This window comes from Eulemur rufifrons, chromosome 6 (genome assembly GCF_041146395.1).
Source record: "Eulemur rufifrons isolate Redbay chromosome 6, OSU_ERuf_1, whole genome shotgun sequence".
Taxonomy (NCBI): domain Eukaryota; kingdom Metazoa; phylum Chordata; class Mammalia; order Primates; family Lemuridae; genus Eulemur; species Eulemur rufifrons.
The window spans coordinates 58,259,947-58,468,466 of NC_090988.1; the positions used below are offsets into that span (position 1 = coordinate 58,259,947).

General features: G+C 41.4%; 1 protein-coding gene and 1 pseudogene across 1 annotated transcript; one reads left to right on the forward strand and one right to left on the reverse strand.

Moving 5' to 3' along the window:
* Nucleotides 1-16,543: 16,543 nt before the first annotated feature.
* LOC138385560 (U6 spliceosomal RNA) lies at nt 16,544-16,643 on the reverse strand (annotated as a pseudogene).
* Nucleotides 16,644-18,949: 2,306 nt separating this feature from the next.
* On the forward strand, nt 18,950-195,470 carry SYT9 (synaptotagmin 9). The gene is made up of 7 exons (XM_069469496.1): nt 18,950-19,371; nt 71,968-72,319; nt 82,194-82,740; nt 148,955-149,075; nt 150,883-151,054; nt 153,139-153,268; nt 193,217-195,470. The coding sequence occupies exons 1-7, from the start codon at nt 19,227-19,229 to the stop codon at nt 193,223-193,225; spliced, it is 1,476 nt and encodes a 491-aa protein (XP_069325597.1). The 5' UTR covers nt 18,950-19,226; the 3' UTR covers nt 193,226-195,470.
* Nucleotides 195,471-208,520: the final 13,050 nt, after the last annotated feature.

The following is a 208,520-nucleotide window of genomic DNA, read 5'->3' on the forward strand; positions in this document are numbered from 1 at the left end:
TTCACGATTCATCCTTTTTGGAACTTTATTTGTATTCAAAACTATATTCTTTTAAAAATGAGCCCATATTATCACCTTGCCAAGTTAAAAATTAGAAGAAACATTTTAGAAAATTTTCTTCTATTGGAATCACGTTAAACCTTCAAATTACTTGAGAATTAAAGAATTACTTTAATAATATTTAGTATTCCCATTCAGGAACATTGTATATCTCTACATTTATTCTCCTGGTATATCTGTCCATATGTTTTTAATTCTCCTCATATAGATGATTCACAGTCCTTTAAATTATTTTTCACAGAGTTATTTATAAATTTGCTTAATTATTTTTGATGACATAAATAAAATAGTTTCACCATAAGTTTGACTAATTACTGGTGAAAAGGAGCAAATCTTAATATTTTATATTTATGCTTGCGTCTGGACATTTTCCTAGTTTCTCTTATTAGTTCTAGTAATTTTTATTAAAATTTCTTGAGTCTTCCAGATCAATAAGTCAATAACTTATAAAATAGTTTTCTCCATACTTTAATAGAGTTAGCTCTTTTATTGCATTGCAAATATACAAAGTAATGTTAAATAATGAAGACATTAAGGGTAATTTTTTTTTACCTGAATTTCAAAGAAAGTATTTTTGGCGTTTCAACCTTTAGAATGTTGCCTCTAGAGTTTAATATTTATTCTAGTCTAAAGAAACTATACTCCCTCGCTTATTTTATAAGACTTTTCTCAGGAATAGATATTAAATTTTACAAGACAATATCAGGGCATCTGCAGGGATGATTATGTTGTTTTTTTTTCCTTTGAACTATTATTGATGGACAGTACTAATAAATGTACTACTAAGTGAATCAAATCTGAAGAATAAAATCTGCATAATATTCTGGGACTATCATATTATCTTATAATATACTATTATATTATGTTCATTGGTTTGCTTCAGATTTTTAACATCTATCTCTAAAATGTCATTGTGGAAATTGTAAACTGGCCACCCACTTCCTTATACTCTAAATGCCCCTAACCAGGCATCCCTCTTTTTTTTTTTTTTTTTTAAACAGGACCATCTGGCTTACTATGCAACTAGAATGAGAGCTTCATAAGAGCACAGGTTTTTGTTTTATTCGCTGATGATACATTCTGTTATAATAATAAGATCCTAGAAGTGCACCTGACACATAATTGGTATTCAAATAATATTTGTTGAATGTATTAATGTATTAATGAATTCTCTCTTTATTCATATTTATTCTCTTCTTCAATCATTTTTTACTACAAATTGCACATTCTGTGATTCTTTTTGAGTCTTTAGCTGATTATCTGGAATAAGACATGGGAGTACATACATACATATTTTCTTCCATATGAATATGAGGATGGTATACTTGCTAAACCTTTGAATAACTGAGAATATTTTCTTGTTGCCATCAGGAATGGAAAAACAGCTGAAGACAAAATTATTCTCATAAGCTTTTTTTCCCATCAAAATATAATATATTATTCCATTATTTTCTGGAACTTGGCATTACGGAGGAGTATTTTGAAGCTAGCCTTTGTTTCTTTGTCTCCAACCTTTTCTTTTCTTTAATGCCAAGACACTTTATTCTTAAATTTTAAGTGCAATGACAAAAATAATATATTTGATTATTTAAAAATATACAGACATATATATGTACTATATAAAGTAAAAATCTACCTCACTACTTAGTTCTATTATTACCCCTTCCATAGGGCTCCTTCAAAATAGCCTCACTCCTCAGATGTAATTATTCAAAACAGTTGTATTTTTCTTCTAGGTTTGTGGCACTGTATTTATATGAATATGGAGTTTCTTCTTTCTAAAGGAAGACCATACTCTTGTAACAGAGTGCTTGGAAGAAGAGAACTTTAAAAATATTTTAAAAAGAGAAGCTGCCAAATGCTTCTTTGTCTAGACAGACATAGAAATTCACAATGAAATACATTTTCTTAACCAACCACTTGAATGACCCTACTTGATTAGGTAAATACTGGATGACCCATTGCCCTGGGAAAAGGCATGGCAGGAACTTTTGTGTCTTTGCCAAGGGTGTCTTTTCTCAATGACCCTAATTATGAAGGCATATCTGGTCTTTGAGTAGAAGGTGGAAAATTTTGCACTGGGGGCATGAAGCCTCCTGGGATGACAGATAGAGGGTCCCAGGCAGTGAGAAATTCCTAACGGTGAGGAAGGAACAATACGTTTCTAGGAACAAGGACATCTTCTATTAAATTTGAGAGTGTTTCCTTTATTGGTGATAATTCCCTTCTATCATCTCCAAACCATCAGTAGAAATCTGTTAGCTACAATAACCTAGTGTTAGTGGTACCTTGTGGGTATGAAGGAAGAGAGAAAGAGTCCATGGCAAGAGATCACACAGATCCAGATGCAAAGAAAACCTATCAGGAGCAGGCTATGGTGGTGAAGCAGGATTGAGGATGGACTCATCAGAACATAAACCCTCTCTGGAAATCTAAGGGACTGTACCAATGGCAGAGGTAGGTGTCCTTCATACAGTGTGTGGCATGGCTGCTGGAGGCATTGCCATCTTATTTGGATATTATACAAATGTTAAGACTTAAAAGATGGAGAATTTGAGGAGTGCTAGATTACAGATGCTTGAATATCAATACTCCCCACCGTTTGAATAACCCTGTTCTAAATGGATGTGGTGGGCAGCCTCTAAGATGGTACCCAGTGAATGATTCCTACTTCTTGATATTTGTGCATTTGTGTAAACCCCTCCTCCTGATTATGAGCTAGATTTAGCGATTCACTTTTAGAAAACAGAATGAAGTAGAGGTGATGGGTTGTCACTTCCAAGATTAGGTTAAAAAGACTATGGATTCCCTCTCTCTTGGCATCTTGGATATTCTCTTACTTGCCCATTCTGAGGAAAGCCAGATGCCTTGCTGTGAGCTTCCCAATGGAGAGCCCATAAGGCAAGGAATTGGGAGAGGTCTCTAGCCAATAGCCAGCAAGAAACTGAGGCTCTTTTTTCAGCAACCTATGAGAAATGGAAGCATGCAAACAATAAAATGAGTGAGCTTGAAGGGGAATTCTCCCCGAGTCAAGCCTTCAGTTGAGACCACAGCGCTGACTGTAGCTTAACTACAACCTCCTGAAAAACTTTGAACCCAAGGTACCCAGCTAAGCTACACTTGAATTTCTGACCCATATTTAATTTCCTGTGAGAGAATAAATGTTTGCTGTTTTAAGTTGCTTAGTTTTGGGGGTGATTTCTTATGCAGTAATAAATAATTAATTCAGTGGGAAAAATAATCAAGGGTATGTCACAGATAGTTGATAACTTTGGCCAGGGATTCTATTTGGTGTTCTTAATGGAATGAAGTGTCAAATATAGTCAGAGTGTAGGAAATACAATGAGATGTTCAAGGATGTGTCATGGTATAAAACAACATGTCACAAACCATCCATTTCATGATTCCACTTGATGCTTAAGATGTATATGCAAATCTGTTTTAGAAGAGACAGCACAAAGGCTCAGGAGGAGCCTTGCTAAATAATTTTGACTCGCCTTCCCTCACTTCCCAATGATCTAATATGAAAACACTGAAAGTTACATATGGGTAACTTTGGTTAAATATTGGTTTAAAAAAAATCTGGTAGATCCCAAGTAAAACCACTAATATATATGGGCCTTAAGTGAGGAGGATGCTAAGTGGTCCAGGGCTTTCACCTACCTAAGGCTGCACAGGAGCCACTGTCTGTAAGACCCTCACCCACCGACCCCGCAACTGCACACAGCAGTCTACTCATTAGTCAGTCTCTTTCTATTCAATTCAGTTCCCAAATTCAACATAGCTGAAGCATATATATAAACAGATGGTGGAGCATTATATCCAAAGATAAAATGAAAGAGTAGAGGCAGAGAAAGCATTGACATCTCCTTGCTCTTATTGGTACATTTTTTTTTATTACAGTCATGGAGTGTTACAACAGATTCTCCATGTTTTCCATCCTCATATTTGCCTTGTTATAATCCTTAAAATTAATCAATCTTTAAATATATAATGGGCAGAGTTCTGTTCTATTTTAAACTATGGTTTTATTTAATATTGATGTTACAAGTCCATTTCTAGAACCTACCTACAACGGGTGTGTGGTCAGTCATACAGCCTGGTATCGCAGTTAATAAAGCAGTCTCCAGGTGGACTGCCTGGGCTTGAACCCCTGCGCTCCTAATTATTGGCTGTGTCACCTTGGGCAAGAGATTTAATATCTTCCAGGCTTCAGTTTCCATGCTCATAAGATGGAGATAATAATAGCACCTATTTTACAGCATTATTTTGTGGAATCAATGAGTTAATGTCTATAAAGTGCTTAGAACAGCAACAGCCCCACAAATGGGCTCCCTCTCTGTTGGCCGTTAGTTCTATAATAGAACAGCAAGTGCTGGGGGAGGGTGAGGGTGATGGGGAACAAGAAACCTGAAGCTTCTCCAGTGCAGAGAAGTTCCTTTTGCCTCAGGAGTCATCCTGACCTAGAAACAGTATTAGTGGTGCAACGTTAGGTTACTTGGTGTTCACTGAAAATCCCAGATTAATATTAATACTCATGGGACAGTCTCTGGAGACCCAGACTCGGACCTGCTTACCCCCCAGCCCTGTTGGGCCTTAACTCATACGTATTCACTCAGACAAGTGTGACTTAAACAGAGGGGGAAGTGGGGTAGGATCAACTTTTTGGGCCATTATTTTTCATTTTATGGTTCTTTGTTTTCTTTTGAAAAATAAATGATTTCTTTTCTTGCCCCTGTGGGAGCAAAGCAAGTCGTAAACTTAAAACAACTGTCTGTGAAAAAACCTTTCCAGACAACAGTGCTTCTGACAGATAGAACATCATCTATTCAGTAGAAAAAGCCAAACTTGCTTGCTTGCTGTCTTTTAATACTCCAAAGAAAAAACCTGAGACTGGTAGCTTTTTTATGGTCATGTTTATCTAAAAGCTTCACAGTGAATAGGATCATCCCCCCAGGAATAGGAAATGAAGGCCCCAGGATTGACAAGGAAGAGGCATGAGGTTGACCCATGCTTGTTCTCTGGGATAAAGTCTGTAATTTGGAGGAAGGCTTCTGGGTTCAGAGCTTGGGCTGGGAATTCTGCAGGGCATATGAAACTCTGTCCCTCTCACTAGACTGATCAACACAAGCACACAAGACAAGCATCTCTCTCAGACATCTTGCATGCACACACACACACACACACACACACACACACACACAGTTCTCACGTGTAGACACCACATCCTCAAGACATATATGCACATACAGATGCATCATGGCCACAGGTCTTAGGTGTTAAAAGAGTCAGAGAAGATCATGGAGGAGTGGGGGGGCTGACATCAGTTTAGAAAATGGAGCTTTCTGATAGACTGTTGTCAAAGTTAAGACAGAAGTGCCGAGCTTTCGCAAACCCTTCAGAAGGATTCATGAGGGTAAGGCACTAGGCCTGGAATATCTCTTTGCAGGTATTCAATATATATCCTTAAATTCAGTTGTTTGAAGTCTGTCCATTTGGGGTGCTGCATTCTACCTGATTCAGAGATATTAGAATAAGAGAGGAAGATGAATTTCAGTCAGCCAGTCAACATGCACTCAGTGGATGCCCCTGAGGGTCAGGCAGTGCCCTGGGCACTGGGATAGAAATGTGACTGAGACATTATTCCTACCCCATGGTAGTCTAATAGGGGAGATGAGACTAATTCACAGAAAACAGACTAATGCAGCATCAAGGTTAGATTGTTGATGCCCAAAAGGACCTAGTCTTGTCAAACATGTTCATTTTGACAATAAGACACTGATATCCAGAGATATTAAGTAACTTTGTTATGACCATACAGCCAGATAATAGACCAATTCTAGATAGAATTGTTCTCTCCAGCTCTTTGCATTGTTTTGTAGCTTTGTAAAAAACACTGTAACATGGCCCTTTATTTTACCTAGGTGTCCACCCATCTGTCCCCCCTCTGGGATCCTGATGTCCCACAGGTAAGAACCTGATCTTACACATTTACAGAGCCCACAGTGACTGCTGAGATCATATGTATCCAGGAGACGTTCAGTTCATCAGCCTAAAGTGACCTGAAAGGAACAGAGACAGTAGTCCAGGTAATTGTGTTCTCAGCCCAGGGCTCCATTCATTACACCAAGTAGCGCAGGGAGTAAAGGACTAAATCTTGGATACAAATTCAAGGTAAGATATTTTAAACTTGGCATAAAAATTACAAACCTGCTTCCAAACCCTTCTGTTTTCTTCTCGATTTTAAACTCAGTTCTTATATAATTTTACATACAAGGGTAATGCATTTTCATTTCAGCCAGCAGGAAAAGGTCAGGTTCCTTGGGTGCTTTTGACTCTTCGTATTTGCAGACAGAATCATTTTGATATATTTCTCCTAAGGGTTTTTTTTAAAATTATACCAGGTCATTCAATCATCAAACATTTATTGCAACAAGCATTTTTAAAATCTTATGCTCTTTGCCAAATACTGGGCAAGTTGTTGGCTACAAACTTGTCTGGCTGAATGATTGGGCAATTACTTTATTCCCAGAAAAAACCCGGCATAGCTGTTGTATTATTTCCCTAAGGCTACTATAACAAGTTACCACAAACTTGATGGCTTAAAACAACAGAAGTGCATTCTCTCATGGTTCTAGAGGCTGAAAGTCCAAAATCAAGCAGTCAGCTGGGCCATACTTCTTCCAAAGGTTCTAGAAAAGAGTTTTTTCTTTCCTCTTTTTAGCTTCTTGTGGCTCCTGGCAATTTCTTAGGACTCCTTGGCTTGTAGATGCATCCCTCTAATACCTGCCTCTCTCTTCTTCTCTGTGCATTTATTTCCCGGTGTCCTTTCCTCTTTCTGTAAGGAAACTGGTCATTGGATCTAGAGCCTACTCAAAATCAGGATGATTTCACCTCTCGATTTTTAATAATTACATCTGCAAAGGCCCAATTTCAAAACAAGGTCATTTTCTGAAGTTCCAGGTGGAAATGAATTTTGGTTGGGGGGCACTATTCCACTCACTGTAGCTGCCATTGCTAGCTTGGGTCTGTGTGGATAAGATGGACAGTAACAGAGATGAGAATGGAGGGAAGCTCAGCTTTGTCTGCATAAACATCTTCCTGCCATCTTGCTGCTGGTTTTTCACTGTTCTATTCCCTGTCTTGCATATATCCAGATCCAGAATGCTCACTTGGATTCTCATGTCTGATTCACATGATTCTTTGGCATATGACACTGGTTCTCAAGTGTTTGCTGAGCTCCTAACCCATGCGTGCTCGCACAAGTACCCTGGCCCATCCGGACCTGAGTGTTGCCCTTCATTATCCACCTTCTTCCACTTGCCTTGTATTCACCAGACACTTCCTGTGTGTCAGCCACTGTGTTGGATGCTGGGTTCTCAGTGATGAACATGACAGACAAGGTCCCTACCCTCACGAAGTGAACATGCTAGTTGGCAGAGGGAATTGGAGTGAGAAAAAGCAAAAAACAAGCACACAAAACTGTTTCTCGCACATAGTAGGTGTTCAATAAATACATGTGATTTAAAGAAATTTGCAAGATAGTTTCTGATAGTGATAAGTGATATGGAGGAAATAGACTGATGTGAAATGAAGCATCTAGATAGGGTCAACATAGAAGACTCTTTGAGAAGGTGATGCTTAGGCTAATGTGTGAAGAAAAGCAAGGAGCCAGCAGAGGAGGTGTACCTTAGGTAGAGGAAGGAGCAAGTGAAACATCAAGGAGTTAATAACAAGCTGATTGTATTTGGGAACAGAAGGAGAACAATGAACTATGTCATTGAGACAAACAAAGCAGGGGAGAGTAGTACAAGCCAGCATCAGAAAGGTAGAGGGAGCTCAGTTATGCTGGAAATTATGGATAAAACAAAGAAGTCTAGGTTCAATTTCCAGTGTGATTGGAAGCCATATGAGGTTTAAGCAGATCGATGGGATTTAACTCATGAATTAAAAGATCACTATGGCTGCTCTGAGGAGAAAGGATTGTAGGAGGCAAGACTGGAGGAAGGAAGGATGTTTTAGCACATTAAACAAGTTAGAGGTATAAATGATATTGATCCCCTCTGTTCTTGGTGCAACCAGGAGAGGACTGGGTTGGCCAAAGCTGCAGTGTTGGTCTGGCCACAAGAGACTTTCATCCTTTAACCTGAGCATGCTGAATAATTAGCATCATTTTCCACATTGGCCACAATGTGGGAAAGATTGGAAAGCACTGCTCTAATGAATATTTTTCATGCCTTCTGGCCATCAAGCTCCATTCACACTTTCTCTCTATCTGGAGAATTTCCCTCTGAAATAACCAGCCTCCAAGATGGCCCCTAATGACCCCCACATCCTGGCATTCACAGCCTTGAGTGGTTGAGTGGTTCCCTCCCCCACTGCATCAGGGTTTAGTTTGGGTAACCAATAGAACACAACAGAAGTGATGGTATGTCACTTCTAAGATTAGGTTATAACAGACTGTAGCTTATGTCTTGGGCTCCATCTCTCTCTTGGATCATCACTGTGGTGTAGCCTGCTGCCATTTTTTGAGAATACCCAGGTATCCCTGTAGAGAGAACTATGTGGCAAGAAACTGAGACTTACAGCCAACAGCTAACCAGTAAGTATTCTTGAAAGCAGCTCCAGTCAAGCCTTCAGATGATGCTGCCCTGGCCAACAAGTTGATTGTAATCACATGAGAGACCCTGAACCAGAACCACCCAACTAAAGCTAAGCTGCTCTCGCATTCCTGGCACTAAGGAACTGTGGAAAAAAAAACCCAATGTTTGTCGTTTTAAGTTGTTCACTTTGGGAGTCATTTGTTACACAGCAATAGATAATGAATGCATCCCATTTTAGAGCACTGCCATCACAGGGTAGAAGCCAGAGACTCTCTTTTTTAGCCCTCCTTGCAGTCCTGAGCTTTACCAACCTGAGGCATCTGACTGAGACTTCAATTTAGCAAATGATGATATGCAGAAGGGGGTGCTGCAGAGAATGGGTTCTGGTGAAGGTGGTGGAGGAAGATTCAGCTTTCAGAGGTGGCAGAGGTGAATCTCGCGCCCCACCTCTGTCCCTATGAATGGCTGTGTCTGCACCCAGCAGTGGTGGGGGCGGTAGAGTCACCACTGCAGCTGTGTGCTGATGGGATGTGGATATTGCTCCTGGCTGCCTGGCCTCGAAGCCTGATTTACTCCAGGAAATTCTTTCATACGTTTTGCTTAAATTATCTAGGCAGCTGTGTTATCGGTAACTAGGAACTGAGACTGACACAGAAGCCTCCAAAGGCAAGTTACAGAAAACACTGCCTCAAAGTGGCCTAAATAATATGGAAGCGGTAGCCCCCATAACAAGGACAGAGGAAGAAGACTGTAGAGGTGAACCATCAAGAGTCTGGATCTACTTTACTAGAGCACTCAAGGCTATGCCCTTCCCTGTGTGTTTTCATCCTCTCTAGCAGGTCACGGTTTGACTGTGACAATTCCAAGTATCAGATTAGACATGACAATGTCCAGAGGTAGAAAGAGGTTCTATATTTCTTGTGCCCTTTTTTAAGAGACACCTTATTCAGGAGCCCTCTAGAGACTTTCCTTCATGTCTCACAGGCCATAATTTGGTCAGATGCTCCTTATTAAACCAATCACTGGTATAGAGAACGGTATTACCACAATTGTCTTCAACTAATTAGGTTCTACCTTCTAGATCTAGGGAAAGAGCCAGATTCCCTAAAGCACATGGCCAGGTAGAAGAAGGTGGCTATATGAAAAAATATTAGGGCTTTTCTGTATATTAATAGATGCTGGGTAAGTAACCAATACTGTCTGCTACAGGAAGTTATTACAAGGTCCAGGCAGAAGGTGATGGTTCTTTGTGTTAGGCTCATGCAATAGAAGCAGAGAGGAGGAAACATTTTGGGGATATATTGCACACCTAAAAGCAAAAATTGTGCTGGTGGATGGGATTGCAGGGGGAGGGAAAAGGACAAAGGGAATGATGCATTCATTTAGATTGAGCAATTAAATGAATAATGTATTTAAATGAGAAAAGTTGGGAAAAAACAGGTCAAGGTGAAGGTGAAATTACATATTTAAATAGTTACCATGTAGGCAGATTAACATATGAGTTTGAAGCTAAAGGGAGATGATAGCTGATGATGTCAACTTGAGAGTCATCAGCTTATAGAGGGAACTGAGAAGCATAGTACTGAGCGAGATTTCCTAGATTCTCGAGGTCTGAGAACCAAGCTCTGGGGCACTACAACAGAGAGGTCAGGCAGAAGGCAGGAGCCAGTGAAGGACAGTGAAAGGGAGCAGTCTGTGAGAAAAGAACACTGAAACTGATCCCAAAGGCCGAGGAGATGGTTCAGATATCATTGTTCTCCAGCTCCCCAAGTCCCAGTTCCTCCCCACCCTACTGCACCCCACCATACCCCACCCCACTCCACCCCTGGCTGTCTATGTTTGAAGGTAACCACCAGCCTCTGCATTTTAACTTGCATCTGTGTTGGAAGTTGCATATAATAGATTTACTATGAGTGAGTTTCACTGTCAATTGAGGCTAAAACCACTGGAGACTGAAGAAAAATAGGAACATAATCGAGAAAAAACCCAATGCCTTAGAAAACCTGTCTACTTTTTCTTTCTTGAATAATATATGCAAGATACTTTCCTCATAAATGTCATAGAAAATGGCTTTAAAAAACCAACATAAAACCTTGCCAAAGAAGCTTTGAATATATCTTCTACTACTCCAAACATTTTAAAACAAAAAGGAGAACAAGACCACCTCTTATTATTTTAGTTAGGTTATATCCTTAAAGTAGTTCACCAATAACATTATGTTGCTTTAAACAGAACTACCATTTCAAGTAAGACAATTGATATGTAATAATTTTTTAAGATCTAAAAGAAAATCAGATATATGCTTTCATTTTAACCAATAGTGGTTAACGTATAGTTTATAAAGTATACCTCTTCTTCTAATTAAACCCTCAAAGTCAGGCAGCCACCTACAGTTCATTAAAGTTCAGATTTTGCATAAAACCTCCATTATCTAAACTTCATGAGTTCCCCTTCCTTTCAGTACACCAAACTGTCTCAGAAGAGGTCTAAACTCTAAAGACCCTTTAAGAAATGCAAAATAAGACTTCACCTTGGCTCACTGCTGTGCTCTGAAGAATCTGGGGAATTCTAACTCTCCTTGGAAACAAATATGCCTCCACAGAGAATACATGGTACAAAAGAAAAAATATATAGCTTATTTGCTACATTCACGTGCATCTAGCGACATTGTTTTATTGCAACAGATAGAATCCATTGCTTCCTCTACTGGCCAAACCTAGGAAAAGACTTACTATTTTCCCAAGAAAAAGGTGGAAGTTATTTAAAACATACACATATGACACATATTTTAGAGATCGACATGAAATGGAGAGAAAAGAGATAAGAGAAACTTAGTAAAGTACTGCCCAGGTGGAAGAGGAGAAAAAAACATTTGTGTGGTAAAGGACAGCAATTATTTTGCAGTTATTGACTGGGAAAAAAGCATATGTCCAGTTAGTGTAAAGTCTCTGTGCAAAATGTGAACTTTGGTTAGTTGCAGATAGAGAAATTGAGGTCTCTGTGCTGGAGGAAGATAACCCTAAAACATATGGACATGAGAGGCAGAAGTGCAGAAGAAAAGTAGCAAAAGGACCAGGAAAAAGCCAGTGGAAAGGGCTCAGACCACAGTGGAATTGCCGATTGATTTCATAGTCAGGTGGGACTGGATTAGCAGAATAATATGAGTATAGAGCATTTTGCTTATAATTTGTAGTATAATCACCTGGGCTTTAATTCATTTTGGTATGTGGATTTGGTTTTTCTGCATTTGTTCATGGAGATCATAACATTTGTTTATGGGGATCATAAGAGTCTCTGAGTGTATATAAAATTTGAAAAATCCTGCCAGATAATTCTCATATGAGATTCATGGGGAGGCTTATTGTAACGTGGTTAAATTTCAGTCTCTTGAGTCTCCCTAATGTGGGTTTGAATCTCTGTTCCATTGTTTAATAACTGTGTGACCTTTGGCAGGTGACTTAGCCTTCAGAGTTTCAGTGTTCCCATCCATAAAAGCAGGATGCTAATAACAATAACTATTTCAAATGGTTGTGGTAATGATTAAATGAAAAACATGTAAAGTACATCATACATCATGTGGTGCAGAGTAATTGCTCAATAAATGTTGGATGTAAATGCATGCATAGGCTGGTCTGGAAAGACCGCAGAGGACACAAACATGTTGGTTAGACCTCGCCCATCCTCACGTGCAGAAACCAAAATCAGGGCACACATGTGACTGCATCCACAAGAATTGGCAAAGGCATGAGGCCAATGCTGCTCTTATTGGCCATTTGGGCCTGCTCAGCTTCAAGATGTGGGCTCTGTGCTCTCACCTGCACCCACCTGCAGAGGAGGGGTGATTGAGATCAGGGCTCAGGAGTCACACAGCTCACCTCTGCTGACCAGCTGTGTGAACTTGGGCAGGATACTTAATTTCTGTGCTTAGGTTCCCTTAGTTGAAAAGTGGGGATAATTAATAACAATACTCTCCTCGTAGACTTGTTATGGAGATTATATGAGCTAATATATTTAGAACATTTTTAGAGTGTCTGACACATTGCATGAGCTCAAAAATAGTAAAAATAATTATAATTTAATTATTATAAGAACTTTGAAATAGACCTCTAGGATTCCAAATTCTACTTTGTTTCCCAATAAAACCTTTGCAGAATGAATTTATGGACAGAAAATGAGAAAGAAGAAAAGTAGGAGAGGTTAGGTTAGAGGTAGGAAAGAAAAGTCCAGAAAATTTGCAATAGGGATAACTCAGAGCATAACTGATATTAAGAGGATTAAAATTTTGGAACCAACCCAAAAGTTATATCAAAAACCTTTGCATTTAGTGGGCACTTAGACATTTGACTAATTGATTGGTTAATTAAATGTGATTAAGCACTAAACTCAGCAGGTAACCTGAAGCCTGGTCTTTGCACACAGTAAGGGCTGAGACAAACATATGGTTTTTGTATGGTTTTTCAATAAGACCAAAGAAGCAATATAATGACATAATGATACTTCTCTCTCACTCTCCCTCCTCCTCCTCTCCTCCCCCCCCTTTCTGTATACTCAGAGGTTTTTGTCAAAGCCATTTGTTACTAAGCAGAGGATCAAGAAAGGGATTGCTGAAACTCTTCTTTAAGTGACACTACCCATATTCTCGCCCATAAATATGCACATTGACCTCTTCACTTAATAAACAGGAACCCGAGTGTAGGTCCACCTGCTCTAGATTCGTTTTCAGCACTAGGGATGGAGGAAAGGTTTTGAATAATTGGAATAGTTTTTACTGGCATCTCTTTAGCTAGTAGGATATCCCACAACTACTTGTCACATAGTCTAGCCAATTTTGGATTTCATCATCCTCTTCTTTCTTTGAAGCATCCATAGTGACTGCAGCAGTTGTCCAGACTTATCCAAGATGAAGGGCATCAGCCACTTTGACAGGCAGCTCTAGAGATGAAAAAAGCATTAAAAAAAAAAAATTCATCTGGTGGGGGAGGGTACCGAGGCCCAGGTTTTTCTCAGTCTCAGTCAGCAGAAATCTGACCTCTGCTCTCTCTTCTGGCCTTGTTCTGAAAAGACGAACAAATGTAGAACCACGCGTGTCTATGAAGACGGGACAGCAGAGGAGTGCCAGGCCCTCTGACCCGGAACGTCGCCTTCTGTTCCTTTCAGTATATTCTGTGTATGGTGTATCTTTTAAATGCTCCAACTAATAAACCTCTGCTTTCTTTAAAGTGAAAGAAATAAAGTTATAACTTTATAATTGTCCATCATAAAATGGGGAAGAAACCCACACAGTCCAGGAAGGCGGAATAAGGATTTTGAACACACAGGAACAACCTGCTACTGGGGTGATGGTGCAATGGTAACAGACTCATAGGCATAGTAGATCTGCTCAATTCCTAATTTGCTTTCAGTTCATCTCTCAAGAAAGTTCACTACAAATAGGAAAGGATGAAGCTCACAGATTTAAAAGGGGATTGACGCCCAAGATGAGAGTGGTTGTCACAAAACACAAGCTCTAGTCAGTTCTAGTCTCCTGACCCAGGCTCTAAAACGAGTGTAAGGATGAATACCTATTTTGGATAATTAGGCAGCAGGCTTTTGAGCATTTCATGGGAGTGTAAATCATTAAGAGATAGTATGAGTTCACTAAGAACCCATCCTGCCGATATAACCTTATTTTCTTTTTGTTAAAGGCAACTATCTGTCAAGGAACTGAATCAAACAAAATGACAATTAATAGGATGTTCTGCCATTAAGAATCGCAAACAAACAAACAAAAAAATCTCAAACCATTTCCCAAGTACAGAATATAGGTCTTAGGAACAGGAGTGAGGATGTGGCATGAAAGAGAGAGCAGCATGGAAGACTTACAGGTTTCACCCACTGCATGTTGAGATGCTGTGATCCAAGTAGCAACTCAGCAGCTTGAGGTACAAAGGGAGCAGGAAGTCCTGGGTGCCACAGGTTGAAGGACTACACTGGGAGTGCTGGGCTCAGCTCAGGTGCCACATTTCAGAAGGGATTCTGACCAGCTGAAGCCCATGTAGAAGACAGTGAACAGGATGATGAGAGGACTTAAGCAATGTCAAAAGGCAAGTGGATAAAGATATTGGGTATTTTTATCCTGGAGGTGAACTAGAACAGTAGTGTGGCTAGAAAACATAGGCTCTGGAGCCACACAAACTTCAGTTTGAATCCTGGCTGTCTCCACAAGCTGTGGGATCTTGGGAAAGCTACTAAATCTCTGTCTCTGTGCTTGTTTCCTCATCTGTAAAATGGAAACAATGTGTACCTTGTTGGGTGACCAAGATTAAATGCAATAGTGTATATAAAGTGCATAGTCTATAACAAATGCTCAATAACTATCAGTTACAATCATTAATATTATTTCTCAGGGGACATGATACATGAATTCAAACATTGTTTTCCAAAGGCTCTTTTCCTCAGCATACAAACTGGAGCTTTTCAAACTTCATAGTTCAGAATATGTATTAGCCTCTTTGTGCTACTATAACAGAATGCCTGAGTCTGGATACTTTATAAAGAACAGAAATTTATTTCCTCACAGTTCTGGAGTGTGGGAAGTCCAACATCAAGGCACCAGCATCTGGCAAGGGCCTTCTTGTGGCGTCAGCACATGGTGGAAGGTAGAAGGCAAAGAGACAAAGGAGGGCCAAACTCACCCTCCTATAATCACGTTAATTCCACCCACGAGGGTAGAGCCTTCATGACCTGGTCATCTCTTAAAGTCCCCACCTTCTAATACTGTTACAATGGCAATTAAATTTCAGCATGAGTTTTGAAAGGGACAAACATTCAAACCATAGCACCGGGGATGATTTTTAAGAAATAATTTTGCAGGTTTGGGTGAATCCTAGGAATTAGCATTTTAATAAAAAAACCAGGCAATTCTGGAGCAGAGGGCTAGTGAACCTTACTTTGAGAAGCATTGCCATAAACATGTGGAAGTCTCTCCTGTCCTCAAACAGCTTTCCTTCTGTGCACCTCTCTTTTTAGTTACCACCTTCTCTCTCCTTCTGCTTTGAGTGACTTACTCCTAGACAGTAAGTCTAAACAGAAACACTTCCCATCCGGTGCACCAGGAAAGCCTGGTGTGCCACAGATGCATTGTACCTGGGCTGAGATGTGCTCTCCTCTGCCTCAGCCCCGCTGGACACCAGTGGCTGTAGCAGTATCTCAGTTCCCTTCCATATGATGTTTACTCTCCACATTTTCTCTCGTTCTTCAGGGGCTCTTTCCAGCTGGCTATCCTGTAAAAGTTGCAAGATCTCCTAAGGCCTAGACTCAGCTCAGAATCTTTCTTCCACACATTCTGCTGATTAAAGTAAGTCACAGGACCAGTCCAGATTCAAGGAGAAGGGAAATAGACTCAACTTCTTGATGGGAAGAGTGGTAAAGTCACATTGCCAAAGGACATGTGGAATGGAAAGGATGGCTGTGGCTGCCTTTGGGAACAATTTGCCAATTTGTCTTTGAACAAATTATTTAGCCACCTGATTTTATTTCCTTCACCTGTAAAGTAGGAAATAATAATATCTACCACTTTAGGATGTTGCGAGTAATAAGTTAAGAAAGTATGTTTAGCATCTAGCACATTGTAGTGGAAACATAACAGCAACAACAAAAACATATATTGATTGAGCCTATGCTCCGTGGCAGCACTGTTCTAAGCACTTTAAATGTATTACTTTATGTAATCTTTGTAACCATTTAATGATGCACATATTAGTATTCTCGGATGAGAAATTCTAGGCACAAAAAAATGTTAACTTGCACAAGGTTGGTTGAATCTTAACTATTCTCCCTAAACCTTGAATATCTTACTACCTGCTACATCCAAGGGACACTTTTTAGTTTTTTTTTCTCTTTAATTCCTATTTTTATTCTTTTTAATATTAAAAAACAAGGGCCATGCTAATCTTCTCTGTATCATTCCAATTTTAGCATATGTTCTGCCGAAGCGAGCACTAAATCCTATTTTAAACATTGATGTTGTTGGTCACTCTTCTATCAAACACTCCTCCACCCCTTGGCCCCCATGACTCTCCACTGTCCAATTTTTCCTTCTTTTTCTCTGATTGCTACTTTCCAATCTCCTCCTTGCTGAGCCACAGTGATGATCGCCAGTCTTCCCTCTCTCCTAAACTCTGGGCTTGCATTTCTAAGTGTCACCAGGGTCTCCTCACATATGACCCAGGTAAGCTTTTGAAATTTCTGTCTTTCATTTTGTCCTCCTTCCATTGGTTGCAATCTTGCCACTTAATACTTGAAATGTTTTTCAAATCTGGACGTTTCTGGCAATCAGTCAATGCCTTTGGCCTGGTCTAGGCCTTCATCAGATCTTGCCCGGTTTGTCAAAGTCATTTTTTTTTTTTTTTTTTTTTTGAGACAGAGTGTCGCTTTGTTGCCCTGGCTAGAATGAGTGCCGTGGCGTCAGCCTAGCTCACAGCAACCTCAAACTCCTGGGCTTAAGCAATCCTACTGCCTCAGCCTCCCGAGTAGCTGGGACTACAGGCATGCGCCACCATGCCCGGCTAATTTTTTCTATATAGATTTTTAGTTGGCCATATAATTTCTTTCTATTTTTAGTAGAGACGGGGTCTCGCTCTTGCTCAGGCTGGTCTTGAACTCCTGACCTCAAGCGATCCACCCGCCTCGGCCTCCCAGAGTGCTAGGATTACAGGCGTGAGCCACCGCGCCCGGCCTGTCAAAGTCATTTTTAAACGTATTGCTTTCACTCCTCTCTGGCATAGTAGCATTAGTGTTACATTTCTACACATTTTAACACACAAACCTCCTCACCAGTACTATACCAGCCATAGGGTAACACTCCCTCTGGTATCACCTCCACTGCCACCACCGTCACATGGTCTTTTCCTCCTCTCTGTGTCCTCTTCTTTCAAAGAACAGCATCTGCTCACCTTCTTCCACAGGCTCCCTCTCAGGTGGTTTCTTCTCCCTCCTGATTTTTCTAGGGCAGGGAGTCTACCTGTCTTTTCATAACTCTCTGGAGTTATCTTTACCTTTACAACTCTGTATTTTCTATGCTCTTCCCGTATAAGCTCCCTGAAGCCCTAGCACCATTCACAGCAGTATTTCAAAGCTTGCCTGTTGGGTGAACACTCTATAGGCTCCCAGATTACCTTTCTGTGCAATATGATTTGTTATGAGATGTCCCTAGAAACAGCACAACCTTAAGACGAGAGTGCCAGTTGCCAATTATAAACATTCTACTCTTAATCTCTACTCAAATTGTTCTAGAGCAGGGCCTACACACCAGTATTATGTAAAAGGGGGAAAAAAAGAAAGAAAAGAAATTAAAAACAGAAAAAAAAAAAAAGAACGAAAGAAAAATCAGTTACCCGACCCTCTCATGCATGAACTTGAGCAAGTGACACCTTTCTGAGTCTCTTTCATTGGTAAAGTGAGGGTAACAGTTATACAGATTTTGTTGGGCTGTCTAGAGAATTAAATGAGATTATATCTCTAAAAGGCCTGGGCACAGTGCCTAGCACACACAAATAGCTCGATACTTGGTGGTTATCCCTTGAAAGGCTGAAAAGATGAGTGGACGAGAGGTTCCCTGGGTCCCTTCCAAATATCCAAGATTCTGTAATACTCTTCCTTGGGTGCTGGAGACACGTTGTCAATATTCAGATTTCCAATCAGTTGCTTAGAAAACCAGCCAGGATTTATGAAGCTCCAAGTAAATCTCAGCGTCTTTCCCAGGAGTCATTTATTTATTTGATTTTAATTGTGACCTGAGGGGCTCCACCTTCTCCAAATCACCACAGTGATTGAAAAGGACCTGTGTTTGGGAAATCCTTTGTTGAAAAATCTTGAATCCAAACCCTACGTTTGCGCATCTGTCACCTTAGGCCCAAGGTTTACGCCCAGGGGGCTTTTTCTAAGTTTGAAACAGGGACTCGGTTCTGCGCAACTGGCAGATATGGTCCAGTTTGCAACCTTCGCGCCAGGCATCCAAGAACGTGCTTTGGACACAGCGGGGTGGTGGGAGGGGGTGCTTGGCTTGCATCAGGGCGGAGGGCTGGGGTGGTGAGTGTCCGCAGCGCGCACCCGCTCACACTCTCCAAGCCTGGGCGCGGCCGCTCTGAGCGCAAGGTCCCGAGCCGAGCCCCGCGCTCCGCCAGCAGCCCGCAAGCACCCGGGGTCCCAGACTGGGGCCGCGGCGATCCTACCCCGCGGCGCGCACCCATGACCCGGCCCCGCCCCCCGGCGGCCGCGAGTGGCGGGCGGAGCGCAAGGAGAGAGGCGCGCTGGGCTGTGCGGCGCCGCCTCTTCTCGGTGCCGGGGGAGGGACGGAGGGGCCGGGCGGGAGAGAGAGAAAGCCCGACCGACCGGCTGGTGAAGAGCTGCATGCAACCGGTGGGAGGCCGGGCCGGCTGGGGCTAGGGCTCGGGCTCAGACCCTTTCTCGGCGGGTCCCTGGCGGCGAGCGCGGACGGCCCGAAGGCGGCGGCTCTGAGCTGGCAGGCGGAGGGCTGTCTCCCGCGCCCGCCTGCCCGGCGCGGTCCGAGGATGCGGGGGGGCGATGCCCGGGGCCAGGGACGCGCTCTGTCACCAGGCGCTGCAGCTGCTGGCCGAGCTCTGTGCCCGTGGGGCCCTGGAGCACGACAGCTGCCAGGATTTCATCTACCACCTGCGGGACCGTGCCAGACCTCGGCTCCGCGACCCAGGTGAGTGCCGCCACCGCCGCCTGGCGCGACCGAAGGGCCCTCAACTGGGACTTGGGGCCGCACAGGGGCCTGGGGCAGAAGAGCGACGCGGACTGGGAGAGGGCGCGGGGTGGCCACCCAGCCAGGGGAGAGATCAAGAACCAGCGCACTATGGCCTGACGCTGGAACCGGGTGGGGAGCCGGGCGGTGGCTGCTGCGCGGAGGCCGACTCCGGGTGGGCTGGGACAGGGTTGAAGGGACCACGCCCGCCACCTGCGCTCCCATCGCCAGGACTCCTGGGGGCGGCTCCCAAGCTTCGAGCTAAGCTCTCCACTTCCCGGGCTCTGCACTCCCAGCCAGGGGAGGCCGTGGCGGCCTCCTGAGCTGTGGGAAGGGGGACGAGGCCAAAGGAAACTCTGGGAAGTTGGGAGTTGGGGACGGCCCCGGGCTGAGGCTAAATCCCACCAGGCGCAGCTCATTCTTGCTCCTGAGCGCCCAGTTCCTTCCTTTTCCGTGGTCTAGGGTGAGAAGGGCGGGACGGGATCCAGCGCTGGGCCGGGGACAGTGAGCTCCGGGTCCAGGTCAGCCGGGCCTGAACCCATTCTCTGCGGGTCGCCAGGCGCGGAGCTGGCCTTGGGCCTGGGCTCTTGGCTCGACCAGCTGCTGCCGCCGGGCACACTCGTGTCGGTGGGCTCGTCGGGCTCTGCTTGTGCACCTGTAGTTATCCCTAGTGAAAGTTGCAAAGCTCCTAACTTTGGAAAGTTCATTTATTTTGGCATTTGACCAATTAAGGTTAGAGGAGGGAGTTTTGGTGGAGACATTTGCTTTTCCCAAGGTCTCTGTGTCTTTCAGGTCTCAGTCCCTACTGGTTGTGGGAAAATACATTCCTTGCAAATGTTTACTCAGACACTTCTCACCTCACCTGGAATAGTAATTTTCTCGGATCCTCTCCCAACCCAAGTACTTACCAAAAAAGCATATTGTGGTTGGACCGTTAAGGATGGGATGAGAAAATGGCCTTTCTCTTGATGTTCCTGTGTATAAATATTGGGAACGAGCTATTGCTGTGCAAGCTGTCACGTTCGAGTTTACCTCATTTTAAGACAAACTATTATATAAAAATCCATTTACCCAAAGGATAAATTAGAGAATTATTTAATTTGTAAAGAGTCAACTGAGCCTAATTTAAATGGCATATCCTTGATAGTATATTCAAAATGGGTGTGTAGGGTGAAGTCATCTGTTAAAAGTTTAAAAGGTTTTTTTTTTGCTTTTTTTTCCTATTGAAAAAGAAAAAATACTGTTCCCCATTCCCAGTTGTTACAGTAAGTTTATCAAATGATCACTAATGTGTTTTACTTCAAAATGGAGAATTAAGTCGAGAAAGACTGATCCCGGTGGTTTCCTGGGAGGTTTACTTTCCAGCCTGTGTGTGGCTTATTGCTGGATGTGATGTGCTGCATAGACCACAGGTAGGCATGGGAGCGCCTAGTCTCACAAACCGGAATCCCAGGAAGATGTCCTAAGTGGGGGAAGTTCTGTCTATAAGCAGCAGGAACAAGAAAATTATTTAACATACTTCACCCGAAGCAAGTGTTAGTGTTGAAACATCTCACTTCCTAGCCTGTGACCGTGCCACGTGTTCTCCTTGTTATCCCACATAAGCAGTTATCTTTGGCTTTACAAGAGACGGTGGATGAGGCCTATTGCTGAATCATGGGTTTAATACCCCACATCTTTTTGGCCAATTTTCTGCCTCTGCTCCTTTGAATCCAGGGGCTGGATTCTGTGTTCTCAGGTTCTTTCTGCTCAGCCCCTGCACTGGGCAGCCCTCGAGGAAGAATAATGAAGAAGACATCTTGCAAGGGGAAATCTGATTCCTTGGCTGAGAAGCAGCTGTAGATAAGAGTCTGCCTTGCTGCTCTCTGAGTCTCTGAAAGTAGTGCTCTGCTTTCTTAAACTAGGGCACGGGGGTTTTGAGGTAGCACCATGCCCGTCCAGCTCTTTGGTTTGTGTCAGGAAGTAGTCTCTTCATGAGGCAGGGGTGGGGGACTCTGAGTGCAAGGTGAGAGGAAATGGGGCCGAAGATGACATCCAAAGTGCACTCTCTCCTTCATGGCACTTCAGCTCAGGCCAAATCTTTCTTCATTCCCCTCCTTTCTTGCCTAGCCCACATTAATTCTGACATCAGACGCATTTATCTTCATCCCTCTGATGGAGGATGTCTAAGCCAAGAGTGGTTTTAATCTCTGAGCCCTTAAAGCTGAGTGGCTGTAGAAGCTGCACTGCACAACACAATGTGGAAAGTATCCCTGCTATTGTATAGTGTGAACCAGAATAATCATTACAGCAACTCTGGGACGTGGGTCCCTAGAGAGAGTTGCCTCTGTAAATGGGTGACTTCCTTTTCTATAGAGGAATCCACCTCGATGACTAATCCCAGCTTTCTCCGTCTATTGTCCATCCATGGCCACCTGGTGGTAGCTAGGTTTTCTCAAGCTACATTGAAGACTTCAGTTATAAATGGAGAAACACAGGTGTAATTTTCTGTAGACAGCAGAGTGACCCTGCATCTAGGATGTTTGTTCATTTTCTTCAGAGGTAGGGTAAGGCCCAGTTAGTCTGGTGGGCCTGAGCTATCAGAAGGGTTATTTTTTGCCCAGGTAGTTGTAATGCCCTGAGGGGGGAGAGCAGCACTAAGCCTTCCCTGACTTGGTGTTCACAGAGGTCTTGATGCAAGTGTGATTTTTAAAAATGAACCTGAGTCACAGTTGAAATTGGAATGCCTCACCCAGTCCATCATCTGTACCAACTTGTGGAAAGTAAAGTGCTGATCCTTAAGCTGAGTGTGAGCACTTTTGTCCATATAGAGCAATTAGAATGCTCTGTTGATTGTCTTCATGTTGTTTTATATATTGATGATGTGGGATGTAAACTTGCAGATCTTAGAAAATATCCTTTAAGGCAGAGGGAAGAGCAAGTGCAAAGGCCCTGAGGTAGAAGCATTAGATAAGATTCAAAGAATGCTGACTCCAAGTGTGGCTGGAGAAGAGTGAGAGAGAGGGAGAGCTATGAGAAATATGGTCAAGGACTAGAGAGGGCAGATCATAGAGTCTTGTAAGCCATTGTAAATACTTTGGTTTTTACTCCAAGTGAGATATGAAGCCATTAAATGTGTTAAGCAGAGAAAAGACAATACTCTGACTTGAAAAACTACTGTAGAAGAGCAAGGGTGAAGACAGAGAAACCTGTTAGGAAGCTATTTCAGAAATCCAGACATTGGTGATAGTGGCTTCAACCAGGATAGTTGTAATGGAGGTGGTGAGAAGTAATTGGGTTATGGACACAAAGTGAAGGTACAGCCACTAGTATTTATCGACGAGATGAAGGATGGGAGCAGAGCTAAGGGTGACTCCAAGGCTTTTTGACCTAAGCAAATCCATTTACTGAGCAGAGGAAGACTTCAGGAAGACCATGGCGGGGGTGGTGGGGAGGGAATCAGGAGGTTTCTGTTCTGTTTTATTTTAATTTTTTGTACATGTTAAGTGTGGGATGCCTCTTTAGATAGCTGTCTTGTAGTTGGACAGTGACCTGAGGTGTGAATATCTTCTTTAACATCTACTGGTCTATGCTCATATTTTGTAACTGGAGACTTAACTGTCAAGAGGGCTAATTGGTTGTAGAACAGAACTTATTGTTAGAAGATTTTCCCTTGTAAGGAATTAAAAGCTCTCTTAAACTTCCACTCATTGATCTTGATTATATTGTTTTCAGTCAAAAATTATTAGTCTCACCCTTCTTTTCAATTATACACCTTGACTATTAGGAGGTAACTATCTTAACTTCTCTAGACCCATTGTTTCCACATCTGGAAAATAAATGGGGATTGGGTCACATAATTTATAGATTTTAAATGTATTTTATCATTTTCCTTGTAAGTCTTTGCTTCTGTGGGGTGCCAGTCATGTCTGTGCCAAGCACTTTATGTAGGTCCTTTCACTTAGTCCTCCTAACAGTCTGCTAAGACCTTAACTGTGCTCAAAGCACTTACCTGTGGACCAGCAGCCTCTGGGAGCTTGTTAGACATGCAGAATCTCAGGCCCAACCCAGACCTACTGAGTATGAATCTGTATATTAATAGGATCCTGGGTTATAGACACATTAAAGTTCAAGAGACATGGCTAAAAGCGATTGTCTATATGAGTAAACTGTGGTGCAGAGAAGAAAACTAGCCGAGGGCCATGGGTTCCATCTAAAAAAAAGAGTTGAATCCAAGTCAAAGTAGCTTCTTAGGTAGACGTCACATCTGCTCATAACTTAGAGGTTATTGTCAATAAAAATTTCCTAGGTATTTTTCATAAGAACCACCCTTAGACCTACTATTTCTATTCCGTACTTGTGTAATGGATTTAATCCCCAAGTGTAGATTAAATTCTTTGTAGTTACAGAGATTCAGCTTAGTATTTTGGTTATGAATTCTATAATCAAGGATATTAGTTTTCTATTTGTGTTTCAAATTCACATTCTGGAGATTTTTCTGCATGCTGTCAGTGTCAGTGCCCACGGTCTAGAAAATATTCACCAGGTCAAGGTGTGAAACAGAGCCTTAAGACTCATCGTTAGTTACTCTTCTCTCCAGGTAAATATTACTCTAGTCAAGAAAAGCTTTTTCTAGACAAGTGGTTTTCAATTTTGGCTGCACATTAGAAATTCTTAGGGAGCTCTAACAAACAAACAAAAATAAACTAAATGAAAAACTACCAGTGACTAGGCTGTACCCTAGACCAATTAAATCGGAATATCCAGGAGTAGAGCCTGGTATCAGCATATTTTTTAAGTTCCTCAGTTGATTTTAACCTGCAGCCAGGTGGAGGACAACTTTTGAGACCATCAGGCGAAGGGTGAATCCACCTAAATTTTCTCAGCTCACATTTTTTTTTCAAAACTAGGTAAGATGGTATCAAAAACTAAAGACCTTGATTGTTACCCTTGTGTAGCTAGTACCCATATCAACTGATTCTTAACATTTTTTTGACAATATTATCCCAAATTTTTATTTTGAGGGCTCTTTAAAAATATCATGAGACTCTATCATGGCCATCCAGTTTGAAGGAAAAAAAACCCAACACATCAAGGAAATCTTGTACAAATACTATTTCATTAAAAGCCAGAATGTAAAACCTTCATTAATGTCACCTTGTGTTGAGTTATAGTGAAGTCACTTATTAGAAGAGGTACAGTAAAGTAATAGTTATAGTTTTTAAGGAAAAATCTCCAAAATAATCAAGATTAAGGATTAGCCTTGGTTTATATTTCTAAGATAGTCAAAAGAGAATCAATCTTAATACACTGGATGTTTATGAATAGACATTGGTGTGATTATGCACAATGGGATTAATTTTTAAAAATTAATGTTAATTGCAATCAGGAAATAATCTTCGAAGGAATGGGTGGCATATTGGATGCACAATATGTGAAGATCTAATTTGCATTTACTTCAGTGACATTTTAGGGCTTCTTCATAAATATTTTATTTAAACAAGTGTGTTTTCATCTCTGTGGGATTCCTCTACATGGACCAGTGAGTGGTTTAGTCATGAGGTAATTATCAAAAGGGAAAAACAAAAGCAAATTGTGGTAAGGGCATCACAGACAGCCCTATGGCCAGCTGCCTCTTTGAGAATAAACAATCAAAAGCACAAACTTTTGGATGTGAGCTAAACTCTCAAGGAAAATTTAAGCTGACACCTAAGGGAAATGGTCCTAAAATTCCCTATTATGTACAGGGCATAGGTTTTGCTTTCACTAACAAAGCATAGTGGCACTTTTGTGTTTGTGTGTGCAAGTGCTATTCCCATATGGTTGTTGGGGAAAATTCCTAATATCTTCTTAACTGATTGACTTGAGAGAACTAACTGATTGACTAGAGAAAGGGGAGGAGCTTGGGGAGAGGCATGAACGGGAGAGCAGTCTCACTTTTAAAAGGTTAAGTTTGAAGTATGTACTTCTATTTTCTGAATGAGGTCACAATTTGAGTTGTGGAGAAGTTTGCACCGTGATAATTGATCTTCCTTGCAGCCATAATTGTGCATCACTTTTTCTTTTAAGTGTTTCATTTGGTTGACTCTAGGAATGGCTTTAGACCAAATCAAAGCCTAAGGACAAGACTTTGCAGAGCTCCCTGAAATATTCATGTGTTCTTGTGCATGTACTTTATCACACAAAAACTTTTATATCAACATTGATAGAACTGCATCTGAAAGAAAAAAAATCACCTAGGACATCAAGATGGCAGAGTGGAATTAGCAAGAGCTCTGGAATCAGAATCTGACTCTTGCACTTACTAGCTTAGTGAACTTGAGCAAAATATTTCCTTCTTCATATTATTCATCTATAAAATGAAAGTGGAAGATTGCTGTAGCACTGTGCCCAGAGTAAATGCTCAAGTAAGTGCCCAGTAAATGGATGGTGTTGTTAGTAGTGTCACCTGCCTATGTTTCCTCTCAGCCTTGGTCCATGGACATACATATATTTTTACCATTTGTAATCATTTGTAGACAAAATTTCTCTTCTACTTTTTGTAAACTTAACATTTAATCCTCATTGTTAGCTGTATGTACCTGGAAAAGTTATTTAAAATCTGTGTCCTAGTTTTCTCATCAGTAAAATGTATTACTAGTAGCTGGGTTACTAGTATCCAGATAAAATAAAGGATGCCAATTCAACTTGGATTTCAGATAAACAATGGGTAATATTGTGTGGCATATACTTATACAAAATAATTATCTGTTGTTTATCTTGAAATTCAAATTGAACTGGGCAGTCTGTATTTTTATTTGCTAAAGCTGTCAATCCTACACTAGTACCTCCCTCATAATGCATGTGAATATTTACCATAGTATCTGGTACATAATAAATGCTCAATAAATATGAGCCATTATTACTGTTATTATAATTTCCCATGATGAACAATCATTGTCATGTAATAATTATTGTTATTATTGTTGTGATGACTATGTATATTGCAAAGAATTGGTACCTTTTTTACTTAACCATTCTTTTAGGACAATTCTAGATTCTAATTTTTTATAAGTATAAATAATATATCTATAGTCCTCTACTTGCTTTTGGGAAACATTTTTTTAATTTTATTTTTTATTTATTTTTCTTTATTTACCCATTCCCTCCTTCCCCCCACCTGCTTGATTTCCAATAAATGTTATTTCCATAGGTGCACATAAGTTTTGATCAATTAGCTGCAATTTAATGATAAGTGCATGTGGTGTTTGGTTTCAATTCTTGTGATACTTCACTTAGAAGAATGGCCTCCATTCCATCCAGGTTAGTACAAGAGGTATTAGTTCACCATTTTTTTTTTTATGGCTGAGTAGTACTCCATGGCGTATATGTACTACATTTTATTAATCAACTCATGTATTGATGGGCACTTCGGTTGTTTCCACATCTTTGCAATTGTGAATTGTGCTGCTATAAACATTCGAATGCATGTGTCTTTTTTGTAGAATGTCTTTTTTTCCTTTGGATAAGTATCCAGTAGTGAAATTGCTGGATCAAATGGTAGGTCAACTTTTAGTTTTTTAAGTTATCTCCATACTACTTTCCACAGAGGTTATACTAGTTTGCAGTCCCACCAGTGGTGTATGCATGTCCCTATCTCTCCGCATCCAAGCCAACATTTGTTGTTTTATGACTTTTTGATACAATACATTCTAACTGGAGTTAAGTGATATTTCATTGTGGTTTTGATTTGCATTTCCTCGATGATTAGAGATGTTGAGCATTTTTTTGTATGTTTGTTGGCCATTAGTCTATCTTCTTTTGAAAAGTTTCTGTTCATGTCCTTTGCCCACTTTTTAATGGGGTTGTTTGATTTTTTCGTTGCTGATTTGCTTGAGTTCTTTAATGATCAAGTATCAGCAATGAGCCCTAATTGTTTTATAGTTGATCTATGTCAGTCAGTTTGCTCCGTTACGTGTCAACAGTAAATCTTCTAAAATTGGGTGGTATAATGTGAACAAAAGGTTATTAATTTGATAGAGTTTAAGTACCTACCTGGTAGTTGTTTCAATTTGTGGGGTTTTTTTGTTGTTGTTTTTGTTGGTAAGATTGAATACTTTTGCTATCTTAAACCTACTCTATTTCCTTTTGTGTGAATTTTTTGCATTCTCTGCCACATTCTCTACCATGTGCCAATTTATTTTTTGAGAATGTAATGTTTTTCCTACCAATTTGCATTAGTTAGAATGTAAATATTCTCTTGAATTAACTCATAGAAGGAGTACTGTATGTAGTGAATGAACTCAGGTTGTCTGACTATAATCAATCCATTATACTAAATTGTCTTTTAAAGTTTCAGGAGTGTAGCAATAAATAGAGATTAGTTGTAGCATTCTTTTCCAATGCAAAGTGATGCCTTTATTTATATGAAACTCTAGAAAAATTGATATATAACTTGGATCTCTTTTTCTTTGTTTTCTTTCTCACCTCACCTCACCCCACCCTGCCCTTATGTGCCCTTTACTTAGCCACACAGATGTGATCAATCTTTTCTAATTATAATTACGTTAAAATAAATAAAACACGTATTGAGTGCCCCTTAAGTGCCATGTACTAGGTTAGGCATCAGTAATTCAACAATACATTAGACATGTTTACTGCCCCTATGGAATTGAGATAAAACAATAATTTGCAATTAATAAAATAAAGTCAGGAAGGCAGATATGTACTAGATACAGTGCAGGAAAAGAGGAGAGAAGTAATTAGCTGACTCAAGTGGATTTGCAGCGGCTTTCTACAGAAGTCTATTCTTGGGCGGAGCAGTTTGCCTGGAACTTGTGGGTGGGAAGGGCATTCTAGGAATTTACGAAGTCCCTGAGACAGGAGAGAATGTGTGTTGGGAAAGTGGAGAGATGGGTCTGCTCTAGTAAACAGTGATGAGATCACAGAAGTCCTTGTATGCCATTGCCGAAATCCCACTGAGGACTGGGCTGGGCACTGTGATGCAAAAATCTTGAAATAAGTACAATTTACGTGATGAGCACGAAGGATCCATTCTCAGCACAGTGCACCATGAGATTTCAGCTCTGTGAGTGTAGCTTCTCTAGTCTTCCTAGTTCCTCATGGGAAATATGCTCAACTTGGTGGCAGTGATGCTCTTTCTGTGCAAGGTAAGGCCCTGACAGATTGGAATCACTGAATGGAAGATCGCCCATTTTAGATCCCCAGTCATGTCACCCTGAAACTCAACTATAATTACCTCATATCGTTGTAAAAACAGCCTTTAGCAAGTTTAGTCATCTGGTTCAAACATCTGGGTTCCCAATATAATTTCTGACTATGCCAACAGTGACATCTTGCTTCCTTGCCTGGTTATTTAATAATGAAAAAGCAATGTGTTCAGTTGCATTGCAGCCATCCAGTCTGTGGATATGCACAGTCTATTTTCTCTGATGTTATCGGGCGCAGGCAGAGTAAACATGGCAGGCCTGCCCAGTGCCCACCAGGCCATGCTGCAGAGGTGGTTCTTCGTTCTGTGAAAGGGGCTGCAAAGTAACAGGCACGATTCTTTAAAATAATTGAATTGAGTGTCCCTAGGTGGGTCACATGCTGTTCACTTTTCATATCTGTCTGCTCACCCCCACCCCCCACACATGCACTTAGCCTATCACATTCTGGGTACATGCCTGGCTATTGAAGACATTTCCATTTCCATTAGCTATAGCACTGCAGAATTATTACAGGGTTTTAAGCTGAAACTTGAGGTGAGCAGATTTATCTCTTAATTAGATCATCCTGGAGACAGGATGAAGGTTGTCTGGAGAGGTTACAGTTGGGGATGCCATTAATTTACTCATCATATGTTTGTTTATTGAGCATCTACTATGTGCCAGGCTTTGTTCAAGGTATGTACAATGCCTAGATATCTAGATACAGTATTGCACATCCAGCAGGGAACCAACCAAAGAATAAAAAGCTTGTCACCATGTTGGTGAGCGGAAAATGATAATAGATATATAAATTAATTAATGATACAGTATTAATAAGTGCTAAGGAGAAAAATTAACCATGGGAAGAGACTAAAGCATGGAGACTAAAACGACATCTGTGAGTTGATGTATGAGTAAAGGTAAGAAGGAGATGCATGCACATTTCGGGGGAAGAGCATTCCAGGCAGGGGAACTGCAGGCATAAAGTCCTGAGGCAGGAGCATGCCTGGCATATTCAGGTATTAGCCAGGGGCCAAAGGGACTGTAGTCAAATTAGCAAGGAGAAGAGTGGTAGTAGGTGAGGTCAGAGAGGTGATGGCAGGCTGATGGGAGGGCCCTATAAGCCATTGTAAAAAAAAGTGACTTTTACTGAGAGTAAAACATTGGAAAGTTTTAAGCAGAGAAGGAATAACACCTGACATAGAAAGAGAAAGGCTCACTGTGACCAGCATATGGAAACAGACTATAGAAGGGTCAGGGTGAGTCAGGGAAAGCAGTTATGTGCCTTTTGTAATACTGTAGGAGAGGAGCAGTTGTGGCTTGGACCAGAATGATAGCAGTGAAGGTAGGAAGAAGTGGTCAGATTCTAGGCAGCTTGAAGGTAGAGCTAATGGGATTTAATAAGGGTTGAATGTAGTGTGTGAGAGAGAGGAATCAAGAATGACTCCAAGATTTTGGCCTGAGTAGCCAGGATAATAGAATTGTAGGAGAAGTAAGCTTGAGGGGAATGATTAGGAGCCCAGTTTGGGATGGATTAAGTTGGAAATACTTATTAGTGAACCCAGTGGGGATATAGACTAGGAAGTTGGATATATGAGCCCCGAGTTTGGGAAAGATGGCTGGGCTGGGAGTTGTTGGCACATGGGTGATATTTAGAATGACTTTGGCTGAAATCATCTAGGACTACAGGGTGAACAGAGGAGAGAAGGGGACCAGCACTTAGTTCCAGAACTCTCTAGCACTAAGAGTTTGGAGAGGAATTGAGGAACCACAAGAGAGGACTAATGAAGAGGGACTGGAAATGAAGGAGAAAATCCAAGCAAGAGTATTGACCTGGAAGCTAAGCTGGAGAAGAAAGTGAGTTAAGGAGGAGGGAATAAACAGCTGTGTCAAGTGGCACGTTACGTCAAGTAGAATGAGGGCGGAGTACTGACCATTGCAGTTAGTGACGGAGGGAGGGGTTATTGGAAGTGATGTTGACAGCAGTTTTGATAGAGAGCTGGGAGCCAGAGCCTGATTGGAGAGGCCTTCAGAGAGATTGTGGGGAGAGGAATTAAGGGCAGAGAGGTTAGACTCTTCTTTCAAGTTTTTCTCCTGACAAGAGTAGAGAAATGGGGTTGTAGTTGCTGGTAAGGGAAGTGAGATCAAGGATTGTTTTCTTTTATTTTTTATTTTTTTTTAAGTCTGAAGAGTTAACAGCACTAAGGAGATGGGAGTGAGCTAGTACAGAACAAAAATTGAAGATATAGGCTAAAGAGGGGAGGGCTGCTAGAATGATATCCTTGGGTGGGCAGCTGGATATACTTCCCAGGAGTTAAGGAAGAGTCCGGACTGCGGATATACGTTTAGGCACCATAGGCACATAGATGATATTTAAAGCCAAGAAACTAGATGAGCTTACTGTCTTAGTCCATTCAGGCTACTGTAACAAAATTACTATACACTGGGTGGCTTATAAACAACAAACATTAATTTCTCACAGTTATGGAGACTGGGAAGTCCAAGATCAAGGCACTGGCAGATGTGTCAGGTGAGGGCCTATTCCCCAAAGGCAGCACCTTCTCTCTGCGTCCTTGCATGGCGAATGGGGCCTGCAAGCTCCGGTGGGCCTCTTTCATAAAGGCACCAGTCCCATCCATGGAGGCTCTGCCCTCATGATCTAACTGCCTCCCCAAAGCCTCCACCTTGTAATACTATCACACTGGGGATTAGGCTTCAACATATGAGCTTTGGGGAGGACACAATCATTCAGACCATTGCACCAACCAAGGGGTGAAGGAAGATAGAAAAGAAGTCAAACAACTGGTTAGAGGTCAGGGAGATGAGGAGGAACCAACAAGGAGATGGAGAAAGATAGAAGGTAAAGTGGGAGAAAGATCAGGAGTGTGGTGGCCTGGAAGTGAAGAGAGTACTCCTGGGAGGAGGGAATGATGCCCTGTGTGAAATCCAGCCAGTAGATCAAGTAAGATGAGGACCAAGAACTGACTACTGCATTGGGCAGCATGGAAGCTCGTTGGTGACCTTGAACTGCAGGATTTTGGAGGAGTGGTGGGTGAGTGGGATTGGTGAAGGTCTGACTAGAGAATGAGAGAACAGAAATCGAGGAAAAAGAATATAAGCAACTTCTTTGAATTATGCTGTAAAAGAAAAGAAGAGAAAGTGATTTAAAAGATGGCTTTTAAAGAGAAGAGAAAATAACTGTATGTTTGTATGCTGGAGATAAGGAAAAAAATGATGCAGAGGATAACTGCTGGAGTCTATGCTGAGCAGGTGGGTTTTCAACAGTTCATTCATTGTCAAGCAGTCAAGGTAGAATAATATATGGGCACAAGTGGGCAGATGTGGTTGGGGGTCTTGTAGGCGTTTGTCTTCTGATTGCTTTTCCATACTTGGTGAAATAGGACCAGCAAGGTTAGCAGCTGAGAGGGAGGATGGGTAGGAAGTGATGGAGGTTGGAAAACAGGAGGGTTATCAATGTTTGTCTAGGAGAGTGGGAGAGCGAATGGATTAGGGAAGGGGAATATGATTGTCCGGCAATACTAAGGGCCCACTGGAAGTTGGTGATCATGAATTTAAAGTGACATCCATCAGCATAGACGTACATTTTTCTCCTACCACGTTCGGCTATGTTCGTGCAGGCAGGAGAGAGAGGAGTTTGTGTTTAAACTGGGTGTGTGTGTGTGTGTGTGTGTGTGTAACAATGAAAAATGACAAAAGAGTTGAGGGTGTATAGAATGGAGTGATTAGAGTGATTGAGTCTGAAATTTCATCACAGTAGGAGAGAAAAGTGGACATGTAAGAGGATTAGGGATAGTGAAAAGGTGGTAAGATTAATGAATTGTGTAATAGGTCCCGGAGGGGTGGGATGATGGTTGGAAGTGCAGTGACGAGGAGGGGCCAGAGAGTGGGATGTTTGAAATCAAGTTTATAGCGAAGCTACAACTGTTGGCATGACCAGGTCTGGGGCTTGATCGCGAGAGTTAGGCCCTGAGGGAGGGAGGAGGACAAATGATTGAGAGAGAAGCTCAAAGAACTGCAGGCCTAGAGTTTTGGAAGTGTTACCGACATGGATGTTAGATTAGTGGAGAATTACGACAAAGGTAGTTTTGGAGAGAGTGACAGTAGATGGACTATTCCAGGAATGAGGGAAGTGGTCTGAGGAATGACAGAAGTCTGCAGCAAGGGTGAGTGGCCGTGGTGTCGGGGTGCAATCAGGTAAAATGAGATTCAAAGCTGGAGAATTGTAAAGAAAACTCCAGCAGGTAGTAAGCTATTCATTTTTATCTATGCAGAAGTGTTGCAGGACAATTTTAAGGCAATATAGATGCCTTAAAAGACATTCAAGAGGCAAAATAGTCAGAGCAGTGATATGAAATAGAAGGATCCTGCTTCCCAAGTTTCTGGCACATGTGCCTGGGAGGATGGTTGTATGATTTATTAGCTTTACTACAGGAAGTCAAGCATGTTTGTGGGAAAATAATGAGAATAATTTTAAACACATTAAGTTCAAGGATGTATGTGACATCTGGTACAGATGTCCTGGGCAGTTAACTGGTGGGCCATTGGGAAGAAATTAATGGAAATCAAGGAGGGTGAAAAGTGATTGACTTGCAAGGCCCCTTACAACTCAAAGGCTTTTGCAAAGTTGTTCTCAATTCCAGCTATGCATCAAAATCAATTGGGGAACTTTTGAGATACAACGCCCTATTTCTAGATTGATTAAATCAGAGTCTTCAGGGTTGACACCTAAAACATCTCTGTACATGAGTCTGGTGTGTAGTCAGGGTTGTAAATGCCATGCATTTATGGCCTTTGTGGATTAAAATTACTTTTAACGTAGCCCCATTGTCTAAATAAATGCTCAAACCATCTATATAAAACTTTTATAAAATATTAGGCAAGGAAATCCAAACACAAAAATACATTTAATGTCTATCATTACTATCATTGATCCTTTTACTTATTTTTTTTACCACAATGGGAGTTATCACAAATTATTATTAACCACCACAGCTGCGGTTGGCACAACTAATAAATTCTGTTGAAAATTTAGCTGTTGGATGTAACTGTAGCATCCTAGCACTAGCTAAACTCTTAGTCTTCTTTATTGCTAGGTATGTAATATAATTATCACTTGTCCTTAATTTAGGATAACCAAAGGGTAAATAAACTCTGTAAAAACTCTAACTAGGCCATGAGGTTAGAGAAGAACATGGTTGCTTGATTCCTGTAGGCTATAAATCATCCTTTCCAATATGTTCACTTCTCGTCTGGAAAACCTGTGAAACAGAGGAAGAAGCTGGACATGAATGACAAGGCCACGTCAGAACCACTTTTAACACTTTATTCAGAGAATTTCAAGTTAAACATATTTTCCATTCTTATTTTTTCAAATCATATGGATGTCAGTTGCTGGCGTAGCTGAGCTGGCTCTGAAGTCTTCCCAAATTATTTCAGAGGGAATGAGAAAAGAGTGTTGCTTGTTCTTCTTTAATCTGTTCCACTGTGACTGCTACTTTAGATTTGATATCACGGTAATATCCCAAATTTACAGGTCATCCTTCTGGGGCGTTTAAAGTACTTTGTGTGTATTACTTTAATTGTGAGGGAACTCAAATTTATCATGTTACGGAATCTATTTCAGAAAGAGTCTACAAAGAGAACTAGAAAATCCCCTAAAGTGTTTCTTTTTTTCTTCCAGATGCTGTTGGTAGGAACATCTATTGATTCTAACTCCACACTGCTTTAGAGGCCATTTATGTGTGGATTACTGAAGGCTTCTCTGGGGAAATCTAATCCCCACAGGTTCAGTTTGAGAGGATCCACTCTTCAGGCTGATAAAGATTAAAATCGCAGCTCTTTTGTATTACATTGGTTTTTTGATCTTTTAATTTTTATATTGTCTTATGCTTCAGGAACTCAATCACAGCTGTCTTCCCGGTGCCTCAGTGTGTGGATATCAAGAAGTTAAATTGGGAAAATTAACAAAACAAAAGCGCTATAGCATACGCCTCTATAGTAAAAGGTGATGCCTTAGGGTTTCTGGTCACATACTATAGTGCTGTGGAAAATCACCAGAGGTGGTCCAAGGAGACTGCTGGAGAGAACTGGTAGTAAATAGTCTCAGTAATGCAATTTAGAGCATGGGAAAGAAGATCAGAGTTAGCTCTATAGTACTTGATTCTTTAAGTGTTGAGGAAATGGTTTCATTAAATGCATTAAAATATTTGTGGATTGTATATTGTCTTCATAGGCTCTCTTTCCAAAGCTTCATGCTAATTAATTAACATTCCTATAATAAACATACTGAATACAACATAAGTCATTAAATGAGACTTTTTTAGGTTCACAAATAGTACAATAAACAATGAAGTCTAGGCCGGGCGCGGTGGCTCACGCCTGTAATCCTAGCACTCTGGAAGGCCGAGGTGGGTGGATTGCTCGAGGTCAGGAGTTCGAGACCAGCCTGAGCAAGAGCGAGACCCCCGTCTCTACTAAAAATAGAAATGATCTGGACAGCTAAAAATATATATAGAAAAAAAATTAGCCGGGCATGGTGGCGCATGCCTGTAGTCCCAGCTACCTGGGAGGCTGAGGCAGAAGGATTGCTTGAGCCCAGGAGTTTGAGGTTGCTGTGAGCTAGGCTGACGCCACAGCACTCTAGCCTGGGCAACAGAGTGAGACTGTCTCAAAAAAAAAAAAAAAAAAGAAGACTTAACAGTCATAAACTTTTAAGTATGAAGCAATATTTAATTATATAAAACCAATTTTGTTAAAACTTTACAAGTTAGAAAAATCAGAATTATATTGGGAGACTACCATATTTCACTAATAATATGATACATCAAATAGACAAATAAATAGAAGATAAAAGTAATATAGTTAAAAGTTTGATTATGTGAAATACTTATGGAATTTTCTACCCACTAAGAGAAAAATAATGTTCATGAAACATTTTAAAAAATTGATCAGTACATTATCAGACCATAAAAAGGAAACATTAATTCCAAAAGGTAAAAACTGCATGGGTCACATTTATAATGAATGAATAATAGGTAACAATACTACCAAACCCTTAAACACTTGAAAATTGAACTCTTTCAGAGATCTCTTGAGTTAAAAAAAAAAAAATCAGAAGTGGAAACTGAAATTAGACTTTGAAAATACAATGGAAATGAGAGTACAAATATCAGAACTGTGGCATCTGACCAAAGTTATGTTTAGATGAAAATTTCTAACTCTGAATTGTTATTGTAAACAAATAGAGCAACAGAAAAAAAAAAACCTAAGCATTGAATTTAAGAGCCTAAAAATAGAAAAATGAAGCAAACCAAAAAAAGTGGGAGCAAAGAATCAGTAAACCAAAAGAAGAAACTAATGAATTAGTGAAAAATTAAAAAAAAAAGAAGTGATATTAATCAAAAGAAAAGTGGTTCTTCAAACTATAAATAAGCAAATGTTTTGCTATTCTGATCAAGAAAAAATTATGAAAAAACACAAATATAAAGCAAAAGAAATGAGGAAGAATATTTTATAACAGATACAGAAGAGATTAGAAAGCACAAGAAAATGCCATATATTCCAATGATGTAGAAATATTAATACAAATTGAGCGGAAGGCGTAAACATCTCAGAGTGGGTATAAAAATGTTGAGAAGAAACTGAAAGGTGGTCAAAGAACTTTCCCCATAATGTGGGCCCAGAAATTTTTATCAGTCAAATTTAGCAAGATATTAAGTAATGCATCATCTCTCTTATTTGTTGGAACCATAATAATCATTGCAAATTTGTAAATTCTCGTTGCAAAAAAATTTTAAATGAATGCAAGAATTAAATAAAGGTCACCAGCATTTATACTATCTAGGAAGAATCACTGTTAGCATTTTTACTAGAAGTGGAATTGCTAGATCCAGGCTTATGCACACTATATATTTTTATACAAAATTATTGAATTGTCCTCTAGAAAGGTTTAACAATTCATATACTTTAAAAACTATTCCATAGAATAGAAAAAATATAGCAAGCATTCCAATTCACTTTATGAGGCTAGTATCACACTGAAATCAAATCCAACAAAGACTGTAAGAAAAAAATCTTGAATCTTCAGTTAAACAAATAGATATAAAAATTTATCCTAAATAATAATAAAGTGAATACAGCTTTATATTAAAAGACTACTGTACTGTAACCTGTCGCGGTTTATTTTAAAGCTACAAGAATGGTAAAGCACTAAGAAGCCTATTATCATGTTAATAGACTTTTGTTGTTTTATATATATTTATTTTAATTTTGGATGATGTTTACACATCATAGAACATGTTACAAATAAATAACAAACTTCACACATTTTCCTCTATCTTCAGTTGTTCCCTTATTTAAAAAATAACTTTATTGAGAGATTTTACATATCATATAATTCACTCATTTCAAGTGTACAATAGAATTATTTTTTAGTAAATTTACAAAGTTGTGCAAGCATCACTATAAATCAGTTTTAAAACATTTTCAACACCCCAGGAAGATCTCTTATGTGATGCACTGTTAAGTCTGTGCCCCAAGAGACTACTAATTTACTTTCTGTCTCTATAAATTTGTCTGGTCTGGACATTTCATATAAATGGAATCATATAATATGTGATCTCTTTTGTGACTTGGTTCCTTCACTTAGCATAATGTTTTTGAAGCCCAGCCATATTGTAGCATGTATCATTAGTTCTTTCCTTTTTATTACTGATTAGTATTCCATTAGATGGATGTACTGCATTTTATTTATCCATTTACCAGTTGATGGACATTTGGCTTGTTCCAATTTTGTGCTATTGTTAATAAGAACATTTGGGTGTAAGTTTTTATGTGAATGTATGTTTTCATTTCTCTTATGTAAATACCAAGAAGTGAGCTTTCTAGGGCCTATGGTAACTATATGTTTAACATTTTGAGGAACTGCCCAACTGTTTTCCGAAATGGCTGCACCATTTTACATCCCCACCAACAGTGTATGAGAGTTCCCATTTCTTCACATCCTTGCCAGCATTTGTCCTTATCTGTCTTTTTTATTATAGCCATGCCAGTGGCATGAGAAGTTGTCTCATTCACAATAAGTTTTTGGAGAAACAAGCATAATCATCTCAGGTGTTGCCAAAATATCATGTAATAAAATTTAATATTATTCTTGGTAATACCTTAGGAAACAAAAAAGCCACTATCTTAATAAGATACAGATGATGATAACAATTAGAATTATTGCTATTAATAATGATAATAATGACACTTAATAGAACTTAGTGCCAGATACTGTTGTGAACTTTTACATGATAACTCATTTAACACAGCAACCTTGAGGTAGGTCCCAGTGTTATCCTCATTTTATAGAGAAGGAATCCCAAGCACAGGCAGGTAAGTGATTTGGCTGGCTCCATACAGCTAGTAAGTTATGGAGCTGGAATTTGAATGCATGCAGCCTAGATGCAGACTCCGCCCTGTTAATCCTTATGCTGTGATATGAAGAATCTCATCTCAGTGTGGCCCTAAGTGCTGCTTCATAGTTGTTTCATCTCATTTGTCCTCTTCTTTGTCCTCCTCGCGTTCATCAGAAGCTCTCCTTCTACTCTTAACTTTTGTCAGATAACGTCACTTCCCACTTCTCAGAGAAAATAAAGAGTATACAAAAACCTAATAGAACAAAAACAAAGTAACATGCAGTATAGTATCTGGTAAAGGTGGCGTTTCAAATCAGTAGTGGAGAAAATGGGTTACTCAGCAAATCATGTTGAGATAATTGGCTCACTATTTGGGGAAAACATATTCCTGCTCCCAAAAATTTTTATGTGGTTTAACTCTTACAAACAAACAAACAAACAAAACCCCCAAAATCAAAAACAAACAAACATTAAAATTCCAAAGGAAATTATGTGATAATCATTTTAAAGTCAGAATTCTCTGCAGATTACAGCAAAACAATAACATCAGGTTAAATACAGAAAGTAGATGTTTAAAATTCTCTCATATAAAGAGACCTATAAGTAGGCAGCCCTCATCTGGGAGACTCTAGGCAGCCATAAAACCCAGGTTCCTTCTGTTTTTCCAATTTGCCTTCTTCAGTGCATGGCTTCTAATTCAAAGTCATATCATGGGCAATATGGCTGCTGGGATTCCAGCACTCACATTTGCATTCTTGGGAAAGATGAAAGACCCAGCTCCAATCTGAGTCTTCTCTTTTTGTGTAATCTGTCTGGAAGTCCCACTCCATGTTGTGCTTTCATCTCATTGATCAGAATTTAGTCATATGGCCATACCTAGTCAAAAGAAAGGTTGAGAAATGTTAGTCTTTTAACTTTATATATTGTCACTTCAAATACAATATAAGTTCTATTATTTTGGAAAAGGGGGAAAACAAATATTGGGTGATAACTGCCAATTCTGTCATATTTGAGGTAGATGAAGACTTCCTTAGCAGGCCTCCAAAGCCAACAACTGTAAAAGACAAAGTTGACAGATTTTGACACAGCAACAGAAACTTTCTTTCTTTCGCAAAAGACATTATAAACAAAATGAAGACAAACCACAAAGTGGGACTATTATTTAATAGTAATAAATGATAGACAATTAACATTCTTAAAGTGTACAGAAATACATTAATTAGTAAGACACTTGACCACCTGGAACTTTTGGAGAGTAGCCATTCTTTGGTTTCTCCTTAAGTGTATAGAAATACATTATAGACAGTGCTTAATCTTATGTATACTTTCAAAAACCAAACAAACCATGTTGACCTTTTAGCAAGAGGGAGCATTGTTTGTTTGGGGTGTTTTTATTTTTATTCTCTGCCTTCAAGGGCACATTCTAGGCTCATCTGTTAAATGCAGCCCATAAATGCTGTTATGGGCTGTTTGATTTAGGACAGATTCAGCTAGATTACCTGAATGCTCAATTAACTGTCACAGCGAGAATCATCTGCTTTCAGATTGATAAGAAGATCAAATCAGTAGTCATTCTCAGTTCAGTGCTTCATCAGGAAGTGAATTAAAGTGAAACCATTAGCGGTCATTTTTCTAAATACTAATCACTGAATCTCAAATCCTAGAAAGAATTTTGTATGTTTTTTAATGGCTATTATAGACTGGAATGTTTTTAACTGAGTTCGGGACTTGGGGACATTGGGAGGAGGCACTGTTTCTGGCCAGATTACTTAGACAACAATAATTCTTCACAGCTTACTGTTAATATCTTCTGATTTAACAAGCAAGTTGGAGCCCAGTGGTTTCAGCTATTTGGTATCCCTGGTAACCACTGTTAGATGATGAATTGAATCAGTTAAAATTAATTTCTTGTGAAAATCTGCTTCTATGCGAGGGTACTGGCTTTGATGTTTAGATGCACCAGATACATACATATAGTTTATATGTGTGTGTGTGTGTGTGTGTGTGTGTATATATATATATATATATGTATGGGAGAGTTATCAGATGTGGAGAATATTTGTAGGTAAAAAATCTGCAAAGCCTAATAAATTTGAAAAGTGGGAAAGGTGAGGAAAGGCTGCAAAGGGCTCTGTCTTTAAGGATTCTACTTTTACTTGGAGAGGAAGACGTATATAAATGAAGGAACCTGAGGCATAATAGCCACTGTGTGAGCTTCTATTCAGCTAGAGGAGTAGCCTTCCTTCCCTTGCATCTGTGACTGTTAACTGTCATGACAAAGCTATTTTATTGTTATAGAAGTTTGGAGAAGATAGAGAACACATTTTTCCAATATAAAATAGCACAATATATATTTCAGCTCCAAGCCCATTTTTGATGTCAATTTAGAAAGCATTTTTCTTTGGTCCCGATAGATGAGAACCATCCTGCTACAAACCGTGTACTCCCAGAAGTTAACATTTTGGGGGTATTGCCAGAGCATGGAAAAGCAGTGCTGGACTGTGTAGCGTGGATTGCTGCTTGGTGCAGTAGCAGCACTCCCATCCCTGTTTGGGTCTATAGCAAAGGGTGGGCAAGAGCAGCCCATTTTACAGAGGTGTGTCCCAGCTCCCTGGCCCAGGCCTGCAGGCCATGCATTTCCCTGGAGGAGGCCAAGGAGGAATGGATGCTCCCAATTTCAGTGCCACATAAGATTTTGGCTACTGCCGACTTCAGCACATTCTCCTTGCTCTTGGAGGAGCTATAAGATAGAAATTTAGAGGGGAAGAAAGGCAGAAGCTGAACTATAAGGAGGCAAGTCAGAGCTTCATTTATAAGATTAGATCCTTAGAATTTGTTACCATCATATTTGCCTTTCTTCTATATTTAAATATTTCCTAAATGAAGGCTTTCAGGAAAAAGCGCATATCCTGGACAGTCCACATAAACTGGGTTCCAAGACTGCTTCACCACTTAATAGTTGTGCAGTTCGGGAGAATTACCTAACTTCTTGGTGTCTCAACTTTCTTATCTGCAAAATGAGGATAATAATGTTTATAGGGGAACTGTAATGTGTGAATAAGATCATGAATTTGGGACAGGGCCTGGAACTTACAGATCAGTTAATTTTAGTTCCTTATTAATCCCCTCAGGAGAAACTTCTCTTATGTTTCACAAAAATCTGCACAAGTGACTCCTACCCCGTCATTTATTTTTGTTTTCTTTTACTTCTGTTAATCTCTCTTATTTTTCCACCCATTTTCTGGTGCCCTAGTCCACTATTATTTTCTCTCCTCCTTTTTCATCTTATCCCCTGTTGCCTCATTTTATCCTCCAAACTTGTTATTGGCTCTTTTTTGCTGCATTTCTTAAGTGAGGATGTAATGTAATCTAGCTATTCATTCATCGTGTGTAACAGGAGCTTACCATGTGCTGGAGTTGTAAACAAGGAAGACACTGTCCTCAAGATCACCTGTCCTCAAGGAGGATATAGACAAGTAAACAGGCAATTGCAATTCTGTGCAATAAGGGAAAGTACAGTATGTTATGGGAGCACATTGGAGGGAGTGGTGTTAAGAAAAGATTCTCCAAAGAAGAAATAAATAAGCTCTGAAGTGTTATACAAGTGAGTGTTCAGGCAAAACATTTGGTGGAAGAGTTTGTAGTAAAGACAATAACATGTGCAATGGTTTGAATGCTTGGAGTGGCATGTGACCTTAGGGAACCTGAATGAGTTTAGGGTTGGTGCGGTTGAATTTGAGGGGCGGGGAGGTATTTGTGTAATGACAGATAAATTCAGAGAGGTGCGGAAGGGTCTTGAGGGCCATATTAAGAATTTGAATTTTATCCTAATGGTAATAGTGATCTGTTTTATGACAGAATCTATAGGACATGAAATGCAATAGAAGGGAATGTGAAGGAAATCTGAGGTTTCTGATTTAGATAGCTGGGTCATATAGAATGTAGGTGTAGGAACAGGTTGAGGGAATGAGAGCAAGAGACTAAATTTGGTTTTAGAAATGTGTGTTCGAAGTTTGTAGTACCTGTAGTTATAAATATGGGTCTGAAATGAAAAAGCAATTTCAAATCTTATTTTGAAATTATGATAATGATTGCACTTGTTATTCCCTACTGTTTTTTTTTTTTTCCACACAATTCTGGTTTTTCTGAATGTCCTTACATTTTGATGAGCATAGTTAAGTAATCATGGCCCCATTATATGTACCCAAGAGAGAGCAGAGTACAAGAACATAGTTGAGGTGGGAGACAAAACTCAGTATTTATTTTCTGTGAAGGCAATTAGAATAAAATAGGGAGTGTTTAGCCTCTGGTGTCACAGGAGTTGCTTACAGGAACTTGAAGATTGGCTTCTTTCCAAGAAGTAGAAGTGCCACTCTAAGTGAGTCGCATGGCTAGAACATGGCCTAGTAATGGTAGTCCCAGGGAAGTGCATGAATGTGGTTTTGGGCTGAGTGATAAGTAAAGTCTTATTCTGTCTAACCTCAAACTCCAAGATTAGAGATGTCTCCAAATCACCTCGTTTCATTTAAGAGAAAAACATGGTTTTATTCCTGGATTTACCCCCAAATATTTGGAATCTCTTTTTATAACTGATGTGTATGCCCTGTGAAATAAAGTCCTATGACAAGTTTATTATCTGCTGTGTTGTGTAGAACTGCCTTTGATTAATCACAGCCTAACTTTCTCTTGTTTCCAATAGAGCCCCCTTCAGATAGTTCAAGATTTGTTGGCCAAGTTCGTGTTTCTGTAATTCACATCGGTCATGATTGTATAGTCTTTGCTCTGTTAAGTTCATCTTTACATCATGTTAGTTTGTTTGGTTAGTTCCTCCCCATGTAGCTGGGCCCTGTCTCCATCACTACTTATGTTTTCCCTTTCTTTGCCTCTCGCCCCACGTGATGTGTGGAACTGGACCCTACCTTGAACTTCTGGAGCTGATGCTATATGGTATGGGCGGGGGAATGATGAGTTTTCCCTCGCGGGATGCACCAGTCACACGCAAGGCCACCTGCTCAGGAAACCTAGCAGTGGATCTCCAATCCCTTGCTCACCTTCAGGCTCCTCAACCAATAAACATCATTTGTCCTGTTTGGACTATGTGTCCCATCACAACCGATCCCTCACACAGATTTTGGGAGAGCTTCTTGAAGGTTCTTGAAATCCACTGGAGTGAGGAATGCTATTAATAGGTGATCTAGCATCTCCATTCTGGCCGTGTATAGTTCAGGTTGGTGGCTGGAATTAGTTCTTGCGCTCCAGGGCTGCACACAGCCAGCTGGTCAGAGTGTGTACGACTCTGCTCTAATTCTGGGCATTCCCTGTGCCTGCCAGCACCGCTCCAGCTGATTCTCTCTGACTTGCCAGACTCTGGACTTTGCCAGTGTAGATGTTCTCTCCACTGCTCACAGCCACACTGCTGGTAAGATGCTCATACTTTCTGGGATTCCTCCCCTGCCTTCTCTTAACCACTGTAGTCCAGTTCCCACGCCCACCCCTCCTCTGCAGCTGCTCTAACTACAGTCATCAATGACCTGCTAATTGCTAATCCCAGCGGGCACATTTCAGTTATTGGAATGCTGCTGCGTTTGAAATGGTGATCATGGCTTCCTATTCTCTTCAATTTTGCAGCCCTGATTTCTATTCTTCTCCTTCCTGGGTTTCTACTTGCCCCTTAAGTGTTGGTGTTTCTTACTAACATCACTGAGCTTGACCCACTCCTTCTCTCACTTCGGCATTTTCCCCAAGTTGTCCTCTCCAATCTCAAGATTCACCAGCTCCCAACATGCTGAGAATTCCAAATCCATATTCTAGCCCCGACTCTGCTGAGCTTCAGACCTGTATATTTAGTCACCTCCTGGATATCTCCATCTGGATAGATGAAATAGATGAAAGTGACCTCAAATTCAACATGTCTAAAACTGGAGCCATCATTCTGGACTTTGCACTTGCTGCTGTTGCTCTGCTTGAAATATTCTTCTTACAGGCCCCACATGGCTCTTCTCTCACTTCATTTAGCCTCTCTGCCCAATCGGCACCTTCCTAGAAAGCCCCGCTGTGTGCCTTTCCTTCCCTGGCTTTATTTTTCTTCAGAGCACATATATCTGAATCTAGATAACATAATATCTTTTACTTGTTTATTATTTATCTGCCCCCCGCTGGACTGTGACCTCTATTTATCTGTATTGTTCACTATTATGTATGTAGTGCTTGCACTGATTTCTGGTGCCCAAATATTAAGTGAATGAATAAATCATCCTCCAACCCCAGACTTATTGCTGTATTTTTTTTAATCTCAGTGGGAGACACCATTCCCACCTCCAGCCACTCAAATCAGAAACTTGGAGTCATACCAGAAACTTCCATCATCCTCACCACACCCCCACCCACCTTTCAGCATCCAATAGTCACCAACTCCCACCAGTTTTTCCTTGTAATTATTTCTCAGCTCTGTTTCCCATCTCCATTTCTGTGACCACCACCTTATTTCAGGTCATCAAACCTTTCTCCTCTATTATTGCAGCTTTTAATGTGTTTCCTGTCTCTGTTTTTATCCACCCAAATCTAGCCTCAGTGGAAGCCAGAGGGGTCTTTAAAAAGCAGGTCTGAGCCGGCTGCTTTCCTTTGTAAAACTCTTTAATGGTCCTAATCGACTGCAGGATCAAGTCCAAGCTCCTTGGCATGACATATAAGGGACTAATCTGGCCACACAAGGGGCTGGCCCTTGCTTTATACCAACAGTAGAATGTGATACACAGTTTGTTGCCTCCATACTTAAACTGTCCCCTAAGCCTAGAATGATTCTCCTCACCCTCTTCCTCTTCCCTTCTGATGGATTCTTCCCCCTCATTCTTTTAAGCCTCAGCTTTGGGGTCACCTGGGTTCTGTGTGCTCTTGTGCATTTTCCTTATCACTGTACCTGCACTTAAAACATTATCTGTCCATGTATTTGCCTCCTTCATTAGACTGGGACTCATTGAAGGAAAGGGCTTGTGTGTTATTCATCTTTCTAGTCCCCTCTTCTAACTCAGGGACAGAAGCATAATAGGTTCTCAAACGTGTGACTAGATGAAAGAAGAATGAATGACCTGTCTAGAAGGGTCTCTGGCTGACTTCTTGTCACTGTCATCAACTGACAGTGGAATTGCATTTCCAAAATCTGAAAAATATCAGTATAATCTGTAAAATGGGAATTTATTATGTGCCCTGTGTTATGGAATGTTCTGTTTACACTTTTCAGAATGTGCCCAGTCTTACCTTCCCCATTGTCCTGTTAAGACCTAAAGTCACCTTAACAAAAACTAAAAAGAAAAAAAAAAAGGACCATTTTAAGACTGAATTCATTGGGTTTTTTTTATATATATATCTTAGGAAGGGTTTTCTCAAACAAGAAAAGGGCATTTTTTTTTGCATTAGTAAAGTAATTTTGTATTATAACATGAATTTTGTTAGGCATGTGGGCAATATGGCTTAATGGATAATTTCTCAAGGAATAGTGTATGCTTAGTTGGAAATTAATGCTTCTTCCCCCAGAGTACATGCTGGATTTGAGTCCTTAATATGAAAACAAATGTTTCTGTTGCAGAACTGTATCATAAACTTGTTGGAATTCATGCCCAGAATATTTTAAGTTGAAGATTTCTGTCATAGTGGCATGTACAGATTCACTAAGAAAGGCACTGTGCCAATGATGCTGTAGACTTGTTAAAAGCCGGGAATGCTGTGTGTTACTTAAATGGCATAGAAAAGCCAGTGTATCAGTCCGTTTTCTATTGCTTATAACAGAATACCTGAAACTGGGTCATTTGTAAAGAAAAGGAATTCATTTCTTACAGTTATGGAGGCTGGGAGGTCCAAGGTCAAGGGGATGCATCTGGTGAGAATCTTCTTGTGGGTGGAGACTCTCTGAAGAGTCCCGAGGTGGTGCAGGGCATCACATGGCAAGGAGGCTGAGCGTGCTAATGTGCTAGCTCGGGCCTCTCTTCCTCTTCTTACAGAGCCACCAGTACCCCTCCCATGATAACCCATTAATCCATTAATCCATGAATAGATTAATTTATTCATGAGGGTAGAGCCCTCATGATTTAATCACCCATTAAAGGCCCTACCTCTCAATACTGCCACATTGGGAATTAAGTTTCAATGTGAGTTTTGGAAGAGATGTTCAAACGGTAGCAACCAGTCCCAAACTGAGGTAGGTGTTTGAATCTGCACAGTGGTTTTAAAATTCTCTTATACTGAGCCCTGAGTTTCTGCAACATTGTCTTGGGGCCATCTACAAGTGGATTCAAGAGGTGAAACTGAAGCTGCACCTCATTCCCACTGCAATCAGAGCAATAACACAGATATCAGGTTTAAAGAGGGTGGTTCTTTATTGTATTTCACTTGATATTTGACTTGATTTAGTTGAATATAGCTGGGCTTGTGTTCTATAACATAAGTACAATTTTAAGTGAATAAAACTAGATATGAGTTCAAATAGTAAGATTCCAAATAGCTCAAGAAGAGTGAAAACCATGAAAGATCTTTTAGATTTTCATATTCTAATTCTTACAAGTGGAGGGGAGGGGAGATCCCCCTATCTCGGAAACTAGTGCTGATTAGCACAAATTTAAAGGGTTATGGGCACACAAATCAACAGGCCAGGTACGACATCTGGGAATTTTAAAGAGGCATATGCTATGAAGATATTTTCAGGAATGCTGATGGCCAGAATGAATTGGTGTTTTTGGAAGCATCCAAAGAATAATCAGAAATGTATTATTTTAATTTATGTGTGAACCAAGAAGGAAGACATCCTCCTGCCTAGGGAGAAGGAGTAATGATAACAGATGCCAGGAGACATCCAATCGAGGTAGGAGCAATGCCAGCAGATAGAGTGGGCAGATGGCCTGGTCCTCGTAGTGGAGGATACATGGAATCTAGAAATTCAAGACTTGAGAGCCTGGTGCCCATCCCTGGCAAAGTCTTAAGCCAATTTAGCAGATGGCTCTTGGGAAAGGTGCTCCAGAGTTAGCTTATTAAAACCAAGTCACAGTAAACTTCCTGTGCTTCCTTTCCTGGTAGCATTACTCTTGACTTCAGCAATATTTTTATTAGGCTGTTTATGATAACTAACACATGTCCCTTTTTCACCAGGAACAAAGAAACTGAGTTGGGAAGGGTAGGTCGGGTGAGGCTCATGTCAGCTGAAAAGAAAAGCCAGAGAAGCAGGACGATACCTCCTTGTGGCCAGCTTGATGGAGCCAGATAGAGTCTGCTTGAGAAAGCAGTGGGGAGCTTAGAAAAGCTACCATGTTTAGATGCAGACTGTCTTCTAATACTGCATTTCTCAAACTGTGAACCATGAGCCTCTTCCAGCCTATGGAGATCCTGGGGGGGTATTTATTTAAAATGTAGATTACTGAGCTCACCCAGAATCAGGATCTCTGGAGGCATAGCCCAGGAATTTATACTTTCAACAAGTTTTCCAGATAATTATCAAGCACACATAAATTTCAGAACTATTGCTTTGAAGATAAGATCATTCACTGTGAAGAAAGTTCTCCAGTTAGAGAAATAGAGGAACTCTTTAGTTGTTTTATAAGCATTTCATTTTTTTGTATGTTATTGTGACCTAGAAATTTCTGATCTTATTTTAAATCTAATTGCCCAAGGTCAAGCCCAACCCTATTGCCATCTGGTGACAGCCACTTATGCTCCAAAAGCAGGGCCAATAAGGCAAATCTCTTGAGCACTAAAATGGGAACTTGGCATCAGATAAAGTCCGTAGGTAAAAAGCAATGGGGCATTCTAAGAGAAACTTAGTCCTATACAATTTCTTGAGAAAGTTAGTCTCCACGCTGCCTGGTTTGGGTGCAGTGGTATCCCAGTACATCTGTAACAACCAGTTCTCCAGAATAAAAAAAGTATACATAAATATGTGCACATAAGTTTATTATAAATGTTACTCATATAAAGGATGTGCAGCACACAATTCATAATAAAATACACATTGTGCTTTATTGATTACATTACAATTGATTCTCACAGAATGCTTTCCTTGATTTTTGTCAAACTCTTGTATCCATAGCAACCTTTGCTTGCAACTGACAAATGATAATAGATTCAACATGCATGTTGGTTGATAGTTTCATTTATGTTAACAAATAAGACAAAAGTGAAATAACAGCGACACGTCAGAACTTTCACTTATTTGTCAATAATGTGAGCAACTTCTTGAATCAGATAAGAGTTTTTGATTACTGGAAGAATATATCCTCAATTTTTTGTGCTGTTCACAATGTAATGATTACAGACAAGACATACTTTTCATCGGCGTTATCAACATTTTCTTCATCACTTTCATAAGACTTTTGTAAGACATCATTTTCATAAGACATCAACAAAGTAATAAATCAAACCCGGATTTGTGTTTGCGATTTCTGTGGTATAAATGCTCCTAACACAGACCATTTCAAGCCACCAATGTGACATGACTGAACGTGGAATTGGGAAGAGATGCACACACAGTAGCACATCGATATCTATTAATACTATTTCCAACACACAGATATTATAGGTGTAAATAACTCTGAGCACATAGATAATAGTAAATTGTAGTAAAATGAGTAGGAAATGATGACTTATGAGTAGTTATTACCTTTGTTTTCAATATAATTTATTTAACTGTAAGTTTATATAGTTTAATTTTTTAAATAATGGCTGTGTTTAATAACCAACTCCCAAAATTCCTAAAAATTTAACAATTGGCTCTTAGGAGCTTCTGTGAGCTGGCTGTAGTCCATTAGTGGATAGGAGCAAGTTTTCTGAAGTTACAGATATGTGACAGGGTTATGTCCCTGCTTTTATATAGGAGCACAGATATGATACTCAGGCATATTTTCATATTTGCACAAAAATGCACCTCTTCTAAACCAGAGCATACCAGTAACATGCCTGACAAATGTGTCCCACCCCGGGGCATCAGAGTGAGAGGAATTCCTAAACAGATGAGGTCAGATCCAATAGAACAGGTTTCCCCTGTCATGTCTGGGAAACCACTTATGACTCATGCTCTTTGCCAGCTCTGTGTTTTGCATCAGTAGATATCATGACATGTGAAGGTGCTTCTCTTGTGTTGCATCCTACTGATTTCAGCAAAACTGTTGTTGATACCCTGGCACTCTCTACAAGCCTTTCTGAGTACAGTGATGTTATGGTATTATTGCTTTTTTACTTTTCCACTTTGTTTATTCTACACTTGTTCTGTAAAAGGGCATTCAGGTTGTAATTAAAATTTGATGGCAGCCTGGCTGTTGCCACGAGAGTAGTTTTTGGAGCTGTTTGCTCAAAGCCAGGTATAGAATTTATTTGGAAGTTTGTTAAGTTTTTGGAGCAGAATGTTTGAGGCTATCTGTCACATGTAAAGAGATTAGGATTTGAACCACAACCTTTACATAAATTCTTATTAAAAACAGTGCTGTGGATTGGTTTCTTTGAAAAAAATTTTGGATATTCATGAATAAGTAATATGCCTCTAATGCACAATCGTATTCTCTTTTCCTGTTTTCTCACTGTTATGCTTGCAAGCAAATTATTAAATAATTTCCCTCTGCTCCCCAAGAGCATTTCCTGTTTCCCACTGCCGGTACCTGGGCTCTATCAATATTTTCTGTACTGACCCTTGTAATTACAGCACAGGGGCCTATTTAAGCAGAACTTTGCTTGCTGAATGAATATAAACACAAAATTGCTGTAAGTTGTTAATTGGACTTTCCTGCTGTGGACGTTGGCCATGACCCAGCAACTTGGCTGCTATTTCAGCCATAAGAGAGATTTTACAGGCCCTCAAAAACTACCTCAAGTAAAAATGCTATGAAGTCCACTGGTAATTGGGGTAAGGAAGCTTCTCTCTTAATATCGTAATAAAATCTTACATTTGTAAAATGAAAAAGCAACATTTTTTCATATAAGAAACAATAAAGTAAAACCAAATAATCTTTTGGTTGGAAGGGGATGCAGAAACCCTTTCAGAGCATTGATGCCATCTTTCCATTTTCTCTTCAAGCCAAGTCGGTTGTGTGTAGATCTCTTAGGATATGTGCAGCTGATTCCATGCTCTGGTTCAGGGCGAAAAATGGAACCACGATCAAGGGCTTTTGTAAGACATCCTTTGGCCAGGTAGGTATGGAGGTGTGAGCTCACAGTGGCAGGCAGGTAGACAGATGGCAGGCCAGGCACCCCAGGCTCCATAGTGCTGATGACAGGTGCCTATGACAGAGGGAAATTATTTAATAATAATTACAGTTCCTCTGGGGCGCACCTCCCAAAGCACTGTGCGCAGGTGCCGACCCAGGGACCACTTCGTTGGCCATCTGGGTCCTCCAGCCCAGGGTAACCTGTAGGCAGCACTGTGGGAAGTTTCTGGGAGCAGTAACCTTCTCAGGTGCTTTCCTGTGCTTTCTGGCGGCTGTTTCCCTCCAGACAGAGCCCCTTCTGATCTGTTAGTGATCTTGGTTAGTCAGAATTTGGAATGTTTCAGCTTCCTAGTTTCAAGCATGTTTTCTTTATATTACATTTAACTTCTCCACATTTTATTTACAATTTTAATTATAATTATTCAAGTAACATATGCACAGTGTAAAAAAGCACACATTACTGGAACAAAAAAAGAGAAAACACTTCAATTTTTACCTGCGGGTCCACTCCTAGAGGCAACCATTTTTATTTACTCTTTTCTAGTTTTAGGTTTCTGGTAATTCCCTTCATACTATAAATAATATACTTGTACTTTAATTTTTTGATACCAATTTTTTTATAAATATATAAACAAGATGAGGAATTTTCTCATTTTCAATTTTCATTCATTATGTTATTTTGGGTTCTTCTATTGGTTACACTTTAAACTTAAAAATTTTTAATTTCTGTTTCTTATTGTATCTAGACATCTCTAAACTCCCCACTTTGTCAAATGAGTATATTGGTTGGCTAATTGTGCTGTTATTTCACTGTGATGGTAAAATTTTTAATTGTGTTATAATTAAGTCATCCATGTTTGGTCTATATGTTAATTCTAAACCTTAGATACCAACAAATTGTGTTTATGGTACATTTAAAGCTTTCTTAACTGATGTCCAGATCTGACTGGCCAGAATTATCAGGGTTTTCCTTTTATTCTAGAAAACATTTCAATAGATAACCATGGCACAGTGAGTACTCACAGATAGCAGATCCACAAGTATGCTTGTTTATTTCTGCTCCCATGAGTTAAGCTGAATGCTTAGCAAGAGGCAGTTATTTTTTTCCCAAACTTGTTTATTCTGTTGCATTTTTTATTACAATTATATAATTTAATTAAATATTACATATATAGTACTGAAAAAATATGAATACTAGAAGACATTTGTTTCTATGAAAACTGAAGTGAATGCTTTGTAAGAATCAGTAAAGGCAAGTTATTATTATTGTTTTTTTTAATGCTGGTGAATTAGGAGTGGAGGACCAACTGTGAAAGATTGAAAACAATAGTAAAAATCTAGGAGGATTCGCCTTTTGAATTGCTCCATAGATGTCTTTAACTTCTTTTTCTACTTTAAACAAATTCAAGTTGAGCACAAAGAAACTGCATTATGGGTATTTTTGATATACGAAAGACAACACACAACTATAATCAGAGGGCCCATATTCAAAGAAAAGAATTTTACCCTATATCAAAAGATTGGTAAATTAATGTTTTATATTAAGATAAAATGTTTACAGTAAAAGAAAAATATTTAATGTTTAAAAGGAGAGTGACTTTTTGCTTTAACTGACTTTTTCAATTAACTGGTCCCAATCACATTAGCTAAGAAGACTTTCTAATATTAGAGCACAGTGATTACGAGTACCCTTCAGCAAGTTACTTCACCTTTCTGTGCCTAGATTTCCTCATCTGTTAATTTGTGGTAATCATAGGATTTTCATGATGATCAATGAATGATCTTATCGCTGCACTGACACTTGTTGGGCACTTAGATGTGGAGCTATTGTTATCGCTATTACAATATTGTAATTTTTTAAAAAATTTGTAACTACTGAGCCATTCAGTGTGATTAGACCCTCAGAAAAGGCAACATAGTTCTATGTTGTTACTCTTGTGCCACCTGAAAGATTCAGTTCCTTGCACCTATAGCCAGGGTGGGGAACCTGCAGCCTTAAGGCCACATGTGGCCTTCTAGGTCCTTAAGTGCAGCCTTTTGACTGAATCCAAACTTTACAGAACAAATCCTTTTATTTTTATTAATACAATTTTTGTCTTTTATAAATAAACATATTTAACATATCAAAAAATACAATAAGTTTCAACCAAAAATCCTCCCAGATTGACTGGCACAATTAGAACATTAGTAAGCCATAAGTGCTAAATTGATGGCTCCTATGCTCGTGATTTAGTTCTAACTCCCCCTGCCTGACTGGCACCACTACCACAAGAGGCTGGTTGATGAAAGTTTATGGGGGTCGAGTACACCAGTCTGTTATCTGCTTTGGACAACAGTTCACTGTGTTTCTGTTTAAAGTGGAATTTGTGAATAGTTGCACAGCTGAACAGTATTTTTTAATTATGTCTGCTTAATAGCCCATCTTGTCAAAGAAGACCAAGAGAACTCTGAAGGAAGGAAACAGATTTTTTAATGAGGATTGAGAATTGCAATATTATCTTGTTTCTGCTAAAGATAAGATGATTTGCTTACTTTGTGATACTGCAATATCAGCATTAAAGAAATTCAATGCTTATCAGCATTATAATACTCATAAGGACCACAAATATTTTATATTAGAGAGACAAGTGCAAAAGGCTGTATTGCAGAAATTAAAGGATGAAAAACAAAACCAAAGACCATTCTTTCAAGCAGCATTAAAACCTGGAAATCATGCCACTGGAGCAACTTATAAAGTAGCTTATATACTTGGGAAAAAAGGGAAACCATTCAGTGATGTAGAAATTGTGAAAGAATGCATTGTTGAAGTTGTAGGATGCTTAGAGCCTGATAACATTTCAAAGTACAAACAACTGCCTCTTTCAAGGAGAACCATAACTGATCAACAGCATGAATTAGCCTTCAACTTAACAAAACAACTTCATGCAATACTTCAAAAGGAAAATATATATTATTCAATCACTTTGGATGAATCAGCTGCTACTGCTGACTTAGCATAGGTTTTTATACTTCATTCAAGTCATAACATAAGATTTTCGTTGCTATGAAGAGTTACTTGCTTTGGGCACTCTTTGCAATCAGAACATGGGGAATAGATATCGTCAACAACTTTCAAGATAAATGTTGTGAAGTTGGACTGAATTTGATTTTTAGTGAGTGTGTGTACAGATGGTGCACCTTCCATGACTGGAAAGCATGAAGTGTTTATTGCACAGATTAAAAAAAAAAGTATTAATAGATCCAGATGCTCTCATTTCTTTTCATTGTATCTTGCATCAGCCAAATCTCTGTGCTAAAGATATTATTTTAAGTGACACTTTGCAATAAGTTATAAGTATTGTTAACTATATCCATGCAAATGCAACACAACCTCATCAGTTTTGTAACATGCTGAAGTTGAACTATGAGGTATTCAGTGTGGATTTGCCTTATTATTCTAAAATGTGCTGGCTATGGCAAGGACAGGTGTTAGCCAAAATTTTATCTCTGCAAGAACAAATATTTAAATTTTATGAAGAACAGAATCAGCAATGTGAATTATTGAAAGAAGATTTCTATAGGAATGCAGCATTTCTGTGTGATATCGTGTCAAATCAAAATGACTTGAATATTTCTTTGCAAGGTAAAAGTAAGTCTATATATGAAATGTGGCAAAAAATCCAAGCATTTCAAAAGAAACTATCTTTTTTCAAAACACTTCATCAAAAGGAAATTTTGGATTTTTCTCAGTTAAAAATTCATTGATGAGCAGGATGATATATGTGAATCATTTGAAGAATATGCAGCTATTATAGACCTATTAATTGGAGAATACAATGAAAGGTTCACTGACTTTGAGAATCATGACATCACACTCAAATTAGCATTTCAACCTCACCTACTTAATATCACCAAGGCACCTAAAGAACTACAGTTGGAATTGATTGAGCTCTCAGTAGATGACATTTTAAAGTCACTGTTTGATACTAAGAAAGATTGAATTGAAATATGGAAAAATGTAGTAGAATGCCCACACCTTCGGAAGCATGCCTGGAAAATGCTTTCTTGTTTTTCAACCACTTATTGCTGTGAATCTGCATTCTCCTGCCTAACCCAAATCAAGATGCCCTGAAGGTCACAAATGACTGATACCCATCTAGAGGATCAACTGAGACTGTAGACCTCTATGCTGCAACCAAATATTCAAATGCTTCCAACAAAAAGCAGACACAACAAAGTCATTAAAAGGTTAGTTAACTTTAAAATTAACAAATAGTTTTAATTTTTTAAATTATTAAGTACATAGTATTTAGAATTTTATAAAATGATGTACATTTTTAAGTATATCTAATTGAAGTTTCTTGAATGTGGCCTTATTTGAGTACAGCTAAATTAATGCAGCTATCCAATGTGAAAAGGTTCCTACCCCTGATCTAGAGTCTTCAGTTATATGTATCAATTGTTCAAAATCTTGTCATGTTTTAATTGATGTGGTATTTGACTGTTACTTTCTTTTATGGCATCTTATATTTCTTAGGCTATTTTATAATATTTTCTATCATAAAATAGGGTATTTTGTAAAGATGCATATTTCTTCACTATATTGTTAAGTATATCAGCCTCTTAATCATACATTTTGTATTGGGAACATTCTTCTTCATTTTTTTTTTTTTTTGTTTGTTTTGATACAGGGTCTCACTCTGTCACCTGGGCTAGAGTGCAGTGGTGCCTTCACAGCTCACTGCAACCTCAAACTCCTGGGCTCAAGCCATCCTCCTGCTTTAGCCTCCTGCTAGCTGGAACTACAGGCAGGGGCAGGCAGAGGGGCACCACCAGGCCTGGCTAACTTTTCTGTTTTTTTGTAGAGATGGGGTTTCACTCTTGGTTAGGCTGGTCTTGAACTCCTGGCCTCTAGCAGTCCTCCTGCATTGGCCTCCCAAAGTGTTGGGATTACAGGCATGAACCACCACATCTGGCCCCCACTTTCTTCTTGATGGTATCCTTATATTAAAATTCTCTGTAACTTGCAAAGAGCTGAGGTGCCAGGACTGTGAAGGTTAGGTACACTATCTCATTCTTGAATTCCTTTTTTTTTTTTTAATTTTTATTGTTTTTGTATTTAGCTGGAGTACATTCTCAAGTAAATTTTTCAGAAGAGGGATATAGTATACAAATAGTAAGTCCTTTGCATTTCTGAAAATGCTTTGATTTTGCACTCACTTTAACTAATGATTCAGCTGTGTTTACATTTTCCAGTGAAAATAATTTTCTCTTAGAATTTTAAAGGTATTGCTTCATAGGCTTCTAGAATTGCTTAAGAGAAGTCTGCATGCAGTATGCTTCCAGATCTCTCTATGGTGTTCTCTCTAGCTTTGGAGTTTTGAAATTTCATGGTAGTGTGTCTGGGTGTGTGCTCCTTTGCATTCCTCTTGCTCAGCATGTCCTAGGACATTTAATCAAGAAAAATTTCTTTCTTTCACTCTGGGAAATGTTATTTTATTTTTATGATAATTTCTTCCCCTCCATTTTCTCAGTTTTCTCTTTAGGGGGCCTCCTAGATTAATCCTGTATGCTTCTCTATTACTTTTTATCTCTTTGTTCCATAGTCTTATTATCGTGGAAGGCAAAATTTTACCTCAGTGTACTTTAGTAAGGGTGAGGCCTTTGTTCCCTCCCCCTATTTCTGCATACTTCTTTCCCTTTAAAAGGACCCTTTCTAACTTTGGAGTTTGGGCATTGAGAAACAAAAGGACAACTCAGCATGAGTTTACTCAGACCATTGAGTTTTATTTCTACCTCCTTAAGATGCCAAGTGATCCCTAGAACTTATTTCAGAGAAATTTGGGGCTAAAGATCAGGTGAGCTTCTCCCTTCCATGCCCATATTAAATTAATGGATTTTTTTTTTTTTTGTAAGTCCATGAATGAAAGACTCAGAACTCTGTAAGCATCATCATTCAGAAGGAGTTTTCAGCAAAGTCTACTTCTTGATATAGCATTGAGTAATAATCAGATATCATTACCCACACTGGTTTCTCAGCTTGCTGATGGTTGTGGTCTCTGTCCAGAGTTGTTCAAAGGTCTGAGCAGAAATTGAGTTACTCCCCGTCCTAGAAGGGGAGAGGGTATTCTCTCATGGTCAGATTCTTCCTCATAACCTGGTCATTGCTTCTTCCCCTTGGATAATCTGCATCCTATTTTATATCTAACGTGATTAATAATGACATCTAATTGCAACTTTTTCTTTCTCATTTTGGGACAATGAGATAGCGGCTCCCTTCTAGTTTCTAACACATTATAAAGCAACAGACATCTAGACATTCCCAAGACAATATGCAAGTTATAAAAACACAACCCAAACACCTTAAGTTTTTATCCCATTTTCTTGTATATTTTGTAAGTTACATGATGGAAGTGGCATTGTTTAAACTTTGATCCTCCATGTTTTCCAAGTGCTGTGTAGCAGTCTATATGTTCACAATAGAGAGAAACCTCATGACATCATGGCAAATGGCAGAGATGCTCCCTGCATTGAATTCTACAGGATTATCCAAGGATTTCTGACACAGACTCCCAGAGTCAAAATAGTGAGAAACAAGCATGTGACTATCCGGGGCCTGGGAAACTCTGTTCTTTTGCAAGGTGAAGATCTTGTGTAGTGACCAACTTTCATTCAAATGAAATAAGCTACTTGGCTTATCATAGATACAGAAAGTAGAACAGTGGTTACAAGGGACTAGGCAAAAGGGGGAATGGGGAGTTAATGTTTAATGGGTATGGAGTTTCAATATGGAATAGTGGAAAAAGTTCTGGAGATGGATAGCAGTGATGATAGCCCAGCAATGTTAGAGTCAGTGCCACTGAACTGTACTCTTTAAAATGGCTAAAATAGTAAATTTTATGTTGTATATATTTTGCCACAGTTTTCTGAAGATGTGGGGGAAAAGCCTACTTGGTTTAAAGAGAAGTAAAGATTGCAGAAATGTGTTAGGAAAATCATCAGTGCCTGGTCATAGCTATCGTTCTACCCACAGCCTGCTGTGCAGAATTTCTGTAACTCACAGAGAGGGCAGGCCTCTAAGGGAGACTTTTTTTGGTATTTTATTTTATTTTTTTCAGAATATTATGGGGGTACAAACACTTTGGTCACATAAATTGCCTTTGCACTGCCAGAGTCACAGCTACAAGTGTGCCCATCCCCCAGACAGCCCGCACTGCATTGCACTGTTAGGTGTGAATTTACCCATCCCCTCCTCCCCACTCCCACCTGCCTGACACCTGATGAATGTTACTTCCGTATATGTATATGTGTCACTCTATTAGTTAAAGGGGAGACTTTTGAGAAGAATTGGGATTCTTTGTATCTTCTAATTAGGCTTAAGGGTAAATTGTATTGAAATCTTAAGCATTTTTTTTCCTTTATTGATCAGTGCTTTTTAGAACAGTTACTACATTTGTTGGTCATATTCCAGTGTTATTAATCATTCCAATGATGAATAAATGCCAATTGCTATGCATGACTATTGATGAAAATTAGCGATTTAAAAGAAACCATCTTCATTTTTAGTAGCATGAAATATTTGCTAAAAGGAAATAGACTCCAAATCATATTTGTAGAAAGTTGACAGTTGAATACAAAGACACAAGAGCCCATCCATGCTTTTAACCAGTTACCAATACTCCAAGCCACATCATGCTGTTAGCACAGACAGGTCCATGACCTGGCTATATAATTGCGTTTCAGGTATAGCAGTCCAAGTAGTAAGGGGTTATATGTTGGAACAGGGTCTGTGCTTTTAGTCACGGGCCAGCATTCAAGCCAGACAGATGAGGAAAAAATTATAGAAGAATTTGAACTGGGAGCATCTACTCTCTGTTCTGACTTTAAGCAGCCTTGTGGCTTGGAAGTGCTTTAAGGAGAGGTTCTTCAAGGTTGGAGTTGGTGAAAGAAGCAAGACTATTTGGAGACATCATCTGGCTCTAAGAACTTCTCCTGAAGATTTAGTTTCTCTGGCACACTCTGGATAGCTCACTCCAGCCCCAGTTATATAATATTTTCATGAGTGACAGCTCTATACAATGTGTTGTGAAGTAAATGCAATACATGATGCCTGTTGCCAGAGCCAATGTTCCTTCTACTATATTGCATTGCCTCCATGGCGTCTTAAATGTTCAGAGAAGAAATATTGCAGAAATGAAATGAAATATTATATTATTTTCAATCATGATGAAAATGTAATCTTAATGCCTATTCTATATATACTTAAACGCACAGCTTCTTTGGCAGTTCCTTTTCCTGAAGCACATTTTTAGTGGAGTAAGGAATGGATATAAAATGGAAATGATACATAGCTTAGAATTTTATCACTCATCAAATTTGAGTGCCTCCGCTGTGCCAGACGTCATGCTAGGTTGTAGAGGATACTTTAGAGATAAAATTCTCATACAGTTCGAGAATATGAGATCTGGAAGCCCCTTCCATCTCATCACATCTCATTTTGTATATTAGGAATCTCAGACCCAGATATGAGTAAGGTTCCCTGGGGTCACCCAGGTGACTAGAGGTAGGAAACAACTCATTCCACAGTGAATCAATCCGGGTCCCAGCAGAATCAGGTGGGACATGGTCAAACTAGGTAATTTGAGGAGAGTTTAATTCAAGGACTTTTTACAAAGGTGTGGTCAGGATTCAAGGAAACCAGCAAAGGATAGTGCAGTACTCCAGGGCTGGCCATCTCTACGCATAGGCCTAAAAGAACCCAGAAACAGAGCTGTCACTTTCAGTAGAAGGACACATGCAACATGGTGACTTAGCAGGCAGAAAGCTGGAAGAATAAATACTGTAACTTCACTCTCCTCCCACCCTCCAGTTTCCCACTAAGGCCTCCTATTGGCTGAACTCAACAGAAGCCAAAGGCAAGGGAGCCCTTTGACATAGTCCATAGGGGTCAGTGTTGCAGGGCCCAAAGCCGGGTAAAGAGTGGAAGACAGTGGATTTGGAGGGGTAAATGGAACTTCCACAGTTCCCTATAAACAGATTTAAAATGAAAATGTTAGGGCATGGTTTCAATGTTAATCAGATGTTGGAAGAGACTTTGACTATAAAGGGCATCACATATAAATGCTGAGTTATTTAAGTATAGGATTTTTAAAGTTCCTAATTTGAAAGAGAAAATATTATTTTAGAACAGAATTATAAACTGAAATGCCTAGAACTTGAGCAGCCTACAGATAAAATGCAGTGGCCCTTTGCCCACAATAGCTCACCAGGATGCATCAGGAGCTCTGCACCTTCTTTCAAGAAATATTAGAAGACCCCAGGGAGTGTCTCATATGTATTTAAAAACAAATCTGAATCCAGTCTCCAGGTCATTTCCTCCTATATCCCATGTCTTGCTCAATTGCTGTGCTCTGAAAAGAATCCACCCCAGTGTAACATGCTTTATGTCAGTAGAAGCCTGGGAGTCTTCTGCCCTTATTAGCATAGGCACAGCTAGCAGAGAGCAGGTGTGCAGTTTGCTCTCAAGCCAGGCCATGTGTTTAAGGATCAAAGCCCTGTCCAGCTGTGCCTGAGGAAGGCTAGAGAGGAAAGTCTGCTTAATTCTGGGGTCCAGAGCAACAACAAGCTTCCCAATACCACACCACACCCTATGCAGGCAAGTGGATGTCAGGTAGAAGGGAAAGGCAGGACTGAGCCTGGCTTTCTAATTAAGTAACTCTCTTCCCCTTTGAATGGAGAAGTAGGAGGAAAGAGAAGTGACCAGCAGCATTTAGGGAAAAGTCACTCCTCATGGGAGCCAGGAATGGAAGAAGCATTCCCACATTAGACATTGCTTTATGAGATTTTTCTAAATGCTGGTTCACAAAGGTGGTTGTCAGCAATCTTTTGATCCTGTTCTACAGGGTAGATGAGAGATTTAAACATGAATTGGATCAAAGCAAGACCAGATCCGGCCTAGGAAAGAACTCCGACTGAAAAAGTGTGGAAAGGGGTCCTGTGGGAGGTGTGAACTATTGGGCCAAGGCAGCAGTGCCAGGCTTAAAAAGAATTTCTAGCAATACCATGAAAGCACCGCGACCGGCTTTTATACAGATGCAAGCGCATAGCTAAGCTAGGAGGAATTTCTGCCCCCATTGTAGAGGTGAGAAATGGCCCATGAGAGGGTACTGGCAGCCCAAAGTCTCACCACGGGTAACAGAGCTGGATGCCAGGTCTCCATTTGCTGACCCCCATCCCCCTCCAGCCCCCCGAAGAACTACCGGGCAGGCCGGGCTCCCATTTCCTGTGGACACACCAGAGAGGGTTGTTGGCTTATCCCCTGCCCCTGCATGTTCTTGAGTTTTATTTCACGATGTTCTTTTCAGGCAAGAAGTCCCAATTGTCTAAAACCCTGCACATCAGATTTTCTATAATTTCACAAGAATTCTAGCACATCTGAGTGTTTCCATTTACTCTACACACGTCAGAATCCCATGATGCAGAAAACACTGTAGATTTTGCAAGCGCTTCCAATTAAGTGGGTGGTAAAATATTTTTTAAGTAGATTTTTCCCCAATTAAATAATTTCTGGAGAGATCAAGTAAAAAGAGAGTGGAGACCCAGTATCAAACCTGATAATGATTCCTGAACCTTCCTGTTATGCAGACAGCAGAGGCTCAGGTGCCACAGGGTTTGGGGGTCAGGGATTATGGGCACAAGAGCTAAGATCCAGCTCTTAGTGTTTCTAGCTCCAGCCACTGTGCAGCTTCAGGAGCCCCTGCCCCATCTAGCCCAGGCAGAGGTGGTGATGCCACTGTGAAGAGGAGCTGGTCACACTGATGAGGCAGCACTTTGCAAATAGAAGGTGCAACAGAAAGTGTTTCTTGCCACGCTAATTTTAGGCCAGGTGCTTAGTTAACACAGGCAGAATCCTCTGGGTAACCTTTTGAGGAAAGGATTGGATGGCCAGAGACACAGTAATGTGACAGACGTTCCTCTCTTTATGTCAGTCACAGAAAAATGCATGTGATACCATTTGCCAATTTCCACATTCTAATTCATTTTACTAGGTCTTGGGCTTCTGAGAGTAAAGGTAGCAGAGTGCTCTGTTTACCTGGCTCAGTACCTTAAAAATGGTATGGCCCTGTAGGCCAAGTTAATGCTCCTTAATCCTTGCAATTTTCTCCATAAGCCAAAGCTAAGAGAAGCCCGTGTCTGCTGCAAGAATGAAAAGCAGGAATGGCCCTGAATTTTAGCCTCCAGTTAAATAGTACTCATTGACTTGTGGTCACTAATGGGAATTATTATAATGGCTTCAGCCCTAGATACAGACATTGTTATGACCCCAAAGTCATTTGCATTTTCACAAGAACCACAGAATGTGAGAGCCATCTCCAGCCCTTTATGACAGGCGAGGAAGATTGTAGAGGACCAGTGACTTATCTAAGGGCACAAATTATAAACAGTGGGAAGGCTGGTCCTAATTTTCTTGGAATATACAAGCTGTTTTCCAGGGATACTGTGTAAAGTTGAGCAAGTTGTACCCTATGCAACATGCATGACCACAGACAGAAACCCTGGCCTTCTCTTTCTCCTGGAGAAGTCTTTTGGCTACATGGCGGATGACCTGGGTTTGATCTTTGTATAGGAGAAGTGGTTTTAAGTAGGACTTGGCTCACTCCTCATCTATGGTGCCTTAGTCTGTTTGGGCTACTATAACAGAATACCATAGATTGGATGGCTTATAAACAACAGAAATTGATTTTTCACAGTTCTGGAGGCTGGGAAGTCCAGAAGCAAGATACCAGCAGGTTTGGTGTCTGGTAAGGGCCCACTACCTATTTCACAGATGCCTGTCTTCTGTGACCTCACGTGGTAGAGGGGCAAGGGAGCTCTCTGGAGTCTCTTTTATAAGGGCACAATCCCATTCATGAAGGCTCCACCCTCATGATTCAATCACCTCCCAAAGGCCCCACCTCCTAATAACATCATGTGGGTGTTAAGATTTCAACATATGAATTTTGGGAGATACAAACATTCAGTCTATAGTGTTCTACTCCTAGACCTCTAAAATCCATGTCCTTCTCACTTGCAAAATACATTCATGACATCTCTAAAGCCCTAAAAGTTTTAACTCATGCCAGCATTAACTCTAAAGTCTAAAATCCAGTCTCATCTAAATATCATCTAAATCAGATATGGGTGAGATTCAAGGTACGATTCACCCTGAGGCAAACTGCTCTTCCAGCTGTGAACCTGTGAAACCCAGCAAGTTATGTGCTTCCAGAATACAGTGGTGGGACAGGCATAGGATGGACATTTACATTCCAAAAGGCATACATAGGAAAAAAGAAAGGGGTAACAGATCCCAAGTCAGTCCAGACTATAAGGGAAACTCCATGAGGTCTTAACGCTTAAAAATAATTCTCTTTGGTTCAGTGTTCTGCCCTCCTGGCTCACTGGGGCCAGGGTCTTGCCTTCCAGATCCACTGGGGCAGTGGTCCCACCTTCTGGACTCACTGAGGCTGTGGCCCTGGTCCTGCAATTCTGCCAGGCATGGGTTGCACCCCTGGGGTTCTGCCAAGTGGCCCCACACTCACAACCTATGGGCAGCTCTGCCCCCACGGCTCTGGGTGCAGGCCATCTGGCCTGTTGGAAGCAAGGCAGTGCCTCCCCTTTGGAAACAAAGGAGGCAGCCCCAGTGATCTCTGAATCTTCTTCAGGGTCGTTCTTCCCTTCTCTTGAAGAATAGTGCATGTTCGCAGCTGAATAGCCCTACCCAGTTCCATTCTGTAAAATCCAAATCTGACAGCCTTCTTTCCTTCCTTCCCATCTTCTTCCCCTTCAGTTAAAATTTGCAGTATTCCTGCCGGGGTGACTGATAAAGTCTGCGGTTTACACTTATACTAATCTCATTATCAAATGGTCACTTGGCCAAATCTTTAGTGTTTTCTTCCAAACATACTTTCTCATTTTTTGTAATATGGATAAACTAAGACTTTTCTGAATCTATAAGTTCTATTTCCTTTTTGTTTAACAACTCTGCATTTAAGTCATTTCTCTCTTCTTTCATTTTACCATAAGCAGTCAGGAGGAGCCAAGCCGCACCTTCAACACTTTGGCTAGAAAGAGCTTCAGCTAAATGTCAAATTTCATTGTTCACAAGTTCTGCCTTCTATAAAACAGTAGAACTTAAATACAATTCAGCCAAGTTCTTTGCCACTTTATAACAAGATCACTTTTCCTCCAATTGGCAATAACAAGTTCCTCATTTCTATCTGACACCTTATCAGAATGGTCTTTACTGTTCGTATTTCTGTGAGCAACCTGTTCATGATGACTTAGGTACTCTCTAAGAAGACTGAGGCTTTCTCTGTGGCTCTAGTCTTTTATTTCTGAGCCCTCGTCAGAATCACCCTTGCTGGTCTGTTCATGGCAGGGTAGGGTTTTGCAAGCTTATACCTCAAAACTCTTCCAGTCTCTACCCATTGTCTAGTTCCAAAGCTGCTTTCACAGCTGTAGGCATTTGTTACAGCAGCTCCCCCACTTCTTGATATCAATTTCTAGTTTAGTCTTAATGGGAAGCCTTCTCTGAACCCCACATTAGGTTATGTACCCCTGACTTCTAGGCTCTAGTAGTGCTCTGTGAATTGTAAATAGCACTACTGAAATTCTCTTGGCTAATAGCTCCTTGAGGGCAAGGACTAGTTTTATTTATTCATTCATTCCTTTTGCGCTCCTAGTTTAGTTCTTAGCAAATATCAGGTGCTCAAGAGGAGCTCCTCCTCTTGTCCTCTGTAATTCAGCTAAGTAAGCACCTATTGAGCACTTCATGTTTGCTTGATGCCAACCCATTTCATAAAGCTACAGGAGGCCTCACTATTTACTAACCAGAGTGATCACTTTTTGGCAGTAAGAATAAATGTAGATATGGAGAAGCCAAATCCTGAGATACCTCACAAGAAAACAAAAAGCAATAACGTATTCATTGAACATGTCTAAGCACTCTCTCCTACCTCTAGAGGTAGATACTGTTACTATCTCAATGTTAGTTAGTATAACAAAACAAGATACAGAGAAATTTATCTAAAGTTACACAATTAATATTGGAAAGTAAATCTTGACTGTTTGATTCTGGAACCTGTGTTCATGACTACCGTGCTATGGTGCCTGCAGTGTGATTAAAGAGTGGTGTCTCTGCAATATTGCATTTCCCAGACAACCTAAGTTCAATCATGTAAACAAGGCATCTAATGTTAACCTAAAATCTATTACATGCTTCTTATCCAAGAAGCTTCAGAGTCACCATTCAGAGGATGCCCTCTGGCCTATTGAGGTGTGTATGATGCTAATTCTCCTCCACTGGATAACTCTAGAGTGCTGTGATGTTTCAACCTGATTTTCTTTTTATTATTATTATTTTTTGTTTGAATAGGCTTTATTTTTTTAGAGCAGTTTTAGGTTCACAGAAATGTTATCTTTTAAAATTGCAAAAGAAAGACAAGTTCATTGTATAAATTTTAAAACATATAGAAACATATAGAAAAAACAAATAGAAAATGAAGCCTTTGTATTTATCTGAAAGGGCTGTTGATAAGGGAATTCTGACATTAACTGTCTTGGATGATCCCTAACATTTGTTCTAGTTTCCTCATTGGTTCAGTTCCCTGAAACACTTAACATCTCATCATCAGAGCTGTCTGGTGCTGCCTGTTTCCTCTATCTAACGACATCACCACTTTCCCTACAAGGCACCATTGATATCTCAAGTTCTCCATGGCCTGATTTCCTAACTACATTTCCCAGTATTGTCTTTATTAGGCCTCTAAGACACAATTGTCTTAGGACCAGGAAAATGTCTTGTGTTCTGAACCACTATGTATTATATATGTTATATGTATATGTATTTTACTCGATCAGATTTGCACCGTGTTATCTATAGACTATTTGCATCAGATTCATCTGAGATTTGAGATGCTTGGTAAAAATGGAGGTTCTGGACTTCATCCAAGACCTATTAAATAAGGATGTCTAAAGTTAAAGTCAGGGGTCAACATTTTCCTCCTACCAAAACATATTCTATTTTTACTTTACATTAGTAAATTGTCAAACATATTCAAAAGTAGAGAGGCTAATATAATAAACTCCATGTACTCAAAACTCAGTTTCAACAATTACCAGTTCATAGCCAATGTTGTTTCATCTATAATTTGAAGTAAATTCCAAATACCAGTTGAATATTTCTATATGTCTCTATGAAACATAACCACAACACAATTATCATACCTAAAATAATCTCTAATATTTTTACTTTTCAGTTCAAATTTTCCTTGTCTCATAAATGTTTCTTAATTGTGCAGTACATTAGGTGCTTAATCCTGTAACTGCTCCAGGCTGGGCTGGCCCTCTCTAGGTCTGTGGCTCAGCTCCTGTGCTGGGACTTCCTTTCACTGTCTTCTGAGTTGAATGCAATTTTTCCTGTACACTGTGTTGTCTTCTGTTTCATTTTAATCTCCTACAGTCATCCTGAGCTAAATTCCTATGATAAATGCATAGAAAGTAATCTGATTACTTGGAGATCTAAAATAATGCCTTTTTAGCCCTCACACTTCATTAATAGCATGTTTGGGTATAGAATGCTAAGGTGAATGCAATTTTTTCTCAGAAGTTTCCAGGCATTATTCCATTATCTACTGTTTCTGATTAGAAGTCTGATGCTGATATGGTTCTAATTTGTGATTTTTTTCTAATGTTCATGTTTTGAAATTTCACAATAATGTATCTAAGGTTGTGTTATTCATGCTCAAGGGACCCCTATCAATTTGTCCTTCAGTTCTAGGGATTTTTAAATTTCTTTGTCTTTGATGATTTTTCCCTTCATTCTCTCTGTCTTCACTTTCTGGAAAATATAAATATTAGACCTGATGAATATTCTACAGCTCATATCTTTTGATTAAATTTCCTGAGTCTTTGCTTTTCGGTTCCATATTCGAGTAGATGTTCCTTGACTTTACCTTCTGTTGAATTTTTCTTATATTTCAGCAATCATGTTGTTTTTCTTCTAAATCAGATGGGATCTCAAGGGTATCTTTTCCTGGTTGTTGCTAAAGACATAATTTTCACTTTTAGTTGCTATTTTATAAACCTAAGTACACAAATTAATTTGTCTCTTGTATTACTATAATTTGTTTCATGTCAGGGGCCATTTATTCTGGTAGCCCAGCTTGGTTATCCTCTTCTGAGCTGCTGATTTCCCATTTGTATCATGACTTTTCTTTTGTTGTCTATTCAAATGTTCTTCCTGGCCATTCACAGTTTAGGGGGACAACCAACTTTCCTCATCTATATTAGTATGGGTGTTTAAACTTTTCATTTGTTGGTCAATAATTGTTGCCATTCTGAAACAGGTCCACTCCTTTTGTGCTTGCAGGGATCACCTACAAATCATAAGTGTCCACCCGGGATGTCTGCTGGGTCCAGGGGCGTCATAGTGTGTGGCATCTGGTGTGCAGGGATGCTGCTGCAGTGCATCGTGTCCTAAGGCTGGGGCTAAAAGCACTAGAAGAGGTTTCTGACAAACAGGCCTGACTGCAGGGCATTCTACTCCACATCTTCCCTGGGAACGATGTACTTCACGGTAGCTCTGGGTACCATTTCATGCACATCCCCAGAGCAGCAATACCCTCAGGGATTTGGATCAGAACTGGTTTGCCATTTGCCTCCTTTCATCCCTGAATGACCATTTGGTTATTACCTTGACCCTTTGGCAAAAGGACCAATTATGCTATTCCTATTCTTTAGAAAAATTATCTTGTGAATATTTTTAAAGGCACCATATTTTTTGATTTTTTATAATGAAACGTACCATAAATGACAAAGACTATGTAAAATGAATACATTTAACTTTAAGATTAATAATAAAACAAATGGCCATGTACCTACCACTTAACTTAAAAAATAATTTCTCGGCCGGGCGCGGTGGCTCACGCCTGTAATCCTAGCACTCTGGGAGGCCGAGGCGGGTGGATCGCTCGAGGTCAGGAGTTCAAGACCATCCTGAGCAAGAGTGAGACCCTGTCTCTACTAAAAAGTAGAAAGAAATTATCTGGCCAACTAAAAATATATATAGAAAAAATTAGCCGGGCATGGTGGCACATGCCTGTAGTCCCAGCTACTCGGGAGGCTGAGACAGGAGGATTGCTTGAGCCCAGGAGTTTGAGGTTGCTGTGAGCTAGGCTGATGCCACAGCACTCTAGCCTGGGCAACAGAGTGAGACTCTGTCTCAAAAAAAAACAAAAAAAAAAAAATTTCTCTCCCAAATAAAGCTATTTTGTGATTCTAAGCTGACTATTCCTCCTCTTTTCTGAGGTTATGGGTCTGAAGTAGGGAATATGGCCTTAGTCTGTGGTGCCAACCCCCAGGGTCCTGTACCGGTACCAGTCCATGGTCTGCTAGGAACTGGGCCGCACAGTGGGAGGTGAGCGGCAGGCAAGTGAGCAAAGCGTCTTCTGTATTTACAGCCACTCCCCATTGGTTGCATCATGGCATAAGCTCTGCCTCCTGTCAGATCAGCAGCGGCCTTAGATTCTCATAGGAGCACGAACCCTACTGTAAGGAGCACAGGCGAGGGATCTAGGTTGCACACTCCTTATGAGAATCTAATGCCTGATGATCTGGGGTGGAGCTGAGGTAGTGATTCTAGGGCTGGAGAGGGGCAGATTATCATTAGCAGAGAGGTTTGACTGCACAATAAATGTAATGTGCTTGACTCATCCCAAAACCATCCCCCCACCACATTCGTGGAAAAATTGTCTTCCATGAAACCAGTCCCTGGTGCCAAAAAGCTTGGGTACTGCTGGTCGTAGTGACGCCAAAGTCGTTTTCTAGCACTTCTTTCTGAAAAAAGAGAGAAAATTACAAATGTAGCATGTAGAGGGCACACTGAGCTATCTCTAAACAAACGTCCAGATGATTATGCTTAGTGCCTGGTGTGGCTGTGTAGGTGACCATCGGTTTCTCCCATAGGTGTTCCCTGTGCCACTGCTAACTCACATGACAACTGTGTGAAGAAGGAAAAGCAACTCTTGTGATTTACCAGAAATTTTTTGTGGTAACTATATGGACAAAAATCTACAGTCACTATGAATGTGACTTGTGCCCCTTGGAGCTTACAGGCCACAACCCACACAACCGTAATTCGAAGTAGACGTAGCAGGTATACAGGGATGCTCAGGTGGGCTTCCTCATTTGCTGAATGCCTACTCTGTGCCAGGTGCTCTTTTAGATTTTTGGCATTCCACGTTGAGATGGATAAGATCTCTGCTCTCATGGATCCTCCATCATTGGACTTCTGAGCAAGCTGTTTTTTGAGTTCAAGAGCTCAACTAACAAGCTGGAGTTGTTGTTGAAGTAGGTCAGGGGTCCTATGGTTACTAGTAAAAGTGAGCCAAGACTTCAATTTGCTTAACATGCTGTCTATACCAAATGAATCCTGGGAGGCCATGTTGTGCTAAGCCTATGAACTCGGAGCTCAGGTAGGATTCTCAAGTCCATGGTGACCCTGTGTCCTGGTTTTTCCTGGGCAAATTCTAGGTTAAGTATCTTATCACTGTATAATTATTAATATAACCCCCTTTCCCTCTTAAAAGTGTCCCAGCTTCAGACAGTAAACTATATGGTCACATATATTATTCAACTTTTTTTTTTTTTTTTGCTATGGCAACAAATCCCTTCAAAATTCTAGTGACTTAAAACACCAAATTTTGCTCATGGATCTGTGGGTCAGCGTCAGCTCTGCCCCAGGCTGTTGGTCATGTTTAAGTTTGCTCCTCATTCTGGATTTTGGGCCAGTGCCACAAATCTTCTCATTATGGCTCCCAGGCTGGAAGATCAGCTCTTATCTGAGAGCTTTTCTTCTCATGCAGAAGGTGGGAGACCAAGAGTCCTCTGGTTCAAGGTGGCATGAGTCATGTCTGCTCAAGTTTCATTGGCTAGAGGAAGTCCCATGGCCATGACCAGTATCAGGGGATTGGGGTTTATACTTCTCTCTTGGAGGGGAGCACTGTGGTAGGGGTAAGTGACTATTTGGTGACCAATAACACAGTTATCACATCACACTCGTAAACCCTATGGCCTCCTAGCGTGCCCTTCCTCCAGCCTTTGTGGTGGTCTCCTAGCAGTGTCTGTGTCAGGATGGAGCTGCCGTGGTTAACGGGATGTAGGTAAGGCGTTTTGCCTCCATTTGGATTAAAGATCGTATTAAGGTATTCCACCACTGTGTGGAGCCTCTTTTGTTTTAGATTCTATTGGAGAGAGTGGGGATTGATGTTTGCTGTGGCAGCCTGATTAACTGGGGCAGGGTCTCCTCCTTCTCCGGGGGCCCCTGTACCACCACCTATTGTAGAAGTCTGCACCAACAAGCTCTCCACTCTCCTATGTGAGAGCCTGTGGAGTCTGGGGTCAAACCGTGTTCTCCCACCTGGCTCTGGGGCTCTGTGAGGTGTGCTTTCTGGCCCTTTCTCCTTTGCCCCCACTGGCTCCACTCCCTGGCCTCCATCCTTGCCCTGGTTTCTCTGCACCTGGGATTTTTAATTTTTATTTCCTCTCAGTGTCCCTCCATTTGCCTGGGTTAAGTGTTCAACACTGATTGGCTTTTCCTTGAAAACAATTTCAGAAATTCCTCAATTACTGATTCACTGGATTGATGATACCCTTCCTTGCTTATCCCATTTCAGTGGGATTGGAGAAGACAAAAGTGAAAGAGATTTGAGCTCAGTTACCCATATTGAAACTGGAACCCCAGTATTTTCTAACAGAAATACAATATTGCTTCACCACAAGGCGAAGATTGATTGGGAGGCATAGAGGGGATATGTTAAATCCGTCACCAGCCCCGACAGCTGGCTTTCTCTCAAGAACAATTTTTGATGAAGAAACAGTTTTATCATTTCATAGGAATGACCAAGTACCTTCAGAGTCACATAGCACATGCATGGTAGTTGTTCAGCTTAACTCAGTGGGTAAGTGACTTGCAGGAGGGGTTCCCATGCATGCCCCAGCAGCAATACAGCTCTCCACAGATCACAGAATGTGGGCATTGCTGTGGATAGTTGAATTGTGAATACTAAATGACTAAATGACTAACCTAATTTTCTCTTTCATTAGCATATGAATCTATGAAGATGTGGGTGTGTGTGTGTCATGTTCCCCATTATCTTGAAACCTTAGCGTAGAACCTGGGCATTCAGAAAACTTTTGGTTGAAGCAATGCAAATATTAATGGTGGACAGTAGAGACAAAACCTGGGAAGAATCCTTGGGGCTCCTGAGGATAGTGGAGCGCAGTAGGGACAGGTAGGGTTGTCCATTAAAGTAAGGAGTTTACAGCCTCCACAGTGTCAGAAATGCGTTCAGGTTGATGCCTCAGCCTCCCTGGTGCTGTAAGGTGGGGCAGAAGCCTGGAGGGCATTGGGCTCTATTTTGAACATGGTGGCACAGCCATTGGATATCGCACTGTTATGGACCCTCACTGAGGCCATGGGACTGTGGTCCACGTAGAAGATGCTGTTGTTACTTGCCCTGTCCCCGCACCCTTACCACTTCAGCACGGGCCTGTAGACCTCCGGCATGGCCTCTGCATTGATTTCAGTGGGGCATTTTTCTGGCCACTGAAGCTTATTTTGCCCACCTATGCTGTAGGTTGCAAATGCCAGGGGTTAACGCTTGAAGGTGCTGACTCGGGAAGGGGGGGTGGGGAAGGGAGGGATATATACCTACATGATGGGTGCAACGCGCACTATCTGGGGAACAGACACGCCTGGAGCTCTGACTTGGGGGGAAAGGCGGTACATGGGCAACGTATGTAACCTGCAATTCTGTATCCCCCATAACAATAAGATGAAATAAAAAATAAATAAATAAATAAATAAAATGCCAGGGGTTTAATGCCCTTTGAGAACTGTCCTCAATTCAATGACTAAAGGGAGCTGGTGTATAAACAGCTCAGATCCCTCGCCTCCTGGATGGGGTAACTGAGGTGTATGGAGCCTGCCCAGCAGGCTTAGCCTCTGCTCCCCCATTATGATAATGGCCTTGATGATGCACCCTTTACTGGCTGCCTTCTCTGGGTGACTTGTTCCACTTGCCCTACCTGTGCTTCTTTTTCTTTCATAATAAACCACCTGCCCTTGAATACTTGCCTCAGGGTCTGCTACAGGGTAACCCAAACCACAAACTACAACAATCTGCCCTGGGTCCTGAGGACCTGGCCACGGAGTGGTGTGCATTCTTAAGGCTGCACAATCCACAGAGGACTTGAGCTTCATTTTGCGTATGGCCTTAAAAGTTAATAGCAAAAATAGGGGGAAAAAGCACTCTAGTTTCTCTTGGTCTAAAAAGTTGTGACAAACAATTCCCAAATTATATTACATAGCTCTCTGAGATGACAGATTATTTTTTAAGATAATTGAAACTGCCCTGCTCAAAAAAACATTAATGATTTGCACTGCCTATAGTGTAGGTCTCATTTGACTTGCACGGCATTCCTAGTCTGCCTGAGTGTACCCTGTTTCTTGCTATAGCATACTGTTTATGGTTTCTAAACATGGCCTGACTGTTATGTTAGCTCCTCTGTGCTTTTGCTCACTGATCCTCTGGTTTGTGTCTGAATCCTCATTGTCACTGTCCCAGGGTAAGGTGACCCAGCAGCATGCCCCAGAATGGCCTTCTGCAGTCGGTTCCTGAGGGATGAATGGACGGGAAGGTCATTCTGCCCCCACCGTGCAATGGGTGGACGTGGGGGGAACAATTACACTGACCTTTGATTTTTGCTTCTTTGCAGATATCTCAGTGAGCCTGCTGACCCTAGTGGTCACTGCCTGTGGTCTCGCTCTCTTTGGCGTGTCTCTCTTCGTGTCTTGGAAACTCTGCTGGGTTCCGTGGCGAGAACGAGTCCTGCCCTCTGGTAGCAAAGACAATAACCAGGAGCCTCTTAACTACACAGACACAGAGACCAATGAGCAGGAGAACAGCGAGGACTTCCTAGACCCTCCCACTCCCTGCCCTGACTCCTCCATGAAGATCAGCCACACCTCCCCTGACATTCCCCTGTCAACCCAGGCAGGGGCCCAGGAGAACTGTGCCCATGGCGTCCGCGTGCAGCGCCAAGTCACAGAGCCAACCTCGTCAGCTCGGTCAGTAATGCCCCTTTCCTCTCTGAATGCAAGGCAAGAATCACTCCATTTTCCTGTCTACAGCAATAGCATTGATTGGTCAAGGAGCCTGTAGCCTTTTCGATGTCTGGTTGTTATCAGAGACATGATTATGGAAAATTTCGTGCTTCCTATGCTTGAAGTTAGGTTTCTGAGCTCTGCTTAGTCTCTACTTAGTCATCAAAATAATAGTTAATGTTATTAAAATTTACCAAGTACTGTATAAGAACTTTATATGCATTGTTTTATTACAGTTCACAACTTTGTATGAGATAGATGCTATTATTATTTTCATTTTACAGTAGAAGAAATTTGAGTCAAAGAGCTTAAGTAGCAAAGTCATATATAAGTAAACACCCAGAATTTGAACTCTGGTTCAACCAACATGAGAATCTGAGCTCCTAACCAGTCTTCCCTGCTGCCCTCCTGGTGCTATAGAATTTATTCCCTGTGCCTTTGACCTAGCATAGAGGTTACACACAGGCTCTCTTTGGACTCCACAATGTGGCTGGATGTCTTTGTCCATCTCTGGCCTTTGGGAGGCCCATAGAGTCCCCAGGCCTAGGGTCACTCTCTTTCCATTGTCTGGATGCTTTTTGCTCTTAAGCAGTAGAGAAATAATACAGTGCAGTGATAAAAAAAAAAAGTGTGGTCTCTTGAGGTCAAATGAACTGGTTTTACTTACATGTGTGACATTGGACAAATTACTTACCCTCCATATGTATCCATTTCCTCATCTGTAGAAGAGAAATAGTAGTAGTAGTAACTTATAGGTGGTTTTAAGAATGAAATGATAACATGTGCTTTGCACAGGTCTGCACCTAGTAAGTGCTCCAAAACGTGAACTGCCGCTTTGCTTTTAATTATTGCTGTGTTGGCCTCTCCCAAGACGCAGATGTCGCACAAAGGTGCGTTTGAGGCTAAACAGCCAGTTCTAAATCACTGGATATAAAAACTCATTTTCAAAAAGAGATTTCAGGAAAAGAGACTCAGGAAACAGCTTTCTTTAGAATGAAAATATTTGCTTGAGTGATAGCCAGAGGAATAGCATGTGCTGTTATTTGGAAAGTACAAGCACAGTTTGGAGATATTTTTTAAAAATCTTTTTTATTTGTTCCCTGGAAACAGAAATAAGATTTTACCCTTTTTTTATGTTAATCAAGTTTATCCTAGAGGCTCTGCTCATTCGCATTAAGTGGGATGGAATATGACAGTTTATAATTTAATTTTTTCAGAAACCTATTTTAGCAGCATTTCCAATTCTGAATCAAAGAGCTAAGCCTAAAATATTCCTCTGTGAGGAGATGGGTAGTTGTTTGCCATTTGATTTAGGAGAAATCCTCAGATTTTATCACTAGGATTTCTCTTCAGATTTAAGATTTAAATATAACCAGAGCTCTGTTTGATGCTGTCATGGAGTTCACGCGATGGTGCAGCCACACAATGAAATCCTTTCAGTACTTCAATAGCTAGACCCTTTTAGATGGAGTTGCCATTGAAATTTCCATTGAAATTGTCTCCTATTTGGTTCTACTCTGCATGTAACTTTTCTGGTCTGGGTTCCTTTCAATGTACAGTGACAGTGCTGTTTTTTTCTTTTTTTATTAGATTTGATCTGAGGACTTTACCATAATTTTAATGAATTGATAGCAATGACATCACTGTAATTATCACAATACTATAATGGAAATGTATAAATACTCTGCATATCAAGAAATATTTGTTTAAAAAAAGGAAAACTGTCGTTATCTTCACCACTGATTTGTAAAAATTGGGTACAAGGAAAAAAAAAGGAGAGAGAAGGAATTATCCCTGTAAAATACATTTTACATTAAGATTTATTTTCATTTTGGAAGTATATAATTAAATTATCTTTTCTGATGGCCCAGATCAATTTTAATAATATCTGAACTACCATAAAGAAAACTAAACTCTTTCCAGCAGCATTTGAACTAATACTGACAATTTGCATTGTTTTGCATTTAAAACATACATACCTAAATTACTACTGACCTAGTTTTATAGGCTCTGTCTGGAAATATGTATCTTTCTCATGGTCTCACCATAATAAGAATAGTGTATAATCTTCTAATTCTTTAAGGATTGTGTTGCATTATAAGAAAAAACATACATACACAGCCTCCTTATTGAAAAAATAGAAAAAAAGGAAGGAAGTTTCCATCTTGCTCCAAAACATTTTTAACATTCTTTTTAAAGTAATCATTTTTGATACCATATTTTGGGAGGGGGAAGGTATGCTTTGCTGAGACGGCTCTCAGCAGTCTGCTTTTCCAGTTATTATTTCTTCTCCCTTCTTTCTCATTGTGTTCTTTACTTTCTTCCTGCTGTCACTGTCTTTCTTTCTGTTTCTATCCTGAGCGGTTTTCACTGTCCCAGGGTTCCCAGTGCACAGAAGACATAGCCTCCCATTTAAATGCATCCTCACAAGCACTAACACTGTGATAGCTTCTATCACAGTGTTTATGTCCGAAATCTCAGTCTCAGCTGGCCTCTTCAGCTTGGGTATGTTTGACTCACACCAATGCTTTTTTGGAACATTGTAAAGATGAACTTTGTCTTATCTTCTAAGAACATTTCCGGTCAGAATGACTTTTTGTTGTTCTTCTGAGATCAAGCGTGTTAGGATTCTGTGTCTAGGTAGCTCAATTGCTATTAGATCCATCCATAATTCCTGTTAGTTCTTTTTTATTTGAATGAAAGCCCTTTTGTATAATGACCCAGTATGCAAGGACTGTGGTATGTTTTAATTTTCTCAGAATTGTTCAATACTAGACCTCTATAAAGTTCTCTATTCCAAATATATGAAAATCCCTAGATCCCTAAAATAGAAGGAACTTTGAAAGGCCATCTAATCCATTTCCTGATTCGTGTCTTAAGATGAAAATTTGTCCTGTTTTATAAAACCTACTCAAATTTCTTTCTTTTTTTTTTTTTTTTACTTTTTTTTGAGACAGAGTCTTACTCTGTTGCTTGGGCTAGAGTGCAGTGGCATCAGCCTAGCTCACAGCAACCTCAAACTCCTGGGCTCAAGCGATCCTCCTGCCTCAGCCTTCTGAGTAGCTGGGACTACAGGCATGCGCCACCATGCCCGGCTAATTTTTTCTATATATATTTTTAGCTGTCCATATAATTTCTTTCTATTTTTAGTAGAGACAGGGTCTCACTCTTGCTCAGGCTGGTCTTGAACTCCTGAGCTCAAACAATCTGCCCGCCTCGGCCTCCCAGAGTGCTAGGATTACAGGCGTGAGCCACCGCGCTCAGCCCTCAAATTTCTTATGTAACACTTTGGTTTTATGAAAATTTCAATTACCATCCCACAAACTCCTTATCAGGTCTACTGAGGCCCTGCATGATATTGCCACAATCTGCTCCTAACAGCCTCACCTCCTGGCCAGGGCCACCATGTTTCACAACCCCAGAGGACTGTTAACATGGACTCAATAGGACACTTTCCCTGGAAGAAGCTCATCATGCTCCAGCTACACTAGTCTCTCTCTTAGTTCCTTCAGTATCACGAGCCTTTTCCTGCCTTGAGGCCCTCACACATGTTCCCTCAGCCAAGAATGCTTTTCGTTTTTGTTTTTTTTTTTTTTACCCTCCTTGAACTCCTTTGCAGCCTTAATGGTCCTAGCTGAAACCCCACGTACTCAGAAAGGTCTCCCTGACCACCCATCTGAAGTCTGTGCTCTGTCCTCCATACGTTTCCACTCTTTTTTTTTTTTTTTTTTTTTTTTTTGAGACAGAGTCTCACTCTGTTGCCCGGGCTAGAGTGAGTGCCGTGGCATCAGCCTAGCTCACAGCAACCTCAAACTCCTGGGCTTAAGCGATCCTACTGCCTCAGCCTCCCGAGTAGCTGGGACTACAGACATGCGCCACCATGCCCGGCTAATTTTTTGTATATATATATTTTAGTTGTCCATATAATTTCTTTCTATTTTTAGTAGAGACGGGGTCTCACTCTTGCTCAGGCTGGTCTCGAACTCCTGACCTCGAGCGATCCACCCGCCTCGGCCTCCCAGAGTGCTAGGATTACAGGCGTGAGCCACCGCGCCCGGCCCACGTTTCCACTCTTAATTCCCTCTCATGTTGCCTTGTTTTCACTCCTTCCTAGGATTAAACTCTATTTCTAAGTGATTATTTACTTGTTTATTACCTATACTGCCCTCTAGACTGTGAGCTCAGAGGTCACATCTGTATTGCTTATCCCTATATATCCAGCCCCTGCCACATAGAAGACGACGATGACTTTTTTCCATGAGTGATTGACAAAGTATATCCGTCAATATCAGACCACTTTTTTCTTGTTCTGCTGACAAGAATGGCAGAGGGCCAGAAGTATGAACTGAGTAGGGCCTGAAGGGTGTGAGTCTGGCAGAAGGCCATTTGTCCCAGGCCTCACATTCATTAAGGGCCTCACAACAGGTTTTGACCTTATCTCTGGATTAATCAATCCATAGAGTCACAGAAATAAGCTGACAAAATTGAAAGAAGAAGACAATCATCACATTCTAAATTTAGGTCCCATTACTGGCCGCAACTCCAGTAAGTACTACACAAAAATTAAATGTTGTAATTACACTATGAGTAGCACATTTCGGTTAAGCTATATTTTTGTGTGTTGAGAACATTGGTTAGACATAAAGACCTAAAACATAACAATTTTTGAATCATGGTTATTTCTTCAGATTTTAATAAACTCACTGCTTCAAAAGTGGGAGTTGCCTAGACCTGTTTCAACTTCCACGAGACCCTGAAACTAGATGTAAATTGGTATCTTCTCTACTGGGATTTAATTATCAGAAACTATTATGTCCATGGCCCCCTTCGTATGTTTACTCTGAACACAAGTATTAAGCATTTGCTATGTGCAAAATTTCATTTTAGGTGCTGTTAATAAAAAGAGGGAAAAAATAGCCCTGCCTTCAAAAGGCTCACAATAAGAGCACCAGTTATACATATTGAAGTGTTCAAATTATTCTTTGAAAGATTAATCTGGAAAAAAATGTATACTATGCATGGGACAGGGGTGAAAGCTAGATGCAGGGGGCCGGTTTCCAGTCTGTAATGATGGGGGTCTGAACTCAGTTGGGAGCAATGGGAATGAAAAGAGAGACATGTGATGTGAGCTACTTTAGAGACAGTGTTAGTGAAGAAAGGTTATGGGGCATAAAGTACTTGAGGGTGACACCAAGCTTTAACCTGGGACGGGGTGGGAGGAAGCAGTTCATGCTTCAGTGTATCCACCTGTACTTGACCACACACCTCCACTGGCCCCAAGGCTTGACGCTTACACCCTTTGTTATCACAGTCATCCTAGAAGCCCTTGAATCCAGGCCAAGAAAGCCTCAGATTTCCACTTCCTTCTGCCCTTGAAGTCTGTTAACTATGTCTGTCCCTGTCCAAGACTTCCCCTTCTTCAATGTCTGCTTGTGGTTCAGGACAACTCAAATTTTCTCTATATCCTGTGGAGCTTCAAAGAAGGAAAATAGGTTCCTGTCTTCACTATTTCCATACTTCCTTGCTGTGACTTGAATGGAGGAAAGAAACCAATGACAGTTCTGAAACAATGATCTGCTTCTCTTTTTCTTCTCCTTGGACCTGGAAGCCTGGTTGACACCAGTGCCCCCAAACCAAGGAAAGGTTTCACTTCCAAGATGGGGCCACCAAGGTGAAGGAACATAGATGAGTTTACACTTGTCCGTGGTTCACAGGAAACCCAGAGATGGAAGAGTGCTGGTGATTCTGAGCAGTGGCTCTTAACAGAGTCTGGAATAAAAGATGTGTGGGCATATGGGAGGGATGCTGGAGAAAGCTGCTGGAGAAGAAGAACTGAAGATCCCATCCTGCTAGAGAGCTGGGACCAAGATGGAAATTGAGTTAATTTCTCTACTAAAGTCTATAGCATGAGCTTGGAGGTGGTTAAGGACGAAGCCAAGCTAGATAGCCAAGCCCAGCTCAAGCACCTTCTCCTCCATGAAAATTTCCTGAGCCAGAGGCCTTTCTTTCTTCCTCTCTGTTTCTGGGATTCTCTCATCTTCGGTCAGTCCTTATCACCCTCTGCCCTGCTTCAGAGTTACTAGGGGACCATCTCGTCACCTGACTGGCTAGTTATTTCCTTCAAGGCAGGGACTTCAAGATTAATGGAAAAAATGTATAAGACGCATGAGACAGGGGTGAAGACGGGATACAGGGCAACTTCTACCCCACCTGACACTTGCTTTGCACATTCACATTTGTTGAGTTGCAGTGTAATGTCCTCTTTCTTACGATCTGATGGACCTAGTTGGATTTTTGGGTGATGGTTGAGGGACTGAGACTAGAGCTGGGACTAGCTAATTCACATTTGAGGAAAGGAGAGGAAGAAAAATCCCTTTGCCTCTGGGTTTCTGCCCCTTCCTGACCTATAGCTGCAGCTCAGTACAAGGCTCAGATTCCTTAAGGCATGAAAGTGTGTTTTTGAGTTTCTTATGGTAAATCTACTTTATAAATTTTGCTAATTACCTTTGAATTCAAGCTTTCTCCAGGTTCGAACACCAGTCTTCCAACTCAGGTCTTGGGTGGCCAAGTCCAATCTTTAAGTTTCTTTCTTGTCCCTTCCATGACAGGAAAACAGCCTTTGCCCTCCCTGAGAGAGAATGGGAGGTGGAGGAAGCTGAGAGTTCAAACCCCAGCAGCCAGCTTCTCTGCAAAGTATTAGAATGTGACTTATTTACAGAGGAGATCATCTCTCACTTTCTCTTACCCCCGTCCTAGGGAGGTCCACTTTTTCTCTTTCCATTTGTTGTTCACAATGAGTCCTGAGAACACCAAAATACAGAACTCCCTAGACCTACTTGACAGAACAGTCTGCTTCAGACACAGATGCCTCCTTACCACACTTACTCATTGTCGTAATCAATGTCACTCAGTGGCATTAAATTCTAGACCCTTGCCCTGGGCAGCCTCTTACTCGCTGTACTCAAAAGCTATCTCCATCAACCATTTAGAACCACCTCATCTGTGGTTAGGAGAGCTGAGGACGTAACAGTGCTCTGTATCTTTCCTCTCTTCTTGCTTTGAACTTGCTTTTTCTTCCTGCCTCCATTTGAGGAGCCTGTGAGAGCTATGGAATATTGATTTTCCGTTTCCTCCACCTCATCTTCTCTCTCATGTCCCTGGGGTGGTCTCCCTGTCCTACTTTCTCGTTTTCATCTCCCAGAGCTCCAGAGGTTATACAGGGAGGTTAAGAGTTTCTCTGGTTCTCTGGCTATTGTGAGCTTCTCTATTCTACCGCGTCCTCTCCCCCAACTCCACTAAACTCTAACTCCCTCCTTAAAGGAAATTGAGAGTGATTGAGAGGGAGCCCCGGAGAGTGAGAAACTGTTATGGCCTGTTGCAGTCTTTGCTATCTGTTTTAAACCACTACAACTGTTTTCCCAGTAGTTAAGCGAGATTCTGAATTGGGGGGGCAAGGAGGTGTTGGAAATGAAATTAATCATATAAAACATTTGGATAGATAATAGTATTCATACCTGTGATTGGTTTTTGTACCCTTGGCTGTATTGGAATTTTGAATGGAGAGATTCCTGTGCAATTGGGTTCTAAGGGAACAGGATCTTATTTTGGTCTTTGAAGTACAAACCTCTCCATAATGCCCTTCCAACATACTTCCTCTACCTGCTGACAATCCTTTGTGATTAGAAAAAGCTGATCATGCAGTACTAATTTCTCTTCAGATTTCATGTCTAAGAAAATGTTCATGTAAAACAGAGTATATCCCATTACTAAGTAGCCAAATCCATGCATTTTAAGTGAAAACTAAAATGTACATGGTGGGTCTAGACCTACAGACAAGGGTGAAGACAAAATGTTGCTGTGATGGATCTAATTCCAGTGCTCAGAAAACTCAAAGGAAAATTGTTATGACCAGAGTCTGCCCAGCAATCCCCTGGGGAGCAGAGGGGGGCTGGGTATAGACAAAGGATTGTTGTTTTACTACAGACTTCAGTCTAGAGAAGAAGCATCCAATGGATCTTGAGGGCGCACTTTTATCATGTAAACAGCACCAATAACTAGACGGTACCCAGAATGGTCCATACCACTCCCCACTAGTTAGTCCCCTAAGTAGCCCCCAACCAGAATGGTGGGAACTGATGCAGAACCAAATTATGGACCTTTTTTGAATCTGGCCTGCAAAGAAAATTCAATAGAGGGAGACTGGGCTGGCACCAGCCCCTTCTAGCCTCTGTGTGGGGCAGGGTACTTTCTACTGCCTGCCAGTCCTTTCTGCCCACAGAGTCCAACAGAGCCAGATTCAACCTCTGTTCTAGCACTACAAAGGTTCCGCTTCTGGACGAGGGAATGACCTGGCTGAACTAGTGCAGAGAGACGTTTTAGGCAGTTAACAGCATCTCTTGCCTTTCTTCTCTTGCCCCAATAAATCATAAGATACATAGAAACCTTAAGATTTTGGATTTCTCTGTAAGAGATTAAAATCTCACAATGGTGACTTTCGGACCACACAATTTTTACACATGTGGGGACGCATGTGACTTGGACGTGTTTGTGTACTATGGCCTGTGCTGGGTGTGACAGTGCTCTGGTTGTACCATATTGGGGTCAATGATGAGGAGGCTGCTTTAGGATACAGAGGAATGTCCAGCATGACAACATCTGTGCTGACAAGAGAGAATAACTTCAAACATGTTTGGGGGTCTCTTAATCCCATTTTTACAGCTTCATTTCATAAAGTAGTCTTAAGAAAGGAAGAGAGGACAAATACAAATGTTGACTCTGCCTCTCCAACTTTTCCCAGTCCCTTGGAGACACCCCAGCTGTTCCCTTTCACCTTGCAGTGGAGAGGCTATTTTAATTAAGGTTATTGAGCAACTGCTTACAAACAATGTAATCACTCTGAGCTAAAATCACACAAAAATACCTTAAAAACAACCTTGTAGTGATGACTACTTCTCTCAACTTGTGATGACCCACACAGATAAGACAGGTAGGTGTTAAAGAGAATTTTAAGGAAATTTTAACCCAAACCAATAAGTGAAGAGTATACTCTATTAGCAAATATTTAATTTGCAAATATTAATATCTAGCCTTCTCTAACTGAATCCTTATACGTATTTATGGTAGCTCACCTTTAGTCTTTGTGCCATTAGTGATTATTTCAGGAACAAAAAGTCTTCCTAATCACTAATCATGTGTTAACCATGTGGTATAACAAAAGCACAATCCTAATGCTGTGACTGGCACGTGTCAGAGCCACCACAGTCCCCTGCAAGCAGACACATCCCAGTCACATACATTTTCACATGAGCAAATACTGTGTTTTTGTGATGAAGTGATTTCATTTGAACTAGTAAGAATTCATGTCCTTATAAAGCCATAAGCCAGTGACAGGAAATTCTATGTAATTTAGAGAAAGATTCATTCTTCTTAAGGCAATGTTTAGCTAACTATTTCAATTTCAGGATGATATTGTATATAAAGGGGAATAATTTTATTTTTAAAGCAGTTTGTACAGATCTTTACGTTCCACCAGCCGAGTAAGCTTCTTTAATGGCATATTAGACAGTTTAGAAAGTGCATTAAACCTTTAAAGCTCCAAGGTCACATGTTAGTAAGTTCATTTCCTGATACCAAGCCTCAATTTTGAGCTTCAAGCCTTAGGGAGCAGCTTACTCACATTGATGAGCATTTTGAATTTAGGCCAAAAAAAAAAAAAAAAAACCCACAGATCTAAGCCCTTAACAGCACGTAACAGGCTACCTACATCCCAGGCACAAGTCTCTGAAAGACTCATAGCTAATAAGGTTATAACTGTGTTCTGTCTTGCTCTTCATTCAAGGCATAATTCAATCCGAAGACAACTCAACCTGTCAAATCCAGACTTCAATATCCAGCAGCTTCAAAAACAGGAACAGTTGACCGGAATTGGTAGAATTAAACCAGAGTTATATAAGCAGAGGTCATTGGATAATGATGATGGGAGAAGGAGTAACAGCAAAGCTTGTGGGAGACTGAATTTCATTTTAAAATATGACTGTGACTTAGAGCAGCTCATAGTGAAGATTCACAAAGCTGTCAATTTGCCCGCCAAGGACTTTTCTGGGACTTCAGATCCTTATGTCAAGATCTATTTGCTTCCTGATCGGAAAACAAAACACCAGACTAAAGTGCACAGAAAGACCCTGAACCCTGTGTTTGATGAAGTGTTTTTATTTCCGGTTCCCTACAATGACCTTGAAGCACGAAAGCTTCACTTCTCTGTGTACGACTTTGACAGGTTCTCTCGTCATGACTTAATCGGCCAAGTGGTGGTGGATCACTTCTTAGACTTGGCGGATTTCCCCAGGGAGTGCATCCTTTGGAAGGATATCGAATATGTCACCAATGTGAGTCCAGCATTTCTTCATTTGGGGGTGGGGACCTTCTTGGTTAGCATGGAAACAGATTACTTGCACATTATTTTGGGGGGTAAAGTATAAAATTCATGTCTATGAACATCTAGCTAGTATTTCAGAACCTCTTTGTACTTTTCCAGAAACAGGTCTTTAACAGTATTCATTTTGAAATTTCTAAGAATTATTCATAAAAACTACATTAAAGAATTACATTCTGTCTTTTTTACTTTCAGATTCTTAGCTATTTCATAATAGACAGCAGATATTATCTGTCTTCCTTACCACATTTTCTTGAGAGTGTTCTTAGGTTACCTGCGCTAAATGGAACCTGGCATTCTATTAACTGTAGTCTGCAGCTAAGAGAACATCGCCTTATCCCAGAGCATTAGATCCTTAACCTCTGTTCTCAAGTTGGCTCGATAGCATTTCCCACGATAAGATCCTCAACTTTAATACTAGAACCGGGAGTGGCTGAGAAGAGTTGGTACCACATTTTTAAGTGTAAGACTCAAAAAAAAAGTTACAAGGAGGGCAGTATGAAAAGAAACTACATATAATGGCAAAACTAATCTATAGAGGGTCAAATCCAACTTAGGGCTCAGAAAAGAAGGCAGAGGTGCTATGAAATGGTAAACCATATATCTATGTTTATATTTTAAACACAAGATTTCAGAGGTGGTATTTTTATTCCATTTACATCCTTTTCACTATCCTGCAGAAGTGTGTTGATGCTCTGGGAATAAAAAGGAAAATGAGACTTTCTCAGGTAACTCTGATATTTTAAAGCCATGTGTTTCTTTCATCTGTCCAAATTCCCTGAAACTACTGTTAGCTCATCTTATTGAATATGAGCCTTTCTGAGGCCAGCATAGCTCTCTTTCTCTACCTTGGCATCCACTAAGCACCACCATCCTTACTCAGCTCAGACAGCTTGAGTCTGGAGCCTAATTAGTGAAAGATTCTCGCTCTGCTCAGGAAGAAGACACACAAAACCTCTGCCTAATGACCAAATACCCACAGTAGTACCCTCCTATCTTCAGCCACTTTTATGAACTGGGGACTCACCCACGCTTTGTTTGCTCTATGGGTCACCTTCTCTCCACATGTCACAAGGTTCCAGTGCCAGCTTTGTCCTGCGATCCAGGTAAACACAGTGCAGCATGAGTTCTGCTGGCCTTTATCATAATGAGGAAGACAGAAAAGTTGCTGGAGAGGTGCAGAGAATAGAAATTGATGAAACTAGGGTGATTTGAGATATTGGGGAAGGAACAGACCTCTTTATCTGTAAGACTGTAATATATGTAAACCCGAAAATGGATGCTGGGGGAAGCAAGGATTGTCTCAAATACCAATTGCAAAAATCAGGGAGCAGCATGAGAAGGTCTAAAGAAACAAAATGGGCAGGGTTCCTATACTAAGATATGAATGGCTCAGGAATTAACCCTCTCATTGGCGTATTTACTGCCAGCTGCAGTGATTAGCCTTGAACTTATATCTGATCTCAGGGTATGGTAGGGAGAGGTCTCACATCATCTAGTGAGACATCAGTTTATATTTTTTTTTTTTTTTTGAGACAGAGTCTCACTCTGTTGCCCAGGCTAGAGTGAGTGCCGTGGCGTTAGCCTAGCTCACAGCAACCTCAAACTCCTGAGCTCAAGCGATCCTCCTGTCTCAGCCTCCCGAGTAGCTGGGACTACAGGCATGCGCCACCATGCCCGGCTAATTTTTCCTATATATATTTTTAGCTGTCCATATAATTTCTTTCTATTTTTAGTAGAGATGGGGTCTCGCTCTTGCTCAGGCTGGTCTCGAACTCCTGAGCTCAAACGATCCGCCCACCTCGGCCTCCCAGAGTGCTAGGATTACAGGCGTGAGCCACCGCGCCCGGCCCAGTTTATATTTTTTGACAAATGTATTTCATAAAAATAGCTGGAGAGGTTATTAGAAAGCTCAACAGGCATCCTGGTGAGAGTTGCCTTCTAGAGACTTTGTGAAGAGAGCAACACAGTACGCAGTGGCCAATACAAATCGAGATAAGGCTGATGATCCCCGGTGGGAATGTCTCCTAGAGCAGGTTCCTGTGGACGAGGATATAAAGGGGCAGGCTGCAGAGACCTTCTGGCCCTGAGATCATTGCCATTTCAGTGTTCTCCTGGGACTAAGAATTTCCTGTCTATTGTTGGAAAATCCTGAATTTCTATAGGGTGAAGGAGAACGTGGATTTTTTAATCAAGGAAGAAAAACAATAAGGCTAAAGGCTTCAAAATTCTCAGTTGTTTTCTCAGGTAAACAATAGATCTTCTAAGCATTGATCTCAGATTTTGGATGGCCACAGGAGAAGGTAGGCCCTGAGAATGGAATTATAGATTATTTTATAATCTGTCATATATTTTTAAAATTCCATTTTAAAAGTATTATTTGGAGATGTTTTAACTGTGTTTTTTTGAATGTGACTTTTTGCAGAGACTGAACATAAAGATCTGAGATTTGGCAAGGTTCCATTTTTATAATGCAACATGTATATAATACAATGCATGTAATAGACTCATGCAGATTTATGAAGGAATAATTTAATGAACAGACATGAACCCACCATTCGGCTGAAGAATAGAATATCACCAGTACTTTTGCTGGCCCTTGGATTGTCATTCCTTATCACATTCCCTCTCAGTCCACCCTTTCCAAGAAGAAACCACTATCCTAAATTTTATGTATATTGTGATGTGTATATATACTAATATATATGTGTATATATGTGTACATATGTATATGACAACATAGGTTTTGGTTTAGTCTATTTCTGCTTTTTATAGCTCTTCTTTGGCTTGCTTTTTTCTCTAGCCAACATTGATTATGGCATTTAACCATAGCGATGAATGGAGCAGTTTTGGCTTCTGTGTGTTTTTGCTTATAATATTCTATTATATTCATATATGACAAACTAGCATTCTTATATTGATGACATTTGGGTTGTTATTAGTTTTTTGTGATTCTGAGCAATGCTGCAGAGAAGACATATGTACACATCTCTTGGTTCACATATGCAATCTTTTCGCTAGAGTGTATCCCTGACAGAAGTAAGGGATACACATGTTCATTTTCTGGGTAGTGACAAGGTCTTTTCCACAGTGACTGTATAAATTGATCCTCCTACAGGTGAGATGTGATCATTTCTAATGCTCTACTTTATAACCAACTCTTGCAATTGTCACACTGATTATATGTGTGTGTATGTAAAATAATATAATATTGGTATTTCCTCAGTTATCAAAGTTGACCATTTTTTGATATGTTTAATGGTCATTTATGTTTTCTTTCTTGTGAAATGCTTATCCAGCACTTTCTTCTATTGTTTTCTTTACCTTAATGATTCATTCAGGCTCTTTAAATAGCATAGGTCCAAATCTTTCCTTGGTTATGTTTTACAAACATCTCAGTTTATAGCTGTCTTTGTATTCATTCTGTGGTGTCTTTTGATAAATAGAGGTTCTTATGTTTAATGTAATAAAATGCATCAATAGTTTTCACTGTAAATTAGCACTTTTGTGTCTTATCCAAGAAATCCTTTCTTACCTTATGTCATAAAGGCATTTCTCCTATATTTTCTATTAGAAGTTTTGAGGTTTTGGCTTCCTAGTTATGATTTTAATCCACCCACAATGGGATTTTTTTATATAGTGTAATATAGACATCCTATATTAGTGAGCTTGGGCTGCCATAACAAAATACCATAAATTGGGAAGCTTAAACAACAGACATTTACTTCTTACAGTTGTGGAGGCTGGGAAGTTTAAGACCAAGACGCTGGCAGATTCGATTCCCGGTGGGGCTCTCTTCCTGGTTTGCCTTCTCACTGTGTCCTCACGTGATGGAGAGAAAGAGAACTCTGATCTCTCTTCCTCTTCTTATAAGAACACTCATCCTATCGTGGGGCCCCAACCTCATGACCTCATCTAAACTTAATTACCTCCTAAAGACTCTATCTCCAAATACCATAATATTGGGGATTAGGAATCAACATATGAATTTGAGGGGAGAGAAAAAAATATTCAGTCCATAACATATCTGTATTTTCTATATGGATAAACAATTTTCTGGCATATTTTCCCAGTAATGTGCAGTGCATGCTCTGTCCTGTATAGATTTCATATGTGAAAAATCTGTTTCTGGATTCTCTTTTGTATCTATTGTTCTGTTTGACTATCTCTATGAATAGTACAATTTGCGAATTACTATTGTTCTATGATAAGCCGTAACATCTGGAAGAGCAAATCATCCAGCCTGCATCTTTCTTATTTCAGTCTTGGCTGATACTTGACTTTTCTCATAAATTTTAGTATCCCATTGTCAAGTTAAACAAAAATTCTTCCTGGTATTTGTTTGGATTTGCATGAAGTCTATAGATTAATTTATGAAAAGTTTACATCTTTCGTGATATTGAGTATTTCTATTCATGACCATAGTGTATCTCTCCATTTATTTAATTCTTCTTTAAAGTTTTTCGTTCAAACTTATAATTTTCTACATGAGTATCTTGCATGTCTCTTGTTAGATTTACTGCTTGGTACCTAATAATGTGTTCTTTTAAATGGTATCTTTTCTAAGATTGTATTTGCTAACTATTGATGGCATATAATTGAAATTTTATATATTTATAAGATTTAGAAATTTTGTAAACCTCATTAATTCTTATAATGTGATTGTAGACTGTTCTGAATTTTCTTTGTAGATAATCAGTCATCTGTGCATTGTGATAGTTTTGTTTTCTTTCTAATCTGTATACATTTTATTCTTTTTTGGTTGCTACTTAGTGCACAGACTAGGATTTCTAGTACAATGCTGAATAATGATTACGGTAGTAGGCATCCTTGACTTGTTCCTTATTTTAAATGGAATGTCTGTATATTTCCATAGAGTATGATTTTTCTATATATAATTTGTGGATATCTTCATCATATTAAGAATGTATTCCTCTATTCCTAGTTAGCTAAGACTTTTTATCACTAATAGCTGTTTTATCAAATGCTATGATCCTGTGATTTCCCCCCCCACCCCCCTTTAATCTGCTATTTTGGTCAATTATGTTGCTTGGTTTTCAAATTTTAATCCAATCTTATATTCCAAGAATGATCCAAACTGGCCTTGATCTACTACCTTTTCTATACATTGTTGAGTTCAGTCTGATAATATTTCATTTAGCATTTTTTGCATCTGTGCTCATGAGTGATGCATATAATTTACTGCCTTGTACTGTCCTTGTCTGGTTTGGAATCAAGGTAATTCTTGCTTTGTAAAGTTATTTGGGACATTATTTTGGATGTCTTCCATTTATGCCTGCTCATTGCCCCTGAAGGCTTTGGGGCTTTTGTTTATCTTTCTTCAAACTGAAATAACTCCCTTAGTCTCTGGTTTCTGCTTAGATTCAGACAATCAGGAAGGAAGGAGAGTGAGGTCAGGATATTTATCCCCCTATTTCTTGGGGTGTCCATAGGCTGGCAATAACTTTCAATAGAAAACAAAAACTCCTGAATATGTCTTTATTTTGCTAGTATTCTTAGAAGATTGTTTTTCTGGGAATAGAAATTTGGGAGCATAAAACTTCAGTTACTTCGATTTTGGCATTGTAAAGCTATCATTTCATTGTGTTCTGACTTCCAAGGGTTGTTTGGGAAGTCAGCATTTAGTCTAATATTTATTCCTTTGTATGTAATTTTTCTTTTCTTTTTTTATTGCTTCCAAGATCTTGTATTCACCTTTAGCATTCTGTAGTTTAACTGTAACATTGCTAACTGTACTTTTCTTTTTATGTATCCTGATTGAGATTTATTGAGATGCCTGAATCCAAGCTTATTTCCTTTGACCAGTTCTGGAAAATTTTCAGCCATTTCCTTCTTTCCATTTGTAGAAGTGTTATTTGATGTGTTTCCACATTTGTCTAATAGTTTTGATAGTCTCTTTTTTTTGTTCAACACACTTTCAATTCCCTCTTATATATGTATATTTTTACCATTCCATACATAGTTATTTTTGTATTCTATTACTCATAACTCCAACAGCTGTAATCTCTGCAGCTCTGATTCTTTTGTTTGGCATTTCCATTGACTCTAATTTATCATGCCTCATGACCTCTTGTATTTAGGTGTGTGATTGTGGAGCTCATCTAGATTGGAACTTTGTTGGTAGAAATTTTCAAGGCCTAGGCTTAAAGTATATTCCTTCAGAGATGATTTGTGATTGTTTCTACCAGGTGCCTAGGTAAGTTACCAATATGGAACAATTTAAACAAAATTGTGGGTTTGGGAGTTTGGGGACAAGAAGTAGGGTGAATGCAGGCTCCGAATATGTTAGTGCAGGTTTGTATTAATGATTAGAAACTGGTCGGGAAGACTTTTTTTTTCTTCTTTACTTAGAACAAGTCCAATACAGGCATTTGTCCTCAGTATTGACTTATGCAGGGCAGAAGTTCTGTTTTATTTATCCTTTAGGAATGTGACCCTCAGGCTCTGGGACTGCTCCTCTATATAGGATTCTTCCACAGTCTTCTAAATGCCATGTGCTAAACCACTAGAGATTCACATTTTCCCCCATTCAAGCTCCAGCTCCTGAGTTACTTACCTCTGTGGATTCATGCTTTCTTATTGTTTCTGGATGCTGAAAAATTCCATTTCTGTCCTGTCATTTCTGCTACATATTAAAAAGGATTTTGTAATATGCTATTTTTACCTGGGGGAGTTTCTGTGAACATTGACCCCACTGCTGGAAACACTTTGCTATATTGCTGAAAGCTTATTCATAAAAGCTGTTTTTACTTATACTAACTGAATAGTAATCTATCTATTATAAGTTTGTCTTTCAATTGAATAGAACTTTAGAGATCCTGCAATCTAAAGTCTTCCATTAGCAGATAAAACTGAGGTGGAGGGCCATTAGGAGATGCAACCAGGTTTACATAGCTGAATAATGGCCAAGTGTGAATTAGGACTAAGTTTTCCAATAGCCAATTTGGTCTGTGCATGAAAGGTGGCTCAAAATTATCATATATGCTGGTTTACTTCTCCTTCCCATCTTTACCTGGCTAACTCCTACTGAGCCCTTAGATCCCAGCTCAAGTGCCACTTCCTCAGAGAGAACCTTTTTTCTGAGCCCTGGACAAGGGTAGTTTTTTTCTGGTATTTGCTTCCATGACACATCTATCATTACTCATCCCTCATTTATGTATCTGTTTGATTTTCTTCTTCCCCATTAGATAGTTCTGTAAGTATAAAGACCAAATTTGGCTTGTGTGATCACTACGGGGTGCCTAACCTCTAGAATGGTGTCTGGAAGTGAGATATTTAAAAGGCACTTGCTGAATAAAATGAAACTTCTTATGAAGGGCTAATTTGGTGAGGCTCTAGGGACTGATTGAGCTGGAGGGTATTATGCAGAGCTGAACTCATAATCTTTAAAAAAAATTTTCTTTATTTCTCCAAAGAGAGTGTGAGTTTTATAAAAGTTAGCATTCAAATAAAAATTAATCCTCACTCTTTCCTGTGGAGGAACAAAATTATTGAGTGTAAAAATGATGGTTTAATTAAACCTGTCAAGTACTGAAGCCACATCAATCAATAATAGTATAATGTATCTTTGTTCGGATTTTGTCAGTCAACAAGAGAGAAGATAGCATCTGTTGGAAAGGTCAAAATTTCAGAAAGCTTGAGTTTAGTGGTCTGGGTGAATGTTGGCTGCTAGGCCTATGCTCTTGGCATTTTTATTATATCACACTTATCACTTAATTGGCATTAAGCCCTCCAGGAATCTCTTTCTCGGTGGCCTGCTTAGAAACTGACTCAAAGACTTTCCCTGAGACCTCAGGGACTCTGATTTAGAGAAGACGCTGGAGTTCTCACTCAGTGACAGTCGAAGTCATGAGGTTCCCTCTCTACCAATGTGGATCCCAGTCCAGAAAAGGGAAGGGTAGTTTATATCAGTTTACAACAGACTTTCTTTTAATGATAGGAATTTAAAAACCTTACCTTTCCATCAAAATTTGATTTTGTGTCATTGTAAGTTTCAGTATTTTATGGTGATTTATTTGGGAATTTCCCCGTCCTGCCTGCCAGGAGCCTGGAACCATTTCTAGACCTGGTAGAGGTGAACACCTGGAACCATTCAGGCAGGGGAGGAAGTAAGCATTTAGGGAAACCCAGGATGCTTGCTTTTCACAGTTGAATGCACATGGGGCATTCAGGCCCTATGATTGAAGATGTTCATTACTTTGAATCCCTTTTCATTCCATTGTACCATAATTTCTAGTTGATTATCGTATAGTTTTATGGCTGTGTTGTATTCAGTGGTGTCCTAGTAGATGGGTAACAACTGGCTGAGGGATGGGGAAGAGGACCTGATTTGTAGCATTTTCTGATTCCCATAGTGTCAATTCTCCCAGCAGGGCTGATTTCAAGTTGCCAATGTGACATCACTGAAGGCAGAGTTGGTAAAATCCGCTGTCCAAGCTGGTGCCAGCTGATAAGAGCTAGCTCCAGGACACCGCAACACGTAGTGCTAAAAATGCTAAGGACTGGCTGGTTAACTGATTCCAAAGGACAAAGCAACTTGAAAAGCCCCATAGAAAGCCCTGGTTTCCAGCTTCCGACAGGCAAGCTGAGTTCCCTCTGTCACATGGATGTGAGTGAAGTCTGGCTATCGCTGGGTTCTACTGAGCTATGTCTTCATGAGAGTCCACTGAATCCTACCCTAACATTTTTTCCACTCACCGTCCCTCCCACATGCTATCCCCCTGACATCTAGATTATTCAGAGGGAGTGAAAAGTGTCAGGACTGCAGAAAAGAACACATGCAGGAAGTGATTGATGAAGCTACAGGCCTCTGACAAAGAGACTTTGATAGCTTTTGTCTTACTGAGGATGCCAGGACAAAGCATTTGATTTTTTTAAATGACATGAAATATATGACACTTACAAGAGCATATATAATGTATATGTATGGCTTAAAAAGAATAACAAAATGAACATCAGTTAATCCAGAACTTAGCTGAAGAAAGAAAACAGTATCAGTCTCTTTGAAGCTTCCTGTGTGCCCCTCGTCCAACCCAAAATCCTGCCAAGAGGTAAGCAGTACATATATGAATTTTGTGTATATAATTCTGTTTTTAAAATCATTTTACCACTTAAGAATAGATTTTCAGTTTTGCCTATTTTTGAAATTTATGTGAAAGAAATTATATTGTATCTATTCTTCTGCAAACTATGTTCAATATTATGTGTATCAGAATAATTTATGTGCATGTATGCCTGTAGTTCTTTTTTGTTGTTATTGCAGCAGTATTTTAGCATTCTATTGTATGGCACACCATAATTTATTAATCCATTCTTCTATTAATGGATGTTTGAATTAATTTTAAGTTTTTTTCTATTACAAAAAATGCTGCTATTAAACTTGCTTAATTTAAAATTGCCAGGTAAATATGTGCAAGAATTTCTCTAGGGTATATACCTAGGAATGGAGTTGCTAGATTGAAGAAAACTTTATATCTGTGTGATTTAACCTATTTACAATCTCACCAGAAGTATTTAAGCCCATCTTAGTCTGTGTTTTCTCTTTCACCAGCTTATAAGATGCACCCTCTGTTTCTATTTGTTGAGTAGTTTCCTAGAAATTGTCATATGTATGGTTGATTTAATAAAGTAAACAGTTAATCAGTATATCAAACTTCCTCCAAAACTATACTTTTACCTTAGAACCTTTGACTTGAATCACCCTCATTCCAGATAAGATATTATATTTTTCTAATATTTTATTTCCATCTTGCCTTGTTTTTTTACATTCCTCAATTAGACATTATAATTAATGTTTTACATGGTCAATGATTATTTAAAGTTATCACATGTCTCACTTTTCTTTTTTTTTATCATTCCTTCAGGCTTCCCTTCTAGATTATTTTTCATGTTTAAAACATTCTTGATAAAATCCTTCATTTAAGGGTCTTGATGTTAGCTGTCTTTGTTTTTATTTGTCTGAAAATATCATTTCACATTTATAATTGAAAAAACATGAGGATACAAATCTTGTGTGGATAATTTTGTTTCTTTCCCCCACACCTATTTTGTTAGCTTCTTGCCTTTAAATTCTTGGCTTTGAGAAATCAGCTGCTAATGGTAACACCCTTTTCTCCTCTCTCTGCCATATTCAAGAATTTTCTTTGTCTGAAATTTTTTGATAATATGACTGGTGTGGAGTTTAAAAAAATTATTGTTTATCTTGCTTAAGATTCATAGAGTGTCCTGAATCTGAGAGTGTCTTTTCAATTCTAGAAATTTCCAGTCATAACCTCTGTGAATATTGTCTGTCCCTAAGCTTTCTATCTTTTCCTCCTGGAAATCTCTTCAGATATTTTTTAGTCCTACTCACTCTCTCTTCCGTGCTGTTTCTTTACTCTTTTTCCTATTGGTGGTGCATCCTGGGTAATTTCTTTCGGTTTGCTTTTCAGTCTCTTTAGCCTGCCATTTGACCCAGCAATCCCATTACTGGGCATATACCCAAAGGAAAAAAGGTCATTCTATAACAAAGGCACGTGTACCCAAATGTTTATAGCAGCACAATTCACAATAGCAAAGATGTAGCAGCTTCTAACTAGTTATTTAATAAGCTCATTTAAATTAATGTAAATTTCATTCCTGCTTTATTTGACTCCTAAAACTTGTTCATTTGTATAATCATTTGATCCATTTTCACATTTTTGGTATCTTTTTTTGTTTCTTTAAAGTCATCAATCTACTTATATAATATTTTCAGTAGATAATTACAAAATATATGATTCTAGACATCACTTTTGCGTTTGAGACAAAAGGAAAGTGACAAGAAAAAAGGGCACGCTAGATACTTCTGGGACTCCTTTCCATCAGGAAAGGGAAAGATTTCCTAAAAGTCACACTGATGTCTTCGTTTATTTTCATTGATCCGAGCTGAGTTTCCTAACCATCCTCACATTCAAGAAAGGTAATGAAGGCACATATTTAGCTTTTTCAGCCTCTAAGCTGGAATGTGGCCAGATGAAGGGGTTGGAAATGTAAGTTAAGTTAGGTAGCCTGTGGCGGTTTCCCCAGCGGCACGGAAAGAGATGCTCAGGAAACTTCGAGTGTGAGTGTGAACTCCAGTGTCCCATCCAGATACACTGCACAGAAGGGAGGACAGGACACAAAACCGAGGCAGCAGGCTGGCTCTGTTGAAATTCCTGGAAACATATGTGGAGGTGATTCCAAAGCTCAAAGAAAATAGCAGGGATACTGATATTTTTTCCTATAAAATTTACCCATGTTTTCATTATTTTAGATGGGATTTGAAAAACTAAATTTATAAGAGAAATAAAAATATTTATAAAGAATTTTCTCTATTAACCTGTATATAAATGTTTGTAGCAGTTTTATTCATAATTGCCAAAAGCTGGAAACAACCTAAATGTCCTCCAATGGGCAAAAGGATAAATTGTGACATTCACACAATGGAATGTTATTCAACAATGAAAGGAGCACCCAACGTGTGCATAATATACACGCAATAACATGGAGGAATCTTGGATGCATGATGCTAAGTGAAAAAAAAGGAAGACTGAAAAGGCTGCATACTGTATATTTCTGTTTATATGATATTATAAAAAGGCAAAATTATGGGGACAGAGAACAAATCAATGGTTGCCAAGAGTTGGGAGCAGGGAGATGGATTGATTACAAAGGGGCAACATGAGAGAATTTGGGGGTAGGGGAGTGATGGAACTGTTCTCTATTGGGATTCTGGTGGTGAGTATATGACTCTATGCGTTTGCCAAAATTCACAGAACTATATGCCAAAGCAGTGAATTTTTCTGTGTGTAAACTAAAAATAAATTAATATAAATTTAAAAATCATATTTTGAGGGGGAAAATAAGCACTTAATTATTATATGAATGAGAAAAATCTAATAAAAATGGTTAGTACAGTTTGAAGAATAGGGATATTTAGAATCTATATTTGTATAGCATATATATGTGTTATCTAGATATATGTGTAGGGGGAGAGAGAGGAAGATACAGGATGGGTGGGAATAATCAATAGAGCAATTTCCCTGCCAAGGTAGGATATAAGATCTAAATCACAGGTAGAGGAGCTGGTGTTAGATAAACAAAGGGACAATATTTTCTTGGTGACAAGAATTATTAATAAGAAAAAGATGGGAACAAATGCAGGTAAGTTTGTAGATATGGGTATGTGCAGATAAAACATATAAAAACATATATACAAAAGGGATGGCAAAGACTTTTCATCCTGAAGGCCAACTCCAATAAACTGGTGGTAGCTGACTAGTGGGCTGTGTTATGAAGGATTTAGAAGCAATATCAAGGTTCAGCAAACGAGAAGACCAGGATCTAATGTGAATGTCTGCCACAGGTTTTAGACAACCAATTCCTTTCTGTGGTTTCAGCTAATTCTCTTTAATTGTATGGATTGTATGTAATCTCATGTATTTGTTTTATACACACACATTCTCTGTAATGACCTTTCTTTTCCACTTATCTTCTTTGTTTAACTTAATGTTATTCATCTTAGAAGTCCTAGGCTTAGACATTACCTCATTAAGCAAGCCCTTGCTATATCCACCAAGAACACAGTAGGTGCTCCTTGTGTGCTTTTCCAGTATCCTATGTGTACCTCTTCACCACAGCCATCACATTAGATTGTAAGTATCACCTGGGTGCGGTGGCTCATGCCTATAATCCTAGCACTTTGGGAGGCCAAGGTGGGAGATCACTTGAGGCGAGGTGTTCCAGACCAGCCTGAGCAACATAGTGAGACCCCATCTCTGCAAAAAATAGAAAAATTATCTGGGTGTGGTGACACATGCCTGTAGCCCCAGCTACTTGAGAGTCTGAAGCAGGAGAATCACATGAGCCCAGGAGTCTGAGGTTGCTGTGAGCTAGTCTGATGCCACTGCACTCTAGCCGGGGCAACAGAGCAGGACTCTGTCTGAAAAACAAATAAAAATAAAAGTATCTATGTGTCTCTGCCTACCCCACTAGACTAGTTGCTCGTTGAAACCAAAATCTGTGACTGTATCCTCAGTACTTAACCTAAGAGGTGGACAGTAAAACTGTTCTTGAGTGAATGAATGAATTAATGAATAATATGAAAATAGCTCTAATATCTTATTAGAATACCCGGAAGCAGAGGCTGAGAGGGATGCTTGCACAGGTGACTTATTGAGGGCCTTCTCTCAAGTGAAATCCATAAGGAAGTGAGGGAAGCAGGTGGGTTAGGGGAAGAGCCAGGCAAAGAAGGGGGTGGGGGCGTCCACTACAGCCTTTCCTGAGCCTGATCCCATAGGGAGCTCTGAGGCCTGAAAGCACCACAGAGACGGGCTACCTTTTTACCCTGCACTAGTCTTTTATTGGCTGTAGGCCACCCAGAGGAGAGAGTATAACTTGCTTGTCATTTTCAAGGTGACTCCTATCAGCTCAAGGACACTTGAGAAGGATGGCATCATGAGCTGTTAGCAGCCAATACTCAACAGCAGCAGTGCACTGGCCTGGCCAAAGGGTATCTAGCCAGGGAAAAATGGGGTCTCCTACAGTGTGATAGGGCAAAACAATGCAAAAGGGGTGATGGGGACACAGGAAGGACCTGACTCGTGTGGCCCCTGAGATGTAGGGAAATGATGGAGAAGAGAAAAGGGAGCCTCTTCCCCCCACACACTCCTTTCTTAGGGACAGTCTGCCTGCTCCCTTGGCAGGGGTACCAAAGGCAGGTGTCTGCACGGCAAGCTGGGTGCTCCTGGGAGAGAGATTGGCTTTGCAGGGAGCTCAGGTGGGCTCCACTTTGGTCGCCCCTTACACAGTTATATTATTCCATGGCTGAATACAAGGGGACAACTGAGCTAGATGGAAAAAAAAAATTCTACAAACCTGGAACAATTGAAAAAGAACTTAATAGAGTTGTCAAGGACGGCAATTTCATCTCTGAAGAAAGGTGAGACTAGTCAGGTAGAATGTCCCCCTGAGACTGCTTTTAATGATCTTCTACCTGTGGAGACATTACTGTCCAAAATAGCGAGCTGGTTTCCCGGCAGAAAGCCTTGTCCCATGGATTGGCATTTGCTTGCTTGGAAAATGAGTTTTGAGCCTTTCGAGAATCGAAGCAGTCTGTGGTATTTACAAGGCAGCCTTACTGTCCAGTAGCTTAGTGTAGTCTAATTCTGACAGATGGCTCTCCTGGGAAATTTTCTTTCAGATTGGATTATGCTTCCATGCTGAAATGCACTAATTAAGGGGAGTCTAAATAAACATCGTGGGGGAGTGAAAGGGAGGGGAAGGTAGGCTCTTTCTTAGGAAGCTGTGTTGGAAAGTGGCCATGTTTGCAATCTTTTTCTTCCCAGCGCCACTCAGCTACATGGAAAATCTAGGCCACTGCTTTGCTAAAGACACGGTGTGCTGGACCAGTGGTCAGCCAGCCTTCAGCACCGACCCGAGACTTCATTTCCTACAAGGCCCTGCCTCTCTAACCTGGTTTCCTCCTGTTAACTGTCTTGGGGTGTAACTTCCAAAATAAATGTATCTTTAAAACGAGCATGACTGACTTTTTAAAAACCCTAACCGATCTATCCATTCAGCTATGTCAAACACTGCTAACCTTTCTTTTATAAGTCTAATACTTTGGTTTTAAAGTATTTAATACTTAGACACTCCTCCATTACATTTCTTAATGCTTACCACTTTGATTCCTAAGTAACTGTAGGAAAAGTACACCTGCCTTTCAGATACAGAAGGATGGATTTTATATGAGTGGGTTGAGAAAAATCTAATTTGAAAGTCAGGGAGTGAGTTCTGGGTCAGGAAGTGAGTTCGAGTTCTGTCTCTATCATTTATTCAACAAATGTTTTTGAATACTCACTATGTGCCAGGTGATATAGTAGGCATAAAGTACATAATGACCCCTACTCTCTTGGAGACTATGGTCTTGGGTGAGGGGAATGTGGGAAGAAGGGACAGATAGTAAATAAAAAATTTCACAGATATTACTTACCTGTGTGAATGGTGCTGTGAAGGAGACATAGGCAAGTTCTCCATGAAGCAGCTAAGCTGGCCTGGTATATCAAAGAAGGGTGCTTGAAGGAAATGGCATTGAAGCTGAGACTAAAGGATGGTTAGGAGTTTGCCTGGAGAAGGGCAGAGTCCCAGACAAAAGGAACTGGCATGTGCAAAGGCCCTGAGGCAGGAACAATTTTGGCAAGTATCAGGAGCAGCAAGTGCAGGATGGTTAAAAAGGGGGAAACAAAATGGAAGAAAGACTAGAACTCAGGCAACAGCAAGAATAAGTCTTTGGGTCTTTATGAGTAATTTTTAAAGGATTTTGAGGAGTGAAATAGCACAAATAGATTTATGTTCTTAACAGGTCACTCTGGCTGCAGTGCAGGACAGACAGGAGGGGCAGTGAGTGGAAGGTCAGTATTGTGGAAGGCCACTTGGGTGGTGGTGATAGAAATGGAGAACAGTGGCATAGTCCAGAAATTTTTAAACAGTTTTATTAGGAATAATTGGTACATGATAAAATACATATATTACAGCACACAATCTGACAATATTTGACATATGTATACATTTGTGAAACCATCCACTGCAATCAAAATAATGAACATATTTATTACCCCAAAACCTTCCCTGGTGCCCATTTGTAACCTCTCCTACTTCCCCTCCCTGCCACCCATCCCCCAATCCCAAGCAACCGTGAATCTGTTTTCTGTCACTATAGATTAGTTTGGATTTTCTAGGATTTTATATAAATAAGCATCATACATTATGTACTGTTTTGTTTGGCTTCTTTCAAACAGAACAATTATTTTGAGATTCATCCATGTTGTTGTGTATACTAATAGCTCAATCCTTTTATTGCTGAATACTATTCCATTGCATAGATATGCCGCTATTTGTTTATCCATTGCCTCCTGATGATCGTTTGGATTATTTTCAGTTTAGGATACTACATTTAAAGCTGCCATGAACATTCATGTGCTTTGTATGGACATATGCTTTTATTTCTCTTGCATAATTACCTAGGAATAGAATGGCTGGATTATATGGTGGGTGTTTTCCTTTTTAAGAAATTGCCCAGCTGCTTACTAAAATGGTTGTAACATTTCCATTCACGCCAGCAGGATATGAAAGTCCTAGTCGCTCTACCTTCTCACCAGCACTTGGTAGGATTGGTCTTTAATTTTAGATGTGCTAACAGGTTTGAAATGGAATCTCATTGTGGATTTGCATTTCCCTAATGACTTATGATGTCATTAGGGAATGTCTTTTCATGGGCTTATCTACCACCTCTTTGTCTTCTTTAAGGAAGTGCCTGTTCAAATTTCTTATTTTTTTTTTTTTTTGCTTTCTTATTATGGAATTGTGAGAGTTCTGCTAGTCCTTTTTCACATATATGATGTGCAAATATTTTTCTCCTAAGCTATGGCTTGTATTTTCATTCTCTTAATATTGTCATGGAAGGGAGAAGCTCTTAATTTTGCTCATGTCCATTTTATCAATTTTATTTCCTATAGAGTCTACTTTTACTGGTGTGTCAAAAAAATCTTTGCTTAATCTAAATTTATGCCATATGGTTTTCTTTTGTTTTCTTCTAGAAGTTTTATAATTTTAGGTCCTACTAAATCTACATAAAGATTTATGACTATGATCCATTTTGAGTTAATTTTTATATATAGTGTGAGATATGGATTGAAGATTTTTTTCTTTTTTTTTTTTTTCCTGTATATGGTATCCAATTGCTCCAGCACCATTGTTGAAAAGACTGTATTTTATATAGATAATTGCCTTTTGCACTGTTAGGGAAAATCAGCTGGTCATGTGTACGGGTCTATTCTAGATTCTCTTCTATTGCTCTATTTATCTGTCTTTACTCCAATACCACAGTGACTTGATTGTTACAGATTTGTAAGTCCTGAAATTAGGTAGTGCGAGTTCTCCAACTGCGCCCTACTTTTTCAAAGTTGTTTTGGTTATTCTAAATCCTTTGCATTTCCATATGAATTTTATAATCAGCTTATCTATTTATATACACATACACATACATACATAAACCTTTTGGAATTTTGATTGGGGTTGCATTGAATATGCAATCAATTTGGAAAGAATTTAGATTTTAAAAATATTGAGGCTTCCCAATCACAAACAATATATATCTCTCCATTTAGTACATCTTCTTTAATTTCCCTCAACAATATTTTGCAGTACAAACCTCTGGAGCTCTCTCATGTTCATCTTTCTCCTCTATGTTACTATGTCCTGCAAATTCTAGCTGGGTTGGCCTCTCTGACTCCCAAATCCATTTTCTCAACTGAGGGAGCCCACTAGGCTCTGCCTGGTTCTTTCCATCTATCTGTGCTGCGTCTTGGAAACTCTCTCCAGGTAGTGAGCTCGACAACCGTAGGACTCGCCTCACTTGTTTCCTGTCACTCAAGGATCACACATCTTCATTGCCTGATGTCCAATGACTTAGAAACCATTGTTTCATATACCGTGTCCAGACTGAATTGTTAACTGATTTCCTGTCTCTCCATCATTGTCAGAAGTGATTGATTTTCTGTGAGACTTGAAGAAAGGGAATGGTCAAAGTTGGATGATTTTCTGGTTTCCAGCATGAGCAAATGGAGGATGTTGGTGTTTACTGAGAGGAGAGACATTAGGTGAAGAATAGGGTATTTATTTACTTTTTGTATAGGTAAGAGCATGTGTTCCATTTTTAACACATTCAGTTTGTACGTTCAAGTGTAAGAAAATCTTAAAGCAGTTGAATATACTCAGCTGGAACTCAGAAGCAGGGTCAGAGTTGGAAATAACAATTTGTGAATTATCAACATATACTGTTTATGATGTTTGAATAGCAGAAGTTGACAAAGTTACTTAATAATGGAATGTAGAGTGATAAAAGGAGAGGATATGGGTCTAATTCCTGAATAATAGTAAATAATAATATTTAGAATTTAGATGGAGAAAGAGACCTGAAAGTAACTTGAAGTGGAATAGCCAAAGAGGAAAAGGAAAACTGGTTGATTGTGTCTCAGAAGTCACGAGAACAACGTTCAAGGAACCCCAGGAGTGGTCAGGTGGGTCAAAAGCCGTGCTGATGTCAATTAAGAAAGGACTGGAAAGAGCTCATTGGCTCCTGTGACATGAAAATCACTGGTGACTATGGTAAGGGAACTTTCCACAGAGCAGTAAGGACCAAAGCTGAAGTGAAGTAGGCTGGAAAGTGAATGCGCAGGACCAGGGTGGCAGCATGTTTGAACAAGCTCTGTGGCACATTGGCTGTGGGGGTGGGAGGGCCACTGAAATTGGGGAGGGTTTTGTCAAAATGGGAGAGGCCAGATAATTTAAATACTGACAGGTAAGAGCCAGTGTAGTGAGAGAGCCTGAAGATTTAAGAAAGAGTGGATGAGTGGCAGAGGGAGGCCCTGTGGCTGGAGTGCGTTGGACACCAGAGTAGAGTGCAGTGGTGTTGTCACAGCTCACAGCAACCTCAAACTCCTGGGCTCATGCAATCCTCCTGCCTCAGCCTCCCAGAGCGCTGAGATTATAGGTGTGAGCCACCACGCCTAGCCATGACCAAGCTTTTGTTAAAACACTTCTCCCCATGCCACCATGGGAAGGAGAGGCCCACTGAAAGTGCAGATATGATTATAATTATCTGCCAGTGCAGATATAATTGTAAAGAGGCAAGAAGTCTTGTGCACCCTATCTGATGGCTCTGTCTTCTCTGTGAAGTGTGGGACAGGGCTGTGTGCTGAATATGAAATACCCTCTGCCTTCTGGGAGCTTGTGGTCCCTTGGTATGTACCGGTCTGATGATTTCTTTTATAGTAACTACAGAATATTGTTAAACTTAGTCCCACTTTAACTTGGGTCTGTGTTAAACTTCGGAATATATTTTACTTTTCAAAATTAATTTGTTGGCTTTTTCCTTTATTAGGTAATCTATCTAGTCAGTATAGAAAATGTGAATAAAAACAGAAGAGTAGACAATCGTTAGTATGAAGTCAACCATCATCCCTCTGCCCCAAAATAACCACTGTTAAAGTTTTGATATGTCTTTCCTGTATAATCTCTGTCCATGAGTCTTCATTTGCAATTTTATATAGTTGTGACCCTATTTTTCCTGCTTCTTTGCTTTAATTTGTTTAGGGAAAAAAGCTGAACACAAAGCTGTGTGTCTCCGAGGACCCTCTCTGCAGGTGGGTGGGGCCTCTGTCCCTGAACAGCTAGACAGAGCTTCGTTCCCTTTGTCCATGTTTCCTGAGGTCAGGGCCTCCCTGCCAGCCAGGTCACCCTGAACAAGCAAAAGTCCAGTATGCAGCCTTCAAAGGGAGTTTATCTGGCTTCTCTCTTTGGAGGCTGAGGGGTCACAGTCAGTGTGTCCAGAAGAGAAGCTGGCACTGATCAATTAACCAATACTGCTTTCAAACAGTTTTCACCAAAATATTCCAATCAAAGCAGAGAAATGCTTGCAGGGCCAGGCCCTGGGGAAGTCTCATATGCAGCTTCAGGGACCTTGGGGCCAGCATCTCTGCAATTACGCATGCTGTGAGCTCTGAGGAGTCAGGGAGTTTGCAGATAAGTGCAAACTTGGGCCTGGAGGGAAAGGTCTCCTCTTCTTGCACAGCAGCATATGGACAGTGGCTTGTTGAGGGGGTGGGAAGCAGAACAGGGAATTTTGGAGTCTTGCCATACTGAGACAGGGCTCAAGAACTCAGTGAGGGCAGAGCAGGAGGGAGTGGTCCCAGGCCCAGTAAAGTGTCTGTTCTTTAAACAAACAGGCTCAATAATAGGCACTAGGATGCCCACAGAAGCTGAAGGAGGAAACCACAGGCTGGCGGGAGCATAAGTCTGTGGCACCAGAGCGGGAAGCAATTCCATGAAGAAGCAACTCAGCCCTAGATGCATCCTGCAGGAGTGAGGGGAGGGGGGAGACATCATTTCATAACAAGGGACTTTCCTTAATGCCTAGGTTTCATATTAATTGATGCTTTCAGAATTAAAAGAAACTCTTTCTGTATAGAAGGAATCCCCCATCAGGTCATGCAGTGTTTAACAATTATAGTAATAGTTTGGCCATATTCTCATGGAAAAAAAATAAGGGTCCTCCCCCTCCAAAAACATATGCAGCTCCAGGAAGCCCTGTACCAACTCTACCCCCCTCCCCAGTCTCTATTAATCCGTTCCCAAAACGAAATGTCACCAGATGGCCCTGCAAATGTCACCTGGCCGTCAGCATGGCTTCACCCAAAACAGGGAGGCATTAGAGAATCTAATCCGTAGTTCATTTCTTCCATGTCAGATCAGCTTGGGATCCTTTACTGGGCATGTAGTGCTTTCTTAACACACTGGGTTGGACGGCGAGGTCCATAATCCTGTGATATTAAGGGACATTGCTTTACCTTTAATGGAGGAAGGCCCCAGTGACTCACGGATCCTGAGCGCTCTTTGAGAATTCCTCTCTTGTTAGCATTTAATACCAGATTTCACTGCCCTCTGCTTCATGAACTGCACACTCCCTCGGCATTCTCAATACCGTGAGCTATTTTTAGCATTTAATCCCTTCCAGGTATCAGAGCCATCAGACCTCTTTTTTTTAAAAAAAAAGAAGAGAATCCTTCTGTATTTTCAGATTGTACATGGATGATTTTTAGGAATTGAGCTAATCCTTTTTTAAAATGGGGTTTTCTTTTACTATCTCTTAGATTTCATAGCCAGTCGTGGCCGCCAGACCCTTATCCTGGGTCTGCTCTGCACATCTCTCGATTCTAGCAGTTGTGGAAGTAGCTGAGGTCAGTGTGACTGATCCTGGAGAAAGAAAAGCAAGGTGAATTCCACAGCGAAGGCAATTTCAGGGCCACAGCTAGGGGTGGGGGGCAGGGGGACGCGTGTACTGCTGGGGTCTCAGGCGGGGGCCACACACCCTGATGTGGTTTTGAGCGCCCCACAGCCTTGGGGGAGTGGCTTCCAAAGGGTTCAGAAAATTCAGAAATGGGTTTGGAATGGGAAACTTCAAGTGGTACTTTCAGAGCCACTTTCTCTCCTTACTAGGGGTTAAAAATGTCTACCAGGGTTGCCAGGGGCTGGAGGGAGGGGGAAATTGTTTAATGGATGCAAAGTGTCTGTTTGGGACAATGTAGGCTGGTGGAGAGTGGCGATGGCTACACAGCTCTGTGACTGTACTTCCTGGCCACCGAATTGTACACTTACAAATGGTTAAAATGGTAAATTTTATGTTATGTATATTCTACCATAATAAAAAATGTATAAAACACACATTTAAAAAAAAAAAAAACATAAAAACCCTCTACCAGGGTGCAGATGAGATTTGGAGTCGGCAGAGGAGAGCCCAGACCCGGGTGCAAGGAGCAGCGCCTCCCTCCAGCTGGTCACAGGAAAAATATCCCCGCGAGGGGCACCCCCTCATTTTAGAATAGGGTCAGGACAGTGAGGGCTGGGCCTCCTCAGCTTCCCAGCGCCCTGGCCCATCACTCTAATAACATCTGTCCTAATAAAACCCATCCATACTACATCATTCTCTTCCCCTAATTCTCACCTCTCACCGCCCCTGTGCAAAGTTCTCTGCTGGGTACTGAGTGCAACCATTGGAAAAACAAAACAAATATCTGAATTAAAGAAAGTTTTTTCTTTTCTATTAATCAGCAAAGTAGCCAAGGACCAGCTGCACTGTGGTTGAACCTTCCGACTCTATGTGTCTGCCCGGGGCTGGATTTTCCCAGCCAGGTTCTGCAGGAAGAAGAAGGGACTCAGAGGAGTGCAGAATGCCACGTGCAGACCCCAGTTGCCATGCTTTCGTATTTCCCAATTAATTTTCACAAAAGTGACGCAGGCATTATGCCCAGTTTACAAAAGAGGAAACTTAGGTATAGCGGAGTTCATTACTTGCCTAGGGTCACACAAGTAATAGAGGGAGACAAAGTTTGAATGTAAGTCTATTTAAAGCCTGTGCCCAAAACCCATGTGGTTTTTTTTCCCATTATACCATACTTCAAAATATCTGTCTCATTATGAAAGTATACTTTGAACAATGCTTTCATCAACCCTGGAATGAAAATGAGTTTGTATCATGATTTGTATCTAGCACACTTAGGAGGGCCGCTGGCATTCTGCTGTGTTCATCACCCTGCACCCGTGAGTCACTCTGGCCAGGACGCCCTGCCCATGACGGCTTGTGCCCTAGCATAGATTTTGCTGAACGGATGATACATCAGAGCCTGAGTAAGGAACAGGCTGGCCAGACAGATTTCCAGGGAACTAATCGATAAAAGGGATTGAGACATTGAGGTGGAGGAAACTATTAATCAGTATTTCTTTCTGGGAGAACATTACATACAGTCGGAAATGATACTTGAATAAGCCACTTAGGGAGAGCCATGACATTTCCCAACAGCTCTGTTTGCAAAGACGCTCACTAGCGTGTCTTCCAAAGGTATAGGTCCGGTCGACCGGTAGACTGCGAGCTTTGAGCTTGAGCTATGTGGTTATTAGAGAAGAGACTAGCACTGCCTCCAACAACCCGCTTTCTCTACCCATCACAGCAGCCAACTTCTCTTCTAATAAGTACCGAAGAGATATTTAAATAATGTCAGCTCAAAGGTTGGCCAGAGTCAACTCTTAGGGCCAGAAGGAGGAAATAAATGCTATGTGCATTTTGACACTACCTAAAAACAAACAGATCAACTTTCAGCTTTTAAAAACTTGTCTAAATAATGTATAAAACAGCTATTTGTGGTGGATTCCCCACCCTGACCCCAGGCTCTCGCTCACCATATTTGCAAGTGGAGGTCACCTGTGGAGTGAGGTCAGGCATGGGGTAAGCGTCAACTTGGTAAGAAAGCCAGTGACTTTCATGACATCATGCTTTTGTCCTAAAAACATCAAGATCAAAGTAGCCACTTCAAAAAGTCCTGCTTCTGTATAAATGGCCAGGGTTTCGAAATTTATTTTTAATGATTTTTGTGTCCCCTTGGAAAGAATTAAGTGATTATGTATTGTCTATTTCTTAGGGTTTGAATATCATGAACTTTGGTGGGGAAAGAGACTGATATCTCAGTTTGTAAGATCTTTATACAAGGACTTCTCTGTGTGTGTCGTTTGGGGCAATGGTTACATTTTCAAGAGTCTGCCATCTGTGCTAATTGACCAGGGATGTGGCTAGCCAGGGTCAAGCTCCCACAGTCAGTGCCAGAGGCCCCTGAGGCTGTAGGCAGCCTGTCTGATGGCAGCCACCTAATGCACGACGCAGTGGCGGCGCTGGCCTACTTTTGAGAGCAGGCCCTGAGTGACGGGCTCCCCATGTGGGAGCTGCGCGTTGGACCGGAGCTCCAGACTGCTCGTTCCCTGCCCAGAGCTTTACCCTGTCATCATTGATTTTATGGGGAAAGAAAGCATTTCCTCCTGTAAACAGCATACCAGTCTTCAATAAGATGATGTAATGGGATTAATGATGCACTTTCCAGAATCCTCATCGATTCTGAAGATGGAAGTAGAAACTTGAGATGAGGCTAAGCTATGTTTTGTCAACATTTTGCTGCTCTAGTAAGCAAAGTATCCTCAGACAAACTGTGAACTGTCTTGAGAGATATGCTGGTATTTGAATACTCAGGGCTGGGCAGATTCTATTTTACAAATATCATCAGGAGTATGACACTCAGGCCTGAGAGAAAGGAGAAAGGAGGGAAAAAATAATGAGTAACCAACCACTCTATTCCAGATCCCGCTGTGTGGATGAGCTGGTGGTGACTGGCTTGTGAATGTGTTTTCCAGGAAATAGACCCCACAGGAGTGGGAAGGACAAGATGGGGGTGGGACGGGACAGAGGGACCACCAGGCCTTGCTGTGCTTTGCAGGTCTAGGTCAGCCATCAGCCCGTGGAGGGCCCAGACAGGGAGCAGTTGTGTGGCTATTTAGCCAAACCCCAACTGGCCTGACAGACAAATGACCATCCCTGAGGGTTTGGGACATGTATTTGCTTGTGAAGTTCTGTGAGATTTTACCCAGAGTAGAGCAGTCTCCTTCAGACAGACTTCTGGCATAAATGATTTTAAAGGAAGCGGCCATTTTCCTTCCTGAAGAATTATAAGCACATATAAAGTTAGAATCTCAGGAGTTTTTATACAGCGGATGTCTAGGCACATCAGAGAGGGAGAAGAGATGAATGTCTGTCCAGCAAGGCAGCTGGGTTTGCGCAGCTGTCCCGATTACCTACACTGGGATTGACAGAGGGTTTGTGTAGACTAGGCAGAAACTTGTGCAGCAGACATTCAATACTAAAATCGATGAATGCACTTTCTTTGATACCCACTTGTCTTATACACCTGGATGACAGTAAGATCCAGAGATTTATAATTTGGAGTTTGGAAACATATGATGCCTCTAGTTGGTTTTGATCTGAATTACAAAGAAAAATGAACTGTTAGGGTAGATATTGATGTTTTTAAGGGTAGTAAGTGAATCAACTTGTCTGTGATGACTGTGTAATTTTTGGCTAGCCCTGTAGGGAATAGTATAAAATAATGTGACACGTGCTCCCTGCAGTTGCTAGGGAAGATGAGACACACCTGTGAAACGCTGAAGACACAATACAGAGTAGGAGTCACACAAATGTGTGAGACACACAGAGATCACCGTGAGCTAGGAAGAAGAGAGAGGCATCGCAGAGTAAGCAGTTTGGCGCTGGTCCCTGAGGGTTTCGAGTGAGTGGAGTGATCTCCAAAGTGGGGTGGGGAGATGACATACATTGGGGTGCAAGAATGAAATATTAGAACTTCTGTTTATATTTTCTCATCTTTGTTATTTCTCTTTTCTGGTATATGTTTATCATATATATATTTTGTCAGAATTTTATACATGTATAAATTTATAAGTAAATAAATATACATATGTGGGGATAAATGCTCTAAAATTTTTGATATGCATGTGCTAGTTATATATTTATTTTCTATCAGCTTCAAATTCACCCTTCATTGCCTGCTCTGGAAAAGCCAAGTTGGGACCTTTAATTAGGTTTCGTTTCACCTGGCACGGTGCTAAACTCTGTCAGCAGCCTGTGCTGGAGAGACACTGCAAGAGGAAGGGGTTTGTTCTTCTCAGTTCTGGCGTCCTCCTCTCCTTAGGCTTCTGCAGGGTGGCACAGCTGCACCCAGTGCCCCTGGAATCCCTTTGGGGTGGGGGTGAGGGACTGTAGCAGATCCATGGCAAGATACCTTCCCACGAACAGCTTTTCTAGCACCTAGATGGCAGATTGCTGGCAAGTGCCGGAGGGCTGATCTGATGTAGTACCACAGTGACTTCCCTGCCCTCTGAGTGATGGCTGTGCCCTCTCCAGCAAGGTCTGAGTCTCAGCCTTGATCCCTGAGGGCAGGGAGGATCTGTTCCCTGAGCGCTCTGTCTCAGCCCAACAAGAAACGGCTGCTCCTGTGTCTGCTATTCCTATATTTTTTAGAGTTCTTTTTTACTTCTTGCTAACCAATCCCTCATTCCTCCAAACCTCTGTTACAGCTAATAATTCTTTAATCATAAAAAGAATAATTATAATTATTCCTTAATTATTAGTTAATATTTAACTTTTCCTACTCAAATTACTGGAAGGTTTCTCTCTCCTGAATGGACCCAAACTGATTTCAACGCAATTCTGTTAGTAAAAAAATTGGAGCATGCACTGACAATCTATTCATTATGTTCATGCACTTTCTTACTATTAATAATTTTCATGAACACATTAAAACATAGCACAAAAAAATTTAATAAGACAAAGAAAAAATTGTATATTTGAAATACTATATTTTAACTGCCTTGATTATAATGGCTTTATACGGTCATTAGCAAATATCTTAAGTAACAATATAGACCAAACATGGTTAATCATTAATATTAGTATATAAATATCAACATTTCAAATAATGTTTTTGATTAGGATTGAGGGTGCCTGTGTCTATCTTCATATTAAGTATGAGTAGACTTTATTTTATTGTTACAATAGCAAAGATAAAGAGAAGTTATTTGGTTTCCTTACCCTACTCCAGATCACCACATTGCACATCTTTGGAGCATACAAACCCACTTTGGACACCTGTGATCTAAGTCACCTCCTGTCTCCTTTCTAGTCCATTACCTACACCACAGCCATAGTGACCCACTTAAAACCCATGCCACTCTCTTGCTTAAAACACTTGACTGGCTCCCTATCACTCTTATTGTAAGCTACAAAATTTATTTGTAGACCATTTTGAGCCGGCCACCAGTTTGCAAACGTGTGTGTCCTTAGGCCATGGTGAATCTGATGGCCCCCAAACCCTGGCAGGACCAACTGAGTCTTTTTCCCTAGTCTTGTTACCTACCCTCACTCACCCCACAAACAGGCCTGAGGTGGGGAACACACAGTGAGGGATCCGGCACCAGGGCTTTTCCTGTTGGAAGCCAGGTCCTGAGGCTTGGACTTCCTCCTTCAATCGGATGCATGACCCTTCCTCAGCTCTGAAAGCTCTTAACTAAGTTGAGTAATTCAACGTCCTGCTTCCCCCTATTCTAAGCTGATTGTGTTCTCATCTGTTCTCCTTTTCTCTGCATAATCCTCTGCTGAGCCTTTGCAAGAAGCTTCTCCTGTGCTGGGTCCACCATGATGCATTATGATTTCTTCTCAGAGGTGGAGGTGCCAGCTTGGGTGTGCAGGCGCAGTTGAAATATATCCATCATCTTCTTGGCACTGTCACCTCAGCACCCATAGTGACAGCATTGCTGTCCCTTTCCTCCAGCTCTCCCAGGCTGCCCCTCCATAAATGCTGTGATCCCCATTTCTCTCTATGCCTCAGTTCTCTCCTAAAGATACCAATGACTATGTCTACCTATGTAGTTGTAGTAAAAAACAAATGGATTAGTGCTTGGATTAGTACCTGTGATACAGTAGAGATTTCAATAAACATTAACTATTATTTTTCTCAAGGTCCATAACCAAGATGAAAATGTATTTCCATAGGTTTTCTCCCTGTTACTCCTCTCACTGCCACACCTGACCCTATGTGAAACCTGAAAAAGGCAATGTGCTCTTTCCTGCCATCAGACTCCTAGATCTGAGCTTCCCAGCTGGCACAATGGCCATCTGCGGGACACAGATGCTCCAGAGATGACCTACAGGTGTGCTGAAATACTCATTTCCCCTCAACTTTCTAGGAGGCCGGGCGGGCTCCCTTCGCCTCCAGCCTCACCTCCTTACCAGCTGAGTTACCCCAGTGTGCACTGCAGATGTGACTGTCTGTGTTGGCCACAACACAAACATTACAGAAGCACTGTGTTAGAATTACCTTTTTCTCTTCCTCCCTTATCTCTTCTGCTGATCTTTTTGGCCCCAACTCAAATCCCACCTTCTTTTTAAATTCTTCCCTCCCTTCCTCAGCCAGAAGGAATAGAAGGATATAGGTGATGCAGGTTACCCCACCTTCCTCTGTAGGCTTCTACTGCAGTTATTGTCTGATCCATTGATTAGACAATGAAATGGATACCCTGCCCTCAGGACATCTCTTAGGACATCTCTGAGTTGAAGAATGGGGATTGATGGGTCTGACCATAGAGATCATCTGGTCAGATGATATGTAGAGAGAGGAAAGAAGCCTTATCAAGGTTAAGTGGAACTTATCCAGTGTCATCTGGAGCTGAAATTGGGTCTGAGCCTTAAGGGCAGGGAGGATGTCTTCCTTAAGTGTTCTATCTCAGCTGAAGAGGCAATGGCTACTCCTTATAATCTCATAACTATTCCACAGTTGTGCTGTCTGCATTTTTCAGGCTGTGCCTTTCCTCCCAGTTATACCAGGAACTCTTTGGGGGCCCAATCCTTTCCTGACTGTCCTGTGTCTGCTGTGGTGAGCCTTACCCAGGGCCTTGCACAGAGTAGGAGCTCAATGTATCTTATTTGAACCTGATTGCTCATATGCAAACCTTTCCCTTGGCTTTCATTTGGGAATCACACCTAAATCATTCCAGAGGGATGATAGTTTCTTTCTTTTCTGCTCACCGTCTCAGGTCTGGGGTGAGATAACCGACAATATGTTTGAGCCTGTCCAGGAGCTAAGTTGGGTCACTGTAGTTATAGCCAACAAATGGTAATAAGCCCATCAGAGGATGGAAGACTCAGTGCCAAGAGGCTAATTGTCTGGATCCCAATTATAGCTCTAGCACAGAAAGACTGATGAGTCTACCATTTACACTTTCAAACTAGAGTCATTTTTCTAGTCCTTGAAATTTAATTTTGTTACCTTCTTTGAAACTCTGACATTCAGCATCCACATTGTCCCTTGAGTGAAGTGGCTACTTCTATATCTCAGTGTTCAAAAATACAAGCAGTTCACTTTGGGCTGTAGCCTTAGCAACCTTTGCCTGGCCTGGGGGCTTTGCCCCTTCTCCTCTTTCCGTCCTCTTCCTCCCAACCTGCCTTTGACTCCCTGTAGTGCAAGTGCCCCAGGAGGGGAGAAGGAGGAGAGGATGCCCTGCTGCAGTTACTCCTCTGTATTCCCCTGATACTCCTTTCCCTTTGTGATCTAATCACTTAAACTTCTGACTTTAAAGCATTTGAGATACTAGCAAAAGTGACTTTTTGAACCTTATGAGTGAGTCCTTTGGAGACAACTGTCACATTTTACAGTAGATGCAATTAAAAGTAATTGTGATCATCAATGATTGAAGTTCTACTTACAGGTTCATGATTTGAAAAATAATTATTATTTCTGCTTCAGTTTTTTTTCTAGTTTGTAATATTAAACATGCTAATCCACACATTCCACAATTCTGTGTTGGTTACTCTGTGCCAGGCACTGTGTTGCTATGTCCGAGTTTCTCTGCCTTCATGGTGTTTCCATTAGGAGAAAGACAGATATTAAGTAAATAAAAACACAGATTGTGATTTAATTAAAATAGAAGCGTACAAGAAAAAATACAAGGTATTCCAAGGACCTATAACAAGGGAGCAAAACCTGGTATGGGAAGTCAGGGAAAGTGTCCGCAAAGAACCAGTGTTTATGGTGAGGCCTAAGTGTGAATAGAAGGTAACCAGAAGAGGACTAAGGAGAAGTTGTGCAAAGAGCATTTCACAATGGAAGAGCAAGCCATGTGAAGTAAACTCACTAAACAACAATAGACACCTACTGAAGGACTTTTAGGAGGAGAGTGATATGATCTCATTTGCATCTAAAAAATAACCCTCTGGCTGTTATGTCGCAAAGAAGGTGTCTTGGGAAATTGTCAAGGGCTACGCTGGTATTGTCTTACCTGGAGAGAATAGGAAAAGGAAGCCAATGTCTGGTTGCTTGGAAAAACATAATACAAATGCCAGCATAAGACAAAAACAATATTAATTTCATACTAGTCTTCATGATCTGATAATAACATTTTAAATTATTGATATTACTAAACTTTGCCTCCCCAAGACAAGTAATGCAGATGAACCAGTGCTCATTGGATCCTAGCTTCTCTGAGAGGGTCCTAAAGATAGCAAGGCAATGAGAAGTAAGCCTCTGATTTATTAATTTCAGGTAAATGGATAACCAGAGCCCCCAACCCTACTCCTCCTACTTTTCCTAGCATAGGAACCTTGGCAGGAACCTAACAAAATCAGGACACAGTCCAGGAAGAACCACTGCAGAGTCTCTAGCTGCATCCATCTTGGAAAAGTATCCACAATTGCAGGGTATCCACATCTTGCCCAGAGCAGCGAGACTAGGGTGGAGAAAGGGTGGATGGCCAGGGCCATCGAATCCTTCCATTTTCTTTATCTTTCTCCCCAGCTTTACTGACATACATTGACAATAGAAATTGCATATATTTAAGGTGTGCAAGGTGATGTTTTGATCTACGTATACCATTGTGAAATGATTACCACACTCAAGCTAATGAACAATCTATCACCTAACATAGGTACAGTTTTGTGCATGCATGGTGAGAACACATAAGGTCTACACTCTTAGTAAATTTCAAATATACAATACATTATTATTAATTATAGTCACCACACTGTACATTAGAACTCCAGTGTTCATACATCCTGCATATCTACTTATCTTTTTTCTCAATATTTTAGCGCACATAAAAATGAAAAAAATATGAGATACTTATATGTTAATGTTTTTCATATTTGATTCTAATAATTTTATGAATAAATAAAATAGTACATACATACTCAAAGCCCTCCCAGCCCCTAAGAAAACCTTAGAGTTGGTGCATATCCTTCCTGTGCATATTTTTATCTTATTACAGACAATTATATCCATAAACAGAATATATGGCTTAGTATGTTTTGAAATTTTTTATAAGTATTAATAGCATCACAATTTACATATCCTTTACAACTTACTTTTTTCTTTTAATATTATATTCTCAAGGCTTATCCACACTGATATTTGTACAAATAGACTATTTGTTTTAATTGTTGTCCTGAATTTTATTTTATGAATAAATTAATAGTTTGCTTATCCATTTCTCGTAATCGATAATTAGTTAGATCAATTCCCCTTTTTGCTAAAAAAATGCCATAATGAATATCCTTGTACATATGCCCTTAGGGCATTTCTAGAAATGAAACTGCTAAGGCTTGGGGTATACACATAACTCAATTTTATTAGGTATTTGCAAATTGATTCCCCATGTAGTTATGCCAATTTGTACTCCTAACAGAAATATATGAGCTTCAGTATCTACATGTTCCCAAAAACTTGGTTAATTTCTGACAATCTGATAGATGTTAAATTGTACCTTATTATTTTAATTTATGTTTTCCTGATTACTAACAAAATTTGAACATCTAATTACAATATATTTTTATATATTATATATACTTTTAGGATTTCTGCTCTTGTGAATTGCCTGCTTATATAGTTTGTCCATTTTTCTCTTAAGGTTACCCTTGTTCATAAATTGTTAGGATTTTTTTAACTTTCTGGTTACAATTCATATTTCAATTATTCATGTTGTAAATATTGCCCCCTAGTTTAGAGCTTAATTTTTAACTTTGTATCTTTTGTCATACAGAAGCCTTTAATTTTAATATGGTCAAATTTGTCTCTTCATTCCTTTTGGTCTGCAGTTTTAGACTCTGCTGTAAGAAGTCTTTCCTTACCCCAGCATCATAAAAAGAGCCTCCTAGATTATCTTCTAAAGCTTTTTAAATTTTAACATTTTATAATTTATTCTTTGGTCTATCTGGGTTTTTTTTTTTTAGTGTGGTCAGTGTGTGAGTTAGGGATCCAAGTCTTTCTTTTTTCATAAGGATGTCTATATTCATTATCCATTGTCCAATAATATTGCATAACAAAAAACTAGAACACCTTGGTGACATATGTATGTTGCTCACGTGCTTGGCAACATACCAAGTGGATCTGAGCTGGGCCCAACAGGCCTCACTCATGGGTCTATTGTCTTACATGGATGGGCTATTTTTCGTCTTTCATTATTCCTTAAGAATTTTAAGATCAGTTTATCCAGCTCCATGAAAATCATTGTAGACATTTTTATTTAAATTTAATTGAATTTATATATTAATTTGACAAAAATTGACATCTTTATAATATTTATTTTTTTATATTCACAGACATAACTTACTTCTCCATTGATTTAGATATTCATTAATTCATTCAAAAAATATTTATTGATCCATAATTTGTGCCAGGCATTAGTCCAGATATTGTTATGCAGCAGAGAATAAAAGAAGTAGTAGCAGCTTTGAGGACTTTGTATTCTACTGAGGGGAAACAGATGATAAACAAAAAAATATATATGTTAGGAGATGATAAGTACTATGAAGAAGAAAAAATGGTGTGGAAAAGGTTAAAGAATGACAATTAGGTTAATACTGTTTATGCAGGGTGTTCTTCTTTTATGTCATTCAATAATAATGTTCTCCTTAAAATTTTTTATAACTTTTGTAAATTTATTTCTCAGTACAATATAGTTTTTTATGCCAATATAAAAGTTGTCTTCTTTTAAAATTACATATTTTTTGGCTGGTGAATAAAAATGCTATTGATTTTTGAAAATTGATCTTATATCCAGGAAACTTTTATGTTTGGTTATTAAATTATTTTGCAGATTCCCTTTAGATTGTCATTTCTAAAAAAAGTACAATTTTGTTTCTCTTTAATTCTTCTACCCATCGTTATTTTTCTATTCTAGTGCACTCCTAAGTTCTCCAATACAATATTATACAGAAATGGTGCAAGTAAGAGTTGTCTTGTTCTTAAAGGGGTGGTTTCTAGTGTTTCACCATTTCACCAAAGTTTGATGCTTTTATTGAATATTTGCTGAATACATTTTATCAGCTTAAAGATTCATAGCTTGTAAATATATTTCTCATGAATGAGTGTTATTAAAAATCTGTTGAGACAATAGTATTGTTTTCCCTTTTCCATTTCCATTATGTTATGTGGTGGAATACAATATTACATTGTCTAATGTTAAATCGTACTTGAATGCTGGTGATAAATCCTACTTTATTTATTTTTTTATGTTGCTTCATTTTGTTTCCTTCTAATTTCTTTAGCATTTTTATAACTACGTTCATAAAGGAAAGTGGCCTATAATTTTTCTCTCTTGTGTTATCCATGCCTGGTTATGCTAGCTTCATAAAATGAATTGGAGAGGATTCCTTTTTAACGTCTTTTCTCTAGGAAAATTTGTATGAGATAAAGAATATTAGTTCCTTGAAGATTTGGTAGAACTCACTTGTAAAATTATCTTAGAAGGCTTTTTCACAATGGATTTTAAATAACTGATTTGATTGATTTCATGGTTATAATTTTTCCAAGTTATCCATTTTTGATTCTGACATTATTAATTATATTTTTCTAGACAATTTTCCATTTCATTAAGTTTTAAAAGTTCTAGGCATAAAGTTGGTTATAGTATTCTCTAACATTTCTAAAAGTTCCTAATATAGGCATAGTTATGGCTTCTTTTTCATTTCTAACATTGTTTATTTTTCCTTTATCTCTTTTTCCTTAATTTTGTTTCAATGATTTAACTAATTTGTTAGAGCTTTTTAAAGAATGAGTTTTTGGTATTGTTAATCTCTGTTCCGTATTTCTTATATCCCCCCCTTACTTCTGTTTTGTTTTTATCTTTGTTTTTTGGTGCAGTTTAGTCTTTTTTTTAACTTCTTGATGTGCTCTTTCATTGCATCCTATAAGTTATCGCTCTTGGATAGCTTCTAATTCCCATTATGATCACTTTTTTTGACTGGTTATTTAGAAGTGTGTTTTGTGGGGGGGGGGTTGGTTGTTTTTATTTTTAATTATTATGGGTACATAATAGTTGTACAAGTGTGTTTTTGAATTTCCAAATTTGCAGACTTCTTTGACTTATATTCCTATTGCATTTTGGTCACAGAACATTGTCTGAAGAATATCAATTTTTTTGGATTTACTGAGACTTACCTTGTAGTCTTACATGTAGTCAGCTTTTATGTTCTATGGTTCCTTAAAAAGAACATGTTTTTTCTATTGTTGAATTCAGGGCCCCATCTGTGTCCCTTAGATCAAGCTTGGTAGATCAATTGTGTTCTTCAAGTAATGTGTGTTCTTACATATTTTGTCTTCTTGGGTTATCTACTGAAAGAGATATGCTCCCACCATGATTGTGAATTTGTTGATTTCTCTTTCTGGCACATATATGTGGGTTCAGGGTCATTATATCTTCCTGGAAAATTTTTCCACACATCATTATATCGGTGGGAGTGAGATTAGCTGCATATTATAGAAAATCAACTGGAGTGGCTTAGTGAAAGAGAATTGCATTTTTCTCAAGAAATAAGAAATCTAGTAATAGACAGCTCAGGGCTGGTCATGCTCTTCCAAGAAGTGTTCAAGGATTCGTACCCTTCTAATTTCCTGCTCCACCAGTCCTACAATTTTACTTTCAAATGGCTCCTCTACCTCCAGCATCAACTTGGCATTACATACAAGAAGATGGTAGAAGGCTGAAGGACAAAAGTACCATTCAGTAGATTTCCACCTACATATTTGTAGCCAGAAATGGTCACTGATCATCCCTTACTACAAAAAAGTCTAGAAAATTGAGTATTTTTATGTGGGCCAATTGGTTTCCCAAACAAAATTGAGGTCTCATTAGTCAGTAGGAAGGGAGATTAAATATTAGGGAGGAAATCAGCAGTGTGTGCCATACTTGCTTTATCCCTAATAATGCTTTTTACCTTAAAGACCATGTTGTCCAATATTATTTGAACTTTTGGTTAGTATTTACTTCATTACTTTCAACTTAATGTGTTCTTATATTTTAGAATTACCTCTTGTAAACAGCATAAAACTAGATTTTAAATCTAATCAGTTTTCACCTTTTAATTGAAAATGTAACCATTTACATATATTGCCATTACTGATTATATATGATTTTATTTCTACCATCTTATTATTTTTTACTTTCTCATAACATGCTGATTTTTTGGCCTCTTTTATCATTTTTACTATAAATTGTTAAATTGACCATTTTTGAGGGGATTGTCCACTATGCCCTTCTCTCACCAGATATATCAGGAACTTGAAACAGCTCCCTTGTACCCTTCTTTTGCCCTTCTCAAACATTCCATCAGTCTCCAGTATCTGTAAATCTCATTTTGTACATTTATTTTGAATCTCCACTACTAGTATTAATACCTTGGCCCAAGATACTAATACTTCTCTGCTGAATTTTTTGCATAACCTTCTAATCAGCCTCCTGGAATGCACTCTTGCTGCTGTTACAGAATGACTTCACTGGACTAGCTAGAGAAATTTGTGGGAAAATAACTAGCTGAAATTTTCCTGAACTTGTCCACATGGTCCGGTTAAATGGAGCACTCTTAATACTGAAAGCTCAGAAAAGGAAAATGACGATGCTTAGGTTCCTCACATTAGCATCTAGGTAAATGGTGATACCATTACTTAAATGTAAAATACTAGAAATGAAACATGTTTAGAGTGGAAGATCATGAATTTAGCTTTGTGCATAGTGAACTTAAGGTGTCTGTGAACCATCCAAGTGGTGATGCTGGATAGGCTGTTAGATATATAGTTTTTTTTAATCCTTCAGAACCTTTATTTTAAATGATAAGAAGTGTCCACATCAATGATACCAAATTACAAGTAGAAATGCTAATTTATCCTAACTACATAGGATAAGGAATGAGATATCAGTTTTATCAGCATAATGTTCTCTTAACTAAAATTTACTGGCTGTTCTTTTTTTGTTTGTTTGTTTTTATTTCAGAATATAATGGGGGTACAAATGTTTAGGTTATGTATATTGCCTTTGCCCTGCCAGAATAGAGCTACAAGCGTGTCCATCCCCCAGACAGTGTGCACTGCACACATTAGGTGTGAATATACCCATCCCCTCCTCCCCTCTCCCACCTGCCCGACACCTGATGAATGTTACTACCATATGTGCACGTAAGTGTTGATCAATTAGTACCAATTTAATGGTGAGTACATTTCAGCTTGTTTTTCCATTCTTGTGATACTTCACTTAGTAGAATGGGTTCAGCTCTATCCAGGATAATACAAGAGGTGCTAGATCACCATTGATATTTGTGGCTGAGTAGAACTCCATGGTATACATGTACCACATTTTATTAATCCACTCATGTATTGATGGGCACTTTGGTTGTTTCCACATCTTTGCAATTGTCAATTTTGCTGTTAGACATTTGAGTGCAGATGTCTTTTTTACAGAATGTCTTTTTTTCCTTCGGTGGGTGCCAGTAATGGGATTGCTGGATATGTTTTGAAAACTTACAGATTGGGCTGGTGTGAACATATTGAAGCCATGGGAAAGGATCATATTAGATGGTCTAGAGTGAAAAGAAAGCAGTACCTAGGCCCAAACCATGAACACTTCCTACATTTAAAGATCCAGTACAATAGAAGCTTCCCCAAAGGAAACCAAAAAGGTGGAGTAAAAAAAGAGGAGAAGCAAGAGAAGCTAATGCCATGGAATCCAGGAGTAGTGAGTATTTTCACAAGGAGAAAGTAATTATTTATGACAGAGAACTCACGAGGAGAAAGAAGAGGTGTCTGCTTAGCAACATGGAGGGCATGTCACTGAGAGCACTTTGGGGAGAGCCCTGGGTGCATAAGCCAGATGGAAGTGAGCTGAGGAGCAAGTGAAAGATAAGGAGCTATTTTGCTGTTTAAGCTTAAACAGCCCTTTAGAGAAGTATGGCCAGGTGAGATAAGAAAGTGACAACCAATAGCTGGGAGAGGGCCATGCTTTCAAGGGAGAGGTTTATTTAAAAATGCAGAGAATATGTTTAAATACTAATGCAGAGGATCCAGTGGAGAAGAAAAAGCTGAAGAACCGGGAGAGCAGAGATAATCCATTGCGTTTCTGAGAAAGCTCAGCGGGGTGGGGTATCCATCCTACTTGATAGGATGAGGAGCACATCCTCTAGCATTGGAAGGAGGATAAAGATTCAAACCTCTTTGTAGCAATGTTGGCAGCAAGTCAAGGGTGTTCCTGTCTGATGACTTCTCTTTTCTGTAGGAAGTAGGAAGCAAAGTCATTTTCTGATAGATGACAAATTAAGGTCAGAGGTTTGAGAAAGAACAGGAGGCCTACTGATCAGTCAATGAATAGCAATATTTGTGTTGAATTTCTAGTGTTGGAGACATATTATTTCTAATACCCACAAAAAAATGCTATTACTCTCATTCTGTAGATATGGAAACAAATAATTTACCCAAACTCGTACAGCTGGGATGTATTTCATACAGATGGCCGAGCTGGGATTGAACCCCAGATCTGTTTGACTTTAAAACTGACTCTAATTTGAAAAATTAGAGGGTGACAAAGATAGACATTATCTCCTCCAGTTTTTCACTGGCCTGTTGGAAATTCTCTGCTGTCCCATCATCTGCCTTTATACAGTCCGTGTGGATATTTAAGATCCTTTTGTGACCCAGTTGAAAACTCTAACCTGCCTGAGCAGAGTTAGTTGTCTTCGGTGGTTGCATTTATTTCTGATAAATGCAAGGCATCACTAGGACTAAAATAGAATTTGGGGTCAGATTCCTTCATGGCTGGGGAACTCTGCAGCTGTGACAGATGGATGAGGGAGCAAATGCTAGAGGGAGAAAGAAAAGAAAAAAGAATCTGTCCTGAACTGAACCACTGTCCAGACAGTGAAGACGTGCCTCCCAGACAGGTTTTATGGATTGCTAGGGGTCTCTTGCTTTGTGTCCTGGCGTGTCTGAGTGAGCAAGCTCCTCAGGCATCCAGACCCCTCCTCCCAGACCCACCCCACACTGACCCCGCCCTTCACTCCCTTGTGCTTGAAACCCTCCAATGACCAGAAGACCTATGAAACGGAAAGCTCCGATAATGGGCTATGAGCATTTTTGTCTTTATAACTGGGAAGAAAAAAAAAATGATGAAATTAGTTACAAATACTCAATATGGGTTGGGGAATTGGGAACAGATGATTTGTTGGGAAAATAAACACTACAATAAAAAAATCCACCTTTTATTCTTCTCCCAATTTATAGAGAAATGCACGTGTTGGTATTTTCTCAGCTGCGAATGAAGAAAACCTCAAATTTCTGACATTTTTTCTGTCTTTTCAAGCCTGAAAATATTTCTAAGACGTTATAGTGTGTTGTGTCCCCACAATATGTGCATTATGTTTGTCAATTGTAGTTTTGTATTTTATGTGCAGTGCTGAACAAACTGAATTGGAGCTCTGCAAGGTTAGGGGACTATTTTGTTCACTTTCGCTCACCCGAAACCCTAGCACCTCCTGCCCTGCCTGATATCTCATGGGTGACAATTTAAAAAAATATATGAATGAATGGATAAGTTAATTAAATGCTCCTCTCAGAGTATTCTCACCAACAGTTTTCCTTGGCTTCTGGTTCTCATTGCTTTCTCTTCACTGACATTTTCAGGGGATTTCACACCTGTTTTAATTTTTGCTTTTTCTAGTTGTTGTAGTTATCGTTTTAGTTAGGAAAGTGACTTAAAATCTTAAAAAATGTGAGCAAGGTTAGAAGTCCTGAGTGATGACATTTACTGTTGACAGATAGTGGGCTTCTCCTTCCTTCCCACCCAGCTCTAACCACAATCTGTAGGGTCAGCATGACATCGCCCCGGTGGCCCTTTTCCCTCTAATTTGAGGCACTGATACTAATCACTGACCCCTGTTCCACTGATATGCCCTATAGCCTTGCAATCTCCCTTGAAAGAAGTCCTAGCTGCTTTGGCAAGTGGCCCTTCCAGAGACTGCAGTGTGTCTGTAGCTGGATCACTTTCCAGGCGCTCCCTGTCTGACCACATGACTCTCCAAGCCTGGCTCCCATGAGTCCTTGCTCTGCCCAGTCCTGAGGACATGCTGATACCTTATTTTGGTCCCTCTGTGGCTAGTGATTTCTCAAAGTTCTGACACCTCCGGGTCTTGGGCCTTCATCTGCAAACAGATCATTCTCTCTTTTAACCCTCTGAATTCCCAGGTCCTGGTCTCTTCCCACCTATGCAGTCTTATTCGAAGAATGTGCTAATATTTTGGTGTATATACTTTAGATTTTTTTTCAGTACTTAGACATAAACATACATACACTTTTCTCAACAAACATGAGGTCACTCCATGCATACTCCTTGGTAATATGATGTTTTTCTCTTAGTAAGAACTCTCTTCATATTAAGAGACATCCACATCTTCATTTTAAATCATAATCCTTCTAGTTATTACTATTGCATTTCATGTGTGGATGTACCATAATGTATTTTAACCAGTCCTTTAGTGATTAATATTTGAGTCATTACTAATTTTTGGCTTTTATGCTGTGATGTAAAGCCTCATATACATATTTTTTACACAGTGCAATTATTTCCTCAGGATAAAGTCCTGGAAGTATAAATATGGGGCCTAAGGATATACATATTTTATGGATTTTGAGATATATATTGCTAAAACTGGCCTGGTTTTGCTATTTTATAGTTCCACAAAATATGTTCATGTGCCAGTTTCATTACTCTCTCCTAAACATTTGTTATTATTATTGTTGAATTAGCTTTAATGTGTTGTGAATTTTTGTATTATAAATGTATACACAGAAAACTTATGGTTTATAGAAATTATACCTGATTCTTGTTTAAATTCCAGGCCCTGGTGTATACAAAGGTAAAATCCCGTCATCACTCCTCTTTTGGAGACCATCCTTTACAGCTGCTTTCATTTTCGCTTTATCTAGTTGTTATAGTTCTCATTTTCTTTAGGGTAGACCTCCCAGATTTTTCCTGTTATAATGTAATTACTTGCTAATCTAATAGGCAAAATATGGCATCATGATTTTGACATGATTTGTGTTTCTTATAATATTGATAAATTTATTCAGTACTTTATTTAGAAGTGAGAAATAAATAAATAAATAAAAATTTAAAAAAAGAATTTAAACATCTTTTTGGAAGTTTATTTAGGCCATTTCTTTTTCTTCTTTTGTGACTTGCCTGTTCCTTTCTTTTACTCATTTTTGTATTGGGGTTTACTTTTTTTTCTTAGTAATTTTTAAGATCTCTTTGAAATTAAAGGTGTCTAGCTTTGTTTGCTTTTTGACATTGTTAAATGTTTGTGTACTCACATATAAAATGTTTTTCCATTGTAGTCTGTGCTTTTGGATTTATGCTTAGAAAGTCCCTCCCACCCACACTCTCATTCCTGAGATTATAAAAACTGTCTATATTAACAATAATGGCAACATTAAGAACTAATATTTACTGAGTTAACTTTTTTTTTTTTTTTTTTTGAGACAGAATCTCACTCTATTGCCTGGGCTAAAGTGCCATGGCTTCAGCCTAGCTCACAGCAACCTCAAACTCCTGGGCTCAAGCAATCCTTCTGTCTCTGCCTCCAGAGCAGCTGGGACTACAGGCATGTACCACCATGCCCAGCTAATTTTTTCTATATATTTTTAGTTGTCCAGCTAATTTCTTTCTATTTTTTTTTTTTTTTTTTTTTTAGTAGAGATGGGGTCTCACTGTTACTCAGGCTGGTCTTGAGATCCTGAGCTCAAACGATCCCCTTCCTCGGCCTCCCAGAGTGCTAAGATTACAGGTGTGAGCCACCTTGCCTGGCCTTTACTGAGTTAACTTTTACCATTTGCCAGGCCTTGTTCTAAGAACTTTGTTCATACTATCTCCTTTATCTGTCACAAAAACCTTATGAAGCACATAATATTTTATGACTCATTTTACAAATGAAGAAACTGAGACACAAATGGTTAAGTGACTTGCTCTAGGTCACATAGTGAGTGGCAGATCCGGGAATCAAACCCAGATAGTCTGACTCCAGAGGCCACAATCTAAACTCCAATATCTACTTTAAAACTTGAATCCATTTGGAATTAATTTGGTGTAAGTATAAGCTAATGTTCTTAACTGATTTCCCTCAAATTATAATAGTTATCACAACCTATCTGAATAAACTAACATTTCCTAAACTACTAATATTATTGTATAACAAATACTCATATTTTTAGCTTTTGTCAGTCTGCACATTTGGTCCTTATACATAGACATCACTAAACTACTTTTTAGTACCCATATGTGACATTTGGATAATGTCAAATGATGCATCAGCTGATAAAGCTCTTGAAAACGATTTCCTAGTGGCATTGCTGAAATAGGGCACTTGCAGCAATATTTTCGTCTTTATCTGATTCCTGGCTTTTATATAATTTTTTAAACATTGTATTTCACTTTGCCCTTATTTTGAAGCCAGACACAATAGGACACACATTGTATGATTCCATTAATATGAAATATCCAGACAAAGCAAATCTGTAGAGATTTAAAGTACATTAGTGCTTGTCTGGGACTAGGGGTATGAATGGGGAATGACTGTGTGTGGGTATGAAGTTTCTTTTCAGGGTGATGGGAATGTTCTAAAATTAGATTGTGGTGATGGTTGTAAAAATCTGTAAGTATACTAAAATTCATTTAAAACAGATGGATTTTATAGGATGTAAATTATGTCTCAACAAAGCAATTTTTTTAAAAAAGCAACCCTACACCTTGCTCAAAAAAAAAAAAAAAAAAAAAACAACCACAAGCAAATGAAGGTGGGAAATTGAAAAGTGCTTGTATTAACCATAAAAAATACAGCTCGAAAATAATAAAATTGGAATAAGTATGGAAATAATTAGAACTGGAAAGCTGTTCACTGTTGTCCTCAAATAGATGCTGTCTTACAATAAGCCTGTTGAGTGTGGGATCTACTGTGAATGGCAGAAAATGTTGAGAACATATTGGTAAAAATTGTGCTACTAAAGTAATGTGTGATTGGGGTTTCAATAGAATATTTAGTTCTTAGAGAATAGAAACGGCTTTATAATGTCTAAGTATATTTTCCAGTTTTTGTGCATTTGTATTCCATATGTTTTTATGAGATAATTATGTACCAAAGTAGTGGACTGCCTGTATACTTTGGTCTGTTTTTATACTTTATGTTTACTTCATTGATATTCACTTTTCTGACAGCAATATGCTGACATTATTATTACAGTCTCTTAATGCATTTTACTATCTAGTAAGACAAATCTATCTTACTCTTGTAAGTGATAAAAATATTGGTTGTTTCATCCATTTAATCTTGCAGATAAACTTTTAAATGATTTAGGAAGGATATTTAAAATGAATTTTGATATTGCTCTGCATTTTGCTTATATTTATATATAATTTTGATATGAATGAACATCTTTACAATATTAAATATTCCCATCCAGGGGCATAGATTATCTCCATTTATTCCATTCTTTTTAAGGAACTATTTAATAAAATTTTGTAAAATTTCTTTATCTACAGTCATTATATTCCTTTTAAGATTTTTTTCTGTATACTCTATATTTTTGCTGCCATTGAGAATGGGACATTTTTTATTTTTCAAATCTCTTCTCTTCCTGATATATATAGAAAAGTAAGTTGTCTTTAAATTGAGATATACTTTACATTTAATAAAGTGCTCAGTTTGATGAGTTTTGACATTTGTGTTCACACATGTAACCACCATCTAGAACAAGGTATAGAACATTTTCATCACCCCAGAAAGTTTTTTCATGCCCTGTTCTAGTCAGTCCCCCCAAAGTGGCCACTTTCTGACTTCTATCACCAAGAGTTCCTATTCTTGCACTTCATATTTTCATGTGTGGAGGGGATTCTTTTGTTCAACATATTGCTTTTGTTGTTCATCCATGCTGTGGAGTATATCAGTAGTTTGTTCCTTTTCGTTGTTGAATTACACTATGTGACTACACCAGAATTTGTTTATCTGTTTCTCTGCTCCTAGACATTTGGTTTGTTTCTAGTTTTTTGTTTTTATTTTTCTGGCTAATATGAATACAGCTGCTATGACTATTCTTATACAAGTCTATGTGTGGACTTAATGTTTTTATTTCTCTTGGGCATGTACCTAGGGGTAGAATTCCTTGATTATAGGCTAGTTTGGGGTTTTGTTTTTATTTTTGTTTTTTTTAAGACAGAGTCTCACTCCCTGAAGAGTGTTAGAAAATTGCAGTGGACGCAGCAGGAGATGGTCTGATGCTTGTGCTTGGAGGCAAGGCAGATCCTCTTTTGCTAAAGTACCAAGTGCCCTACTTCTCAAATAGGATTCCGTCAAGGTAGCTTCTCTCTCTTTCTGTTTTTCCTTTCTCCACCAGCTTCAAAGGTGAAAACAAGTTCCTACCGATAAAAGGTGAGAAAGAAGGTCAGCCCTTCTCTCTCAGCCCTTCACAAGGGTGGAAACATTGCGTGGTAAAGGGAAGAATCTGGAAACTTTAAGTTTCCAGTCCAGCTCCTCCAAGTTCTCTCAAGTCTTGACCATAAAGAAAGGAGAATGTGACCACCTTCCACTTTCCTAGCCCCTGAGAGCTTTTTGGGCTATTCAAGAACTCCCCACTTGGAAGTGCTATAGGCTCTGTAATCAGACTGCCTGGTTGGGGCATGGATCCATTACTAGCTGGTTCTGTGACCTAGGGCAAGTTATTAAGCTCTCTGACTCTGGCTTCTCCTCTATAAAATGGCCACAGCCCTGGATGAAAGTGCCAAGAGGAAGAGGCTATAGCTCCCGCCTTCAGCATCTCAGAGTCACAAACATCTCTAAGTTCATGTGGTAATAGAAATATGGGCAAAGAGTTGCCAGGGCAGAGAGCACAGGCTTGGAGAGACCCTAAAGTTTGCACAGAGGAGATAACTTAGCAAGCTGGGTCTTCAAAGATACAAAATAAAATTTCATCAGCAGAGAAGTGAGCAGGAGTCATTCAGGAAGAAGAAAGATGGACAAAGGAATAAAAGGGAAAGGTGTGTGCGTGGGGTGGAGTTAAGAATAGTTCAGGCTGATTGGAGAATTGGATGTGCTAGGAGAAATAACAGGAGAACTGCTGGAGAAGTCCTCTTTTATAAGATGTGCTAAGTATTTGAAATTAACCTAAGAGCATCCAGCATCCATTGAAGGATTTAAGCAAGGAGTGAAAATATCAGATCTGTGTTGGCATGGAGGATGCATTGGAAGAGGTAAACATTACTTCTGAATAATCTTTCAGAGACTGATGCAAAGGGAATCGAGAAGCAGAGTTATAAGCAAGACACATTTTGTAGGTAGAAGGAACCTGACTTGGTGACCCAGGTGCTAAGAGTTACATGATAATGGTGATGGAGGAACAGATGATGGAGATGAAAGAGGATGGGGTGCATAGAGTTTGTCTCCAAGGAAGTATTTTAAGGAAACAAAACATCCTATGTCCCGTGATTACCCATGAAGCAAGTCTCCATTGATGGTAGAATAAAAACAGTTTATTTTTCTTTATGACTGTTCCACACCACTGAGCATGTTGATTTAATTCACTTGCTGCCATGCTTCTCTTTAGGGCGCATCTTTGCTAAAAAATCCCATCCTCCCGTCTCTCCCATAAACTGCATCAATTCTTAGTTTTGATGGAAATTTTTAGAACCACAAGGATGCTGAGAATGCAAGGTGAATTCAAAATTATTTCCAACTCATCTTAATGTTTTCTTTTCTTCAAAAGCCAATGAGACACACTGTGGCAGTCAGAGCTAGCACACAATGCTCAATTCTAAAGATGCTCTGATATTCCCACGGCCTTTAAATAAGAACAAATCTTCATCTTGAATTACCTTTGGTTTTTTTCCTATTGAGAATTGATGGATCTGTAAAAAAGTCTTTTCAGAATAAGTTATTTAACATCAAGTTAAATACTAAAGCCCTTTAACTTTTGAAAACTGCTATCTTTGTTTTAGCCAAGGACTCTCCTTGACTAGACATGCTCCCTGGGAAAATGAGAGAATTAAAAAAATCATGTATGAATCTCAAAGTACCTATTAGGGAAGCACGTTAAGAAAAAATAAGACGGTTCCAACACCCAAAATTCCTGTGCTAGGTGCACCAAGGCTTGAAATTCACCTCCTCTTTTTCATATCTGCTTTTAAAGCACACATATTCCTAGCATGCTAAAGTAAGCGTTATTAATCAACAGTCCTCATCATTTCTGGCCTCTCAGTCTCCAGATCTTCCTCTCAAATACAATGGCAAACTCCACGAAACCCTGTATCCTTAATCACAGGTCTGATAAAACAATTGCCCTGCTTCAGAAATGTATGGTCTCCCTCTGCCTGCCGGCTAATTCTGAGAAGGGAATTACAGGACATCGGGGCTGGAAAAGGCTTTACATTTGTCCAACCACCTGCTTGATACTCAATTCTTCTCTAATACAGAGAAACTTGCTGAATGGGTGGGGAACTCACCACCAACAGAGAAAGACAGACCATGGTTTTGATTGTGATAGAGAAGAATATTCTAAATCTTCCTGTGGCTTCTACTTATTGGTCCCAGTTCTAGTCCTTGGAATGATTAAGAACAAGTTTAGTCCCTCTTCTATGTGGTACCACTTCAGATTTGTGCTGACAAGAATCCTGTGTTTCTTGACTGTTTTCCTTAAGGGTTAATAGCTCCTCGTTGCTGCTTATGTAATCCTGACCCTCTCTCATAGTGGTTGCTCTACTCACCGTCTTCCAGCTGCTTACATATGTCTAAAATTGAGGTGCCCTGAATAGAATTAATGATTCAGGTGGGTCATGCCTGTTGTACACCCTTCCTCTCCAGACTGTACCTCTATTAATGCAGCCCAAAGCAAAATTAGCTTCTGGTAGCTATATCACAGTTGATCCAAAATAAGATTGAATCATAAAGCCTTTTATTTTTCCATGCATCAGGTTGCTTCTACTTCAGAGGTTGCATCATTGATTTTTTAGACCCTCAAATAATTTATCTTGATACATTTATGTTGTCAGGCCTTATTGATCCCACCTACCTGTCAGGATCTTTATGAATCTTGATTCTGGACTCCAGTACAATGTACTTATTATGTCTATTATGCCATACTCATCTATTTCTTCTGCTAAACTACTGGTAAAATTGCAGAACTCGTAATACCCAGGTTGTCGAATCATTAATTGGCACCCTTTAGGTGTGGTTGTCAAACTAAATTGCGAATTCACCTTGTTTTATTATCACCTGGGCTAAATTTACCCAGATCATCTACAAGGGTATCAGCAAAGAGTTCACCGGATGCTGTGCTGAGGTCCACATTTACTGTGCCCACAAAAGCTCCTTCATATGTGAATCCAATAGCTCAAGTCAGAAAAGGAATGATGTTAGTCTGCTGTCACCTGTTTTCAATTAATTCATTAGGACTCTGATTTTTTAGGCATTCAGAAATGGACACGCTTGAAGCTCTGACTTGGGCGGGGCAAAGGCAACATATGTAACCTAAACATTTGTACCCCCGTAATATGCCGAAATAAAAAAAATTAAAAAAAGAAATCGTACCTATTAATAATCGATCCTGATAAAATGCCTGAGATAAGCACCAAGCTGACTTTCCCAGAAAAAGGGCTGAGCTCTTTGTATTTTAGTATGTGGTTTCCGTCTCCGCCAGTTAGGGGTCCTGGCCACCGCCCTGTGGTAAAGCTCTGCCCTGTCAGTGGACTCCTATGGGACATAAGCCGGTCACCTCTAGAGCTGAGGAAAGCTGAATGCCTAGTAAGCCCTCAGTGAAACATCACTGGCTAAGTATGTCACAGAAGACAGTGTCTGCCAAATGCACCACATCTTCCCTGACTATTCTGGGTGAGTTTTGAAATATGAAAAAGACTCAAATCCCATCAAAGCAATATCAGACATCATGTCATTCAAGACAAACCAGAGCTACATCTTTTTTTACAAGAAAGCAAAGAGATTTCTCAGATTGAGCAATTATTACTCTTATTATTATTAAATTCTCCCTTGTGTTATTGTCAAACCCATCTGCCACTGCTGCTCTAGGAGACAACCGGCTTCCTGTGTGGTGAGATGTGAGAGGAGCTCTCCAGCCACTGGGCCATACTCTAGAAACCTCGAGGGGAAAACCCCAATCATGTGGGGAGGTAAGGGACTGTAACGTCTCAGTCATCTCCAGTGGCACCAGGCCTTTTCTGAAGCCCTCCCTGAGTACTCACCACGCGTCAGTGCACCAGACCAGACTGGGAATCCCAGACCCAGTCATGTTGCAGTGTAGGCATGAGGATATGTAAGCAAGCAGCTGAGGTTTCCTTCTACCTCAAGCAGCTGTGAGCCTCTTGTATACATAGAATCCTATGATATTAGCATATCGTAGCAGCCATCCTGATCAATGGCTCAAGTCTCCTTTTGCCTTCACTGTTTTGCAGTAGTACATGTGAGAGAGAGGATGGTATCTTGAAATAGGGTTGTGCTATTTGTGAAGAAGAAAATTGGACAGACTGTAGATATTTTTGGAGGGAGAAATGACATGACTTGCAGATGTGGGAGGGTGAGAGAAGAGGAGGAATATAGATATGATGACTACTAGATTTTTAGCTTCAGCCATTGAGAGGATGTTTCTGTCAAACTGAGATGAAGGTGGCTTGGGTAGGAAGGCTAGGGACAGGGAGGGAAATCAGCTGCATTTTTGAAATATTAAGATTGAGATGCTTATTAGAAAACTAAACAGAGAACTAAAGAAAGCATTGGGATATATGAGTCTATAATTCAGGGAAGTGCAGGGGTAGAGATATAAATGTTGGAGCCATCCATATATAAATAGCATTTTAAACCAGGGACCTAGATAAGAACAGATAAAATAGGGAAGTGAATATATTTTGTTGACCATAAGGAGCTTTATACATATGTGATATTATCTTGCCCATTCCTAGCTGAACATATCATTGATCAAAGAAAATTCTTTCCATATTGGAGCCAGTCGTAGGGAATCATTTGAGGGAGCAATTGAGAAAGAGAAAAGGAGTGATCTGATCCCAGCCCTCTCCCACTTCCCTGTGAGGCTGTGGAGTTCACCTGAGCCCCAGCACCAGCCTGGAAAGTGTCACGCTCCAGGCACACTTCCAATGCAATTAATCATGTTAATATCTATAAATAAAGTGCAATCAACAGTTACTTTAACAGTGCATGCTAATTATTGGTAGGATCCATCACTGAAGGACTTTTAGCCAGTTTTGTCATGTCTGGGGAAAGTATTGGGAATACAGTTGGAATTTCTGAGAAAATAGGATAATCAAATCATTAACTGCTTCCATGTTACAGATGGACTGTGTTTGGGCCATCAGTGTGATATTACTGGTGAGAATTAAGGACACTTGAGAGCAATGTTGCAACTAGAATTTCCTCTTCACTTGCTTAATAAATGATTTCTTGCTGCTATGTCTCACAAGGGTTTTGTTTGTGAAGAGGCTGTATAAGAATGGGATTTCTCAGTAAGCCAGTAGTGCCAGGGAGTATGGTCATCAGAGATGGGGAGAAGAAGAAAGGGGACACCAGGTGTCCCATAGCCTGGTGGCTCCCTGGACATTAGTTCCAAAGACCCCAGGAAGCTAGGCTACTGAGGGTAGAACACATATCCAAGGACACTTGCCCCTTTCCTTCATTTGTGCATCAATTCATTAATGCAAGAAATATTGACTGAGCCACTCTTAAGTGGCAATCACTGGGAGAGGTGGATAAGTGGGCCTTCCCCTTGAAGAGCACACAGACTGGTGAGAGTGACACACATATAATCAAATGCAATAACAGCTACCTCATATTCAGTATTTACTGCATAAATATATTTTCTCATTTAACCTTGTTTATCAACCCCATGCTTTAGATACTAATTCCATTTTCCAAAAGAGGAAGTGGAAAACAGAGCACTGAGAAACTCAGAAATTATGCAGCTTATTTCAGGTTGCAGAATGGTTAAGTGAGGTGCTGGGACTCGAACTCAGCTTCAGTCGATTACACTCTATGTCCAGGCTTCAGGAGCTTTTAGATACAAATGAAGTCATTGCTAGGTTTATACTCCTAACCTCAATTCCCACTCTTGAGAAGCACCTTCAGCTACTTTACCTGTTTCTTCTTAAAATGTGCCTCCATATTTTAAATAAAATGCTTAATTTGACTTTATTTTTAGTTTTAGATTTCTATTGAATTTTATTATGGAAGATGAGAATTTAGCTCCTAAATTCACTAAACACACACACACACCCCTCACACCATACTTCCCTCCCCCATTTTCTCATGGAAGATAATTATTCATGTTATGTCATTATTACTGCTATGTAAACCTAGTTTACAGCTGAGCCACGTAGTTCACTGTGAATACATTCTCTTCCCGCCCCCCCCCCCCCGCCCCAGGAATTGGTAATTTGTGTCTCTAACCTGGATCTTTCCCTTGATCTCCACACTCACAAACCTAATTGGCTACTCGATGTCCCCATTTGGATGGCTAATAGGCATCTCCCATCTCAGGTATGCAAAACTGAGTTCTTGATCTCTCCCACAGGCCAATGCCTTCTCTCCCGCCATTTAGAAATAGAAGTTAATGGCATCTTTCCACTTGCTCAGGCCCAAAATACTGGAATTATGCTTGACTCTACCCTATCATTTCATGTTAGAAAATCCTATTGCTTTGTCTTCAAAATGTGCTGCCGTCTCACCACCTCCACCGCTTTCTTCGGACCAGTCCCTATCACCTCTCACAAGGTTCATTGCAATAACCTTCTAGCTGATGATCCTGATCCTCCCAGAATATTCTTAACACAGCTGGGGGAGGTCCTGTGATAGCCGGAGGAGGTCCTTGTGTTACTTGTGCTACATTGTGCTTCTTTTGTACTTCAGTGCTTTTAATGGCTTCCGTTCCCACTCAGAGCACAAGCCAAAATCCTTTCCCTAGCTTACACAATCTGGCCCCTCGCACCCTCTCTGACTTTGTCATTTCTACTCTTTCTTTTTCACTGCACTTCAGCACACTTATCTTGCCCCTCCTCAGATGCAGAAGGTACACTCTCACCTCTGGGCATCTGCACTTGCTCCTCTGTGCAGAGTTTTCCCCAGATCCTGCATAGCTCACTTCTTTACCTCATTTCTCCAGTCCTTATTCAAAAATCACCCTCTCATAAAGCCTTCCCTGATCACCCAATTTAATGTCTTATTTAACTCCTCAATGCTTCTTAATTCCCTTCTCTCCTCTATATCTCTCCATTGCATTACATGTTTGTGTGTATTACGTGTGTATTTCTGTATATACATGTATGTGTGTGTGATTTATTTTCCTCATTGTCTGTCTTCACACACAAGAGATATGAGCTCCTTCAGGGTAAAGAATTTTTTCCTTTTTGGTTCACTTATGGATTCCCAGCTCCTAGAAGAGTACCTGGTAAATAATTGCATTTCATAAATGTTTGCGGAATGAAGAATAAAGGAATTAATTATCTTGGTTTTATTTGTGTGTGTGTGTGTGTGTGTGTGTGTGTGTGTATTCCATGCACCCTATGGCTAATCCATTGCAAATTCTGTCAGGCATTTAAGTCTCTTAATGAATATATCAAGTTTTCTTTCTCTCTACAGAGGACAGCATTTTAGGGCATAGAGTAAGCATTATGAGTGGAGTAGGGAGGCAAAGGAAGAGAATCAGTACATAAAGCAAACATCTACATATCATGAGTCAGTTTCTGAGCTCTCTATGCAACTCTATGGGTTTATTTGCCGTATATAAATGCTACACTAGTTCAGTCCATTCTGGACATTAGTCTAGCAACATTCTAATAAGTTTCCATATCCAGTTGAACAAAACCTCCCACTTTGCTTTTCTTCAAGGGAATTTTGGCTATTCTTGGCACTTTGCGTGTCCACATAAAATTTAGAATCAGTTCGTCAAGTTGGAATCTGATTAGAATTATATTCATTAAATATGAAATTTCCAATTTCAAATCAAAAGTTTAGTTTATTAGACCTCAAAGAAGAAGGAGTACAATTAATCAAAGTATGCACCTAAGCTATCGACACAGTTTTGCCGTCTTAATGGTAGCTTTGTTTATACCAGCAATGAAGAAGCCGGGAGTGCAAATGGCAATGAAATTGAGAAAGGTATTTTCCACAGCTTGAGAATTGAATACTTTTCCTTGCAAGAAGTGGTCCAAAGCCTGGAAGAAATGGTAGTCAGTTGGTGCAAGGTCTGGTGAATACGGTGGATGACAGAGAATTTACAAGTCCAGCTGCTGTAGTTTGAGCAGCGTTGTTTGTGCAACATGTGGTCGAGTATTATCTTGCAAGAAAATTGGCCTGTCTCTATTGACCAATCTTGGCTGCTTAACCACAAGCATCCTCATCATTTCATCCAATTGGTTGCAGTAGATATCAGCTGTAATGGATTTACCAGGTTTCATAAAGCTGTAGTGGATAATACCAAAGCTGGACCACTAAATAGATACCATTAGCTCTTTTTGATGAATATTGGGTTTTGGACTGTGTTTCAGCACTCCATCTTTATCCAAGCATTGTGCTGTTTGCTTGCAATTGTCACAAAGAATCCATTTTTTATCACATGTAACAATACGGTGTAGAAATGGTTTGCCTTTATGTCGTGACAGCCAACAAAGGCAAGCTTCGAGATGATTTATCTTTTAACGCTCGTTTGATTGATGCGGTACCCATCTATCCGACTTCTTTACCTTGCTGATTTGTTTCAAATGGTCCAATATTGTTGGAATAGCAATGTCAAACCTTGCTAATTTATGCATAGGCTGAGATGGATTCGCTTCCACTACAGCTTTCATCTCATTATCCACCTTGGTGTCGGGTCGCCCACATGGCTCATTTTCAAGATTAAAATCACCAGAACTGAACTTCTCAAACCATTGACATACTGTGTGTACATTAGCCATATCCTTCCCAAACACTTCGTTTGTATTCGAGCTGTCTGCGCTGCATTGTTTCCACAACAGAACTCATATTCGAAAATAACACGAATTTTTGACGTATCTATGGTGTCACAAAAATTGCTCTTAAAAAAAGTGAAAGATAATCACAAGCCAAAATGTGCATTTGAAACACTAAGAATGTACCTTCACAATAAAAATAAAACAAGAAGTGTTAAAGTGAAATGTCAGAGATATCAACTGCCAAACTTAATACTTAAGGAAATCAGACATTTCATACTTAATAACCTAATAGTTAGCCTGTAGATAAGTCTGGGGAATATCTTTATAATAGTGAGTCTTCCAATCTATGAATGTGGTACATTGCTTTATTTATTTAGACCTTCCTTAGCTTTGCTCAATAATATTTTTATCTTTTTTCTGCAAGAAAATATTGGACATTTTTTGGTAAATGTATTTCAGACTATTAATATTTTTGAGGCAGTTGTGAGGTTTTTATTCTATTTCTATTTTTTAACCTGTTTTTTCTGGTATATAAAAAGGCAATTTATTTTTATTCACTGACCTTGTATCCTTGTATCAATTCATCAGTCATCATCAATAAACATGCTTATTGTTAATTTATCTATAGTTGAGGGTTTTCTTTACATATCATGGCATCTACAAACAATGAAAGAATGTATTCTTTATGTCAAAACCTTATACTTTTTGTTTCTTTTTCATGCCTTATTTCACTGACTAGAACCTCAAGTACTGTGTTGAATAGCAGTAGTGATGTGTCTTGTTCTTGACATTAATTGGAAAGCTTTTAACATTTCACTATTAAACACACCATTGCTGTAATCTTATTTTCAGATGCCCTCTTTTAGATAATCCCCTTTCCATATCTGGTTTGCTAAGAGTTTTTATCATAAATTGAGGCCTTATTTTATCACATTTTCTACATTCACTTAGATCATCTTATGATTTTTTCTCTTCGTGGTTATTATGGACAATTAAGTTGTTTAAACTTCATATGTTAAGCCAAACATGTAAACTTGAAATAAAACAAATATGTTTGTAATGTATGTCATTAGCATGCTTTTCTGGATTCAGTTTTCTAATATTTTGTTTAATTTTTTTAATCGCAGTTCACAAGTAAGATTGAACTATAATTTTGCCTTCTTTGTAATGGCCTTCTCAGGTTTTGGTACCCAAAATATGATGTCTTTAAACAATGACTTGGGGAGTATTCCCTCTTCACCTATTTTCTGAAATATTTGCATAATATTGGCTTCATTTCTTCCCTAAATATTTAATAGAATTCACCAGTTAAACCCAACTGGCCCTGAAATTTTCTTTATAGTAAGGTTTTTAATTACAGATTCAGTTTCTTTAATGAGTCATAGAAATTCAAAGTTTGTATTTCTTCTTATATCTATTTTTATAAGTTTTGTATCTTGAAGAATTTGTACATTTTATCCAAATTTTAAAATCTATGGGTGTAAAGTTGTTTATAAAATCCTTTTACCTTTTTAATGCCTTTAGGATCTGAAGTGGTGCTGCAGTTTCATCCATGACATGGTTATTTGTGTCTTTTTTTACTCCCTTTTTCCCTTTCTTTTTTCTCTGTCTTAAAAGAGGGTTAGCTATTTTTATTTATCTTTCAAAAACTAACTTTGGCTTTGTTGTTTCTCTCTAAATATATTTGTTTTTTATTTCATGAATTTCTGTGCTTTTATATTAATATTTACTTTCTTGTACTTAAACTAATTTGTTATTGAATTTGTTTTTCTTTTTCCAATTTTTTCAGATAGATGCTTTGATTACTGATTATTGCCTCATTTTATTGTATTTTATGCATTGAAGGCTAAAAATGTTCCCTGAATATGATTTTTCAGCAATTTACATATTTTGAAATGCATTATTTTTTATGCAGATTAATATATTTCTAATTTTAATTATATTTTTTATTTTGACCCGTGGGTTTTTAGATGTATATTTCTTAGTGTCTAAACATATGGAAACATTCTAGTTATCTTTTATCATAGATTTCTAGCTTTATTGCATTATGATTATCACTCATCCAGTCTAACATCTCTGCCAGATCTGGTGTTAATTAACTTCTTTCCAGAATGTTTTCCATGACATCAACTTTGATCTCTGAGTGAGAATGTGCGATGGTTGGATACACGAGCATATGGACCACAACTACCTCTCCCCTTTTCAGTACAGGGAAATCATGTATGAAAAGGAAAGTTAAAGTGAAGACATTGTGTGCTTGAACCCTACACATTTCAAGAAAAGACTGGCCCTTGACTGGCTCCAGAGAGAGAACCTCTGAGCCCTTAGAATATTCTGCCTGATAAAGAGTTCTTTGTATAGCAGACCTTGGACCGATCCAAACAAAATGTAACAGCCTTTTTGGGTCCTGTGAGTCCCCCTAGTGAGTCACTGAACCTGAGAATGGTCTTGAGGACTTCTGCCATAATGATACTTTAAAAATATTGCGAAGACTGGACTATCAAATGTCTACTAATAACAACTCTCTTTGCCTACCTTTTGTAACCTTCCATAAAGCCGAAGCTTAATAAGTTTGGTGATACAAATATACAAGTAATATTAAAGAATAATTCATTAGGGCTTCTTGTTAAGTATTAATATGTCACATGAAAAACATGAGATTATCCCCATCTCCTCTTGAGGGCCCTCCCGTAAAATAATAATAAAGGGACTACAAAAGGCATACGCAGCGGAAGACTTTAGTTTTGACCTTTCAGGTATAGACTATTAAGGATGTCCTACAATCTAAGAAAAACCAGCATCAAAAAAGAGAAGTTTCAAAAGAAACAAGTAGATCAACTGATCACTGAAGAAAAAGAGATTAAAGCAAGAAGAAAGATTCTAATTAGCATTATTACTGAGGACCAAGCAAGATCAGTGAAAACAAGATATCTAAATAACTTTTGGAGAAATTTCAGAAGACACAAGTACAAAGTAAAAATATAAAAAGAGAATCTTAAAACCTCCTTGAGAGAAAAAGATCTACAAAAGAATGGCATCAAACACTTCCACTGGGACATGAAGTACTAGAAGACATTGTGACAATATAAAATGATTCTAAGATAAAATCATTTTAACCTAAACTCTATGCCCGGCCCACTCTCTTTTAAGAATTAAGGCACAATAAATATTATTTTAACTTTATTTGAACTCCCACTGGAAAAAAATAAAGTCCTAGAGGACATATTCAAGCCAAATGAAAAGTATTAAATATGTCTAAAAAAGGAGGGAGTATGTGGGTTTTAAGAAACTGCAGTGAATAAAAAATGAGAACATTTTAACCATAGTTTAAATGTTTATTAATAACTTGGTCATGAAACATAATGGAATAGTAAAAAAAATATGTAAAAGACAGAAGCATAATAAATTAAGTTCTAGGAGGAAGATGTGAATATAAAATTAACAAGCTTGATTTAGTAGACATACAGAAATTTGTCCCCTATGAATAGAGAATACACATTATTTTTCAGATGCATTTAGGCACAAATAATATTTAATAGAATAGAGTGGAGTAAAATAGAATAGAATAATATTTTAAGTGGTTTAAACCACCAGGGCATATTTTCTGAGCTTAAGGAAATAAAATATAGTCCTTTGCAAAATCTATCTTCTTAGAATTTTTTAGTCTCCTTTATAGATATTTAATTTACCTATAATAAAATTAACCAATTTTAAGCATACAAGTTTTTTCACATGTATATAGTCATGTAACCATCATCGTGATCATGACATAGAATATTTCAATCATCCACAAAGGTCTCTCAGTGCTTCTTTGCAGTCAATCCCCTAGTCCCACTCTCAATCCCCAGCAACCACTGATCACTTTATCTCACTGTAGCTTTGCTTTTCCTAAAATTTCATATAAAGGGAATCATACAGTATATTGTCTTTTTGTGTCTAGCTTCTTTCACTCAGCATAATGCTTTTGAGATTTATTCATGTTGTTTCTTCTATCAGTAGCTTGTTCCATTTGGTTGCTGAATAGTGTTTCATTGAATGGGTATACCACATTTTGTGTATCCATTGATTGACCAGTTGATGGACATCTCAGATTCTTTGCAGTTTGGGTCAGGACAATTGCATACAAGTCTTTGGATGGCTGTGTAATTTTATTTTACTTTGGCAAATAACTAGGTGTGTGATTGCTGGTTCACTTGGCAAGTATACATGTAACTTTAAGGGAAACTGCCAAACTAATTTTCCAAAGTGGCTGTAACGTTTTGCCTTTCCAACAGCAGTTTATGGGAGGGTCGGTTGTTCCACATCCTATGCAAGAATTTATACTGTCAGCCTTTCATTTTAGTTAGTCTAGTAGTTGTGTAGTCCTATTTCATTATGGTTTAATTTAATTTTGATGAAGTGTATGTTCAGATTTTTGCCCATATTTTTGTCAGCTTGTTTATCTGAAATGGAGGAGTTCTTTATATGTTCTATACACAGAACATATATACTGTATATATGTTCTGAATATACATATACTGTATATTTATATATAGTCTTTTATTGGCTGTATTTTTGCAAATATGATCTTTCAGCCTGTGGCTTTCCCTTTCCTAACAATACGTTTTGAAGATCAAAGTTTTTGACTTCAATGAATTACAGTTTATCAGTTTTTCCTATTCTGCTTTGTGCTTTCTGTGTCCATCTAACAAATGTTTGTCTAATCCAAAGTCACAAACATTTTCTCCTACTTTTCTTACAGAATTTTCATAGTTTTAGTTCTTATATTTAGGACTGTGATCCATTTCCATTAAAGTATTTCATATGATATGAAGGAAAGGTAATTTTTTTTTCAAATGGATATCCAACAATTTCAGCATCATTTTTTGAAAGGAGCATCCTTTCTAGAAAAATCACTTAACCATATAAATGAGGGTCTACATCTGGCCTCTTCATTTTGTTGCATTGGCAAGTATGTCTGTCCTTTTGCCAGTACCTCATTATCGTAATTACTGTACTTTTGTTCTACATCTCATAATCAGGTAGTGTTAAATCCTCCAATTTTGTTAAATTTTGGATGTTTTAGGTTCCTTGAGTTTTCATATAAATTTTAGAATCATTTTGTCAATGTCTACAAAAGGTATGTTGGGATTTTGATTGGAATTGCATTAAATTTACGGATCCTTTAGGGAAGAATTAATATTTTGACATTTTCACAATATCTTTCATGAATCTCCCAATTCATGAAAGTGAAATATCTCTCCATTTATTTATGTCTAATTTAATTTTTCTCAGCAATGTTTATAGTTTTCAGCATTCGGGTCTTACACATAATTTGTTAGATGCACCCCTAAGTGTAAATGTAAAAGCATTTTTAAATTTCAATTCTCAATTATTTCATTGCTAGTATATAGAGCTCTTACTGCTTTTGCACTGACTTTGTTAACTTCATAAAACTTGTTTGTTTTAGTAGCTTTTTTGTAGATTCCTGAGGATTTGCTGCATAAACAATCATTGTATCTGCAAATAAGACTCTTTTACATCTTCCATTTCAATGTGTGTCCCTTTTTTTCCTACTTTATTTCACTGGCTGGAACTTCCAGTATAATATTGAATAAAGGTGGCCAGAGCAGAGATCCTAGCCATGCTCTCTGATTTTAAGAAGAAACTGTTCAGTCTTTCATCATTAGTATAATGTTAGCTGTAGCTTTTTATAGATGTCCTTCCTAATAGAAGGAAGTCTCCTTCTATTCCTAGTTTGCTGAGGGTTTCTATCCTGAATGGGCATTGACTTTTGCCACATGATTGCTTTGCATCTATTCATTTTTTTAGTCTGTTGATAGGTGATTTATCTTGATTAAGATTTTCAGATGTTAAGCCAACCTTGCATTCCCAAAATAAATTCCACTTTTTCAAGATCCATGCCCCTTTAGATATATAGCTGTGTTTGATTTCCTAAAATCTTACTAAGGATAACTGTGTCTGTGTCCATGAGGATACTGATCTATAGTTTTCTTACAGTATCTTTGTCTAGTTTTAATATCAGGATATTGCTGTCCTCATGTACAGGTTGAGCATCCCTAATCCGAAGTTTGAAATGCTCCCAAATCTGAAATTTTTGAATGCCAACACGATGCCATAAGTGGAAAATTCCACACCTGACTTCATGTGACAGGTCACAGTCAAAATACAGGCACACAACACACAGTTTATTCAGCTTCCCCAAGGGAAAAAGGACACTCCCAGCCCTTTTGGCTGTGATATGTCTTTTCTGCCTAAGCCCAGATTCCCCCACACAAGTACACCCACAAAGGGTAATGAAATGGCAAATGTGCAGGCTGGATGCACCAACAGCAGGTGCCCCAGGATGCCCCACATGGGGTCAAGATCTATGTGCATTACTCCCTGATTTTTTACTTATTCTCTGCTCTGTGGTATAAAGATATTGTGAAAATGTCAAAAGGCCTGCAGATATCCCTATGGGTAACAGTAATAAGAAAAAGAGGAAGCATTTATGTTTATCCATAGCACAGAAAGTCAAGCTACTGAAGAACTGGACAGTGGTGTGTTAAACATCTTACAGAAGGAATATAGTGCTTAAGTGGCCATGATATATGACTTTAAGACATGGAAGGATAAACTGTTGAAGTTCTATGCTGAAAGTAATGAACAGAAGCTAACGAAAAATAGAAACACTGCATAAAGCTAAAAATGAAGATCTTGATTGTGTATTGAAATATGGATCTATCAGTGTCGCAGTGAACACATGCTCTTAATGGTATGCCGATCATGAAACAAGCAAAGATCTATCATGATAAATTGAACATTGAAGAGAATTGCGAATATCTAACAGGCTTCTTGCAGGAATTTAAGAAAAGACACAACATTAAATTTTTAAAGATTCATACTAATAAAGCACATACTGATCACAAAGCAGTGGAGAAATTCATTGACAAGCTTTCCAAGGTAGTTACTAATGGAAAACTGACCCCAGAACAAGTCTACAATGTTGATCAAATATCACTGTTTTGGCTTAATTGCCCCAGAAAGACACTGACTACAGCTGATGAGACATCCTTTACGTGAATGAAGGAGGCCAAGGATAGAATCACTATGCTGGGATGTGCTAATGCAGCAGATATGCGTAAGTGTAAACTTGTGATGATAGGCAAAAGTTTGCATCCTCACTGTTTTCAAAGAGTAAATTTCTTACTCATCCATTATTATGGTAATGAAAAGTCATGGACCACCAGGGACATCTTTTCTGATTGCCTTCACAAATAGTTTATACCAGTGGCTTAAGCTCACTGCAAGGAAGCTGGATTAGATAATGACTACAAGATTTTTTTACTCCTTGAAAATTGTTCTGCTCATCCTCCAGCTAAAATTCTCATCAAAAATGATGTCTATGCCATGTACTTGCTTGCAAATGTGACTTCATTAATTCAGCCATTTGACTAGGGTATCCTTAGATCAATGAAGAGTAAGCGTAAAAACACTTTCTTGAACAGCACTCGAGCAGCAGTGAATAGAATTGTGGGTGAGGAAGGATTTCAAAAGGAGTTTAGCATGAAGGATACTGTATATGCTCTTGCCAATGCTTGGAACACAGTGACTAAAGACACAGTTGTGCAGGCCTGGAACAACCTCTGGCCTGCAACTATGTTCAGTGATGATGATGAAAAAAGTGGTGACTTTGAAAGATTCTGTACGTCAAGAAAGAAAAAATGTCTGACCTCTTTACATACATAAAAAATATACCTTCAGGGTCTGTCAGCAAGCTGGAAGAAGTAGATATAAAAGAAGTTTCTAACATCAATAATGAGGCTCCAGTTTTTCATTCATTGGCCAAACAATGGTGAAATAGCTGAACGGCTCTGAATCAAGGTGATTGTGATAATAATGAAGATGAAGATGACATTGTTAATATTTCAAAAAGCATGCCTATACAACATCATGAAAATTTGCAGTGGGGTTATTGAAGGACTAGACTGGCATGTATCTATAAGAGAACAAGAAATCATGTCAGTTTGTAAAATCAGAGAGAGACTTCCAAGACAAAAATGAGGCAGATGACCCTGGAGAAAATATTTTTAAAAGCCGTCCAGCAGAATGCCTCCTCATCCCTACAGAACCCACTTCCCGGTCCGTCAACTGCTTCTGGTGTTTCTTCTCACTTAAATAAAATAACGGGTACGGTAACCTTTTAATCAAAACACAGCATTGCAGGTGGAGACTGAAAGCCTGCTGCCGTTTGCTGTTGCTGTTGTTTAGCAGCTGATACTGGTACTCTGGTGATGCCACTGTGCTGCTTAGTTACCCTGAACACAATATTTTGTGTTGTATTATGTATGTCATATTTATTACTGTTAAGTATTATGTGTGAACAAGTGTAAGAAAATGATTGCTCATCAGTAACATATAAATTCAGAGTCAGGAATGATGGTGATGCCAAATATCCACAGATTGTCCACATGGGTGGCTGAGATAGTGACACTTTGGCTTTCTGATGGTTCAATGTACACAATCTTTGTTTCATACACAAAATTATTTTAAAATATTGTATAAAATTACCTTCAGGCTATGTATATAAGATATATATATATATAAAAAACATAAATGAATTTCATGTTTAGACTTGGGTCCCATCCCCAAGATATCTCATTATGTATATGCAAATATCCCAAAATCCAAAAATATCTGAAATCTGAAACATTTCTGATCCCAAGGATTTCAGGTAAAGTATACTCAACCTGTAATGAATTGAGAGGTGTTCCCACCGCTTCTGTTTTCTGGAAACAACTGTGTAGAATTGGTATTATTTCTTCCTTACATAGTCTGAAGTTTTCTTTGTTGGAAGGTGGTTTCTTCTGTGCATGTAAACAAGTGGCGTACACGGTTTTGGGGGGCAGCATCTTTATACTAGTGGCTAGTCTCATTACGTATATGGTCACTTATGCACAGCGTCACTTTTGTCTTAACTTTTTTATTTGATTTTGTGAGTCTTTGTTTACCCTATGACCATGCCTCCAAAGCAAAAGCCCACTGCAAGTCCAGGTGAGCCTGTAGTGAAGAGAAAGGTGATTACAATGGAAATGAAAGTAGAAATAATTAAGCATTCAGAGAAAGGCCAGATTCCATCATTCAGTAGGAAAGCATTAGGCTTCAGTCACTGGACTATCAGAACAATTATAAAGGCTAAATAAGGAATCTTTTCCCCAGAGTATGTTTTTGTCTGCTTTGTCAAAGATTAGATGGCTATATGAGGATGGTTTTATATTTGGATTTTCTGTTCTGTTCCACTGGTCTGTGTCCCTGCACTTGTGCCAATACCAGGCAGTTTTAAGAACCGCAGCCTTGTAGTATAGTTTAAAGTCTGGCAAATTAATACCTCCCATTTTGTTTTTGTTGCTTAAAATTGCTTTTGCTAAACGGGGTCTTCTCTGGTTCCATACAAAGCGTAAAATTATTTTTTCTATGTCTGTGAAAAAAGATGTTGGTAATTTAATAGGGATTGCATTGAATCTGTAGATAACTTTGGGCAGTATAGACATTTTAACAATGTTGATTCTACGTATATGGTCACTTATGCACAGCGTCACTTTTGTCTTAACTTTTTTGAATATCTGAATACCATGAGCATGGTATGGTTTTCCACCTATTTACATGTTCTGCGATTTCCTTCCTCAGTGTTTCATAGTTCTCCCTATGGGAATAATGGAACATGTGAAAGGCAGTGCTCCAATGAAAGCATCAATTACCACTAACCAGCAAGCGGATTAATTGTTGAAATGGAAAGGTTATTATTGATTTGGTTAGAAGATCAAAAGGATCATAACATTCCTATTAGCCTAGTGTTGATGCAACATTAATTTGAGTGTTAACTTTTAATATTCTTTTTTGAAATTTCTCCTATCTCCTATCTAAATTTTTTGTAGGAGTTTGTTTTTATGTTCTGTTTGTTTGAATTTAAAAAGAAGAGCACAATAGTTTCTGTAACTTATTATTATGGTACAGTTATATTATTATTACCACATATGAATCATTATAGTGTTGTTATTATTATTATTATTACTATATATGTGCTTTTCATCAGGGATCCAAGTTACATACAAATCCTCCCTAAAAATGTTTTCAGTAATGTATCTCGTCAGTAACCTGGAGACAGCCTGTATGCCTGTTAGTTTGTGTAGTGGTTATTCTAGTGTTTAAAATATACATATTTACCTTATCTAATCTTTATTATTTCTTTCTTCTGCTTACTTTGTATTTAATTTTTTTTTCCTGTTTCTTAGAATAAAAGCTGAGGTCATTGATTAGAGATTTTTCTTTTTGTCTAATATAGGCATTTTAGTGCTACAAATTTCCCATAAGTACTGCTTTAACTGCATTCCACAAATTTTAATATGTTGTGTTTTCATTTTAATTCACTTAAAAATACTTTATAGGCTAGGTGTGGTGGCTCACACCTACAATTCTAGCACTTGGGAGGCTGAGGCAGGAGGATTGCTTGAAGCCAGGAGTTAGAGACCAGCTTGAGCAACATAGTGAGACTCTGTCTCTACAAAAAAATAGAAAAGTTAGCTGGGCATGGTGGCATGTATCTATAGTCCTAGATACTCAGGAAGCTGAAGATGGAGGATTGCTTGAGCCTAGGAGTTTGAAGTTATAGTGAGCTATGATGACACCACTGCACTCTACCCAGGGCAATAAAGTGAGACCTGTCTCAGAAAAAAAAAAACACTTTATAGTTTTTCTTTCAATTTTTTCTTTGACCTATGGGTTATTTAGAAGTGTGTTATTTAGTTTCCAAATATTTGGACATTTTCCAGATATCTTTCTGTTATTTATTATAATTTATTTCCACTGCAGTAAGAAAATATACTTTGTATGATTTGAATCTTCTCAAATTTAATTGAAACCTATTTAATGACCCAAATATGATCTATCTTGTTCAGTATTCTGGGTGCACTTGAAAAGTACATACTACTGTGTGGTAGAATGTTTTTAAATGACACTAGTTAGGCCAAGAGCATTGACAGTGTTATTTAAGTATTCAGGTCTCTAACTATAATTAGGGACTTGTCTATTTATCCTCACAATTCTATTAGTTTTTGCTTCATGTATTTGAGGGTGTGCTCTCAAGTACATAGACGTTTAGAATTTTTATATACTCTTAATGAGTTGACCCTTTAAACATATTGAAGTGACCTCTTTGTCCTTGGTAATATTCATCACTCTGATCTATGGTTTGATATTAATTTAGCCACTCCAGATTTCTTGTTATTGGTATTAATATGGCATATCTGTTTTTAGTCTTTTACTTTTGCTCTATTTATCTATTTATACTTAAAGTAGAGTTAGTAGGACAGCATATAATTGAGTCTTGCTATTTACTGAGTCAAGTAAACTTTGCCTTTGTTTGAATATTCAGACCATTTATATACAACGTTATTATTGAAATAGTTTAGATTTACCATCTTATTATATGTTTTTTTCCTGTATCTATCAGATTTGTCTCCTGATCTTGTTACCTGTTCTTTTTTTTTCCTGCCTTCCTTTGGATTAATTGAATATTTCTTGTGTCACCTCAAGTTCATTGAGTAGGCTCAATGGAATATTTTTAAGCATTGATTTTACTCCTTTGTTGGCTTATTAACTAAAACTCCTTGTTGTTTTATTTTAGTCATTTGGGTTTAGAGTATACATCTTTAATTTACACATGCTAACTTAAAGTGATATTATGCCATTTGTACTACATATAGTATAAGAACCTTACAACAATTCTAGTTGGGGGTACTGGAATTATTCCAACCCCAGTAAAATGAGAATTTCTCTTTCTCTGTATTGATTTTTCAATGCCAGAGAGAATTCTAATTTGTCTTGTTTGGGTTACATACACATCCCTGAACAAACAACAATGGACAGGGAAATGCATATTTTATTCAGCCTGAATTCCTGCAGCAGCCCTTTCATAACTTCATGGAGTTGGGAAGGAGTTCACCTAAGAACGGAAGAAGAGGAACACAAAAGTGCACAAGTTAAACAAAAACTACAGCTACCATGGGCCACTTCAGGCAAACAGATCACAGAAGAGTTTACAGATTGACAGGTAGAGAATTCACACATGCCTGCTATAAATCCCCAATACATCTTGCCAGTAATACTGAACTTGGCTACACAAAGCAAAAGCAAATGAAGCTTTCTTTGTATGGCATTTTCCTTTCCCTTGTACCCTCCAGGGCACCTAGCCTTTAGTGACAGTTCTGCATATCTGATTCTTGTTAAGCTGAAAAAGAAGCCGACTACTCTACCAATCCTCTATATTTGACTTTTATCAGCATTCCAGAAAACCTTTTACTAAGAATCTAGGCACTTCTGTGTAAATCAGTTCTCAACCTTGGCACTATTGACATTTTGAGCTCTACCCACTAGATGTCAGTAACACACCCCCCTCCCCAGTTGTGACAGTCAAAAAATTTCTCCAGATAGTGTGGAATGGCTCCTGGTTGAGAACCACTGGTTTAAGGGAATATTTACAAACATCAAGATCTACAGGTTCTTGACCATAAATCAGCATCCTCTGAAGGGGAGAAAGCAGAGTTAGCATCAAGTGTCAGTGAGCTCCTGTTCCACATCCCAGCCAGTCCATCTCTCCTCCAGGGTTGGTGTCTGCCGTTCACCACTGCAGATTCGGCTCCCAGCCTCTGCAAAGAACAAGGCTCAATTTCCACAACCACAAAAAATGCTAAAAGAATAAGTGTATGAGTGAGTAAGTTAATAGATGGGTGGATGAATGATATAATCTGGATGATTATGTATTGTGTTACTCTGAAGAAAGGAGTGACACAGGTATGAGAAAGGGGGATATTTTACTGTTTTACTTGAAAATTTCCACATTTGAATTTTATTGTCATTTTATTTTTATATTTTAGAAAACTTAAAAAGATTTTTTTAAATCACTTGCAAATTAAAACAAGCATTTCCTCTTTGGTAACTATTTCTTTAATTTCCTTTTTTTAAAAAAGAGAGAGCCAAGTCCAGCCTCCTATGTTGCCCAGGCTGGACTTGAGGTCCTGGGCTCAAGTGATTCTCCCTCCTCGGCCTCCTGAGTAGCTGGGGATACAGACGCACACCACCATGCCCAGCTAATTTGCTATTTAAAAAAACAAAAAAAAAAAAAAAAATGTGGTCTTTACCCCTAGTTCACGTTCTAAATATACCATCAAGTCTGAGTTTTGATTTTTTTTCTTTTAACTCATGAGCAAATAGCCATATAATATAAATATTTGGGAATAGGGTTATGTTGGGAGAAATAAACAACCCAATGTACTTAGCACAGAAGTAATCTGATACATCACATTTAATTATGTGCATCAGCCTTGAGGGCAGGGATTGAACTACATGCATTTGCACATCCCGAACCTCACAAAGTGCATGTGCAGTGTGGGCCCTCAGGAAATTTATGTTGAAAGAATTGCTTACGAAGCTTCATAGGCATGATTTTGGTTACTCCTATATTTACTTTGTCAAACTAAGATATTCTGAGCAGGATGAAGGGAGAGGAGAGAGCTGGGTGCCGGGAAATGCCCTCTAAGGAAAGAACAGAAACTGAAGGGCAAAGGAGTAGACCAGACGGTACGGAAGCAAAAGGAGGATTTGTGGGGACAGCCATTGCTTCTCCTTCCCCTCTGCCACCAGCAGGAAGCTGGGTCAAACTCTCCTTCTTCAGGCAGGGCAGACACTGCTCCTGCAATAGGCAACCCAGCACCACAGAGCAAACCAGAGCCTGCTCCTTGGAAAACCCCACTCCCATGGAGTTCTGGTCCTCACCTCCCAGCTCTCCCCTAAGGGAAAGGCCCAGCCACCTGGGTCTCTTGAGACCAGGTCTCTAGGAACCAGGAGAGCCTGGCTTGCGAGGTGAGGTCATTTATTTACACGAGGAAAACGAGGCAGAAAGACATGGAACAATCCATCTGCCTTAGCGACCAAATAGATCCCTCCACCGCCTCCTCTTGTGGAAGCAATCAGGGCAGGGAGGTTGGATGGGGTGACCTTCCAGAGCTGAATCTGTGCTTCTAAAAATAGAAGCATCTTTGGAGAATTGAGAAGGGGAGGGGAAGCTGTGGATGTTGAGGGCAAAAACCTGACTCCCCAGAGCTTTGTCAGTATGAAACTGTATTAATTACACACAGGCACCCAGCTCGATAACCTCAGGTACCTCTCAGAAATTGAAACTAAATAAAATGGCTTTTTTCTCCTTTCGGTTACACTCTCCCTGAACTGAGAAAGAGAATGGTGTCTTCTGACCTATTTGAAGGGCTGCACACTGCCTGAGGAGAGGTCTTCCCCGGCAGAGGGAAGTGGGGCTCCTTAGGGGCAAACCGAAAGAGGGCACGAGCTGCCCAAGTGGGACCCCAGGAGCAGGCGCCTGAGTGTCTGGGTCTCCGCTGTGCTCGTCCTGCCTGGAGTCTCCTCAGGGCTAAGCCGGGGGCCAGGTGTGTGCAGGGCTGGGGATGTGTGGGGTCACTGGGCGCCGCTCTCCGTGTAGCTTCGTCCTGGGGGCTCTGCGTGGACTGTGGTAGGGATGTGGCAGGAGCCATGTGGGGGGCTCCGTGGAGGATTGTTAAGGCCGTGGGGATTCCTGCGCCGGGGGCTGGGTTCCGGGCTTCTCAGACCACCGGAGGCTGTGCCAGGCTGTGTGTGGCTGGATACACGGTGGCAGAGGCCCAGGACGGTCTCACAGCCTCGCCGTCTAAAATGGGCGGAGGCGCTCGCCAAGGACAGGGATTTATTCTTCTCCACGTGACCGACATGAAAGGAAGAAAGGGATCATGAGCTCAGCCTCTTGCACACCAGGCTGGAGACACTTCCTCATGCGTCAGTTTGTGCTTTCTCAACAGGACAACGTGGATCTGGGAGAGCTGATGTTTTCCCTCTGCTATCTTCCAACGGCTGGCAGGCTGACTATTACCATTATAAAAGCAAGGAATTTAAAGGCCATGGACATAACAGGAGCATCAGGTGGGACATTCTCAAAATCACACTTCCTCATAAGGTTCTAATGTAGCAGTACCTTATGACATTTCTAGTATAGTAATAAAGCAAATTGACTCTGGAATCAAACTGCCTAGGTTTAATCCCAGTCCTACCACCTAAAAGCTGTGTGACCTCGGGCAAGTCACTTAACCTCTCTGGGCTTCAGATTCCCATCTGTAAGATGACAGTAATAATATCTGGCTCATTGGACTGTTTTAACATTGAGTGAATACATATAAAGCCATAACAGTGTCTGGTATATATTAGATGGTACACATTGTTAGCTATTATTATTATTATTACTACTACTATCATTGGCCCTCCCTATCTGTTGGTTCCACATCTGCAGAGTCAACCCACTGTGTTTCAAAAATATTCAAGGGGATAAAAAAAATAATACAATAATAAAAAATAATTCAAATTTTAAAAACAACACAGTACAACATCAATTTACATAGCATTTACATTGTATTAGGTATCATAAATAATCTAGAGATGATTTAAAGTATATGGGAGGATGTGCAGAAGTTATATGCAAATACTGTGCCATTTTATATCAGGGACTTGAGCAAATCCTTGGATTTTGGTATCCGTTAGGGGTTCTGCAACCAATCACCTGTGGATACCGCGGGATGACTGTATTCCCTCTTGGGTCTTCTCCCTCACCATAACTATGAATTAGGCCTACAGTTTGTACATGGTATAGTTTATCTGATTGGGTCTTTCCTCGGATGTCACCATCCCAGGCTTACTGAAGACTGAAGACAATCCTATCTCCTTAGTAAAGCGAACTACGCAGTTTGCCTTTTCCAGAGAATCAAGCATATACACTTAAATTCCAAACCCTAACAAAAAATGCCTCAATATGCAGTTCCTCCTATGGAAATTCACAACCAACCTCTGCAGGGGCTCCCCAAATGTGATCACAAAACACCCAGTACACACTGGCTCACAGTCACTGAAATCAAAGAACATCAGATACAATATGTTCTGCATCTTACACTCCAGTGTTTTTCTAAGCAGAAAAAAAAATGTGGCCCCTCTTGCCCTCGAAGCCCCTCCCAGGCAGTGTGTAGGACAATGCGTGGGCAATGCGTGGTTGTGCAGGTGAAGAGCGAAGGAGAACTCCCCACTGAGCAGGAGGACGGTGAGGTAGCTGGTGGGACCAGACAACCCTGTCTGGAGCAGAGGCCAGCCTTGCCACTGTCACCCCATCCAGTGCTGCACCACAAGCAAGCCTGTGTCCTTTCTCTCCCTGACTTGTGCACTGCCTCTCCCTTCACAACCCGGCTGCAGGCCGCTCTGGGGGCTTGAGGTCCCTGTACTTAAGGAAACCCACCCCAGACATTCTTCCTGTCCTCTAGGAATTCAGACATTCTAAGAACCTAGGAGTTCCCTTTCTTAAAGACTTGATCTTTAGGAAAAGATTCTCTGAGGTGGCTCAGAGTCGGGGGGCCTATTTCCCAAGCCTTGGAAATGCCTCTGCATTTCTCTTCCTGTCACAGCCAGGCGGGTCTTGAATTCTAGCTGGAATGTTTTCTAATTCAGTAACAGATGTTTTCACACTATTTTTAAATTTCACGCATTTTGAGGAGACAATATCCTGTGCTTTTTCTTGAATGAAAGAATTATTTTAATTCTAGTTGCTGCCCAGATATCATATTAATGAAAACTCTCAAACTCCAAGCCACTGGCAGTACATACCCCAGTCCATAAAAACCCACCATGACATAACTCTGGCCTAAATCTACATTTATCCTCACAGTACTCCTGCTTCTCATGGTCTGTACAGATCCCTACGTGAAAGTCTCGCTGATGTGTGACGGCAGACGGCTGAAGAAGAGGAAAACGTCCACCAAGAGGAACACACTGAATCCTGTTTACAACGAAGCCATAGTCTTTGATGTCCCTCCCGAAAACATTGACCAAATCCACTTGTCCATAGCGGTCATGGACTACGACCGGTGAGATACCTGGAGCTCTTTCTCAGTGCAAGCGCGCTGTGCCCGGGGCAGGGAGGGCAGAGAGGGAGAGCACAGCCATAGATCCTTAGCTGGTGCCCCAAGCCCAAGCCACAGGAAGTGAGTTGAACCAACAGCAAGTGGAAAGCAGACTGGCAGGAGTCACCTCCAAACAGCTATAGGGTCAGGTTACAAAGTGCCTCCCAGCACTCCCATTCTTTCCTCCTCCTTTCTTATTTCTTTCTCCTCCTCCATCCTCTCCCCATCCCAACCTCATCTGCTTTTCCTATCTGCACACCTCCTAGAATCTCAGCGTGGAGAACTGTGGCCCCACAGGACATATGTGCTGTTGGGCATTCCTGATTGCCCTTCCCTGGAAGGATTTCACGCAAAACAGCAGAATGATTACTTTAGCCAGACCATCACTATTTCTAAATACGCAACTTCAATCTTTTTCCTTCTTGAGATATGTTTAATAAAGATCATTTCCATCCACTTAAGTCTGAAAGCAAACACAAAAATATTCTCTTAGAAAGGCTAGAAACAGTATGGGTGACAAGGTACATTAAAATGTATAAGATGTTCGACTTTTTAATTAATACAGCACAGAAGAGATATTTATAGCCTGAATTGTAGCCAATTGTGTATTTAAAGGACAGATTTGAAAAACAGTCATTTTAATATGCAAAGGAAGTACCAACAGGGAATTATACATGTTAAACCAGTCATTAGAATGAAATGCAAAGTCTCTTTTTAATTGGAAACCTCCCACGTGGTCTGGGCACAATTATAAAAAAATTATTCTGACTTCTAATATAATCTTATGAATAGCATTTATAGTTGAGAATTTTCCCACATACCTCTGAAATGTCAGTGAGGCAGCTTCAGTGACCCGAACACTCCTTCCAGCAGATGCCTGCGTGAAGCATGACCATCTTCCAACCCGAAGAACACGTGGGTTGGCTCAGCTGCCCATGAGTGTGACAGCCCATGCTGAGCAGTAGACCTTGTCCCATCTCCTGTGGGCAAAAAACAACACCAATAGTGTCAGGCCCCAGGAGGGGACATTGCCCACCAACTGGGGAAACCTAGGCCAGCAATTTTTAAGCTATTGCCAAGTTTCCTGCATCGACAAATCTGATTATGTGAGCTCTGCCTCAATTTAATTCTCAGTAAACTCATGAATATGGCCTGGAAAAATCCATGGCAGAATTCATGGGACCGCTGCATGCATCTGATTTTAATGAGCGTAGATTCAGATATCCTTCACACTACCTCCCCAACCTTGTCTCCTCTTTATGTCCTACAAATAAATAGGAGAAAAATGACTCGTCTGTATAGGAAGGAAACAGAAAGAGAGAAAAGTATACGTAGGAGTTGGGATCCCATGGAGTTAAAGGATGAGCCACATCATTCTACTTATGCAAAGAACTTTTATCAAAAACTGCTAATGAAAAAAAATACTGCCCAAGGAAGGGACCCACCCAGGGAAAGTTTCAGAAATATTAACCCTAAGGTTAAAGGGGTTAAGTGTCCTTCTACAGTTGGGAAGTTACATTGGGTTAAAAGCAAAGCTGGGCTTGGAAGGAAAGAGGGAAGAGCATAATATGGCAACAAGGGAGATGGGGACAAGAAGATCCAGGAGCCTTCTCCGCTCTGCCGCCTTTGTGGGCTCAAGACCCACGGCTGCCAGACACAGAACTGCTCCCTCACTCATCCTTTGGTTGCCTCTTGTGAAAATTTGAGCAGCCATTAGTGCAAGAAACTCCTAGCAGATGGCTTCCTTTTCATTATATGGATTTGGGGGCCAACCTAGTTGCAGAATGAGAGGTGACAGCCTTAACATGCTTAAGGGAATTCTTTGAACATAGAGCTCTTAGGAACAAGCTGACAGAGTCAGTGTTAGGAAAGCTGGTGTACGATATTGGAACCCAGGTTTTATTGGCTATGAAGCTTGGCTGGCCTGTAGTTTTAAATTAGGAGTGAAAAAACCTCCACTTTCCCAATTCTCCACCAGTTTAATTGAGTAGCTGTTGCTCTTATATACCAAAATTTTAAGAAAAAACTATTGTGGGCCATTTTCACAGTGTAGGTCACAATGAGATCATCGGCGTGTGTCAAGTAGGCAACGAGGCTGAGAGGCTGGGCAGAGACCACTGGAGTGAAATGTTGTCATACCCTCGGAAGCCCATTGCACACTGGCATTCTCTGGTAGAGGTAAGATCCTACCCCAACGTGCTTCACTTTGCAGAATAGTAAATGCTTTACTGTTGAAATGCAGGAGCTGGCAAAAGTATGCGTGCACCCAGGTCTATGGTCATAGATGGTTTCCCTGTTTGCATTTCCTGGAGCTGTTGGGACTTGCGTTCAGTCTGAGTTAAATCTATGCTCCCCACCAGGCAGGTAGGTTTTGAACACTTATCAGGGATCATTGCTCACTTTGATTGTCTTTTAAAAAGATCAAGATTCTGTGATTCTGTGTTATGACTTGGCATTTGGAAAGCAGCTGCAAGACCCAGGTGAGTATGGAGTTTTAGGCCTTCATAGAGTGACTTGAGCCTGACCTGAGAAAGAAAGTGAGACTAGGAGAGAAGACACCTGGATTCTAGGACTGGCTCTGGCACTAACCTGTGATTCTGGGCAAGCTGGTTGGTATCAAGTTCAACTACATATAATAAAAACCAAAAACAACAAAGTACAAAACAAGTGAAATGGAAAGGTATCTCTGTCTTACATACAAAAGGTCCAGATGAAGGCAGTCTTGGGTAGATAGGGTTGTTCCATGATCAACAAAGACCTAAATTTCTATCTTTCTGCCTCACTGTCCCACTATGGCTTTTTTCCTTGAAGTCACCTCGTTGTGCAATATGGCTGCTAAGCTCCACCCATCACTTGTCTTCTATGCCATAAAAGGGTGGAAAGGGGCAAAAGCCAAAAGGACATGCATTCCTTTTTAAGGATTCTCTTTGAAGTTTCGTGCAACACTGCTACTTACATTTAATTTAGTCATAGGACTTAGTCACATGGACATGTCTAGTTGCAGGGGAGAGTGGGAAATGTATTCTTTTTCTTGGGTTGCAAATATGCCCAACTGAAAACCAACGTTCTGTCTTCAAGGAAGAAGAGGAGACCACATACCTGGAGGCACATGGCCATCATTCTGCCACTTACACCTCCGTTCATTCATGCCCTCCTCCATCACCTACTTTTCATTCATTCTCCGCCATTTACTTTTGTTCATTGACTCATTCTCTTATTTACTAACTCATTCTCTCAAAAATAATTTGTGCTCACTAAGTAACATTTCTTAGGGTCAGATGCCATAATAGGTACATAAAATACAGATGTGAATTAGAAACTGTCCCTTCCCTTGTGGAGGTATAGGCCCAGAGACAGAAGATGGTGTGTAAACTCATCATTAACGTGCACAACCATAAGCGTTCTCATCCATATAAAGTGCTACAAGAGCACAGAGGAGAGAAGTGTTTGTTTTTCTTACAGGAGATTGTGAAACATCTCTCCCTCCTGCTCTCAGAAAGTAGAGAACTGAGCCCCCAGGGAATAGGAAAGCCAGGAAGCAGGCAGCAGTTATTTACAAAGGGCATGTGGGTTCCAGGCAGAGAACTTCCCTGTATTCTCCCCTTGCGGGCAGCTCCATTCCCTGAAAGGCCACCCTGAGAGGCTGATCCCAGTGTGGGCTCCTGTGCCAGTGGCAATCGGGTGAGTCAGGGTGCAGTCAACGTGCAGGGCAGCTGCGGAGGGGCACAGAGGCCCAAACCCAGACCTGGGGATGAAGGGACATCTTTTCTGAAGGAGAGGGCAAGACCGGGTTTATGGACTGATATTAAGCATCAGGGCCTCTGGGTGTGTCCAGGGAAAGGGTAAGCCCTAATTTGCATGTCCCCAGGACAGCTCTGCCCCTGGGCCATGGAAGCTAAGACTCTTTCTTTCCTGGACTCAAAATTCATTCCTAGGAGACCCACAGGGACTATGAGCCCCTTGAGAAGGAGCTGGGACTGGTGCCGACTGAACTGTACCTCATTTCTTCAGCTCCTGGTGAAATTCTCAAGGGAGTCTATCTGTGGACTCATTAAATTGTCCAGGCCTGTCACTAGCAGTGGCAGTTACAGCAATTGTAGTAAGACTTTTTTCACTCTTATACGTCATTGCTGACTTTAATTCTTACATGTAATTGGGAGTGTTGAAGAGTGTTGAAGCTCTGTGCCTCTGAGGAAATAGGAAAGGGGAAAGGCGTGAGGATGAGGAATGTGGTGTGAGGCTCAGAGATGCGCCCTGAGCCTTGCACAAGCAGTCCTTTCTCAGTGACCCGGGCTGGGAGTGACCCTGGGCAGGGCGCTACACGCGGGCCCTGCGCCGCCACCTGCACGTGTTAACGCAAAGGAGGGAGAGTGTAGGAACCAGGCCTTGGAGGCTTCCTCCCTCACTGCTGAGGAAAAAGCATGGTGGCACTTTGGTCACCTGTCTCTCAGTCGTTAAACCCCAAACACTCAGCTTTTTGCAAATCCATGTTCGACAGTTATATAAGTGAAAAATAAAAATAAATGTTTTTAGGGTTAAACCACTGAAACTTGGAAGTCATTTGTTATAGCAGCTAAAGTTTCTTTGGACAATACAATGGTTATTTCTCGACTGTTACAGCAGAACTAAGGAAATGAAATGCCTGCGCCCCTTCCACGAAGGGGAAACCAAGGGAGGCTGCCCTTCCCTGTTGCTTCCTGTCTCTTTGAAGTACATGCGCCGGACTCCAGATCCATCCCGAGAGGGGAAGTGATACTTTCCCTTTTAAAAATAAACATGTAACTGGCGGAATTGGGGCAACGGTCCCAGGGGAGATGAAAAGCAGTAGAGGGAGGCAGCCATGCTTTGCTAGCGGCTGTGGGGATGGAGGAGGCGACAGGCAGAGCCGTGGGAAACATTCACTTTGGAGCTGGATGGGCCTAGATTCAAGACTCTGTGCTGCCACTTGCTAGCTGTTTGTTTTTCTCCTTCTGAATCTCAGCGCTGCCACCTGTAACGTGGCCATGACAGTTCCTGTCTCACAAGAGTGGTGGTGAGGATCAAACAATCTGGTCTATGTGAAATGCAGCACCGTGGCTGGCACATAATAAATGCTCAGTAAAGTTCTCAGTTACAATCATCATTATTATGATGTCCCACATTCTGAGGGGCTGCTGTGTGTCCCAGTGGGACTGTGTCATGCAAAGAGATATCTTCTGTAATGTTTGTCATGGAGAATAAGAGAAAGGCTGGGGATCCCCCACCCCTGCACCCCAGGGGGCCATGATCTCAGACTGGGGGAAGGACTCCTTTAGGACTTGGCTGGACATAGATGCCCATATTCAAGTTCTGTTCTGTTTCCTCTTTTCCTTGGCCTTGAAGATAAGTTGCTGTTATACTCTCTAAGAACCTTTTCAATTTCTGCTTTGAAATTCTGCTGAATTTCTGCAGAAAAACAGCAATTAAATCCTGGTGCTCTTGATAAGTGTGTGTGTGTGTGTGTGTGTGCATATTTGTGTACACCTGAGTGTGTCTGTATGTAAGAGAGAAGAGGAGGGAGAGAGAATGGGGAATGTGGGGATTGGGGTTTAGTATGAAGAGAGGCTGACCTGGCAGAAGCTCTTCACTGCTGGAGACTGAGGGACCAGGTTAGGACTGAACCCTGAGCCCTACAGAGATCTGGCAGCCTGCTCAGGTTGCATCCAATAAATCCTGACCTTGCCAGGGCAGGTGGCAGATGGAGTCTTCAAAGCCAGTGAGTTAAAAAATCCGTTTCTCTCGTAGGGATTCTGGACGGCTTCACTGCACACTCAAAGGTCAGCCAATATGGCTCCCGTGCCTCTCCATGATGTCAAAGCCTTGGAAAGCTGTGCCAACTCCCCCAGAGCAGGCTGCCTGGGACTTGGGGATAGGAGTGTCCCCTGCACGGGGCTTCAGGAAATGACAGGGCTCTAAGGGCTCCCTTACCGCAGCACTCTCCTCTGAAGGAGTGGCTTAAGAACTAGGTAAATGAGCCGAGCAGAAGGGGACAGCATGGAAAGGGAGTGTCAGGACGTGGTGCAGCGTCCCCCTGCTATGGGATGCTCCCCTGTAGCGCAGCACCCCGCCTCCTGTCTCAGGGCCTCAGAGAACAAAGTGTTTGCTATGGATGGAAACTGAGAGAACAAGAAACATTTAAAGTACATTACAATAGTGCAAGAAAATGTACATATCTTTGTTATGTAAAACAGGTACTATCTTGATAAGGAACAAGTTGGGGGCGTAGAGGGAAAGAATTAACTTTGTCTTGCCCATTAATGGTTCGTAGTCTTTTCCAGGTTATCCCAGCCTCTTTGGGATAAATATTCAGTCACCTGTAAGGCTCAAATTCCCCACTAGAACTATGATATTTTCTTTTTTTCCCTAGAGGTCTCATCTCTGCTTCCTCCCTCCCAGGCTGGCGTGTAGGTAAAGGGGAACACAAAGGCCCTCGTGGCATTGTCTGGCACTGGGCATGTTGTCTAGCTTGTCTTTGGGCATCAGACTTCATCATCACCCCCTCTGCTGCCGAGGATCTCTGCTGGTGTAACCTGCAGCCTATTGTCCCAGCACAGGCCAGGCAAGAAGATTGCTCCTCTGGAGCTCGGCCACCTTGAGGCTGACGAGGCCGCACACTGGCTCTGGACGGCCTTGCGGATCTCTGAGGGCTGGCAGCACGTCCCACTGGATGCTGGACCCGGGAGGTTTTCTTGGCAGCTGTTGGTATAGAGTCACTTCCCCGCTTGCTGGAACCCCCTGAAACCCTGCCTACCAATACTCTCGTATCCCCCAGGCATTTGGGAGCACATGGGGCTGCAGGAGACTGTGCCGTTACAGGCACCCTCTCCATGTGGAGTTGCATGGTCATTTCTCTGTTGGCCTGTGTCGGCCCTGGGGCCACGTTTGCCTTCAGCTCCCCCTCAGTCCTTCTGAACTTGGTGTTTCAAACCTGAGAGGTGAAACCCGAACCTTTGCCCCTCCCCTCTCTGTATTTCTTCTGCTAAAAGCTCTCTATTTTCTCATCCTATCTGGTGGAAACTTCCTTTGTATCTTAGCATGATTCCTCTCCACCTATGACTTAAGTTCAGATCTCCAGGGTTTCTTGTCAACATGTAAAGGAAACATTCGGAATTCAGAAGGGTTCCTTTTTTCTCAAGAAGGCCTGGCTTTAAGACTCTTGTTTCATAGGGACTCACAGATCATTTACCTTGTGCTATCTGCCCTCAGGTTGCAGGAATATGTGGCATTGATTTGATGCATGGGACAACATGATTTACACACAGTGAAAATGCTACCCCTGTTCCATAGGTATTGAATTGGTATTTGATGAATACATGAATGAGACATGTAATGAAACAAATTGTATTCCTCTAGTTCTAAATTTCCAGAATTCCCCAGTCAGTGGAGGATAAAGTAAAAGTTATTTCAGGCAAGGTGCAAAAGGTATTGAGAATGAATTTGCAGTAGGCTGTTTAAATGGAGATGGCCCTTAATGAGCTCCAAGTTTTGATTATCTTTTCTCCATTTTGGAAAAGAACATGAAAAGGGGGGCTTTTCCTTCTTTGGTTCCCATTAACTTTTATCTGACGACAGTATCTTTGTATCTTGAATACAACTGAGAAATATTCAAAACAACAGAGGCCCATTAATAAATCAGGAATGTCCCCCTTGAGTTGAAGAGGGTGGCCAGGTCCTAGAGCTCTTCAGTATCTCATTTCAGGAGAGAGAGGAAGCACACAGAGTCACCAATGGTAAACAGCAGACTGCTGTACCCTGAGTGACAACTAATTAGGAGGAGACAGGACTTTAGCCCACAAGTTGACTTTTCTTGCCAGGGAAATATTTCAGTAGCAGTTTCACACAATGTAATGATTTGCCCCACCTACCTGTGAAGATAAAGAAAAGAAAAGTAGTGAGGAAAAAAAATTTTTTTGGACAAAATGAAGCACCTATTTTTGAGATTTTCTTTTACCAAAAGAAAAAACAAAACTATTTTTAAAGGTGAGATTTAGCGTGCCAGTGTCCATTAACATCTCCAGGACCACTGAAGCAAAACTGATTGCAAAGAACAAGAAAATGTGCTACATGTTTGGGATCTGAAAACCATTAACAAACCTGTTAGGATTTGTGCCAGCTGATATAAGTGGCCAGAATGCAGTTTGGACAAGCAGGCATGGTTAGTGTCAGTGGGGCATTGTGTTTCCAGCTGGTGCAGGGAATGGGCAGCAAACAAAGCCAAGACCATTCACACTTTCCCAAGCAAGTCTTCTTTCTTGTATTGAATTATCTGCAGAAAAGAAGGATGTTAGGCATTTTCTCATCTTCAGCTGGGATGAGTGACTTTCCCAAGTGACTTTCTGAAGGTCGGTAGAGATAGTCATCACACAAAACATGGGAGTACTTGGGAGGGTAAACAGTAGAGGTATAAAAGATAACAACAATGTGGTAGAAGATAACATTTCTGCCTGAACAGAAAGTCAACTGCGTCTTGACTCTCCTCTCATTCACAGACGACCTTGCTCCAGTAGTCACCACCCTGGAGCAGCCCTGCTACACACCTGAACAGTTATTAAATAGGAAGGTAGATGACAGCGGGCTTGAGCCATCAGCTGTCTCCATCTCCAGGAATGGCATTCAAAGGTGACTGCTAACACAATAGGCCAATTCTTTCCCTGCAGAGGACATGAACCAGAATGGGTTATGCTGCTGTCTGAAAGAACCACACCCTCTTCTGACAGTCTAGGAGGAGGACTTTTTTCTTACATGACTAAGGATCTGAATGATGCGTACTTAGATACTTTACATATTGATAGTAAATGTTCAGATTAACAAAGTTTACTAGAGAAAGGTCATAAAACCAATCAAGAAAGTAAATGTCATCCAAAGGGATTAAGATTGCCTATAAATGTTTAAAAATGTGAAAATGCTGTAGTCTGAATTCATATGTTGAAACCTAATCCCCAATGTGGCAGTATTAAGAGGTGAAAAACAACTAGGTCATGAGGGCTCTGCCTTCATGAATGGGATTTTTGCCGTTATAAAAGAGGCCCAAGGGAGCTTGTTTGCCCCCCACCATGTGAGGATGCAGTAAGAAGGTGCCATCCATGAGGCAGAGAGCCGGCCCTTAGCAGACACCAAATCTGCTGGTGCCCTGATCTGGGACTTCCCAGCCTCAAGAACTACGACCAATAAATTTCTGTTGTTTACAAATTACCCAATCTAAGGTATTTTGTTATAGTAACCTGAAAGGACTAAGACACTCTCCTTGCTGACTGGAGTCAGGGTCACATCAAGAAATAAGGCTGAGTTGGAGCAGGCAGCACCTCTCACAAGGGGAGACAGGGACTGGCCTTGCTACAGAGGGGCCTCAGAGCCCATAAACAAGGTATGGAGGCTCAGTATCTGACGCTCCCATCTTAGTTCTGGAAGCTTCCATACAGGGATAGTGAGTGGGACCCTCTGGTGGCAGTGAGAGCCTCTAAGAAAGGAACCAAGAGGCAGGCAGGGATGAGGATGGACTTTTGCTTTTAGAGAGGGTGCTGGTAGAGCTCTTCATGGCAAACATTTGGGATCCCGCTTAGAGAACCCTGGCCTGGCAATCTGAGTCAACCTGGAGGTGGAGCTGAAGGGTGTGGAAGTTGGATTCACTTCAGCACACAAGGTCCAAGAATGAGTTGACCAGCAAGGCCCCTTGGCTATGGAAGATCACAGCACCCCAAAGCATGGCAGGGCAATCTCAGGAGAGCAGTTCTGCTTCTCCGCCTTGAGCCTGCAGGGTGATGTCAACAGTGTATTCATGGGTGAATAGTTGGGGAGACGGAATCTGATCTTTCATTTGCATTTTAAACTTTATGTTCCTTAACGTTGCAGAAAGTACATTGCCGGGATTAGAGCTAATGGCTCTTATCCCACTACTTACAAACAGTGTGACACTTCCATTGCCCTTCAAGTATGGAACCAGCGTATCATGTGAATGTGGGCTTACCTAGAACCAAATCTTATATCAGGAGTGAGATCCACAGACATTGCAGAGAGAGAAACAATAACTCAGAGAAATCCTATACTCTCAGATAACAAGGGGGAAAATCAGGAATACACTATCAGTCACAGGGTGTGAGCCCCGGCAGAATTTGAATCGTCGCTCTCTGTGCACCACCAGCTCCAGCCCTTCTGCTTCTCTCACAGGCCAGCGGGCACGAAAGAGTTAATAGCGGAGGCCTTGAGAAAGCTGCTCTCTATTACAGAGAAATCCCTTTTAGCGCCAGTTGCTGCTGCTAGAGGAGATACTTGAAAGCAAGAGAGGGAATAATAGGGAAGAAAAGGACTTTTGAATCACATGGAAGTCTTCGAGGACTACTCAGCCCAGATGTGCCTCTTACCGCTTCAAGCCAATAATACTCTGAAGTCCCTAAGCACAGATGTAGCTTCCTTCACTGTCTTTACAGATTATGTTTGAATTCGTGGGAGCCCAGGAGATGGTCCTGCTGAGTCTGAACTTCCTCAGTAGCAGAACAAGCAGCAGAATTAATAATAGCAATGACACTGGATATACATAGCTGAGCCCCGTATTGAGGTAGAAGGTCTCCAAACTTTAAAAGAGAGTCCTTGAGCTACTGCAGGCAAAGAAGGATAAAACTCCTTGATTAGAAAATCAGCTACAAAGACCAAAAGAGGACTCCGTGAGCTAGGGACTAATGGCGAACGAGGACCATGAAAGAGGAAACAGATCTGGACTAGATTCCGGGCTTCACCATCCCCATCCTAGAGAGGAGAGCTTGGAATTTAAGGACTGAGCCCCCTCCATGCTCAGAGAACATTAGGTGGCCTCTGTTTTTAAGGTTGTGTGCTGTTGTGCAGGACATGCTTGCTAAATAGCTATTGAGTGGGGTGGGGTGAGAGATTGTTCTATAAGCTTCCTTTCACATGGTTGAAGAAGCTGAAGAAAGAGTAGGTTTGAAAGAGAGAAAAGTGCTGGTGCAGCAGCAGCCACAGGAAAAGGAATTTGGTGGCCTTGGGGGGAGGGGAAGCTGGGGGCAGTATTTTCAGTAGGATTGACACGGATTTGCATTTGGATTGTAAAATGAGAACTTGCTGAGTCTGGCCCCAGACTGGAGAGTCCCTGGTGCTCCTACATGACGCTATATTATTTGTCATCTGCTGTTTACATGCATGTATATGTGCAAATTTAAGTTAGTTCTTAGCAAACATAAGCATACACACAAAGGCTTAAATTAATTGTCCGATATGGTGATGTATAGTTATTTTTACTGAACTCTTTCCAGAGGTCAAATCTAATTTGAAAATTAAGCGTTTAAAGCAGACAAATGCAAGAGCTACTATGGTCGAGGCAGACAGCAACTGAGGAGAGCAAGATCAGTTACTCAACGAGGAAGGCTTGACCCAGCTAAACCTCCTGGTGGATGACCCCAGTTGTGCTGCTGCCACTAGTGTCTAACAGGAAGAGGAACCTGATGCCAGCTCTGCCGCTTAGGGCTGCTGCGCTTGAGCAAATTACCTCATCTCTCTGAGGATCAGATTCTTCCTCCATAAAATGGGATGTTAGTACATAGTGATAAATAACTGTGTGTGGATGAGCAAAGAATAGAACATATAGGAAAGCACCTGGCATAGTATCTGGCAGTGAAAGATGTTCAACACGTGTGTGTTTCCTTTTTGCAGCCAATTAAGATCTGGGGAAAATATAACTCTAGCCAGGCTTTTCAGTAGTGGATTTTTGACGGCGCTATTCCAGTGCTCAAATGAGGATAACGTTTCCGGGCATATTCCAAGTTGCTCTTTTCTCTGGCTTTTGGAATTTCCAGTGCTTCACAGAGACTTTGGTGTCAAGAATGTAAGGTGTAGCACAGTATTTCACTAAGTTCCAACTATACGTGGAATAGGGCAGTGTGCCACAAATGTTCTTGGCTATGATTCACATTAAGAAATACATTTTATATCATGACCACACACACAGAGATATAAAACTGGAACAGAAGTTCCATGAAATAATATGGATATGATGCACTTTGTTTTTTAAATTTTTTATTTCATTAAAAAAAAAAAGAATACTGGTCACAACCGTTAAATTGGTTTCACAAACCCATAATGGGCCAGTATCCACAGTATGAAAAACACTGTAAGATGCACATTTCAAAATGGCCAGTGTAATTTTGATCCAGTGTGAGACTCTTCAGAGGGAAATGTGAGAATATTACCAACTGCACACATTTTTAGGGCCATCCAGCCTGCCTTTTCTCTGAAAGACCAAGAATTCCAAGCTTTTCATCACATATTCGTCAGGAATGAATACATCCCTTGGTTTTAGCTCCTCTACATAGAACGCTGCATGCCTGGGTTTGTGTTGCCACATTTGCATGAGCACAAATAAATTATTTTTACCACAAATATTTAACCTTCTGGTCTGGAGCTGTGCTGTGCTTAGCCTAAATAGCATAGAGACATCAACTGTGTGTTTATAATTAAAGGAAAAGCTGTGTAAAGCCACAGAAGGAAGGAAGAGGCAATTCTTGGTGGAGGTGTGCATGTCAGTGCTATGAAGGAGTTCCCTGAGGTGACTGGCTCCACCCTGACTCCTTCGCTCCTGCCAGTGCCGGGTACTCCACTAACTGCCGTGGACAGAGTCCTGCCTGCACGGGGTCCGGTGGGGGAGTCTGACAGCAGATTGTTCCAGTGTAATATCGTAATGCATAATTGGTGTTTTCAAATTTCATATGGGAGCACAGATGAGAGCATTGCCCACCCTCCACAGGGGAGCGGGTGGTGACCAGAGCCATGCACGGACCCCACTTGAGCAGGCTCTTGGAAATGAGTAGGAATCATCCTGTCGATCAAAGAGAAAAAGGACTTTTGAGAAGAAGGATCAATGTGTGCAAAGCCATGAAGGTGTAAAAGAGGAGGGCTGGCACGTGGGACACTGAGGAGTTCAGACAACTGAAACACTGGGTACCTGGGGATGGAAGTGAGGCCAGAAAGGGAGGGAAAGCCTCGTTTAGCCACGATAATGAGTTTGGACTTTCTGCTGGGGCAGTCAGAGAGCTTTGGTGTGATTTTAAGAAGAGCTGCAGCATGCTCAAATTGATGACTTATAAGGATCACACTAACCATCTGGAGGAGCGTGGATGAGAGGGATGATGCTCTGCAGGCAGAGAAAGCTGCAGTGGTCATATGGGCTACGCTCCGGCCTGAAGAGGGCAGAAGTAGAGGAAAGAAGAGACTTGCAAGCGTTTATGAGCCAAAATCAAGTGAGAGGTCAGGGAGAGGGAGGAGCTCGGATGACAGCCAGGCCTGCATGCTGACCAGATGGATGGTCCTGCTGTTGGCTGAGCTACAGAATGGCAGAGAAGGAGCAGGGTGTTGGGGTGAGGGTGCAAGGAAGTGGGAGCTGACAAGGAGAGAGGCGAGATTAAGGAGTTTTGGTGTGTCCAAGAGCAATGGAATTTGACAAAATGCGCCATTCACTCATTACCTTCTAAAAGATGCTCTGTAAAAGACATATTGAGTTCACAACTAACTTACTTAGATTCTAACCATCCCCCATACACAGATGCACACGTGCGCACACACACACGGTATTCCTGGCCCCTGCTCTTTTCTTAGCTGACATCCAGTCAGAGTCTATTCTGGGCCAAAGACCACGTGAACAATGGCAGATTGGTTCACCTGGTTTTTCAGTGAAAATGCCTATGCCCATAATCTGCTGACAAAAGGCTAACTAGCCTGAATTTTAAGCTCCAGATCCATCAGGAAGAACATGTCCAAAAGCTCCGAGCTTGACTGACAAAAGCTTTCCCTGAATTAAGGGAGGTTGTGCTTTTTCCCATATGGCCCATGTGTCAGTATTAGAGAGCTCCAGAGTCAGCTGTGACCTCACTGTGAAGAGAAGGAAGCTCGGTTCAGACAGGCAGGTGCTTTGCCTTGCAGCCCTCTCCCTGCTGAGGGCTAGAAACCCTGCCTAGAGTGCGGACTGAAAAAAAAAAAAAAATTCTGGAGCAACAATCAGCAAGGGAACTCGGACAGATGGGGCTGTCCTCCTAACAAGGCGTGGGGAGGTGGGGGTGGTGGGAAAGGGCTGGGGAGAGACACCAGGAACAGACAGTAACACTAGCACAGTCAACATCAGGCCATGGAGCAGGCCAGGGCGAAGTGGAAGCTTAGCAAAGTGTGTCCAAATCAATTTCAAATTAAACTTAGTATTTTAATACTTTGGAACCATTCCTCAGCACTATGCCTCTGCTGCTTGTTTCTGTGTACTTGAGTTGGTTGGGCCAACTACTCTGAGTGTTTTTTTATGTCTGCCGCCCTTAAGGAGAACAGTTTCAGTGGAGCCACGCTCTCTGGGCGCACCCTGATTGGAGAGAAGACAAGGAGCAGAAATTAGGAAGGGAGGAGTTAGAGTTAACAATACAGACAACGCTTTCAAGTTTCTTGGCTGAAAGCGGAAGACAAAAGATAGACTAGTACCCAGAAAAGGATGGAGGATCATGGGAGAGGGATTTTCTTTTTCAGAAGCAGGAAATGTAGGCATTTTCATAGGCTGAGGAAATGGCCAATAAAGGAAGGAAAAGTTGAAGATAGAGCAGACAGGATAACTGGCGCGTGGGCTTTGACCTAGAGACAGGGGGCCCAGCTCTGCCCCTCCCACAGCAGGCACGCCAGGGCTCCATCTCGTCTCTGTGGCGTAGGGAAGCGAATGCTACTCCACGGCTAGGGTTCAGAAGTAGCCGTGTGCTGCTCTCAATATGAGGGCAGAAGACCCAGCATTTATGCAATGCCCCCTTCCCATCTCCCCCAACTTCCAGAACTTTGGCTCAGCCAATCACTTGCCTCCTCTCTCCCAGGTTTCTTGGTACTCAGGTTTCCCTGTATATTTACTGCACACTCTGGTGTCCTGGAAGCAACTCTGCCTCTTCCAACCTGGCTCAGCCTTGAAAGGGCCTCTTTTCCCACCTTGCTGCTGGTAGGTCTTGTGCCACCATCCAGACCCTGCTCCTATTCTTCCATCAACTTTCATCAGATTGTTTGGAATGACCCAACTTCTTCCCAGTGCTCCGCTCTGCACATTGAAACTGCACCCCTCAGATCAGAGCCCCACCCCCATCATCCCATGTCCCTCCTACGTCCCGCCCCTGACAACTGGATGTTGCACTTCAGTGCAGACTTCATCTCTGATTCAGCATTGGCCCTTGATACAGAAGCTCCTTCCCACTAAGTCCTCTCCTCCCAGCTCTCATTCACAGCCCCCACCTGCGTACACTTCCAGCACGCCCAGCTGTGGGCAGTCTTTGAGCATTTGTTCTCAAGTTCTGAAGGGCCCAGTGCTGATGTCAGAGGCCACCTCTCACCACTCAGAAAGCAATCACTCACTGTGCCCTTTTGGCTTCAATCAGACAAACCCCAAGATATTCAGAGGGATGAAGCAGGCTGAAAAATGTTCCTAAACACCTAACTTAATACAGAGCACAAAGATCCAGGACAAAAATGGAAGGAATTATGCAAACTGGAGTTATACAAGCTGGTAGGGGTGTGGAGGCATGCACACAGCATAAAAGAGAAGGAAAATTCACTCAATCCACTGCAATTTCATTATGGTGCAAGATCTGCACCTAGAATGTGAACTTAAACCTTCTGGGAAACCAGAAACTTTCTCTGCTCCAGGAAACAAACGAAAGGAGGCTGAGAAGAGTCAGCGTCAGAGCCCAGGTGTGCTGATAGGAAAGAGGAGCGTGTCCACTGTCAAGTAGCCTGCACTGGTGCAAGGGAGTGGCCAGGGCTCAGGAACACAGGGTCACACCTGCCAGGGCTGCCAGGGAAGCATTTGTGGGAGTGGACTCCCAGGCCGAGCCACAGCAATTGCAGTCAAGCCACATCAAGTCAAAAGACAGGCTGGGAGGTAAGAGGTGAAGAAATGAGCTGAAGGCTTGAGCGGCTGGGCACAGAGACATCCAAGCTGGAGATCAGACTTTAGAGAATGAAGCAGGCGTGGGGTGCAGAGCTGAAGATGCACCAGAACACATAAGGACCTGGCACTGTCCAGAAGCAAACTGATGAATATGTGTTTGGCCACTCCTTTCATTTTCACATAATAAAGATGAAAGCTTCAAAGAGTGGAAATCCCCCTGCATGGAAAAGAAGCTAGAATGAGCAAAATAACACATGTGAGATGAATGTGAGATTCATCCCGAGGGAGGAAGCCAGGCTTTCTGGAAGAGAAGCACAAAGGAGGGAGAACGCCCGCTCACCTGAGTGTGAAGAAGGCTGCTGTGGAGAAGCTCGAGAAGACCAGGGTTGGTGACTCTTCACTGGGAGGCACAAAGAAAGTGCTTGTGGACCCAAAAGGTCCAATGGCAAGATGCCTTCCTGATGTTGCATAAGGTCTGGTGAAACTGGTGAAAGCCACTGCTTCTCATGGACATGACCATCCCACTAGAAGTGAACATGGATTGTCTTCAGTGTTTTTTGGAGTGAAAAATGAAGGACTTGAGAATACAGGTAGTATTTTCATTACTTCTTCTTATTTCCCTTTGGAACTTCAGAAAACTGAAGAATACCTCAAAGATGATCAAAATTGTCTTTCATGATCGGGTTGATGTTTAGAATAAGGTTCTGAACCATGGCTTAAAATAGCAAAAGTAATCATTCCTAGCCAAGAGTGCAGAGCACCTTACAAAGACATGCTCAGCAATTGATAAGCTAACTTCATCAAGAGGATTTAAAAACTGGTACCAGGAGGAAGAGGGAAACAACACAGCAAAACAGACAACCCCCAAGACCAGTTGCTACAGATTACATTAAGTGGGATGTGGAAAAAAGAGTTTCAGGACAGGAGATGCTCAGTGATTGACAGGAGATGAGATAAGATTGAAAGCCCAGCTGTAACTGATGTGCTTGGCTTAGGTGTCCCAATGCATCCTGCACAGAGAACAAACAGAATAACCCAGGGCGATGTCTGCAGCCTGTAGGTATGACTGACACCCAAGCCTGTCCACAGACCACTTAGAAGCAGACAGATTAATGTGCTGTACCTTCCTGGAGAGCCAGGCATCTGAGGTTGAAAGTTCATCGAGAAGCATATCTGTGGAATTTAGCAGAAATGACCTCCCTAGGGGACTATCACAGGAAGAGAGCTGATACCGAAGCAAATCGTAGCACTAGGACAGATTGAGACAAAAATCTAGTTGTGAGGGAGAAGCCCCCTGTGGAGACATTTCCTGCGGAGACTTCCCTGGAGTCCTCTTCGGTTAAAGACAGAGTATCTGACAAGTTCTTGAGTAGTTCTGCTGTAAATTATATCCTTTAGAATACTTTTGATGTAAGGAACAGAAATCCTGACACAAACTGGGTGAAACAGTGAGAAAATATATCATCTGGCCAAAGGCTCTAGCGATAGGATGGGGGTTCAGGGATTGTAGATGTAGATTCTGTGGCTAGTAATGGTGTCAGGAACACCGGTTCTTTCCAGACTTCCGGGCCACCCTTCCTTTCCGTTCATCTTCAGGTTGGTGGCAAGATGTGCGGTTTTAGGCATTGTGTCCAGACATGAAAATACCCAGAGGAAAATGTACTTCTCAGAGCTCTCTGATAGGAGCAAGAAAAAATTTCTCAAGCTCCCAACAGACGTTCCCCTTACCTGTCATGGCCTGAAATATGCCAGATTTTGAAGCAATCCCTGGCAAAAGGAGCAGGACTATGTGGGCCAAATAGGTTCAACCCTTGAGATGGAGCCCCTTCTTCTGAGACACCATGAAAAACACCACCCCGTTCTCCCTTGGCAGTTCCATTCAACTTCCAGCTCTGACTCTTCCTCCACACACCCAATTTCTCCCCACAACAACTCTGGACTGCATTTTCCACCCTCCTGGGAACAAACTGTTTTCTAGCCATTTCCATAGGCTCGAGCCAGCATAGGCACCACAGGGCAGCAAATCAAGTCTGGATCTCAAAGCTTGCCAGACCAGCAGCTCCCTCTGAGAATCTCCCTGGGTAAGAGATGGTCCTGACCGGCTCCCACCAGCCTGCTCGCCAACCCCACCGTCCACGTCTCTGCACGTGCCATCAGCACGCTGCCCTCCCGTGAAAACGGTGAGGGGCTTTCCTTCTACAGATCCATGCTCTGCCGATGCCCACTGCTGTGCTGGGACCCGAGGAGGGGGCTGAGAGTTGCCCTCTACCATGTCGGTGGTCTAGTCTTGGCTGTCTCCTCCCACTCTTCTTCAGCCCAAACTGGGATGGAAGGCAGTGTCAGGCCCAACTTGCAGGATACTTGTCACTTCGGGAACCAGAGAATCAAAGCCCTGAAGGTATGTTTGGAGCTCCCAGAGGTGCTCAGCACAGGGCTTGTGCTGCCAACACTGTGCCTCTAGACCACCTCGCTTGGAATCCTGGAATTCAGGTCCTCTCTCCATGAACCTCTATCCCGAGCACTGGGTAGCTCTGCAGCTCCCCACTCAAATTGGTCTCTTTCCTTTATGAGACTAGACTTCACTGGACTCCTGTCAACAGCTTGACGTAGTTTGTGCTCTCAACATCCCAGATATTCACATGAGTAATAGGACCCTTGACCTAATGTCAAGCATCCATCTCCCAAAGAGCAAGGAGCCCTTTCCTGGGCCTCTGTGGTCAGCTCTGCTAACCTTTGCTGCCCTCCCCTGGCCATTTGCATCACTGCAGGTAACCTCTCAAGGCTCTGAAGGGTTGGGTGACGCGTTCATGCAATAAACACTATTTAGAGCCACTCTGTACCGTGCAATGTCCAAACACTGATGTTCAGCGATAAAAATACATGGCGCCTGCCTTCCAGGAATACACTGTCTAGTGAGGAAAGTGAGAGAGAGAATATGCTATGAATGAGAATGAGTGAATTCTAGTGTACCCCTGCAAAAGCCTAAATTTACTCATCATTCTGCAGACTCTACTGCCTAACACCTTCACCTGGAAAAAAATCCATGGAATTGAGTATCTCTTCCCCTTTGGGGCTGGAGGTGGAGATCTCTGACTTCCCTCTAGTCAATCGGGGTGCCAGTCACATCTGCCTTCTTCCTCCCTAGCATTTTAGGACTCGTTTTTCATTTATAAACCAAACATTTCTGAACAGGTTCCAAGCACTCTGACAGGCACTGGAGATACAACAGGGAAAATGGGCCCCGTCCCCCCATGGAATTTACACTCTGGCTAAGGACAGAGACACAAGCAAATAATTAAACAGATTGCTTAATAACAGTTACCGTGTTACCTGTGCTACATTCTATTTTATTCTTACCTAGCAAAAACTCTGCACAGCAAGGATAGGGGATGGGATCCACGTTTTGCAGGTAGAAGGAATGGACCACAGAGAGGTGCAGCCCATGCACGTAGTAGGCACCTCAGGAAGTGCTGGATGCACAAAGGAGGCTGCAGGGTAGAGAGGGCTCCTGAGCACCAAGGCCGGTGTCCCCAGACAGCTCAGCTGAAATCAGCAGCTCATGTGCTTCCTCCTCACCAGCAGCATGGCCACTTCATCCTGAAACTCTTCTACCCAACTGCCTCATCTCCACACGCAGATCCTGATGTCTCAGACAGGACTGCTGGCAGGTTCCAAGTTGAGTCAAGTCAAGGATAATTCAAGAGCCACAGTCCAACATTGCAGGAGCGATGTCTGCTCTGTGTATCAATGTATACCCAATCCTTTGCACAGTACCGGGCACGTAGGAGGTACTCCATAATTCTGTGATGGCTACTGAATGAACACATGGATTTTGCATAACTATACAGGTAGGAGTTGACCTTCTGCAAAGCATTTGGTCACGATTGAACTCGTTTGATCAGGGGAGGCAGTCATTCTAGTTCGCTGGAGCCAGATGTGGATTTATAACCTAATTTGGCCTATTGGCCACCAACAGGGTGTAGACTCTGGGTTGTAGTAAGACCACCAGTCTACCCAAGGCCAAGGAGGGCTCCACTGTCATCCCTGAGTTGAGATCTAAGAGTGCTCCTTCTTGTTCAGCCTATTCTCTGGCCCCCAGGTGAGAGATCAGTGTGGGCTGACTGGTCTGAGAAATCTTCCCGGCAAAGAAAAGGCAGGAGGAAGGATTTCCAGCAGCAAAGGGGAGAGAGCAGAGAGCGGTGTGCAGTGACAGTGAGGGGCAGAGACGCAGAACATATTCCCTGCGGTTTGAGAAGGAACCTCTTCCAGGGCCGTGCTTCCTCTTTGACAGGTCTAGGGTGCCCCTGTGCTGGTAGTGACCAACTTTTCCTCAAAGATCCAGCAGGGGCTGCAACACGTTTTGCTTAAAACTACAGCTGGTTTGTAATTTTGGCCTCAGATAGTAATTACAGCTGTCGGGGCTCCTTGGAGAGATAATTACGGAAAGAATTCAGCACATTCATTTTATCTACACACTTAACCATCAATTAAATCATTACCATCTAATCCTATTCCAGAGTCTAGAAATGTTCTGTGAATATGTAATTTTGAAGGCACTGAAGTTTGTTTTCAGATGGTTTTAAGTGAAAAATTGCCCAATTTCCATAGCTGATGGAGGCTTTCCCTACGAAAGCAGAGCCGAGAGTGTCTCCTGGCTTGTGGTGGCTGCCTCCCCGGAGGCCTGTGCTGTGTGAAAGCCCAGGAGGGAACAGATTGGCAGGTGGGATCCAGGACTTTGCTTTTGATCTCCCATGGAGTTCATGGTTGTCCACAGCAGGATTAGCACTGGGATTTAGAGGCCAGTGGCTGGGGACAGACGGGAGGGTGGCTTGTTTGCCAAGAAGCTTCCAGGAGGCTCCTCCCCTGCTGGGATTCTACGAGGGCCCTGGGCCACCGTCCATGAACTCAAAGCCAAGAATGGGGTCTTTTCACTTGGGGAACCCAGGAAAGAGTGTGGTGTTCAAAAGCACAGGCTCTGGAGTCAGACCACTGGGTTTACATTTTGGCTCTTCCACTTCTGAGTTGTGTGGCCTTGAGGAAGTTTCTAAATTTCTCTAAAACTCAAATTATTCAACTCCTTAACAACACAATAATAGATCCCACCTAATAGAACTGTTGTGAGACTTAAATGAAAAAAATGAATGTAATGTGTTTAACACACTGTCTGGCACTTAACAGATGCTAGGTAAATTTTGATTGATATTATTGAACATACATGGATGTACAGGGAAAGGAGAGAAGTGGAAGGGAGAATTGGAGTGTCCAAAAATGTGCCTCCAGGGGAACCAGGGGCCTCTGAAGACATGTGGCTATAGGCAGGCTCAGTTGCTGGGCACCACGTCTCAGGCTTCACTGTCTACAGCTGCTGCCCTCTCAGACCTTGATCTCCCCTGGGGGTGACCCCCAGGAGCTCCTGACCACAGCCTTGCTCTGTACCCCTCTTGCCTGACCCCCCAGGAGCTCCTGACTGCAGCCCCACTCTGCATTCTCCTTCCTGATCCCGCCCTTACCCGGCTCCAGCAGCCTCACTGCTCTGCCGGCTCCCTGAACAAGCCTGCTCTCCTCCTACAGCTCTGACTGTCCTTTTCTGTCTCTCTCATGGGCTTTCACGGCCTGGCGGTGGGCATAGTCATACCCCAGGTTTCTGTCCTAAGCCACTTTTGTTTTTTCTATACCACACAAAGCAGGTTTTGAAGAGGGGCGCCTAATGACCCACAGGAATGCAACTGCTCCCTGACCTCCTACTTCCAGAGAGACAATTCTTCTAATAGGCAGGACTCCCGGGCTGAGTCAGCTCTTCAGACTCTGTGTACCCAACATTGGGGTCCCAGAGGCACTGTACCAGTGGGGCCCTGGGGAAGTTTCCTGTTTGTGAGCTGACTGTTCCAGACTGTGGCCAGTTTTTAGGCTCAGTCCATCCTGCTCTCCTGCCCACAGCATGTGGCTGCTCTGCTGAGGTTACTAGAAAGCCCAGCTCTTGTACCTACCATGGAACTAGCCATAGGGCTGGCATTTGCCCTGGCATGAGCAGCCACTCTGTGGGAGCCCCAAGCTGGAAACCAGCCCTGGGCAGAGCGTCAAGTCCAGGTGCCAGACCAGCCTGAAGGGCACCCACTTGGCCTTACAGTTGTGCCCAGCCCTGAGCCAAGGGCTGCAAAGGGAATGAGAAGCTCCCAACAGGTGAAATCATGGAGCCGAGATGTCTAGTCTCTACGTTCGAGGATAATCATGGTTATCTTTGGAAGGACTATAAAGTGAATATTAGTTTTTACCTACCTCTGAGAGTTGTAAGAATTAAATAAGTTAATAAATGCAGAACACTTACAAGCGTGCCTAGTACCTAGTGTATGCTCAATGGATGTTAGCTATCATTATTGTCAGTATTATTAAAGGAGAAACCAGGACTTACTCTTGGGCTGGTCCTCCTGTCCAGTGATCTCCAAGTCCAGTGACATCATGACAACTTCCTGATCCTTAATTTAAGCATTAGTAGCACAGATACCACAGGGTGATGCCTTAAGAACCTGGATCCTGGCACTGCCCAGAGCAAGGGAAGGGAAAGCCCTACCTGGCCCCTCTGCATTAATTCCTTCAAGGGGAATAAGGAGGGGGCGCCCCGAGCTCCCTCCCCAGAGGCATAAGATTAGTACACTTGTCCCCCCTTGCATCTCCTCCTCTCCTCCTGGAAAATGTGCATAGGTGACTCCTTCCCTGTCCTTCTGTCTGTGAGCCCACCTGGACCCTGGGCAGCCCCCCAGGCTTCCTGTGATGACTCATGAATAATGAAATGATGCCCATCCAGTGGGCAGTAGGGAGCCAATCCTTGAGAGGGGGTTAAGAGGGAAGCAGGGGGCACACCAGCACCACCTGGAGTGTCCCCCCTGGAGCCCGGGGAAGCACATCTGGGCACCCTTTTGCTTCAGCATTTCGGGTTTGGCAAATAGAAGTGTGTGGAGTCTGCAGAGCAGGTGAGGCCACTGGCTGATGGGCTGCTAAGGCTTCCCAGTGCCCTGGAACAGTAGGGTTTCGGGTCTGACCAATCTCGACCTTGTGTCAGAGCCCCTCTGAGCAGGAGGCAGGAGCCTGTGTCGCAGTGAATACACCAGGTAACTGCTCGCCCACTTTCTGCCCCACCCCAGCGCCTCAACCCAGTTCTCTGTCTTTCCCTCCAGCTCTCCCTGGCTTCCTATTACAGGATAGAACCCAAATTCCTTAGGGCACACACAGAGCACTTCACAACCTGGCCCTCCCTATCTGCAGGCAGAGCCCATCGCTGCTCTGAACATTTTATGCCGCAGCCACACCACACAAGCTCCTTCTAGGACCCTGGCAACACTGTTCTCTGGGCTATCATTTTCCTTTTGTACATGCTATTCCCTCTGCCTGGGTCACACCCCAGAGTCCCCTTGCAGACATTTACTTCTTTAGGACTCAACACAAACATAACCTCCTCTCTGTGTGCATAGCTTTGTGATAGCTCCCACAGTGCCATTTTGTAATTTTGTGTTTGTTTTCCTGAATAGACTGTGAGTTCCCTGAGAACATGGATTGTATCTCATTCATCTCTGAATGCCTAGACTCTTGTATAGGCCCAGCACATGAGTTAGTGCTCAGTGTTGGCTGAATGAGAGAGAGAGAGAGAGAGAGAGAGAGACGGGGAAGGCCCAGATTCCCAATGGCCCAGCCTCCCACGTGCTCGGCATGAGGTGTGCAAGCCTCTTTCCTGACTCACAGATCAGGGGTCCTACACTGACAGTCATTGTACAGTTTTGGAAGATGCATGTTTAAACTTCTGTGCTCCAAAAAGCTGCATAGAGGAAGCCCTCACTGACAACACCCCATGCTTTCCCTAACAGCACGAGCTCTCCATCTCTGGAGGGGCTGTGAGAAAAACCTTGATGATCCACAAAGAGAGAAACACTGCTGGGCTTGGTCCCGTGGACTTTGGGATATTTCACACTTCAAGACGATCTAGTAACTTTATTTGTGAAACTGGGAAGGTGAGAGGTGGGGAGGCAGCAGGGAATGAGGACAGAGGTGGAGAGGGCCAGGCCTCTGAAGGGCTTCAGAGCCACCTGCTCCTGTCTGGGATGTGTTCCGAAAGCAGCCTTCCCAGCATGAGGGTGCCGCGCCAGGCACAGGGACCTGACTTGAGGCGTGGGGGAAACATCGCTGCCTTTGATGGCTCCTCCTAAATGATCAGTGTGTGCACAGATACTTCATGTGGACCTTAGGGCTCCGGATCCCTGCTGCGGCTCACCTCAAGGACAAAGGACAGAGTAACTGCACACACCTCCTGCTCCAAAGAGCACGTCCGCAGGGAGTGTGCTGCTTCAACAGGATGACCATGCTTTATATATTGCAATTTCCGGCTGTGATTATCCATTTTAATCTATGCTGAAAATGGCAACTGTATCCACTGTGTCTCCAATGTTGTGTAACGTGTGGTTCTGATTTCCAGACTTACTGGGATAGTTTGATAAATTGGCAGAACCACCTTTACTACAGAGCACAAAGAATTGTCTCAAAATAACTCACCTTTTATATAAACATAAGGCCCTCAAACGCAATGCTTTAGCAGGCATAACGAGTTAGAGGCTGGCTCTGCAGCTTCCCCAGAGGCCTGGCCCTGCTTCCAAAACACCTGCCTGCTGCGTCGTCGTGGTGAACGAACAGCACCAAGGAGGAGGCAGCTGCTAGGCCCACGTGGTCGGTGCCGGGCAGTGGCAGGGCTGGGGTGGAAAGGAAAGCCTGGAGTAGCCGGGCCTCGGTCTACCTAGGATGAAGGGGGGTGGCCAAGGGTGTCCTGACGGTAGCAGGGAGGGAGGCAGAGGGTGGGTAGCCTGGGGCTTTCACAAGAAGGTTGAGGAGCAGGAGAGACAAACCACCACAGTGCCCTGACGTGCACGGAACGTGAAGGATTAAACAGCCTTCTTTTGAGAAGGCTACAGAGAGAGAGTTGTGACTCCAGGGAAGAACCAGGATCCAGGTAAAGAGAGGAAGTGAGTAGGTTTTAATAAAGGACTAAGGGTGCGGGGCAGTTTGATGGCGGCAGAGCAAGAGTGCCATAGAGGGGCTGGAGAAGAGGAGAGGGGGCTGTGTGGGAGACGGGGCAGTGCGGGGAGGGTGTGGTGACAGGAAGGAGAGGAGCAGCGACTGGCCTGGACAGGAGTGCAGAAAGCAAGGCCTGGCAGGTTTGGTCTCAAGGGGCAATGTCTGCCTTACCTGGAGGAGGTGAGGTGACCAGGCTGTCCTCGGGTGGGAAGATAAAGCCGCAGCCATCTTCAGACCGGCTGGCTGCTCCCCCAGAGTGGTCTGAGAGACGACCTGAGCCCTTCCCTCTCGTGTCACCCAGTGTTTGTGAGCCGCAGGTCTGCTGTGCCCTGCTCTTCCCACCCTCACCTGCCTGCCTGACCACCACCACCTCCTCCCTGTGCCCATCGACTGCATCAGCCCCGTCCTTTCTCCCTGGTGCCGATCATTGCCCTCCTGATGAGTGGCCTGCCTTGCCTGCAATGCAATACCTCAGGTTCATAATAATACAGTGTCAGCTCTCCTGCTCTACTGGGCACTTGCTAAGTGCCGAACATGCTTCATCTGATTTTACCTTCACCCTATGAGGTAAACAGTACTGTCTTCCCCAGATGAAAGAAGCTGAGGCTTAACCAACAGACCCAAAATCAACAGGCAAATAAGGGGTAGAGCCAGCAGGTGGAGGGACCTTTCATTCACTGTTATATGCCCCTTCCACACCCTTGTCAGGGCTGTGCGCTCCAGTGACTTGTACTTGGCCTTGTGACTTGCTTGACCAATAGAACGTGGTGGGGTGATAACATGCCAGTTCCAAGTGAGGGATTTAAGAAGTATCATATGTTTCTACTCACCCCCTTGAGCATCTGTCATGGGAATAACATGCCCTAGATAACAGGGGCTTCTTCAACCTGGTCCTGGAATGGAAAGACACAAAAGCAAACCTCTACCTGTCTGGCAGAGCTGCAGCCAACTCTCGAACCCATGCGCACGAAATTAGCATTGATTGTTGTAAGCAACTAAGTTTCGGGGCTGTTTGTCATTGTAGCAAAATCTGACTAATACAGATTTAAACTGAGACCTTTCTGATTCCATAAGGTGCTTTCCAACTCAGTGTTCTTCCACCCCAGTGCTTCTTGGGCGTAGTTACCAAGCTTATTTAGACTGGATCCAGAGGTGGACTTCTGTCCACCCTCTTGGGAAAGGCTCTCTCTCTTCTTCATCAAGATGAATCTCACAACCTATCCATGTTCCACCTGAACTTTTCTTTTTCTTCCCCTGCTCTTTCCCTGGAAAAAAAAATTTGCACATGCTTACACATCTCCGCAAACCTCTCAACCCCACATCTCTGCGGGTCAGGCAGCTTCGAAGAAGGCACAGCTTCTTCAAACCAGCTTCTACGTGGTCAATGTAGGCGTCACACAGCTATGCTGGTTCTAAAAGATTTTTCCCTCCTGAGCTGTTATTATTCGGCTCACTTAATGTAAAACTAAAACAATGCCTTAGAATTTTCAAGAAAATTCTTTTGTTTCCATCCTGCTGGCACCAATTCACTCTCCCTTATGACTTCACATTCCCAAATGATTTGTGATGTGGGTTTTTTGCTAATTTACTTTCAGTTGTTTTGCTTCTGCTATTTCTTCCCCACCTAATCATCTGCTTCAATGTAACCATAATTTGCAAAGCCAGTAGGACGTGCAGTGAACAATATGCAGTAAAATTGACTAACAGAAAGGCCTTTGTTTTTAAAACTCTAAAAACTAATGGAATACTCTTTTTTATTGTAGAAGTCATGCTATGTTCTGTGAGTTTTATCCACAATGCGTTTTTAAATGTTGTATTCTGGTGAGACTAAACTTTGTAGTTGTAAAGGTTTGATTCCTCCAAAGTAGACCATGATTTTTCCTAGTTAGCTTGGCAAGTCTGAAGTGAAAATTTATGATTTTGCTTATGCAGCATTCCTTCCATCCTCTTCTGATAAAAGAACCTTCTTTTTCTTGAGGACTGGCCTCCTAATCCCCATCCATGCGGTTTGGGTAGAGGTACCCGCACCCTCAGCTCCAGGAGTGTCTTTGTGGCCCCCTCCCCAGGCTTCAGCCCAATGGGCACATTCAGGGATTGCCCCAGGGAGAGCCTGCGACCCAATTGAGACCCAGGAGTTTTGTTCGGAACTATCAGGAGGAATCACAGCTTTCCACTGGACTTGGGATGGAGTTGCTAACTGCTATCTTGCCATCAAAACAATAAAACACACCCCAGAATGGAGTGAAAGAAAAGAAATCAGACTTGAGAGGTGTAGAAAGTGATGATGAGACAACGAGACAACGTCAGATAATGACATCGTCTGAACCTCTGGATCCAGCTGTGTCTGCAGTGGTCTCTTGCAAGAGACTCACATGTACCCCATGACCAAGAACAACAAATCTGACAAAGCTCCTGGTCAGAATTCCAATTCCGGAGAGAGAGATAGCTAGAAAATTGTTCTGCACACACAAAAGCAGAGGAAAAAACACACAAAATACCCAGTCTTAATTTTAACATGCGAATGAGCAATCAAGGATCACTAAGTAAAAAAGAGCTAACAGCATTACAGATTTAAAAAAAATAACACATTCAGGAAACAAACTAGAATAAAAAATCAAAGTCAAATGTGAAGTAAAGAAGCATGTATAATGATTTTAAGCAATTAACGTCTAGAAAATCTATGCATAAGCAATGCTGCACATTGACCTCAAGATATCAGATAAGAATGTCCCGACTCACGGACGCAGACCATGCCCCATGGTATCAGCAGGGCCAACCGCCAGGCACCCTGTGGGCTGTCCACCTTAGGACTGGAGGTGTTTCACTTCTGATTCTGTTGCCTGCGGTTCTGCTCACAGAAGAGCTGCCCTCTGACTCTGCCCGCGGCTTCCCTGTACAGGGGTGCAGGTACTCAGGTTGGGCCGATCTCAAAGGCAATCTTCGCCCATCCCCCTGTGCAGTGTCTTGAGAGGCTGTTCTAGAGAAGTTCTGATTGTTGGGAAAGTTTTGTTTCTATAGAGTTGAAACGACTTCACTAGGGTTCCCACGTGTTGATGCTGGTCTGTCCATCGACACAACTCTGAACGTCTCCCCAGGGTGCTTTCTTTTTTGCTTATGGTTATCGTACCCGTAGCCCTTTCACAGAGGGTGCTCCCTACCTAGAGCAGAGCACAGACCCCACCCAATACAGCCGATGGAACCTGATGCCCAGAGAGCCTTAGATGGGACAATTATCACACCCTGAGTCAAGTGGGATGCTTTGTGTCTCTAAGAACAGAAAACCAACTGAAACTTCTTTAAAGACTAAAATGAATATATTGTCTCACATAAATCAAAAGATGAGAGGTACATTTTAATCCAGAGGTTTCTAATGTCTTAGACTTCTGCTTTAGGTCTCTGGGATTCTCTTGGCTTTGCAGTCTTCAGTGTAAAAACAGCTACAAAATCTAAGTGACTATCATCAATGATTATGAAAATGGTTAGGGGAAATGTTGGTAGGAAACTTAATGATGGGTGGATTAAACTGGCACACATCTGCAACCACTGATCTATCTTAAAATCACTGAAAACAGGATAACCAGACGTGACATGTGTGCTTCTTGCTTTAACACAGCACATCACTACCTATTAAATATTCTCCCCAAAAGTTTGAATTTCAGTTGAATCAAGCCTCTGGATCTACCTACCAATTTGTAGGAAACATGGATATAGAAGAACACATTAAACCACAGCATGAGAATGCAGACAGCCAAACTGAAAATGTGGAAAATTTTACGGAATAAATGGCATTAAAAGTGGTGAGGGAGGGGTTGGAAAACTGTTTAGAGATTAAAAGAGACAAGAGAAATGTTAACCATATTCAAGGTCTTGGATCCCGTGTTTGGATCCTGATTCAAACAAACCTATTGTTAAAAGGTAGTTTTGAGACAATTTGGGAAATTTGAATTCAAACATATTAAATTACATTCAGGATTATTGTTAATTTTGTTAAGGACAATAATGGTTTTATTGTTAGACATTTTAATGTCTTTTTCTGTTAGAGATGTATATGTGCATATTAATAAATTAAATGATGTAATGTCTGGGATTTGATTTAAAATATTCCAGCATGGAGAAAATCAGGTAAAATGATAGTAACTGTTGGAGCTGAGTGATGGGTAGTTGTGCATATTGAAATATCTGCACTATAAATTTATAAGAAATAACTGAAGCTGAGCCAGACCTCAAATCTATGCCTGATGCATCACAGTGATGAACCACAGTGTGGCTGAGGCTTCAGTGAGTCAGAGAGATACAAGAGAGCTGGAGAGAGACTAAAACACAGAAATGGAGAGGGGGAGAGAGAGAGAAGTGGAGAGAACCGGATAGGCTGATTGAGAGATCATACAGACATACTGATGCTGTCACTTTCAGAGAGCTCAGCAGGGAACTCACCAGCACCTGAACAGCGTAAGAAGGTGAATGGAGAAGTAGAGCAGTTGGCTGGGGCTGAGAGCCTCAGATAGCTGTGCAGGGGGCCCTGGCTGACAGGGCACTGGCCACCGGGGCTTTGCCAGGGACCAGTCTCAAGGGTGGCAGAGGCAGGCAGGGTAGCAGGACCTCTACCAAAGTCAGCCCTACTGAAGCTGTAGCACAGGGCTGGGACCAGAAGCTGAGAGCAGTAAGGACTAGCTGACCTAGTGTAAATAACTAGCACTGGGGCCTGCAGATGACAAGGGTGGCTCTGCAAGCCATACCCAGCCCCAGTGGCTGCAGGAATAACTCTAGGTCCCAGCTAGTATGGGGCTGAGGGCTGCGCTCCCTAACGCAGGAGGGCCTGACTCAGGAACTGGGGTGCGGAACCGAGGAAGCCTTGGGCATTTGGGAGGTATGGAATGACATTGATGCCCAGTGCCTCCTCTCTTAGTTTATTTTAATTATAAGTAAAGAAACCAAATGGAACTAGCTCCGAAGTTTTTAAAGATAGAGGGAAGTTTCGTGGAATTCAGGGGCAGGAGTGTATCTAGGTTGCAGGAAGGACTGCGGCTGGTAACCGGAAACCTTCCAGAAGCCAAACGTTTATCTCCTCTCTGACTCTGCTCTCTTCTTCTTTTTTCATCTCTATGACATTCTCCCTGTCTCTCTCTCTCTCTCTCTCTCTGTCTCTCTCTGTGTTCTCATTTCCCTGTTTCTTTTTTCCCTCTCATCCCCTCCCCCACTGTCCCATGGAGGGACCCCACCTTGGGCTGGTTCAAATGGCTGAGGCAGGGGTATGGGGAAGAGGCAGGTAAAGAGCCCGGCCACGAGGTGCAGCAAGACTCCCAGGGGTAGAGGGCACTTCAGACGGGGAGGCAGTGGTGTCAGCGTGAGCTGGGATGACACTGCCAAGAGCTGGCCAGTGGCATATTTACCATCAGCCGTCCTGAGCTCCACCACACCCACATTCATTCAGCCCACGTTACCGAGCCTCTGCCGCATGCCATGTGCCATCCCCATGCCGGGGATGCGGTGTTGAGCGAGGCAGGCGAGACCCCTGCTGCCGTGGAGCTTGCATGCGATGGCGAGAAACAGATCACAAACAGTTAAACAGAAAAATAGGTCATCCTAAGCTGGAGGACGAAAACACGACAGCGAGATGTGACAGGAGTGAGGGGGGCTGCTTTGTGCTGGGTGCTGGGGAAGGCCTGTGAGAAGGTGACTCCCCCTGACTGACCTGAAGCAGACAGCGAGCCTGGGGACAGCATTTCCATCACAAGGGAATAGCCAGCGCACAGCTCTGGAGCAAGGGCCAGGGTGGGATGTCCCGAAGCAGAGAGGACAGGGGTGTGGCCAGGACATGAGCAAGGAGAGGTGAAGACGCAGGAGACTAGAACAAAAGGGAGTCGGAGCCAGGTGCGCAAGGCACCCCCAAGGTTCTGATCTCAGGAGCACCAGGGAAGGGGCCTTAAGCCCTGTGTCCTTCAGCCAGCCCCCTCTGCGGTCTCGCCTGGTGTGACAGGCCAGAGGCTCCCTCAGGCTGGAACTCAGCTTGCCCACAGGGGCAGCATGCCAGTCCCTAACTAAGCCCAGGGGAGCTCCCCCCTTCCAGTCATTGCTGCTCCTGGGTCACTTTTCTCCCCTTTCTTTACTGCCTACCCTAATTGCTGGCCCTGATGAGAATCCAAGCCCTTCAGGCCTCCAGCTCCAAGAGTCGCCCTTCATTTAATACTCAGTACCCCACACTTTCTGAGCCCCACACCTTCTGTCTAGCCGTAAGTTGATTTCATCTTCCCATAGAGCTCTGCGATTGCCTGAATGTTTGTTTATGTGTCTCACAATTCTGATGGTTGCTTGTTGCCTTTTCCACTCCCAACTGCACTCCAGGCTTCTCTGTGGCCGTCTTGAGAAGTCTCAGAGCTGCTTCTACCAGCCACCACTCTCTCCCTGCCCTGTCCCACCATCCTACCCCAAGCGTGCACACAGCCCCTTTCGTTCATCCCCCAAAGCATGCTAATGTCAGACTATAGCATTGAATGAAGTGTCCCTAAAGGTTAAGAAAACCTGAGCAAATTATAAGACAACACAGATAACTGGAACTGAAAAGTCTACAGCCAGGGAAAGAAACATCTGCCAATATCCTAATTGCCCCTGCCAATAGGAAGTTGCCTACAGGGTGCACATTTTACATTGTCATGCGGAATAACACAGCCTCTCATGCTAAGATAGGACCTGGGTGTTACCTTTGATAACCTAAGGTAGCCCCTAAAAGAGCTTCTCCCCCAGGGCCTCAGCAAACTGTGGTTTTTCACTAGGGTGCCAAGCTGCAGGAAGGCATGAAGCTCTAGTCAGTTTGAAGTCAGCTTTCTCTGTACTTGTCAAGTGGTGAGTTTGCCTAGAGGGGGCTCCTGTTTCCACTTCACACAAAGACTCAATGTTAATAGCATAGCTGAGAGATACATTTCATGGCCTGCCATTTGCCATATTTTTCAGAGGAAAGCAGATAAACAGATTAGAGAAAATTAATTGTGCTGATAGGTTTTGGTTTTTTGACATTGTGAGCATCTTTGGGATGAAAAGCTAATAGTTGGAATACTGCCAAAAAATGTTAATATTATTAATAACTTATATCAATAAAAGCCTCTAAACCTTTGGAAGGAAAAGAAAGTTTCCTATCTTATACCCTCTTTTCAAAACAACACATTTAAGGGTCTTTTTGTTCCTCTCTCTCTCTCTCTCTCTCATCTCTCTTTCTCTTACTCTGAATATACTATGACATTAAAAATAAAACTCCTTTGGACTTCCCAAAATTAAGCTCTGTTCAGCCTGGAGGTGTGTTTATTCTACACAACTACATCCCAATGTTTAAGCTAATTCTGAGACCTTTTCCCAAATCAAGAAAAGCACATCTATGAATCACACTTGGGAAGAGAAAGGGGAGCATGAGGTCCAGGGTAGAGTGTGAAAACTCTGCTTGAGGACTTCATGTGTCTGGTGCTCTTGTTACTGCCCAATTGGGTTCTTTGCCTGTTGCACAGGATGAAGCCGATACACTGAGACAACAGGATTGCAGCAGAGAAAGAGTTTAATATCACAAGGCACTAAGTGAGGAGATGAGAGGAATTTCTCAAATCCGTCTCCCTAAGAATTTGGGCCTAAGGTTTTCAAAGGTAGTTTGGTAGACAAAGGGCTGGGGAATTGGGTCTGCCGATTGGCTGACGATGAATTCACAGGATTGAGAAGCAGAAATTGTCTTGCTGCACTGAGATAGTTCCTTAATAGAGGGTCACAGGACCTGTTGGGTCAGTTCCCAGGCATGGCCACTGGTCTGTTTGGTGTCAACTGGTCTCCCCAAATGCAGAGTCTGGAAGATATCTTAAAGACCAGTCTTAGGTTTTACAATAGCAATGTTATCTACACAAGCAATTGGGGAAGTCACAAATCTTACAGCAGTCAAGGGTACATGACTCCTAAGCAGTAAGCAATTATAGGAAGGCAAGTGATAAAATAATGGCTGGTTAACTTTTTAGGTAGACCTGTAGTTCTGTAGAAATCAGACTTTTACCACAGTTCTTGCCTTATGTCCTTACATTACCTTAATATAGGCAGTTTAATTCTATCCCTCGTGGTATCACAGTAGGCTGTGAATCCCACAGCTGGTCTCTATGGCATGTATAAACTGGACAAGAATGACCATCCCATGGGTCATGGCTGCTGAAGTGAGCATCACCACCCAGTCAGGTGAGGCTGGTCCCACCAGGTGCCCAAGAAGGAAATCGCCCAGTGCCTGTCAGCTCTTCCTCAGGTAGTCTGCAGTAGTAATTCCAACAGCCCCTCAGTACCTTCCCTCTCACTCTAAGCCACTCTCTTTAGAAAGAAGAACCCTAGACTTGACCATGTCTTTCCCCTTCAACAACTTCCACCGACTGGCCATACCTCTTTCCGTGCCCTAACCTGGTTTACTATTTTGTACCTTTTCTCCTGGTGCTTCCTCAGCCTAGAATACCTGTCCTACTTTCTCACCACGTAAATCCTCCATAATCCTCAGGGTTCAGTTTAAATGCCACCTTCTCTGTGAAGTCTCCATTGAGCCACACCCCATTTAAAATGAAGTGCTCCCTTAATACTTTGATTATGATTCACATTGACTGCTTATCAGCTCTAGTTTTTGTTTTATAGTTAGTTAGGGACATCTGTCTTCCCTCTTAACTGTGAACCCCTGAGGTCTGGGATCATGTTTCCTCACCATGGTGAAAGGGAAAAGTAGAGTCCGTCAGTATTCACTGAATTGATGTAATTAGTTGATTTGGGTTCATTGCGGACCTTTACTACAGAAGGCTATCGAGCCTTTACTCTGTGGTCCATAGAGAAATTTCTAGCATAGAGGAGTCAACAAGCAGGAGGGGACTGGTCAGTGTGAGAGTGCCCCAGGCAGGACTAAGACCAGACGCAGTCTGCACACAGCTCCTCACAGGGGGCAGAAGCACCCGGAGAAGACCCTCAAGGCACCCATACATGCAGAGGCTCAGAGCAATTCTCTCCACTGTCTCCCTCGCGTCAGGCCCAGGAGAGCTGACCTTGGAGTCTCGCTCTGCAGACAAAAAATGCCCACTGTCCATGGTGGTAATGGTGATGCCAAATTCACAGATGAACAGATCTAAAATCCATATTATTGTGTGCTAAAGTTTAGGGTCAGTTGGGGGTAGGGGTTGGATATATGACTCCTTATTCATGATGTCTTTAGTATTTGCACTTTTGACTGTGTTATTTTTTCAGAGCTCCATTTGTCCCTTTTTGTAAATGTTGAATTCAAACATTCTGGTCCTGTTATGGGAACAGCCACACAGAGTTCTCAAGTGCCGAAGTAAACTACCCCTTTCCCATCTTCACTCACCAAGACGTCTACGGGGCCAGGGTGAATGGGGTCTTTCAAGGCAAGAAGGTGCTTCAGCTCATCTCACATGATCACTCTGGGTTTTTACTCTTCTGTGTGTTCTTCAATCCAATCTCTACGCTCCTTCCAGGATCCTAGCCCTGAAACAAATCTGACCATGTTCTTCCCCTTCTTCAAATTCTTCAACAACAGCCCTTTGCCCTGAACAAGATCAACATCAGATCAGCCACCTTGGTGTTCAAGGTCCCCTGTGCCCCTGCCTCCATCTCTTCCTTGCACTCTGTGCTGGGGCCACAGAGTGAAAAGGGCTGCTTTTCACTCACCCCTATTCCCTTGCTCCTGCTTTAACTTTTTCTTGTGCTGTTCTTTCTACCCCTCTTTGCTTGTAGATCCAGTTCATCTTTTAAGCATCTGCTCAGTTGTCATCTTCTTCACGAAGCATTCTGAAGATCCTCTAGTATGAGCTAAATGTTTCTTGTCTGTGCTAACATCTCCTAGCGCCCTGTGCCTGCCCCTGACATAGCATTTGTTGCTACTTGATATTATCTTTGTATGTGTCACCCCAGCATACCCAGCTGCTCCTTCAGGATGGACCCTGAGTCTTATTCATCATTGTATAGCAAGTACCTGGCAAAATGCCTGGCACAAAGTCAGCATTGAATGAGTTCTTGTCGGATAGAATTCCAAGTTCTTCTATCTTACAACTTGTAAAATGATTACTGATTTCTTAGACAAACTCTGCATGTCAGTTTTTCAAATCCATAAGCATAGTGGTTCTATGAATACATAAAAGTAAGTAACTGAGTGCTAGCTATGAAAGCCAAAGAAGTTCCATTTTCTTGGGGACTAAATGAGCCCTACCTTCCCTCTGGCACCCAGTTACCAAGTGCAAGACAACACCTGTGAGAGTTAAGACAGTGGCAATCAAGGTCCCGGCCATCATCTATCTCAGATGGTTTTGCCATGTTACAAAGGCTCTAACAGTTCTCATAAAGGTCTTTGCAAGAGAATTACTTTAGTTGAATGGCAGATTGGGAGATCCATGACAGTTTCCTTCCGAAAGCTCAGAATTCCTGCAAGCCTGGAATTGCCACACCGGCTGTCATGCCTTCAGCTTATCTCAGCAGTCTTCCAAGGTGCCTCTTTGCAGTGCGTAATTTGCTGCAGTGTGGCATTCTGTTCAAGTAAGGATCAGTCAAGCTTCCTTTAAAACAATCACTTTGCAGAAGGAAATGGAAGATTTCAAGCATTTATTTATTTTTTCAACAAATATTGATTGAATACCTCCTATGGGTACATTTGTGGGGAAAAATAGACAAAAATCCTTGCCCTAGTGGAAGTTACATATGAATGGACATAGAGAAAACAGACATTATAAATGAGCATGTTATGTTATATTGAAGATAATAAGTGCTATGAAAAATAAAATAGAGCAAGTAAGGGGGATACGAAGTGTGGTATGGTTTGTTTGTTTATTTGTTTGTTTGTTTTAACAGGTTAATTTTAATAGAAGTATTGGTAGAGCTCACAGAGAATTGAAACATTTGAACAAACACTTGATAGAGATGAAGGAGCTAGCCATATGGCCATAAGGCTATGCTGAGGGGACAAAATGCAAAGGCCTTAAGGAAGTTTGCACAAGGAACAGTGAGGAAAGCTATGTGAGGGGTGCAGAGTCAGAGGGAAGCAGGGGATGGGATCAGAGAGATAAGGGTGGATGGAGCTCAGGTTAACATAGAACCTGGTAGAGCTTCTAAAGTACTTTGGCTCATTCTCTGAGATGAACAAGGAGCTGTCGCAGAATTTTCAAGAGAGATGTTACATGATCCAAGCTTATAACGGATCCGTCTGCTGCTATGTTGAGAATAGACTATACAGGGGCAAGGGTGGAAGTGGGACCATCCATTAGGAGTCTGCTGCTCTAATCCAGATAGAAGTAGCAGAGGCTTGGACCAGTGTAGAAGCAGGGAAAGTGGGGAGAAGTGGTTACATTCTGGATATATTTTGAAGGGAGACCCAACAGGATTTTCTATAGGGTATGAGAGTGAGAAGTAAATAATGATTCCAAGGTTTTGGGTCTGAACAACTGGAAGGATGGAGGTGCCATGAAGAGATCGCAGGTAGAACACCTGTGCAGGGCTACCAGGAGTTGGACCTACTAAATTAGAAACAACCATTGGATATCCCCAGGGAAACATCAAGTAGCAATTAGATGCAGGAACGTGGAGTTCCAGAAAAAGATCAGGCTTTTGTTGCAAAGATGGTTGAGATGTAAATGAGGGAGAAAAGAGGTCCAAAGACTAATAGAGACAGTCCAACATTTAAAGGGAAAAGAAGAGAAACTAACAGAGACTGAGAAAGACAAAGTAATTGAAGTAGTAAGAAAACCAAGATAGTGTGGAAAACTAGAAGGCAAGAGAAGAAATTGTTTCCAGAAGAAGAGAATGGAAAGACATGTCAAATAAGATGTAAATTAGATGGAGATTGAGAACTGACATCAGGTTTATCAATGTGCTGGATATTGGTGACTACAGGGTTGAAGAGTGTTCTCCCAAAATGCATGTCTACCCAGAACCTCAGAATGTGACCTTATTTGGAAATAAGTTCTTTACGGATATGTTTAGTTAAGATGAGGTCATATTGGATTAGGGTAGGCCATAAATGCAATGACTAGTGTCCTTATTATAAGGCCATATGAAGACAAAGAGGGACATACAAGGAGAAGACCATGTGATGATGGAGGCATAAATTGAGTGATGCAGCTATAAGCCAAGGATTCCTGGCAACTACTAGAAGCAAGGAAGAGGTAAGGAAGGATTCTTCCCTGGAGCCTTCGGAGGGAGCATGGCCCTGCCAGCACCTTGATTTCAGACTTCTAACCTCCAGAACTGTGAGAGAATAAAGTTCTGTTGTTTTAAGCGATCCAGATTTTTGCTTTGTTTTTTGTTTTTTTTTTTTTTTTGGAAATCAAATCTGGCTGTATTTTATTCTTTCCCATACCACTTGCATCATCGGCTTTCTTGGTTCTTGGGCCTTCCAACTTGGACTGAGTCATGCTACTGGCTTCTCTGATTCTCCAGGTTACAGACAACCTAGTGTGGGACTTCTCAGCCTCAATAAAAAGTTGAGCCAGTTCCTCTAATAAATCTACTCTCTATCAATCTATGCTATTTTTTGTCTCTCTAGAGAATCTTGACTAATACAACACCATAAATAAAACACTACCTGGTGTGATCATCCATGAAATGATTCCTGGAAAAAGAAAATATTTTTATAATATTAAGATCAGTTTTTTGCTTTGTTATGGCAACTCTAAAAAACCAATACTTGGTAAATTGGTCATTAACATCTGTGTACCTATTAATAGATTTCCTAATCTGTAAAACTGGAATAAAAGTACTTACCTCAGAGAATTGATATGAAGACTAAGTTAATTAATATATCTAATGTTCTTAGAACAGTACATACCAAATGCTATATAATGTTAACTATAATGAGTATAAATCTAATCATTTTGTTTTGAAATTAAAACACCCATTTTTACTTATTCTTTGCTTAATTCTCAATTAGCTCATTAATTTGACAGATTAAATTTCCCTTAACTTTTAAACACTAATTTCACATTTAATCAAACTCCCTTGAACATTTTGAAATAAAGAAAAAAACTTAGATATCTAGCAAATAAAATTTTCTTAAATATTTAAGCACTGTTAAAGCAATTGATTAGCTGAATTTCCTTGAACATTTCAAACTCAAGTCACAAATTTACAATGTGATTGTATTAAATACTTCAAGCATCTAACATAATATATGTTAAACAAAATTGTTCCCAGTTGCTTAACTCTTATAATGCTAATAAATAAAACCTTATATTAATACATTTAGATTAAATTACCTTAAGCATTTCAACATCTTAAAAATGAACTTTACAAATTTAATATAAGGGATTTTCCTAAGCATTTAAACAGTGACTGTACATTTAACTTAACTTTAACTAAGTTCTCCTAAATATATTTGTTAGAACCATAAATCTAGTAATTTTCTAGTGAATCATATTGTTAAGCATTTAGCGTAAAAACATAAAGCATAAACAAAGCAGAATTGGGTTAACAATGTGTATTGCACTTGAATAAATATAATTTACACAAAAGCATTGTTACCTCATCATTAATCATTTTTATTTGTTATACCTTTCTGGTGTTGTAAAGTTACTTTTCCAATTTATAGGAATAGAATTATCAGTTCAGGTCCTTTTTAGGAATTGAGGGTACAGATGGCTATTCAGAGATTCAAGTCCCAAATTGCAGCAGTCGAATAACTGTACATGAGGCACAGGATGTCTTGCAGGGGAATTTTACCAGAGCTATGAATTGACAAGGCAAGTCCCTTCTTCTGGTTGGCTTCTGCTTGCTGTGCTGTTGGTGAGAGACAATCCTTGGCTTTTTCAATAGAACTTTGTTTCACAATCCAGTGCACCACATACGTCCTAGGAATCTTTCAACTTTCACCCTTACGTAATCTTTTCCTCATAACTTTTTTCCTTCTTATTCATAATTTGGGTAGATGGAATTATGCACACACACCCACACATAGCAGTTAAAGTCAAGGCTTCCTGCTGAGACTTACTTTTACGCTTTTCTTTTTCATCCTTGATTCTATAATCTTCTATTGACCACTAGGAGCTCTTCCAGAGCTAGGTGTCCATTGTTCATTTTTGTGTTCCTTGTGTTCAACACAAATGCCTGGTGCTCAATAAATGTTTGTTGAATGGATCAATTAATAAAGGTAATGAATATAAATTTGGAGTAATAAATGCCAAATATCCTCCATTTAACATCATCAAGTAATTTTTGCTTTGTAGGAATTCTCTAATTTGCCCCCTCATCTGAAAAAACACGATAGTCTTCTTCATACCTTTGGTGGTGCCTTCAGCCTAGCCCTTGCTTCTCAATTGTTTCTGACAAGCCCAGCTCAGTACTTAACAGCCTGCGTGTCACACGTGCCACTGTTTGCCACTTTTCCCCTGAAGGTCGACTTGACAATGAATCTTAACACACTTTCCTACAAAGCCTGGGCTGTTCAGAATTCTTTTCTGGGCTGAGAATCCTTTGTAAAGAGGCACTGTAGTGGAGTCAGTGTTCAAAGCACAATAATGTGCCAACCCAGGCATAGTACTTAAGAGCATACATTTGAATCCATAAAGGCATGGTGGCAGATTCTGGCTCTGCCTTTTACTGCCTTTATTATTTGGCCTTTTCCAGACTTGGTTACCTCAATGTAAAACTGTAAGTGTAATATCTATCACAGAGAGTTGAGGTTAGGAATGAGTGAGACAAGGTATGCAAAACTCTTAGAACCAATAGCTAGTAGTTATTACCCAAATAGACTCTTTCATTTTCTAAGCACCTACCCCAATCTCCAGACTGGCGGTGGAATTACATTCATATTGCTTTATTTCTTTAGCATACTTGTTCTTAAAGTGGAGAAGGGGAGTGGGAAAAAGGAGAAACTAATCAGATTCTGAGCGAGCAGAGCATGATGATTCTTCATATATTTGCAAAGCTGTGCTAAGCAATAAGTCGAAAAAATCCTGAGATTTTTGTGCTTTTTAAATGAATTTTTAAAATATAAGTTTAACAATATTAAGTACATATAAGATTGAATCATGTAATAAGAGTCACTTCAATTTTTGACAAGCTTCCTGTTTAAAGCCCTTAGATACTTCCTGCAATCAAAACCCATTTTCAAATTCAAAGGGAGGCATTATCTAATGCTCCACTCAGTCTTTTCATGTTCTTTATTTGGGGTCAGTTTCAATGGCCTGTCTCACATCAGCTGTCATTTTTGTAATCAAAATGTCACTTCATATTACAGTTTTCATTGGGACAGTTCTCATCTTTGGTTTCAATTCAGTTTAATTCAAATCAGATCCCTATGTCTCAGGACAATTGAATTTACTTAAAATCCCCTCTGTTCAGATAGGATTGTAACACTACTTCCTGCCAATGCTCCCGAAGTTCCTGGTACCTTCTAAACCCTTGGTGCTGGCTGGGAGGCTGCTGGCTCTGATGACAAGGACACTGGTGCTTCTGCCTACTGAAGAGCCTGGTGGTGCCAGCCCTGGAGCCAGCTAGGGCAGCGTTGTGCTCACTAGTCCTTAAACCTCCATCGCTGTCTCTGGTGTTGATGCCTCAGTCCCCACCACCCTCCTCCCACCAAAATCCCACTGGGTCAGCACTTTTCTGAGTTTTAAAAAAATCTTTCCTCCCATCTTGTTTTGCAGAAATCTTGGCTAAAAAATAATTCATTAGGTTATAGGAGTTTGGAAAGGTGTTATTTGTTTATTTTGTACTGTTTGGTTGAGTTTTTCTAGTCTTCCACTCACAAAAGACAGACAAAAGCGGGTTGGACAACAGCAAAATTCACCCATGCCCTTCTCTTGAGACAACCTTTTTCAGAGCTGACTTGTGTGCCTGACTTTCCCTAGAATAAGTTTGTTTTCAAGAAGCTTCTCTTGTAAGACTGCTGGTAGAGATGACCCCACTACTCCATCAGATGTATTGCAACTCCCCTATCCTGTCATCTGGTGTGCTTGGTCCCTGCCCACAAGCATTCTGGGACCTTAGTGACACTGCCCAAAAGAGGAAAAGAAAGGATGTTGGGCCTGGACAGGATCAGGGCCCAGAAAACTCACCTGGTGAAGGAGAGGGCTTCACCATAAGAAGACGGAGACCAGTAGGCCCCTCTGCAGTATTACCAGGGGCGGAGCTTGGTTCTGGCTAAGTGCACACACAAGGAAATTCCCCAGATGAGCAAAGCCCAGCTTCAGAGGTCAGGCCGGCACTGTGCATCACAATATTAAGACCAATATCCATTCATGCTTTCCTCCTAGACGCAGAAACGAATACCCCTTTCCTCAGGGATGTGTGTGAGTGCTCACACACCACACGCTTCAAAGCCCAGGGTCATGGCTTGGCTTTCCCTCTGCAGTGTACACACTGGCTGTTTTCACTTTTCTTAAGTTATGGCCTCATAGGTGAACTTTTGATCTCTGAAATTCAGTCCAAAATTTCTGTGTGAGAATGTTTGCCACTCTCTCATCATTTATATGTACATTTTATTATTGCTGTAGCCATAGAAGTGACTTTGGTTTTCTTTCTCTCTGTGACTATAGCATTCCTCCCTTTAATCTGTACTGGGAGGTGCCCTGAGTTACGTTAAGTTGAATGCTGGGCTGAGTGTGAAACATAAGAGATCCCACTAGCTTGTCTGGGGCTCCACTAAGAGAGCCCCTCCTCCAAGCTTGGGAACGAGGAATGATGCTGCACCACTCAGACCTCTTTCCACCCCGCCTTGCCGCCTTCCTCTCCACTCCTCACGCGCTGTCCAGTCACGCCAAATTCTGGCAACTCCTTCGGTGCACTGTGCCCTTTCCTGCCTTTGTGCCTCAGCACAGGCTCTTTCCTTGGCCCGGATGTCCTTCCCCCTTCTCTCCTGAGGGACTTCTATTCAGCATATGTGTCCCAGCTCAAGACCCATCCTTCAGAATCCTCCCTGTAGACCTCCTCAATCCCCTTCAAGTAAGTCTGTCCCTTGGTTTTGTTCCTGCAGCATTTTATGCACACCTCTGTTTTCCAGCATCTCACTTTATAATTTCTCCCTCGATAAGCCCTTTGAAAGCAGGGTGAGTGTCCTGCTCGTGGTCTTTGTATCCTCAGCATCTAACACAGTGCCTGGTACTTGTTTGGTGCACATTGAAAATGTGTGAATGAAAACCAATCATTCTTTTTGTTTCTTCTTCCTGTAGAAACGATGACCATGGGTCAGAGGAGTGCTTGTGCCAAGGACACAGTAGGACAACCATCTCACAAAGATCTTAAGCAACTTTTCCCATCCAGCAACATCCAGACGACTCCAGTGACCAAATGCTCAGCTGTAACCACAGCAATAACTGGCCCTCTTTCCAGACTGGGTTTGGTGAACCTGAATGGTCCAGCCACCTTCTGTAGGTGGCCCAAGGTGATGTGCTGCAAGGGAAGCACGTCTCCCATGGCCAAGGACCAAGACTGGACTACAAAAGAAACCAAGTGATAGATATAGTGAGAGTACCAAGAGTACCATGACTCAGTGATTAATATAAGGCCCTTGGTGTTGGGGACATAGCACCTGCCCTGGCAATAGTCACTCTGACATGATGTTATTTGCTAGAATGCCCTGGAAGGACAGAGTATTTAAAAATATATCCAGGTGCTAAATAGGCAGCAGATCTCAATTCACACTCGACTACCTTTGAGCTAATGACTGTCTCCAGAAAATAATGTCACCCCCTGAAGTGCTCCAGCTTTGCAAGGAATAGCCCCAGGAGAATAATAAGACAAGTAGGCTGTTCCCCCTGGAAAAAATCTAGTGCAAGGAGGGCTAGTTCACAGCAAATTCACTGCCCCCTCTCATGCACATGGCAGAGAGAACCAGGTGATCATGGCCCTCTTTTCTGCTAACGCAAAATTCTGAAGTGTCAGAAACCCCAACACAATTTTCTGGGTAGCCAGCAGCCACCTTGTTTCAACTGGTGGTGTTACTATAATGAAAATTAATTGTTATCCCTGCTAGAGAGGCATACATCTCAGTGGCATGAGCATTCTGGAATATCCTTTCCCAGGCACATTTGTCCATTGAGGGAACAGCCTTAGAAACAGGTGTAGCATTGGGTGAGATGAGAGTATGGAGAGAGAACACAGCCGTCCCCTAGGGAAGGCACAGCTTCGGGGCCTTCTTGGCCTGAGGGCCTTCTGGGGTATTTCCATATGCAACAGCCCAGAGTCATAGCCCTGGGCAGCCACAGACAGAGGTTTCCTTCTCACTTCAGACACGTATACCACTTTCACAGCACTTGGGGATGGAAATACCTGCAGGAGTGAAGGTCAAGGGCTCTCCCCGGGAATCTCATTCATTACTCAGCTTCCTTCCTGACTGTGTCTGCCAACCCACTGCCAGCTATGCACCTCATCCTCCTTGCTTCTGCCTCCACATAAATGAAACCAAAGGCTTCAGCGTATCCCGGGAGGACTAGGGGCTGTTACCTAGGAGTCCTCTCTCTCCCACTGTGGGTGCAAGTTACCCCATTCACACATTTGCACCACTACTCCAAGATAACATTTCTCTTTTCATACAGTCTCTTTGCAGCAGAATCCAGAGTTGGATTGCATTACAGTTTATCTTCCTGGAAAGCTCATTATCTTCATTCCAATTAACATTTCAGTGTGGAACTAACTGGGTAGAAGCAGGATCATTGCATGTCTTCGGAAAGCTCTTGTTGCCACAGCTGCCTAGTACTGTACAAGAATCTCTACCCTGATGTCAGATCTAAGAAGGTTAGAAGCCTTTGGTTGTGTGAGGCTGTGTTATTAAACTCAAGTCTCACTTCTCTGATTGGCTTTCAACCACTGGGATTCAACGGGAATCCACGGCTCTGCCTAGGTCTGGTGACATGAGATCAAGGTCATCCTTTGCTCAAGGTTCCCCTCGCTCATCCCTCCCCATTCAGACATTCCCCACTATACCAATGTTTAGAACCAAAGCATGAAGGGCTAGTGTCAACAGGATACTTAGCAGAAATATTGTCTCTAGAGCCAGGCAGATAAGCCCAGAAGAATGGTCCCAGGGAAATCAGACTGCCTCCAATAGATATTAGGCAGCCACCCCAACAAGCTTGGACATGTCCTTGGCAATGGGAGCCTGGGTTGGAGATCCTGAGGCAGCTGTGCCTATTGTTACCCACCTCAGGATCCTCCTGCCCAGAGAGCTAGCAGCCGTGGGGTCCTAATGAGTATGTTGTCAATACGAAACAGAAGGTGGCTTTGTAGGGGCAAGTGGGCAAAGAGGACTGTACACATGGCAGACAGGTGGCTTTGTGTCTGGAAAGCTTTGCCTCGCCAGTACAGCTGTGGCCAGAGGCCAGTTATAAATTTGAACTCCCTCCACTCATTTGCAACTCTGCCTCTGTTCTCTTGCATTCTGTTTGGTTTCCCTTTAGTTTCCTAGTAAATGTTCCTTTTGAAAAATTCCAACCTTGTCTCATTTAACTTGGGGGAAGGGGATTCTCCAACATTTTTCCCAGACTAGAGAAGGAAATTAAAGTACCTTAAAAAAAACTGAAATGGCAGTAGAAAGGGAAACACTCTGATCAGATCTAAGGAACAGACCTTGGGAAAAGCTGGTGCCAAGATAGAAGGAGACACCAGGCCTCCCCAACCCACCTGGCACTGATTCTCAGCCCCTTCGTCTTACAGCCCCTGACTTCAGGGAGATCTGCCCTAGATGTGTGTTGCTGCTGAAGCACCTTCCCGACCAGTGAATCGGGCACATTCAGCAGGCTGTGTGGTGTCCAGGAAGTAACAGGTCATGACAGAAGTCAGGGAGGGGAGGGAAGAGGAGTAGTCTCTATAATGTGGATGTTTTCAAAAGTCTCCAACAATCATTATTCCAAATGGTATGATTTAGTTCACAAGGTCATCAGTAGGACTACATTTTACATGAGGAGAAGAAAGTCCTACTCTTACACTTAAGCCGGGCAGACTGACAAAGCATAGATATGCAAAATGGCTTGCTGTTTTCATGGCCATCCTGTCCTGCAACGGTGGGCATCCCAGTGATCTATGGCTGCATAACAAAGCACCACAAAACACTGTGGTTTAAATAGAAATTTGTTATCTCTCATGATTATGTGGATTGACTGGGCTTGGGTGATCTCTCTCTTGGAGTCTCACGGTTGCTGTCAGGTGGCAGCCGAGGCTGGCATCCTCTGAATGCCTGAATGGACTGGATGTCCATGACGGCTTCTTCTCACACATCTGGCTCCTCAACTGGGATGACTGGAACAGCTGGAGAACGGTTGGGCATCTCTCTCCACATAGTCTCTCCACACGATTAGTTTGGGCTTCCTCATCCATGAAGGTCTCAAGATAGACTTCTTACAAAGCAGCTGGCTTCCCCAAGAGCTAGCATTGCAAGAGGTCCAGGTAGATCCCACAAGATTCTTTTAAATAACTTCTGAAGTAACCCAGTCATTTATTTTTAATTTTTAGGGATAGGGTCTTGCTCTGTTGCCCAGGCTGACCTTGAACTCCTGAGCTCCAGTGAGCCTCCTTCTTCAGCTTCCCAAGTAGCTGGTATTATAGGTGTGCATCACTGTGCCTGGCTACCCACAGTAATTTCTGCCACATACTATGAGTCAAGAACAAGTCATAGTCTTGAATCAGCCCAGATTCAAGGGGAAGTGATTATGCAAGAACGGAATACCAGAAGGTGTGGCTGATCAGGGCTGTCTTGGGAGACAGTAGGGTTGGGATTTGGGGTGGGGAGGTTACTGAGTCACAGGGCTTCTTAGATAGCTGCACTTTAAAAGCACATGCAATCCTTAACATGCACGGAGAATGGGGGCATAATAAGGGGCAGGGGAGAGAAGGGCTGTCCATTAAGAGTTAAACAGAGCATAAGCTAAACAAAAGCAGCTGATTATGACTGATACAGCACTGATGAAATTCCAAAATAAGTTTACACAAAGTGATTTAGTGATCTGAGAAAAGGAAACAAATATGGATGTCAGCATTCTGTATGTGGATCCTGAGAATTCTGCAGGCCATTTAGCTGTCCCTGGCCACCCACAACGCTGATGGCATTGGAACCATTGAGGGTGTCTAGCCTAGGAGTGCCCAGCCTCTGGTATTGCCATCCAACATTATGGCCAGTATTTTCTAATTTTGTTTTCTAGATGGAAAGAGTGAATACAGAATATTTTATTGAGAATAAAATTGAAACAGCCCAATGCCAAGCCCTACAGGGGACAGGAAGTCTGTTGGCCACCACATAAAAAAAGAACAGCAATATGATATTTTCTGAATTAGAACTCCCTGAGTTAAAAGTATTTCAATCAAAGTAAATATTTTTCTAAAATATAGACTGGTTTTACCTTGTTCCCTACAAAGTTAGATGCCACACTATTTTGAACAGCACTGCTGGTTTTGAAAGAATTGTATTTGCTTGCATAAAATTAACAGGAAGACATTTAAACTTTGCCTTCTAGTGTTTTCCACACTTGAAATTAACACTGAGGGGGCAGCTGGTCCTGCCTGGCTTGCTGGTGCTGTTAACACCTGCTGGCTGGTGCTTTCGCAGTGACTGCCTGGACAGATGAGATGGTCCTTGCTGTAGCAGCCCCCATTAGCAGCTCGGACAAGCCCTCGGGGGCTCCTGGGTCCAGATAATGCCATTTTGGCAGCAACTGCCACAGGGCTTCTGTCTCCTGACTCTGAAAGTTGTTTACCCCTTTCCCCTTCCCTCTGGGGAAAAAAGCCCCACACACAAAAAGCAAAGAAGAATGTAACCATGTCACCAAACAGGATAAAAAAGAAGACACTCAAGCTGTGTGTGTACGTGCAGGGCAGTGAAGGGAAACATCACCTAAAACCAGCCCAAATGCAATACCCTTAACATTTTTCCATGTTTTATAGTTTATTGATCTTGAATTTTTAGAAAAAATAAAGAGGAAATTTCAAAAAATGTAAACAATGGATTCAAAGGAAATACAAGGGGCATGTCTGTGACTTTAAAGAGTCCCATAAAACCCAAAAAGTTTAGTAAATTATTCAAATGCTTATTATGTTGACATTTGGCCGACTGGCTGCATCATGTCAATTTGCCCAGCCCACACAAAAGTAGCTGTCGGTACTTGCCTTCCTAAGGGAGTCAGGGGAACCCGCTACCCCTCAGTGGGCCTTTTCTGGCTTGGAAGAGAAGAGCAGGCTCAGGAAACTCCAGCAGGGCCTTCAAGTCTTCTGACATCTGCACAGGGAGAGCAAGTCCTTGAAGAAGAAGGTGTTTATATTAATATAAAGGAGAGATCAACCCACCTACCTCCAACTCATGACCTTCTTGGACTTCAGGGTTCAAGACAAAATCACTAATTTGGAAAAGGTAGATTTCAGGCTTGAAGGTGTAATTATACAGGGGTTAAGGACTAGGGAGGAAGATTAAACTTTTCCCTACCACTTGAAGCTATTCTAGTGTATGATCTCACTTTGTTGGGTCCTAACCATAAGATATTTGCCCTATCCTGGTAGATGAAGGTAGTGGTAGAGACCAGCTAGTCCTGGTCTTCTGGGGCCTAGAAGATGCAGAAGGAACTCCAACCAGTTACCTCCAGGCAGAGTGCAAGTGAAGACAGCCCTGCCTTGTGGTGGGGCTGAGGCCTTGCTCTGCCACTGACCAATTCAAAGCTCCAGGCCTCACCTTCCTAGATAACCCCATCAGGGGTCCTCCAGACACTGGTCAGTCTCTGGTGCAACCAGGTCACAGACATATCTGAGGGAGAAGCACCTGTGGTGGTACTTGGCTCTCACCCTTCTGGGATTAAGGGGACTTTGGCAATCCCCACAGAGCTCAGACACAACAGAAGCATGGCCATGGGAAGCCCCTGCCTGGAACTTCCTGCCTTGGCCCAGCCCCTCACTGGTTTTTACATCATCCCCAGGCCACTGTACACACATACACACACAAGCATAAATGCAATTATTGTGCAGGAGCAGCTCAGAAGAAGCTGGTGCAGGGCTTCATGTCCCTTCTAGGCAGAGGAATTATTGAGGAGGGCATGGTCCTATTAGAGGTGGGAGATTTGACTTTGTGCATCTCTTTGCAGCAAGGAGCTCTCTGAGTCTTACAGAAATTTCTGCATGGGAATGCCAGAGATAAGGCGAGGTTTCGTGAGTGCAGCTGCCCACCTGGCACAGATAGCTTACTCTTCTCAGAAGCCTCCTGTCTCCTTAGATGCTTATGACTCTCAGTCATGGCAGCTCTCCCCTCTCATCTTATGCAAGGTTCTACAGGACACTTCCAAAACCCAGTCTGCGACCAGAAAAGGGTCACTAGAGGTGACCCCACCTCTCCAGGGCCATGATATGTATGCTCAAGGAAGGATCACGTCACACACTACAGCGTTAATGTGTAGGGTTTATCAGGGCTGCCATTTCTGTTGGAAGGTTGGTATTCGCACGCATTGTTTGCAATTGATTGCCGGCCTGCGGGAACACTGAGCAAAGATCAAGCTGCAGCAGAGCCATGAACTGGGGCTGGGGCCTGGGCTCTGCTCCTGCCTCTGAAGCTGAGCCACCTTGTGGGTCCCGGTTTCTTCTCCCATGAGGCAGGGTTGGCCCAATGTGTTCAGTGCTCTTTCACCTTTGGTGTCTGTGTGTCTCTGAGTCTAGGGAACCGCTGGTGCCCGTCACTGGGAAAGCCGTGTAGCTGAAGGGAGGCCTGTGCAGTCCCAGATGCAGATTGCCCAAAAACCCAACTGCAGGCTAACTCCAGAGGAGGGACAGACACCAGCTGTCTCCCTACCCCCTCTGTTGTTTCTCAGATCCCTCTTCAATGAGTTTTCATTTTTAACAAAAGGAAAAGAGTTTGACTTTGAGAATGTCCTGAAAGCCCTTTTAAAGACCAGTGATGTCTAGTGTGGATCATAGAGCCAGAACTGGCCCTCTCTGAGCAGAGGAAATTCAATTTTCATTTAAATACCCAAATAGGTTCTCTTAATTACACCCCAAAGAGCTCATCGTAGTCCTACTAGTAAGCCAGAGAGAGGGAAGAGGGCAGCAAGCAGCCAAGAGAGTTCCCTGGAAGGTGAGCTCCTGGGCAAATAAGTAGGTATTAGATGAAGAAAAGAGGGAAAGACAGTCTGTGTGGTTGGTTCACCAACAGGGGCAGGAAAGAGGAAAGATGTCAAGCCCCTCCTGCCCTGGCCTACTTCTTCAAGCAACAGACTGTAACCCCCTTCCTAGGGCTGTGAGAGAAATCTTCAACCCAGGAAGCTCATGCCATGTAGCTCGTGCTCCTGACAGCACCAGGACAGAGGTGTTGGGGCACTGAGATCAATGACCTCCCTTCCCACGCTGCACGGCCCACACAAGCCAGCGCTCCCCCACCAGCCCGTGTGTGCACTGGGTCAAGATGTGAATTTCCAGGCCCGATGCTCTATTGATTACAAGAACTGTCATCCTTGTACCTCAGCCTATATTTCTGAAAATAAGACCACCCAGTCCATTCTATCTATTTGGTCAAGAATATCAATCAGACTTATTGGGTGAGGAGGGAGAGGGGGGAGAAGGTTTGATGGTACTTTTCTGAATGGAATACATTCCCATTCAGATCTAAAAAGGACAAGGACTAGTACCTTGACCACAGCCAGATGACTGCCTGAGAAGCTTCTGCCCTCTAGTGGTTAAAGGCTCTAAACAAATAGTTCGCACAAAATTTGACCCAATATTTGGGCCTGGGACATTGGACTAAGACCACCCAAGGAGGTGCTCTGTAGGGCCAGCAGGTAACCTCCCAGCTTTAAGTCCTGGGGCTCTGATCCCAGTGGGCTAAATGTTTATAGAACCCCCGAGCCCTCACTTGGGAACCTGTGCAGAGAGAGCCCGGGTAAGTCCTATGCTGGGGAGACGCAGACCCACATAAGACAGCTGTCCCACCCAAGTTGGCCAGCCCTGGCCCTGGCACCTACTTTCCTCCCCCTGCAGGGAAGGACCCCTGTGAGGTGACCATCAAGCAACATGACATCACCTGCTGGCCAGCAAGCCTTGTCCAGCTCCAGAAGTCACTAATCCACGTCCTACCCCATCAGTGGCTCTCACTAATCAGTCCCCTTCCCTGCAGTTTACCTACTCTCCACTCCCAAGCCCTCCCTGAGCTGTGTGAATGGAGGCAAAATTTCAGCAGATGCTAGTAGAGATGTGGTTACCAGGTGCTGAAGGAGCAAAGATTCAGAGTAGGCAACAGGAGCCCAGCCAGACACCCCGGCATGTCTAAAATTGGCTAGTGCCAGTTAGGACAGACACACAGCCTCCAGGGAGATTTAGTTCATAGGAAACTTCCCAGGTGGGCTTCAAATGCCAAACCAGGATGATCGCAGTAGGTGGTGTGAAAGTTCTAGGGACTCTGGTGCACATGGTTTCTATCCCAAAGAGCTGAGGGAGGCCATTCCACCAAGGGCATGCTGGGCAGGCAGCTGTCCCATCCTGGGGGCTGCAGGAGGGCAGGGCACTGCCAGAAGGCAATTCCAGGAAAGCATGGGAGAGGTGAGGAAGAATGTCCAGAACTGAGAAGGCTGAGCGCTGAGTAGACTCAGGGCAACGGTGAGGGTGGGAGGGAGAAAAAGGTGAACGGGGACAAAGGTGACATCTTGGGAACTTCTCAGTCATGTCAGATCATGACCTTATTGATAAGTGGGAAGGTTGGCACTAGGGACTGCATGTTTATGTCCCCCAAAGTTGATATGTTGAAGCTCTAAACCCCAATATGATGGTATTTGGAGGTGGGACCTTCAGGAGGTATTTGGAGATGAGACCTTGTGTTTTCTGAAAATTTATTTATAATGAATGTCTCATTCCCCAGCAATTAGAAATGAGGTGACATATCCAGAGCATTGCATGGTTTATGAATCTAACACTACAGAGAATTTGTCCTTGCAGGTTTAGATGAGGTCATGAGGGTGGAGCCCCCATGGTGGGATTAGTGTCCTTGTAAGAAGAGGGAGAGACCACAACTTTCTCTCCCTCCACCATGTGAAAATACAGTAAGAAAGTTGCCACTCGCAAGCCAGGACAAGCGTCACCAGACATCAAATCTGCCGGCACTTTGATCTTGGTCTTCCCAGCCTCCAGAACTGTGAGAAATAAATGTTTATTGTTTAAGCCACCCAGTCTATGGTATTTTGTTACAGCAGCTCAAACAGACTAAGACAGTTGGTGACTCACAGCAAAAGGTGTGTGGGAACAGAAGGTAACTAAAATTATATCTAACAATAATTGGAGATGTCATAAGTATGTACATAGGACATTTTTTATTATGGGGCCTTCTAGGGAGTTCTCTCCTTACTCCCTAACACAATTCTCTAAAAATTTTTAAATGATTCCCCAAATATAGCATTGCCCACTAGAAAACTATCAACTTGCTTCAGCATTCTCTTACCCAAAAATTCTCAGTCAGAAAACTATTCGTAATACCTAACTTAAATCTTTTCTACAATATGTCTATTCCTTTTCTTCCACCCTGAAACAGTATTAGTTCCCGTGAAGTTCCAGGGACCACTCCTTAGTCCTTCAGTGTCTCCTCCTTCTCTTCCACACAATCCAAAGACTTGAAAAGACACGAGTAGGCAATTACTTAGGAGATCAGTACATCTGGGGAAATATCGCGTTACTTAAGGAGGGAGACTGTTTCAAGCCGCCTCTGGGATTTCATGTGGAGTAAAATATGCTCAATATTCAGCGAAGAGAAACTCTTCACAGCCTAAGAGGAAACAAAATGATCCTCAAGCCCTGAAAAGTCTTTCCCAACCTTCTGTATCTGCCAAACTTCTGTCCTTCCCTTGGGGGGAGCTGCATAGCCCACACACTTGTGAGGATAAAGTTCCTGGATTTACAAACCATGCAATGCTGTGGACATGTCACCTCATTGATCTATAATTGCTGACGGATGAGACATTCTTCATAAATAAATTTTCAGAAAACACAAGTTTTCCTTTTCCCTGGAAAAATACATTTTTTAATCTTAAATATTTCCATGGAAATCTTCCCAAGTATATTTCAAACTTATTTACTATTTTAAAAGCCATTTATTATTTTCCTAATGACATAAGATGACCGTTATGAAAATCAGCTATTATATCATGTACAGCTTTCTTTCGGAGACTACTATAAGCATTTACCGGCTAAAGAAACCTAAGAATTTTAAGTTCCTGGATCTGATTTTTATATTTTCTTGAATTATCTCCCTTGTCCTCTCTGCCTCTGTCCAATCCTTTTAAATAAACAGGCTAATTCTCACGCCAATCCTCTCAGCATGTGAAATAGCCGCATTTGGGATGAGGTTTAGATTTAGGCTTCACAAACTATTCTGCCATGGGATATGTTAAACCATAGTGAAATTACCTCATATCTATCAGCTTGATAAGGGCTGAAGAGCATTGATCCTCTCAAAAAATATTAGATTTGGAATGGATGCTAAAATCCATTAAGTGAGCCCCAACAATGGAGCTGAGGGACATATATGCATCCATGCAAACTTCCACACTTCTGTCAGAGAGGCCATCAGGTGATACAACCTGGGCACAAGGTGATGGAGAGTATGAATTAGAAAGGGGGCCAGTTCTGGAGGCAAATATGAGCCCAGACCAGGAGGAAAGGTGCTTTCGGTTCAGGTATTAACTGTAGGCAAGGGTATGGTGATCAAACAAGGCTCCAAGACTGAGGAGGAGACACATGGCAAAGAAAACCAGGGTGGCAGAGATAGATCTGGAAGAAGTGTGCTCAATTCTGAGAGGGAGCCTTGCTGGCCAGAGCTACATCCAAAGGGCTGTGTGTCCCCTCCATGGGACATGTAACTCACACACACTCCCTCCTCCTTTGCCTATCTGTTACTCATGTTACAGATCTTAGTTTAGATGTAACTTATGTGCAAAGATTTCCCTGAGCCTGAGGAATATAGACTTTCTTGGGAAAGAATTAGCAGACAATCAAGGCTCCCAAGCAGGGAAATTACATCATGAGGTTTGCATATTGGCTCCCTTACCCTGGCCACAGTGTGGGTGCTAGACTCAAAGGGGTCAGAAGGGAGGCTGATGTAAACACAGAATCTGGCCATCAACCTGACTCCTCCCTGTCTCTACTCTCATTCAATCAGCAACCAAGTTTTGTCAATTCTGCATCCTAAATACTTCTCAAAGGCATCCAAGTAGCTCTGTCTCCACTGACACTACTCTCATTCTGGCCCTTATCATCTCTCCCCAAGTCACTGCAACAGCTGCCTAATCTATCTCCCATCTTGAATTTAGCCTTGTTGCCCTCTAATCCATCCTTCACCTGGCCTCCTCGGAAGGAATCTCTCTGAAACACAAATCTATTTATGCTGCTTCTCACATACTTGAAACTCTTCAGTTGTTTTCTCATGGTTCTTACCAAATCACCTAAAATGTTAGGTGTGTCCTACAAACTTGGCAAAGTCTGGCCTCTGCTATTCTACTGAAGTGGACACTGTGGTGCGTTGCCCATATTTACCCTCTAGGGCAAGGACATTCATTCCCCCAGCTGTGCAAGTGTTGCCACTAACACTAACACAGCTGAGTCCCTCTCCAGGCATTGCACTCGGCCAAGGGAAACAGCCTCACCCAAGATAATATATTCTCCCTCCTCAGGAACAGCCTGCATCCAATGACTGCCCGATGCAGGAATGTCAGGGCCAGGTCCCCTTGTCTCAATTTGGGACATATATGATGGGCCCTCCTACCTCCAGAGCTCCTCATGAAATCAGTTGAGGCCTGTGTTGCAACCACACTGCAGTTTAACTTCTCTCTTTGCCCTGTCGTGCATCGTTCACTCCCCAACAGGTGTTGTTCCAGAGAGCACATCCCAAGAAACATCTTTCATGTAAATTGGTCTCAGAGTCTATTTCCCGGGAAGCCTGACCTACAAAACTCTCCAAGTCCCATCACTCAGTCATGGAAAGTTCACACAGAACTTTCATCAGTTACTCAAGTTCACTGAGCTCTCTCTGATATATGGGTCTTGGCATAGGCTATTGCTTCTGTCCAGGGCATTTCTCACTTCTCCTCCCCACTATCTATTTTATAGGGCTAATTCCTACTTATCCTTCATGTCTCAGCTAAGATGTCACCTCCTTTAGGAAGTCTTCCCTGATTCACCAAACTCAAGTGCTCCACCTTCATGCCATCATGGCATTTATTACCACCTCTTTCAATGCTTAATTATAAAAATTATAATGCATTATAATTATGTATCCATGTGATTATCTCCGCTACTAGATACATTCTCTATGACAGCAAAGAATGTGTCCATTGTGTCTGTCATTGCATTCCCAGTGCATAGCCCAATACCTGGAACACAATAGGTACCCAAAATACTTGTTAAATAAATGAATAGAAAGTAGGAAATGATAAAGCCCTGAGTAAGGAAGTAGAGAAGGATAAAATAGAAGGGAATGTAATTAACATATATTTAGGTGATAAAATTAATAAATCTTGGTGTGCTGATTAATTGAACATAAGAATAAGAATTAGACCAGGCACAGTGGTTCATGCTTGTAATCCCAGCACTCTGGGAGGCTGAGGCAGGAGGATTACTTGAGGTCAGGAGTTCGAGACCAGCCTGAGCAAGAGCTAGACCCTACCTCTACTAAAAATAGAAATAATTAGCCGGGCATGGTGGCACACACCTGTATTCTCAACTACCCAGGAGGCTGAGGCAGGAGGATTGCTTGAGCCCAGGAGTTTGAGGTTACTGTGAGCTAGGCTGATCCCACGGCACTCTAGCCTGGGCAACAAGCGAGATTCTGTCTCAAAAAAAAAAAGAAGAAGAAGAATGAGGACGAGTGTAGAATAACTTCTACATTTCTACATTTGTTCAGTAGAAGATGGTGCCATTTGCTGAGAGAAAAAATTCAGAGGAAGTTTGAGCAGAAAGACAAATAGAAATGGGCCATGTTTGCGATGTCTATTCTATATCCAAGTGCAAATGTCCGGTAGGCAGTTGAAAATAGGGTTTGGAGCTCCAGGTTTAGGCCTGGACTTGGGAATCATCAGTATATCAGCCAGGAAGTTCTCTTCTCAATTCACTTCTTGCCATGAACATTCTGCACACCGCCTTAGAATTGCTCCATTTTGTCCCCATACTGCCTCCTACAACTCACTGTATGTCTGTACTAGTTTTCCCAGACTGCCATAACAAAATGCCAGAGAATGGGTGGCTTAAACCACAGAATCTTATTTCTCACAGGTCTGGAGGCCAGAAGTCCAAGATCAAGGTGCTGGCAGGTTTAGTTTCTTCTGAGGCGCCTCTCCTTGGCTAGCAGATGGCCATCTTCTCACCACATCCTCGTATGATCTTTACTCTGAGCATCTTCATACCTGGGGGTCTCTCTGTATGTCCAAATTTCCTCATTTTATAGGGACACCAGGACTGGTTTGGATTAAAGTCCATTCTAATTACCTTATTTTAACTTAATCACCTCTTTAAAGATCCTACCTCCAAAAACAACCACATTCTGAGGTTAGGAGGGTTAGAACTCCACCATAGGAACATATGAGTTTTGGGGTACAATGTTTCGTCCTATAACAGTGCTTCATTTCCTCTCTTCCTCCTTCCATATCACTGCCCCAGAGGCAGTGAGCCTGCACCTCGCCACCAGAGCACCAATGCCCAGATTAGCCTCCCCCTCAAATTTCCAAGATTCAGACTTCAACGTGTCACGGGGGTTATTCTGCCTGGGATGGGGTTGAGGAGGTGGTAGGAAGACTTAAAGGACTAGTGAGAGTTCACAAGTTACAAAAGGGAAAAACATTCTAGGCTGAGGCACCTGCATAAGCAAAGATACCCTATGTTAGGTTTCATGGGGAGTCTGACAGTTAGATGTGGCTCTTGTGGGGGATGAATGTGATGGATGCTAATAGGCAAAGCAAGAAAGGTTGGCTGAGGTCATATTGTAAAAAGCTCTCATTTTGGCATAAAATCAGCAAATGCTTTATCTAAAGAGAGGAAGATAGGGAAATAGAAGCTGTTCCAATCACTCATGCAGGAAATAATGCAATTAACTTGCAAAGGGTTGGAAGATTTGAGGATGACTTGAAGCAAATAGCTATTAGGAAGTGGTGGGAGGAAAGTGTGGTGAATGAAAGATAAAGGCGAAGAGCAGAGGGTGGGGGAGAAGAGAAGAGAAAAGAGGAGGAGACATCCTGTTGATGCCTAAATGATGAATTCTAGCATCCCAGGTGGGATTCTGTTGAGTTGGGTTCTGTCTCCCCACAGACTTTCCTGGAGTTGACCAGCACCTCCCAGCAAAGTAGAGGGTACTGGGAGCAGAGAAGGCTCTAGAAGGCAGGGGGTCTGTTAGTGTGGAGGCACAGTAGTAAAAGGAGCCACCAGTGATGCAGGTGGCAAGGATTTCCAAAGAGCACTGGGGATATCTGGATGAGATCAGCCCCAGGGGGCTAGTTGGGCTGAGCGCTGACACGTCCAGTCTGACTGGTCAGTTAGGGAAAACAGTCAGCTCAGGGCTGAGCTCGCAGATCTAGGACCAGTGACTTGGATCCAGCCACACAGAGCAAATAGTGGTGGATATCAAAGAGCTTAAGTTTCCCCTCTCAGGATACTGGGGCAGGAAAGCAGAAGGAGCAGACACTTGCAAAGGAGAAAAGAAAGGTCACTGTGGTTGGCCACTGTCCTCGCTAGTGAGCTTATAGCAGTGGTCAAGGCCAGAGGTTAAATGTAAGGAAGAGCAAACTGAATGATTTATCCCAACTGCAGGCTCAGGGACAGGAAGCCATCATTTTCACCCTTACCAACACAGCACCCATTGAAGGACTGGTCTGAGTCAGGTGGCCACAACTGGCCCCTGCATGCCAGTCAAAGGTGAGACCATCTGCAAAGTGAATGTGGTTTTTCTTTATGAAACCTCTGGTCACAAGAACATGATGCCCCACGGCTCACCAATCCTAATGGGTTATGGGTTCCAGCTGTGGGATTTGCTGCTCCTGTTTGGGATTGCAAAGGGTAAAGGCCTCCAGCTAAGACCAGGTGTGGCCAGTCAGAGCAGAGAGGCCAGGCTTGTCCCTGTGAAGAAGCTGGCGGCTGCAGAGAGTGTGGTTTGAGGCCTGAATAACTGGCAGGCAGAGAGGGTGTCTGCCAGCGCTGGGCCAAGCTCCTGGGAGCCACCTCAGAGAGACAGGGGCAACAGCAACCCTGAAGCAGCCCGAGGCTTCGTGCTGCCACAGAGGCCCCCCACTGCATCCCCCTCCCGGCCTCTCCAGCAATTCTTTAGACTTCATTAGTACCGCATGTATATTTCATTGTAAAAGAAATAACATAAGCAGGCTATAGAAAACCAAGGAAATGATTACCTAAACACCACCACCCAAAAGTTAATTGTGAGGCATTCGGAGTTTTCCTCCACCTTTTCCATCTTAGTTCATAATCTCAAAGTTAGGGCTGAGGCACTCGTGGAAGAAAATCAACTAGAGTACCTTTACTATAAGACTCTACTCAAAA

What these genes read in the sequence shown, in the direction of transcription:
- SYT9 (XM_069469496.1), top strand. Translation starts at nt 19,227, where the DNA reads ATGCCCGGGGCCAGGGACGCGCTCTGTCACCAGGCGCTGCAGCTGCTG. An exon ending in GAGCCAACCTCGTCAGCTCG is followed by an intron (nt 72,320 to 82,193) that starts GTCAGTAATGCC and finishes TCTTCATTCAAG; the next exon opens with GCATAATTCAATCCGAAGAC. An exon ending in GGACATAACAGGAGCATCAG is followed by an intron (nt 149,076 to 150,882) that starts GTGGGACATTCT and finishes TGGTCTGTACAG; the next exon opens with ATCCCTACGTGAAAGTCTCG.